The 258,827-nt window shown below is 40.2% G+C and overlaps 16 protein-coding genes and 1 long non-coding RNA gene across 35 annotated transcripts; 4 read left to right on the forward strand and 13 right to left on the reverse strand.

Annotated features, from left to right (window-relative positions):
- Positions 1-5,627: 5,627 nt before the first annotated feature.
- On the reverse strand, positions 5,628-15,512 carry odad3 (outer dynein arm docking complex subunit 3). 2 transcript variants are annotated; one of them, XM_037765642.1, is made up of 13 exons: positions 15,312-15,512; positions 14,976-15,097; positions 14,783-14,860; positions 13,652-13,843; positions 13,453-13,554; positions 10,899-11,024; positions 10,512-10,634; positions 9,272-9,421; positions 8,988-9,148; positions 8,739-8,895; positions 8,405-8,554; positions 5,944-6,031; positions 5,628-5,847 (listed from the first exon to the last, which is right to left on the reverse strand). In XM_037765642.1, exons 1-13 carry the CDS (start codon positions 15,388-15,390, stop codon positions 5,735-5,737), a joined length of 1,641 nt encoding a protein of 546 aa, XP_037621570.1. In that variant the 5' UTR covers positions 15,391-15,512; the 3' UTR covers positions 5,628-5,734. The 2 variants fall into 2 exon arrangements, with proteins under 2 accessions (XP_037621570.1, XP_037621569.1); XM_037765641.1 differs by having other exon boundaries at positions 5,628-5,850.
- Positions 15,513-17,576: 2,064 nt separating this feature from the next.
- Positions 17,577-43,180, reverse strand: slc44a2 (solute carrier family 44 member 2). 3 transcript variants are annotated; one of them, XM_037765617.1, is made up of 22 exons: positions 42,781-43,135; positions 34,948-34,996; positions 34,641-34,714; positions 34,036-34,120; positions 33,073-33,157; positions 32,848-32,967; positions 32,669-32,729; positions 32,403-32,529; positions 30,806-30,889; positions 29,729-29,841; positions 29,502-29,633; positions 29,313-29,412; positions 26,301-26,393; positions 25,108-25,192; positions 24,624-24,886; positions 24,376-24,470; positions 22,652-22,755; positions 22,493-22,566; positions 21,599-21,669; positions 21,413-21,501; positions 21,238-21,322; positions 17,577-18,510 (listed from the first exon to the last, which is right to left on the reverse strand). In XM_037765617.1, the coding sequence occupies exons 1-22, from the start codon at positions 42,815-42,817 to the stop codon at positions 18,401-18,403; spliced, it is 2,136 nt and encodes a 711-aa protein (XP_037621545.1). In that variant the 5' UTR covers positions 42,818-43,135; the 3' UTR covers positions 17,577-18,400. The 3 variants fall into 3 exon arrangements, with proteins under 3 accessions (XP_037621545.1, XP_037621543.1, XP_037621544.1); XM_037765615.1 differs by lacking the exon at positions 17,577-18,510 and adding an exon at positions 19,565-20,997 and having other exon boundaries at positions 42,781-43,180; XM_037765616.1 differs by lacking the exons at positions 17,577-18,510; positions 42,781-43,135 and adding exons at positions 19,565-20,997; positions 37,918-38,073.
- Positions 43,181-47,132: 3,952 nt separating this feature from the next.
- Positions 47,133-53,950, forward strand: LOC119485832 (glutaryl-CoA dehydrogenase, mitochondrial-like). Its single transcript, XM_037765648.1, has 12 exons — positions 47,133-47,337; positions 49,575-49,684; positions 49,903-49,935; positions 50,047-50,187; positions 50,402-50,464; positions 50,741-50,911; positions 51,008-51,137; positions 51,635-51,851; positions 52,551-52,654; positions 52,862-52,987; positions 53,093-53,253; positions 53,682-53,950. Exons 2-12 carry the CDS (start codon positions 49,582-49,584, stop codon positions 53,753-53,755), a joined length of 1,323 nt encoding a protein of 440 aa, XP_037621576.1. The 5' UTR covers positions 47,133-47,337; positions 49,575-49,581; the 3' UTR covers positions 53,756-53,950.
- A 685-nt stretch (positions 53,951-54,635) lies between these two features.
- Positions 54,636-57,190, reverse strand: syce2 (synaptonemal complex central element protein 2). 3 transcript variants are annotated; one of them, XM_037765673.1, is made up of 5 exons: positions 57,087-57,190; positions 56,477-56,581; positions 56,207-56,280; positions 55,906-56,020; positions 54,636-55,147 (listed from the first exon to the last, which is right to left on the reverse strand). In XM_037765673.1, exons 2-5 carry the CDS (start codon positions 56,549-56,551, stop codon positions 54,947-54,949), a joined length of 465 nt encoding a protein of 154 aa, XP_037621601.1. In that variant the 5' UTR covers positions 56,552-56,581; positions 57,087-57,190; the 3' UTR covers positions 54,636-54,946. The 3 variants fall into 3 exon arrangements, with proteins under 3 accessions (XP_037621601.1, XP_037621602.1, XP_037621603.1); XM_037765674.1 differs by lacking the exon at positions 57,087-57,190 and adding an exon at positions 56,858-56,996; XM_037765675.1 differs by lacking the exon at positions 57,087-57,190 and adding an exon at positions 56,660-56,738.
- Positions 57,191-69,528: 12,338 nt separating this feature from the next.
- On the reverse strand, positions 69,529-71,311 carry acp5a (acid phosphatase 5a, tartrate resistant). The gene is made up of 6 exons (XM_037765661.1): positions 71,241-71,311; positions 71,035-71,125; positions 70,763-70,962; positions 70,505-70,629; positions 70,058-70,403; positions 69,529-69,966 (listed from the first exon to the last, which is right to left on the reverse strand). The coding sequence occupies exons 2-6, from the start codon at positions 71,123-71,125 to the stop codon at positions 69,727-69,729; spliced, it is 1,002 nt and encodes a 333-aa protein (XP_037621589.1). The 5' UTR covers positions 71,241-71,311; the 3' UTR covers positions 69,529-69,726.
- Positions 71,312-73,774: 2,463 nt separating this feature from the next.
- On the reverse strand, positions 73,775-91,317 carry LOC119485813 (spermatid perinuclear RNA-binding protein-like). Of its 4 annotated transcripts, none has more exons than XM_037765606.1 (20): positions 91,153-91,317; positions 90,569-90,703; positions 88,843-88,954; positions 88,187-88,380; positions 86,918-87,086; positions 86,398-86,780; positions 83,692-83,785; positions 81,914-82,009; positions 81,671-81,782; positions 81,482-81,579; positions 80,208-80,313; positions 79,982-80,122; positions 78,145-78,335; positions 77,695-77,814; positions 77,380-77,511; positions 76,476-76,625; positions 75,812-75,938; positions 75,684-75,722; positions 75,091-75,423; positions 73,775-74,243 (listed from the first exon to the last, which is right to left on the reverse strand). In XM_037765606.1, the coding sequence occupies exons 2-20, from the start codon at positions 90,676-90,678 to the stop codon at positions 74,134-74,136; spliced, it is 2,817 nt and encodes a 938-aa protein (XP_037621534.1). In that variant the 5' UTR covers positions 90,679-90,703; positions 91,153-91,317; the 3' UTR covers positions 73,775-74,133. The 4 variants fall into 4 exon arrangements, 3 of the variants coding, with proteins under 3 accessions (XP_037621534.1, XP_037621533.1, XP_037621535.1); XM_037765605.1 differs by having other exon boundaries at positions 83,692-83,783; positions 86,381-86,780; XM_037765607.1 differs by lacking the exon at positions 75,684-75,722 and having other exon boundaries at positions 83,692-83,783; positions 86,381-86,780.
- A 2,811-nt stretch (positions 91,318-94,128) lies between these two features.
- On the reverse strand, positions 94,129-101,018 carry LOC119485836 (prostaglandin E2 receptor EP1 subtype-like). Its single transcript, XM_037765653.1, has 3 exons — positions 100,717-101,018; positions 97,390-98,300; positions 94,129-95,246 (listed from the first exon to the last, which is right to left on the reverse strand). The coding sequence occupies exons 2-3, from the start codon at positions 98,257-98,259 to the stop codon at positions 94,980-94,982; spliced, it is 1,137 nt and encodes a 378-aa protein (XP_037621581.1). The 5' UTR covers positions 98,260-98,300; positions 100,717-101,018; the 3' UTR covers positions 94,129-94,979.
- A 14,112-nt stretch (positions 101,019-115,130) lies between these two features.
- LOC119485859 lies at positions 115,131-136,638 on the reverse strand. Of its 3 annotated transcripts, XR_005206382.1 has the most exons (6): positions 136,428-136,638; positions 125,097-125,213; positions 124,906-125,015; positions 118,993-119,038; positions 115,770-115,930; positions 115,131-115,666 (listed from the first exon to the last, which is right to left on the reverse strand). It is a non-coding gene; the product is annotated as an uncharacterized LOC119485859 (long non-coding RNA). The 3 variants fall into 3 exon arrangements; XR_005206380.1 differs by lacking the exons at positions 115,131-115,666; positions 115,770-115,930; positions 118,993-119,038 and adding an exon at positions 124,189-124,407; XR_005206381.1 differs by lacking the exons at positions 115,131-115,666; positions 115,770-115,930; positions 118,993-119,038; positions 124,906-125,015 and adding an exon at positions 124,189-124,407 and having other exon boundaries at positions 136,428-136,629.
- A 4,280-nt stretch (positions 136,639-140,918) lies between these two features.
- On the reverse strand, positions 140,919-153,311 carry LOC119485814 (protein Wiz-like). Of its 6 annotated transcripts, none has more exons than XM_037765610.1 (10): positions 153,167-153,311; positions 151,821-151,922; positions 150,721-150,793; positions 148,836-149,336; positions 146,695-147,435; positions 145,215-145,577; positions 143,530-143,744; positions 143,251-143,422; positions 142,992-143,151; positions 140,919-141,892 (listed from the first exon to the last, which is right to left on the reverse strand). In XM_037765610.1, exons 3-10 carry the CDS (start codon positions 150,731-150,733, stop codon positions 141,736-141,738), a joined length of 2,322 nt encoding a protein of 773 aa, XP_037621538.1. In that variant the 5' UTR covers positions 150,734-150,793; positions 151,821-151,922; positions 153,167-153,311; the 3' UTR covers positions 140,919-141,735. The 6 variants fall into 6 exon arrangements, with proteins under 6 accessions (XP_037621538.1, XP_037621537.1, XP_037621539.1 ...); XM_037765609.1 differs by lacking the exon at positions 153,167-153,311 and adding an exon at positions 152,888-153,160; XM_037765611.1 differs by lacking the exon at positions 153,167-153,311 and adding an exon at positions 152,687-153,160.
- Positions 153,312-156,254: 2,943 nt separating this feature from the next.
- On the forward strand, positions 156,255-159,848 carry LOC119485839 (homeodomain-interacting protein kinase 1-like). The gene is made up of 7 exons (XM_037765656.1): positions 156,255-156,439; positions 157,283-157,458; positions 157,633-157,821; positions 158,658-158,839; positions 158,949-159,192; positions 159,310-159,396; positions 159,535-159,848. Exons 1-7 carry the CDS (start codon positions 156,418-156,420, stop codon positions 159,721-159,723), a joined length of 1,089 nt encoding a protein of 362 aa, XP_037621584.1. The 5' UTR covers positions 156,255-156,417; the 3' UTR covers positions 159,724-159,848.
- A 1,452-nt stretch (positions 159,849-161,300) lies between these two features.
- Positions 161,301-166,031, forward strand: prdx2 (peroxiredoxin 2). Of its 2 annotated transcripts, none has more exons than XM_037765671.1 (6): positions 161,301-161,456; positions 163,174-163,294; positions 163,852-164,005; positions 164,717-164,839; positions 164,990-165,120; positions 165,642-166,031. In XM_037765671.1, the coding sequence occupies exons 2-6, from the start codon at positions 163,192-163,194 to the stop codon at positions 165,722-165,724; spliced, it is 594 nt and encodes a 197-aa protein (XP_037621599.1). In that variant the 5' UTR covers positions 161,301-161,456; positions 163,174-163,191; the 3' UTR covers positions 165,725-166,031. The 2 variants fall into 2 exon arrangements, with proteins under 2 accessions (XP_037621599.1, XP_037621600.1); XM_037765672.1 differs by lacking the exon at positions 161,301-161,456 and adding an exon at positions 161,557-161,577.
- A 2,213-nt stretch (positions 166,032-168,244) lies between these two features.
- On the reverse strand, positions 168,245-170,412 carry LOC119485837 (transcription factor jun-B-like). Its single transcript, XM_037765654.1, has 2 exons — positions 169,886-170,412; positions 168,245-169,616 (listed from the first exon to the last, which is right to left on the reverse strand). The coding sequence occupies exons 1-2, from the start codon at positions 169,986-169,988 to the stop codon at positions 168,595-168,597; spliced, it is 1,125 nt and encodes a 374-aa protein (XP_037621582.1). The 5' UTR covers positions 169,989-170,412; the 3' UTR covers positions 168,245-168,594.
- Positions 170,413-207,058: 36,646 nt separating this feature from the next.
- Positions 207,059-209,914, forward strand: LOC119485855 (protein Hook homolog 2-like). Its single transcript, XM_037765677.1, has 3 exons — positions 207,059-207,369; positions 207,494-207,568; positions 209,013-209,914. The coding sequence occupies exons 1-3, from the start codon at positions 207,313-207,315 to the stop codon at positions 209,142-209,144; spliced, it is 264 nt and encodes an 87-aa protein (XP_037621605.1). The 5' UTR covers positions 207,059-207,312; the 3' UTR covers positions 209,145-209,914.
- Positions 209,915-210,806: 892 nt separating this feature from the next.
- best2 (bestrophin 2) lies at positions 210,807-221,387 on the reverse strand. The gene is made up of 9 exons (XM_037765638.1): positions 221,236-221,387; positions 221,051-221,145; positions 219,349-219,582; positions 216,688-216,842; positions 216,409-216,486; positions 212,653-212,805; positions 212,477-212,557; positions 212,122-212,276; positions 210,807-211,925 (listed from the first exon to the last, which is right to left on the reverse strand). The coding sequence occupies exons 1-9, from the start codon at positions 221,385-221,387 to the stop codon at positions 211,151-211,153; spliced, it is 1,878 nt and encodes a 625-aa protein (XP_037621566.1). The 3' UTR covers positions 210,807-211,150.
- A 4,732-nt stretch (positions 221,388-226,119) lies between these two features.
- On the reverse strand, positions 226,120-233,881 carry get3 (guided entry of tail-anchored proteins factor 3, ATPase). Its single transcript, XM_037765660.1, has 7 exons — positions 233,670-233,881; positions 231,953-232,100; positions 230,683-230,831; positions 229,653-229,803; positions 229,352-229,459; positions 228,407-228,604; positions 226,120-227,609 (listed from the first exon to the last, which is right to left on the reverse strand). The coding sequence occupies exons 1-7, from the start codon at positions 233,810-233,812 to the stop codon at positions 227,481-227,483; spliced, it is 1,026 nt and encodes a 341-aa protein (XP_037621588.1). The 5' UTR covers positions 233,813-233,881; the 3' UTR covers positions 226,120-227,480.
- Positions 233,882-235,968: 2,087 nt separating this feature from the next.
- Positions 235,969-237,505, reverse strand: LOC119485848 (noggin-2-like). The gene has a single exon (XM_037765666.1). It carries the CDS (start codon positions 237,023-237,025, stop codon positions 236,192-236,194), a length of 834 nt encoding a protein of 277 aa, XP_037621594.1. The 5' UTR covers positions 237,026-237,505; the 3' UTR covers positions 235,969-236,191.
- A 145-nt stretch (positions 237,506-237,650) lies between these two features.
- Positions 237,651-251,776, reverse strand: LOC119485831 (target of Myb protein 1-like). Of its 3 annotated transcripts, XR_005206378.1 has the most exons (16): positions 251,360-251,775; positions 248,066-248,150; positions 246,553-246,631; positions 246,151-246,300; positions 244,353-244,487; positions 244,120-244,269; positions 242,620-242,736; positions 242,242-242,375; positions 241,678-241,720; positions 241,436-241,574; positions 240,913-240,979; positions 239,429-239,504; positions 239,242-239,301; positions 239,110-239,149; positions 237,996-238,213; positions 237,651-237,965 (listed from the first exon to the last, which is right to left on the reverse strand). XR_005206378.1 is itself a non-coding variant. In XM_037765647.1 (15 exons), exons 1-15 carry the CDS (start codon positions 251,430-251,432, stop codon positions 238,071-238,073), a joined length of 1,488 nt encoding a protein of 495 aa, XP_037621575.1. In that variant the 5' UTR covers positions 251,433-251,776; the 3' UTR covers positions 237,969-238,070. The 3 variants fall into 3 exon arrangements, 2 of the variants coding, with proteins under 2 accessions (XP_037621575.1, XP_037621574.1); XM_037765647.1 differs by lacking the exon at positions 237,651-237,965 and having other exon boundaries at positions 237,969-238,213; positions 241,436-241,571; positions 251,360-251,776; XM_037765646.1 differs by lacking the exon at positions 237,651-237,965 and having other exon boundaries at positions 237,969-238,213.
- Positions 251,777-258,827: the final 7,051 nt, after the last annotated feature.

Genomic DNA, 258,827 nt, shown 5'->3' on the forward strand with positions numbered 1-258,827 from the left:
AAAACAATTTCATATCCTCGAACAACATCCTCAATTTGGATAAAGTGATTCAATGCATTGAATGAGTTAGTCTTTTTTTTATTAAATCAACTTTCTTTAATGAATAGAAGTCATCAGTTCATTAACATAAATAAAGTGATGACGTCTTGACGGATTTGCCTATATTCGTGTTAGAGCCGAAACAGATTTTTTATTATCGTGGTTAAATAAATGTAATTTATGGTGTTGTTAGATTGCTGTTAGACCGCCTTGTTAATACAGGTGTGTGCCTCCCTTTTTGTACGTTAAACAGGACAGCAAATAGGTTTTTGACCTCAGTGAAAATGTTGTTATTGAAAGGCTAAACGCCAACAAATATGGATTGAAACTGAATATTTCGTTAGATTTTGATACTGAGAAGCAAAAAACAAAGTATATATTTTTTATATAGTTTTATATACAGACTTTTGTATAAATTACCAGTAAGTGTGTTATTATGATTTTAGTTATACATGAGCAAATCTAATTTTGACAACCTCAGAGCAGACAAATCCTGGCACACCCCTTGTGATCTTTTGTGCCCCCCTAAGGGGGGCCGGACCCCAGGTTGGGAACCACTGCTTTTTTATGGAGGCTTGCTGTGAATTAATTCTTCATTATAAGACTTAAGGTGAGGGGCATATCTAAGAGCAGGTTCTCATTTTTCATAAAATAAATATATTGTTTTGATTGGGCCCTTTCCATAGATCCAAGAATTATGACCTTTTTTTAACCAAGTATTGGTGGCAGAGCTTAAGATTTTATCAACTCTTCAAAAGGTGTTATCTGTAAAGACACCTTGGGGAAGAGTTTTAGTGTCTGATAATGGTCTAATTAATAATTATCAACATCTTTATTGCTGTAATTTTTGCTTTTCCTGTGAAATAAAGACACGTCTTCAGGAGCAGAAAAACACTTCAAATGAAACAATCTGAGAAGGAAAATTCCCTCTGTGGTTGAAATGCTCTTGTGAGGCCACAAGTAGATTTTACTTCATCAGAACAACAATAGTTGGGACCTACTGATCTAAATACTGTCTCACAGGGAACACCTAATTCTCGTGATTCAATGGATTGGCCAAAGGGCTTTTGTTTGGTTACACTCAATCCCAGCTGCCAGCTAGACAATTAAAGACAGAGAACATCATTCAGGTTACACTGTTCTGCCAATAACTCAGGTACAAAACATGACAATCCACATAACAGCCAAGAGCTGACTCCATCCACCTCAAAGCATTTGAGCAAAGAGACACAACCCTTTCTGAGATGCCGAACATAGCAGAGATAATTCAGGTGCTCAGGCACTGCATGGACACAAGCAGGGAAGGTTTCTTGTGCAGCTCACAGGTTATACGGGAACAAAGCATGTACTGAATGTCTCTAGTGTTGATGTGATTTCACTTTAAATAAAGGCTGGATTTGTGACAGATGTTGGCTTCCAGTGACCTGCATCATATCTGTGTGATAAAACCTGTTACATTCACTGTTTCAAAGGGTTTCCACCAGCAAGACAACAACAGAGAAAACCTTCGGGCAAAAGTTCCCTGTTGCGCCCACATACAGACATTTATGGTAAAAGATTTAAACTAAGAATGTCAATCAATTAAAATAGTTAATTATTAATAACAAATTAATCACACATTTTTTTATCTGTTCAAAACGTACCTTAAAGGGAGATTTGTCAAGTATTTAATACTCTTATTAACATGGGAGTGGGCAAATATGCTTGCTTTATGTAAATGTATGTATATATGTATTATTGGAAATCAATTAACAACACAAAACAATGACAAATATGGTCCAGAAACCCTCACAGGTACTGCATTTAGCATAAAATATGCTCAAATCATAACATGGCAAAGTCAAGCCTGAGAATGACCTGCCCCAAATTGCATGTGATTATCATAAAGTGAGCATGTCTGTAAAGTGGAGATTCGTAGGTACCCATAGAACCCATTTTCATTCACATATATTGAGGTCAGAGGTCAAGGGACCCCTTTGAAAATGGCCATGCCAGATTTTCCTCACCAAAATTTAGCACAACTTTTTTAGCCTCCTTCATGTCAAGCTATATGACATGGTTGGTACCAATGGTTCCTTAGGTTTTCTAGTTTCATATGATGCCAGTATCACTCTAGTTTTAAAACTGAGCCCGCTACAACCTAAAAAAGGCAAGTAACGTATTATTATTGCGTTAACTTTTGTGGCCCTAAATTAAATATATGATAAAATGTGAAAGTAATGTTTTGATTAGGAAAGAGGCAGAGAAACAAGTGTTGGTGCAACATTGACACCTGACAGAGAACATTACTGTTGTCAAAACACAGCCACTTATACAAGTGAAGTAGGCAGCTTCAAAGGTACAAACATATCCTTTAATAACAATAATCCAAGAGCTGCTAAATTGTGCTCATCTAAAAATATAAATATATATTATATTTTTTAATTGTAGAGGTGAAAAATGAAATGGCTAAAATAGCAATGGGAAATCTGAGATAGTCTGTTAGTCTTGAGACTGTGGTGTTGGTTAAGAACTTCTTCTTCCAGACCTTCTTCTTGGACTTGGAGTCAATGATCAGCTGAGACTGATGCTTCAGTGCCTCACGCGAGATGATGTCAGCCTCGTCCTCTTCACTGTTGTCCTCTGAGACACAAACAGTGACAGTTTAAACCGTGTGCCTGTATTTGTGTGTGTGCGTGTGTGTGGCTGAACTCACCGTCATTAAAGAGGTCCAGTCTTTGGTCGTCAGGCAGCTTGACACGCGTGTAATTATGGTGTTGTTAGATTGCTGTTAGAACGCCTTGTTAATACAGGTGCGTGCCTCCCTTTTTGTACGTTAAACGGGACAGCAAATAGGTTTTTGACCTCAGTGAAAATGTTGTTATTGAAAGGCTAAACGCCAACAAATATGGATTGAAACTGAATATTTCGTTAGATTTTGATACTGAGTAGCAAAAAATGTATATCTTTTTTATATAGTTTTATATACAGACTTTTGTATAAATTACCAGTAAGTGTGTTATTATGATTTTAGTTATACATGAGCAAATCTAATTTTGACAACCTCAGAGCAGACCAATCCTGGCACACCCCTTGTGATCTTTTGTGCCCCCCTAAGGGGGGCCGGACCCCAGGTTGGGAACCACTGCTTTTTTATGGAGGCTTGCTGTGAATTAATTCTTCATTATAAGGCCTAAGGTGAGTGGCATATCTAAGAGCAGGTTCTCATTTTTTATAAAATAAATATATTGTTTCGATTGGGCCCTTTCCATAGATCCAAGAATTATGACCTTTTTTTAACCAAGTATTGGTGGCAGAGCTTAAGATTTTATCAACTCTTCAAAAGGTGTTATCTGTAAAGACACCTTGGGGAAGAGTTTTAGTGTCTGATAATGGTCTAATTAATAATTATCAACATCTCTATTTCTTTAATTTTTGCTTTTCCTGTGAATTAAAGACACGTCTTCAGGAGCAGAAAAACACTTCAAATGAAACAATCTGAGAAGGAAAAATCCCTCTGTGGTTGAAATGCTCTTGTGAGGCCACAAGTAGATTTTACTTCATCAGAACAACAATAGTTGGGACCTACTGATCTAAATACTGTCTCACAGGGAACACCTAATTCTCGTGATTCAATGGATTGGCCAAAGAGCTTTTGTTTGGTTACACTCAATCCCAGCTGCCAGCTAGACAATTAAAGACAGAGAACATCATTCAGGTTACACTGTTCTGCCAATAACTCAGGTACAAAACATGACAATCCACGTAACAGCCAAGAGCTGACTCCATCCACCTCAAAGCATTTGAGCAAAGAGACACAACCCTTTCTGAGATGCCGAACATAGCAGAGATAATTGCGGTGCTCAGGCACTGCATGGATACAAGCAGGGAAGGTTTCTTGTGCAGCTCACAGGTTATACGGGAACAAAGCATGTACTGAATGTCTCTAGTGTTGATGTGATTTCACTTTAAATAAAGGCTGGATTTGTGACAGATGTTGGCTTCCAGTGACCTGCATCATGTCTGTGTGATAAAACCTGTTACGTTCACTGTTTCGAAGGGTTTCCACCAGCAAGACAATAACAGAGAAAACCTTCGGGCAAAAGTTCCCTGTTGCGCCCACATACAGACATTTATGGTAAAAGATTTAAACTAAGAATGTCAATCAATTAAAATAGTTAAAGGGACTATTTGTAACTTTGTACGCGCATAAATGTAGCAGGTCGTCACACATGCGCGCTCGCATATGTGCGTTCGCGTGTAGCCGCTGTACCCTCCTCCTCTGCCTGCTCGCCTTCACTCAGACAGCTCAGCTCGCTCCACCTCTAGACGTGAACGCGCGCTCACTCCACACTTCAGAAGAGTTACTTTAGCTCTGAGAATATCTAGTGAATGTACAGGGGACGTTTGTGCAGAAATAAATGCTGCAGCTCCTCCAGACCAACAGAGGTTTCCCGTGTCTTGTGAAGTGACGGAGCTTTACGTTGTCTTCTCGTTACCGACCGGGTGCCGGTGTCTCCTCTGCTCTCTCCGGCTGCGGGCGGAGAGAGCAGGGAGACACGCTGGAGAGCCCCGCTGCCTCAGCCTGCACTTAGGCAGGAAAAGCCAACACTAGGATGAGATCTAAATCATGTTCATGGAGAGACCTTCGTCTGGTCAGCTAACATTACTGCCAAGCAGCTGAAATATAGAGTGATATTGTGGTTTTAGCTGACGTGTGTCGCCTCACTGTTTTGAGTGATGCTCATTCAGGTATATTGAGAGCGAGCAAGCGCGAGCCCGACGCTGACTTTCGTTGATTTCACGGCCACAGGTGTCGCTGTTAAGAAGCATTTCTGAAAGTTACAAATAGTCCCTTTAATTATTAATAACAAATGAATCACACATTTTTTTATCTGTTCAAAACGTACCTTAAAGGGAGATTTGTCAAGTATTTAATACTCTTATTAACATGGGAGTGGGCAAATATGCTTGCTTTATGTAAATGTATGTATATATTTATTATTGGAAATCAATTAACAACAGAAAACAATGACAAATATGGTCCAGAAACCCTCACAGGTACTGCATTTAGCATAAAATATGCTCAAATCATAACATGGCAAACTCAAGCCTGAGAATGACTTGCCCCCAACTGCATGTGATTATCATAAAGTGGGCATGTCTGTAAAGTGGAGATTCGTGGGTACCCATAGAACCCATTTACATTCATATATATTGAGGTCAGAGGTCAAGAGATCCCTTTGAAAATGGCCATGCCAGTTTTTCCTCACCAAAATTTAGCACAACATTTTTAGCCTCCTTCGTGGCAAGCTAGTATGACATGGTTGGTACCAATGGTTCCTCAGGTTTTCTAGTTTCATATGATGCCAGTATCACTTTAGCTTTAAAACTGATCCCGCTACAACCTAAAAATGGCAAGTAACGTATTATAATTGCGTTAACTTTGACAGCCATAAATTAAATATATGATCAAATGTGAAAGTAATGTTTTGATTAGGAAAGAGGCAAAGAAACGAGTGTTGGTGCAACATTGACACCTGACAGAGAACATTACTTTTTGGATACAAACATATCCTTTAATAAGAATAATTGTGCTCATCTAGAACTATAAATATATTTTATATTTTTTAATTGTAGAGGTGAAAAATGAAATGGCTAAAATAGCAATGGGAAATCTGGGATGGTCTGTTAATCTTGAGACTGTGGTGTTGGTTCAGAACTTCTTCTTCCAGACCTTCTTCTTGGACTTGGAGTCAATGATCAGCTGAGACTGACGCTTCAGTGCCTCACGCGAGATGATGTCAGCCTCGTCCTCTTCACTGTTGTCTTCTGGGACACAAACAGTGACAGTTTAGACTGTGTGCTTGTATTAGTGTGTGTGTGTGTGTGTGTGTGTGTGCGCGTGTGTGTGGCTGAACTCACCGTCATCAAAGAGGTCCTGTCTTTGGTCCTCAGGCAGCTTGACACGCGTGTTGTAAGCTGGCAGTTTCCCCTCGATCCTGACGTAGAACTGGTCAGAGCAACAAAAAGAAAACAGTCAATGACTGTTTACTCTCCCCCCACAGAAACACTGCTCCTGAACTGCCTGAAAGGCATCGCTTGAAGTCCTGCCTTTTCTTCCGCAACTTGGTGATGTCATCAAGTAACTTTGCCTAGCGGCTAGTTTGGCAAGCCCTCAAACAAAGCTAGTTAGAGCGGAGCTGGAGCGGAGTCCAAAGAGTTTGGTTCGCTTGACCAATCATAACAGTGGGCCAGCTGACCAATCAGAGCAGACTGGGCTTTTCGGGGGGGCAGGGCAGGAGCTCAAACAGAGCATTTCAGACAGAGGGTGAAAAGAGGTGCTGCAGCACAGCCGGTATGAGAAAAGTAAAGCGTTTTTTGAACATTAAAGCATGTAAACATGTTCTAGTAGAAAGCCAAACTACAAGTATGCACATGAAAATAAGCATTATAGGTCCTCTTTAACACTGGTATGATGAGCAGCAGGTAGATCTCTCCCAGAATGGATGTACTTCTCTATGGTAGAAGTGCAGGTTGTTTGACCAGGACAGCCAAGCTGTTTCTAACAGTGCCAGTCAAGCAAACAAGGCTGCACTGATTTTGAAATTATCAGCTCAGATTTGCGTCAGTTGCAAAGATTATGCCTTCTAAAAATGTATCGGAGAGTAAAATAGTCAATGTCATTAGCAAATGACCTACAGACTGTTACGTGTTTCCCATGGTACACTCTGATATCCTACGTTCCCAAACAGAGAAGGTGCTGCCGAGCGTAAGTAATCAAGAACAAACACTTCATGTGGCTCTAATGGCTGCCTTTCCATTCAGATAGGCTATGCAAGCACAGCAGCATGCATGCATACATGCTCAGTCTGCCATGCTGTGTTCATTCGTCGCACCGTGCAACAAGAGCCCCAACAGGTCCTTTGTCAAAACTGCATTTATCATTGAAAGTTCAAGCTGATGAACCGCCCTTACAGAGGGGGAATGTTAGTCAATTTTCAAACCAGGAGTACTTTTTAAAAATTAAATTTACACAAACTTAAACTAATAAGTGAAAGGGTTTAGGAAACTGATGTTCCCAAACCCTTTCCTGCTGGTCACACGACCTTCATAAGGCATCTCACCAGAGACAGCTATTCATGTGTATGTGAGTAATGCCGCTTACTGTAAGTGCCAACAGTCTTTTTCATGAGGACAGAACAGAATGTACTTTGCAATTGATCTAATTATCTTGTGCCTTTCACACACACCTGTAATTACCATTGTCATTACAGAGACACTGCTATTGTTTACACCTTGTGTGTATGTGTGTGTGTGTGTGTGTGTGTTTCTGTGTCATCATGGCAAAATGTCGTTCTGGAGACACTTACAGTAGTGGGGACTACCAAAGTGGTGATTTTGATTACTTTGCCGGGTGTTTATGTGTCTATGGACTAGGTCAGTCAGTAGGTCAGTAACCCATTAATTAAAGATAACTATCTGGTAAAGTGCTAGGAGAAAAAAAATGCAAAATGACGTAAAATGCAAAGAGGTGCTTTCCTTTTACTCCATTGACTTGGCTTTGGCGCAGTATTTCAAAGTGCTATCCATTCAGAGGTGGTGAAATTTTAAATGTTTTGTGTTGTAAATGTCTTGCCTTTTATTTTATTTTATGTTGGCTTTGCTGAAGTTTATTGCTGCATTTTGATCGGGTCATTTAAGGGTGCATATCGCTGCTGGTGTGATCCCATCGCAAGATGGTTTCTAGTTAAAACTATACACAAACCATCCACATACGTTTATGAGGACCACCTCTGCAAATGCAAAACAGTTTTCACTTGAAACCATCTTGCGATGGGATCACACCAGCCACAATACCAAATCGGGCCAAGGATGCAAAGTCCTACCTCCCTACTTGCGGTGCCCTTGCTTGGACCACACCCATCTTCAAATTCGGCCTTTATTTAGATCCCAACTACACACCTGTAAAGTTTCATGACTACATCTTGCATGGTTGTGACGCTATCACGGTGACCAAATCTGTCCACAGACAGACATTTCCCATGATGACAAACACACACACAGCCACACGCTGTTGCGGTTGATAAATATCCTATCCAGAGACAGAACCTGTATTTAAAACCACTATGCTGTCGCTCAAGTGCCAACAATCTCTGTTCATGCGGACGGAACAGAATGTTCTCTGAGATTGATCTAATTATCTTGTGCCTTTCACATACACACGCCTGTCATTTAAACTGTGACGGCAAACCTTCAGGGTACGTTTACGAGAACTACATTTCTGCAAATGCAAAACAATTTTCAATATCCTATCCAGAGACAGAACTTTACTTAAAACCACTGAGGAGCTGAATGAGTGTTGCTGAGGGGAGTGTGGGCTCACCTCCTCTTCCTCCATCTCCTTCATGATAGCAGCCACATCCTTTCCCTGAAGCTCCTCATGCAGCAGCTGCAACTTCAGCTCACACTGGGTCAACAGTTCCACCACAATCTCATCTGAGTCTGGATACACTGCAGCCACCGTGTCCTCACTCTGGAGAGAGATGGATTAATGGTGAACACACATACAACTTGATTTTCACCACAAATTTTGAGAGGAAAGGAATTCAAACCAAAAATGGGTGTGTTGGCAAGGGAAAAATAAATCAACGCATATTAGAAATAAGTCAGACCTTAAGTTTAACCTACAGGTACATGAGGGTTGAAGTGGTATTTACCAGTGTGAGGTGTTGAAGTTTGTCTGCGAGGTGCTCCACTCCGGCTCGGACGGTCCCGAGGGCTTTAACAAGCCACTCCAGGCGCTCTTTACCTACATCACACCTCTGCTGTTGAGCCTGCAGTAGCTGCTCACCCTCCTCCAACATCTGTTGGTCACTAATAAAACCACAGAGAAAGTGTAGAAGCTTGAGAATAATTACACATTACACAGCTGCATCCACCATCACTTTGCTCCACTACCGTCTCACCTGGAGAGTTTAGCCTCTCCAGAATATTTCATATCCTGGAACTGCTGGTTCAAGAGCTTCTTCTGCTCCTTCAGCTGCTGCAGCACCTTCTCGTTCTCTCGCTTGAGATTCTCCAGGTGTTGGTGTGTCTGCTTCTGTGAGATAAAACGCTCCGCTATCTCCTTAACACACGTGAAAAAAAAAACCTTATATGTAAACACTGATCACATAAATACATCCATGTACAGTGTGTGTGCATGAATACACAACTGGTACAGCTAATCCTTCTCTTCCCACATCCATGCCTGTATGTCTGTGACTCCCGTGGCCTCCTTGATGCGTCGGAAGGCCTCCCCAAAAGTGAAGATGGCGTTGTCCTCTTCCCCTGCCACCCTGGGGCTGCTGCGCTGGGCCTCGCTGCTCAGCTCATCCGGCTGCATAGTTGTTCTCTGAGCCTAAAGGTGGCAGAGGTTACACAAACTCAAAACATAAATTATCCATTATTCAGTTTGAATTAAACTATTTATTTATTTATTTATTTTTTTAAAAAATTAGATGGTAATGAGGGTGACTGAGTGTGTTTCTTAATGTCATGTTTAATTGTGTGCACATGGCCAGTGAGAAAGTAGGTGATCAAAAGAGGGAATAACATCAACAAATAAAACCATACACCACAATAATGCTCTTTCAGTGTACATATATACTGTATATATATACTGTATATTAGGGCTGTCAAAGTTAACGCGATAATAATGCGTTAACGCAAATTTGTTTTAACAGCACTAATTTCTTTAACGCATTAATGCAACTTGTGATTTTTAGGTTATAGCGGGCTCAGTTTTAAAGCTAGACTGAAGATACTGGTATCATATGAAACTAGAACATCATGTCATACTAGCTTGTCTCAAAGGGGTCCCTTGACCTCTGACCTCAAGATATGTGAATGAAAATGGGTTCTATGGGTACCCACGAGTCTCCCCTTTACAGATATGCCCTTTTTATGATAATCACATGCAGTTTGGGGCAAGTCATAGTCAAGTCAGCACACTGACACACTGACAACCTGTTGTTGCCTGTTGGGCTTGAATTTGCCATGTTATGATTAGATCATATTTTTTATGGTAAGTGCAGCACCTGTGAGGGTTTCTTGACAATATTTGTTATTGTTTTGTGTTGTAAATTGATTTCAAATAATAAATATATACATACATTTGCATAAAGCAAGCATATTTGCCCACTTCCACATTGATCAGTGTGAAATACTCCCTTTAAGGTACATTTTGAACAGATAAAAAATATGCGATTAATCGCGATTGAATATCTCAATCAATTGACAGCCCTGCTATTTATTTATTTGTTTTGGTTTTTTTTTACCAAAAATGAGATAGTAATGAGGGTGACTGAGTGTTTCTTGATGACATGTTTAATCATGTGCACATGGCCAGTGAGAAAGAGGGAACATCATCAAAAAATAAAAGCATACACTACCATCATGTTCTTGAAGTGTACATATACTGTATATACACACCACCATGTGTCTCTCACCCTTCTATCGAATTTTTCAGCCTGGGCCTTGCGCTCGTCAACGTTCTTCCTGTAGCTTCCTATAATCCGCTCTCTCTCCTTGCGCTCCTTGTAGAGCAATTCCTCCTGTCGCTGTAAGTCAACCTGGCAGGAAGACGAAAGGGAAGAAGAGAGAGCAACATTGTTTCGGGGACAAATTGCTGTTTGCACAATGTATAGTGATGAGGCAGGCTAATGTATCTGTACTTGCAAGTTGTATACTGTATGCATCAAAATGAAAAGGACACAGTTGAACAAACACTGAAAAAGCCGTTGTCACACATCTAACTTCTATTATCAGTGATAGTAACGTTGAGTGAATCGTCCTTGCATGTTGCAAACTCATAGCAGAGGAGGCTCGCAGGTCACCTTAGCAGCTTCTTTAGAGAGCTGGGCGTTGTTGTTCATGGCCTGCATGTTGTGAAGCTCCTCTCTGTGCTTCAGGATTTCTGCCTCCAGACTGTCCAACTGGCCCTGGAAGGTCAGACTCTCCTCCTGAAGTGGTGACAGTGGAAAGGTGAGGAATAGACAACAGAAACGACAGGAAAGAGTGGAAGTGAGTGTCTCTAGAATATCGAAATGATCATATTATAAGAGGACTGTTGCAACACTGCGACCTGGAACACTACATGAATTATTACTGGCTAATCATTAGGCTGCGATTTAGAAATGAAAGCTTGAAAGCTTGATCTATTAAAGGACCAATACAGTATGTAATATATTTACTGTAATAAATCATAAAAGGACCATAATATGTCATCAGAGATTAAGGAAACATGCTGAATTGAAATACTGGCTTCTCCAACAACAATGCTACGGCCAGTATATTCTCCAAAACGTCTGGTTTTGTTTCGGCCAGGGTGATCCCGTCCACTGCTCATTTCAACAACCCGTTGCCATAATATGAAACAAATTGACATACAAACACAGGAAGCAAGCTAACGAACTGGATCAACAGAGATAACATAACGTTAGATTCTATCCGACCTGAAAAGCCTCGGCACATCTCTCGGTGGTCCGTGCGCAGCTGGTTATCAAGGCAGCTAGTATTTGAGACACACAGCCGGTGAAGTGATTCCGACTGCTGGTAGCCAGAGGCTAACACCGTGATGCTAACAAAAGCTAACTGCTATCAGTCACACCGGAGGAGCAGACTCCACGGCTCCAATGTTTTGAATTTGGTCTGCAGTACCCATTTTGAAACGCTAGCTGTCAGTGCTACATATTGCTCCTTTAATGCACTTGAGCTGCACTGGATTACCAAATGTAAAATGTAACTGTAAAGAGATTTAAGTGCATTGTCTAGTGCTGGGAATATCTGTAAAGTAAAATGACTGACTATAACATTTCTTGAGTACAAAAAAGGAGATCAAGTTTAGTGCAAACGAAGGTAAAGTGATCCAGGAAGTACTGTTCCATTGTGGAAGTCTCACTCAACGTTTACATATCGCAAACACAGAATCAAAGGCTCAACAAAGTGTTATAGCACAGGCCATTATCCTGCAGAGCAACAGCGTGCATCCGTTTTCTCTGTACATGATACCTGGATGAAAATTATTAGCAGACTGTATACAAAACACTGATTATGTATGTACACATACTTTCACTCTCATAAGGGTGTCTCTTGATGGAGAATGCAGTTACCATATTTATACTTGCACAAGTTGCAAAGTAATGTCTACAATGGGCAGTTCAGCACACACAAATCTTTATGGGAGGTGGTGCCAACAATACCTCTGCAATATGTCCAGCAAATGAAGATGAGTACAAAACATTATTTTGGGGCTAGAAGTGTGGCCCAATCATACACTAACATATGGCTGTGTGTTATTTGCGTCATAATCATGGATGCTGCCTGTCTATACGTGCTGTCTGTCTGCATCCCTGAATGTGATTGTACTGATGTTTATTGTATGTTTCGATTATATGTGTTGTCTCTGCATGATTGTACTGATGTTTTACTGTTTTCTATTATCTTTATTGTTCTATCTTGTTTCTTCCCTGTCTTAACTCTTTCCTTTTAATCAATGTGCTGTAATGTATTGTTCTTTTTAGGGTGCCCATTGTCATCGGGCCGGGGACTACAGCCGGATATTAGCCATGTTGGCTAAAGCTGCCCTTTTTACTGTTATTGCTACAGTCAATTAATTGGGATTGTCCACGATATAATAAACTAATAATAATAATAATCCAAATGTCCCCCCTAAGGCCTTAAGCCCTGATCCCTCAGGGACTTAACTTATGTCACCTGGTAAATGGTTGAGTGTGAGAGGCTGTAAGGGCTTGAAATGGTATCAATATGAATGGGACAGCACTTTACGGTGCCATATCACACATATCATATTGACGATGCCAATTGTGAGTTTTTAATAAGTTTTTACTGCATATTTGAACGTCTTCCAGGCTCTTGCCTTACGAGACGAGAGGTAACTGTCAAAAAATCAATTCACTTGCTGTTGTCAAACTTCGTTAAGCAAAATTAAAAGAACTGGTTGATGAATAAACCAGGTGTGTAATATAGTCTAATGCTTGCATTCCTCTGTTTTCATGTGTGTTTTTTTGTACCATCTTAAATCCTTAATGTTGATGTTTCTGTGTAAATTTAAATATGCCAGGCTGGACACCCATGTGCTGTCCTCTTTGTTTACCTTTTTTTTTTTTTAACTCCTCCCGGCTTCACCTAGTAATCCAGTGTTTCACATCACAATGCTATGAATTGTGGGTAATTCCCTCAGGAATTGTCTGCAGAAATGTGGACTTACGGGAAGTGTTCATAAAAGGCTCAAAACGTCTGCGAGAGAGCCCTCAAGGACTTGACGATTTGACAGTGGGACAGCCTAACAGACTTTGCGGGGACGCGCCTCAAAGTCTGTGAGTCTGTGAGTGTGGACATTGGGATCGGGCCTGTGTATGTTGGACTAACCTGCAGGTGACTTTTGAGTTTCTGATAGTTAGTCATGATGTTCACAGCCTCCTTGCACTTAAACTGGGTCTTCTCCAGACTGTTCTCCAGCGCCCGCAGTTTCTGAAGACACACACAACATTGTTTACAGAGCGTGTAATATTCTGCCATGTATTTCAGTAAGAGTGAACATTTCTACATGAGTTTGAGAGGTAACCACCATGGCATCTTCCTCCTTTTTCCGAGTGCGAGCATCAGCAGACTGTGCTCCACTGCTGCCCTCTGGTTTCAGTCTCTGGTATTCCATCTTCAGCTCTTCAAGGCGGCGCTGGTGGGTATGGGTGGCGTGTTTGAGGGCGTTGAGACGCTTCATCTTGGAGAGCACCTTCTGATCGAGGATGGTCAGGGCAGCCTCAGAAAAAAGAAATAACAGGGAGAGTGTGTGAAAGTAAAAGAGAGACCGAGATGAAGACAGTGAGGGGGAAAAAAATGTTTTTGTTAAATTCACAAGATGAATTTACAAATAATAAGGCAATCAATACAATTACAAAGTAATTATCCTCAAAACTGAGCAGGTATCACATTGGGCATAAAACATTTACACAGACAATACAAATAATACTAATAAAAAAAACTGTACGCAGAATAAATCATTAAAAAAGCATGACATACATAAAACAAAGTTTAAAAAAGCAAAAGAAAGATCAAAATATGATTTATGTCATTTCATTTAGACACAAAAATGAGAACTTTCTCCATTTCAAATTTTGTAGTTACATAGCTATAAACAATAGCGGACCGGTTAACAGTGGGAAAACCTATGGTGAAAGTAGTCCAATATAATTTTGTAGTCGACTATATATGAACCAATAGATAGATAGATAAATAGATAGATAGATGGTAACTTTATTGATCTGGAGGGAAATTCAAGTTTCCAACATCACAGTTCCATAGTGCAAAACATGTTAGTAAAAAGTTAGTAGTGCAAAGTACAAAACAATATACCAGATATAAAAATACAAGGAGATGAAGAAAACTGTTAAAACTGAATATAGTGCAGGGTAACAGCTGTGATGCACGACTATTAAAAAAGTGCAGAAGAGACTGTTAAAAATGAGTATAGTGCAGGGTAACTCCAGTAGCTTAGTCTATGAAAGTGCACTGTGTGCATTATTATTATCTGTCCTGCAGACCGTCTTCCTTTGTCCCCCTCTCCCTCCCTAGAGAGGTGTTGTACAGTTTGATGGCTCGGGGGACAAAGGATTTCCTGAGTCTGTCTGTGGAGCAGTATATAAATGGTCTTATAATGATAATAATAATGTCATGCAGTATTTATGCTCCTTCCTCTCACCTTCCCTGTCATGTGGCGGTAGGCATCCTTCTCCATCCCTCTGTTATGAAAGGCAACTTTGATGATGTTTTCATCACCCTGGGAGAGACAAGACACCAAAGGGAACAAGATTGTAACTGCAGAGACTAGTCATGTTATGATGTTTGACCTTGAAGCGAGGACAGAAAAGAAGCAACTATTTAATGTGACCTACAGCATTAGCTTCTGCCATCTTCCTGCACAGCCTCTTGTTGTCCTGCCTGAGCTGGCGGATGGACTCAGTGTTCCTCTTGATGCTGGACTGAGAGCTCTCGTAGTATGCAGCTCTGTCGCCCTCTGGTGGACACATTTAATCATTACACTTATAATACATGCATACATACAGATATATGCGTCTCATTATTCACTAGCAAATACAACACAGCCAACTGCTGCTTCTGTTGGATGTAGTCACGAGTTTACAGGTTTATAGTGACATGCTGAACTAAAGCTAGCTAATCGTAGCAAAGCACACTGAGCTGAAGTCAACACTCAGGTTGAACAAACTTACCCAGAAGTTGTATTTTCCGCTGCATCTCCGCTATCTGCTCATGCAGCGGAGGTTTCATAGCGTCGCCACTGAACGGCATCTCTGTGCTGCGTTATTGTTGTACACAATCAGCAAAGAAAAGTGTGTCCGCAGTCGGTGTTAGCCTGTTAGCCTGACCTGAACCAAGACCTCTGGTAGTCTCTGGCGTTGCCTAGCAACCTGTACACTGACACCACAGTGAAAAGCAACGTTTAACATTTAACCCTGTTGGTCTCGAGCCGCTACCATGGTGACATAGTGATGCTGCTGCTCCATCATCAGCTTTCATGATAAATAAATAAATAAATATTAAAGACAATAAATATGTCTTTAAATGTAGCAAAAATATTAAAGATACATGTAGCCATTAATTAATTGATAAAATGTGACATAATTGATATTTGTTTTAATTTGCTTCTTTATTTATTCATCTGTGTATGAATTTCCTTATTTATTTACTCTTCTTTTTAATTTTTACTTTTATTTATTTATGTTTTTTATTTATTTATAAATTTATTTTTGCATTTATTTTTTATTTTTGACACACGTTGAATTCAGCTTTCATGAAACACGATATGTGATAAATAGAATACACTTCTATAGCTGTCATATAGGGCCATAATGCCTATTCTTAGTCTACAAAAAGATTTAATTTCAACACTAAATGCAGTTTATTTGCTTTTATAAATAGCATTAAATGTTAAAAATCTATGGAGGACAGAACCTGCCAAAATAAAAAATAAATTAATAACTAGATAAATGACTCGATAAATAAATAAATGTCATTAAATGTAGCAAAAATATGAAAAAATAAATATAGTCATTCATTAATTGATAAAATGTGACATAAATTGATATTTGTTTTAATTTGCTTCTTTATTTATTCATCTTTGTATGAATTTCCCTATTTATTTACTATTCCGTTTAATTTTTCCTTTTATTTATTTATGTTTCTTTTTTCTTTTTAAATTTCTTTTTGCATTTATTTTTTTATTTTTGACACATGTTGAGTTCAGTTTTTATGAAACACGATATGTGACAAATAGAATACACTACTATAGCTGTAATATAGGGCCATAATGCCTATTCTTAGTCTACAAAAGATTTAATTTCACCACTAAATTAAGTTTATTTCTTTTAGAAATAGCATTAAATGTTAAAAATCTATGGAGGACGGAACCTGCCAAAATAAAAAATAAATGAATAAATAGATAAATTACTCGATAAATAAATAAATATGTCATTAAATGTAGCAAAAATATTTAAAATAAATGTAGCCATTCATTAATTGATAACATTTGTTTTGACTTGGTTCTTTATTTATTCATCTTTGTATGGATTTCCTTGTTTATTTACTCTTCTGTTAAATTTTTCCTTTTATTTATTTATGTATTTATTTTTTAAATTTTTTTTTTTTATTTTTGACACACGTTGAGTGACGGCCCCCCTCATTTGCATAATGAGGCAGACATGCATAAAGCAATGTAAAAAGAAATGTGTAAAGAAAAGAATACAGAAGTTTGCGGGAATAAATAAGGGGGTAAAATGCAAAGGGAAAATCGTGTAGAAATAAATATATTAATTAATTAATGAATAAATACATTTAAACATAAATATAAAATAAAATAATTAATTAATGAATAAATACAAAATAATAAATGGTAAAATTAATAAATAAATCTAAAATTTTATAAAAAATAAATACATAAAAAAATGAAAGGGAAAAATTAAACAGAAGAGTGAACAGATAAGGGGAATTAGAACAAAGATAAATAAATAATAAAAGAAGCAAATTTAAACAGAAATATCAATTTATGTCACATTTGATCAATTAATTAATGGCTACATTTATTTTTATATTACTATTGCTACACTTATTCATTTATCAAGTAATTTATTTATTTATTCATTTGTTTTTTATTTTGGCAGGTGTCGTCCTCCATAAAAAAATACCAAGCATGCTACTCCTGTAAAACGGTAATAAATAAAGGCAGACAGCTAGCCTATAGTAAGCATAAAGCCTGAAATATGGCTACAATTTGTTAACTTTGTACTGGCTCGATTATTACCACTTTACAGATTTCATATCTGAAACTATATTTCTTATATGACTGGCTTTTTCTTAAAACATGACCTATTTTGAATTTAAACTGTTATTTGTCAGCATTATCAAACCGAGATGGACAACACTGATAAAAATAAACAATAATCCACGTTATTGTACCCAAATAAACCTAAGCAGTGGCCTTTTTTTTGTCCTTTGAGCACTGATATGGCAACACAAACTTTTATTAGTTTACAACAAAATGAAATGTAACGTAAAACTTTTCCAAACTCAATATTTGCACATTATTCTTGGATACGTTTTATATTCAGAGTATGAACAAAAAAAGACACAAGTTATTCAAAAATTAAAACTACAAGTCCAAGTTATATCACTTGGGTCATTTGTAATCTCTTAAGGCTTTGAGTATCATACTAAGCTTTTAATCGCCTGCAGATTAGCAACGTTTGGTTAGCTGATTTTAAACAGTGCAATATGCTTAGTTAAACCGATAAAGCACAGCTTTACTCGTGTATCAACAGGCTACATCTGCCATAACATGGAGATGTCATTGTAAGATACTGGACTCTTCAAAGCTTCCACATAAACTGCATGATAGAATACACACAAAGTGACAATAAAGACCAAAATGTACAAACTACAATTATCATCTGTAAGTCAAGCTCCCATACTGCTTCTGATGTAAAATGACTCTTGCTGGGCAAATACAAGGAGCCAATGGGCTTAAGGCTTTGTAACAAAATACAAAAGGATCAATAATACCGTACAGACAATATAATTCTCATTTGGCAGCAAGACACTAACATACTGTACATACATAATGTAGCACAGGAAATGGCACTGTAATTCCTCCTTTTGTTCTGATTTCCACTCAAAAACACCACACGCACACACACACGCACACACGCACACACACACACACACACACACACACACACACACACACACACACACACACACACACACACACACACACACACACACACACACACACACGGAATGTGACTTAATCAACAGATTTGGCCTGTTCATTGGACTTCTTTAGGATGCTGAGCAGGTTCTGCGACATGAAATACGGCCTCTCTGCTGATCCATCGTTGCGCTCCAGATCCTCCACTGTGACACGGACAGAAGCAGTTGAGGAACATCATTTAACCAACAGCATGCTAACACTGAAGTATTAAATGTTCTTGTATTCATGCATTGACTATCTATAATCTGTTTTGCCATTCAGCTGATTACGAATTAAAGAAGCACTCCAGCAATTTAATATTTCACTTCAATAGAGTAAGGACACCTGCGATAGACAGTTAAGAGATTAACTTAAAGGAACAGTGTGTAGGATCTGGCGGTATCTAGCGGTGAGGATGCAGATTACAACTTCTCCCGTGTGCTAAGCGTGTAGTATTGATACAGTGGCCAACGCAATGGCCCTCTCTAGAGCCAGTTGTTGTAAGAGTAGAGTGCTTAGAGTGTGTGTGTGAACGTGGGAAGTGAGTGGTGATGCAAGAGCTTTCTGCATGATGACGCTGCTACATGTACAGTATATATACATCCTTGTAGTCAGTGTATTAACGTTACATACAGTAACTTAGATGGCGGTGGGCACGCTCCCAGTTTGGAGAAGCAGACAGGAGTACCGACACGGAAGCTAAGAAATGTACTGCTGTGTGGACGCCACGTTAGTTTGGATCCGAAAGTCACACAATAACACAAACAAACTAATCCATCGATGCAGCGGTAGACCAGCAACTTCTGTGTTCCTCGAGGTAAAATTTTTGTGAATTGAGTCTGGTCTGGTAGCTTTGAAGGCTACTATATAACGGCTTCAGTCCCCCGTCAGAAAGGGCCGTCTGATAGCAAGGTAAAGCAATGAAAATATCCTAGATATAGCGTACACTTAAACTGATATTGATTTTTGTTAAAAATACGATTTTCTGCTGCTCCCGTCCACACCCACTTTACCTCATTGCCAGACAGCCCTTTCCAAGGGGTAACTGAAGTCATTATATAGCTCTCTTGAAAGCCACCAGACTCCATTCATAAAAAAAAATAATGTTACCTCACAGAACACGGGAGTATACATACAACCCCATTTCAAAAAGATCCGAACTTACCCTTTGAACCACCTTCAAACTCATGTGTTTACCCCATAACAGAACTACTACGATTAAATACAATCACCTTTAATCAAGATTTACATCCAATAAATATGGAATGTCATCAGTAATTTCATTGGGAAATCAACTTACATCTTCCACAAGGTGACGAACAAGAAAAACGAGTACAAAAGCATCCAGAGAATTAAGATGTTAGTTGTGAGCATTCAGAAGGCCATGTCAACACCATGCAGCACTTAGACAGAGAGAGAGACAAAGAGAAGATAGGGACATAGCAAGGCAGGTGGGATCAGTAAACAACTGGGAAGAGGGGAGGGGGGGTCCAGAGAGAGGTCATGACGGTTGCGTCATGGCAACACAATCACAGCACTTACGCCAGTCCAAAATACCAAGGCAAGTAGGTGGCAATACAATACATGGGATCCCATCTTGCATCTCTACAAGACTGAAGCCAAAAAAATACATAACAGACGTACACTACTGTATATATACAAGTTCCATAGGAAAAAAAAAAGATCCAATATTCATACAGTATATCAAATATGTCTAACATTTTGGCGTCAGCTGGTATTATTGTAAACAGTGAAAAGAGATTCACTATCGATTGAGATGTGAGTGTTCTGGTGGTTCTGTAGTGCATTCGTTAACAGTATTAAGACAACAAGTATTAGTGACAGCAATCAGGCACAGGTTCAGCACTCACAATGATCTACAGATCTTCACGATATAAAAACCAACACTGTTCTAAAACCAACACAAGAGAGCATTTTTTTCAAGCTACAGAGATGCACTGGGCTTTTGACCTGCTTTGACCTTCACACGTGGCCCAAGACCCTCTCCAGCTGGACAATCACATAGCAGGGCCGTCTGAAACTTAAGCTTGTTATATGCTGTAAATTTAACTGGCCCCTATTACAAAGCTGTAGATGCCGTTCTTTCATTCTTTATGCCTCATTTGTTTGCCCTTGCATTGCTGTTGACATCTACTCCTGTGGTGCAGAGGGAGGATTTTCTTCCTCTTTCTTTTCATCAGTCTCCTCTTTCTCAGCCTCCGCAGCAGGAGGCGACGCCTCCACGGTCTTTTCCTCCTGTTTCAACTCCTGCTTTTCCACCTCTTCTTTCACCTCGGCTTCTTCTTTCTTTTCAGCCTCCTCATCCTGACTGGCTTTTTGTTCTTCGTTTTTCTCCTCTTTTGGCTCTTCAGCCTCCGTCGTGGCCTTCAGAGGCTGCTCCTCCTCTTCGTTGTCCTGCTTGAGCACCGTCTGCTGTTTCAGCTGGATCTCTCCGTCTTGTTGCTGCTGAAGAGGGGTCTCCTCCTCCAGCTTCACCTCGTCCACTTGCTTGGCGGAATCCGCGGAATCCCCCTGCTCGACGCCATCGCGGTCGTCTTCCAGCTTCTCGGTTTGGGAAAGGATCTCGTGCAGCGTGGGGGACATGAAGTACGGCCTATCAGACGAGCCGTCGTTTCTCTCCAAGTCCTCACCTTTTTTTGCGTGCGTGGGGATGCGTATTTTTGTGTTTTTGATTGGGTTAATGGAAAATTAGGGGAAAATGGAAACATGAAATAAAGGGAATGTGTGAAAATAAAGTAAAGCAAAATGAACAGGGGAAACAAAGAGAAGAGGAGTCAGAAACATGGCAGGAAGAAGAAACCAGCATTTCAGCTTGAGGCAGTTAAAACAGGAAGAAGAAAGGAGATCAGACTGAATGCAAAATTACTCACAGAAGCAGAGGAACAGTGTGTCCACACACATGGCGTACACGCTGAAGAAGCCGTGGGCGATGAGGTAGGATCCCACTACCACCGTCTAGGTGAAGAAAATAACACACATCAAGACCTCTGCTGTGGCATCAAAGCCCAAGGGGGAACTCAAAGGATCAATATAGCTGCCTCTCACCAGTATCGGCACCCAGTAGTAGTTCAGAGATGGAGCAGCCTCCTCTATCGCTTTGATTCTTCCAGAGAAGAAGAAGAAAGAGAAGATGCCTGTACAGAAAAAAATGAATTCAGCTAGAAATCCAGACAGATCTCTCTCCAGTATAAAAAACAGACACTTTTGGTCTAAAAATAAAAGCTCTCTTACCAACGATTCCAACAATGAGGAGCTTCCCAAGAAACAGCAGGAAGTCAGTCACTTTATCTAAAACAGCCACCCTGTGTTGAAAAATATGAGAGTAAATCACAATTAAACTGGGCTGAGAATAGCTTCAGCATTGATTAAATGTTGTAGTCTAATTCTTATAGAATTAAACATTGTGGATATTAATTAGGGCTGTCAGAGTGAAAGCCATAATAACGTGCCGCTAATTTCTTTAGCACATTAACGCAACTTGCGATTTTTAGGTTGAAGTGGGCTCAGTTTTAAAGCTAGAGTGAAGATTCTGACATCATATGAAACTAGAAAAAAAAGCTTGTCACATAGGAGGCTAAATAATGCTCCAAACTTGCACAAAATGTTGGCGAGGAAAAACTGGCATGGCCATTTTCAAAGGGGTCCCTTGACCTCTGACCTCAAGATATGTGAATGAAAATGGGTTCTATGGGTACCCACGAGTCTCCCCTTTACAGACATGCCCACTTTATGATAATCACATGCAGTTTGGGGCAAGTCATAGTCAAGTCAGCACACTGACACACTGACAGCTGTTGTTGCCTGTTGGGCTGCAGTTTGCCATGTTATGATTTGAGCACATTTTTTATATCAAATGCAGTACCTGTGAGGGTTTCTGGACAATATTTGTCATTGTTTTGTGTTGTAAATTGATCTCCAATAATAAATATATACATATATTGGCATAAAGCAAGCATATTTGCCCACTCTCAAGTTAATAGGAGTATTAAATACTTGACAAATCTCCCTTTAAGATACATTTTGAACAGATAAAAAATGTGTGTTTCATTTGCGATTAACTATTTTAATCAATTGACAGCCCTAAGTCTAATGCTCATAGAATTAAACATCGTAATGAAATCCCACCTGACAATGTTCCTCATGAGAAGGAAAAAGGCATCTCGAGCTGAGGGACAGAAACTTTTTCCATAGATGGCAATCTGGAGAAAAACAGCAATTTACCACTTTAAAACCTGAGCAGACCCAACATCTCTCACGCAGCTGTATCCGGTTACAAGGACTCACCATGATGTAGGCATTCCTGTTCAGGAATTTGATGCATTTCTCCAGACACCAGAAGCAGCACTTCATGCAGCTCAGCATGAATTTAGCAAACTTGTTCTGAGCACCTGAAGGATGAGAGCAAGAGGGTTACAATTAATTTATGATTGCAGTATTAGATTACCGGCATTATTCTGAGCTCTGGCATCACACCTGCATCTATCCAAAACCAGGATTCAAGACTACCCAGTTTAACAACAATATCCTTTATGCATATTAAAGGGATAGTTCAGTGTTTTGAAGTGGGGTTGTATGAGGTACTTATCCATAGTCAGTGTATAATCACCTTCAACTCCACTAAATTCTGTTTATGTCATGCTACTAGTACTACTAGCTACTGGCTGACAGCCGGTTGTTTGGGAACAGAGACGTTAATACATCCACCACTGTACAGGCTTATAGCATACAGTCCATGGGTGTATTATAAGATAATAAAAGTGATGAATTACAGCCAATATATCCATTATTACAGCCGCATACAGCTAGCAGGAAGCTGGCAGAACGGGATATGTCATATAAATGTGCAGGGCGGTGCAGTCCTTTGGGTTTGATGCACGTTCTTTATGCCGAGAAAAATAACTCTGGATTCAGCTATTAGTTAATTTTACAACTTTTAGCACATAATGATTTAAATGAGGGCTTTTAAAGTGTTCGTACTGGGAAGTTGATTTACCTAAGGAAAAATATCCTCTGATTTAAAGACGTCTCTTTATACAACCATAGTCACAGACTCATTGGCATTTTCACTGCAGCGCCATCTGGCGGCTGTTGTCAAAAAAGCATCAGAGTTTCATCTCTTTGCTTCTATACTCTTTGCCCCCAGTTTGGAGAAACAGACAGGAGTTACCACACCGGAGCAAAGTAATGTACTGCTGTGGACGGGGGCAGCAGCAGAATGTATTTTAGTCACCTAAAAGAAAGGCCCAATTAAAAAAGTCAATATCAGTTTAAGTGAACGCTATATTTAGAATATTTTCTGATGGATAAGTGAAGTGAAAGTGAACGTATCTATACTGTTTTTGTCAACTGAGTCTGTCTACTTTGAAGAGAGCATAGATGAGTTTCACTTTCAGCTCAGTTCCCTGTTGGAAAGGGCTGTCTGACAGCAAGATAAAGTGGTGAAAATATTCTAAATATAGCGTACTGTAACAGCCGAAACTGTGAAAGGAATACTGTGTTGCTTAGATACGAGGGATCAACGTCATCAGACAGCGCATTGTGTTTACAGAGGATTAGGATTTGTGTGGTCTCTATTTTGTTCATGTATGATAAAATAGAATCTGTAAAACTGGGCTTGGTAAGGTTGATGTGTTAGTTAATGAAGTTAGCAATAAACAACGAGTATTGTGGAAACCCCCGCACCTGCGTGGCCGTGAAACTGTTACAGTACACTTAAATGGATTTTGATTTTTTTTCATTTTGCTGCCGGCCCTGTCCACAGCAGTACATTGTTTTGCTCCCATTTTGGTACTACTGTGTGCTTCTCCAAACTGGGGGTGTGCCGACCGTCATCTACTGTAGGTAATACACTGACTATGGATAAGTATCTCATACAAGCCCACTTCTAAACACCCGACCTATCCCTTTAACAGACTCATTGGTAAATATAGGACAATGAGAAAGATACACAGTCACAGTCAAGTAATTTAGAAAGTCAGTCGTCTTGTTATGAAGTTAAATCTTCTGACCTTTCAACTTGTGATCCAGGTACTCCAGAAGGACCCTGATGACCTGGACCAAAGACAGGATCAGAGAGCCAAAGGCCAGGGAGCCTGTGTGGTATCTGGACAGGAGGAGGGAACAGAAGCCAACCGTGAGCGTTAAAAAACTCAGCGTAAGATGAGCGCCACATGTTTTGATAGTTCTAACAAAAACAGGGGATTCACAAGCACACAGTGGACATACTGCACACACAAATACAAATTCAGACTCTAACCGGAGAGCCCGTCCCAGTGAGGAGAAGATGGGGTAGGCGGGAATATCATCAGGCTTCTTGAAGGCCCAGTAATACGAGGCAAAGGCCCCCGACAGAGTGACCTGGCCCAGGGCCGTCACGAAGTTGGCGCACCAGAAAAAGAGGAAGACGTTGTAGAACTGGAACAGGATGAGGTATTTGTGGTAGAGGGTCTCCCCACCATAGAAGGCAAACAGGCACTCTGCTTCAGGACACTGAGCTGAAATGTTGGAGGTGTTGTATGTCTAGAGTGAAAGAAATGGAAGAACGCAGTATTACAGAAGTGAGTTTTCACACAGTAGACTATGATGAGAAGTGTGATGCTGTGCAGGTAAACAGGGACACAATCAAACAGTTTCTTCCTAAAAGGTGTCAAATATAAGCCGAATATTTGTTTTTTTTTGGCTGAACCCCACACACGTCTTCAATCAGTTCAATTAATAAGGCAGTGACATTTAAAGCTTACCTCGGGGTTGCAGGTCTCTAGTGAGTACTCACACTCAGAGTTGTTGAACACTTTGTACACCTGCTCATTAGAGGTGGACAAGAAACTGGTCAGAGCGGTCAAGGATATTATGTCAACAAAGGGTGGATGTCTCTAAAAAGGTCACAATCAAGAGACATCTGCATCACTTTAAAAATGTATGGAAACATGACAAAAACTAGTAATATGGTAGGAAATATTTCCAAAAAAAGTAAATAGCGTAGAAGAGTTTATCATAAGAACTAGAGAAATGTAGGAGTTGCATACAAATGTTATAGCCTTTAGAAGTAGTAAATGGGATGGATTGAGGGTTCAACTGATGGATTAATTGGCTAATTAACAGAGATGCTCAATTAAATTGAGAGGTTGTCCATTTCATTAAATTAGGTAATTTTTCATCTTTTTTTCTCCAGTTTTTTTTAGTAATGCCTTAGCATTTTTACTGCCTTTTGTATGCAAACATTGTTTCTACATGATTTCTTCTTAATTTTCTTTTAAAGGGGAACTATTATGTTTATTTTCAGGTGCATACTTGTATTTTGGGTTTCTACTAGAACATGTTTACATGCTTTAATTTAAAAAAAAAAAAAGCTTTGTTTTTCTCATACCGGCTGTGCTACAGCACCTTTTTTCACCCTCTGTCGGAAATGCTCTGTTTGAGCTCCTGCCCCGCCCTCTTGAAAAGCCCAGTCTGCTCTGATTGGTCAGCTGGCCCACTGTTGTGATTGATCAACCGAACCAAACTCTTTGGACTCCGCTCCACTCTAACTAGTTTTGTTTGAGGGTGTGCTCATAACTAGCCGTTATGCAAAGGTGTTACTTGATGACATCGCCACGTTACGGAAGAAAAGACAGGACTTCAAGCAAGGCGTTTCGGGCAGTTCAGGAGCAGTGTTTCTGTTGGGGAGAGTAATTCCCTTTGGCTCGGACTTAGACTTTGTGACTTTTCCGACCTTTTACATGCACAAAAAACTATATAACCTAATATAGGAAAGGGAAAAAGCACAAAAGCATAATAGGTCCCCTTTAATGCAAAATATATAAAATATTTATATGAATAAAAAAACTCAGTGTAGAGTTGGAAATCTAATTTGTGCAATTAAAAGTGGAAAAAGATTGTGACACATTTATATTTTGACCATCTTTGATCATCATCTGAACAGATGAAAGGATACACAGCAGTGATGGCCCAGTAAGCGATCACCACTGCCAGGAGGGCAAAGGTCAGCAGTGGGTAGAACAGCGATGACATCACGTGCCCAACAGCTCTGAAAAAGACAACAATCAAAACGTTATATGAACAGTTTAGTTATAATACTCTGGAAACGAGGGTGATGAGAGCTGTGAGAGTGAACCATAACAGTAACAGTGAGCTGGAAGAAGCTACAGTAATATGAGCTGTGGGGAACTACAGAGTTGGGTGATAATTCCATAGATGTATATAAATTCACATACAGTAGAAACCGCATTGGCTGCTTCAGCCTGTTACTGCGTTACGTCAGCGTCGCCGCCATATTGGGGAGGTCAGAACTGGCCTGTAAACACATACAAGTGAAAGTGGGAGCTGCCGTTTCTCTGGATAAAAAGGACTATAATGTTTATATTTCTCAACTGATTTCAATGAGTCGTTTTTATATTCAAGGATTTATGATTTACGAGGAAAGTTTTGTCTCCAGTTACTTAAAATCTCAATACTCCGCTATAATCACTGCCAGACGCTCAAAAGAGTGTATCAACGTTAGCTAAGCTTAACGTTACAGGAACTGAATTACTTACGTGGTGGAACATAATTAATTTTGCTGAGAGTCAATGTTACTGTTCCAAAACCCAAGACATGACATCAGCTTCATTGTTTGCGATATTAGACGCATGTTATAAATTAAGTTTTAAACACAATATTACGTTACACATAAAGATCTATAAGCTAACATTAGCTTTGGTCTAGGGGTTAGCTAACAATAACGAACGCTAGCTAGCTCTTATCTGATGATGTACGGAAGCAAATATTTTGTAAAGACGTAACTTCAACTGTAATGTTGATAATGTGAAAAATTCTTAAAGGAAAATGTGTTATGAGAGTACGACTTTTTAATACCATATCAACAGACAGACCGGCCGGTGATCCATGAACCAGAAGCAGTAACGTAACGTTACTGAACCGTTTTTCACCAAGAGTTTTTTTTGTGAGGGGAATCTATCCACATAGATTATAAACACTTGAACATTAAAACGACTCACTAAAATCGGTTGAGAAATATAAACATTATGGTGCTTTTTATCCAGAAAAACGGCAGCTCTCCCAGTCCTGACCTCCCCACTATGGCGGCGACATTGATGTATGATCCAAAGGCCAACGCAACATCTACATACAGACGTAGGCAAAATCGTTGGTACCCTTCCGTTAAAGAAAGAAAAACCCACAATGGTCACTGAAATAACTTGAAACTGACAAAAGTAATAATAAATAAAAATTCACTGAAAATTAACTAATGAAAATCAGATATTGTTTTTGAATTATGGTTCAGCAGAATCATTTAAAAAAACAAACTAATGAAACTGGCCTAGACAAAAATGATGGTACCCTTAACTTAATATTTTGTTGCACAACCTTTTGAGGCAATCACTGCAATCAAGTGATTTCTGTAACTCTCAATGAGACTTCTGCACCTGTCGACAGGTATGTTGGCCCACTCCTCGTGAGCAAACTGCTCCAGCTGTCTCAGGTTTGAAGGGTGCCTTCTCCAGACTGCATGTTTCAGCTCCTTCCACAGATGTTCAATAGGATTTAGATCCGGGCTCATAGAAGGCCACTTCAGAATAGTCCAATGTTTTGTTCTTAGCCATTCTTGGGTGTTTTTAGCTGTGTTTTGGGTCATTATCCTGTTTGAGGACCCATGACCTGCAACTGAGACCAAGCTTTCTGACACTGGGCAGCACATTTCGCTCCAGAATGCCTTGATTGTCTTGAGATTTCATTGTACCCTGCACAGATTCAAGACACCCTGTGCCAGATGCAACAAAGCAGCCCCATAACATAACCGAGCCTCCTCCATGTTTCACATTAGGTACAGTGTTCTTTTCTTTGGATGCTTCATTTTTGCGTCTGTGAACATAGAGCTGATGTGACTTGCCAAAAAGCTCCAGTTTTGTCTCATCTGTCCAAAGGACATTCTCCCAGAAGCTTTGTGGCTTGTCAATATGCATTTTGGAAAATTCCAGTCTCGCTTTTTTATGATTTGGTGTCCTCCTCGGTTGTCTTCCATTAAGTCCACTTTGGCTCAAACAGTGACGGATGGTGCGATCTGACACTGATGTACCTTGACCTTGGAGTTCACCTCTAATCTCTTTGGAAGTTGTTCTGGGCTCTTTGGTTACCATTCGTATTATCCGTCTCTTCAATATGTCATCAATTTTCCTCTTGCGGCCACGTCCAGGGAGGTTGGCTACAGTCCCATGGACCTTAAACTTCTGAATAATATGTGCAGCTGTAGTCACAGGAACGTCAAGCTGCTTGGAGATGGTCTTATAGCCTTTACCTTTAACATGAAGGTCTATAATGTTCTTTCTGATCTCCTGAGACAACTCTCTCCTTAGCTTTCTGTGGTCCATGTTCAGTGTGGTACACACCATGATACCAAACAACACAGTGACTACTTTTCACCCTTTAAATAGGCAGACTGACTGATTACAAGTTTGAAGATACCTGTGATGCTATTTACAGGACACACCTTAGTTTAACATGTCCATATGGTCACATTATTTTACATCTTTTCTAGGGGTACCATCATTTTTTGTCCAGGTCAGTTTCATTAGTTTGTTTTTTAAAATGATTCTGTTGAACCACAATTCAAAAACAATGTCTGATTTTCATTAGTTAATTTTCAGTAATTTTTTATTTATTATTACTTTTGTCAGTTTCAAGTTATTTCAGTGACCATTGTGGGTTTTTCTCTCTTTAACGGAAGGGTACCAACAACTTTGCCTACGTCTGTACAATATATAAATCTATGGATAATTCTCTGTGGGTTTGTCACTAACAGCAACCCCTTTCACATTAATCAATTGTCATTATATTGATTAGTGCAGCTTTAAAATATGTGAGCAGGTCTGGTCACTTGTCTACCTCAGCTGAAAAAACAGAACGGAACGACGCTGCACAACGCCACACACGACCAACTCAGACTGACCTGCTGGCCTCTTTGATGAGGGCGATGGCAATCATGATTCTCTTCCTGAGGAAGATGAGAAGCAGGATGATGATGACCTCCACAATAGCCAGGATGATCACTGCAAAACAGAAACGGCATTCGATTAACAGGACTCATAAATGCTTCATGCAGAGATGTATTAATGACTGAAAGTGTGTTTGTGCATACTAAAGGCCAGCCAGGTCTGTCTGATCTGCAGGTAGACAGAGAAGTCCGTCTGCAGGCCAAGGTCACGGATGGTGACATCAGAGCCTTGCACTTCCTTCAGACTCGCAAATTCCATGTAACAGTGGAAAATCCCTAATGGCAAATAAAAAAAATAGTCCAAATATTTAGAAATGTTTTATTTTAATGAAAGTAGATAACTTCAACATCACAACAAGATTAGGACTTACCATATCCGATGACTATAATAACCAAAACAATCATGACCCAGACCATGATGCCGGCCAAGAATCGCAGCAGGACGATGAAAATCAAGCTGACGACCATGGCGATCACCAGACCACTAGAGAGGGTAGACACATCAAACGTTGTATCATACCGAGTTAACAACCGAGTCTTTTAGCATTTTGGCCTGTGAACTTGACAGTTGCGGTAATGCATATTTTCTGGTTTCAAAATGACCAATTGGCTGAGGTCGGCCTTGAACACTCAGATGCTTTCATGTACTACTGTAAGTGAAAACATTCAACAGCCATGATAACTGTGTGTGTTTCGACAGCTACAGTAGATCAGCTGACTGAATCTGAAATAACATTTTCTAACATCATAAACGCGCATCTTGTGTTAGTCAACAGTAATTATTGAAATATACCACCAGTACAGTCAAAGTAAAAGTAAAAAAAAAAAAAAAAAAAGCAAAAATATAATCAACAACAGAATATAGACACACGGTAATAACAGCTACCCTATAAAATTATTATATTAAAGTAAACATTCTAGAAGTGCAACTTAGTATGCCCTTTTAATGTACACAAGTACACTGAATCTTACAATAAAGTGCTTTTTGTAAGTATACTTACATTTTTATGAAGTGAAATTATAGCACACTTTAATAAAACATACAAATAGTGTATTACAAATGCCTTTCAAATAAGTATACTTGTCATAAGTACACTAAAATACCACAATAAGTATTTGCAATTTACTTTTTAAAATTACACTTTCATACAATTTACAATACACTTATAAGAAAGTATACTTTTTTATAAATACACTAAAATACCACTAAGTATTGCAGAATTAGTATATTTATTTTTAGTAGATTGAAGTTGAACTTAATGACATCTATTTAGATCTATATTCTAAATATACTTTAAATTAAGCACAAAAAGTACAAGTATACTTATAATAGCTTTTATATACTGTAAATTATATTTACAGTATACTACTTTTTGACCTGTGTTGGACTCCTGATGTTCTACCACACTGTTCTGTTACTGTAAGCACTAGAAAGTGGACAGACTTACAGCAATATCCAGTACCAAGACTGAGTGTAGTCCTCAAAGATTCTCATGGCCACCTGGCGAGCTTCAACAACCACATTTGATTTCCTGTAAAAACAAAAAAGGGGAAATGAACATTGTAGACATCTGCCAAGTATGGAGCCCTAGACCTGACTACATTTAGTAAAGGGTCAAAAAATCAATCAATCAATAAATAAATAATACTGTTAAGTTAAATAATTACAATGGAGAAGTGAAGCCAATACAGACGTGTCTTAAACTTGCATTCTTTCTAATAGCCAGCAGGGGGCGACTCCTCTGGTTACAAAACATGAGTTTATGGTCTCAATCGCTGGTTTCAAGTCTTCTTCAGTACAGCATGATGTTCATTTAGTAAATGATGGTCCCATTTAGAGTCAAATAGACCGTCAAGCAGGGTATGATTTAGGGCGTTGTCCAGTCTGGGAATTGTCCGTGTTTTCGTCTTACAACGTTAACCCTTTAACAGTGTGTTTTCAGTTCATGAAAGTTCATTTTGGTTGCCTGAAAACGTCTTATTCAGAGTTCGGTTGTTCTTAGCTCCACCCTCTTGTATCATGTCTGGTTGCAAAAAAACAACATGGCGACGGCCAAATACCAAGACGGCAACGGCCAAAATGCCAACAGTCCACAAACCAATGGGTGATGTCACGATGACTACGTCCACTTCTTATATCCAGTCTATGTGGCTAGCTACTAAAAACATTGGTAGCTAAACACACCAGCCTTTTCAGCTAGCTACCTAGCTGAAGCTAACATTCATCATAAAACTACAATAGCCAGTGCACATAATGATTATAATATCATCTATATGCCGCATACTGCTGCAGCATCACTGTATAACAGTAGTTAAATCAATTTACTATACTATTCAGTTTCGGGGCTTCATAGCCATTATATTACTGACTTACATGATAGATAAAGTTGTAACTTCAGGATGTAATTCATTCTGAAATAATGTTATTATTATGTTATTCATTTTATAGGCTCATCATGTCACTGCAAATTAAGATGACAAATAATGGGGCTCCAGCTGCTGTTGGCAGCAAGACTACAACATAACAGCCTGTAATACTCATCATCTTGATATATAACATGCAGGGAGCATTGCAACCGCCCCCAGTGGGAATAACGCTGATAGAAAACACTGACATAAAGACCCTACAGGGAGCATATAAATAGAGCAGAACCAAAGCAGGCGTGCAATGTAGCAAACACACATCAGCGTACAGAGTAAATACGAGCATTAAGACCTTTAAGTAGTGAGGTGTGATATGCTAGCTGTCAACTGACACAGCATAGCAACATGTGTGTCGAGAGTGTCAAACCTGAACTGGTTATCTAAACCACCTAACAGTGTTTTCTCTTGGGCTTAAAAGTAAAGGTTATTTAAATTTTTACTGATTAATCCATATATATGAGTTTTGATTATTCAATTAATCATTTGAAAATGTAAAAAAAAAATGAAGACAAATGTCCACTGTTTGTTTTGCGAGAGCTCAAGGTAATCTCTTCAACTGCAACATTAATGTTCTTATAATATCACCATATTGTGTGTTGCCATACAGTGAAAAGGACTCACTTGGATGCTTCCAGCACATCTGATGCATTGATATTGACGCCCTCTCCGGCATCAATAATGGTCTCATTGCCCACCATCACCACTCCACCTTTCATCGTTGCCAAGGCAGGAAGGCAGCGACGCGTGACTGAGGAGGGAGGAGATGATCTGGTTATGTGTAGTGTTCTATTTGTTTCTGTTTTACACAGAAACCACAGACTTACAGATGCAGCAGCTGATGTGAGAGAAAGTAAGTTCAGGAGGTGAAGAACGAGCATCTCACTTACAGGCTTTACTGGGCATCAGCATGGCAGGACACAAGCCATCCTTCAGGAGCTCGGGAGGACTCTGAACCATGAAAAACAGCTTTCAATGTACCTTTTTTTTTGTCATACTCTAATGCATGTTTCACAGCATTGCTTTTAACATGTACAAAAAAGAGTGATCAAATTATTTGAATACTTACCAATTTGGCGAAGTCTACTCCATCCTTACAGTATCGTTGGTAGTATTCACGGTCTTCTTTGTTGCCTAACTTGGCTTTCATCAACGTCATATGCCTGTCAGGACACCTTTCCACACATAACTGGACACAAATAACAACATACAATCATGACAATTAGCGTGATTCTTATAGGAAGGAGAAAAACGTTGCAATGAACATAAAAGATAAGGAGATATTGTTTCTGACCTGTGTGGTGGGACACTGGAATTCCAGCAGCGTCAGAGGGCTGGCACATTTCAGGATGTTAAAGTAGAACAGAAGAGGCCTCTTCCTGTTGCGTGACAACAGTAAAACAAAACTATTATTTGGCCTGTATCATAAGTAAATGAGGGATATCAGGTTACAGTAATGCCTATAATTTAGGGCTGTCAATCGATTAAAATATTTAATCGCAATTAATTGCATGATTGTCTATAGTTAATCACGATTAATCACAAATGAATCACACATTTTTGTTCAAAATGTACCTTAAAGGGAGATTTGCCAAGTATTTAATAATCTTATCAACATGGGGGTGGGCAAATATGCTTGCTTTATGCTAATATATGTATATATTTATTATTGGAAATCAATTAACAACACACAAATATTGTCCAGAAACCCTCACAGGTACTGCATTTAGCATAAAAAAAATAAGCTCAAATCATAACATGGCAAACTGCAGCCCAACAGGCAACAACAGCTGTCAGTGTGTCAGTGTGCTGACTTGACTATGACTTGCCCCAAACTGCATGTGATTATCATAAAGTGGCATGTCTGTAAAGGGGAGACTCGTGGGTACCCATAGAACCCATTTACATTCACATACCTTGAGGTCAGAGGTCAAGGGACCCCTTTGAAAATGGCCATGCCAGTTTTTCCTCACCAAAATTTTGCGTACGTTTGGAGCGTTATTTAACTTCCTTTGCCACAAGCTAGTATCACACTACCTTTAAATCTGACCCTGCTACAACCTAAAAATTGCAAGTTGCATTAATGCGTTAAAGAAATTAGTGGCGTTAAAACAAATTTGCATTAACACATTATTATAGCGCTACCCTTGACCGCCCTAGTATCATTATATGAAATACACAAGATAGTCAGAATGTGAAAAGTTTCCAAGGACACATATAGTGTAGACATTATGTTCATACAGGTCAGGTGACTCACTCCAGATTGGTTCCAGCTTGTCCGCAGAACTGCCCCCTGCTATCGGTGGGGTAGATCACTTTCCTGGGGTCACCCTGAGACCAGGCTGCACAGAGAAGAATTAAAATCATTCAGAACAAAAGCCTACATCAGATCAAATGACAACAAATATTAAAATTGAAAGTCGCACATTTCCAATGTATGAGTTATCTCTTTGCTGGCAATACATGACATTTAAATAAAACTCCAGTCCGTAAAGACAGACTGTTCATACTGTAGCAAAGACATGGGAAAAGGTTGCATTCAGGGAGAGCAGATAGACAGAGCATCACGTCTTAAATATGTACATTGCATGTTTTCTATTGATGGTCATTTTTATTTATCTTTCTGTATCAACTAATGCTGTACTTGGTATCTATGGTGGACTCGCTGTATCTAAGGAGTCTGGAAACAGCCTTATACACCACACTGATGAAAGTAAGGTAGCCAAAAATGTTTGGTGAAGGCTGTACCGGAGGAGAGCTGTGCGATGTGTTTACATTTTTTTGGTCTTAAATAAATAATGTACACTATAGTGCTTAAGCAATGAAACAGTATATATTGTAGTAATGTAGGATCAATCTTACCGACAATACCGACAGCAAAGTACCCCAACAAGGCCAAGATGAAGAGAATACAGCAGAGGATATCTGTGCAGCCCCTGAGGAGAAGAGAGGAGAGGAGAGGAGACGAGAGGAGAGGAGAGGAGAGGAGAGGAGAGGAGAGAGGGGAGGAGAGGAGAGGAGAGGAGAGGAGAGAGGGGAGGAGAGGAGAGGAGAGGAGAGGAGAGGAGAGGAGAGGAGAGGGGAGGAGAGGAGAGTAGAGTATTGTTATTTGTGTCTTGTTCTACAGAAAGAAAAGAATAATGATCAGTGATTGAAACAGACGTCTCACCTGTTGTGAATTGGCCCTTTGAAGTTTGGGTCAAACTTCCTGGTGTCCCCTGGGGATGAAAAGAGACAACAGGCTTTTTAATGTCTCCCACTATAACTTGTTTTTGAAACGTTTAACTTCATTATGATGGGACTATTATACATGCACTAAAGATAGTTAACCAAAAGCCTGTGGTTTCACTTCAAGGACCACAAACCACTTTTGATTGTAAGCTCTCAATGAAGACCTAAATGAAAACTCCTTAACCACCAACTGTGGGTAAAAAGTTGTTTTTGGCAATTAAACACTATTTGAATCCCTTGGTTGTTGACGATACTGACACTCAAATTAATATCACAATAATCATAGGAATATCTCTTCAATATCATAATAAATAGAGATAAAAAAAAAAAATAAAACACTTCAAACGTGTTTCTAATTAACATTTGCTTGAAATCACTACTTTGGACAACTGAATTTAGTAAACTAAATCAGCATGATTATATCATGATGATACGATTCCACTGAATAATAATATAATAATATGGAATAATTGTCCAGCACTAGTTGTGGATGCTTTTTGCTCTCCTTACATTTTGTCCTGGTTGGTCAGTATACTCTCTCTATATACTGAATAATACCATAATATAATATACTGAAATGTGAAGGAGACTCTGTACGCTGTAAATGTCACTGCTGGATTATGAGCACCTCCAACACAGTAATTGTACGTGTGTAAAAATAACTATAGTACTATAGATTTGTATGTGACTGAAGCTTTGTGGCTAAAATCGATATATAACTGTTTATAAGGTCTTATAATTAAGTTATTTCCAACATCTCTACACATCCATCAGCACTGTCATACAGTATTACAGGAATGTAGCTATTTTAGTATTCAGTGGTACCAAAAAATAAAGGGTCCTCTCACAGCAAACATCCCTTGATGATTTGCTAACATTGTTACCTAGTGGAACGTCTGGAGGCCTATGGTTAAATGACCATACTACCGCAACGTCCCTTTGTGGGCATTTCCTGTCTGTATATGTGCTGTCACTATGAAATATAAAGGGCAAAATGAGAAGAAAAAAACTAAAAATTGTTCAATACCTTTTCCTTTAGTACTTTTGAAGTGCTTATTGTGTCATGCTGGTGGCTGTATGGCTACTTATGTATCACTGACTATTTAAAGGTCCCATATTGTGCTCATTTTCAGGTACTTGTATTAGTATTTTGTGTTTCTACTAGAATATGTTTACATGCTGTAATGTTCAAAAAACCCTTTATTTTCCTCATACTATCTGCCTGAATATACCTGTATTTACCCTCTCTGTCTGAAACGCTCCGTTTTAGTGCATTTCAACGGAATTGCGTTGCTAGATAACAGTTTCGGTCCATGTTTACTTCCTGTCAGCTGATGTTATCTACATACACTGCAACAGGAAATAAACTGGGACACATTTAGAATGTTTATGTTTAAAACCGTGTAATGGTCTAAATATTGTATATTTGTGACATCACAAATGGACAGAAATCCTAACGGCTTGTTTCAAACGCACAATTTCTGAATACGGGCTGTGTGTATTTCTCCGTATATTAAGCGTTTTGATAGTTTTAAAAGTATTTATACAGCACTTAAACCTGCTTTATAATATAAAAGACATGACTCAGTTTTTACAATATGGGATCTTTAAAACTGAGCTATAAATCAGTATCACTGCATTGTTTAGACACAGATTACACACACGTACAAATGGCATTTCTTCCAAGAATTTACACTATATTTAAAAGTATTAATACTAGGGCTGTCAAAGTTAACGGGAATTCATTTTTAACGCCACTAATTCCTTTAACACATTAACGCAATCGATCTTTCGGAGGTTGTAGCAGGCTCAGTTTTAAAGCTAGTACAGATACTGGCATCTTATGAAACTAGAAAACCTAAGGAACCCATTGGTACCCACCATGTCATACTAGCTTGATAAATCTCCCTTTAAGTTACATTTTGAACAAATAAAAAAATGTGATTAATTTGCTATTAATCGTTATTAACTATGGACAGTCATGTGATTAATCGCGATTAAATATTTTAATCGATTGACAGCCCTAATTAAGAATGTATTGGTATCTACAGTAGGGTATATGAATAAGTTCAATGTATGCGTGCACACAAAGAGCTCTATGCATACGGGAGACACACATATATAAGTGTAAGGCCGTGTATTGACAAAGACAAGACATTCTCCTGAACAAAAGGATTCTTCTGCCTGAGTGCAATGCCTAGCAACCCACAAAATGGCTCCCCGGCGACGGTGAGCTCCCCGTGGACATCACCAGCCGCCATGGAAACACCTCAGACACGGCAGAGGAGAAGCATCGACCAAGCCCACTCCGCCTACAGTGAGGACGTCTTGAGCTAACACTGTGAGTCATGAATGTGCTCATCCCTCATTTCCAGAATTCTCTGAATCACACCTTGAAATATGTTTTACACAGGAAATCAGCTAGAATTCAGCAAACCGACATCCTCTTGTAAGATAACCAGACTCTGAGCTATTATGCAACCTGTCATATTACTGGAAGTGTCTGCCGCAGACTTCATGATGATTGATGAAGCAGCATTTAACTGTTCTTTGAATGCTCCGTTCCAGACACAAAGTGGGATGTAGAGGTGAGGCCAGCTACTTTCAGTCACTGCCTGGTGCTTACATACAGTGCGTCTGCTACACGCTGCTAATGCACTGACACTAGCGTACACACACTCTGCCCACACACTACAGACAAGAAACTGGCACCACCACAAATAAAGCGCCACTGGACTTTGTATTTTAGGTAATAAGTGACTTAAAGCGGTCCATCAACATCACAACTAGTGAACATGAGCCATTAGTCAAAGCAGCAGTAGACTATCTGACAAGCTTCAGTAATATCAACAAGATATTCAGCAACAAATGAACCTTCAGTTCATCATAAATCAGACTGTTATCGTACCTTGACCGTCGTATTTTGTCATCCTGCCGTTAATTCTGTCTCAGTTTCTGTCATGGACGTTTTTTATAGATCTCTCTCAGTGTGCTGTGTTGTTTCTTTAAGTCTCCTTCCTGTATGAGGTGTTTGTGCTTCGAACCTCTAACTCTTCACTTCCTTCTTTCAGTGTATTCACAGCTCTGCCTTCGCCTCCTATCTCTCTCTGGTCCCTCTCTTGACTCAGAACTCGTCGGGGGAATTGCAGCAATAACAGCATTGATGGGGGAATTGAGAGCGGAGCAGCAGAAGCAACAAAGACTTGTAGCGCCTGTGAACCTGCTGTTGCCAAAATTGACTGAAGACTAAAAGGTTTTACATGTCTGACTACAGGGACATGATCTGGAAATCAAAACAGCCTTTCACTCCGGCATCATAACAGTTATTTTAGGCTTCATCACAATCCGTCTCACAACACAGCACTTGTTTTGTTGTCGCAGTACTATAAAACACCACAACTGTACAGTTTTCTCTTTAACTCTTATGTTATGTGATTTATGGCCTTCTTCCTGTTTCTACTTTCAGCTGTATTTTCAAGCTTGTGACAGCACTGCGACCACATCCCGCCCTTCTAAGTGCTTTCATATTCAATCATAACTTCCTAAACAATGAACAAAGACGTCTTGAGATGGTTTCTTGCATTGACAATGATTTGGTTATGATGCATTGTGTGTGTCTGACACATGCGAGGCGGTGAGCTGAACTGCACATCAGAGATAAGACCGTCCTACATGTTCTCTGGTGACAAATGACTGTGGTTTGATGGTCTGCCCACTTCTTCCGCTGCCATGTGACACAGACTGACAGCATGCCATAGCATGAAATACAATACTAACTACTGATCTCATACACGTGCCTGTTACATACACAGCGCCATGTCCTTGCCCATACATACACAACCTTGTTCATCTTTAGAAATCTAGTTTCCTTCTCCTGTGTGGGAGCCGAACAGATACTGGGTTTTTAAGACTCATATCAAGAGTTAGAGACTTAAAGTAGTAGTTTGACATTGTCAGACATACGCTTATTTGCTTTCTTGCAGAGCTAGATGAGAAGATCGAATCCACTATCATGTCTAACAGAGAACGTATATTACCAAGAAGGGAAAGTTAATTGGTCGTTCCATTGCAACATCAGCGCCCAGCAGCAGAGCTATGCTTCCGCCATTTTGGACTGAAAGTGACTACCGGATGCCAGTAAAACGTCCGCCTAAAAAGTGCCTTACAAAAGTAAAACAAAAATATTTCTATTCTGTTGTCATATTATACCGATAAAATATTATAAATATAATAAGTATTTGCTGTGTCTTTGCTTCTATACTCTTTGTGTCTATACAGTACTGTGTTTATATGCTAAATATGGAGCAAGTGGCCAATTAGCTTAGCTTAGCTTAGCATAAAGACTGTAAAGAGAGGGAAACAGCTAGCCTGGATCTGTCCGAAAGTAACATAAAAGTGTTCATTTGTGAAGATTATCTTGCAAGATCCTGTAAGTATCATAAACTTGTTTGCCACAGAGCTTATTTTCCGCAATAATCCCAAACCCAGTGGAAAAATCCCATTGGTTTTTTGTTGAGGGAACCCAGGGCGATGCTAACTTCCTGGTTGGCCTACAAAAATCCGTCATCCCTGGAGCACTCTATTATTGAGATATTATTGTTAACCATACTAATTCTGGCCAAAAATGTATTGCTGCTGTGTTAGTGCCCTGGCTGTGGTTAGAAACTGAGTTATTACCAGTTTTTGCATAGTATTTATTTATATAAAAAAAGTTGAAAGGGTTGCACTCCTCTTTGCCATCACTTTGTGTGTATACATTTCCTCTTTCTCTTTACTGAAGGGGATAAACATTGTTTTTCCATCAGCCTTTCATTGGCAGGAGCATCTGCTAATGAGAGAGACACAGCTCCATTAGAGCTGGAGGAACAGGCGGCTCTTCGCCCGCTTTGTGCCATAAAACAATCTCTGATTGTGCTGAAAAGCATTCCAGCACATTTGTTGTGTAAATGTGGCCAAATGTCTTGTAAATAATAGTCTTGTTTGTTTATGTAATGGGCAAAATTGATGGCATAGTGGGTTACTAGTCTCAGTAGATGTAGATGTAGCGACCTTATAAGTAGAGATTTTTTTTAAAAGGTGTAAATGTTGCAGATGATTTTGGGTATTCTGAGTTCCTCAGGTAGTTCATGGCTAACTCAAGGGACCCTGGTGATGGAAACCCACAGGGCCTGCCAGACAATTAGTCTGCATCCAGGTCCACATGGAGTTCAAGACGTCTGCCAAACATTACTGATCTTAACAGTATTTAGTAATATCCTGAAATATTTTTAAAAATTGAATGGAGACAATGCTAAAAGTGAAATAATACGATCTCTGCTTCTGCTGACAATATGATAGTCACGATTTTAAGTGTGTACGTGTGTACATGTGTACGTGTGTATGTGTATACGTGTGCACGTGTTTGTGTGTGTGTGTGTGTGTGTGTGTGTGTGTGTGTTAAAGGAAGTGATGATGTCATGACTGATGTGATTCACTAATGGGCCCAGAGGGGTTATCAGATGAACCCTTCTCTGGCTACCTTAATGGGTTAGTGGCCACTGTGGTTGTGCCTGTCTGTGTGTGGGTGTGTGTGCCTATGTGTGTGTGTGTGTCGGGGGGGGGGGGGTTTGTCTGCAAACGGACTGTACGTGCAAGGAGACTTTATGAGTACATTTCATCTCCTTTGCTCTTATTCCTGACATTTTAATCTTTGTATTTAGAGCCTGTAGATAAAGATGGCTAATATATGGGACTCACAGAAACTACTGTGTGTGCTACTGTTTTACTGCTGCATCTAGCAGCTGTTACTGCTTCAAAAAACTCTCCTTTGACAACTACTAATGAGGTCTCTGGCCTACATACTCTTAAAGGGAAAGGAGGAAACAAACATTAAAGTCTCTCTTTGTAGAGCTAAACACTTAAAAACTGACAACCACTGGCTCAGATCACAGCTGCTCTCTACTCCTCACAGAAACAGCTTGGATCAAACAGCTACAGTTTGTCTGATTTTCCCAAAGCAACAGCCCAAATGACAAGCACTCATTGTGGGACATTTAGTGTCTCTGTGTGTGCTCATGCATGTGTGTATACACGCAGTGTGTGAGTGGTAGGGGTGGGCGATATGGAGAAAATAAAATATCACAATATTTTTTACCACCGTGAAGATATTGTAGGGTTGACTATTGGTGCTTTCACAAAATATTTATAAAATTAGATATTTGATAAATAATCATCAGTAATGTGGATATAATGACTGGGTAGTGGGTAAAAGCAAATAATAGAACAGCTACAACAATCTGGGAAGTTCAGAAAATGACATCACTTTACTGTAATACAGCCTTTAAAACCAGGAAAAGACAACACTGATGCCATATTACGATATCCAAAATCTAAGACGATATCTAGTCCCATATCACGATATAAAAATAATATCTACATATTGCCCAGCCCTAGTGTGTGGTAATGCATCTGAGTGTTTCCTAGCTTAATATTGACTGGAAGCCTCCTGACTGTGTCTGCTGCTGAGTAGGTAGAGCAGGCAAGGCTGAACACAGTCCAGGCGGTGCAGGCTGCAGCCTGCCTGCCTGCAAGCACTCCAGCTTAGATAGAGGGAAAATGTAGTAGTAGCTAACAGTAGTAGGCAACCAGAGACTGCTCACAGGTCAAACTCTGCTAGTAAAAACTGCTGTTTAAGATAACCGGTGAGCAGGAATGTGTATTGTTTGTTTGAATCGTATAAACCTTTATCTCCGGTTTAAAAGGGCTGTGCTTTTTGACCTCTTAGCCTTCATGGGGGAGGAGAGCCGAGGAAAAAGAGTTGTCGTGGTAAAAGGGAAAGCAACAAGGAAATGCTCCACAGTGGCAGCTCTATATGGATTGACTGGAGAGGATGTGCGCTTTAACATGTTGGGCGTGGGCGGGTGGGAGCATCTCACATTGTGAAAGAAGGAATAACAATCTGACAGCATTAGTGTCGTCTTCCCAATTAAATCCCAGTGTGAAGGCCTGCGGTTTGCTTTTGAGCTATGGCCATCCTCCCATGTAACAACACTGACAAGGGGGTATTAAAGCAAGAATAACACCGCTTACGAAAACTTCATGACTCAACAGTCCATATGAACAACAACCCAGCCCAGAGACAAGAAGGCCGCGCCAGGCTTCTGTGGGTTTGCTAAGTTGAGAAAATGCATGTGTGACACAAATAATAATCGCCAATGAGTCACATCTTTGGCTGGTAGCCTATATATGGGGGATGGATTTTCCATGATTATGAAATGTTCATATGTCTATATACAAAATGTTTTTTTTTAGCCCGGGGAAAACAAACCTTGCCTGTTTTTGTGTGTTCTTGCAGTACAGAATAACCTGAAAGCTAATTTAATATAAACCCATCAAGACAAGCCTTGTTTGAATGGATGGCAACCTACTTTTCTTTATCAGCTTGTTTTATCAGTAAGCCATATTCCAACAATAAAGGTTGAGGTGCATAGGCTAGTTTTGGTTTCATGGGATATGTGTAATTTGCAGTATACAGGCTGTTAAAATAGGGCAAACTGGCCAAATACAACCACCCATTTACAGCATGGTGCTTCATTCACTGTGTGTGTTGTCAAATGAAAAATTAAAGACCAGTATTGTGAGATAATAGATGAGAACTGCTCTGCTGTGGAGGATGAGGATGACTCCAGATCTGCATGAGGTCCACACCCATCCATCCCTTGCAGTCATTGTTTCCATTCCTTCCCCGTTTAGAGCACAATCAAAGACAGTCTCATAATAAAGCTGTTCTTACCATATTTAGGGTCGGGGTTTTTCTCCTCCAGCTCCATTCTCACACACTGCTCGGCTCCTCGCTGCTGATCAGACGTTAGACAGGACAGTTACCATGGAAATGTCGAGGGAAAAGACACCAATAACAGTAGCAGACCGCTTCAGATTGAGCTACAGCAACACAGAGAGAGAGAGACCATCCCAAACCAAGCTGAAGCACGGCGCATTCCAGGCTAACGGAGAGGGGGGCGCAGCCAATCAGAAAGCAGAGAATTGTGAGTGACAGCTGCCACAGCCAATCAGAGTGTGCCTGGGCGGGACTAAATAATTTGGCTTGCCCGCTACTTCAATGGAATGTGAAGAGAGCGAAATGTGTTTCTGAGAAACATAATGAATTTAGAAAGATGTTTAAAATGGGTTTCCTTTTCTTGATTAAGAAAAAAAGTCGCTTAAAGGGTCATTTCATTGCTGTCTTGTAATTGCTTCTCCCCATGTTGTCCATGTATCTGTTTTTATGTTTTTTTTAAAAAATTTTCCCACTCACAATGTTGTTTGAAGAAGTCTTTATAGATATTTAAATCAATATCTTCCTCACAAACACTAATCATACACTTCCATGCAACACACACTTGTCTTTGTTGATATATTTACTGTATTGTTATTGTTGTTATTATATATATATATCTTATCCTAATTGTTTTGTTATCACTATTATGTTGTCATATTATTTCTTTATATTAATCTTGTCTCTAGGTGGAGGCTTCAGATAAGCCCAGTGGTGTTTTTGGCTCTTCCTGCACTGTATATTATTCATTTATTTTTTTGTTATGTTGTATAGTCTTAAATTGTGCAAAACAAATAAACAAAATGAACTCAGAGCGTTATTTTTTGCATTTCTTATTTTAACCTTATGTGTGAGAGAAAATCCACCCAGTAAATAAAAGAGCACAGCAGTGGTGAAAAATAAAGTAGGCAACATTTAGTTAACTGAACAATCGAGAGCTTCTTGTAGGCCTATATTATTATGCCACTTCATGCTTTGATCTGTACTCCACTCTATATATACATATATGACAGCTTTAGTTACAGCTGGTGTGCCAGTTAAAGTGGCAGTAGGCAGAATGTTTTTTAAGCGTCATTGGGAGAAAAAAATCCATAATAACCTTACAGCATATTGTAATTCAAGTGTTCTGAGAGAAAACTAGACTTCTTCACCTCCTCATGGCTCTGTTTTCAGGCTTTAAAAAATCTAGCCCATGACGGGAGACTTTGACCAATCACAGGTCATTTCAGAGAGATAGTCACTGCGAGAGAACTCCGATCAAACAATCAAACTAGGCAGCGCTGATCAAATATGAATATTCTGCTACTGTAATGCCTATTTCTCTTCTCAAATATTTTCAGAAACATATTGTAGTGTACTGTTTAGCTGTAAAATCTGAAAGTGTGCTCCGGCTGGTGGGCGGTGCTTGTTATTTCCTCAACTTATCTCAACATGGCTGCCGGGTCACAAACTTTATCATTTTACAGCTAAACAGTACACTACAAGATGTTTCTGAAAACATTTGAGGAGAGAAATAGGCATTACAGTAACAGCATTTATACTTGATCAGCGCTGACTAGTTTGACCGTTTGATCAGAATTCTCCCGGAGTGAGAGATGATTTTTTTTCAAATAACCTGTCTCATGCACTACTGTCAGGATATAGTGACCGTTTTATAAAAAAGATAAACATTTAGGAGAGACTATCTCATGTCTTTAATGACTTACCTGGCTGGAAGGTGAACTGTGACAGCAGGTGGCTGCCCCGCCCTGCCTCTGGCCACAAAAGTGTCATGTGTAGGTGAGTCATTAATAATTTAAAGGTATGAAATGTTATCAGGTTTCTTAAAAGTCTTATTGACAACATTTAAAAAAAAAAAAAATACATCCACAGAGCCTTTAGAAAGGTGCAGAATAAAAGAATGGCTTCTTGACAAAATTATAATTATTGTGAATTTATCATTTTAAAAATGTTGGCGGGTCCGAAATGAATGTTTTCTTTATCTCTGTGGAAGATATCTGATGTTCAGTTCACACATCTAACAAGGCTTGTGAGCCAACAGTAAAACGGCGCTGGTATCAGGTGGTATCTCTGGGATGTCAGTTAGTGTGGAAAAAACGGATAAATGGCTGTGAAGTAAATGCAATGTAACGGGGGAGGGAGAATTTGACATCTAGTGGCTGACTGTTATCAAAAGCACCTTCAAGAAAATCCTGAGAGCATTTTACACATCTAAAACATCAGACAATAAGTCAAATAAACTATTAATAGCCTACATGTTACCAAACTTCCTGGTATAATTTTTTTCTTGGTAAAGTCAACCGATTTAATGTTAATTTAATAAATATTTTAATTGGAATATGTTTTATCCAGAAAAAATGCTAACAATAGCTGGTTACATTGCAAAAGGTAATGTGTCTTTTCTAAAAATCCAGGGTGATGGGCCCAACTTCAAAACATTTGGTGTCTGGTAGCTTTTAGTGGGCATTTGTCTTTTCTTTTTTTCCACCTTATAGAATATAGGCCTATATACAGTATATACAGTATATATATACATATGTGTGTGTGCGTGTGTGAGTGTTTTTCTTTCCTTCCTTTCCTGTATTAATCTAAATCAGAATCAGAAATACTTTATTCATCCCTGGGATGTTGCTCTTATATAAACATAAATAAGTGTGAGAAGATATAAATAAAGGGGTATAACATGTAAGTTATGTAGGCTACATAATGCTTCAGTATTGTACATAATGCCACAATGTAAACGCAATACATGTAAAGAAATATAAATAAGTAATACAACTAAGAAAGGAAAATATAAGAAATAAGAAATAGGTACAAATATTTGCATTATGTGCAATATATAACATATTACCAACATTTTCCTCACAATATTAGCACATCAAGGGTGAATACCCCCTAACCCCAACATTAAGATTATAGATGTTATTATTATTATGTCTATGCTGAAATGACATGCAATGTGGAATGGATATTTTTGTGCGACTGCTGTCAGCCGGTAATATAAGTTAAAATATTTGTTGTAACCCGTGATTGCTCTGCACTCCCTGCCCCCTTTTTTTTTCTTTCTCTTCTTTTCTTTTTATTTAGTTATTTATTTTTCCTTTCCTTCTTGGTATCGTCATGTTATGTGTGTGTACATGTATGTAAAATAATAAATAAATAATAAATGTATAATTAAAGGGACTGTTTGTAACTTTTTACAGGTATAAATCTACGGGGTCGGGATCCCATGCGCGCTCTCGCATATGCGCACTTGCGTGTGGCCGGAGTCTCTCCTCCTCTGCCTGCTTGCCTTCACTCACACACAGCACGCGCGTTCTCGCTGTCTCGCTCCACCTCTACTAGACGTGCATGCGCGCTCACTACACACTGCAGAAGAGTTAGTTTAGCTCTGAGAATATCTAGTGAATGTACAGTGGACGTTAGTGCAGAAATAAATGCTGCAGCTCCTCCAGACCAACAGAGGTTTTCCGTGTCTTGTGAAGTGACGGGGCTCCGCAACGAGTAACGTTATCGTCTCCAACCGGGTGCCGGTGTCTCCCGGCGGGCGCAGTAGGGGGGGCGATAACGTTTCTCTTACTGCTTCAGCCCCGGAACCGACCCGCTTTTCCAAAGCCAACACTAGGATCAGCAGTGATTCATGGAGAGACCTTCGTCTGGTCAGCTAACATTACTGCCAAGCAGCTGAAATATAGAGTGATATTGTGGTTTTAGCTGACGTGTGTCGCCTCGCTGTTTTGAGCGATGCTCGTTCATGTCTATTTACAGCGAGCAAGCGCGAGCCCGACGCTGACTTTCGTTGACTTAACGGCCACAGGTGTCGCTGTTAACAAGCATTTCTGAAAGTTACAAATAGTCCCTTTAAAAAAATTTTTTTTTAAAAAAGATTATAAATATGATTATTATTGATAAAGTTGTTGTTGTATTAGCCTGTTGTCAGCGGGCTCCACTGTCAGCAGCAGTGTCACTTACTTATTATGAAAGTTGGGGTCATCCAGGCCTCCAGACATTCTGTACATGGATCCTTATTTAACCAGCCAATGAGCTGGAAGGGCGTGGGCCGACTCCCTCCACACACATCCCGTCCACACCCACACCATGCTCCACACAGCAACCTAGATGCGCCATGTTGAGTGTGGCAATGTGTTGCAAAATCAATTCACACACCTCCTATAACTCATGCACAGTACAGGAAGCAGCGTCAAACCTTCCCTGCAGACAAACTCCCCGAGTGTGTTTCATATCATGATGTCTCCACTCTTAAAGGCAGTCCAACGTGGGTTACATAACTTCCATGCGTTGCACAGCACATATACGTCGTGCATCGCCTCCAGTGTGTTTTGCCTCACCTGTCATGGCGGAAAAGAGCTCCCATGTTTGACGTTATGTATCCCTGTGACGTAGCGACCGGCCAAATGTTATTTAAGCAACTTTTATAACCTCACTATAGAGGCTATACTTCACCTCACCGCGGGAAAGTCACCGATAATCATCAACCCGCCGGGAGGAGGAAAGGTACTGTAACAGCTGGGTGTTTAGACCTAGGTTTCCTTTTTACTAAATGTTTACATTGTTGCATGGATAAGTTCATTTAGGATTTAGGGTGTTGCTCACAAAGGGACATCTTGCTCTGAATAACATTATAATTGATGAATTATTTTTCTTCTTGATTAAGTTATATTATAAGTAATGAATTGTTATTGTGATTAAGTTATATTATAAGTAATGAATTGTTATTGTGATTAAGTTATATTATAAGTAATGAATTGTTATTGTGATTAAGTTATATTATAAGTAATGAATTGTTATTGTGATTAAGTTATATTATAAGTAATGAATTGTTATTGTGATTAAGTTATATTATAAGTAATGAATTGTTATTGTGATTAAGTTATATTATAAGTAATGAATTGTTATTGTGATTAAGTTATATTATAAGTAATGAATTGTTATTGTGATTTAAGTTATATTATAAGTAATGAATTGGTATTGTGATTAAGTTATATTATAAGTAATGAATTGTTATTGTGATTAAGTTATATTATAAGTAATGAATTGTTATTGTGATTAAGTTATATTATAAGTAATGAATTGTTATTGTGATTTAAGTTATATTATAAGTAATGAATTGTTATTGTGATTAAGTTATATTATAAGTAATGAATTGGTATTGTGATTAAGTTATATTATAAGTAATGAATTGTTATTGTGATTTAAGTTATATTATAAGTAATGAATTGGTATTGTGATTAAGTTATATTATAAGTAATGAATTGGTATTGTGATTAAGTTATATTATAAGTAATGAATTGTTATTGTGATTTAAGTTATATTATAAGTAATGAATTGTTATTGTGATTTAAGTTATATTATAAGTAATGAATTGTTATTGTGATTAAGTTATATTATAAGTAATGAATTGTTATTGTGATTAAGTTATATTATAAGTAATGAATTGGTATTGTGATTAAGTTATATTATAAGTAATGAATTGTTATTGTGATTAAGTTATATTATAAGTAATGAATTGGTATTGTGATTAAGTTATATTATAAGTAATGAATTGTTATTGTGATTAAGTTATATTATAAGTAATGAATTGTTATTGTGATTAAGTTATATTATAAGTAATGAATTGTTATTGTGATTAAGTTATATTATAAGTAATGAATTGTTATTGTGATTGAGTTATATTATAAGTAATGAATTGGTATTTTGGATTGATAACAAATTTTATATTTTGACAAGGATATTTATATCAGTAATTAATTTATATGTCTGTATGACAGATTAAAGGTAATAATTATAGTTAGAATAATTATAGTTAGACAACTTTAGGAAAATTTAATTAGAGTATATGTATGGCTCAATAAGGAAGGTTAATAATTCATAATTGACTTATGGAGAAGGGGTGGGATTAAATAAGTTTATACTTCTTCTCACTCCTTTTCGAATATTTTAATCAAGGCATTAAGTGTTGGACAATTTATTTTTCTTATGCTTTCCATTGTATGTAAATACTACTTGTTTATGACTGTCCACTTGTTGGTATGATCATTCTTTTTCTTTATTTTTTCTTTTCTTTTTTTTGTATTCTACATGTTCGAAATACATTTTGAAATGAAATGAAATGAAACATTTTAAAAAGTATTCTAGCCCCAGAGCCTAATCAAAACTCAAACTACTATCTTTAGTCCTGCATGGAGTGATAATAATGCAGTAATATTAATTAATGCTCAAATGCAAAAAAGTATGTTTATGTATCCCCTAAAAAGCACTGTACATAGATAATTAAGCGATTTATGTATTGTGTGTCTACAAACGAGCCTGATTTTCACTGGTCTGGCAACCCAACCTACAACATTGTTACATAACAATGTCTTTAACTGTGAAATGTGCTTCACCCAAGGGCATTCACACATGTATATCCTATGTATACCTGCAGCATTGCCATTTATATAATGTTGCCACTCTTCACTTAACTTTCTAGTTCACTTTTAACCATGTTTACCATCTTGTATATGTTTACTATTTTGCTCATTCTGGTGTAATTTAACTGGTATTTTGATTACTTAGTTATTTATAATTTCTTATACTTGTATTGTGCACTGCTTGGCAGTTTGACGCAACAATATTTCACTATACACACTTGTATGCATATAATGTGACAAATAAAATCTCTTGAATCTCTCACTCTGTTCATAGATATTAAAACTAATACAACTTTAATGTATGTTTTCCTCTTTATTCAGTAAACAAATGGCTCTCAGAGGTGCTGTCACCCGTCTGCTCTCCAACAGTCAAAAATGTGCTGCTGTCACTGCGTCCAGAGCCCAGGGCACAGCTGCTACAGCAGTCAAAGGTACATTTCAAATTATTTAGTAATTATTTAAATATATAGACAAAAATGGGAAGGTAAAGTTTGGAGTGGCAGTCTTTAGGGAAATATCTCCCTTGATGTTCGTTTTTGTCCAGAAAGGAACAAAAAAACCTCAGTGAAAACAGATAAAAGTTGTTTGAATTTGTGTAAGTTGATGTGTAATCCACAAGACTCAACACTATTATGTTTCTTCTTTTTAGATGTTGAAGAAACCAAAAAGCCGGCGAAGGCACGTAAGTGAAGTTTTAATGCCTGGTTCGTCCAGATTCCTTCACACGTTCTGGTGTCACATGTCGCAGTGACATAACCACTGCGTGTGTCTGTGTACATGTTTTGACCCTCAGCCAAGGTGGCGTTCAACTGGCGGGATGCCCTGAATCTGGAGGGTCAGCTGACAGAGGAGGAGATCATGATCCGGGACTCCTTCCGCGACTACTGCCAGGAAAAGCTCATGCCCCGCATCCTCATGGCCAACAGACATGAACGTAAGCGAAGCACACGTCCATGACCGTAGCATAATGAGGAATTATGTCTGTGTTAGACTATATGAACTAACTTATGTCAAGCTCAAACACTTTTTTCTTGTCTATGCATAGTCAGGTTTTGTTTTTTTTACTCACTTCTCGAGTTGCAAGCTGTTATTTTCTGATAAATATTTGATTGTCAGTTTCTATTTTCCCAACATGCACTGTGCCACAGATTTCCACCGTGAGATTGTCTCTGAGATGGGAGAGCTGGGCGTCTTAGGTCCAACTATTAAAGGTAAACAGAAACAAAACCACATTGTCATTATTTTGTCCTACAGAATATAAATGTAATTGGAGCCTTTGTTTAAAGGGACAGTGTGTAGCATTTAGGGGGATCTATTGGCAAGTTTCAGTTGGTTGCAATCTACAACCTTACCGCTAGATGGCACCAGATCCTACACACTGCTCCTCTAAAGAACAGTATCTTGGTTCTGCATTATTTCTTTATGTGCCTCTACGTGTGTTTTCTATGTTCGGATGAGTATTACACTGTGTTTTATTTACCTTGCAGGGTACGGCTGTGCGGGCACTAGTTATGTGGCGTACGGCTTGATTGCCAGAGAGGTTGAGAGAGTGGACAGCGGGTATCGGTCAGTCATGAGCGTCCAGTCTTCACTGGTCATGCACCCTATCAATGCTTACGGCACAGACGCCCAGAAGGAGAAGTACCTGCCCCGGCTTGGTGAGAGTGACATTCTCTGCCTTTTCTATGTGACATTTTAAAAATGGCAAAAGAATGGTCTCAAGATTGTCCCTCGCCCTTTCATTTGTCTCACAGCTCGTGGAGAAATCCTGGGCTGCTTTGGCTTAACGGAGCCCAACCACGGCAGCGATCCCAGCAGTATGGAGACGAAGGCCAAATACAACCCATCCAGTGGTACCTTCACCGTCAGTGGAGCCAAGACCTGGTAGGCAGACAGACACATACAAGAAGCACTGGCTTTCTGGATGAGGAGTGTTTTCCCAAAGCTCTCTATTGACTCAGAATGGGACAAACATGATACTGAGGCCAGTCCTGGACAATGATTTGTGCTTTAGATCAGTGGTTCCCAACCTATTTTCCTTAAAGCCCTCATAGAATAGAAATAATTAATTATATGGTGTCAAAAAAGGAACAATTTACTGTACTACTTCCCATTTAAAAGACACATTTTACTTTGCTGCTGCTGCAAAGAACAGGGAAAATGAATTCTGTCTAAGTGTCGCCTTTAGTTTTGGACTATAAAGTAGTTTAAATGTTCCCTTGTCTGTTTACTGCCTACTACTGGGGACTTAGATTAATGTGCCTGACACATGGAGGTCTGGTGTTTGGAGATGAAATGAAACTGAAGTGTCATGCCCTTTGTATATATACTTAAATGTGTAATCATGCTGTTCTTGTTCCTCACTCTCCTACCTCTGCTAGGATCACAAATTCCCCCGAGGCAGACATTGCAGTGGTGTGGGCCAAGTGTGAAGATGGCAAGGTGCGGGGTTTCATCTTGGAGCGTGGAATGAAGGGTTTCGCCACCCCCAAGATTGAGGGCAAGTTCTCGCTGAGGGCGTCCGCCACTGGCATGATCCTGATGGATGACGTGGAAGTTCCCCAGGAGAACCTACTGCCCAACGTCTCTGGTCTGGCTGTAAGTGGCTGTTTTCTTAAGGCCCAGACACACCAACCCGACATCAAAGAACTAGCGGCGACGAAGGCCACCAGTTGCGTCGTCTCACGTCGCCTTAAAAAGTTGCACTCTAAGACTACGACTGACAGCCAACTACCACGGTGACGGTAGTCCGTATTTGTCATTCAAAAAGAGAAACCGGAAGACCGAGGACGACGGATATACAAGCCGTTTCTATGATACGTACATGAAATATAGCAGCGTTTACCGACCATTTTCACACCAGTCTCACTCACCACTTAGCTTCGTTCCAGATGACCATGTCGCTGTGAAAATATCCGTGTATTGGAATGATCAGATGAGATGAAGATGAAGATGAAAAATGAGAAGAGCCTTCTGTGTTTTTCCTCTTGACTTTACTCGTTGGCTTGCTTTCCTCACGTCAGTTAGTCTTCTTGTGCACTGATTTGTTAAAGCTGAACAGCCAATCAGAATGATTTCTCTCCCAGACAAGTTGCGCCGCAGATTCAACAAGTTAAATCGTCCGTAAAAACTCAGACACGTGCAGACTAGAGCCGAAGGTGCGGTACACACCGCAAAAAGAGAGACATCAAGTTCAACGCCAACAAAACCAAATACATTTTACATAAATATTAACAACATTAATGTTACTATGTGCTAATATCTAACTTTTCTGTTGTTGTTGACCTTTTCTACCAGGGTCCCTTTGGCTGTCTGAACAACGCCCGGTATGGCATTGCATGGGGAGCTCTGGGAGCTGCTGAATTCTGCTTCCACGCTGCCCGACAGTACACTCTGGACAGGTACATGATGTTCTGTCTACAGTGTGTGTGTTCACTAACGTTAAGGTCAGAGGACCTTAAAGACGTAACACAATCCAGCTCCAGTGAAAAAAGTGTCAACATTAGCATTGCCATACTGTATATATCCAGATTGTCTCCTCGTGTCATGCTGGCCTCAGCTTTTTTTAGAGAAGGATTAGCTTTCATGTCTTTCTACCTTCCAATCAGAATCCAGTTCGGGGTGCCACTGGCCAGGAACCAGCTGATGCAGAAGAAAATGGCTGACATGCTGACAGAGATCACTCTTGGGCTGCAGTCATGTCTGACCCTGGGAAGACTTATTGATGACAAGAAGTAAGGCTTCTCTGTCGGTCTTTGAATTTCTTCTGTTTGTTTTGGCCTCTATTAGCTGCCGGTCCTCTCTTCTTCCTTTTAATGTGCATGTTCTTATCCTAACAGAGCAGCACCTGATATGATCTCCATGCTAAAGAGGAATAGCTGTGGCAAAGCTTTGGATATTGCCAGACAAGCCAGAGACATGCTGGGAGGAAATGGCATCTCAGATGAGTACCACATAATCCGTCACGTCATGAACCTGGAGGCCGTCAACACATACGAGGGTAGGCACACACCAGTGGATACATCTATTCTACATTCTTAACATTTTCTAAAGTACAAACAGAAGACAGTATTGTAGTCAAAAAAAGGGATTTCAAACTGTATCTGCATTATGTAAATCCTCCACCAGAGGGCAGCAGTGCATATATTATCACAGGTTGATTAAGAGATACACTTACGGTATATCCACCTTTGATCAACTTCATACAAAGCACATGGTTACAATGAATATAAATAAACTATCCTGTATTCATTTAGCCAAATAACTGTTAAACTCAATGTGTATTCTCATATTTAAAGAGGACCGAGTAAGGTTTGGAAAATACCACATAAATTCCGGAGGAATAGTGATTTTTACTGACAAACTCAACTATTTTTTTGTGTGAAGACAACTTGTTTAAAATGTTTTTTTTCTCATTGTTGTTAATAGGAACTCATGACATTCATGCCCTGATCCTGGGCAGAGCCATCACTGGACTGCAGTCTTTCACTGTTGAAAAGTAAAGGTTGAAATGGACTTGATGTGGATTAGTGCTGTACTACATGTTTCTCATTGGGCAAACTCATATGTGTAGAAACTAGGGCTGTCAAAGTTAACACAATAACGCGTTAAAGCAAATTTGTTTTAATGCCACCAATTTCTTTAATGCATCTACGCAACTTGTGAATTTTAGGTTGTAGTGGGCTCAGCTTTAAATATTTGTCCACTCCCATGTTGATAAGAGTAATACATACTTGACAAATCTCCCTTTAAGGTACATTTTGAACAGATACAAAATTTGCATTTAATTTGCGATTAATTGTGATTAACTATGGACAATCATGCGATTAATTGCGATTAAATATTTGAATCGATTGACAGCCCTAATAGAAACATGGAAGTGCACTTAATCTGCCTCCCATTATGAGCATTGCCTGGTGGGATGAATCACAAATACCTCATTACATTTATTACGTTTTCAAAGTAGTCATAGGAGATATCTTTTACTGCCTCAGTTTGGTGAATATGTAAGGTCAAACTAACTAAGCATTGGGTCCAATTGTGATGACATTTGTACACTTGAGACGCCTGAAATATACTTCAGGCACAGAGTAGGCATGGTGCATGTAAAAGTTGTGGCATTATGAGTTGGTTTATTTTGTGGTAATTGGATACTATGTAAATGAATGGCTCTGAATGAGTGGAAAGATATGACTGAATGTAGCGGAGATTCAGTATGTATAGATCCCTTAATACAGACCTGTGCCAAATTTAAACTATCTCTTGTTGTCATTTTACATTATCATATGTAAGTTACTGTAGGTCTTTAGAACTGTGATACCTGAGCTGACGCATTTAAGTTTTTGGTGTAAAATGTTAACACCTGAGAGACAAATAATGTGGTTTATTTTGTTCTTGTTGGTTTTATTTATTGAATCAACAGATACTGAAATTGTACATATATAAAACATGGATTCAGCTTTTGTTTTTGTATTCTTTGACTACAATCATAACCTGAACTACTGTCCTAACAACAAAGACAGTCTGCTGTGTATTCTTGGAAAAAGAGGAAGAAGAAAGAGGAAACCAAAAGGAGTAATCTTATTCATTCCAGCATTTGGACAAAGTCAACTAACATAATAAACAAAAGAACACATTAACTACTTCAGAACTAGCTCAAAAATAATACAGACATCAGAGCAATAACTAGTGTATCAGGGTTCTGGTGTCTGGCTAATGGCCAGGCCTCCTCTGAGACTCGCCAGTGCCCCGTTGGCCTCTATGAGCTCACTGTTGAGCTTAGTGCAGCTCTCCAGCACCTCTGACAGCTCCTGCAGCTTCACCTGCATCTCAGTACTGTTCTCTTCGTAGACCGTGTACATGTGCTCCTTCATCTGCTGACACATCTCTGTCACCTAGGGAGTAAAACGTGAGGTAAAAAAATCAGTCCATTGACCAGATTAGAACATTTGTGGACAGGGACGGTGAAAGACGCACAGTGAACAACCAACGCGTTTTCATCCCAACTTGTTATATACTGACGTTTGTCAGACCCCTCTGCGTCACTTTTCGGTCACAGTAAACACGTGCCTAATGTTGTGAAGTAAACAAAAACACTTGCTTAGGTTCAGGCAATAAAACCGCTATAGGTTTATGAAAAAACAACAGGGATGGGCTTAAAACTACTACGTTTGTACAGTGAAAATGACACTGAACGTTGTGAACACGAGATATGAACGAACAGCTGATTGTAACGTGACGCACAGGACACGAACAGCGGTCTCCTGGATGAAAGCCTTTGTTTTGTTGGACCCACCCATGTGTCTCTTTTTACTCTTAAAACTACGTCACTACAGTCCCAGCACACTTTCCCTGAGCTTTTTATATTGACACGGATCAGTTTACATGGTAGTTAATAGAAAGCCTGGTGCGTCTCATACCGACGCTAAAGGGTGCCTTAAGCATAAGTATCTAACGCAGACTGCCATGACAAAGCGTCGCTATTTGACGTCCTGGGAATGAGAACTGGCTAGAACAACAGAGTATAGGTGTTACTCCACAATTAGCATTTTATTTTCAAACATTAAAGTCATAAAAGTAGCACTTGGTAAGTATAGCGGTGGACAAAATCACTATACAGAGCAGGACCCGAAGCATGACATAAGTTTTGTACCTTCTTCACTGACTTCTCCTGGAAGCTGTCCAACACTTTCTGGTCACCAGTGCGGCTGTCATTTATCTTTTCCACCAGTTCCTGAACTCTCCTGCTGATGTCATCTATACTTGAGCTACAACAGATATTGACATACATGCAGTTTGAGTGTGGCTTTAACCCAAAAGGTTTTTATTCATTGAGGAACAATAGAGTACTGTCCATCATGGGGTAAGTGAACAGAACTGCTCAGGAAAGAAGTACCCTCGTACATGAATTATCACTTGAGTGAATGGATTGGACTGTATAGGTAATGCGGTACCTGGTATGCTGCTCTTGACCCTCGGTCATGCTCACGCTTGAGGACTTCCCTCTTGATGAGTCTGAGTCTTCTGTCTGTATTGTCAAGGAGAATGAAAAAACAACAACTCTTCTATCATCACCAAGTGGCTGACCATAAAGTTTACTGTACAAGTATGATTTCACAAATCCCCTAAACAGTCCCCATATGATAACCTACCATCTGTGTGCTATGATAACCTACCAGCTGTGTGATATGATAACCTACCAGCTGTGTGCTATGATAACCTACCAGCTGTGACTCTTCATGACCTCTCTTGGGAGTTGACTGTGAAGTGGATGGAAGGTCCTCAAAGAAAAAATCCATGTTGGTGGTTTTGACTCTGCAGGGCTCAATCTGAAATGAATAAAACAAAGACACACCTGTTAAAAATACACAAATCAAGTTAGTGAAAAAATAGATAAATACAGTTACCTGTTTCTGAGTATAATAATGTTAGTAAAAACCAAAAGGAGCCCCAGCTAATGTAAGCTAACAGACACCTTTAGCTTAGCTGAGCCCTCTTTGTTGTCAAATATAACACTAACATTTACCTCTAGCTTCACACTGACAAACCACAGAGTGAATATAGTTATGTAGCTAGTTATAGTATGATGCAGCTTATATTGTTACCTCCAGAAACACAGCCTTAGTTATTAGACAGGTTTACTAAGTGTAACATAACACTTAGCTTAGCTTAGCTTAGCTGGCTGGCTGGTCTCACTACTGTTAGCTGATGCTAATCCTGTTTCCTCTTTATGCTTGTTGTTAAACAAGCAGACATAACTGATCATAGACTGTATATAATATCTCTATATAGCTACAGTACCGTTATATGGTTAAAATGAGGAGATGTTCTCACCTGGTTAGAAGCAGTGGAAGAAGTAGCTAAAGTAACCCGGACAGAGTACAACTATAATATCAATATCATGTGCAATACTACTTTTTACAATCTCATGTGCAATATCACTGTTCATTGTGTGCAATATTAATGTCCAACATGTGCAATATTACTTATTTTTCTGTTTGTTAGCTTACTTTACCTTTTTTTATTTTACTAATTTTATCTTATTTACTCATTTTACTAAATATCTTACTTAATTGTTATTCTATTAGGCACTGCTGCTAGAAATAGTACTTTTTTTTATTTTATACACTTTTATACACTTGAACTTGTTGTAATTTTGTTGTATCTTTGAGCAATCTCTGGCACAAGAATATCCCTTGTGATTAATAAAGGTCTATCTTATCTTATCTTATCTTATCTTATCTTATCTTATTAACTGTAGGTGCAAAGTAGCAGAACATGGAAATACTCCAGTAAAGTAAAAGTACAAGCAACGTTACCTCTAAATAATCAGCTCTCAGGTTACTTTACACCAATGTTTCCAATAATTCATCCAATGTAGGACACAGTAAATTTAGAATATGGACAAAAACTACTTTATCTTTTTTGTTTTTCTTTTTGTTTTGTTTTACAGAGACCAAAGAGATTATGTGAAATTACATTGCAGTAGTGAGTAGAACAGAGACAAATCTGGAAGGGGGCATGATTTAATTTCAACCATTCCACTCAGGAAGTCTGAAGGATTTTATTTATTTATTTATTTTTAAATGTGTTTATTGGTTTTCAGTTTTACAGATAAATTCAATGCAAACGACATTTTGTGTTTTACAAAACAACAGAAGAGCACAAAAGATGAAATAACTGGCAAAAGGATGATTAAAAACAAACAAACCACACAATGAGAACCAAATATAAAGAATAAAATAATAAAATAAAATTTAAAAAAAAGAGGGGCGTTCAAGTTGCTTACGAATTCAACATGAAATTTCATTGATAAGGTGTATCCACAAATAATGACAATGACTGTAGGTCTGCAAATTACACATGAGGAGATTTAAAGTTTAGATTCAGCATAGTTCAGGAAGGGATGCCACATTTTCTCAAATTTGTTGGCACAGCCACAAGGCATATACCTGACTTTCTCTAGTTTTAAGTGCTGTATGACATCTCTCAACCATAAAATGCAACTGGGAGGTCTATTTATTTATTTATTTCTGATGACGTCAAAACTATTTAGAATTTCTTAGCAAAGATTTAGTTTTCCCCTTTACTTTGTGTGTGTGTGTGTGTGTGTGTGTGAGCGTGTGAGTATAATGTGTGTGAGCATTATGGGGGAGAAAGACCTCTCTGTGGATTAAGTAATCTGTGTGGGCTGGGATGGGGATGGTGATGGGATGAGAGGGATTGATTGATGGTTGCTGTGATTGGAAGTGTAATCCCCTCCCATCCTCTCTCTCCGCCTCTCTGCGTCACCGCCCACAGTCTGGATTATTTCACCAGAGAGGACACAGCAGAGAGGCACAGAGACTGTCTGACAAGTCCTGATGACTGGTCGAGATGAACTGATAACATGATACTAATAATAACTGCTTTGTAGAAACATGTTGGTGAAACGGCACTGCAAAGATCCAAATGTGTTTAATCTGGAAGCTGCAACAACTTGGTCTTGAAAGGTGGGTGATGTTGCTTATGTGACTTATATTAAATTTAAATTATAAAATATTTATAATATCGCAATTTCATTTTCAAGTTTGACTCTGCCTCTCACTTGTATTTTAGGGAGTGACACCTCAGCAAGTGGATGAATCAAATTGGGAAAGTTTTCACTTTGAATATAAGGAAATAACTCCTACTCATTGGAGGAAGTGGAAGCTACTACTCTGGGAACATGGACAACTTTAACTTCACAGACGAAGGCAAATTTTCATTCCAGTCCTTGGTTCAAAATGTGGATCCTCTGTACAAGGAGTACAAGCCTCCTTCCAGGGACCTCATCCAGGTACCTAAATCTATCCTCTACCTTGCGGTGGCCGCTCTGGTTGTGGTCGCTGTGGCATACGCTATTGTGGGTCACCTCATCAAAGACCTCATGCTGGATATAACAGGTACTCAGGTGGCTGTCTCATGTTAATTGAGCAATAGTTATATCACAGAGCCCCCCTTGATCTTCATATAAGTTTGTCTTCTTGTGCTGTCTATCCTCATACATCAATTCAAGTCTGATACTGCATGACAACAGTGTACAAATTTAGGCTGTCAATCCATTGAAATATATTTTTTATCTGTTCAAAATGTACCTTAAAGGAATATTTGTCAAGTATTTAATACTCTTATCAACATGGGAATTCTTATATGCTTGCTTTATGCAAATGTTTGTATATATTCATTATTGGAAATCAATTAACACAAAACAATGACACATATTGTCCAGAAACCCTCACAGATACTGCATTTAACATTAAAAAATATGCTCAAATCATAACATGGCAAACTGCAGCCCAACAGACAACAACAGCTGTCAATGTGTCAGTATGCTGACTTGACTATGACTTGCCCCAAACTGCATGTGATTATCATAAAGTGGGCATGTCTGTAAAGGGGAGACTCGTGGGTACCCATAGAACCTATTTTCATTCACATATCTTGAGGTCAGAGGTCAAGGGACCCCTTTGAAAACAGCCGTGCCAGTTTAGCACAAGCCTCCTCCGGTTTTCTAGTTTCATATGATACCAGTATCTTAACTGTAGCTTAAAACTGAGCCCGCTACAACCTAATGCATTAAAGAAATTAGTGGCGTTAACGCATTATCGCATTAACTTTGACAGCCCTAGTACAAATATGTTGAAGCAGTTTGAAAAGTTAATACTTTTTAATTGCTTCTTGAACTTTTGTATGTCTACAGCTAGAGTCTGTCATTGGGACAGGATCTGTACTCCGAATTTTAGTAGATAAATATCAGTGCTGATGAATTTAAACATTCAATACAAGACTCTCAATGCAATACACATGTTGAATCAGAGATTGATTCTCCTCTCTTTAAAGTGAATTGCATGTTCTGTTCAAAATCTTGGGGTTACAATTTAATATCTAGTGTTTCATTATGTCTTTGTTTTGTGCCATTTATGGTGTTCAAAATTAAAAACCTTTTCAGAACATTATACAGTAAAGGTAAATAAGGTTTTGTTGTCTTTAAAACAAATATTTCTGTGAAAAATGACAAATATTTTCCTAGTAATTTCTCTTGGAGATGGAATAATAAGTGCTGGAGTACTTCTTAGTGGAATTTTCTGCAACAGCTACTATGTGTGGTACCTGAACAAGACAGCGCAGCGAGATTACATTCTTCTCAATACAATAATATTTAATAACAGTTCTCACCCTCTTCTATCCGTCTACAGACTGTTTGTTGGGCCCGCCCGAAGAGGACCTGAAAAAAAGAGAGCGAGGGAGCGCATGCCTCTGCACCTGCCACCTGTCCTCAGCCACTCCCACCCAAATGCTTTCCACGTGTGGGACCAGGATGACGTCATGATCCCCATGGCCTCTCCACTGGAGAGCCCGCAGTCCAGCCCTCTGATGAACGTCATGCCATACATCCCTTCATTTTTTCCCAACTCCCTCAACGTCAACAGCCCGTCCTACAATCGGCCAATCCCGAAGGACAGTGATGCATGAGGCTGTACTGAGGATCCGAGACACTTTTCAATATCTATGTTCAACACTGTTTCTTCTTTAGCTCATTTGTTTTCACCTCTGAAACACATTTTACCCCGATCTACATTTTGGTAGGTGTTGGGAAAAACTGAACAATTTCTGTGAAGATCTCAAGAACACAAATCCAGCAACATCCTACGGCCTGCAGAGACTTGCAAAATGAAGACTTCTGATGAATGGATTTACTTCTGTCGGAGTAACTGATGTGTCTACTTGAGACAAAAGACAAAAACAGGTCATCAGAGCCTGGGACACTCAGTGGGACAGCCTTCACTTGTTCACTTTCCCTGTGGATTTGTGCCAAGTTAGCATCACCACTATTTACCTTCTCCTGCCAGACTCACCTTGTGCAACAGTCCATGCTGTTACATTTGTTTTCACGTAGGGTTTTTACTTCCTTCGACAAACTTCAGATGGAGTTGAGTTATGCAGAGCTTGTGACTATATTCAACATAAAATAACACTAATTTATAATCAGTACATGTTTGGCCGTGAACAGGGACCTTTAAAGAGGAACACCACCTAAATTAAGAAATCCAATATGCTATTTCCATGGCCTAGGAAAGTTCAATCAATATTTGTGAACATGAGCGACTCTCTTTCAAAGCCAGAAATCAGAGATGTGAGTCTCAAACTTGTGAATTCATCAAGTCTGGAGCGGCTCCATAGACAATGAATTGGAGGCTGATTTTGGGGACCCACATACTGTTTGTTTTCTTTTTTATACCCAATTGAGCTTCGTTATGTTGTAGTGTTGTCAATTGTGAAAAATAAAATGTTCCCATATACTCAGATCATTGGGTGCTCTCTCAGTGTCATCTACATCTCTCCCAATTCATTGTCTACGGAGCAGCCCCACACTTTATGCTTGATGACATCACAAGTTTGAGTTTTAGCACTCTAGTTTTTGGATTTGGGAGAGAGTTGTTCATGTTTACTATTTTTTTTTTGGACTGTCTTAGACCATAGGAATAACATGTAGGAATTTTAAAACTGGGCTTAGCTCCCCTTTAACTTCAGTGAATGACAGATTCAGCCAAAATCACGTCATAAAGCCTCACTGCTTTGCTGAGGGATTCCAAATGTGTTACACACATACTGTATATTTTCAGAATACCTGATGAAAAATGAAGAGAGCTGTGTTCATATTACAGGAGCGCCAAGTGAGTTCCTGTGTCAAATAAAGATGAATAACGCAAAGATAATGTTTGCTCCCACTTGTACGTCAATCTCATTCAGATACTAAATATATTTCTGTTCCTTAGAGGAGGATCGGATTACAAACTAATAGGGTGAAGTTAATTCAATTAGTGGAGGTGATCGCGTTAACGTGACTCTGTGATGCCTTTTAAAGATAGGCACAGCATGCTTAAGATGAATTAAATGTAATGGAAGCCTGAGAAATAGAGTGATCGTCTCCACTTATTTTGGTAAACTAAAAATAACCACAATAAAATCCTTCTTTTTTTTTAAAGTACTCAGATAAGTACTTGTAGTGAATGGTGTTAAACTGGTAAAAATCGGACACCAGTACTACATCATGGCCTTAATAGTTATGATTCACACAAGTCATATCTGTTAAAGAGGACCTATTATGCTTTTCTGCTTCTTCCCTTTCCTTTAGTGTGTTATATAGTTTTTTGTGCATGTAAAAGGTCTGCATAGTTACGAAGTCCAAAGTCCTCGCCAAAGAGAGTTACTTTCTCCCACTCCTGAAGCGCCTTGCTTGAAGTCCCACCTATTATTCCGTAACGTGGTGATGTCACCAAGTAATACATTTGCAGAACGGCTAGTTTGGCACGCCCTCAAACAAAGCTACATTGAGTGGAGCTGGAGTGGAGTCTGAAGAGTTCGTTGTGAAAAGAGGTGCTGCAACACAGCCAGTATGAGAAAAATAAAGCGTTTTTTGAACGTTAAAGCCCGTAGACGGGCGCCTGGTTAGCTCAGTTGGTAGAGCGGGCGCCCATGTAACAAGGCTTGGTCCTGACCGCGGCGGCCCGGGTTCGAATCCGGCCTGTGGCCCTTTCCGCATCCACTCTCTCTCTCCCCCCTTTCCAAGACTCTATCCACTGTCCTGTCAATAAAAATGAAAAAATGCCCCCAAAAAAATAACTTTAAAAAAAAAAAAAAAAAAGCCCGTAGACATGTTTTAGTAGAAACCCAAAACATAATAAAAGTATGCACCTAAAACCAAGCATAATAGGTCCCCTGTAAACAGTTCAGATATAACAGTGTGTGTTTACGATGTAACTGCAGAAGGCCGTGCAGCTCTTTGTCTCTGTTTTTGCTTGTTGGCATCAAAAAACACACTCACTGTTTTTCAAAAAGACAGATTTCAGGGTCAGTTTTAAACAGGATATTGGCTGAGATGCAGAAATCCTGGGATATTAAAAGCACATGAAGGCTGTGACATCACAAACACACGCACATTTGCACCACCTGTTTCGTTTATTACTCACTTTCACTCTGTTTGTGCCCATAACTAAAATGGAGATTATTACACCTTTACTGTCTCAGTAACTATTGACATTATATATTTTTTATATTTGATAATTTTGGGGAGCTCTCATTGCGTTAACATTGTTCATTCCATCTGTGAAACCCAGAGTGCCCGTATTCAGTGAGGGATGGAGATTAGGGAGAGAAGATTAGATAAGCAGCTTAGCCTTTAATACAGCATCCTTTTATTACTTTTGAGCCGTGGAATTAGATAATCGGACAGCAGCAGCCTAATCTGAGTGAACAAACTTCTGAAATTTACGTTGTTATTCTGCTTGTGTGACAGGATTCATTGGATCCAGGCCGGGGTTGTGCAAGGACAGCCAGTTTCAAGAGGGAGGAGTGTTGATCGGGCCAGCAGCACTGTGGTGCACAGACATCCAACTTATTGTTTCTAATAGGCAAGATATCAGGCAAAATCATTTTTTAAACATTCTTTCACAATTTAAATGCAACTTTTTTAAATGTTGCTTCTTCAGTTTGGACATGAGGGAAGATAGAAGGGTTGCTAATCCTATTTGCTCAGATCGTAGAGATCTTTGTGCTCTAAACTCTGCGGGAGATGCCCAGGAGCTCTCCAACCGGTGCAGAGGGGTTAGGGCTTAAGTTGGAGCCAATAAAGAAAGAAGGTCAATCTGTGAGGAAGTGATACACCAGAAGGTTCCAGACCCTCTGTGCAGCACTTTAACCAGGTAGTGATATCACACTTCACACAACTTCTATTTCATTTCTAGGGTTGCTTCTGATGCTGGGTATTTAGGTTGCAGGAGGAAACAAGTTGTGAACATAACACTGACATATCATCATTTATGTTGATATGGTGAACGTGTTAATTGCTGTTTTACACATCCAGCAGTTACGGAGCAACATTATTATTTATTTGGAGTTGTGTTTCTGACCGCTTCGTGAATGTAAGTCCAATATTCACTCTCATTTTAGCTCCATCTTTGGTCTCTACCATCTCCTGAGGGAAATATCAGGCACTTAAAGGACCAGTGTGTAGGATCTGGTGGCATTTAGCGGTGAGGTTGCAGCTTGGAACCTACTGAAACTTCTCCCAATCATGTAGTAAAACTACGGTGGCTGACGCAAGAACACAAAAACGCGAATGGCCCTATCTGGAGCCGATGTTTGGTTTCTCCGTTCTGGGCTACTGTAGAACATGGCGGCCAGCTCTGTGAAGAGGACCCGCTCTCTATGTAGATATAAACGGCTCATTCTAAGGTAACAAAAACACAACGATTCTTATTTTCAGGTGATTGTACACTAATGAAAACAGTTATGAATATTATACTCTATTTCTGCCCATAGATCCCCCTAAATGTTACACACTGTTCCTTTAAGCTGCTAAATGCTCAACTATGTTCACCAGCTATAGTCACCAAATTTGCCAGTCTGCCATTTGGCACTTTGCAGGTAGCGTACAGTGGGTTTTTACAGCTGTTTTCAGTGAAAACAGCTGCCTGCTTTGGCCGAAAACAATGCTATGAGAGCAGTGTGAACCAGAACAGTAAAGTTGTGAGCCGGACAGCTAAACAATGAGCTAAAACTGACTATAAAACTCCGGTAAGCTGAGGGGAGCTGCAGATCAAAAGTGATGATTCTCTGTAGCATCATCACTACAAGCGACGACTTTCACACTGTCATTTGATATGATGTTATTACAAAAATATCGGTTTTAACTACTTTAATCATGAATTTAAACAGTTTCTTACAACCTGCAGGTGAGGGATCAACACTTGCATATAATTACTGTAAATTCAGATAGTGTCTAATCATCAGTTCGTGAGGCTTTCCTTTTGCTCTGCAGTCCGTTTACATCAGTCAGGGTTAAGTGATCCTTACCTGTCCTTTACCCTCAGGTGACAGATTAACCTCGGCTGATTTCTTCATGGCATTGACTCAGTTCTCTGGTCCAGCTCTCAGTTTGACGTTACATGACATCAGCAGACTGTAACTCTAACTGGATCAGCAACCCACTTGAAGAGTCAGTAACCCTAAGACAAGATAACCACAAGGACCAAAAATTCATTACATTATACAATAAGACATTATGGTGTGTCCTGGCCTGTTTGGAGATTTGTGAACCTATTAGCTAACATACAAGTGGTCATTTGCTCAAACTGTTCATGCATTTCTTTTCTGGATGCAGAATAAAATGAGGTGAGATCCAAAAATTAAAAGGCAGTAAAGTTAAACAATTCAACATGTCAGCAGGAGGAGGGAGTAAAAATAGAAACGCGTCCCTTCTGCTTTGCTCCCAGGTCAATGATGTCATTGGTTGGTTGAGTTTATCCTGGTTGCGGTCACTGCCAATCTGCTATCATTCAGTCTAATCCTCTGTTTGGCAGGTCAGGTGGTTCTCTGTGACGGACAGAAGAGCAGTGACTGTGGAAGTCTTGACCTCTCCCGTCCTTCAGCAGCAGCTAACCATGTCATGTCTTTCTAACTCTGCACATGGGCTTCTAATACCTTCTAATACTTCTAATGACCAGATAAAGTGCAGTGCATGAGACAGGTAATCTCAAAAATAATCATGTGTCTCTGTGTCGTCCGGTGCTCCTAATGGCATTTGCAAGATTTCACAGACCGGATAAAAACAACCAATCAGAGCTGAGCTGGAGCCTTGCCATCACTGAGCAGCTGTCAACCACTCACAAACTCTGATCAAACGGTCAAACTAGGCAGCGCTGATCAAATATTAATTAATATTCTGTTACTGTAATGTCTATTTCTGTCTTCAAATGTTTTCAGAAATATCTTGTAGTGTACTGTTTAGCTGTAAAATAAGAAAGTTTTTGACCCGGTCGCCATGTTGAGATCAGTTGAGGAAATACCAAGCACCGCCAACCAACCGGAGCAAACTTTCTCATTTTACAGCTAAACAGTACACTACAAGATGTTTCTGAAAACATGTGACAAGTGATTGACAGCTGCCTCTTTGTTGAATGAACAGCCAATAGGAACGTTCTCTCTGAAATTACCTGTGATTGGCCGAAGTCTCCCATCACAGGCTAGATTTTTTAAAGCCCGAAAACAGAGCCATGAGGAGGTGAAGAAGGCTAGTTCCCTCTCAGAACACTTGAATTACAATATGCTGAAAGGTTATTATGGAATTGTTGCCCAATGATGCCAAAAATATTCTGCCTACTGCAGCTTTAACTAAAATAAAATGTAAATCATAATAATAACTATAATCCTCATTTTTAAATGTTTTAAGTCGTGCAATTCTGTCTACTCTCAATTAGTGATTTGTATCCTACAAAACATGTATTTTTCCAAATGGTATAAGTACAGAGTTAGCAGGCAAGCTGGATGTGCGTATCTGCAAGTTCATGGCGTAAGGTTGTTAAACAGTCACCTGATTGACCAAGAACAGAACAAAGAAGCCACTGTTTGTCCACAGTCATATTTTGCAATACTGGCTGAGCTATTCTACTGAATAGACAGCAAACACAAGTGTACATTCCTACCCAGAGAGACTCATCATGTGAGCAAACTAGGCCCAGATAAAGATCTTTGTACGTGTAGCATTTCAAGTGCTTAGATGGATCAAGTTTAGATAAGGGAGTGCAAAGTTAAACCAGCTCATAATCTTTTGAAAAAAAGTAAACAAAAAAACAAGATTGAAACTAGAAAGTTGTAGACAGGAAGCAGCTGTGTTCTCTGGTTTAAATAAAGACGTCAACTGCTTAAGACTCACACACCAGACTGATGAGAAAAGTGAATGCGTTGATCAAAATTATCTTACTATTTATTTACCTTTATTTTACAAGGAAGTCCCATTGAGATCAAAAGCTCTTTTGCAAGAGAGACCTGGCCCCCTAACTCTGTACTTATACCATTTGGAAAAATACATGTTTTGTAGGATACAAATCACTAATTGAGAGTAGACAGAATTGCACGACTTAAAACATTTAAAAATGAGGATTATAGTTATTATTATGATTTACATTTTATTTTAGTTAAAGCTGCAGTAGGCAGAATATTTTTGGCATCATTGGGCAACAATTCCATAATAACCTTTCAGCATATTGTAATTCAAGTGTTCTGAGAGAGAACTAGCCTTCTTCACCTCCTCATGGCTCTGTTTTCGGGCTTTAAAAAATCTAGCCTGTGATGGGAGACTTCGGCCAATCACAGGTCATTTCAGAGAGAACGTTCCTATTGGCTGTTCATTCAACAAAGAGGCAGCTGTCAATCACTTGTCACATGTTTTCAGAAACATCTTGTAGTGTACTGTTTAGCTGTAAAATGAGAAAGTTTGCTCCGGTTGGTTGGCGGTGCTTGGTATTTCCTCAACTGATCTCAACATGGCGACCGGGTCAAAAACTTTCTTATTTTACAGCTAAACAGTACACTACAAGATATTTCTGAAAACATTTGAAGACAGAAATAGACATTACAGTTTCAGAATATTAATTAATATTTGATCAGCGCTGCCTAGTTTGACCGTTTGATCGGAGTTTGTGAGTGATTGACAGCTGCTCAGTGATGGCAAGGCTCCAGCTCAGCTCTGATTGGTTGTTTTTATCCGGTCTGTGAAATCTTGCAAATGCCATTAGGAGCACCGGACGACACAGAGACACATGATTATTTTTGAGATTACCTGTCTCATGCACTGCACTTTATCTGGTCATTAGAAGTATTAGAAGGTATTAGAATCCCATGTGCAGAGTTAGAAAGACATGACATGGTTAGCTGCTGCTGAAGGACGGGAGAGGTCAAGACTTCCACAGTGCCTTCAGCAGCTATACAAAATCAAACAATAAAATACAACATGATATACAATAAATCACATAAAACAGAAGAACAGCAGTTTAACTCCGTGGCCTCAAGAAAAACAGCCACGTCTCAATCACCACATTCTGCATGATGCCCTTTAATTCGTCAATGGATATAAAGGTTTCTAATTTTTAGTTTTTTTGTAAATTATTCCATGCCCAAGGTGCATAGTAGGAAAATGCTGTTTGCCCTGGATTTGTCAAAACCCAGCAGTACATTAAAAAGCAACATGGAGTGTAGCTGGTAACTACAAGAGCTCAGACAGAGACGGGTACAGAGGTAAGCTGGAAGTTTATCTAGTATCGCTTTATAAATAAAAATATACCAATGCTGTTGTCTGAGAGTGGTCAATGATGTCCAACCCACCAAATTATAAAGAGTGCAATTATGAGTAAGGGACTTTGAGTTTGTAATGAATCGTAGAGATGCATGGTGCACTGAATCAAGACTCCGTAAAATGGAGGCTGCATGTATACACACACACACACACAACAACCTTCCACAAGTTTTCTTGGCATTGAAAGTAAAGCAAGAGTTCAAAAATAAAAGCCAGTCTTCACTTTGAGCCTAACTAGATGAGTACATTAAATAAAAGCTTATCATCTATCCCAGTGCTACTCAAAGTGGGGTCTGGGGACCTTTAGGGGTCCCTGTCAGTCAGGGGGTCCGCAAAATATTTTGCTATAAAATGCTAAAACTGGGCTGTATTAAAAAAAATAAAATGAAAAATAAAAAAAAAAAAAGGGCAGACCTACAGATAGGGACCATTTGCACCAATAAAACAAGCACATTGTGTCCATTACTGCCACCCATGTTAGCTTTGGGCCAATAGAAACTCTGATGATTGTGACACATCACGTCAATCTGTCACTTCACTCAGGGCGCAACGAAGCCCAAACTAGCTTAACTGAGACAATATGACAGATCTATTGAGAAGAGCGTCAGAAGGCCAAAACATAGCAGTATTAAAATTGAAGAATTGGAATACAGATAGTTTCAATGGCATATAAGAGTAAAAATGGTATATACACTGTACTTGATTGTGTTAATTATGAGAGGGTCCTTGGAAAATTTCCTCTCGTGTAAGGGTTCCCTGGCCCCAAAAAGTTTGAGAACTCCTGGTCTATCCATACACCCAGGTACTTGTACGAGGGCACCCTTTTAATATATTAACCATCAGATGTGACAATACAGGATGGGAATTCATCTCAAACTTCATGTTGAATTCTCGTTTCCGTACAGAAACTGCTTTCTCAGTCGGACTGAGCAGATCCATTCATGGTTGCGTTTGCAGAGGACACGCCAAGCACTTCTATAAACCACATTTTAAAGAGCTCAGGACACGAGGGATTGTAACCTTCTACACCAAGCAGAGAGCAGCAAATCTTTTGAGCCATTAAGTCTGTGGTGAAAACTTCAGCACCACAAGTCACAAGACTAACAAAGCTGACAAGACACATTCTTTACAAACCACATTTATTATTTTATCATACAATAAATTTATATAAAAACAAGTTGATTCTCTTTTTTTAAAACTTGCATTAGGAATTGCTTTGAAATATTAATGCCAAAGTTTAAAAATGCAGGATTATTAGCCATTACTTTTGATCTCAAACTAAACTGTGTGTAACTGACATACGTGACCGTTGCTGTGAGTCTACTCAAAGGTCCTTTGGGAAAGGACGGTGCGATAGAGAGAAGTGCCTTTAGCCTGGAAGAAGGTCAGGATCATCTTGTTCTTTGTGACCTCTGCGTGGACGAATCCTCCCAGTGTCGAAGCTTTGCCAGTGAAGAACTTCACAGAACCTTTGGGAACATGGTGCCAGTGACGGACATCGGGATCCAGGAAGTTTCCAGCACCGCTCACCACGTAGCCCACGCCGGACTCTTCGATGTACTGTATGGGAGCCAAAGACCAAAAGGGATTGAAGGTAAAAGCAGCCTGGCGGAGTTATACCAAAAGCGTTCATATTTTTGCATGAACCAACCTGCAGATTGTGGTCGTGACCGCAGAGGTAAGCGGTGGCTTTGTATTTAATGAGCAGAGGGTGAAGCCTCTGCAGGAGACACTCTGTGGGCCCGTGTTCAGACACGGACCACACGGGGTAGTGGCCGGCCACCAGCAGGAAGTCCGCCTTGGACCGAGCCAGTCTCTCCTGCAGCCACACAAGCTGACGGTTGGCGTCCACCTCACGCAGGGGGCCTCTGGGCTTCTCGTCCACAAAGTCGTCAGAGTTACCGCACAGCATTACGGTGTCCAGCATGATGATGGTCAAGGTCTTCCCGGTGTTGGGGATGCGGAAGTTCAGCTCGTAGTAGTAAGAGGGGAACCTCCTAAGAAGGTAACAAAGAGAGCATACAGTAGTTGCGTTTCTGTTATCAGGTTAAGACTTTTGGATTGTTTTAGAAAACATTTTTTAAAAGTTGGTCCTTACCATATGTCAGATCTGTGGCTGTACTCGATCTGGGCTTTGACGTTCCCGGCGTGGTCATGATTGCCAGCGAGCACGTACCAGGGGATTCTGAGAGACTTTGCCGTGTACACATCCTCAAAAGTGTCCTGATAGAAGATTCAGGAGGAGAAATCAGGGTTTTTACTTCCACAATCAGGGCTGGCTCTAGCCGAAATTCGGGTGAAGTTTTTTTTTTTTTTAAACTGTAATTTCAGAAGACATCAAGTTGACTCAACTGACCTGAAACCGAGGAGAATCCACGCTGTCCACACCTTTGTAGTAGAAGTTATCGCCAAGGGCCAGAATAAAGTCAGCTCCCATCTGCTCTGCTACTTTGCTCATTTCTCGAGCAGTAGCCTTCTGCACAGCGGTGATGTAAGGCGGGTAAGGCACGCCGCCCCAGTCTCCTAAAGCCAGGAACTTAATGGAGGTTCGGTTGGCTGTAAGGAAACACGAAACATAAATGATATGAAGTTTCTCACCAGAGATCATGAATGTGAAGTGATACTTACTGCTACTTTCCTGCAGGTCCTCGAAGGCAGTAGGATAGCAGTAGGCCACAGGAATGGCAGCAATTAAGATGGATACCAGTGTAAGCGCCATCTGTAAAGAAATAAATCAGTTCTACAGTTAGCAGCAGAACTAAACAGCTCAAATGGAGAGCGAGACATTATCACATGCACAAGCACAGAAACCAAAAGTGGAACAAGGAACAAACCGCAGCTGCAGCGCACCATGCAAGCCTACGCTTCCTCTTTCCTTCTTACGTCAACAAGCACTCAACAACATGTTGCTTTTATGCCTAAAGGTGACTTGTGATTGGCTGCAGCCTGAAGCAGACATGCCCCAGCTGGAGCTAATAGAAGTTAATCAATGCAGCCATGTCTGTGAGGCTGAGAGGGTCAAAGGTCACAATTGCATGTCTGTCAAAGCATATAGTTGCATCTCTGTTTCTTTTAGATAAGAAACTCTGATCAGATCAAATGAACCTTCATCAGCCTCAGCAGAGACGCCACAAAAATCTAAAAGAAAACAAAGCTGGCTGACAGGAAAAACAACTTTTCCAAGAGTAGGTGTGATAGAGATAATAATGTCAGAGAGCCAAAGATAAAAACACTCACAGCTGATAACTGTTGAGGTGTGCTCAGGATGACCTGACGGGACACTTTCCGTCATCGCAGCGCTCTTCCTTCCTCGCCTTTTTATCAGCATTCCTGTAGGAGAAGTTGCAGGAGGACCGGCCTCCGGAACACGCCACAGGGAGCATGATCATTGCTCACACCCTGACTCCGTCTTGGGAACGCATGGTCATCTGGGCCACATGTGACCTTCAACGGTTATTATAGCTGGTGTCCAGACTCCAATCTTTCCACTTCAGTGTTAATCACTGTTTTTCCTTCTTCATTTTTCATCCGTGTTTCCGTCTTTTTAGATAATTTGGGAATGAGAAATGTAGCTTACTGAGTTTATTTCAGTGGCCTAATGCTTAAACATAAAGCACAATAAATGTTGACAGCATGGCCAAATGGTATAGTCTCACAAAATACAGACTGTATTCATTTTGAGTTTTTGTTTTCTTATTAATATTGGGTTCTGCAAACCCCTATTTCACATTTTAACTGAAAACAGGACTCACTGCTCTTATAAACTGTGAATTGGATTTTTGCAGCCTTAAATCAATAGAAGACCCATTTTTACATGGACAGATGAAGAGCAACTAGCATGCAAGATGGAGATGACAGCAGCGTTATACAGCTCACACATGCAGGCCTGATTATACATGAAGTTCAGGATCAGGATTATCTCTGGTGTTCTGCAGTTTTCACCAGAACACCCTTGTTACAAACTGGTGGTGTGGAGTTTGAACGATGTGCATACTTATAAAGCAGGAAAGTCTAATAAAAGATGCCAGTGAGTGGCATCATGGGAAATGTGGGACCCAGTGTTTTTGGAGCTTGACTCATACTAGGGACTGAAGGCCCTGACACACCAAGCCAACGGTTGGCCGTTGGACAGTTTGGGGCCATCGGTGAGCGTGTGTCGGCCAAGTTTTTGCGGTGTGTCTTGCACCGTTGGCTCTAGTCTGCCCGTGTCTGAGGTTTTTTCGGCCGATTCAGCATGTTGAATCTGTATCGGAGCCCGTCGGTGAGAGAAATCACTCTGACTGGCTGTTCAGCTTAAATGTATCAGTTCACGAGAAGAGAAACAGAAGTGAGGAAAGCAAGCAAACAAGTAAAGCTAAGAGGGCACACACAGGAGGCTCTTCACATTTTTTTTCGTCATCTCATCTGATCAGTCCTGACGCTGTCCTCGACCTTCCGGTTTCCCTTTTTCAATGATGAATACAGACTACCGCCGCCTGCTGGTGTGGAGAGTTATGTCACCTCACGCAGGCGCAGAACATACGTGGTTGTTGGCCGTCGGCTTTAATCTTAACGTTGTGTTCAAATGCAACTTGTCAACCAAGACAAAGGCAACAAAGGCGACATGAGGCGACGCAACAGTCGGCCTTCGTTGCCGCTAGATCTTTGATGTCAGTTTGGTGTGTCTGGGCCTTAAAGTCATGATATCTACGCCTCCTTTACTTCGATTTTGACTGTTCTTTTTTTTAAATCCATTTCACAATCTTTATGGAAGAGCAATATTAAATGTGTGGAGTTCCCCTTTAAGAAAGTAATTACAAATATTCATTCAGCTTTAGGGCTGTAGTGTAGGTGCATTCACCTTTGTATATATTCCATGTCTTGATATACAAAGCAGACTGTATATTACTTACTGCTGAAAACAGTGGCAGTATGCATTTACATACATTTTTATTATAACTTATTCTACACCTACCATGCGTATCGCCTATTTTACATTCTGTTTGTGCTCCTATTTTCTCTTTGGGGAACTCAAGTACGTTTGCAAGTACAGTAACCTAATTTCCTCACAAGGGTCAACAAGGCTTCTCAGCTCATCTTTGCCAGCCACATAGCTGTACACTTAGACCATGTGTGCTATATGGTCGTACTATGTGCATGTTAGACTGGCTGATATGGGTGTTGCAAAACATTCCCAGTAACACTGATGTGTCTTTGGTATTTTTAAAGGGAAGCTGACTCAGCTTTGAAGACATGATTCATAATTAAACAAATGGTATCCCAACTCTGACCTGAACTTTAAATATCAGAACTCCATCCATCACAGTAACAGAAAAGATAAGCTCTGAAACTGTATTTGTTTATGACAAACTGAACTCATAGTAAGAAACTGTGCTCCAAAAAAAAGTAATTTATTTTACAAGAAAGATTTGAGCATTTCATAGGACACAGAAATAAATCTTCAGATCAAAACTACAAGCAGAAATAAAAACCATAACATACTGATACTACCAGTACACTAGATTAGAAAAACACAACAACCCTAGAAACAAGACATAATGATAAACCAGGTATGTTTTTTTTACAGGGATGTTGCGGAAGAAAACGGGCACCCTTTAATCATCTATCACTTACAACTGTTTTATACCAGATATCCAACAACTATAAGTGAGGTAAAAACACAACAAAAAACTAAAATGACATATTGAGGTGAGAAAGGCTGGACACAATGTGACACAATGTGTGTGGTTAGTAATTCGTATCGCTGTATCCAGAGTATGAGCCCTGGTTTTGTCCTCCGAAACCCTGGTACGTGCTGTACCCCTGCTCATTCCCAGAGGACTGCTGGGTTCCCCAGTCTGTGGAGTGAGATCAAACCAGAAGGTGTTATTTAATGTATCTGATGCGTTTTCTCTGAAAACGGGATGTTGAAACAGGGTGAAAATGCAGTGAGGGATCATTTATATATCAATTAGGGCTGTCAAATTCGCTTTAACGCCACTAATTTCTTTATTGCATTAACGTAACTTGCGATTTTTAGGTTATACCGGGCTCAGTTTTAAAGCTAGAACAGATTCTGGCATCATGTGAAACAAGAAAACCTAAGGAATCCATTGGTACAAACCATGTAATACAACGGGAAGGAGGCTAAATAACGCTCCAAACACACACTAAATTTTGGTGAGGAAAAACTGGCATGGACATTTTCAAAGGGGTCCCTTGACCTCTGACCTCAAGATATGTGAATGAAAATGGGTTCTATGGGTACCCACGAGTCTCCCCTTTACAGACATGCCCACTTTATGATAATCACATGCAGTTTTTATTGTTGCCTGTTGGGCTTGAGTTTGCCATGTTATAATTTGAGCATATTTTGTATGCTAAATGCAGTACCTGTGAGGGTTTCTGGACAATAGTTGTCATTGTTTTGTGTTGTTAATTGATTTCCAATAATAAAATATATACATACATTTGCATAAAGCAAGCATATTTGCCCACTCCCATGTTGATAAGAGTATTAAATAGTTGACAAATCTCCCTTTAAGGTACATTTTGAACAGATACAAGATCTGCGATTAATCGTGATTAAATATTTTAATTGATTGACAGCCCCAATATCAATATCAAAAAAGCACTAGCAGGAAGAGACAAGTAGTTCTATTTGATTGCAGGGGGTGGATTTCAACTTGCTACGTCTTTACTCACCATAATTATTATACACTTGGCCGCCCGTCACCGAGCTGGGGTAAGCGGTGCTGTACATAGAGTAGTCTCCTCCCTGGCCCTCATTCTGACTTTGGGTCAGCATCTTCTTCTTCTCGTCTCCATACCCGTAGCTGTAGGGGCTTTCCTGGTCAGCGGGAGGAGGCATCGACTGGTAGTTTTCACCCACCGTGGTGCTGGGGTCGGAGCTGGAGGCGGGCGGGGCGGCGTAGGTGGTGGTGCTGCTCTCCGGGTAAAAAGTGCCGTAGCCAACGCTGCTTTCTGATCCAGTGTCTTGGACTGCGGTGCTGGCTGCATTATTATCATAAAGATTATCTAAATGACAGATCAAACAAGAGCAATATTACTAATATGTAAAATGAGCTGTTTCAAACGTCTGAATTTTACTCAATGGTCAAAACAACACAAAACAAAAGAGGAGTGGTACAAACCAAAATGAACACGTCAATTATGAGAAACCAGGCAAGATATGCACGGCATAGACATGTTGACTTTTACTACTTATATTAAGGTGACTACACAAGAATCAAGCTGTAACTCTTTCAGGGATGTTTTGGTGATTAGTGAACACTTACGATAGCCTGTGCCAGTGTTGCCCTCATAACTGTAGTTGGCTTTTAAAATAAAGGAAAGAAATGACTATTTAGTTGATTTCTCGTATTTAAAGGACTGTATATGGAGTATTGAGTGCAAAATTCTTTACTCTTGTTATAGCTGGGTCCCTGAGGGAACGGTTTGCCTCGGCCCCTGCCTCGACCTCTGTGGGGACCCCAGCCACGAGTCCCGGAGTCTGAAGGGATGCCCCGGATAGTGCCGAACCCTGGGATGTGCTGTTGGGCAGGAAGAGCGAATGCTTTTAGGCAAGAGAGTTGTGGAAATGTGCTTGCAGTGGCTGATGTGTCACAAATGCATTTATACATTAAGGCTACATCCACACAAATAGGTTTTTGTTTTAAAAGGCATAACTTTTTCTACGTTTATGCCTAGCGTCCACACTACTCCGGCGTTTTCGAGCCCCTTAAACGGAGACATTAGCCACAGCCTCCTCATCTGGACGGAGATCATTTTTGTTTTAAAATGCCGTTTCAAAACGTATTAGTGTGGATGTAGCCTAAAAAGCAACAATTAAGTGAGCATGTATTCTTGAGGGGTTCAACAATTTTGATATTTAACTGAGGAACTGAATGTGTTATTCAACATTTATACATTTGCAAATCCACAATATACAAAGAGCCATATTCACCCAAAATGATCCACATCCAAATACAGACCGTGTATCCTCTAATGGAAATGTACCCTGACTCACTTCAAGATCAGCAATATCACCCAGATAAACCATAGAGGACATCATTAACTAGATGAGTTACCATGTCAGTGTAGGTGACCTTCTTCTTCACAGCACTTCTGTTGGTGTCGTCATCTGGGAACAGCTTCTCCAGAGCAGTGAGGGCAGCGTAGGCCTTTGCTTCCTTCTTATTGGAGCCTCTCCCTTTGAACTTCTGCCCATCAACCTCCACCTAGACAGGAAAAAGATGAACGTTTTTACCTTTTAAAACAGATATGCATTACTTTCTATCACTGTTTATTCTTATATGATTCTACCGCTAACAGTCGGCAAAGTCAGACGCTGTAACACGTTACAAAACGTGGAAATCTTTAGTGGACTAAAGGTTTTCATTTTTGTGTTCCCTACACACATGGAAAGCAAAGGATGAAAACTAGAATTACCACCTTGTGGTTGTATGCCTCCGCCAACCAGTCAAGTTGCAGTTTACATCCATGTCTGTCCAAAATATCATCAATACATCATTTTACTCTGTAAGACATTTGCATGAAATTGTCATAATTAGCATATGAATTCTTGAGTTATGGCCAAAAACATGTTTTGTGAGGTCACAGTGACCTTTGACCCACAAATTCTAATCAGTTCATCCTTGTGTCCAAGTGGATGTTTGTGCCACATGTAATATAATTCCCTCCAGGCGTTCCTGAGACATCGCTTTCACGAGATTGGGATGGACGTAAAGGTCACAGTGACCTTGACCTTTGACCACTAAAATCTAATCAGCTCATCCTTGAGTCCAAGTGGATATTTGTGCCAAATTTGAAAAAATTCCCTCCAGGTGTTCCTGAGATATCGCGTTCACAAGAATAGACCGGACGGACAACCCGAAAAACATAATGCCTCCGGCCACGGCTGTCATCTAAAAACCAGAGACCTTTTGATTATCTTTGTAGTCTTGTTTCTTGAATATGATACTGCTGACTCACCTCCATGACAAAGCACTTTTCATGGGAGCCCCCGGTCTCTGCAGACAGCTCGTACTTCAGGCTGCGCCGCTTTTCATTCAGCTCCATCACAGGGTTCTTGCCCTTTTTGGTCAAGATGGGACCCTGAGCGCTCTGTTGGAAAGTTGCAAATGGACAAACGCCGGCTGTTAAACACACATGACCTCAAACCCTTTACTCGAGAACATCCCACACATCACTTTTTTTTTCTCTCTGAAGAAAGCAAATTCTGAGACGGCTTTATTGTGTGGGAGTTTTAAAAAGAGACTTCTCCAGAGGGGGGACTGAGGTACATACCTCTTCTGATGCAGTAGAGGCCGTGCTGGCGTCTTTGACTGATTCCTGGGATCCTTCAACTTCACCAATGGGCTCTGCTTTAGTCTCTGAGCCTGTCGGAAGACCGAGATCCTGCAGGACCTGTGAATTACAAAAATCAAAACATTAACAGCTGTTCCTTCATTCACATGACCAGTGTGGGCTGTGATGGTTAAAAAAACACTGTCAACAATCAGAGCAGGCAGATGTTGCAGGCTGTGTTATTAAACAATGTCAATGCATTAAATCTGGAGTTTGTTTATTGTAAGTGATGTGTGTATGTGAGCCAATCACTAAACTACAACAGCTATTATGCCGATGAGTGAGCTAGGACAAAGCGATTAACAAAACGCTGAAACACTGGATGCCGTGCAGGCTACTAAGGACATTAGCTTTTGAATGATAATGTAGACAGAAATACAAGAGTCTTGCCTTGGTGGCTACATTAAGCTTGGCAGCTCGTTTGGAGGGCCCTGTCGCCTCGTAGGGCTTCCCATTCAAGTCCACAGCCATTGTGAAGACCGGCTCGTGGACCGGACCGGTCTGAGATGTAAGTCGGTACTCCAGGCCAGGTTTGTACTGGTTCAGACGCATCACGGCATTCATGCTAAAGTCATCTGTGACTACGGAAAAAAGGAACAGGTAGAAAAACGGCATATATAAGCATATAAAATATGAGCAATTTCTCATTTCATTACATGGATTCCCCAAAAGTGGTAACCTTGAATAATTGTGTATTTCGTAAAGCACATTTACAGAAGATAATTTTGTATTAATACGCCAAGTTTCTATTAGCAGGGTCAAAACTGTCCTGATTTAGTTTACTGAAAAACTAGACCTACAGTCCAGTGTCACATGGGCACAGGAGCTCCAATATTAACCCCTAATATGCCCTGTTGAAACCAAGGCTGTGTACTCATACACTATGTGAGTGATGTATTTTGCTATAGGAATACTGTTATAATGTAAAATGCAAATCTATCCTTTAATTATCAAAGACTACAACAATTTTGGGAATTTTCAACAAAAGCACAATTAACTCTGATCATTGGTCAATAGCTTATGAGCAATTTACTTGAGAAATATACATAAATTTGTAAACCTGCTACTCTGCAATCATTATTTCAGTAATTACATACATTGTTTCCAATTTATTAGGTACAGAGATATCAGATTGCATTAGGGGTGACCCCGAATAGTCGACTAGTCGATCTAAGGAGCCTGATTCGACTGTCAATCGCAGTCGAATCATCGCAGTGGCGGAAAAATGTGGTTATAAAACAAAGGATCTTTCCATTCTGGCTATATGGGGTTGCTGAATGTCTGATTTTACATAGAATTGCTTGGTTTATCCCCATAAATCATGATATGTAGCCTATTTCGGTATAAACACCAGCCTGTTGATAACATTAATACAAATTTGCATGTGCTTTCAATCAATCTCGGAGCAGCATCTTGGCGAAAAATAACAACAACATAAGGCGACTGTTTCAAAATCAAAGAATACATTTATTAATCAGAGCACTCACATAAGAACGTAGCACTGTAGAGCGCTAAATATGTTTTGAATTTATGATCGATTCTCTGTCAAAATCAGCAGAGGAGGGAGGCGCGTAGAAACAGCTGTTTGCGGCTTGCAGCTCTCTCGTTGACTGTCCCGTGTCGTTTCCCTTCAGTCAGTGGATCGCTACAATGAGGGGGGATGAATCAGGGCCGAAACTTCTATTTACAACCACGAAAAGCAAGCAGGCTGAGAAAAACCGTGTCTGTTTGTCTATCGATCCCGTTTCAGTACTACGGACAGCGCCACATCCACTACACACAACAAACAGCGTCAAACAATGAGCAAAAAAAACAACAAAAAAAACAAACAGTAAAAAAACAAACATGATTCGACGACAGGCATGACTTGACCAATCAGATTCGACTATGTGAATTCTTAGTCGGGGACACCCCTAGTTTGCATTAGATTTAGCTAAGTGTACATAATAAACTGGCACATCAGTGCATGTGGAGGCATGTATAGTGTGTATTTGTACAAACGGTCACAATCAACATTAAACTGGATTCAAATTACACTTATAGTATCTTTTTAAATAAGCCCAGTTGAACTGACAATATACATTAGTATATTATAACACCTGCACAATGTCAGGTTCAAGTTGTGTCATGGAGTTGAAAGTAATGACTTCAGTTATAGAACCGCAGCTCATTTAACAGTAAAAAAGGCTCACAGCCTATACCGGGGCCTCTGATATTCATTACTAACATGATTTCCTCTGAAAGCGCTTCTGGAACTTGAGAAACTTCCTCTGTTTGCTGTTGAGTTGAGGCCCCTCTTCTTCTTTGTCCACATCTGTGTAAGGTCTCTTTGCTGGCAGGCTGACGTGTCCAGCAGGTGGTATCTGAGCTGCATGAGACAGCAGAAACGAGCGTGAGAACAGATCCTTTCATGAAAATTTGCACAGATAAAAGGGGAAAGGATCATTAGGTACCTGTGCCATCTCTGCCGCTGGCTCCCAGTGATTTCCGTGGCTTTATAGGTTTGTCCATCCCCAACACTTTGTGGATCTGTCCAAAGGCACACAGCCTCAAGGCAAACTAAGGAAAATGTAAAAGTTAGGTATTTTATCCACAAATGCAGGTCTGCTTGGGTGCATGTATTTATTGCAAGCCGTTTTAACTTCTATTAGCTAAGCTTGACTCTCCGGAGATATCAACAACGGCATTTTAACTAGTCGTAATTACATTGTGACGAGTCAGAATTTATATTCAAGATATCTCTGCGGTCATTTCTGACTAGTCAAAACAACAGTTAGAAATATAACTAATTCAGTTTTGACCATCCTAAATAACAGTTACAGATATTGGCCCAACAAAGCATTTGAACAGTGTCGGCAGAAGCTACTGCTGTTGTTGATAATACAGCTAGAAAATGTCATGAAATAGAAAGAGCTCATCATCAAGGAATTGATTGAAAAAGGAAAACGAGAGCTTTGTTCGCTAGAGAGTTGTGGTCGAAATTTACAGTGTATTGTAGATTTATGATCTCCAGACACACTTTATAAACCAACGGCTGCAGTGCAGTGCCATAGTATGTTTGAATAGCCACTCCCGCCTCCCACTTGCCGTTGCTTCTGAAATAATTACAGATATCTACAACATAATTTTGCCCAGTCAAAACTCTAATTCAAGATATCTGTAATTACATTTTGACTAGGCCGAATAAAAGTTAAAGATATCTCATTTGGAGATAATCAAAATTCATTTCAAAATTCATTTCAAGATATCTATGATTTGATAATAGATATCTACAATTAAATTATGACTATTCCTAACTTCAGTGTGAGATATCTACAACATCATTCTGACTACTTAAAATGCAATTTTAGATATCTAAAAAGGATAATGTAGATATATTCAATTGAGGGGAATTAAAGATATCTTGAATTGGAATTCTGACTAGTCAGGATTAAATTGTAGATATCTGAAACTGGAATATCAACTAGTCATAATTCAGTTGCAGATAACCTTAATTCACATTGCGGATATCTGCAACTGAATTGTAGATATCTGTAATGAGAAACTCCATACACATGAATGGCAAAAGTAGTTTGAATCTTACTGGTCAAAATGTAATTACAGATATGTAAAATTAGAGTTTTGACTAGGCAAAATGACGTTGCAGATACAGATATCTGTAATGAATATCCAGTCTAGCTAATAGATGTTAAAACGGCTTGCCTTATGTATTAGTACGTCATCTTACCTGAGCACTCTGCGTGATGTCTTCACGCTGCTGCGTTGTCAGATATCCAGTGGCGTCCTCTGTTTCCTTCTCACATGGATCTTTAATTCCAGGGCCATCTTTGCACAGATACAGATACATTTGTGAATTAATAGAAATGCCAGTATATGAACATACACTCTGGTTTGCACAACTCAATAAAAAGTTCACCTTCCAAGAGGATTCCAGATGCAACGCACTCCAAAACCCTGCGCAATGACTCTCCTGCTCCCATTGGTCTCTCAGATGTACCAATAGCCTTCTCTACCAGCAGTTCAAGAGGCTATGTGGGGATGAGAGCACAGAGTATAGACACTACTTATCCAGATCCAAGCTCCATTTAAAAAAAAGAAAAGAGTCAAGGTTTTGATCAAATAGCTAGAAAGGCCACAAATGAAAAAACAGTTTCCTCACCCATCCTGAAAGTGGCGTCCAGGTAGGAACACGGTTACACAAGTCCCTCATGACCCGGATCACGAGGACGGCTGAACTCAGGTTGTTGACTTTGGCCTGGAGACACAAACAAAAGCCAGTTCAGTCAGGGGAGCCGCCGCCTCTGATGTCACCTCAACCCTGCGCTCTGAGGTTCCACAAAACGACCCCGAAAACAAAAGCAGAACAACTGAGCCATCTCCAAATCAACCAGACTAACACATATTATCACACATTTTTGTCCACATTCTGTTTGTTGTGGTGAACAGAAATAACCCTTTTCACAACAGTTGATATTGAGAGAGCTCAGCCTGACAGAGGACATTTTGATAAATAAAAGTATACGCTGGCAGCAATACCAATGATTTATCCAAATTTGTCATTGGCATGGATCAGCACATCACTCATGAGTTAATAAGTATAACTCTGAAACTTCCGACACACTTTCCCCTTTCATAAAGATTATGGACAACATCCAGGCCTGTCACAATAATTACTGTATCAACTTTATATGGACATGACCTCAATCATTTTTGCTGACTTCGATGTTGCCCGCTGTGTTTATGTATTTGTTTACATATGAATGTCCAACGCTTTAGCCAACATGATGCCAAAATAAACAGCAGGGTTTTCCATACCATTAGAAGACTTTACATTATAAGGCATTGCACAGATTTTTCTTAACAGAGCTCGAGAGTCCATTTAATTTATTGTTTTGGTTGTGTGGTTTCATTTATTTAGGATTAGGGTCGTCAATTCATTATAATATTTAATCCATATTAATTGCACATTTTTTATCTGTTCAAAATGTACCTTAAAAGGGAGATTTCAACTTGGGAGTGGACAGATATGCTTGCTTTATGTAAATGTATGTATATATTTATCATTGGAAGTCAATTAACAACACAAAACAATGACAAATATTGTCCAGAAATCCTCACAGACACTGCATTTAGCATAAAAAATATGTTCAAATCAGAACATGGCAAACTGCAGCCCAACAGGCAACAACAGCTGTCAGTGTGTCAGTGTGCTGACTTGACTATGACTTGCCCCAAACTGCATGTGATTATCATAAAGTGGGCATGTCTGTAAAGGGGAGACTCGTGGTTACCCATAGAACCCATTTACATATCTTGAGGTCAGAGGTCAAGGGGCCCCTTTTGAAAATTGACAGTTTTTCCTCCTCAAAACTTAGCACAAGTTTGGAGCGTTATTAAGCCTCCTTCGAGACAAGCTAGTATAACATGGTTGGTAACAGTGGATTCCTTAGGTTTTCTAGTTTCATATCTTCACTTTAGCTTTGAAACTCAGCCAGCTACAACCTAAAAATCACAAGTTGCGTTAATGCGTTGTAGAAAGTAGTTGCGTTAAAAACGAATTCACGTTAATGTGTTAAGTTTGACAGCCCTATTTAGGATATTTCAAGTTTTTTTTAAACATTCCAATTCCAATGTCTGAATATTCTTCAGAATTAAAAGTTTATTGCTCATTTAAAGAGTGTACTTGCATTATTGTGCCATTACATTATTATATCAGTGGCATAAAATGGTCTTAAAAACGACAATAAAATTATTTATCGCAATGACTTCTTGGACAATATATCGTCCAACAAAAGTAGTTATAGTGACAGGCCTAACTACATCAACAACAACTGAGAGCAGTTTTTAAAAGTGTTACTGTCTCTCAATGGATAATAAAGAGAGACTATTTAAAGAAACAGTTAAACCTTATGTACAAATAAGGACGTGAATGCAAACCTGGAACCACTTAGCGTGGCGGAGAGACGCCAAGGCAGTTAGGCATTTCTGCCTGTCCAGAACGTCCGGCGGATCGTTGACTGTTCGCGTTGCTATTGACGAGGTGGGGTAAGAAGAAAAAGGTACAGTTTGACCAAGGGGGTCGGCTCTGTCTGGCAGCTCAGGGAGTAGCAGCTTTCCCCAAACCAGCAGCAGCAGGGAAAGGGGGTCCCAAGTGCCTAATGTGTAAATCTTTGGTCCCAACTAGCATAATGGTCACCTGTCACAGATCCCAGCTAACTTCCCACAGTGTGTGAAGGTGGAAGTAAAGAATGTCATAAAGACAGTAGTATTTACAATAGGATGTTGTTAATGTATTCACTGGATAAACAACTATAAACACCCCCTTCCCTCAGCCCTTGGCTTGGGTTTGCTGCTCCCCCCCCCTCCTGAGACAGTGTGTCCAGTTGGTCAAAGGTCCAGCGTTCCTAAAAAAACTTCACAAACTAAAAGGCATTTAATTGTAAATCACAAGCATTTAGAGAATCTTCATGTCTGCCCCACACTGCAGCAAAACTGATGGGAGTCCCCTCATCTAAAAGTGGCTTAAAAAGGCCTTATTAAATATCGGAAACACAAAGAGCCATACCAGCTTTGTGCAAGCTTTAGCTCACTTTCTACACTACAAATACAATTCAACCTATCTATCCGCAGCAAGTCTTAAGCTTCTGCAAGTGGATTTCCATTCTGTGCCACAATGAACAGCTGCATGAGTGATAGGACAGATTAAAAACTGCTGAAAAACAGATGGCCAACAGTAAAGTATGCTTGCAACAGGGCTGCACGATAATAGCCAAATTACAATAATATTGAACTGAAATGAGAATTGTTCGGCACAACTCATCCTTATTGAGGAAATCGGAACTTTTCTTAAAGCTCAACATACCAATAAATAAATTGATTTGATAATACTAATAATGTCACCAAAGTAAAGTCCTTTATTATTGGGTATCCCTGATATCAAGTCTCATCCAATATTTATATATTTACTTAAATATTAATTCAATGTGTCAGATACATATTTAAGTAACAGCAGTAGCCTACTAAATCTGACACCTTATTTCTCACTGGCTACTTGATCAAAATGCATCTTTGTTCAAAGATATCGCATTTATAAGCTTAAAGGGGACCTATTATGCTTATTTTCAGGTGAATACTTTTTATTTTGGGTTCCTATTAGAACATGTTTACATGCTTTAATGTTCAAAAAATGCTTTACTTTTCTCATACCGGCTGTGCTGCAGCACCTCTTTTCAACCTCTGTCTGAAACGCTCTGTTTGAGCTCCTGCCCTGCCCTCTCTAAAACCCAGTCTGCTCTGATTGGTCAGCTGGCCCACTCTGTTGTGATAGATCAAACATGTCCATCTCCATGCTCCAGCTCCGCTCAAACTAGTTGTGTTTGACGGCGTGCCAAATTACCCTCTAGGCAAAATGTGTTACTTGGTGACATCACCACGTTAAGGAAGAAAAGGTGGGACTTCAAGCGAGGCGTTTCAGGCCGTTCAGGAGCAGTGTCTCTGTGGGGGGAGAGTAACTCCCTTCGGCGTGGACTTTGTAACTTTGCAGACATTTTACATGCACATAAAACTATATAACTCACTAAAGGAAAGGGAAATGGCACACAAGCATAATAGGTCCTCTTTAACTTATTGATATGATATGAATGAAAGATTAACTGGGAAAATGTGACTCCTGAAATTGACTTGATGTGATCAGCTGGAGAGAAGACTACAGAAAGACTTGGCGCACTCGTGATTGTACAGCAGTGTAACACGGTGGAGCACCAGCTGATAGGAGAAGCTGCTAGCTGAATGTTTTAAACACTGTTCGGTGCTAATGATATTAAGTGTCGGAGCTAAGCAAATCCATGCATTGGACAGTGTCAGTGCTGCACCTGATCCAGTCTGAATGTTTGTGGAAACAAATCATGATCACTACACCATTTTAAATGCAGTGTAGTGAATGAACTAAAACTGCACTGAGACCGGTATGATTCCTTTAGTGGGGCTTCAGCACTCCCTTTGACCTTTAAATGAACTCATTGAAACTTTAAACTTCCACGTAAATACAGCTCATTCTGATCAACACAGAACACTCCACTAACCAACACTTCTATAAACGAACAAAAAGTGATTTAGTTGTTTCTACTTTTTTCCTGTCTGGTTGAATTTATATATCAGTTTTGCTGCAGCTGGTGCCAAATGGACATGTTCAGCATCAAGTACATGCAATGCGCGCTTTAACTTGTTATTCTTGAAAAGCCTTCACTTTAAAACATGAAAACAATTCAACAAGAATAAACAAATTTGTTTTTATGACTGTGGCATTGTTATTAACAACATGTGCAGAATGTATCAGCGACTACAGAGGAAATGCAGAGCTGGCAAACGCCAGTTTGTCCCAAAACGACGGCGGGACTCTCGAGCCAGTGAAGAGCCAACATTCATTGGTCGTTCACTGGCATCGGTCTGAGACAGTCACTGTACAAGCTCCACTGAGGGTTAATGAGATGAAGATGGACAACATGTGTGTTGTTTCGGTTTTCAGTGCAAAGCTAAAGTTCAGTGGAGCAGTACAGTGTCTGCATACTGAGAACACATAGATCAGGCCTGTGGTAGCTGATGTTGGAGACTCAACCAACATACGTACCTTCTTCTTCTTCTTCGTCTTCATCTTCTTCTTCTTCGTCTGCAGTTTTACTCTCTTGCTTCATCCCGTCGTCGTCGTCGTCTTCTTCTTCTGCAGTTTTACTCTCTGGCTCCGTCCCGTCGCCGTCTTCTTCTTTTTCTTCTTCTTCTTCTGCAGTTTTACTCTCTTGCTTCGTCCCGTCGTCGTCTTCTTCTTCTTTTTCTTCTTCTGCAGCTTTGCTCTCTTGCTTCGCTCCGACTTCCTCTTTTTCTTCTGCAGTTTTACTTTCTTGCTTCATCCTGACAAGAGGTGATGTCAGGTGGATAGTGAGAGTCAGGACCGAACCCTCCTTGGTGCATGTCACAACAAGGGCTGCATCTCCTGGGCACTGGCTTACTGTATATGTCCCCGCTGAATTTTCCTATTAAAAAGAGGAGCAAAACGTCAGGAAAGCAAAGAGGGACTCTTAATATCCGAGAAACAACAATAACGTAATTCTAAATCTGAAATGTTTTTATGGAGAATGACGTAAAAAAAACTGTAGATACTCAATTCTACCTCTAGCTGTGCGGTTAATTTTTCAGCCACTTTATTAAGCAGAGTGATGGTAGGCTTGTTGGAGCAAAGCAGCACCAGCTCCAGGTCTTTGTCTCCCGTCAGCAGGAGACCCTTGGCCACCAGGCCGACTCTCATAACCCCACGCAGGACACGTTCTTGTGAATCATTGCTTGCATTGTGAAGAGGAAGAAGGAAAAAAAAGAATAATTTAATTATTTATATAAAGGAGGAAAAACTGTTGAGTTAACAGACTCGTTTTAAAAAACACCAGTTGATATACTTTTTAAAAATGGAAATGAAACGTTTGACCAAGTTAAGCTGGTTTACTGAATGGATTTCCACTCTAATGAACAATTATATTACAAACATGACAAATGTCAGCATTTAAAAGAAAAAAGAAGATCCGTTTCATCTTTCATGACAAGAGCGCTGCCATGTTGCGGTACTCTAGCCTGTGACGTCACTCGGTTGGTTAGCTCGGCTGAGTTACACAGATACAATGCTAGAGGCCGTGAAAGACGGAGACTGAAGAGACAAGGGACAGAAGAAAACAAAAGAGGGGACACAATTGTATTTTTCCTGGATGTAAAGATGAGTTCTACAATGTTAAAACTAAGGACAAAACAGCCCATTTCATAAACTGTCGCTGAAACGGAGATCGGTAACGTTACTGCAGCGCTGGCTGGCGGCACAAAGAGCTTACCGACAGTCCAGCTGCAGCTGACTGTCTCTCCATCTCTCGTCCTCTCCCCTCTCTGATCACCTGTCCCTCCTCATCTGCTGTCTCATTCAGACTGTTCAAAGACAGGGTCGCTAAGAAAATAAACGCTGAAAGCACCACTTTATTCTGAAACCCACATTTTTTGGCGTTTGTTTACGTTACTTGCCGGTAGCTTTAGCTTCTGCTAGCTAGCTAGCGGCTCAACAACACACAATACAATAGTGTCCGCACTTCTGTTTTCTTCTGTCCCGTGTCTCCTCAGTCTCCGTCTTTCACTGTCTCTACCGTTGTATCTGTGTAACTCAGCCGAGCCAACTAACCATGTGACAACACAGGCTAGAGTACTGCAACATGGCGGCGCTCTTGCCGCAAAAAATGAAACAGATCTTATTTTTTCCTTTAAACGTTGACATTTGTCATGTTTTATTGTATAATTGTTCATTAGAGTGGAAGTCCATTTAGTAAACCAGCTTAACCTGGTTGAACACTTCACTTCCACTTTAAATCACTGGGACAGCTGCCACAGACCATCTGGACACGTCGCTCACCTCCCTTCCTCTGTATTTTCTTTGTTATCTTTCGGCGTATCCATCTCGTCGGACACAGTCTTAAGGGCACACTCCACACGGGAGACGATTGTCTGCACCGCCTCCAGCTCCTCTGGTGAAGGATACACTTCAGAGTGTTTGGCCATCACGTGGCGGTCATATGGCCCGGACTGCACCCGTGGAGCTGCAGGTTCCTTAATTGGGAAATCAGAATAAGTAAGATTTATGTTGGACAAAAGAACAACATACTGTAGATGAGAGCAAATATACCTTTAGTTTATACTGTAATCATATATTTTTAAGTTATTGTTGTATTCATAATAGCAGTTCTGGCATTCCTTATTCAGTTTATTGCTTGTCAGATGTATTCTAGTGAAATAACAATCTCATACAATATGAAAAGTAAAAATAGAATTGGGAAGTATAATATTAATAGTAATTGTAAATAAATCATGCACTTGGAAAAAAGAGACATGCACCAGATAGAGCTTTCATGCAAGAGGAAGAGCAATCTTTTTAAAGAACAAAAGAAGCTGGAAAACATTAGAGGTTCAATCTTAACGCGGAGGCTTGAAGAAGCGGATTAAATGACTCAAATTAAAAAGCCTATGGATTATCAAGCCTTTGGGGAACGATTTAGCAGGTGAAACAAGAACCTGATGGTGTCGTCGGTCCTCATGATGCTCAATAGAAGCGACGTAATGATTGTATTGCCTCAGCTCCTCCTCGTAGCACAGGCAGTCATACCAGTAACGCAGGTCCTCGTATCTGGAAAGAGGAAATGACAAAATCAGGACAGCTTTGAAGACAAGCTCCAGTGTTCAAGTCAAAAGCAGGTGCTACAGCAATGTAGATTTTTTGTGTGCAATTGGAACAGCAGGACCCTATGAGGCTTGATCTACCCACTGTGCTTTCATATTAATATCCTACATTTAATTGAACAGGCTGTGACAGCACAAAAACAAGTAAAATATACGTGACTATTTACTGATCAGCTCACTGGCAAACTCAAATGTTACCTGATCTGTCATAACTAGGGAAGCACCGATACCAGATCGGTTATTGGGCCGATACTAACTCAAATAACTGGATCGGATATCGCCGACACTGGGGCCGATCTATTCAATTAAATTCTATGTTTATATACTATATATACATTATATACTGGACTTTTAATTCCTGTTAAGTTTTGAACAATTTGTTGCCCAGGTATTGGTATCGGGACTGAAAAAGTTGGATCGGTCCATCCCTAGTCACAACTGTACCCACATTCAAAAGCAAAAGAAAAATGTAATATTTTCTCAGATTTATGAATAATTTCTGTGTGTGTTTGTGGTGTTGCCTCCAACACGGAGGAGATCCTTAGGAAATGCCAGCAGCGGCAATATCTCCTGAGAAAGCTCAACTCTTTTGGGGTCAGCAAGGACATCCTCACAACCTTCTACTACTCCTTCATTGAGAGCATCATGACATTCTCCATCACCTGCTGGTTCTACTCCATCAGCCTTCAGAACAGAAACCGCCTGCAGAGCACAGTCAAAGTCTGCTCCAAAATGATTGGACTTCCTGTTAGAGCTCTCTCCACCATATGCGAGCAGCAGATGTTAAGGTCAGCTGGCAGGATCTTACAGGACCCCTCACACGTCCTGTTCCCTGCAGTTGAGTGGCTCCTCTCAGGACTATTTTACTAGTATTATTACTACATTTGTATCATTATTTTTAACTTTCAAGATGTTTAAAATTTTCCTGTATTGTGTTGTTAATTGTACTACTCTACGAGCCTCTACAATTGCCCTTCGGGGACAAATAAAGTGATTTGAATTTAATTGAATTGTTCTTCTTGACTGCTCTAGCCTCCTTTTTAATTATTTTTAATTATTGAATTGAATTTTTTCATTTACAGTCAAAGTCTGCTCCAAAATTATTGGACTTCCTGTTAGAGTTCTCTCCACCCTATGCAAGCAGTAGATGTTAAGGTCAGCCGGCTGGATCTCACAGGACGCCGGCTTCGCTGCCCAGGCTGCAGGACACAGAGGAGAAGGGCAACCTTTGTCCCCAAGGCTGTCCTGCTCCTCAACTCCCAACCATCCCCATCCATATACCTTTGAATTGAATTGAATTGTTCTTCTTGACTGCTCTAGCCCCCTCTTTTTAATTATTTTTTATTATACTCTTCTGTGCGTGTTACTTCCTGTATGCATTTCAGTACAGTGAGTTTACTTATAATCATTTGCCTATGCAAATGTAGTTGCCTTGCCTTTATCTCAGGATCATGTTATGTGTGAATTCATGTTAGACTTCTGTGTTAGCCCTGCACTAGAATCTAGTGCAGGGCTAAGAGTAGTGTGGGTTAGTGACTAGATACTGAATGTTTACTGTTACCGGTCAAAGTCGTGTGGGAGGAGGCGGTGGCCCTGTTGAATGAGACTGTCCCAGTACAGCAGCTCCTCATATGCCTGGTGCTCATCCCACTGCGCTGCAGCGGACGCCATGCTGTCACGACCGAAGATACCACCTCTGTTAGAAGAGAAACCACAACGTGTTGATCTGCTGTACAGCTGCTAGATCACAGTATCAAACACAAACAAACGTAATGAATGATGTGACTGTTGGCTGGCTAACGGCTGTCCACATGCATCATTTGCTAACAGCTGACGTTACCAAGGAAACTCGTCTGCATACTAATAAGCAACGTGTGCATTTAGTAGTTTAATGAACACACACTATCTTATACAGCTGTGATGTAGCGTCCCATCATATGTTGAACAAAGGTACGTCATCGCTACTGCGACAAAGACGGCTAGTTAGCTTAGCTTAGCTTCATGTTTACAGCAGACCGCCCACTAGATGCTAGCAGCTAGCTCCCGTTGTCCAGCATGCCGCTGCCATGGTTACCATTAGAGGAGTCTGTTTCCTATGATGCCACTGACTCTGACTGAGTGTTACTGGTGCAGTTTGGTGCTTACCTGTGACAAGGAGTGAATAAAAAGGTGTGTAGAGCTTTTCTCAGTAACGATGCTGTGGACGGGTCGGTGGTCGGTCGCCAGGCCTGAAGATGACTTCCGCTTCTTCTTCTTCTTCTTCTTTGGTTTTAAGGTTGAAGCTGCAAACCGCCCCCTGCTGGAACGGAGCGCGAACAGCACGTTCTAAATCAGCTCTCTGTGATCACACATACTGTATACACTCATATAGAGGACCCAGCAAGTCCTGAATTAGATATTCAGATGAATGAATGAATGAATTATATCAAATTGTTTATTGTTTATTTGTTTTGCACAATTTAAGACTAGATAGATAGATAGATAGATAGTAACTTTATTGATCCCGAAGGAAATTCAAGTTTCCAGCATCACAGTTCCATAGTGCAAAACATGTTAGTAAAAAGGCAATAAAAAAGTTAGTAGTGCAAAGTACAAAGTATAAAAAAATATACCAGATATAAAAAATACAAGGAGATGAAGAAAAAAACAGAATATATTGCAGGGTAACAGCTGTGATACAGGACTATTAAAAAAGTGAATATAGTGCAGAAGAGACTGTTAAAAATGAGTATAGTGCAGCTATACAACATAACAAAAAAATAAATGAATAATATACGGTGCAGGAAGAGGCAAAAAACCCACTGGGCTTATCTGAAGCCTCCACCTAGAGACAAGATTAATATAAAGAAATAATATGACTACATAATAGTGATAACAAACAATTAGGACAAGATAAATATAATAACAACAATAACAATACAGTAAATATATAAAAAAAGACAAGTGTGTGTGTGTGTGTGTGTGTGTGTGTGTGTGTTGCGTGGAAGTGTATGGCTAGTGTTTGTGAGGAGATTGATTTAAATATCTATAATTCCAGGTGGTGAACAGAATGCAGGATGTTATTGTGCAATTTACACATCAGCACAGTGTTATATGACCACTTCAAAGTGAGTCAGATATGACTGGATGTTAGTTAAAAATGGTCAGGAAGGCTTTTCGGACAGGCCCGGGGAATGAGGAGGAAAAAATGTGGCAGTGCAGGCCACGCAAATAAGGTTGGAAAGAGATGATGCAGGGGAGGAGGAAACAGATAGAACAGGAAGCTGCTAATAATAGTATTTCATTGAAGCGCTGCACCTCATCTATTATAGCCAGACTATACTGCCTACCTAGACACTGGCCTTATAGTGAGGAAATGGCTCACTGGAAATGGCAAATGAATCTTCTTGATTCATTATGTTATTATCCACATGACCTTTGCAGATAATTTTTTTTGATTAGTCATCACTGTCATCTAAAGTGAAGTCCAGAATGAATCAGCTGGAAATAAATGCTGCAGGTCACACCGTCCTCACAGTGAATTCTTTAAAATGTACTCACTCATACTCACAACCCAAGTACAGATTAATTTATCATTAATAGTCAGGAAAGCAGAGAGAATACTGAAGTTCAGCAATACACACTTTGTTTTAATTTGACTCTGAAACTGATCAAATGAATACTGCCTGTGCTTATAGGAGGTCAATTCACACTTAAAGCGCTGCTTAGCTATAATTACATAATAATATATAGGGGAGAGCGGGGTCGGTTGGGACACCAAATTACCTTCCGTTACTCACAGACTACTTGAACAGTAATGAAAATGATTTGATCCCTGAACAGATACAGGTGTCTGCTAACAATTTATCAAGATTTTTGAAGACAAACCCAAACGTGAAAGGCACAATTTTGTTAATTATACAAGGAGTGCATTTTCCCCAAATTCTGCCTCCCCGGGACAGTTGGCACACCTTGTTCTGGGATAAAAAAATATATTTGAACACATTATATTTACAATGTCACTTGTTCACAAATTTCTTTGCGAAAAAGAAAACATTTGTAAAATTAATATATTTGCGTAAATTACTGAGATATAGAATTTGGCAAAGCAGGGTTTCTGCCCGGCTGCCACGTGAGTAAACATTCACTCAGTGACTTCACAGTGGGTCTGATTCAATTAGGAAAAGCCTTTGTCTTGTTTTCGTCTGCTTTTTGTTGATTTGTAACAAGTATAACAACTATAAACCATACTGTCCCAACCGTCCTCAGGGAGAGGAGACAGACTTTGGACTCTTGTGCTAGCTACCAATTAAACTTCAGACAGCTAACACTAGCATCACCTGATAGGCCAGAAAATAAGCTTTCAACAATATGTTTTCTGTATGGGGCATAACTAAAAACAGTTTGGCTGAAGAAAAATGCCAAAAATGTATTTGACGTGGTATAAACTGTGAACAAAAAATGAGGAATAGTCAGAAGGTCTCTACTTTGAGGTTGAAAGTGAAGAGGTTGTGGATGATAGTTGCTGTCTACATTTTCTAAAAAGACACTGTCTCAACTGTCTCCCTGTCCAAACTAGGGATGCACCGATACCAGATCGGATATCGGGCCGATACTGTCTCAAATAACTGGATTGAATATCTGTGACAATGGGGTCGATCTATTCAATTCATTATATACTATATACATTATATACTGAAATTTGAATTCCTGTTTAAGTTTTACCCACTTTGTTGCTGCATTAAAAAGGTTTACACTTGAACTGTAATTCCTGTTACTTTTGAAGATTTTTTTTGCCAAGTTGTTGGTGTACAATTTATTATTTTAATAAAAAATAACAATTCACTAAATTTCTATTTATGTATTTATTTGTTATATTTTGTTTTTACAAAGTTAAGAAAGCAATGTTTAAGTCAGGCCTTTATGTCACTTCCACACAGTGAGGCATACAGCTTATTAATTAAACACTGGTATTGGATCAGTACTCAGTATTGGTCGATACCCAAAGCCCAGGTATCGGTATCAGTATGGAGACTGAAAAAGTCGGATTGGTGCATCCCTAGTCCAAATCCACCATGCCTCAACACAGGCCTAATTGTTAGGAAAATCAAGGACAAGACTATTAAAAAAGAAAAATCTGAGTAAGTTCACATTGCATTGTTTTATTTCATTTTAAAGATCTTTACACATCCTCAGTAAATTGAGGGTACAATTCAAGTATTACCTTATAAAATCTTACATTATTTCACATAAAGCACTGAATAAACATACGGAAAGCATATTTACACACACATAAACTCCACAGTATTTGAATATTAACATTCTTTCATGAAATACATTCAGCAGAATAATGAACATTATGGTTACAAAGTAAATACTTCTGGTTTTACTCTGGAGCTCCCTCTGGTGGTTACAGCAATACAGCTCCATTATTCCACATGTATCTAATGTTAGAGCAAGTCACTGAGCAATTACTTCCAATGATGGTAAAAATGAAGTTGAGAAATAAAACCAAATAATACTCCGTCCTTCTATAAGTACCACTCCTGCAAACTTTAGAGTCTCTCAGGACAGAGTGTGGTTAGTACTGCGTTTATATACTGTGGCCTACATCTCTGCCCATTGTTACTATGAGTTGCCAAATGCATACAAAATAAGGAATGTTCACTTATTATAAGTAAACAGTACAAGGTTTATGTGCAAAATCATAGCATTAGCTAGCTTCTGTTTGTAAGGTCAGACAATGAACACACCGGTGAACTTTGATAGAGTATGAAAGAGATATTTTGTCCATTAAGCATTTCTAAAGTGGACCAGCCGAGAAATGTCAAACTGCATGACTAACCACCATCACAGCCACAAAGTTAGCTCCTTCCACATGCTCCTATGTGGGTCTCTCCTTCTAAACGTCTTTATTCGCAGAGTTCCTCGTATGTTCAATGACCTGGTGGCAAAGTACATCCACAATGTACTTCATCAGTCTTTCTCTCAGCTCAGACCTTATTGACATTCTTCTCTGAGCTAGGAAAAGAGGTGGGCTCCCAGCGGCCTAACATGTTGCCCCTCAGCCTCGCCTGGCACTTAGCGATGAGGTAGATTTTGCGGAGAACAGTGCGGCGCAGCAGGATGTAGACCCAGGGGTCGAGAATCTGGTTCCACGTGGCCAGCCTCACGCCCAACACCATCAGGGTTTTGTAGCCGGACAAGTCCTCTCCAATAGATCCTGTGTAGGAGTGGATCACCGACATCAGGCCAAATATCTGCAGGTATGAAACAGATGCTTGCAATTATTTCATAATGAATGAGCAAAAACACTGCATTGATAGAAAAGCTAAAATCAATTAAAAAAAAAAGTAGTTCCTAAAGTGATCTGGTTTATTTTGTAAGACACAACAAACAGATGTTCTGGATGAGCACTCATTTTGGTATTCTTTATTCTTTTGTGGTATTCTCTGCTCTGATTGGTCAGCTGGCCCACTGTTGTGATTGGCCAACCGAACCAAACACTTCAGACTCCACTCCAGCTGCACTGTAACTAGCTTTGTTTTGAGGGCGTTTGGTGTTTTGTTTGCCAAAGTAGCCGCTAGGCAGGAATTATGTTTACTTGGTGACATCACCACGTTACGGTAGAAAAGGCGGGGCGGGGTGTTTCAGGCACTTCAGGAGCAGTGTTTCTGTGGGGGAGAGTAAATGCCTTTGGCGTGGACTTTGGGCTTTGTAACTTTGCAGACCTTTTACATGCACAAACACTAGAGCTGATACTCAGAAGAAGACTTTGTGGTTGTTTTACTACTGTTGGTAATATTGATCTGCCCTATTTGAAGGAGCATACAGCAGAACCTGCTTCAGTGTTTGTTAGCAGACACTCTCTTCCTGTCGATCGTACACTGGATGTATTATTTTGTCGAATTTATCATTATTACTCTTTTCATATTGAATTGCCATTTATTACAACTGATTTTTAAATGTATTTTTCAGGTCTATTTCCTTTTTCAGGTCTATTATACAACAAAGTTAAGTTGGGAGGGAAAATCCTTGAGAGGGAAAATAAAGACGCTGAATGTCTCTCTGGTCTTTACCAGTGTGCTATTGCAGAGGCTGCTTTACATACTACTAGATCCATCGACTACAAACCACACAGTCTTATGTTTCTTGTAATAAAACAACAATATTTTTAACCTGCTGGTAATTTTACACTTGTATTAAGTGACATAATCCTGACTGTGAGATAATCCTTTCCACAAATGTGGGCAGTACAAATATATAGGCTACGTTCCAAATCACATACTTTTTCTTTTTACTTTTAGTACATAAGTTGTAGACACTTGTTTCAGCCAGCAGCTGTAGACTGTAGTTCCGTCAGCTCATGTGAGGGAATGTCGCCACCTTCTGGTGTAGCCAGTAAATGGACCTCATACTTGTGGATCTGTTCTACAGATCTGCTACTGTACGAAATGGACAAAATTACGTAAACAAACAGGAGGGAACTCACAAATGTCACATGACCCACAAACTGTCAGGAAGCGATCCACAAATGTGCAAAAGTCATTTCGCGTGTACAAATGGATCCACAAATGCATATATATCACTTTATATGTCAACCTATAACCCATATGTGGAATTAAAATACGTGCTTACAGAGTAAATTATGCATATTTCAAAATGGCCCATTTTTGGATTTGACTTTACACAACACAAATATAAAAATACATATTTGTGGATCATGTTACACATTTATGGATTGTCTTCTGTGGATTACAAGTCCAATAAAAACATCCATAATACTGCAGCTGCCCTTACAAAGTACATACTGTTGCATGCAGTATGCATACAATTGGGACATACTACCTTCTTATAACATTGCGCCTTGACCTTTGACCTTCTTGCTCATATATTGTATATGCTGTGCAGAGGATTGTGGGTCGGAATAGCCAGAAAAGCATGCTGGCTATGTATTGGGACATACTAAATCTTTTTCTGGCATACTAAATAGTATGGTAGTAGGTATTGGAACGCACATCCACACAGGTGTTTTCAATAACCCTGGTTGATAAGAACTCTGGTTAGGATGAAGTTGGGTGGAGCTATGTTGGGAATTCAATGCTATTTACACAAAGGGTGTAAATAGTTCCGCCCTAACAGGTGCAACAAAACTGACAAGACAGTGAAGGAGCTGTCAATGAAACACAGTCCTGAGGCAAGCTCTTATAGGCAACATAAGTAAAAACACCTGTGTGAGTGAAATATTTGTGTTATATTAAGCTGTAGTCGCTTTCTTAAGATGATATTGGCCTGTACCGATAACAGGCTTATAGTATATCTGGCATACACTAATAGTATACTTTTTATAGTACTTTTAACATGACTGAGTGCTTCCCTCTCATTGTACTTGCTAATACTCACCAGTAGAGGGCTCCAGCAGACAAATGAGGTGACCATGACTCCGACCAGCTGCACCACCATCTCTATGTCATGGGACTTGGCTGAGTGATGGGAGCTGGGCTGCCTCCTGAGCCGAGCGAGCACCAGCGTCACCCCACTGATGGTGTTACACACCATCGCAGCAGCCAGCGAGGTCAGACCTAGTCCAGAGAACAGCACCACAAACGCCACATCCACTGCCTGAGTGTCATTGAGCACTTTAATGAAACACCAGGTCCCTGGGTCCTGGTAGGCGTAAGAGCCCAGCCTGAAACACGGCAGTATGGCCACGAACAGAGCTGACAGCCAGATGACCGCCAGGCATATCTTTGTGCGGGTTTTGGTGACCAAGGACGAGTGCAGCAGCGGCTTAGTGACACCCAGGCAGCGCTCTGCAGCCATGGCGCAGCCCATGAAGAGAGGGCACAGGCCAAAGAACACCATGCTGCCACCCAGGAACTGACACATCCCATCAGAGGAGTAGAAGTCCTCGGGGGGCACACCTCCGGAAAGGTAAAGTCGGAGGACCAGGGCACCAGGGATTACGTGGCCGATGAAGTCCGTGACCACCAGTGAACTGGCAAACAGAAGGAACGTGGCTTTGGTGCGCCGGCGCTGGATTGAGTAGGCATTGGCAAGGATGCAGAGCGCCACAATGTTGGAGACAATGCCCAGAGTCATGCACAATACGACGCCAACGACGCCGCTGGTGGTGGGGTGCACCAGGGTGAGGTTTCCCTGCTGCAACAGCCCTCCAACAGCCACCCTGGCCTCCACCTTCTCTCCACTGTCATTCGAAAAACGAGGGAGGAGGGGGGAGGCTGAGGAGTTGTAGTGGCTCAAAGCTAACATCACTGAACTCTGATGGTCCGGGGATCCATAGTTAAGGGAGGCTGCAAGAGAAAGAAGATCAAATTTGTATCGAGCGCATTGTAGATCAACAAAATACTGTTGATTTAACGATTTCAAGGTGCAGTGTGTAGAATCTGGCAGCATCTAGTGTGAGGTTGCAGATTGCAACCGACTGAAATGTCTCCCGTGTTCCAAGCATGCAGAAGGACTACGGTGGCCAATGCAAAAACGTGAATGGTCCTTACTGGAGCCAATGTTTGGTGTGTCTCTGTGAAGAGGACCAGCTCCCTATGTAGATTTAAATGGCTCATTCTAAGATAACGAAAGCACAACAAGATTGATATTTTCAGGTGATTATATACTATAATAAACATTTCTGCTAATAGATCCCACTAAATGCTACACACTGTTCCTTTAATGAAAAGAATAATTAAAAAACAGTAAAAGCCACACATACATAGAGGTGAAAATTAAAGGAAAAACCTGAATAAATGAGTGAAGTATCATAATGAATGCAATTGTTTCCTTCCAGGGTACATGACCTCACTGAATGGTTTCATATGCTATGGCCACAGTCACCACATCTCAACCTAGATGAACATCTATGGGAGATTTTAGAGCGTCATGTGGGGAATGAGGTAATTTATTTTGAAAGAATGGTGTTCACTCCCTCCACAAGAGACACATTTTAAGCATTTTAAGATTAAGATTTGGGGACTTCTAATAACTAAAAAGAGTTAAACACACCCTTCTACAAATTGTTCACAGATGACTGAATTTTTCTCCTAAAATCCCATTTGAACCTGACTTGACAGCTGTTCACCATATAAATGGTGTCCAGCCTCAAGTGTCAGAACAAAGTACAACATGAAGGAGACAGGACTCTTCACTTAGGTTAGGTTTAGTTTGGCTGGAGGTCAAACACATAGCCTCCCAGCAACAAAATGTAATATATTAAAATTAGGGCTGTCGAATTTAACGTGACAATAACGCGTTAACGCAAATTCATTTTAATGTATTAACGCAACTTGCAATTTTTAGGTTGTAGTGGTACCAACCATGTCATACTATCTTGTCACGAAGGAGGCTAAATAAAGTTCCAAATCTACACTAAATTTTGGTGAGGAAAAACTGGCATGGCCATTTTCAAAGGGGTCCCTTGACCTCTGACCTCCAGACATGTGAATGAAAATGGGTTCCATGGGTACCCACGAGTCTCCCCTTTACAGACATGCCCACTTTATGATAATCACATGCAGTTTGGGGCAAGTCATAGTCAAGTCAGCACACTGACAGCTGTTGTTGCCTGTTGGACTTGAGTTTGCCATGTTATGATATGAGCATATTTTTTATGCTAAAAAATCAATATTTGTCATTGATTTGTGTTGTTAATTGATATCCAATAATAAATATATACATACATTTGCATAAAGCAAGCATATTTGCCCACTCCCATGTTGATAAGAGTATTAAATACTTGATAAATCTCCCTTTAAGGTACAATTTGAACAGATAAAATAATGTGTGATTAATTTGTGATTAATCGTGATTTACTATGGACAATCATGTGATTTTTCGCCTTTAAATATTTTAATAGATTGACAGCCCTAATAAACACACTAAGGCTGAGCAATGTTGTACACCTGACCTTACAAGACAATTACTGGGATTATAGATCCGATTATTTCATCAGTTTCCCTCAGGATAAATAAAGTTCTATTTTATCTTACCATATGGAGTCCACTTTGATGTAAATCAAATAGCTAGAGATATGTGTATGTTTAGTTATTATATTTGTTATGAATCCAATTGGTTACTATCTTTTTGTTTTGTTTTGTTGTTGTTGTTTTATAATTATTTAATTATTTATTTTATGAATTCTTTTACATTTATTATCTGTTTATGTTTTACTTATGTCATGTATTTATGCAAAACTGTGATGAGATTTCACTGAGAATAAAAATACGTTTTTTGTTGTTGTTTTTTTAAAGATACCCTAATAGCTGATACAGATCCTGTTATATGTAGATATCACAACAAGGTCGTTTATATATCCTCATTAAGAAAAATAAAAACTTGTATGTAAATGTAAATTGACTCTTAAGAATTTCTCACTGAGCAGTTTGTTAGTTGTGAAAGAAATGCCATTATATGGCGGATTTGCACGTTTGCAGTGTGTAAGAGTGTGTATGAGCGAGACAATTATGATTACCGTAATAAAACAATCGTTATTATATATATATATATATATATATATATATATATATATATAATTACATATATAATTGTCAGTTGTTTTTTTTTAACAAAGATGCAATCCATCCAATCTCGAATTTAGGCAAATGTTGTCTTAGGAAAAGAAGTAAACTTTATTCTTTATTATTCTTATTCTTTATTATTCTTCTTCTTCTTATTGATTATTATTATTATTAGCTTTAAAAGAAATAAATGGCTCACCAGTAGGTTAGTTCAGATATCCTTCTCAGTCCAGCTGAGCAACCAGGAGACAGCTCTCCTTGTCGAACAGATATCCAGAGAAACAATTTCAGCAAAGTCCACAAACTGATGAAAAAAATGTCTTTTCTCTATGATCAGAAATCCTGTTTCCCTCTGATAAAGTCCAATGCATGGATGTCCTCTGCGGAGTGTTATTCCCCATGTGTGAGTCCGTCTGGTTGTTTCATGGCGGCCTGAAGGTTGTAAAGGATCCCCCACAGACGGACGCTGTTTTATAGCTGGTCTCTGCTCCTGCAGCCTGTGTGGGCGTCTCTGCTGCTGAACGCCTCCTCAGTCAAGTTCACGTCTCTGCTGCACGCTGTGTCGCTTCAATCTGTCTTAAACATTAACAATACGCGCACTTACGCACCTTGTGTGTGTGTCACCTGCATTTCTAAGGAATCATCTCCTCTTGGTCTGTTCTGTCTTTAGGTACCACATACAGCTAATGACTGTGTCACCTTTTAAACATCACCAAAAGAGTTCACACAAGGTTAGGATTGGATTTCCCTTGCGACATGTTGCAGTGCTTAAGACATATTGTTAATCTTTTTGTTTTCTGGAGACTGTATCGATGTGAATAGATTAAATTTCATAGGCTACTTACTGTTCATTTTTTTTTTGCTGTTTGATGCACAATTCTGTGCTCAAAATAGCCTTTGAGGTCTCAGTTATCCAGAGAGATCCAGTACATGATGGACTTCTTATCTGTCTGCTGGTAGAGGGGTTTTCTATTTCACTTCTCTGAATAAATGACCTCCGTGCAAAGGAGGAGCTATTATTAACAGTTAAGTAAAACTATAAAAAGTGGTTTAATTATTAGGTATTTTGTTTTTGTATTTTTGATCCAAATACCTAATCAGAATCACATTCAGCATCAGAAATACTTTATTGAACAGCTGCGCTTGTATAAACATAAAGAAATGTAAGAAAATAGAAATGAATTATGTACATAATGCTATATTATAAACACAATATATTTAAAGAAATATAAGTAAGCGCTAATATTAAAAATGAAAAGATATGAAATATGTACAAATATTTGCATTAAGACGTGCAATATATAACAAATAACCATTGTGCAAATAAGTAAATACAAAATGCTGTGAAGTAAATGCAAAATGTTGAGAAGTGGGATCTATTAAGTGTGTTAAATATAAATGCCAGAATGGTATAAACAAGAAATGAATAAGAATATTTCCTGAATGGAAATAGATGTTATGGAAACTGATAGGAAAAGTATGGAAAAGTCATATCCGCCCTCATGAAAGCTCCAGATGTTCCTCAAGGACTGGGATGTTACTCCTGAGGGTTTTTGCAGCTGCATTAAAGAAAACATGGCAAATTTTCTTCTGTTTGATTGACACTCGGAGAGGGGAAACCACAAGGATGCATAATGTATTTCTGATTTTGGTCCTCTCGCTGCATACTGGGGACAGGTGGTCATGTTTGTTTTCATTTTACATGGACCTGGCAGCCAGCTGGACACATACTTGCACAAGTTGAGGTTTGGAAACAGGGTAAAAACAACATCTCAAACTGGCTGCTGGTTCACAGGAAAGAGGGCGGAGGTCGGCACGGACATATAAATTGTTTTGTTTTTGGAAAGAGAGGCACCTGCAGGACAGGTTCTACTGGGTGTAATAAGTCTGTGAACTGACAGATATCTTTTTCAGATGTATTGTGATATTAAAGGTGCAGTGTGTAGGCTTTGGCCGCATCTAGCGGTGAGGTTGTAGATTGCACCACCTGAAACATCTCCCGTGTGCTCAGCGTGTAGGAGAACTACGGTGGCCGACGCGAAAACGTGAAAATGCGAATGACCCTATCTAGAGTCATAGACTGTATATAAGCTGTGGACGTAGTCACCATGACATCACCCATTGGTTTGTGGACTGCCGTTTTGAAGTCTTGACTTCAGCATTTTGGCATAAGACATTTTTAGGCGACCAAAAAGGTTATAATTAACTTTCATGAACTGAAGTCACACTGTGAAAGGGTTAAAGTTCTAAGACGAAAACAAAGACAACACCCAGACCGGACAACGCCGTGGTAGCAACCTGTCAATCACAAAGTAGCCATGTACTTATGGTCTATTTGACTCTAAATTGGACCATAATTTACTAAATGAACATCATACTGTATTGAAGAAGACTTGAAACTTGAGATCATAAACTCATGTTTACAATGTTTACTGAGGTAATAAATCAAGTGAGAAGTAGGGTAATTTTCTCATAGACTTCTGTACAATCAGACTTCTTTTTGCAACCAGAGGAGTCGCCCCCTGCTGGCTGTTAGAAAGAATGCAAGTTTAAGGCACCTCTGCATTGGCTTCACTTCACAGACCCAGAGGTAGCCCACTGTCTAGAGCCAGTGTTTGGTTTAACCATTCTGGGCTATGTAATAGCTGTCGAAACATTTCACTCAAAGAAGTCAACCTCATTGTGGCACTAGATCAGGGATGTCCAAAATTTTTTCACTGAGGGACACATACAGAAAAATATACGAAAGGCTGGGCCACTCACTAGAGGTGAGGTATATCGCGTCACCTCTAGTGTATTAAATTTAACAAAATTAATAAAATGAGGTAAGTTATGCTTGATATTTGAATATGCTTAAAGAAAAAAAACATCCTAAATCACAACTTTCCATTAATGGGTTTTCATTTATTTTGTTACAAAAAGGGTTGGCAGCTCATTCTCCAAACAGCAGCCTGAGATTGCTTCTTAGTCAGGATGGTGATCCCCCTTCACAGCCTTGTATACAGGGGGACAATAAGGGGACAAGGAGATGGGTATATTTAAGCTAGTTGTGCACGTACGTTATACTAACGTTTGTTATAAAATGTAATAAACTTTAATTGACTGAAATTATTAAGTAATTGGGCTTGTGAACACATGAATACTGTGTAATATATTTTAACTCACCTATAATGGGAACAGCGCTGCACTTAGTGGGAGCAGTGATGCTGCGCTTTGGACTGAATGATGGCTGGCAGGTCAGGAGTAAGTTTGGTGGTTGAGATGCAAAGGACATCACAGAGATGGCTGTCGGTCATTTTGGTTCTCAGTCTCATTTTGTTCAGAGTTAACAGAGAAAACGTTTGCTCACATATGTATGTTGAGCCGAACAGACTCATCATTCGTTTTGCGTGGCGTCGCATCAGAGGAAACTTGGCCTTTTCCAAGCTCCGGTAGAAGTCGGGTAGGGAAAGAAGCTGATGCTGATTCTTCAGAGAATCATCACACTGCATTTTGTTCTAATTGCAGACTGTCTTCCACTTCTTCTGCATCCATCAGGAAGGGAGTCGAGAACAGCTTGATTTCTTTCTCAATGACAGAAAAATCTTGGAAGCGCTGACTGAATTCTGTCATGAGAGATATGATGACATACACATATTTCCCCTTTTTTAGCAGAAAGGTTAACCTCTGAAAAAGCAACTTTGACTTCCGACAGTGTGAGGAAGTGCGCAACATTGAAGTTGCGTAGTTGTGTCTCAAAGAGACGAAGCTTCGCACGGAATGCTTTCATGTGTGTGTAAAGTTGTGGTACAAGCTGGTCTTTGCTTTGCAGGCTCTTGTTCAGTGTGTTGAGATGATCAGTAAGATCAACTAGAAATGCCAGGTCTGCCAACCATAGAGGGTCACTCAGTTCATGAAGAGGTCGGTCCTTCTCTTTCAAAAACTGGTCAATTTCTGATCTCAGGAAATAAAACCGCTCCAGCACGGAGCCGCGACTGAGCCAGCGCACATCAGAATGATAGAGTAGGTCCCCGTATTCAGCATCACCATCAGATAGGAAAGCTTGAAATTCTCTGTAGTGGAGCCCTCGTGCTCGAATTATGTTGACAGTTTTCCCAACTGCTAGTTCCATGTGTGGGTCATATTCCATTATATTTTTAGAATTTGCTGCGGGCCAACTAAAAATGGACCACGGGCCGCAGTTGGCCCGCGGCCGTAGTTTGGACACCCCTGCACTAGGGGGAAACATCATGGGATCACCAAAGTCAGTTGGATTCATCCTCAATAAAGTGACGCCAAGGGGCATGACAAAGCAGCGGTATGTGACGAGTTGGGAGTTGAACCATGAATGTCTGTAGTAGTTGTTGAGATATTTTAGCATGGCTACAAAAAAATATTAAAAGAAAACTGTTTACAAATTAACTTTGCTTGTATTTTTCTACAGACATATCACAGTAAAAAGACACAATAGTCAAAAACAGAAGCAGTTGACAGATTCAGTGCTGACCAGATCACTGTTGATTTCAAAGCCCACCGAAGGAATTAAGATAGAATAGACATATTGGGACGTCAATGCTGAACGAGATTGCTTTCTCTTATATTAACGTCATATGTCTTATCAGCACAACAGAACAGACATGTTTCAGTGTGTGCTGCTCATGGACTAAAGAGTCAATTATTTACGTCTGATTGTCTTCCTTTCCTGGTGCCCGTTTAGACTCTAAGTGCAACAATCAAGCGTTTGGCCGCCATGTGTGTTTTTCCTCCGTCTGTGAAAGGAGACCCCGTTGCTCCCATTTTCCTCATCAATTGCTCTTACAAATGGTGCCATTTGGCCTCTGCAGCCCATTGGCTCTTCCAATACTAAGTCTGGGGTTTATGGGTTTGAGGCTCCTTCTACACCCTTTCCTCTTCCACTGACCACAAAGTAAAAAAAAACCCAGACTGCATACCTGGTGATCTTTTAGGCACTCAGAGATTGTCTCTGAGCTCTTAGGATTAGAAATGTTTACAGTAAGATCTCCATCTCTTCTTGAAGTTTGAAATGTAACATTGAGGAAAAAGCTTTTCTTGTTGCATGTGCACACAAGTATTTCGTCTTGGCTTCTGGACTCAACACTCCCCCACCACAACAACCACAACAACTGTTGAACAGTTCCTCTCACCGCCCATTCTGCCAAAACTTTCTGCAGAGCACATGCCTGTATGTCAGAGAGATTTCTTATCATTTGAGTCGCTTTAAAGCTGACAGGAGTTTGGTTTGCTCTCTTATATTTGACATATTCTTTTCAAGCACATTTAGGCCCATGACAGTAATTTTCACAATTGCAAGGTGCTAGTTTTAATCAAGCAAGGACATCATGTAAATGTACGGTGGTCGTGCGGTTGTGCATTCCTCGCTGACATTTTAACGAGATGCTGGCTATTATGAGTGGAAAGCCACACGCTATCTGTCAGGGCGCCTTAGAAACTACTGTCCAGAAACGAAACAGTGGAAGGTTTGCATGAGAATAGTCAGCCAAGAGAAGAGGAGACAAACATGCTGTCAAAGACAGAAACAAGTTCAACTACTTTTCTCTGATGAAACACACACTCCTCGTAGTGCAAATTGTTTAAAAACTGTTGTCTAACTGTCTGGCTTGAACTCAAAGGTCATCTCTAATATTTGGTTACTGTTTTGACTACTGTGTGTCTCAAACTCTGCAAAGATGGGAGGAAGAGCTCACTGTGCTGAGAGAGAAATAGCAAAGTCACATGATGGTGAAATTTGCAAATACTCACAGTTGTCATCCATTCTGGGCTCGGCAAAACTCAAGGTTCATCGCAGTTTCCAGCGGGGAAAACATGAAGAAGTACTCACGTTAATCAGTGTTCTTTGGAAACAATAGTAAGATAACATTCATCCAGTGATGCAGTGCAGATTTCAACAAACAAACAAGACTGAAGACAAGGTTGGTTGTCCAGAAAGGACAATTAAGGATAATTAATGTTATCACACCTGTGTTTACCCTGCTTTGACATGTCAAAATGGCTGTTGGGAAAAGGGCCTATTGTCTTCCAACCAAGCCCCCAAGAAGAGCGCCTGGCTTTGAAGCAAATTTTCGCGTTGGCCAAAGAGTGGAATTACAATTTCCGTGTCTGTCACGTGATACCAGTGGGCCCAAAAATACTTTTTTTCCCATCCTAAAAGTTATACAATTCACTAATAGCCGAATCCAGAGTTATTTCCCTTCCTTGGTTCATGTGAATGAGACTCAGACCAGGGCTGGAAGGCGGGGTTAAAGGAAGCGCTAGTGCGCCTGCTCTATGGGTCCAATGGATGTGGAAGATCGTTGAAAGATCCAGCCAATTCATCATTCAGGAGTCAAGCTTTTTTGGCTTCATGTGCCACTGAGTAACTTTCATAGGAATGAATGGGAGCCCGCCTCCAACACTGCAACACACTGGTTGTTTATACATCCATGCATCCAACGTGGTCGGACGACACATCATACAAACTAGCATACGTCCTAACTTTGGTGGTGCCCTGACTTTTCCTCCAGTGCCACCGTGAGGTAGACATTTTTGGTTTTGCATGAAATGTCTCGACCACTATTGTACAGATTGCTATAGCATTTATTAGGCTACATCATGGATACTGAACTGGATACAGCGTCCGTTCATTCCTATGAGAGTTGCTCAGTGACGCATGAAGGCAAAATGGCTCGACTGCCGAGTAATAAAGTATCCGGATCTTCCAACGATCTTCCGCATCCATTGGGCCCATAGAGCAGGCGCAGTAGTGTTTCCTTTAACTCTGCCTCCCAGCCCTCGCTCCAGCCTCTGGGGCTCATTCACATGAACAGAGGAAGGAAAATAACTCTGGATTCAGCTATTAGTGCATTTTACAACTTTTAGGACCTAATGATTTAAATAATTGCTATTCAAGTGTTCATACTGGGAACTTGATTTACCTAAAAAATAATTATACGCCGAGTTACAGACATCTCTTTCCCAATGTTTCCATGGTTTGGCCACTACGAAAATTTGCTTCAAAGCCCGACGTTCTTGCTGGTGGCTTGGGCTACACACATTCATGTTCCCCTCAGGATGACTTCTACTGATGTTGGTTGTCCACTGACTTTTCCACTAGCGCCACCATCAGGTCAAAATTTAGTTTGTCCAATACTTTGGTTTATGACCAAATACCAGCAAAACTAATCACATTCCTGCCAGCCTCAGCTGTACTTATTTAGCTCAAAGCACCACTGTGCCTCAGTAGCCTACCCGGTGTGGCTGTAGACTTGTTTACTGTCCAATAGACTGACCACAAGCTTTTTTCTTCTTCTTTTATGCATTATGTGTCACTGTAGCAATGAACAAGAGGCTAACACTTTGTGATATCTGTTTCTATTGATCACTGCCAGTAACATAATAGCACAAGATAGAATTGTAATTCATCATTCTTAGGTTATTGTCATCTATCTGTTTGCTTCGGCGTGATCAGATATGGTTACAGTCGGTAAAAGGAGAACGGCTATAAAGTTCACATGACTCAATATTCACAAACGCTGGGCAAATTCCTCACAACAAGCCAGAGTCATTTTTCTTCCGTTATCAGTTCTCAGCTTTCAAATGAGGTCAAATGAACTTTCTTACTAAATGACGTTTGTTCTCAAGGACAACTTTCTCCCTCTGTTATAAATCTATCACCATGTTGGGTCTACTGCAGGTCCTTTTCAAACCACTGACAGTAGCTGGACAAGGAGCTGACACTATTGTGCTCAGTGAAATAATAAGTGTGTGTGGTGTATGTCTCAGCCAAAGACACAAGGCATCAGCATTATCTGCCTCCAGGGGTTTATGAGATTAAAAAAATATATATATATATGTTGTCCTCTCATGGTGAATGGATAATCCAAAACTTTTTTTCTTGATGAATCAAAGTAAATTCATATCAAAACATTCTTTTACAAACTCTCACACACTTTAATGGGCTACTCCATCAAACAGTAAGCACAACAACAAGCCAAGTAGGCCTATACCTTTCTGTAGACATATAAGGCAAGAATACTTAATTATACTTTCTAAAGTATATCTTGATCAAAAGATTATAAGCCAAGTTAGACTTTTCTGTATACTTGTCAGTATGAGCCAAGTATACTTAAGTATACTTTGTTAAGTACATCTCTGATAAGTACATAAAAAGTAAACTGAAAGTATATGCTCTCTTATTTTTAAGTTTAAAAGAAGCACTAATAGCACACTTGAATAAACTTCTTTTTGGTAAGGGGATGGAGAGAGAGGACAACAGAACAAAGCGTTGTCATGAAATGTATAAAGTAAAAAGGAGAAAAAAACACCACAGTGATCGTGACGCCAGCTTCTGTGGCTGTCCATTTACACACATGCACGCTGTTTTAGGACAATGCAAGTACAGGCACTGTCTCTACTGCTTGGCTTGCTTCAGGCATACATCTTCTCATGCAAAAAATTTTCCATTCACTTTTCCTGTCATGAACCATCTTCTAAAATGTCCTCAAACACCACGAATTACCACAACAGGCAGCTCCATTTGCAATAAATCAGAAAAAGCTTTGTGCTACTAGATTTATGGATATGTAATATTATAATATGTTTCATTTCACAATTTTGAAATAAACAAAAAAAAAAACAGGATTAGTGAGACTTTACGCACAGAACAGTCTGAGCTCTCTGGATTCTAATTTTGGTGAGTGTTCATGCAGTATATTCTCCAAGATCACAAGAAGAACACTGTGACCTTTTTGTAAAAGACGCTAATATATTTCCTTTTACAGTTAACCTTCAATATGACGTAATTCGGCAGCTTGGAAGTCTGCAGTGGCCAGGAAATACATCCAGTACAGCAATTTCTGAGAAATGGAATTCTCTAAACATCCTTCCTGTTGTCTTTGTAAATAGTCAAACCGTAACATTTCTGTGGCTTCTTTTTCCTCCTGAATCTTTTTTTCACAGTGAAAGCCAATGACAGTTTTCCATATCAGCGTTTAATGGTCTTCATCAGATCATTGCCTCGGCCAAGCTAAACCCATGTTTAGTCAATATCTGAATAAATCCATAAGGGGACTCTGGCTGTATCCAGCTGAGTTGGCTGATGTGCTTGGCTTGGGGTATGGTTTAAACTGGATGGTTATTTGTCTAGGCATAGAATTTAATTGCATGAATGGAAATGAAAAACATAAATCCTAAAATGAAGGACATTATTATTTTGTGCTACTCGATCAATGTGACTTCCACATTCCCATTTAAATCAGAGAAGAGTAAAAATAATGGTGGAATGTAACTCAAGTACTGTACTTAAGTACAATTTTGAGGTACTTGTACTTTACTCGAGTATTTCCATTTTAAGCTACTTTATACTTCTAATCCACTACATTTTGGCTGCAAATATTGTACTTTTTACTCCATTTATTTGACAGCTTTAGATATCAGTTACTTTGCAGATTCAGGTTTTTAATATAAAATATAAAATATAAATCAACTCATAATTTATTATATGCTATTATAGATTAAGACACACAGCAGTATATAAAGTAGTTATATACCAGCTGCAACATTAAAGTGATGAACATATTAATGCATTACTAATTATAATCTAGTAACACAATATATGATTCTGAAATGGGCCAGTCCGCATAATGAGTACTTGTACTTTATGTGTATTTTGATGCTAGTACTTTTGTAATTTTACTTACAGTAAGCAAGATTTTTAATGCAGGATTTTTACTTGTAACTGAGTATTGCTACACTGTAGTATTGCTACTTTTACTTAAGCAAAAGATCTGAATACTTATTCCGCCACTGAGTAAAAATGACCACATTTTCAATGCAATTTGGCAGCAAAATAATCAGAAACTGAATCAGAATACTGGAGCGAGGTGAACGATCTGATCCCTGATAGCGCCCACCATCATACGTGCGCTTTCATGCTTTGCTGATGTCTGCGGTAATAAAAGTGAAGGGCTCGCCTCTGTGTAGTGATTAATGAGAAGTCCTGTCAGTGTGAATAAAAGAGGGGCAGTGGTAATTAAAGTGGGTCTGCAGCAGAGTTAGATTTAAGAACCTCAGCCCGCTAATCAAGTCAGCAGAGATGCTATTAATAGTAGAAGGTGATGCAAGAACCCAACCACCTATCAACTCCCCATCACATACACAAACAATTACTCCATCACACATTCAGTCGGGCACATACATTAACCTCCTATCTGCAGCCGCCAGTAAGTGCTTCAAATGTCCCCAGAAACAATGCGTTAATCTGTTAATTCTGATCAAATTTTAGATTTAAATTCCATTTAATGCTATTTGCAATGACATTACTTAGTGCTGTTATGTGCAAAGAGAATGCTGTGAATATGTGAGTTTAATTAAATGGATGAAATCACTGCTCTTTTCTGGAGTTCATAATCAAGATGGTCATGTGAGTCAAATCATAACATGGCAAACTCAAGCCCAACAGACAACAACAGCTGTCAGTGTGCTGACTTGGCTATGACTTGCCCCAAACTGCATGTGATTAATATAAAGTGGGCATGTCTGTAAAGGGGAAACTCGTGGGTACCCATAGAACCCATTTTAATTCACATATCTTGAGGTCAGAGGTCAAGGGACCCCTTTAAAAATGGTCTTGATAGTTTTTCCTCTCCAAAATTTAGCATAAGATTGGAGCGTTATTTAGCCTCCTTTGCAACTAGCTAGTGTTGTAATGGATTCTTTAGGTTTTTAGGTTTTATATGATACCAGTATCTTCACTCTAGCTTTAAAACTGAGCCCGCTACAACCTAAAAAACACAAGTTGCGTTAATGCGTTAAAGAAATTAGTGGTGTTAAAACTAATTTGTATCAATCGTGTTAACTTTGACAGCCCTACCTAAAACGTTAAAGGAATAGTTGGACATTTTTGGATATACACTTATTCACTTTCTTGCTGAGTGTTAGATGAGAAGATATATAGAGATATAATACCACTCACATATTAATGCAGTAAATATGAAGCTACAGCTAGCAAACTGTTAACTTATTTTAGCCTAAAGACTGGAAACAGAGGGAAACAGCTAGCCTGGCTCAATTCAAAGGCAACTCAATTTGCCTTTTTGCCTTTAAATTTGCTCACTGGTTAACACATTATATCTTGTTTGTTTAATCCGTACAAAACAAATGTGTAAAAACTACAGGTCTTCATTTTACAATGGGTTAAGTGTCAGACAATTTCTTGGCTAGGACCAGTAACTTCTGGGAATTGGTGAGCTTTAGAGGTGGTGGTAGTTGGATATTGATACCTTCAGACAGAGCCAGGCTAGCTGTTCCCCTTTGATTTCAGTCTTTATGCTAAGCTAAGCTAACCAGCTGCTGGCGCTAGCTTCATATTTAACGAATAGACACGAGAGAACCTCTCAGCAAGAAAGTAAATAAACTTACTTCCAAAAGTGTTGAACTATTCCTTTATATACCAGATTTTTTTTAACAAGCGTGGAAAGAGTGGAAGTTGTTATTGATCACAGACAGGTTTTCATGATTTATCAATTGAAAGGCTCAAATGTAATGAAGCTTAGAGGACATAAAACAATATCTAATGAAGATAAACTGAACCAGTGAAACCATTAGCTAGCACAGAGCTGTATGGTAGAGAGCCATGTCAGGAATTTGTTTTTCTATCTCTGACTTGTATCAACCTTATAACAAAATGCTGGATTGCATTAAATGGCACACAAACAGATGTTCTTCCCTGTCTTGCTAAAAGGCAATTCATGGTCTCACACATCATATCTTTCATCTGTCAAAACCAAACCATGGAAAATATGTGACCAGACTGATACAGAAATCATTTTCCACCACCCTCATTTATTTTGGAGCAATAATGTGGCCACTTACACCAGACATTTTTCTTCTTTTTTATGAATATAAATTCAGCTGTCAAGGGAGTTACTCTCCCCACAGAAACACTGCTCCTGAACTGCCTTGGTTGAAGTCCTGCCTCTTCTTCTGTAACGTGGTGATGTCACCAAGTAACACATTTGCATAATACCTGCCTAGCGGCTAGTTTGGTAAGCCCTCAAGCAAAGCTAGTTAGAGCGGAGCTGGAGCGGAGTCCGAAGAGTTTGGCTCGGTTGACCAATCACAACAGAGTGGGCCAGCTGACCAATCAGAGCAGACTGGGCTTTTCGCTCTCACACAGAGCGTTTTATACAGAGGGTGAAAAGAGGTGCTGCAGCACAGCCGGTATGAGAAAAGAAAAGCATTTAACATTAAAGCATGTACTAGTAGAAACCCATAATTCAAACATGCTCCTGCATAATAGGCCCTCTTTAAGCATTTACTGCATCCCCTTTAATAAACCTCTTTAGCACAGGTTAGATTGATTTTAATGGCAGGTCTCTGTTTATGCATAGATGAAAGTGGCCAGTTTGTAGACAGCCAAATGGTTATTGATCAGGTAGCCATTAACCTTAGAAACTGAAGGAGTAAAAACCACAATTATATGTCGATGTCACTCCTCTAAAATCAGATGCTCTGCACACAAAGAGATTTACAGTACCAATATGAGCAGTTATAGCTGTGGGTTGGTTGGGATTTTGGAAGCCATCCATCTCTTCAGTCCATCTCCCTCGCTACCCCATTTCATTTCCATTTCATCATCAGTCTCACAGCCATGATGAAATGTCAGTGGCGGTATGCTGCGGCTTGAGGGCTGAAATCAATGGGATTCATCTGGACTCAAGTGTTGTCGTAGTGGCTCTCATCGTAAATCAACATGTCCTTTGTCACATAAAGTACTGAACTCCAACACTAATGGTCAAAATGTTCCTCATATTCAATGATAAATGGCCCAGGAAGTTGCCTGATTGGGAAAAAGTCTGCATAAATGTAAGTAGCTTGCCTCCCATTACTCCCCCTGCATTTCTCTTTGGTCTGAACGGTTCTGCTGAGATGAGTGTACACAGCAGTGTATGACAGATTTAGTGCAGGCAGCACACAGCTATGACGCTACGAGAGACAGTGTAGGCAGACATAGAGATAACTCACACTCTCGACCTTAACATTTCTGCTGCATTCACCACACCAGACTGGCTCAGCATATAGTTCTTCCCAAGGTACATACTGTACTATGGTGACACAGCGAAAGTAACATGCCAGCTCACTGATTTTGGTAACACAGCTGATAGCAATCATGTGGTGTTTACCTCCAGTCTGGCCTTCTCTACTCTTCTAACAGGCAGACATTTTTTCCCTACTAGATAGTTTGTCAGAGGGGCTCGAAACTCTAATGACTCTAATAAATGCCAAAATTGCAGAATATTAATTGAAATTGGTGAATATTATATTATATATTTATTTATCTTTGTATCAATTCCCTTATATATCTATTCTTCTGTTTAATTTTCTCTTTTATTCATTTATATATTTATTCTTAATATGTTTTAAATGTATGTATTTATTTTTGCATTTAAATTTGTATTTATTTTATATGTAACATAAATAAATAAAAGGGAAAATTAAACAGAAGAGTAAATAAATAAGGTAATTAATACAAAGATAAATAAATAAAGAATCAAATTAAAAAAGAAATATCACTTCATATTTTATCAATTAAGTAATGGCTACTTTTGTTTTTAATATTATTTCTGCTACATTTAATGACATATATATTTATTTATTGAATCATTTCTGTATTAATTTTTTTTTTATTTTGGCAGGTTCCGTCCTCCATATATAGTTAAGTTTAGAAAACTAAAAACTACGTGGCTGGGCTTAGAACTACAACGTTTGTAAAGTGAAAATGAAACTGAACACGGGACACGAACAGCGGTCTCCTGGATGAAAGTCTTGTGTTTGTTAGACCCATATACTGTATCTTCCCTCCTGCCCGCCCGTGTTTCTCTTTTCACTATTTAAACTACGTCACCACCGCACTTTATCTGGCGTTAACTGTTGCTGCGGATGGGTTTACATTGTTGTTAATGGAAAGCCCGGTGTGTCTCGTCCAGGTGCTAAAGGGTGCCTTGTGCGATGTTATGGTATCTCTATGGAGCACAACCTGACCCCAACTTTACTGTGTGGTAATTTCGTTAAACTATATGCAAGATGGAACACAAAAAAAAATTATGAAGGCCTTACAACTGGATCCCCAAACTTATTTTCAGATAATCCAATGACCACAATCCACTTAAATGGATTGTATGCACTTATCGTCGGAGATGATAACCTTTCTCGCTGCGGAGCCCCGTCACTTCACAAGACACGGAAAACCTCAGTTAGTCTGGAGGAGCTGCAGCATTTATTTCTGCACAAACGTCCCCTGTACATTCACTAGATATTCTCAGAACTACGAAGTCTTCTGCAGTGTGTAGTGTGCGCGCATGCACGTGAGGTGGAGCGAGCTGATTGAAGGCAGGCAGGCAGGTTGAGGAGCAGAAGAGCAGAGGAGCAGAGACTCCGGCCCTGGAGACCAAAGCTACGGTCTCCCCCGCGTACTCCAACCGCGGCCAACACTGTTTTGCAAGACGGGCTTCACTAGATACAACTTTGTGGTTTTGGTGCTTCCGTGTAGTTTGTGTTGGAGTCTCGTCTGAACAGCGTAGCCACACACGAGTGCGCATATGCGAGCGCGCATGGGACACCGACCTGGGTGATTTATACGTGTAAGAAGTTAACAGTCCCTTTAACATACAGTGAACTGCGGCTTTCATGGCCCCTGGTGTTCTGGGGCCGATTGCCTCTTCGGTAATCCAGCCTGAGTAAAAACCCATATAAAGACATAGGCTATCTTCCTGACTAACCTGGTGGTGGTGGTACAGTTAACCTAAAACATCTGGAGTGTGAATGCAGGACATTGCATCACAAACTAAATCAACACAAGACTCAGACTGGGAATTTGTACGGAATGTGATGGGAATTTATAACGTTTCTTTGATTAGATGCATTTATATATTTCCCCAATACTGCTGGTGTCCTGAGGATCCTGTTTGTTTTCTCTGAAACACAAACAGCTGGGACGAAGCACAGAAATCAGTCATTGAGCTACCCTTACTTCAGGAACCTGTTGAGGCTTCATAAAAAGGATCAAAGGCTCAACACTGAGCTTTGTTTCCACATAATCTCCAGAATCCAGGCTCAAACTGATGTGATGGCGTCTCAGGTTCACTGTCAAGTAACTGTAATAAAGACAAACATGGTCTGGTCATGGTCTGTGAGGAACACAGCGGAACTGCAACACATCGGTTTCCAGAATACTTTCAACAGATTGCTGTCTTATACCTTTCATCATGTTTGTATAGTATAGACTGTATATGAAGATGGACGACGTGACAGCTCCCCAAAAGCGAAGCCAAAACATCTGGATCGCCCCCTGGTGGCTGGCTGCAGTATCGGTCAGAAAGCCAGCCTCTTCCATGTTAGTGGATGGGACATGGGCCAAACTAAAAAGTCAAAGTACACGTCAAATACATTTTTCCCAAAAATGGTTTCTGTCATTTCAGGTAGTTCTTATCACGCTGATGTATGTTCAAGTGTTCATCACCGTCACTTACTGGACTGGTTAGTGCTCCATGTTCCTTGTATTTTATGACTGATAACGTTTTAAGTCATTTATTTTAACTATTGTTTGTTGTTGCTGTCATTGCTTTGATTTCTTTGGTCTCATTTACCTCTGATGATATGCCTTTAAATGACATCTCAGTACAATGTGATTGAACTCTAATGTTATTGTTGTTTATTCTCTACCCATGTTTTATTTGTACATTAAGTTTTGTTATGTTTATAGTAATGTAGAGACATGAAAACGAAATGTAGAGCCATTGTCTGTTTCAACACAGTTTGGGGAGAAAAAAAAAATGGCATTTCTGGGAATGTTTTTCCCTCTGCTTTTTTTGTGGTGTGTCTACTTTAGGTTCTAGTTTTATAGGCACATGTGCTTGCAGTAAGACGAATGATGATCTGTATGAAAATGGGGTTTTATGAGCCAACAGGAGACATTTGCACTGATGATAAACAATGTGGTAAGATGTTTCTATAAAAGGTTTTACAGCAGGAACATTATGTCATGCAGGGAATTAGGAATGATGAGACATAACACTAATATTTAACCTGTAAATAGATCTCATGGGTCATAAAAACTGTTGACTCTAAATGCCAATATACATCTCATTCATCTCATTGTTTTCACATAATCCTCTTTTATGATCCTCTGTTCTTTATGAAGCATCAAAAACACAGAAAGACACACACATCCACACACTCTTTAATTGATCCTTGGCGTGGCTCAAAGAGCATTTTGTTCCATTCCTTCATTGTCATTGTCATTGTCATTGATGGAGACAATGATGTAAATTTGCTGCAGTGTGTAATGTTCACTTTGGCCAAAGTGCGGCCAGCTCTGTGTAGGTGGCCTGAAGCAACTTCTGCCAAATTACTACAATACTAGCACAGTTGCACACCAGTTTGTGAAATAGTCACAAAATTGAATGTATTGATTTCTGTACATAGACACGACTTTCAAATTTTTTCGTGATAGTCAGCATTAAATCAATTCGTATGTATTCCATGTAATTGTGAACCTGGAAATATAAAGAAATGGGTGGGTCATAAAACACAGGACTTTCGCCCAGGAGACCGGTGTTTGTGTCCCGTGTGAAACCAGAAGTCAAAGTGGATTTATTTGTCATGTAACCTCCGTACTTAAATTACGCCACTTCTGGTGTTATTTTAACCCAAACTGCAATCTTTTCCTAAACCTAAGTAGTTTTGTTGCCTAAGCCTAACCAAGACAGTCTATTCTTAAATCTAACTGAGTAGTTTTATTTTGAAAAGACTGGAGCGGAAATTGACACCTGCGTCACGTGTTGCTGGATATTCGTTGGAAAGAGCATGAAAAATACGTTGTTGAAAGTTTCTATAAGGACAGCAATTTTCTTTAAAACAACCCAATATCGTTGTTTATCTAATATTTCTGGTTTTATGAGGCCTCTAACGAACACCATTTCCCATAAACATCACGGCTTGATAAAAGAGGCCAGTCTGAGTGAGTTGAGGGGTTAGCTCAGACATGAGGACAGAGAGAAGAGCCCTTTGCTACCGCTCCTGAAAATTGTGATGGAGCTGTAGTTTTCTCTGTGCTCACAAAGTCATTGTTGTTAAACTTTAACTCAATTTCCAGTGCTGAAGTCAATCAATACTTTTATTGCCATGTCAACCCACAGTTGATTGGAATTTGTTTCGGTGCAGTGCTCATTAAAAACAGACAAAAGCACACACACGTAAAAAAAAACAAAAAAAACAAAACATAGTGTACATAGGAGACAACCACATACATTTATACAATCATTCAAATCAATAAAATCCTAAAATGCTAAAAGACTGTGAAGAGCCTTTTGATATTGCAACTTCCCCTAAAGTGTCTAGTGCAAAGCATCCCTAAAGTGCGTGTTGGATGGAGCTCATTCCATCTGCAAAGAGCCTATGCATTAGAGTTTAGGTGCCTTATAGCATCAGGGTACGTGCTGTTCCTGAGGCGGTATGTCCTACACCTCAGACTCTAAGAAGAGACAACTAGCAGGGTGGGAGGGGTCAGCAATCACCTTCTACACCCTGCGGCTGATCTGTGTGGCATAGATGGAGGCCACAGATGGGATGTCACATCCTATGATTTTAGAGGCAGTTCGCACCACTCTCTCTAAATGTCTCCTCTCCAAGGCGGTTGTGCTGCCATACCAGACTGTGACAGAGAAGTACAGGACACTCTGCAGTTCATTCTATAAGATTAGAGCATTGCCTCTCTAGCCACACCAAACTTTCTAAGCTGGTGCAGGAAGTGAAGCCTCTGGTGGGCCTTGCTGATAATAAGGCTAGTGTTGTCCTTCCACTTCAGAGTGTGGCATACGGTGGTGCCAAGGATTAAAAAAATTAGCCATGGATGACGATTTGTCTTAGAAAATAGAAAGTGATCCCCAGCACGCTTCAATAAGAATTTGGTTAGCACAGAGGAGTGGCTGAAGAGGGATTTGTCTTTGTGCGCTTTATTTTGTAATTTCCCCATAATCCATGTGAAACACAGTTCATCGGTGAAGAAGTACATTTTCATTTTCGTACTCCACAGCTACTGGTTGTGGGCTATGTCTGTATTACCACTAAGTTACAGGATGTTGGTGTGCCCTGGCATTCTCACACACTAAACCTAAACCACATGTTTGGCACACCATGCTGCTCACCACAACCAGACTCTGACCCAACTACTGCAATGTCTATACAAGGGTAGTACAACACACTTTATGTGGTTAAAAAAAGTTGTTTCAACTAAGCTTAATTCAAAAGAAACAAAATAAGAAAAACATAAATCCTACAGTCATTCTTTTCCCATAGGTTGGGATAAATAGAGTATTAGTGGACAACAGGCAGGGCTTGAAATTCACTTTTTCCTCAGTGTCCTGCAACTGTCCCAAATTCTACTTTCAACAACTTAACTTGCATCACTTCATTGACTCACTCTGGTCCGCCATGGAAGTTCTGCTAGTTGTTCCCTGCACTTATATCTGGAAAAAAAGAGATTAAATCACAGTTTGAAAAGGACGACTCAAGGTTATTTCCCTGTATCAATCATCTTTCCAATTGTGAAGCTGTTTGTAAAGTCTGTTTATGAGCGCAATAAATGAATCACTGATCGTCCTTCTGACGTTTACTAATGATGACTGAGATATCACAGCAATGATGGTTTACATGTGCATGTGATGAATGAATGGTATGGGAGCTAGGCTATATATTCACAGCTGTGCGTAATGGTGGCACATAATGACAGCTGTTCTTCTACAGAGTCCAAAGAGTGTTTCCTGCTCCTCTCTGTCTGGTGTACATGACAGTTTTCTCAGTCAGTTACTCATCCCAAAGCTCCTTTGACTTTTATTGGCATTGCTTCACAGCGCAATGGGCTGTTTCAAGGATGTGGTCATTTCATGTAGGCTATTTCTCTGAGATCAGGCCGGTCTAACCTGTGTAACGGCAATAACAAAAAAGTTTGCTGAGCAAACTTTGAAAGTTTACTCAGACCCAGAGATGCCGCTGGCCGCCAGCCCGCCATGAACCCAAACTTTGAAAGTTTGCTCAACAAATTTGCTTATTGCACAGCGAACTCTCTGTTGCTGCCGCTAAACAAGTAAGACCCAGCGCTGCCGCTGGCCACCAGCCCCGTGACCTCCGGCAAGACAAAATGAAAATACGAGTTGTTTTTGTTGTTTCAGCCACAGACTAGAGTTCTGTGAATCTGCACTTGATTGCTCTTCCTCAACGACTGGATGTGTGTCTCAGTAAACTGAATTTGAATTGTGAGAACTAAATGTGGAAGCTTAATAGACTAATTGAGTGACACCTATATATGACAAATATTATAAAAAGTTTATTTTCAAAAAACTCTCAATATATTCTGACACATAATCTGTGAAATGTTCCTCTGCCTCCCCCTAGTGCTCCTGTATGTGCAAGATTTTACCGTGTCTGAACAAAAACAACCATCAGAGCCGAGAAAGTTTGTGATTTCTCATTTTACAGCTAAACTTTACACCAAAATATGTTTCTGAAAACATTTGAGGCGAGAACTATCTAGATTCTACTTACGCCTGCGTCTACTATCTAAGCTTTAAGAAACGGTCACACGTGTGAATGCAGGTGAGTCGCCTGCATGACGCATTTAACGTAATAATTTAATTTGTAAGGATAAGATTCCCTACTGTCCCAGTATTGTCCCATGACACTTTATCTTTGTGTCCCAGGTGCTATTTTTATTGTCCCTGGGACAACGGGACATCCTTAATATCGAGCGCTGACAGGTGTAACACACAAAGCAGAGTTGGTTGTTCAAAGCAGAGTGGTGACCCAGACTTCAAAACATCTGGAACAAATTATAGACTATGTGTTCCTACAAGATCTGGGCAACATCTGAGATTTTCACATCCCACACTTTGAGCAGGTGTTAGTGATAAATACACATTAAATTGATAAAAGTTCAAACACAGTCAGAAAGGTCTTGAATTTCAAAAGTCACCAGAGGCTGGCTTCCATTTGTCATTTCAATGTGCATCTGATCAGATGGCTCTGTGCATTGTGTAGCATTTGGTAGCATTTCAAAGGAAAATACAGCAATGTATTTGAACTCTGAGATGACCTGGCCTCCTTCTGCCTCGAGACTGGGACCTGTATTTAGCTGTAGGTTACTTTATGATGGATTTTACTGCACCACTCTCATTACACATTCCCTTCTTCCATTCATATTGTTGCCATAATTCAGGCAAATTACAATCTTTATTCTAAAACCCTGTCTGTCCTTCCACTTCCACATTATTTCAAGTTACATTCATGTGTATCCTCCACATTTTTTGGGAAAAGAATTGATGGTCAGTTATTGTGATATTCAATCGTACGTACCGGTAGATTGCAATGTCAATGTTGAAGTTTGAGATTACATTACTATATTTTTTGCCTGATGATGGAATTTGTCCTCCTAAATGTATATTGCAGATTAAATATAGCTATGAAATCTAATGATTAAATAAAGCCTTTAAAACAGAGAAGCAAACCAAACAGTTCATGAGCAAACAGATGCAAAATGTACTACTAAATATATAAATAAATTCAGGACTGTCTTCACTTTGTTTAAAGCAATACTGTAAGCTATAAGTGCAACAAGATCGAGACCAAAGGAAAAGAGCAGATCTGTAGTGCCGACTCAGACGTTGAAGTCCAAACCAGATACGGCCAATGCCAGATTATGATGAATAAATAGCCCTGTTATCTTCTATTCTATTGCATTAGCACTTGTAATGACTCTGGCCATTCTGAATTGGGTTCATGCTGAAGGCCAAATGGTTTTTGAAAGGAAATATTTGCAACAACAAACTTGTCATAGAAAAAAATAAGCAGCCCTAATCATTTGGGCTAAAATTTCCACATACAGTACAGAGACATTCAATGCATTTAACCTCAGGGGGAGAGTATCGTGACCCTTATCAAATCCCCCAGGATGCTCACGCAACACAGTCTCACGGCAGTATACATTCAATTTCGTGACTATTTCACAAACTGCGGTGCGACTGGGCTGGCTCACACCAAACCTCCAATACTGGAGAAGGAGACAGAATTTTGAATCTGTCTATTAATAAATTTGCAAACAAGATTAATATGAGCTTTCCGACCGCAACTGTGTTTCTATCTGTGGGTGGAACGTAGCTAAGCTAGCTAGTGTTGGTGACGTATATTGTGCAAGACGAGAGATGTAGTTCACGGAGCGGTTTCACACAAAACTAAATGATACTACGACAAGCTGTGACTTTCTTGACTTGAAAAATTATCTTTTAAATTGACAGACATCATATGTGTGATTCATGGCTCAATTCAAACGGGATAAAAAAAAAAAAATCTGTCTCTCACCGTTGACTACCGTACATATTTTTTCCGAAATAAGGTCCCATGAGGTCCACCGGAAGGGGCGGGACTTAGCCTCTCTATATTTCCTGTGTGCCAGCTGTCAGTCTCCAATTCTCTCTGATATTCAAGCCAGTCTGAAGTAGGTAAAGTGCTGGTTTATACTCCTTTTGACACAGGTGATGCCAGTCCAGTCTGAGTTCTTGTTAAATGAACAATGTGTTGGCATGGACAGTCGTTCACTGTGTCTGATTAAATGCTGCCCTTTTATAGTACTTTCTGTTAGAATCTAAGTTAACATCAAATGGCTTCATTATTTTTGTGATTGCTGTTAGGACGGTGTCCGAATAAATACCAAACAAACACGAAATAGAATTCTCAAGAACTGGAACTGAAGAATCTTTGCCATTTAGCAGATGTTTGAACTCAGCTGTGTAATACTGGCCTACGTCTGTACACCATTACAGCATTTTCCTGTCAGACAGAATCTTTTTCCTTTGTACTCAGGTCCATCTTGGTGCTCTGGTGTTCAGCTTTGGAAATATACAGTGTGAAAAAAAAAGAAACATGCATTGGAGTGCAAACCGATCACCCTCCTAGTGGCCAGCCAACCGGTAACCATTAGAGCAGGAAATGACCTGCACAGCTAATGTTGCCTGTTTTTGTATGTTCTTGTGCCTGGCTGGTTTTATTAAAAAATCTGGAATCTAAATGAAGCTAATATTGAGCGATGAATGAACCAACTGTTTGGACTTCACAGTTATAACAAATCAGGAAATGGAGGTAGTTTCTGGCCCACATTTACTGGATATCCACACTATTGCGACAGCCCTTGAAAACCCATTAGATATTTATATGATGAGTCTATCAGATGCAAATTCCCTGCTGATATACAGCAATTGTCACTTGTTTCCCAACTTATGTGACTGTGTCGACAACCTTTGAGGCTGAACTTGAAGTTAAAGACCATAACAGATGTGTCCTTCAGTATTTAAGCCATCTTCATTATGCATTTGACTGTTCGCAAGACTCCTTCCCCAAACAGTGACAAACAGAACTTAGAACTGTAACCAGGCATGGCAGACCTGTCAAGCTTTGCATATCTCCACATGTTGATTTGGCACCCATGGGGCTGTAGTAAGAGTAATACTCTGAATTTAAAGAGTTTGTAGGATGGAGGAAAGGAATGGTTTAAGTAAAGACCCCTCCGCTTTGCGCCAGGGTGCTGCATCGCCCTCTCTGGGTTTATTTCACAACAATGACCTGCTAGCTGTACATTATTCCGCTTATTACACGGCTACTTACTTAAGAAATCAATAATTTGACACAAAAACGGTCCTCCAGAATCCGACATTAGAACTGCGCCCAGAGCAACGGTCTGTTATATATAGCAACGGTCTGCTATAAAGAAACAACAGATGTAGAACGCAGTGATTGACCAATCAGAATTGAGTATTCAACAAAGCCGTGTAATAAACATGTTTATCTGCTCTAAGCATATACTGTAGCATGTCTAGCTAACTAGCGTGCTACCTTTAGCTACAAATTAAGAACAAGGAGCACATCATTAAATAACAACATTAGTTTGTGGGGTTACAGGTTACGTTAAAAAAAGACACGTTCACAACTAGCACAACCTGTAGTATTGCAGCCCAGCTGCACATCAGTTTGTGAAATAGTCACAAAATGTAATGTATTGATTCGTGTACATATACACAAATTTCTCTTTTTTTGTGATGGTCAGCACAAAGTCAATTCATATGTAATCCAAGTAATTGTAAACCAGGAAGTATAAATGTGTTGGTGTCCAGTGTGAAACCAAAAGTCAACATTGATTTATCTGTCACGTAACTGCCGTACATAAGTCATGGCACTTGCGGAGTTATTTTAACCAAAACCGCAATCTTTTCCGAAAGCTAACTAAGTAGTTTTGTTGCCTAAGCCTAACCAAGTCGATCTTTTCCTAAACCTAACTAAGTGTTTTATTTTGAAAAGACTGGAGCGGAAATGAACACGTGTAACGTGTTGCTGGACAGTCGTAGGAAAATGCACGAAAAGCACATTGTTGAAAGTCGTGCTGAGCATCACGAAAAAAAGGGATATTTGTGTCTATGTACAGCACTTCCAATCCCCACTGTTTGGAAGCTGGTCCTGGAAGAGTTCGGGGTAACGTTAGCAACTCTGGACTGCCCCTGGATTTGCTAAGTTTACACTCCAGCCAACATTAGCCGAGATAGCAGTATGTTATAGTGTTTGAAAATACAAACAATAAAATAACAATACCACAAGCCAGCAGGTGCACCAGGGTTGAATACAGTTTTTCTCTTTGTTCTGCCTTAATGGGAATTTACAGCCTTTTGTAATCACAGCAAGAATATTTCACACCCGAGGCAGCAGCACTGCAGTGTATTTCTCAACGACACTGACGGCTTCACCCTAGACCTCGGCTCTCCACAGGCTTCTGAAATACTTGAACCCATGAATCACAGACCTAGTGGAGAGAAGGAGAGGGGAAAATAAGCAGAGAGGTGAAAGGGGTGATGAAAATCAAGAAACTACACGGAGGGTTGATCCAATGGGTGTGAAGCTGAAAATCATTTCAGTTTCATCAGTTTCATGGGTGTTAGGATAGTAGGCCTGGCTACATTCATTTTGGCGGTTTGTCCAACATATTGGCTGCACTCTGCTCTGTTGAAACAATCCACATGAGATCTGCAGTATCGCAATTTCACATCATGTTTTATCTTTTTTTCTGTGAATTCTTGCTGGAATTAGTCTGGGTGGGTCAGTTTTTATAAATCATTACACAACCATATCTTCAGTACTTGCAGTTCGGGAGGTGCAGCATGTCCTGAAGTAGTCATTGCGTTAAATTTATGAGAACGTTAATGCGCAAATTTAGGATACACCTAAAACATTAAGCAGGTCAGAAATGGGGCAGTTATACTTTCCAGCTCAAGGACATGATATAAAAAATGTGTTGCCTGACATCCGTGTATTGTGGGTGGAGAGGACACTGGATTACTGGACTGGTGTCACCCAGTCACAAAGGGAGCGGTTGGAGTCTGCTGGCTGACTTCCATGACCGTCTATAAAAAGCTGCATGAGAGATTTGAAGGGTAGCAGCTAAAGATGCATCACTCAGAGGAGTGTGTTTGACAGAAAATACGACTAATTCACCTGTTAGCCACCTTGTTTGTTTGTGAACACAGTCAGTCCTGCCTTGAATCCGGTCAGATTGACCCATTTCTTACCAGCCGTAAATAACACTCCACCCACAGGTCTGCTGTTATCGAGCTGACGTCAGGGAGTAAACAAGATTCATCATGAAAAGGTCATTAGTGCCTGTCTGCAACCTCAGGGGGCTTGAAAAACGATTTGTCCTGCAGTTGGTGACAGTGAGCTATCTATGGTATGAATTAGCGTGTCCCTGTGTGTTGGTTTCTACTTACATGTGAATTGTCAATGGTGCACAATTTGTTTGTTTACTCATGTAATGGTCTGTATGGGAAATAATGCTGTTAATGGAAAAAAAGAAGCATCAAATGTAAAGCTTTTTCTTGCGCTTCCATCTCACATAAGGGTGTTTAAAGGTGTTTTTCCACTTTAAAGCGGCAGTAGGCAGAATATTTTTGACATCATTGGGCAAAAATTCCATAATAATATTTCAGCATATTGTAATTCAAGTGTTCTGAAAGAAAACTAGACATCTGCACCTCCTCATGGCTCTGTTTTCAGGCTTTAAAAAATCTAGCCTGTGATTGGAGACTTTGACCAATCACAGGTCATTTCAGAGAGAGAGCGTTCTTATTGGCTGTTCATTCAACGGAGGCAGCTGTCAATCACTCGTGAAGAGTTCATGAGTGATTGACAGCTGCTCAGAGACGGCAAGGCTCCAGCTCGGCTCTGATTGTTTTTTTTCCTCAGGTCTGTGAAATCTTGCAGATGCCATTAGGAGCACCGGATGATACAGAGGAACATGATTTTTTTCAGATTACCAGTTTCATGCACTACTGTCAGGATACAGTGACCTTTTTATAAAAATAACTTTTTTTTAAATCATATTTGCTCCTATCTGCCTACTGCTGCTTTAACATGCTTTGATTGTTTAAGGAGCTCCCTCCGAGGTCCACAGAGAGCAGAAAAGGGGAACGCAGTGAGACAAATCGAAGAGGAGAGCGAACAGTCCATTACCGAACAACATGAGTCAGCCACTGTCCAGGAGCCAAACGCTTGTTCCCTCAGCGAGATGGAGACGAGGCGGACAGCTACATTAGCCTGTTCTCACTGCTGAAGGAGGCATCAGTGTAAACACCACAGAAACAAAATCATACAGCCAGCTTTCTAGAGATTTTGGTCGCTCCCCAATATTTTTGGTTCCATATTTGGAGCTTGTGCAGCCCTGCTGAGCATCAAGGCACCGTGTAGGAGTCATGTGTTTATGTGACACGTTGGGGAGTCACTGAATGTCATATACGAACTCCAAATGTATACTTCCACTGCTCCGTGCAGCAATTGATGTGAGACTTACAAATATGTCACACAAGGCTGTTACTATCCAGAAAAGTACGGTTAATGCTTAGTCTTAGTCTTGCATAGGATGACTCTATTACAAATAGTGTTGCATGTATTTTTGGTGTTTGGCGTGTTTGGAAAATGGGATTACTGTAACACTGTGCTGATGTTATTTTGAGTTTGCTATATTTGACTTGTAAACAAATTAAGAGATGTATTTTGAATAGTTATATATATATGACAAGGTGTTTATTTTCCAAGATAAATGTTCAGACACCAATTAAAATTCAGGCTGGGTCTTCACCTCAAAATACCTCACACGTATTACTTATTCACTGTGTGACTCGCTATCTGGACCATCTTGACTGGCTGTACGTCCCTCTGCTGACTCTCTCTGATGAACCATACTGCAGTGTCGATGAGTGAAAGAGACAAAACTATGATGGCTTAAAGACCCAGCTGTTCTGTACTGTACGACTTTCCCGGAATTGACTTGCATTGCTTGGTTGAGTCAGCGTGTACAGTTCACTGGTTCTCAGTTTGGATCAGCTTCAGGCAGAGACTTCACAGCACATAACACAGCCCTGAGGATTTTAATCTACAAAGTATAAATAGCAGGACATCATACAACCCAGACATACTCCTGAGCTGCGTGATAAACAAATCTGCAGCATTTAAATGAATTGCTGATCTTTGTGGGACATTAGCCATCTCAAGTTTTATAGATTTCTCTGCTTTCAACAGACTAAGGAACTACTTTCTTGCATATTAGAGGCTGACACCTTACACACTTTGGTTTAAAGCTGAAATAGGAAAGTTGGAACAAATATGATTTAAAAAAAAGTTATTTTTATAAAACGGTCACTATGTCCTGACAGTAGTGTATGGGACAGGTAATCTGAAAAAAAATCATGTGTATCTGTGTCCTCCGGTGCTCCTAATGGCATCTGCAAGATTTCACAGACCGGAGGAAAAACAACCAATCAGAGCCGAGCTGGAGCCTTGCCGTCTCTAAGCAGCTGTCAATCACTCACAAACTCTAATTAAACGGTCAAACTAGGCAGCGCTGATCAAATATGAATCAATATTCTGTCACTGTAATGCCTATTTCTCACCTCAAATGTTTTCAGAAACATCTTGTAGTGTACTGTTTAGCTGTAAAATGAGAACGTTTTTTGTCCCGGCCGCCATGTTGAGATCAGTTGAGAAAATACCAAGCACCGCCCAAACTTTCTAATTTTAAGCAAAACAGGACACATATTTATAATGCTTAGTCAAAACATGAAATATTTACTTATATGATATATTAACAATGCTTTATGGTCATTTATGTATTTTACCCCCTTCATCAAATGTGCAAACTAGGGCTGTCAAAGTTAACGTATTAATAACGCGTTAACGCAAATCTGTTTCAACGCCATTATTCCTTTAACGCATCAACGCAACATGCTATTTTTAAGGTTGTAGCAGTTTTAAAGCTAGAGTGAAGATGCTGGTAACATATGAAACAAAAAAAACTTAATGAATTCATTGGTATCAACAATGTCATACTAGTTTGTCGAGAAGGAGGCTAAATATCGTTCCAAAGTTATGCTAAATTTTGTTGAGGAAAAACTGGCATGGTCATTTTTAACGGGGTCCCTTGACCTCTGACCTCAAGATATGTGAATGAAAATGGGTTCTATGGGTACCCACGAGTCTCCCCTTTACAGACATGCCCACTTTATGATAATCACATGCAGTTTGGGTCAAGTCATAGTCAAGTCAGCACACTGACAAACTGACAGCTGTTGTTGCCTGTTGGACTGCAGTTTGCCATGTTATGATTTGAGCCTATTTTTTATGCTAAATGCAGTACTTGTGAGGGTTTCTCTACAATATTTGACATTGTTTTATGTTGTTAATTGATTTCCAGTAATAAATACTGTATATACATTTGCATAAAGTCCACTCCCATGTTGATAAGAGTATTAAATACTTGACAAATCTCTCTTTAAGGTACATTTTGAACAGATCAAAATAATGTGTGATAAACTATGGACAATCCTGCGATTGAATATTTTAATCGATTTTAAGGTCACGCTAAATAGACCCAGTGGGTGAAATATATCCATTTTTCAGGGCTTACACCTTAAAGCACACGGTTTCCCACATTCCGGGAGCCACACTGGTTTGGAGCATGCTTTGTTTGGCCGAGGCGCTCCTCTGTATTGAGCGGAGCTTCAGTGTCTGCCTGTCTCCTGTCACAGTATCTTACCAAGATAAAAATGGTTCATGTAAGGTTAGACAGTGTTAGGAGGGGAGGAAAGGCTTTTCATTGAACTGTTGCTATAGTGGGTAGAAATTCAGAGGCTTTGATCTTTTGCTTTGAATTTGAAATCTCAGCTCATTCATCTGAAATGTGCTACTCTCCCTGGGCCCGTTAGCACTATATAAAGTATGTGGTTAATGTGGAGGGATGCTGTCAGAGGAGGAAAACCAGGAATCAACCAGGAGTCAGAGCTGGACAGAGGGACTGGAAAATGTCAGGGATTATATCGAAGATATTTATTGTGTCAAAGCTACTGGGACCTGTTGGAAGGGAGGCCAAGGTTTCTGGCAGCACATCTGTTTATATGGTTTGACAAGAGTGACAACTAGGGTCTATTAGTCCACAAACCAGGTGGATTGGGGTCTCTGTATTACCTTAAATATACAAAAATAAAGCTTCAATTTGGTGCTCTGCGAGTATGAATATAAATAAGTTATATTGTATCTGTCCTTCCGTGTCAGCGCTGTGATGGACCGGCAATCTGCCCAGGCTCTGTTATAATGCCACATAATGTTTTCTTGCCTTTGCACAGGAAAAATGTCAACATCAACCCCGGCCAGTTCTAACAGAGAGGAAATATTCTGTTGGCCAAATAATATCACTGCCACCTTTATGTGCTGGTACAAAAGTTCATGTTCTAAACTCAAAACAGGAAAATTACCACAGGCTATTTAGGCATGGCAGCTAATGTTAGGAAATTCAGTTCTGGTTTCCTGTAGCTAGCTAAGTATTTAGTGGGGTTGTATGAGGTACTTATTCATAGTAGGTGTATTACTTACAGTGGATTACAGTCGGCACACCGCAGCATTGAGAAACAGACAAGAGCACCGGAGCAAAGCAATACAGTGCTGCAGACGGGGGCGTCAGAAATATGTTTTTATGTTACAATTTACACATTTAGGTGTGTGCTATATTTTGAATATTTTCACCGCTTTATCTTGCCGTCAGACAGCCCTGTCCTTCTCCTTTCTGACCGGGAACTGAACTGAGAGTGAAACTTATCTATGCTCTCTCTGAAGCCAGCCGTCTCAGATGACAAAAACAGTATCGATACGTTTCCCTTTCAGTTCAGTTTGCCGTCAGAAAATATTCTAAATATAGCGTACACTTAAACGGATGTCGGAGTTTTTTTAGGTGAGCCTTTCTTTCAGGTGGCTAAAATATGTTTTGCTACTGTCCCCGTTCACAGCACTGTATTGCTTTGCTCCGGTGCCGGTGCTTCGGTGGGTCTCTCGATCCTGGGGGCACGCCGTCTGTCATCTACTACAGTGCAAATTTTGTTAACAAAAACTATGACGAAATATGTTCATCAATGACCTTTTTTTTCCTTGACTAAGACAAGGCGATGACGAGACGGCAACGATGTCATTAAACACTAATGGTGACGATATCAAACATGCAATATCACTCACGAAAAAAGACGAGACTAAAATGTAGTTTAAAAAACTAAAAACGTTACCAAAATCTCTCTTTATTTTTATCACCTTCCACCTTCTCTTCCCCTCGCTCTGTCTCAAACACACACACACACAACATGCTCAGTCCGTCTCTGTCCTTCTTGTCTCACATCTGAATCCTAGCACAATTGTGCTACTAGAACGCATAAAGTTGGCGGTTTGTGGGTCTGGTTCGGGTGGTTGAGTAACGCATATTTCTACATGTTGGGTGGGTGGATTAGCTCTCATAACGGACCTGTTGGTGTGACTGAACCGCGTATCATTTATGAGCGCAGTCAGGAGGACTCAAATTAACTGCAAAGCTGCATTCTTAATCATTCAACCGGTGTTTTTCATGAGATGATAAGAGAAAACTTTATGTGAAATAAGTTTGACTAAAATTACAGAAATGTTCAATATAATCTGATGACTAAACAGGACTAAGATTAAATAATAGCTGACAAAATTAAGAGAGTAAACCTTTTGACTCAAATCAAATGACTAAAACGGGACTTAAACGTAGTTGTCGTTGACTAAAACTATGAAGGATAAAAATGACAAAAATGTGACTAAAACTAATGAACATTTTCGTTTTAAGACTAAGACTAAATCTAAAATAGCTGCCAAAATGAACACTGATCTACTGTAAGTAAAACACCTACTATGGATAAGTACCTCACACAACCCCACTTCAAAACACCCAAACTATCCCTTTAAGCTCTCCAGTGAGTGAAACAAGGCAACCAAAGCTGTAGCTGTGCACATGCGCTCCAGAGAAATAACCTACAACTGCAATTTCTTACATGGTTTCCTTCTCAATGAAAATGGGCAGTGTGATTGACTTTGTTTATTAAATTCCTCTCTGCAGTTAACAGTTATTGGACTACAGTCAATACAAATCCAATGCAGTCAAATAATAATAAAAAAAAAAGAAGCTTGATCTTTTGAGACAATTCATCTGTGAAACCAATAACCACTCCCTGAAAGAAATATGCATTGATTTAAATGACCCAGTGATGAAAATGGCCTACTATGGCACTGCCAAATAGTTTTATAAATACCATGTGTGGTGTTATTAGGAGTATTATGTGCTGGTAACTGGTCCTCCTTCATTCCCACAGAGTCAATTCCCACAAGATTATAGTTACAGTAAAGTATTTAGGCATTATTTATAGAGCAAAGTGGACAATCGATTGCATCTATGACTACAATCAGTGACGCTTGACCCTTCATTTAGCCTAATTTATCTGTGCCTGTTTTCCTAACTACTCGCATAAACATTAGTGGGGAGTCACAGAATTTCACTTCTGACTCAATGTATTTTACCCTGCTGCAGAACACAAGTCTCTCCTCAGATGAAAACTGATTGGAAAAACATCTCAGACTTTTTTCATGTTCAGCTTCATGCGTGTGATTCATTCATTCTTACAGGAAATGAAGGGCGCATAACATTTCCAGCGTACTCCCCAGCTGAGTTTTTTTTTTTTTTTTTTTTTTTTTTTACACCGTTGCTGTTGAGGACATTTTTTTTTTATTATAGCTTGATAGGTTGAATGATGTTATGTGATTTACTGAAATGTCACAGGACTGATTTCAGTACAACTATGAGGGGAAACTCCTGATCCCATATTAATTTTATTACAGAGGAACTTCTCTTTCATTCTTATAGTGGCTTAAAGGACCAGTACTTCACATTTAGGGGGATCTATCGGCAGAAATGGAATATAATATTAATAAGTATGTGTTCTTTAGATTTGATTAAATTTACCTTATTGTCATTGTAAAAGTACAACGAAATTGAGTTTGCAACTCCCCATCACAGACACGATGCATTAAAAGACAGTCTGTAAATATAGGGTACTATACAAAGCGACAGCTAACGGGTTAGTGACCAGTGTCGTATATGCAAACTGTCATAAAGGGCAGTAAAAAGTAAGTACACAATCTAAAAAAATATAAAAGACAATGATTATAATAAAGACAATGATTATAATAAATAAATAATTAAATACATAATAAATAGATATAGTGTGTCCGCATGTGCAATATTATTAAACAAATAATGCAGTTCAAAGTGCAATTATGCAGTCAAAGGTTAAATCACCTGATAATAAGAATCGTTGTGTTTTCGTTACCTTAGAATGAGCCGTTTATATTTGGCAGCGGGTCCTCTCCACGGAGTCTGCCATGTTGCACCACCATGTTTCTACAGTAGCCCAGAACAGACAAACCAAACTTAACTTTTCCTGCTTGGGCTGGAGTCGATAACGTTACTCGCTGCCGTTGCCGCCGCTCTCTCTCTCTTGCTTCACTACTCACTTCCCACATACACACACACTCTACACACTGGCTCTGTTCCAAATGACCTTCGCGACTCTGACAACAACGGGCTCTCTCTCCAAAGCCAGCAGGCTCAGATGACAAAAACAGAATAGATAAGTTTTACTTTCAGTTCAGTTCGATGTCGGAAATAAATCTTAATATAGCGCACACTTAAATGGATATACATTTTTTAAGGTGAGCCTTTCTTTTAGGTGGCTAAAATACGTTTTTCTGCGGTCCCCGTCCACAGCACTGTACTGCTTTGCTCCGATGTCGGTACTCCTGTCTGTTTCATGATGCTGGGGGCACACCAATCGTCATCTACTGTAGGTAATACACTATGGACTATGGATAAGTACCTCGCACAACCCCACTTCAAAACACCCAAACTATCCCTTTAAGCTCTCCAGCGAGTGAAATAAGGCAACCAAAGCTGTAGCTGTACACATGTGCTCCAGAGAAATAACCTACAACAACTGCAATTGCTGGCATGTTTGTTTAGTTTGTTGACCCAGCAGTGGTTCATATGACAGGACTGATCACACAAAGTCAGACACATACAGCCACACAAATATAGGCTACTACTACACACCCAAAACCCTGTACGTACACAGGCTAGATGTGAGCTTCACTCTGTATCCACACATACAACACAGGGCTCCAAGCTGCTGATCATAATGCGGTGTGACCTCAGGCTGTTTTGAATTACTACAGCAGTCATATCTTCATGGTCAGGTCAGTCTGGGAGAAGGAGTAATTTAATTTAATCTAAAATACTGAAACAAACAATCATTACACATAGATTTCTAGAAGATGATAAGCAGGGCTGAAATAAATAAATAAAGAAGCTGTCTGGATCTAGTTTGTGACTTTAGAATGTGAATATTCTCTCTGATAAAAAACAGACGTTGAAACAAATGAAAAATATATTTTCCTTTCTTAAATTAAAGATTGATAGTTTTATCGATGAGGTATGAAAATAGTAATGTTTAACATCTCTGTTACATTTGCCCAACACAGTCTCACTGAATTTAATCTATTTGATTTGTGTACATATACACAAATTTCCCTTTTTTTGTGATGCTCAGCACGACTTTCAACAACATATTTTTTGTTCTTTTTCCTGCGAATGTCCAGCAACAAGTGACAGACCGTTTCAAATTCCCCTCCAGTCTTTTCAAAATAAAACTACTCAGTAAGGTTTAGGAATAGATCGACTTGATTAGGCTTAGACAAAAAGCTACTTGGATGGTTTAGAAAAAGGTCGCGGTTTGGGTTAAAATAAGCGCGGAAATTAAGTGACAAATAAATCAACTTTGACTTGTGGTTTCATACGGGACACGAACACCAGTATCGTGGGCGAAAGTCCTGTGTTCTTTGACCCACCCATTCACACTGACCTCATCCCTATGTGGTGTTTGCAGCTCTTTATACATCCTGGTTCACAATTACGTGGATTACATACAAATTGATTTCGTGCTGACCATCACGAAAAAAAGTGTGAAATTCGTGTCCACACATTCATGTCTATACATTCAACTCTGTGACTATTTCACGAACTGCTGTGCGACTGGGCTGGTTTACCAGATGCAGTAATTCCAAACACACACTTTATGTTTGTGTTGTTCTGCGCCATATTGAGGGTCAGATCTAGAGTTGCAGCCTGTCTGTTACACATCTGGTGCTGTTGCAAACGATTGGTGAGCTGGTGTCATGTTTTGTTCTCCAGCCTTGCACAACTTTGGCTTGTAAACTTCTTGTATAGCTGGGTTATGATTGTGGGCTGGATTATTGAAAAAAGCCTCCTGGCAGTAAGTCATGTATTTGTTCCACTGTATCCTAAATCACTGTTCGAGTGAGAGGGATTAGTCGCTTGCGGGAAAATCAGTTTCAGATTCTGTTCCAACTGATCCAGGATCTGCAGTGACCTCCACGCAGGAGTTATGCGAGGTATTACAGTACGAGCAGTCTCAAGAACAGCGGCATGATGACACCAGCAGAAGCACGGCCCTCTGGGAAAGGCTCTGTGCTCGTCTCTGGTGTCCAGTGTTACAGAGTTTGAGTGCTGCAAAAATGGCAACCTGAGCAGCCAAGTGCACTGTGATGACATAATCATAACCCCGCCGCCTGAAAATGACAGAGCAGTAAAATACTGCTATCATGCTGTGTGATCCAAGGGACTGATGTCTTTACTCCTGGTGCAAAAATACAAGGAGGAGGATGTTTGTTTCATTAATAAAGCAAATATCCTGAGGTCAGAGGTCAAGGGACCCCTTTGAAAATGGCCATGCCAGCTAGTATGACATTGTACCAATGGATACCTAGTTTCATATGATGCCTGTATCTTCACTCTAGCTTTAAAACTGAGCCTGCTAAAACCTAAAGATTGTAAGTTGCAATAAAGAAATTAGTAGCATTAAAACAAATTTGCATTAACGCGTTATCACGTTAACTTTGACAGCCCTAGTGTGAACTTTTTTAGTTTCTATCGTTGAACCATAGTACAGTGCAGTAGCAGAGTACCAGAAGAAACTATAAACATAAAAACAACTAGAAAACAGTAAGGGAGAAGCACAGATGGACCGTTGCACGGTCTTGGGGAATCTGTGCTCTCTGTGGGATGATTGTGAAGCCAAACGTTGTGTGATAAAACGCCATCTTCTTCCAAGCCCCTAAAACATATAAATCACCCTGGAAATGCTGGAAGAATTTAATTCCAGACACTGAGTCATAGACGAAAGCCTTCTTCTCTCTTGATCCGCTGCTTTGCTTCCACCCAAATAACAAATCAATACTTAAAAACTTCTACCTTTTGCTCTCTGTCAAGGAAAGAACTGAAAAAAGGATTTCATACCCTGATGTTACACTTGATGGCTGGATATTAGGAGGAAATCTATGGTTAATATGTTTGCTGGTCAAAGTGCACCATTAAACATGTTTTAAATGGTAGTGTGATGAACTTATCTCTTCTAGACAGTTGTATGCCATAATTCAGAGTTAGTATCTAATTATAAGTAGCCTACTATGATATATGATATTGGCCTATTGCTCTGCTAGCTAACCACAATAGCTAGTAACCCCATATCCCATTTGATTTGATAAATATATGTCGCCCAGGTTTAAGATGAGTCATCACATTGTTTTTTATTTTACAAGAAGAGAAAATAAAGGGATTTTGATGTAAAAACAAATACTAAAAATGTTTTTTTGGACATATATTTAGCATTTAACAAGAGATAAATGAATAATTAAAGGTCTTATTGATAACATTTTTATGTAAACAAATATTTAAAAATATATATATATATATTTATATGTATACTGTATACGTCCACAGAGCCTTTAGAAAGGTACCAAATAAAAGTATTCATTATTTTAAAAATGTTGACGGTTCCAAAATGAATGTTTTGTTTGTCTCTGTATCGAGTGGTATCTCCGTGCTGTCAGTTAGTGTGGGAAAAAAACAGATAAATGGCTGAGATTGACGGTAAGTGTCTGGCAACGACTTGTTGTGAAGTAAATGTAATGGAACAGGGATGTGACATCTAGTGGCTGAATGTTATCAATAGCACCTTTAACACAAGGATATAAGAATAGACATCATTGTCAGAGCAATAATTTGACACCTGCAGCACCCTATACTATTTTAGAGCTGCGTTATTTTTGCTTTAAAAGGTGCTCTTTTCGATATCCAGAGCATTAATACTGTATAGCATCAAACATCTATTAGCTATATAAAGATATAGAGGAGTGTGTTGTATTCCGAGCGTCTCCATGATTTATTGACACAGCTGTAGTATCGTGGTTTCAAGGTTAACCTCTAACTATGGTCACTTGGGGACAAAATGACTCCAGAACAAGCTGATGAATCCACAGCCTGACATCACACCACACATAAAGCCATTATTAAATAGAGTATTCACTCACCTTTTAGCTCTGTTTTGGTATATAATATCTGGTTCTGCTGTTTTGTGCTGGGCAGGCAGAGTCAAGTCCCTTTAGTAGTGCTCTGAGAACAGTTAGTTGCTGCTGCCATCACTTCATTATTCCCAAACCGCAGACCTTTTCAACAGTGGACATTTTTGACTTGTCGCACAGCAGGAAATGCACAGCTGGAACCAATAACATTAACGAGGGCTCTACCGCAGCAATTAAGACTGTTATTAGTCACACCTGTGCTAGATATGTCTAAATGTCTTAATGACCTTTGTGCCCTCCAAGCTCCAAGTTTCTTTATTCCTCATCCGTGTTTTCACCCCATCGCCAACACCCTATTAACGTTAAAATTTAGAGATTTAATGATTAATGATTAATTTAATTTAACCATGTGGAAATCCATATTAAAACGCCTTAGGAAATTATAATCCATTAATTTAATTAATTGGCTCTTAAAAGCCTATGAATGACACTTTAATTAAATCAAGATTAATGGGAAAGTTAATGCCATTTTCAGGTTATTCAGTTTCCTGGTGACTCTCGCAACTCCTATTATTCCAATAGTCCACATTGATGAGTGCAGTCGGCTAATGAGGATACTCAACAACAAGAGGTGAATGATTGTGCTAGAAGACTGTCCAGCTTCCAGTTTTAAAGGGGACCGATTATGCTTATTTTCAGGTGCATACTTGTATTTTGGGCTTCTACTAGAACATGATTACATGCTTTAATGTTCAAAAAAAGCTTTTCTTTTCTCAAAATTGCACCCTCTGTCTGAAACGCTCTGTTTGAGCTCCTGCCCCACCCTCTCGAATAGCCCAGTCTACTCTGATTGGTCAGCTGGCCCACTGTTGTGATTGGTCAACCAAACCAAACTCTTTGGACTCCGCTCCAGCTCCGCTTGTACTAGCTTTGTTTGAGGTCATGCCAAACTAACCGCTAAGCAAAATGTGTTACTTGGTGACATCACCACGATATGGAAGAAAAGGTAGGATTTCAATCAAGGCGTTTCAGGAGCGGTGTTTCTGTGGGGGAGAGTAACTCCCTTTGGCGTGGACTTTGGGCTTTGTAACTTTGTAGACCTTTTACATGCACAAAAAACTATATAACACACGAAAGGAAGGGGAAAAGCACAAAAGCATAATAGGTCCCCTTTAATACCCATGGGCCATAGTCAGAAAGCCAAAGATATTATACCAGATCTTCCAAATCCCACAGCCCTGGAAGACAAATGTGTTCCTACATTTGGCTCTCACTTCAATGAGTGCTTTGGAATAGCTGCTTCGAGTCCCTTGTGTCTGAAACCATCGGGTGTTGATAGTTGTGGGATCAGGTGGGATCACTCAAGATCCCTTGAGGTTTGGCGATCCAGCAGCAGAGGAGCGGACATCAGATTTATCCATCAGCAACTGAAGGCAGACTGAGAAACTACTTCCCTTTGGTAGTAAATTACAAAGAATAAGTCTCCAAAGACCATCGCTGTGACATGAATATATGAGGAGAGAGGAGACCATATACTGTCTGTGGTGGAGACAGAGCAGAAAACAGAAAAGGTGGTATGCTGCATGGAAAGCTATTATAGATAGATCATCCTTACACAACCTCTCCTGTGAGGTGTTTTAACTTCATGACAGAACAGAGGGTCCATTCAGCAACTGTTCGATATACTTAGGACCACGAGTGCACCAAGATGTCCTTCTTTAGAATAATCTATCAGAAAAACAAGGAGTGCGAGAGACACTTCAGCTGTCTGATAGAGTTCAATCTGACCTCGGTATTCGTGGACACGCATAGTAATACAGAAAATTGAATAATAATGTGTTTTGCGATGTATTTCCCAGCGTTTGAGGGTGTAAAAAACTATAAGGCGGCCACCGAGGCGACATATAAACAAAGAAACAGACAACAAGATTAAAAATCATTCAAGAGTGGACATGGACACATGTACATGTATATAAACAGACAAATATCAACAATGACAGAAAGTAACGAGCTGACAGACATAGAAGACTTGTTCATTTTATGGTGCTTTCACTTCAAGGACCCGGGCCCGGATCCGAGTATACTTGGAGGACTAAATTTACTTTGTTTTTATTCTTTTTTAAATTAGTATCCAATGAAGGAAAAGAAAAATGATAAAAATAATAATAATCATAATCTTAGTCATAAAGACAATAATATTACTTTTTTTAAAAAGCAGGGGCGTTGTTTTGAGAGAATCTGAGCAGACACAGGGGGCAGATTATTCTTTATGGTTGTTTGCAGAGTTGACCAATTTAAACCTTTCCCCTTTCCGCTAGCTCAGGGATTCACGCTCCACAGAAGAGCAATAAAGGATGGAGGACCTAGTGCAGAGGCCATACAGGCAGTAAGATTAATGACCCTGTGTCAACACAATGATGACTATGGAGCTGGAAAGTGGAGGATATCAAATCAAGAGCAACCCTTTGAACATTACAGACACAAGGGATGGCAGCGCAGAGATGTTTTGCTCTGAAATCTTTACCTATCAAACTGTTAAAAGTCACCACTGACATCAAGATGCACTTATCAACACACTACACCTGGTGTGCAAGAGCAATACAGAAAGCTCATAACTCTGATGCTGAATGTGCTGAATGATTTCCACATTTTTAAGACTACAATGCTGTGTGAAAGTGAAATCTAATCTATGACTGTGAGCATGAGATAGTTTAAACAAAGGGGAGATGCTGTTACAATGCAACATGGCAGAGAAGGAACATTAACAGTGACAAGCTTATGAAATGGAATAATGGACACCAGTGTCTTAAGTGGTCAGTTATGTAGCATCTATCTGATACAGACACAGCTTTACGACTAAACAAGTTATTTCTAAACTCTAATCATTACCTATCAAATTAACGCACACATCCAGCGGTTGGATTTGCATTAACCCATTTGCGCCCGTAACTGAAATTTAGAATTTCCTTTGGTGAAAATGTTCTCTGGGCTTGCCTAAGCACACATTTCCAAAATCGATCGAACAGTGAAAAGTGAGTTTTTCTTATCACACTACATTCAGTCTTTGGACACATGGCACTGCTGTTTTTTTTCTTTCAATAATGGTAGAAAATGCCCTAGGATAAGCAGTAAAAATGTAGGGATTTTTATTATTTTCGATACACACATTTGAGGGGCTCCTAACTACATATTCCATATAAATAAAGGTTGCACAGAACTATTATATGTAATACAGCAGTGTGTGTGTGTTCCTATATGTATTTGAGAGTAAGTGGTTATTTCAAAAAAGCAAGTTTGAGGTTGAAGTTTTCACCTGCTGTATGACATATAATAGTTCTGTGCAACTTTTATTTATATGGAATATGAAGATATGAGCCCCTCAAATGTGTGCAATGAAAAAAAAAAAAAAAAAAAAACTTAACTTACTTTTTTACTGCTTATTCTAGGGCATTTCTTTTTTTTTTTTTTTTTACCGTTTTTGAAAAAACAAGACAAAAAACAGAAGTCCCATGTGCCCAAAGACTAAATATAGTATGATAAGAAAATGGCTGTATTGCAGAAACTACAAGAAGCACAATCAAGTATTTGGTATCTACTGTATTAACTCATAACAAATTGAATATCAAAGATACAGTATGAGTGATTTTTCATTTGATCTAAAAAATTAGATACTTGCCCAAAGTATGTCCTTACCAGATGTCAAGACTGTGTGTTTCAGAACAAATGTGGCATTTTTCCTTATCATACTAAATATAGTATTTGGGCACAAATGGGTTAATGTGGGAGGGTACACATCTCCAGCACAGTGACACAATTGATGTCAGGACCTTAAAGCTGAACAATAAGAAAATTAGAAAAGGTGCTCTTGTGGCCTTGGGTTTAAGGCGTTGCCCATGAACCGCAACATCCCACGTCCGCGCCCATCCCATCTCTCTCTCTCTCCCCTCATGTCCTGTCATCTCTCCCCTGCGCACTTCCTAATAAAAATAACAAAAATAATTATTTAAAATAACAAATCAAGTGAGAACATTATTAAAAACAAAATAAAGGATAAATAAATAAAAGATGATACCAGACACAGCAAAAGGAAAATGCTATGTAAATGAGAGGATACAAAAATACATGTGGGTGAATGGAGACGGAAGAAAAATTGTGTGCTGAATTTTGCTGAAAATTGTTCAATATATTTGATTGTAGTAGAAGCTGCCAACATGTACATCTAGTGGCTTTGTGGATAAACTGTATCTGTATTATCCAGGTCTTACAGTGAATGTCTGTCAATATTGTGTTTTATATTTTGATGATGTCCTTGTTTTATGATCATTTTTATCTGTGTAAATTGTCTTTGAGTATCCAGAAAAGCGTTATATAAATAAAATGTATTATTATTATTATTATTATTAATGTGGCCGTGGGTGAAGTGCAGGTTAATTGTCTTTATAAATTGTCCACTGATTTGTAAAGAAAACAGAAAGAAAACACGTTTCATACACTACATGGTTATATACAAGACACAATTTAATCAAGTGTTAAAAAACAAATGTAAAAAGGCCAGAAAAACAATACAGTATTTGCAGTTATACCTGAAGAACATGGCAAGAATGAAAACACAGTGTCTCTATGGTCAAGACAGTTGAGGCTTTGATATTCAGGAGATTACATTACTGATAAACTTCTTTTCCAACCAAGTCACCAGTTCAAATTCTGTCTAACTTTCTTGTATCAGTGTTTTGTTATTGTCATACGAGAGAGAAAAAAAAATAAATGAACCCTTCCAGATTTATTGTAAAAGACTTAAAAATAAATTTCTTAAAACAACACTCAATTCAAAATCATATTATGGAGATAAAGTATATGGACGACCACACCAGTCGACTCAGTAGGACAAAAACACAAAGAGAAAATCATTGACAAGGATCGTTCTCTCAGTGTGGGACATGAAATGTGCTCATGACAAATATTGAATAGATCACATTAACAACACCTATACAAATGGTAGGAATTATGAGCAGGAGGAGGAAAGCTATGGCCATCGAAATGTGGGATGATCCGACTTTGGGTATTTTCCCAAAACATCCAGTGTTCAGTATTGTTCTCTATTGTGATCTAGTGGATTTTACCTGAGTGGATTGCAGTCTGCTGCTTCCCTCACATGGCTCATGCTCGCCCTCTCTAGGACAAAAAAGGAACATCTAATTTGCACTTTTCACTGACAACTTGTTACCTCAAACTAGACATAAAGACTTCTTCTCGACTCTGCCGTGACATGTGAAAATGACTGTCTTGTTTCATGTGAATTACAGAGAGGCTTCGTGGACTAGACGGCTACTGGATGGACGAGTGCTGGAGCTGCCACTGGTGCAGCAGGAGGAGATGCTTTGCCTTTGTAGCCCAGTGACAGGATGTGTTTCTGCAGGTGTGTGATCCAGCGCTCTTGAACAGACAGAGGTCCATGAAACACTTCTTCACAGAACCTGAACAGCAGCACAGAGAGGGAGGTAACTGCATTAAATGAGCTACTACAAATTATTGACAATGTAATTTAACAAAACAGTACATCTCATGTGCGACTGGGCAACATAGAAATATTTAGTATTCATCATTTATCACTAATCATATCATGTTTGGTGTATTGTGATTTACGGTTTTGTTGTTTAACTCCATACTTTTTTTTCTCTTTTGTTTCCACTTATGCGTACTTTACGACTTTCAAGTGATTTCACTGTCGTAGACATGTTTCCAATGTCGGAATAAAATCCAGAGAGTTTTGCTAGACTTGCAGCGCGCTCCCGTGAAAACTCAGTCCAAACTGTCTTAAGTCAGTCTTTTTCTCGTCTTGACGTTCCCCATAAAATCAAACAAGTTTAATATTCTTGTAGGTTCAATGACACAAGCATTGTCAACACCAAACAGGAAACAACAAACAGGGTAGAAAGTAGAAAGTAAACAAGGAGAAACTGGTAGAGTTGTGGAGTGAACAAGAGTGTCTTTTATTATTATATTATTATTATTATTATATTTATATTAAGTATCTAAAAAGGTGCTAAATTCCAAATTCAGAGCACATCTATGTTTGAGGGATTGCCTTCACACAGCTCTCAATATAGCGACGGCTGAGCCGGGGTAGTACGCGGACGGCCACAGGCTCCGTGCCACCAATTTGTTGTGAACGCGTGGACTTGCCCGTAGTTGTCAGCATAGCCACTACACTACAAGTAGTAGCGTAGCAATCTACTGCGCATGTGTGGAGCGCGTCCTCCAAGCAACATAAACATAACTACTACGCGCCCGTGGTGTCCGCAGCTGTCCGTGTCCATTTGGGAGTATAACCGAGGCTTAAGACGCTGGCGATGTAAGCACACATCCCTGGTTTCCCCGGAGTCCAGCAGGTGACTCGTCGCAAGTCATCCCCGTCCCTAATTTCCTGTCACACCTCACTTACTGACTTCTACCTGATAATGGCAAAAATGCTCTGAAATGCTGCTGAACCTATTGGTCTGTCACTCTAAACCCTATTATTCACCGAGTACAAGGGGATTGTGATTATTTATATTTTGTATTTTATAGACTGACCTGCACTTGAGGGAGTAGATTTTGCCCACCAGTTTGACCAGCGGTGTGAGCGGGGGTTTTGGCAGCATAGCGGGAATGCTGCCCGACCGTGATGCCTGCTGGGAGTTGGTGTCCTGATTTTCTTCCCCTCCCGGCACAACACGTTTTGGTGGATGGACCCCTGAAACCATACAGAAATGTAATAGAGTAATGTGTAGACATTTTTTTTTTTTTTTAATCAAAAAAAGTATATCTGTATCCAGCTATTTTCATCTCTCACCCCTTGGGGAGCGCAAACCATGTTCACTGTGGGCTGCAACACTCCGTGTGTGGCTGTGTGAGTGTCTGGATGAGCCGGCACTCACTGAACGGCCCACCGACGGCCTCAGGCTGCCGCCGGGGACAAAGTCAGCGTCTGTGGACAGAGACGGTGAAGCTGCACCTCTCTGGGCCTGAAAGAAAATGAATGCACAGTGAATTAGAATTGCTTAATACATTATTTGTGTGCATCCAAATCTGAATGGGAATTATTTTAAGCATAGTCTAGAGCTCATCCCACCTTCTTGATGTAAAGGTCTCCCATACGATAGCGTCGGGTTATCGCTGCTACCCTGGCTGGGTCCTTCCGGATCAACTCACTGAGCAGTTCGATCGGGGAATTCGCTCCGTCTACCTTCCATTCAATGATTCCCAGCTGGCGGAGGTGGGCCCGCGCGTGACTGGCCAGGGCCTTGCGGTTTTCAAATTCAAACCCACAAAGCTCACAGGATGCGTCTGACACACAGGAGATATTGAAAGAAGAATCCGTATCTACATTACCAATGACAGAGTAGACATGTATCACCAGGTCACTGAGTTCTAGGAATAGTTTTGTGATGTTATAATAAAAATAAAAATTTTACAGCATGCAGGTTGAATCAGTAACATAGTTAAAGGGACAACAAAGTAATACCAAGAGGGCTGAGGATGTGTTGAGGCAGCATTGCATTGTGGGATGTGTCTCATGAAGAGAGATTACATGGAAAAGAGGCTAATCTTTTGGCTCAAAGTCTGAGTTTTTAAAGGATTAGGCTGGTGTTGTTTTATGTTTTTCTTATTGACAATAAATCCAGTGAAAAGACCAAAACAAATGTGTCTGTCTCTCAATGCTTTCCAAATCCCATACCCTGTCTGTTGCACTCAGACCCAGTTGTTCCTACTTGAGATGTGAATCTGGCCACTGTAGTTTTTAATAAATACAACTCAAACAAGAGTAACTAATGCATTTGTTGAGGACTATTTTCAGCTGTGGTCCAACACACATTTGGTGTTCTAGTGAGTATTTATGGCACCAGGGCAGTCAGTGTATTTAGGATTGACTAAGTGTCCTTGTTCATCTTAGGCCCTGTTCAGACCTGGCATTAACATGCGTCCTGAGTGATCCTATAACAAGTGGACAGCTTTAACTCTGTCTGTTCACACCTGCCATTAGAATATGTCTCTACATGCGTCTTGAGTGACCACTTGTGATCCGATGTCATTTCTCACGTCGGCTCTATATGCAAATAAACACGTAGTAAACACATGGCTAACACTGCAGACCTTAATATTACAGGAATGTCAGTAGTAATAACCTACATATTCGTGAATTCATTCTATTAACATCAAAATAAAAGGTTATTGTCAACCGGTGGTCCCCGGGGACCTCCGTGCCGCCGACACCGCCACCTTTGCCAGGCAGCAGCGGCGTGCAGAGCTTTAGTGTCGGGTATGAGAGCGAGCGAGTGTGCAGGCGGGCGAGTGTCTAAATTAATGGCAGGTCTGAACAATGTCACAGAGAACAACCGAGTGGCTCACTATCATATAAGAACATGGTTGTCAAACTGACATAATTAACCAACTACAACTACAACTACAACAACAACAACAACAATAAATCTATTAATCGATTAGTTGTTAACTATTAAATTAATTGCAGACTTTTTTGAGTAATTTTTTAAGAAAATAAAAGTCTAAATTCTCTGATTCCAGCTTCTTAAATGTGAATATTTTCTGGTTTCTTTACTCTTCTATGACAGCAAACTGAATATCTTTGAGTTGTGGACAAAACAAGACATTTGAGGACGTCATCTTGGGCTTTGGGAAACACAGATCGACATTTTTCACCATTTTCTGACATTTTATAGACCAATAACCTAATCGTTTATTATTAAAATGATCGTTAGTTGCAGTCCTAATTTCTTTACAGTTGTGTTAATGTCTTACCGGTGTGTGAGGCCCCGCTCCTGCCAGACGAGGATTTCTCTTTCATGGAATAATCGAGAGGTGTACTGGAGGGGTTGGTGGCCGGTTCACCTGACTGGAGGCTGTCCAGGGACCTTCTGGAGCCCTGAGGGGTCCACGTGGCTTTGCCTGATGACCCAGCGAGCACGGACACTTTCTTGCCTTCTTCACCACGCATCATGACCTCTCTGAGGAGGTCAATCGGTGACGTTCTGATCGACCAGGCGAGGCCGAGCTGGCGCAGATGGGCGCGGGCGTGGCATGACAGGGCTTTGCGGGTCTCAAACAGCTGGCCACAGTAATCGCAAAGGACTGTTGGTGGGGATTGTACATCTGTGGAGGATGCTGAGGAATGGTGAAAAAAAAAGAGTATGAATCCACACTTTGGTGTAAATACACAAACACAAATTAAAGCTGAAGTCTGTAAATTTGAGCGAATGTGATAAAAAAAAAAGTTACTGTTATAAAACTGTCACTATATCCTGACCGTACTGCATGAGACTGATAATCTGTGAAAAAATCATGTGCCTCTGTGTCCTCCTGCATTCCTAATGGCATTTGCAAGATTTCACAGCACCAAAGGAAAACAACCAATCAGAGCTGAGGAGTCTCTCCAGCAGCTGTCAATCACTGCTCGCGAAACTCGTGAACTCCAATCAAACTGTCAAACTAAAATTAGAAAGTTTGCTCCGGCCGTTAGATGGTGCTTGGTTTTGGCTTGACTGTTCTCAGCATGGCTGCCGGGTCACAAACTTTCTCATCTTACAGCTAAACAGTACACAACAAGATGATTCTGAAAACATTTGTAGTGAGAAATAGACATTACAGTAACAGAATATTGATTCATATTTGATCAGCGCTGCCTAGTTTGACCGTTTGATCAAAGTTCACAAGTAGTGATTGACAGCTGCACAGACACTCCTCGGCTCTGATTGGTTGTTTTCCTTCGGGTGTGGTAGAAACTTGCAAATGCAATTAGGAGTAAAGGAGGACACAGAGGAACATTAGTTTTTTACATAAATGATCTATCTTATGCACTACTGTCAGGATATTGTGACAGCTTTATAAAAATAACTTTTTACCATATTTGCTCAAGGTTACCAACTACAACTAATTATAAGGGATATATCCCAACCCCCCTTCCCCTTCCGGTGGAACCCGTGGGACCTTATTTCGGAAAAACTATGTACGGTAGTCAACGGCGAGAGACAAATATTTTTTTGATTCCGTTTGAATTGCGCCATAAATCGCACATATGATGTTTGTCAGTTTAAAACACAATTTTGCAAGTCAAGAAAGTTGCAGTGTCTCTCACCGTTGACTACCGTATATATTTTTTCCAAAATAAGGTCCCATGGTGGTCCATCGGAAGGGGCGGGACTTCGCCTCTCTATAGGAGCATGTAATAACATGACACGGTACCAAACAACAACTAATTCAGATGAATGGCTCTCTACTTTACCTGCATTGAGAGGCTTTGAAGCAGCAGGTGACTTCTGCGTGGGAGAGTTGCTGTCAGTGCTGGATTCCTTTGGTTCAACAGACACCTCAATCTCCTCAGGTTCAGGCTTGGGCTTCCTGTGAAGGGGGTCCACTGCCAGCCGAAAGCCTTTCTTAGCCTTTGGGGCCTTGTTAACGGGAGACCGAGTGTACTTTGCAGGGCTTGGGGAGAGGGATGTGGAGGGACATGGTGCTGCAGATGAGCTGGTTGTCCTGTTCGTTTTGTGAGGGTGCATGGCTTCTAGCATGCCGCTGTCGACCAGTTCCTGCACGGTGTCAATTGCAGAGCTTTTCCCCAGCGGGTCGACCACTCCGATCTGACGCAGGTGAGCACGTGCGTGGATGGCCAGGCCTTTACGATTCTCAAACCGCTCCCCGCACAGAATACAGGTGAAGTCCGCCGACGATTTAGGCCGTTTGATGGGTGGGGACACAGGTGGAGAGGACCGACCGGAGGGTCGTTTAGAGGAGGATCCAGGTGGACTGGCTGAGGAGAGCACCTTTGTTTGCTCACTGCTGATGGGCTTGAGGTCCTCCTCCTCCATGATCTGGTAAAGCAAATCAATAGGGCTGCCCTTGATGTCTCTTTCAGGGATTCCAATCTGACGCAAATGGGCCCGAGCATGACCCGACAGGCCTTTGCGTGTCCCATACCAGCAGCCACACAGTTGGCACACATGGACCTCTTTCTTGGTGTCTGAAGCTGCAAGAATGAAGCAAATGATGAGTAAAAGGAGCCCAGTCTCTGGGAGACACAATGCTGTCATGTTAACTTTATAAAAACAAATATTCTACATTAACCTTCTGATACCAACAATAGACCCATTTTTGTTTTTTTTTAGGGGGGTACAGGGGGTCTTTAGGGGGAGCAAGTAGGTCAACAGTAGATGTCACATAGAAGTGATGTATATCACCTGAAAGCTGGGAACCTGAAGATTAATTTGAGATGCAGCTCAGCACTGTGTGTCAAGTTGTTCTAGTCATAAAGGCTCTAAAGGGCTTAGAACATTATGATGGAAGTATATGATGGTCATTCCCCATGCTCTGTTATGTCTCATAAGTTGTTGCAGCAATTTTGGGGTTGATACTATTTGCTACACAGATATGGTGCTAAATTTAACAATTTTTTACCACTCAAGAATTGATAAAAACGTCAAGACCTTGAAGAACACCATTAAAAAAACATGCTGTGATTTGGTATCAAAAACGTTTGACATTTGGAAATTTCTGCAAGAATTGCGTTTTTCTGTGATTGGATGGCGAGCACTTCTGTTCTGGAAACTGCTCAGAAACCCCCTTATTGTCAATCTACCTAGTTAAGCCATCCATCCTCTGAATTCTCTAGGTCTCTAGTTTGTGGCTGTAAAGTTTCATGAGGCTGTGATTATCCTAGAGGTCACAACAGGTCATTTTATACAGTGAGTTCAACTTTCAAAAAATGGTCTCACTATGGGGACTAACATCATCACACATGAATACAATTGGTCTCATTGGATCCACAAGAGTCTCAGCTTTACAGTCATACCCAATTTATGTAATTCCAAGACTGTTTAGGGACCTCAGTATGCAGAAATATTCAAATACACCTTTTTAAAACAGGTAAATATAGCACATTTGTACTACATGCAAAAACGGCATGGTTTTTACCCCAAAACTGCATGTGATTATCATAAAGTGGGCATGTCTGTAAAGGGGAGACTTGTGGGTACCTATAGAACCCATTTTCATTCACATAACTTGAGGTCAGAGGTCAAGGGACCCTTTTGAAAATGGCCATGCCAGTTTTTCCTCACTAAAATTTAGCCTCACTTTGGAGCGTTCTTTAACCTCCTTCCCAACAAATAGCATGACATGTTTGTTACCAATAGGTTTTCTAGTTTCATATGATATCTACTGTATAACTTCACTCTAGCTCTAATACTGAACCTGCTACAGCCTCTGAAAGCCAGTAAAGTCGGTCGGGATCGCCCCAGAGGGTTAATAACTACCTGCTATCGACGGTCATCACATAAGGTGCCTGGGTAATAAAGCTCTGTCTTGCACATACAGCTACTCCCCTCTTTCAACATTTCTTTAAAACATCTATTCAGAATTCAGCCGTACCTAAGGTGATGGGGGCGTCAGTTTCCAGCGGCGCCCACATCGGCTTAGTTGTGGTTTGGCGCTCTGAGGATGAGCTGCTGCCTTCACTTGTTCTAGAGCCAGCCAGCCTGAGACCAGAGGGGGATGAGGGGAAGAGAGAGGCTGGAGACTCTTTCGGTCGGGCTGGAGATTCCCGATGACCCGTCTTTGGCGGTGTTGTCATCACTCTACTCCCTGCTTTGAAGGAGTCACTCATGTCCTCTGGTGCTGAAGATGTCCTGGACTCCTGCTGGGATGTTTTCTTGAGAGGGGCTGGCCCAGGTATAGAGGAGTCTGCTTTGAAGTCAGGCAGGGAGTTCCCTTTCTCCTGGATGAGCTGGTAGAGGAGTTCGATGGGAGCTCCGCTGCTTTCTGACAACGTCACACCGAGCTGCCGTAGATGGAGGCGGGCATGGCTGGAGAGCCCACGTCGTGTCTCGAAGTACGTTCCACAGACCTCACAAATGACTGGCTGCGGGTTTGCTGTGGGGAAGTTCAGATGGGAGTTTGTCATCATAAATTGAACAGGAGCACCTCAGTCAGTGTCTTTAACCAAGAAAAAGAACAAGCCAGATGCTTGTTTTGTAATGATCTGATTTAAGATATTGTCACTCGACAACAGACTTGAGAACCTTTAGTTATATCAAGATTTAATAATAATATGAGTGGCAATGAACAAAAATCAATAGGGATGCACCAACACAATACAAATACAATACAATACAATACAGATACCTAAACTCAGGTTATGTGCTACCGACCCAATACCTGTTCTCTCTTTTTCCCATATTTTAAATCTGCAGCACATCTGTATCACACTGCGTGGCACTCATTGGGATCAACTTTCTGTAAGGTAACACAACGCCAGAGACTGCTGTGGCACTAAAAACTGAGGCGATGGCCCCCAATGACTGAATAAATGCACCTGATAGCAGAAACACTACATGTTATAATGACATTATTAAAGAAACTGTGTTTCGAGTGTTTCTGTCCGATACCTGATCCAATTAATAAGGTCAGTATCGTCCCTAATACAGATCCAATGCATCTCTATTAGGAATGCACCGATACCGATACCGGATCAGATATCGGGCCGATACTGACTCAAATAGGTGGATAGGGTATCGGTGACAATAGGGCCGATATATTCAATTACATTTTATGTTTATATACGATATGCACTACATACTGGAATTTTAATTCCTGTTTTAAGTTTTGACCAATTAATTGCTGCATTAAAAAGGTTTACACTTGAATTTGAAGAATGTTCATTTTGAAGATTTTTTACCAAGTTGCTGGAGTATGATTTATTATTTTAATTCAATTCAGTACATTAATATCTATGTATATCTGTTACATTTTGATTTATAAAGTTAAGAAAGTAATGTTTAAGTCAAGCCTGATGTTGCCTTTCACATAAAAGAATGATCTCAGTCTCTTCCACACAGTGAGCCATACAGCTTATTAATTAAACACTGGTATTGAATTAGTACATGGTATTGGCCGATACCCAAAGCCCAGGTATAGCTATCAGTAGTGAAAAAGACGGATCGGTGCATCCCTAGTGAGTATCGACCCTAATACCGATCCAATGAATATCTATAAATCAAGCCTTGAAAAGAGACATGCACAATTAAATGCATATGGTGAAACTTGCACTTTTAAGTGTTATATGTTTTCAGAAATAACTCCTGGGTTCCGTTTTATTAAAAGTAACTACGATAAATTGTTTAAGAATCAAATCAAAATGACACTACGACTGAGGTCTAATTATGGTGATGACCAATGAAATAACATGAACAAGCACCTTCAGGCTCTTGTAACATAATGTAATTATTGGTAGCTCATTCATAACAGCGTCTCCTACCTTTTGAATCCATGGCTGCTGCTGATGTTTTGGGTTTCTTTTGAGGGATGTCAAAATTGACTCTCTGCGGATCCTAAAAATTAAGAATAAAATCCGGTGTAAAAAAATATATACAGCCAGTTTATGTTATTGATGGCAAACTATTTACAGTGTGTGAGGTGTATTAAACCTTATTCAAACAAATGGGTGAAGGCTAAAGCCACGTGGCAAATCAGAGAGCTTGCTAATACTAATTGCTTGTCCAGTAAGAAGGAGAAGTTAGGTGAAGGCGGAGGTGTGATATGGAAAATGTGATTATGTGAATAGGCTACCAAACAGCTATGGAAATATTAATTTAACTGCATTATCTGATGAGAGCATTACCACTTCTTACTTGTGGGGAAAAAAACGAAGCCCAAATGAAACTGGACGGAGACAGTACGGTGAAGAAAATATTTTTGCATTCTACGGAGATGCTGAGTCCTAAAACCCAGAAATGAGTTAGCATTGTAGCACTTCCTGTTCCCTTGTCTGGAAGTCAATGGGCTTTTTGAATGGGTTTTTAGTTAGATGCCTGAAATAAGGTCTGTGGTTAACACAAGCTTCAGAGATTTTAAGGTTTTGTTCTACGATATAAAATCTGTCAGTAAATATCCCACTATCCCACAGCCTTTATGTGTCTTAAAAAGGTGGATTCTAACAAGTGGCTAAATGGGACTACTAAACGTCATCACGGCGACTCGTCCGCCTTTAAGGCCTCATTGTGTATACTCACTTTCATGTGACCGTGGTGTAGTTTGTTTATAGCCTAACGTTAGTTTTTTGCTTTTGGCGATTGCATTTACACTTCAAAAATCATAGAAGAGGTTTTCATTTGTGAAGATTATCTTGCAGAACAAAACATGAAAGTATCATAAATGTTTGTTTGCCACAGAGCTTATTTTCTGCAATAATCCAAAACCTAATGGAAAAATCCCATTGTCTTTTTATCCAGGGAACCAGGGCGATGCTAACTTCCTGGTTGGCCTACAAAAATACTTCATCCCTGGAGCACTCTATTAAGAGTCCCTATCCTGCCATGGTAAGAAAGCTAGGTTGATGAATTGCTGGCCACAACGTACCTCTCTCTGCTCTGCCAGATGGGCGTGTCGTTGGGCCCTTTTCTGACGACGCAAAGCTACTTCTTTGCTAGTAGACTGGGTAGGACCGCCAGTGCACCCAACCTTATAAGAGGAGAAGTCAAACACAGAGGGAGCAGCCTCGGGCTTCAGTTTATTGGTCCGGCGAACCACCAGTGCTTCTGAGTCAAAAACCCTCTCCTCCACATAGTCCTCATTTACAAAGTGCTCGCTACAAACCCTAGCACCACGCCAAACTGGAGGGTTCTCTCGCTTCAGTGCGTCTAGCCAACGACGAAGAACCACTTGCCGCTTAAGAGGCAAAGAATGAAAGTGGACGATCTTTCCTTGTTTTTTTACTCTATAAAATTCATTGCTGCATCCGGGGGCGATACAATAGTGGCCCCCTTTGCATCGCTTCGAAGCTTTAGGTTCCTTATTCTCCATTGAGACAGTGCTTTCACTAGTTAGATGAACTAATGTAACGTTAAGACAAGTCCAAGCCAACCAACCTCATGACGTCACAGGCTACACTAGGACAAGATGGTTGAACACTTAGTTGAAAAAAAACTTAACTTCAGATTGTGTTTTATTTAAGAGTGTGAATCCATCTTGTAAAATATGTTAACGACAACGTGACACTGTTGTAACCTCGACAAAACGTGTTATAGCCCGTTAAGAAATATCTTTAAAGCTGTGGACTGCAACTTATAACGTTATTCACTGTAAGAAAAACGTTGCTATTTCTAATCTTAACATCTCAATCTTTGCATCGCCTCGTAGCTTGAGGTTCCGTATTCTCCATGGAGACAGAGCTGTCACTAGTTAGATGATGTGTGAACTAATGTAACATTAAGACCTCAACCAACCTCATGACGTCACAGGTTCGCTAGGACAAGATGGCCGCTGCACCTGTAACTTCAGATTGTGTTAAACCTGTTTTATTAAAGAGTGTGAATCCATCTGGTAAACTATGTTAACTACAACGTGACACTGTTGTAACCTCGACACAACCTGCCCGTTAAGAAATGTCTTTAAAGCTGTGGACTGCTACTTGTACCGTTACTCACTGTTTTAGCTGTGTTGTTGCATTTTAACATCTCAAAGCTGAGCAGAAAGCAGTAGACAGACGTTCATTGTGAGGTAAAGCAGTAGACAGATGTTCATTGTGAGGTAAAGCCAGCTGCTGTCGAGCTCTTTGTTTTGCTCTGGCAGCTGTTAGCTAACGTTAGCTGCGAGCTACCTCAATTTAAATGTATTTTTTAGCGAAACAACGACAAGCTACACATCCTGCGCTCTGCACTGGAAACAAAACTGCAATCATCAATTATAGACAAAAGTTAATTTACCTAAAAGCTTGAACTCACTGCCCCAGTAACGTTACATCAGTTTCAGACTCTGAACCACAAGCTGAGCGGAAGTGGTAGCGGAAGCAGTGGTCCACATTCCCGGTGCTGCATGTTTTCAAAATAAAAGCCCTGATGCTATACCAATAGAGCTTCAACTGATCAAATGATCCCCCTAGTGGCAATATATACAAAATAAAAGACAGGGGGTTTAATTATTCCACTAAATATGAGATATTATTACTTCATTTTTCAAGGACTAGTAACTATTGTCCCACTGAAAAGTCACCCATTTAATGATAAGATAAGATAAGATAAGATATTCCTTTATTAGTCCCGCAGTGGGGAAATTTGTAGTGTACAGCAGCAAAGGGGATAGTGCAAAAAACAAGATGCATCAGCTAACACAGTAAAAAAAAAAAGGGCTAAATAAAGTGTAACAAAATATGAACCATTTAAATAGAAGGAAGTATAAAAATAGGAATAGTATATACAGTATTGACAATAAAACAGACTATTAACAAAATTGTACAAGTGGAAAATTATATTGCACAGTGCAACTGGTAAGTAAACAAAAATGGTTAGTAACTGGTAAGTAAACAAAAATGTACTGTTTGTTTTATATCAAAACAAGCAGATAACAATGTTCTGTTTTCTATCCCTTACAAAAAAATAAGTTTTATTCAAATAAGCTATTAGTATACTTTTATAAAACTTAAATTAAGAGAGTAGGCTTTCAGATTACTATTTATGGAGTTATCTGAGTTAAACTCAACAAAATGAAGTATACTTGGTTTATACCCACAAGTATACAGAAAAGTCTAAGTGTACTTGGCTTATACTAAAAAGTATACAGAAAAGTAAAAGCATTTTTGGATAAGTACTATAAGTTAACTTAAAGAAAACGTACAAGTATACTTACAGTAAAAACTATTAAACTAGTAGTTTACTAAGTGTATACTTTAAAGCGTACTTTTATAAACTAAAAAGTGGGCTACAAGTATATAACCATAGTAAAACAGTATACCTGTAAGTTCACTTGAAGTATAGTTCATATTATAGTTGCAGTACGAAATACAACTTGGATGTAAACTAGTTGTGTACTCAAAGTTTACTACTCTTACATTTAAAGTATACTTAAAAGTATACATTTATAAACTAGAAAGTGGGCCAATTTAGTCCCAAGAAGTATTGAAGTAGTACACTTACAAGTATACTACTAGTACATTGATATAAGTGTACTTATTGTATACTTGGGAATATACTTGAACTGTACTCAAGTTTACTTAAAACACCACACCACCGAGCTTTTGGGAGGAAGCTATTTTGATTTTTACTCATGATGAAGTGATCGACAAGGAAATCTATAGCATTCTTTTATGTAAAATACTACAGAATAATTTACACACTCTTATGAAAGTGGGAAATGAGCCCTTTGCACCACATGCATAAAAAACATCCTGACTGTAATACAAAATTGAATAACTTCCACCTTGCTCCCTGCATCTCTGGAGTAGTTCTGCATTTGAGCGTTTCGTTTTTAATGCTGTCTGCGCCACAAGCTTTCCTTGGCCGGAGAGATTTTGTCCTTGTGGTCAATTCTTCCCAAGTAATTGGAAAATCAAGGGGGTTTTGGTTGTCTTTCACAGTCTCTTCTAATGTTTGTAGTTTTTATTTTACAATACATTGATCTGAATTAATCACATTTATTGGTATGTCTTTTATACAGATTTTCAAAATGTGCTCTTCAGATGTCACCGTTGTGGATGGTGTTCTTCAAATGACCCCAGGTTGGCTTCATTCTCTTGGACCATGACCTTTCCTGCGGTGTAGTATGTGATGGTAAGCAGAGGGTCATCTTTGTCAAGTTCATCTTTACAGAGTTTTAATCTGCCTCCTGAGCTGATGCCCTCATTGGATACGTGGGCATAATTGCTGCACAGGGTATCTTTCCAGATGTAGATGGATTCAGTGAAGAATATGAGGTTGTTCTTCGTCCTTCCTTCTTTTTGTTGGGCATAGTCAGTGAAGAGGACCTCTGGGTTACCACTCAGTGTCTTCTCCTTGTGTTTCTCCCTAGCTGCTACATTTAGGAGGGTATTCAGTCTCCCTGCTCTCTGCTCTGAGAGCTGTGATGTTCTTTTCTGCTTGCTGGCCCGTTTCCATGTCGACCACTTGTTTGTTCCGAGGGAGGCTAGGCTAACTATTAGCTTTTCTAGCCTAGAGACACCTTTTCTTTTCCTTTCTTTTCTTTTCTTTTCGTTTGTCTTCATAAAATGTTCCGCTACCTTTCTCAGTGCAGCTCCTTCCCTGGGACGCCGGTAGCAGGCAACAGTAGCAGGTAGCAGCTAATTAGTAAGGAGTTCAAGGAGAGGTCAACATGCACATTCTCAAAATTATTGGGGTGCTGAGAGTAGATCCCCTCCAACGTGTAGTTTTATAAAATAACTTGCTGCCACACACCACCACAACAATGTGATTGGATGATTGGAAGTGTCTGCCATCCTCTATTGGTTGAGGAAGTGATATCATCACATATCCACTGCACCATGAAAAAAACTCAGGAGGAGGAGAAAAGAAAAGAAAAGTACATGTCAGACAAAGAACATCAAACATACATCACTATTGAAGGAAAACAATAATAGTCTTACCATAAATTATCACATGATCATAAGTATACAAAATGACACATTAACAACATTGCTTGGTCAATATATTAACAGCAACTTAAACAACAAAATCAAAATGCCAAGCCATCATCATTACAAATGAGTAAAAATGTTATATTTCACAGACATACACTTTCTGATAGAATGTTTTATTTCATTTGATCTATCAGTAAAGTTTAGACCACAGACAGCACTTGGTTTGTTTTTTGTCTTTCTATCCCTTTGTGGTTTTGTTGTCACCTGTTGTAAGGCTGCTTCTAGACATGTATCTTCATATCCTCTTTGTTTGTTCATTATGCTCACTTGGTAGCAAGTTAAGCAGCTAATTAGTAGCCAACAGCTAGTAGACAGTTGACATTCGGTAGTTGACAACTAGCAACTTGTTTTGACTCAAAAATATATACAAAACTAGCACTGAAGAATATTTGAAGATATTCCAAAATGTCCCACTTTTTTTAGGTCTAGCCTTGGTTTTATTCTCTGATGCAGCTTCTTCTCACAGAATGAAATTACATACAGAGACTTTTCTGTTGTCCTTTTTGTTCCCATTTCAACGTTGGCATTGAATTTGCTTCAAAACCATCCATGGCGTTGACTCGCATGTCAGGTAAGCTGAGAGTGGTAAAGAAAAGTTAGATATATTGAACTGTAAACTACTGAGAAACATAGAAAACTCTTCAATTATGTATGTTAATATATCTCAAATGGATATGGAGGATTTGGCCTTTCAGCAATTCATTGGAAAAGAGGAATTGTTGGGTAAACAGTTTAGTTTTTCACTGGTTGTGTATGTAATATCAGTATAAAACAAATATATAAAAGTTGGACATAATCCTTTTTTGAATCTTGGATGTTGTAATTGAGTCTAGAGATAAAATCTAAATTAATCTGCATGTATCGTTTTCTGAGAAAAATAAGGTTGGGATAATAATAACTTTTTATATGAATTGTCTATCCTGATATTTTGCTCTTTGTACAAGATTAGTACTTTATTTTGAAAAAAAAATTGTGCTGAAACATCTTTAGACATTTAGCTAATCCACTGTGCACTGAAAATCTGAAATGAAAAACTAAAATAATGTAATAAAAGTAATGTTTTTTTATTGTTGAATTCTTGAGTTTGGCTTATTTGTTTCTCTCCAGTACAGAAAGAATGTAATGTTTCTCCAAAAGCATGACCATTTTGAATGGTTTGATGTAAATTATGCTCAGATGGCGTTTCTCAAATACTTTTATATGTGCAGGGATGCATTCAGGCACAACAGCAGAAAACAAATGGAAAATGTTATCTTGCATTAGAAATCAGTGGCAGCCTGAAAACCCTGTGTGTCTTGGTCATATACAGATGTGCTGTTAGGTGTTCTGTTGACTGTGTCATGATGTTTATGTGGCAAAATGTAACTTCTTGTTTTGTCTATCTCCCCTTCTCTGCTCTGCTCGTCCTCCACAGACTGCTTCCCGATATACGAGGGAACCCTGCTGGCCTCCTGCTACGAGGTGCAAGCCTTTCTGGGGGAGGGTTGCTTTGGAAAGGTGGCCAAGTGTGTGGACATTGCAACTGACGCAAAGGTGGCCATCAAAATAACCAAAGACAAGCCCTTTTTGGCTGAGCGAGCACTGGAAGAGGTAGAGCACAAACTTTATTTATCAAAACTAGAGCTGGAATATGCATGTTTAAATTTATTTTTGAAAATCCGTCTATCACATACTGTACCTACAACCTTTCTAAATCATTACAATGTAGTGTGTCTTTAAGGTGACAGCAAACAGTAAAAATTTAACTTTTCCTTTCTCCCACAGATTAAAATTCTCCAACAGCTGCAGACTCTGGATCCGGACAGATGTAATCTGGTGAGATGGAACGGCTCATTCTTCCATGAAAGGTTCATTTGTTTGGAGTTCGAGCTCCTGGACCAGAGTCTGCGTGAATACACACAACAGAGAGGTCATGCTCTGTCTATAGGTGAGATCCGCCCAGTTATTCACCAGGTATGTGGAAGCTTTACTTTTCTCAGAAGTATCATTTTTATACTTACAATTTAGTGGAAAATCAATACTTAATAATGTACACAATGATAAGGCAGTCAAAGTTAACGCAAATTTCTTTTAACACCACTAATTTCTTTAATGCATTAACGCAACTTGCGGTTTTTAGGTTGTAATGGGCTCAGTTTTAAAGCTAAAGTATATATGAAACTAGTAAACCTAAGGAGTCCATTGGTACCAACCATGTCATACTAACTTGTCCCGAAATAGGCTAAATAACGCTCCATAATGCTACATTTTGGCGAGGAAAAACTGCCACTCTCTTGACCTCTGACCTCAAGATATGTGAATGAAAATGGGTTCTATGGGTACCCACGAGTCTCCCCTTTACAAACATGCCCACTTTATGATAATCACATGCAATTTTGGGGCAAGTCATAGTCAAGTCAGCACACTGACACACTGACAGCTGTTGTTGCCTGTTGGGCTGCAGTTTGCCATGTTATGATTTGAGCTTATTCTTTTATGCTAAATGCAGTACCTGTGAGGGTTTCTGGACAATATTTGTCATTGTTTTGTGTTGCTAATTGATTTCCAATAATAAATATACATTAATTTGCATAAAGCAAGCATATTTGCCCACTCCCATGTTGATGAGAGTATTAAATACTTGACAAATCTGCCTTTAAGGTACATTTTGAACAGATAAAAAAGTCGATGAATTTGCGATTAATTACGATTAGCTATGAACAATGGTGTGATTAATTGCGATTAAATATTTGAATCAACAAACCCTAATTGACAGCCTTAATAATAATCTAAACTTTGTGATTCTTCAGCTGACCACAGCACTGCTCCACCTCGAGGCCCTGAAAATCATACACGCTGATTTAAAGCCTGACAATATAATGGTCGTGGACCGCAGGCAGCAGCCGCTGCATGTCAAGCTCATTGACTTTGGCCTGGCTCGCTACGTGTCCGATGTTGTTCCAGGCTCACGTGTGCAGAGTCTGTGCTACAGGTAAGTACAGAAAATGTGTGGCACAGATGCCGTGGCTTTGTGCCTCCAGTCCAGTGGCCAAGAGGAGAAGTCTGTGGTTTAATATATTTTTCTTTTCCTCTTTGCTCAGGGCACCGGAGGTCATACTGGGTCAGGCCTTCATGGAGCCGATAGACATGTGGTCTCTCGGTCTGGTGGCTGCAGAACTTGCTCTGGGCTACCTGCTTTTTCCTGGCTACCACGAATATGATCAGATGAAATTCATCGTGGACACGTTGGGTCAGCCACCAGATTATCTGATGATCTGTGGACAAAAAACCACCTGCTTCTTTTACAGTCAGAGCAGATATAACCAGAGGACCTGGAGACTTAAGGTATCTGTCTGTCTGTCTGTCTGTCTGTCTGTCTGTCTGTCTGTCTGTCTGTCTGTCTGTCTGTCTGTCAGTGTGTCTATCAGGATCAATAATGTAACATAAACACTGTCTATGTAGTCTCCTGAGGAGTTTGCCAGACAGACTGGGCATCGTTTCAGAGACACAAGACATTTTCGCCTCAGCTCTCTGAATGCCTTGAGGGAGGTAGGTGGTCTCTTTCGATGTAATTATGAATTACTATAACTGATGTAAGATGTCATTACATGTTCTTTATCGACTGCATTTGCCGTGATCCAATAAGATTATTAGACCTGTTCTAACTTAGATTTCTTGTTGTTCCAGATGATGCCTTTTAGAAACGAGGCCGAGAAGAAGAAGCTGCGAAACTTTGTGAACCTCTTAAAAAAGATGCTGCTGGTGGACAAACACGGGCGAATAATTCCCCTCAGAGTGCTGGAGCATCCGTTCTTCTCTGTCGAGCAGCACACTGACAGCAGCCAAAACATGAACATTAAAAAACAGTTGGCATGAAGGAAGCTGAGCCAAGCGTCACTCAGCAGCCTTCCTCACAGAAGAAGAGCGTCCACGGTTTTGAACTTTGCAATGTTGTATTCAAGCCGCGACTCCTCAATAAAACAATTGAATGACTTCAAAAATATGTTCATGATGTGTGGAGATAACACAAAGTATAATAGAAATATAATAGAAATATAATAGAACAACAAAACATGATGTATATGTGAAGTTAAAGTTGTCAAATGGTACATATGTGTTTAGATTACAGTGAATATTTTCTGTTAATGTTAAAAAAGTACAATATTTCCCTCTGAAATGTTGTGGAGTATGAAGTAGAATAACAATTCAAGTAAAGTACGTGTTCAATGTCCAAAGTGTTGTGTTTGACATAAATTTATATATACATATTAAATTTTTACGCATTTACAGTTTCTCTCAATCACATTGGCTCATTTTTTTAAACAGTCTTAACATTCCCAAGTCAAGTCAATTTTATTTGTATCGCCCAAAATCACAAATCACAAATTTGCCTCAGGGGGCTTTACAATCTGTACAGGATACAACACCCTCTGTCCTTTACAGTGCGACCCTCTCATCGGATAAGGAGAAACTCCTCTCTAAACTTTTCTAAACTGTAAGTGCAATCGTCACAACTGTTTCATTGGACATCATAACTCTTTTGCATGTTTGCAAAAGGTAGTAACTCACCTAGAACACTTCATTCATGCTTCAAAACCAGTTATTGTGTCAGTAAGTTGGCCAACACCACCAAAATGAAAAGTTGTTTTATCGTTGTGTGAGCTGTAAATGTTTAGATGTTTTCTCCCCGTGGCACTCAACCCATGAAATGTTTCTTATATACAAATCTCTGTGTTGTTTTACTTTTTGTTGACACTGACTGCTTACTGTACTATACCACAATGTCAGCTCTGTCCAGCTGAATGCTGTTCTGTATCGCACTGAGCTGTTTAGATTCCCATTTCAATAGCAGGTAAAAGTTTACTGGACTGCTTGAATTTACTGCCCACAGTAAGTGCACAAAGTGACACAAATACACACTCTAACCCCAAATGCACACAGTGCACTTTCATAGACTAAGCTACTGGAGTTACCCTGCACTATACTCATTTTTAACAGTCTCTTCTGCACTATGTTCACTTTTTTAGTAGTCGTGTATCACAGCTGTTACCCTGCACTATATTCAGTTTTAACAGTTTTCTTCATCTCCTTGTATTTTTATATCTGGTATATTTTTTTTTACTTTGTACTACTAACTTTTTTACTGCCTTTTTACTAACATGTTTTGCACTATGGAACTGTGATGCTGGAAACTTGAATTTCCCTCGGGATCAATAAAGTTACTATCTATCTATCTATCTATCTCTCTATCTGAATGAATGAGGAATTCAAATCTGTTGTGAACAACAAACTAACTGCTCAGAGATTTGAACTTATTATTTTGAAAAAATAAATATTGTCATTCAAGAATTGAGCCAAAGCGAATTAGAAAAACAGTACTGTCTGTCTAATACAATTAATGTGGTTCACCTTCCCACAAAGTGACACAAATACACACTCTAACCCCGACTTTTACTTTGAAAGAAGTTATTTTCACTTCCGGAGGCCACCGCTGGCCCCGCCCACTTCTTGCCGTCCAGCCGTCCCTCCTCTGAGTGTCTCCCCTCTCCTCTCCTCTCCTCTCCTCCTGCCAGCAGCAGACACTTCTCCTCGGCTTTACGTAAAGACAGGTGAGTCTTTAGAAATGGTGCGTTTGTCTGACTCTTAACTGTCACACGTTCACATTGTTATGTGTGCACGGCTCGAGCAGCAGCAGTTTGTGCTGGAGCAAAGAGACGACAAAGAAACCGGGTTAGTGCAGTGAGCTAACGCTGAGCTAGCTCCGGCGGTGCGGCTCAGCAGCTCTCCTCCTCCTCCTCAAGTATCTGGGCCTGTTTCTGCCACTTTCTTTGTCTCTGTGCTGCAGCTGCAGCTGGCAGCAGAGAGACTGGTCAATGCCCTGCTTCGCTTTCTTCAACAGTAGTCGCTGCTGCCAGCTCATTATGACAAACCACATAGAATAGTACAACTTTGACCTACAGAGCTGAACTTTGACCATCAATGTCTGCTACTCACCTATCAGCATATAAATCAATAAAACGATGTGGTTGCTTTGATCTGTTGTTTTATTATGACATGGCAGTCAAACAAGGATTTTTCTTTATATGCATGCAGACCTTGTTCATTGTAACACCAGACTGTAGCTATTTAAAGGAATAAACACCTCATGGCTGCTGTGGAGGCCTGGTTGGATCAATACAGGGTGTAAATGTATTATATCCTGCCTTTCTATAGAATTGCAAAGGTTAAAACTTGATTTATAAATAATAAGTACTTGTAAAACATGTATATATGCAATAAGTATCCTCTTATTGGTTTGTGCATATCATGGTTACATAAGCCTCCTAATAGGCTATTGTGCCCTGCAGGCTGAACATGACTTGCATGTGACTTTACATGGTTTTAACTGGACCTGTTATTAGCTGCCTATGCACCAATCATCAAAGAGCTGCAATAGCTGGCTGTCTGGTGAATCATCATGCACTTGGTGTTTTTAAGTTTCAAGTTTCAGGCTAACCTTAGCTGTTTTACGATGATAAGAAATTGCTTGACATTTGACTGTGACTTGCTGTTTCTAAACTCAATGATTTTCTCACATCTGTGCTATGGTTTTGGTTTGGCTGCCTGGTCCCAGCCACCAACCAGTCTGTAGTCAAATCCATAGAGTGTCTTTACAATAGGGCCCTGGAAATCTTGGACAAAAAGCAAATAAGGTGCCATCATTGCCGCATTTTGAGTAAATACAAGATGTTAAGTTTTGCAAACTTTATTGATTTTCATTATGTAAAGCTTGTGTTTAAATGTTTGAACGGACTTGCTCCTCTGCCTTTCTGCAAATACATCATGAGACTGCAGAGCTGTAGCAGATCCACCAGAGCAGCTTCAAGTGGCAATTGTAAAGTTCAATTCTGCAGAACATCTTTTGCTCAGACAGCTTTTTCTGTGAAAGGAGCGAAGTCTTGGAACTCGCTACCTGATCACTTGAAATCTGCTGCAAACTTTACCACCTTTTAACAGAGCAACCAGATCCTGTTTAATTCAGCGACAAACCTTTACTCATGTCTAGTTATTACACAAAATCCCTTCTAGGGACAGGTGTTGCAAATTAGCATTTGCTATAAGCACTATGATACTGGCATCATATAGCTGTTTTTAAGTTGTCTATGTACATTGTATTGGTTCCTATTAAATAAATCATGAATGAACAAAATGTTTGTTCTATTGCTTTTTATATGTGGAGGGTTTCATGTTAGAGCTCCACCCAGCTGAGCTTATCTACAACGGTTTATGAGCTTCAGGAATTTTCTGCTAACTACATATTATATGCTATCTCCCTCTCTCTCTCAGTCATTTGCCACCACCACCATGTCTGCTGGAAACGCTAAGATTGGCCAGCCTGCCCCAGACTTTAAAGCCACAGCTGTAGTGGACGGACAGTTCAAGGACATCAAGCTGTCAGACTACAAAGGTAACTTAGTGTTATTTCACATAGACTAGTAGTAGAGGCATTTGCATATTTGTTACTATCTCTGATAGGGATGCACTGATGCCGATACTGGATTTACTTTATTTTTTTTACCAAGTTGCTGGTGTCTGATTTATTATTTTAATAATAACAATTCAATAAATGTATATTTATGTATTTATTTGTTACATTTTGTTTTACAAAGTTAGGGAAGCAATGTTTAAGTCGAGACGGATGTTGCCGTACACGTGAAAGAATGATCCCAGTCACTTCCACACAGTGAGGCAGACAGCTTTCTAATAAAACAATGGGATCGGTATCGCCCGATACCCAAAGCCCAGGTATCGGTATCGGGACTGAAAAAGTCGGTGCGTCCCTAATCTCTGAGGTGTTTGCTCTCCTCTCCTCAATCTAGCTTTTGTATTAGCAGTATATGTAAGCCCGATCTTCTTGACTGTGTGTTGTCAGTATCAATTACTTTTATTTTTTAATTTTATGTCATCAAATATGAGTTGATCAGAATTAATTTTTGTTTCATCTTTTCCTTCTGTGCTCTTCAGGGAAGTATCTGATCTTCTTCTTCTACCCTCTGGACTTCACATTCGTGTGTCCCACTGAGATCATAGCTTTCAGCGACAGGGCCCAGGAGTTCCGCAGTATCGGCTGCGAGGTCATCGGCTGCTCCGTAGACTCTCACTTCAGTCACTTGGCATGGTGAGGATTCCTGCTAACCGAGAGGAAATCGTGGCTTTAGTTTGAATGTAATCTGTGTGATTGTATGCATTCAATGCAGCCAACATGTGTAAATAGAGTTAGCAGAGCTGCTTTAACAAAAGTTTTGTTTGCAGGTGATCTCTTCCTGCTAAGTTTTACTGTTTTTTGAAAAAGAAAATGTTTTCAACTTGGGCATTTTATTCTTGTCAAAAAAGCTCAACAACTCGGTTTATCCACAAATATCATACTAAACACTATGAAAAAGCTATTGAACACTAAGAAAACCACGAGTACTCCATTAAATGAAAGCTGTGGTTGGTGTTAATATCTGACCAAGGCCTATTTTAAAGGTAGTGTGCACTGAGGGCTGTGTAGTAAATGTAAATGTCAGATCAGGACTCTGAAGAGATTGTCAGATTATTAAATGACTGAGATGAGGACGTTCCTAGTTGGCAATTTCTTATTACGCGGTTAATAGTAACTGTTTTTGGCAGATCTAAAGCAACACCCCAGTTTATCTCCTGTCTCTGTGCTTCTCTGCACAGTCTTGATAAGTTCTGAGGTAACAGTCTCGGCACTGGGTCTTGATGGGGAGTTTTTTTACATGCTTGAAGTACAGTACATCAGAAGTTAGAGTAACACTGTCTTGTCAGCTTATTGGCCTATAAGTGGGTTTTTGATTTGCCGTTTATATTTTATTTTCCCCAATAGGACCAACACACCGAGGAAGCAGGGAGGTCTGGGTACCATGAAGATCCCCCTTGTGGCAGACCTCACCAAGACTATCTCCAGAGACTACGGTGTGCTGAAGGAGGACGACGGCATCGCATACAGGTCAGGAAAACTGCTTGTGTCGTTGGAATACGTTTTTTAATTAAAAGCCTGTAGCCACGGTGCAGTGGGAGCTTGATAGAATGTAATACTAACTCTGCTGTATCATTACTACTGTTGTGCAATACTTAAACCTCAATCTGTGCCCGTCAGGGGTCTGTTTGTGATTGACGACAAGGGCATCTTGAGGCAGATCACCATCAATGACCTGCCTGTGGGTCGCTCTGTGGACGAGACTCTGCGCCTGGTCCAGGCCTTCCAGCACACTGACAAACACGGAGAAGGTGAGTACGACGGTTTATTGTTCCCTTTTTGATGTGTGTTTGACAGGCCATGAAGTTAGGGCTGAGAAAAGGGCATCTGCATTATTTTCTGTTGGTTGGTTGGAAGCTCATCAGCCTCACACATTTGGTTTATGACTATGGGATTCCTCTTTCACCTTCACTGTTACACAACATTGTTCATCAGCCACATAGATTTGTTGTTGTTTCGTGGTGCTTTAGTTTTCATTATTATCTGTGCTTTTTCTTGATCTCATTCACATCTAATAGAAACGCTTGACGGTATGTGTTACTTTAGATCCTTTGTACGCCACATCTCACAGCTAGCATGTAAATAGTTAGTTAAATGATGTTGCCTGTAGCTGAAAACTGACTTGGGAAAGTTTAGTTTGTGGACATAGCCTTGTATTATCAGTTTACCCTCTGTGATTTCCACTCATGTGCTTCGTCCTCAGGGTATGCAAAGTTCAACGTCCCTCACTAAACCTTGTGGTAAACTTTGTCCCTTCTCCCTCCCCACACAGTGTGCCCCGCTGGCTGGAAACCTGGCAGCGACACCATCATCCCCGACGTGGAGAAGAGCAAAGACTTCTTCTCCAAGCAGTAAATGTGAAGGTCTTCTAGCTGGCTTCCTCGCCGTAGCACTTGCCTTCAGATGAGAGGTGTCCTTGTGAAGCAGCATCTCATGGCGTCCAATCTAATGTATTAAACCCAACAAAATTGTTAGATAAATCTTTTGTTGCGAGTCTTTATCTTTGTACGGCCAGTGTACAATTGGTGGAGCGACCTCATAGTCTCGAGCACTGAAACTATAGTTGTTTTGTTCCTTTTTTCAGAAAAAAGTATTGCTATTTTTCCTTGCTGTAATTTAATAATTTGCTACCATCTTTATTAAAACAGTGAGAGAATTGTGACTAAGTGTGTTTTGTCTGACAAATGTAGCAGTACTGCTGTACATTATATTGTGAAAGTCATTCCACTTGTGCCCTCTAGGTGGTGGCAGACTACTTCCTGAATCTGTTCTCGGTGACTTTACAATTTGGAAGTATTACGCAAACAGACATTGTTGGGATTAAGTTGGTGTATCAGTGCTGGGCCCTGTGCCTGGCTGAGGATCTGAGTACGTCACAAGGCTGTGAAGTCTTGGTTAATGTTGGAGTTATTGTGGTGTGTGACTCAGCACAACAACCTGGCGTTGTAGCTCATTGGGAAAGATTGGTTTGTTGAATATGAGTTAACACTGACCTGCATGACTGTCCCAACTCCAGCTACTTCTCACTGTTTGAGGAGAATAGTCATCCATAGGTATCCTACTGTTTTAAAGTGGACCTATTATGCTTATTTTCAGGTACCATCTCGTACTTTGTGGTTTCTACTAGAAAGCAGTGGGTAGAATTGGAGCAAATGTGATTTTTAAAAAAAAGTTATTTTAATATAATGCTCACTGTATCCTGACAGTAGTGCAAGAGACAGGTAATCTGAAAAAAATCATGTGCCTCTATGTCCTCCGGTGTCCACCGGTGCTCCTAATGGCATCTGTAAGATTTCACAGACCGGAGGAAATCAACCAATCACAGCCGAGCTGGAGCTTGCCGTCTCTGAGCAGCTATCAAATCACTCGCGATCTCCAATCAAACGTTCAAACTAGGCAGCGCTGATCAAATATGAATCAATTCTGTTACTGTAATGCCTATTTCTCACCTCAAATGTTTTCAGAAATATTTTGTAGTGAAATGTTAAGCCGTAAAATTAGAAAATGTTTGATCGGAGTTTGCGAGTGATTGACAGCTGCCTCTGTTGAATGAACAGCCAATTGGAACGCTCTCTCTGAAATGACCTGTGATTGGCCAAAGTCTCCCGTCACGGGCTAGATTTTTTTAAAGCCTGAAAACAGCCATGAGGAGGTGCAGAAATGTATTTATCTCTCAGAATACTTGAACTACAATATACTGAAAGGTTATGGAATTTTTGCCCAATGATGCCAAAAACATTCTGCCTACTGTTAATGTTCAAAAAACGCTTTATTTTTCTAATACTGGCTGTGCTGCAGTGCCTTTTTTCACCCTCTGTCTGTAATGCTCTGTTTGGAATCTGCTCTAACTAGCTTTGTTTGAGGGCGTGCCAAACTAGCCTCTTGCGAAATGTGTTATTTGGTGACATCACCACTTTACGGAAGAAAAGGTGGGACTTCAAGCGAGGCCTTTCAGTCAGTTCAGGAGCAGTATTTCTGTGTGAGAGAGTAACTCCCTTCGGCATGAACTTTGGAATTGGTAACTTTGCAGACCTTTTACATGGACAAAAAACTACACAACACACTAAAGGGAAGGGGGAAAAGCATAATAGGTCCCCTTTAAAAAAATAAAAAAATAAAATCCTTTCAAGTAATGACGATGCATTTTTATATTTTCTCTCTCTCGCTCTCTCACTGAGGAAGTAACATTGGATGACACCGCAGTAACCACAGTACAATTCTTATTAACATAGTAGGATGTATAATCACTCTAAAGACAAAATAATCCTAATTTTGTGTTTTTTATATTTGGTCATTTCTGTGTTATGTGTGGATCCTACATACAATGTGTCACCTCTCTTCTCCCCAACATGTATTTGTGCCAGCTTTTGCTGACACTCAAGCTTGTAATTGTAAACCTGCTCTCACCCATCAGACAGTCTTGTCAGCTTGTTTGTGTGGAACTTTATGTTTCAACCATTTTTTCCTGAGCTAATGTTCTCACAACTTGTTTTGGGAAATTGAAAGCAGAATGGGGAAACTCCCTCAACTCGAATAAACCACTCATTGACAAACATCTCCATTTACACGCACATACACACACAGTGTGGTGTGAAGGGGAGACTCAGCCTGTCTGACGGGCAGTGTAGGAGGGAGTTCCCGGAAACCTTCTCGTTGCGTGACGTTTGCATGCAAAATTGCCCATATATGGACTGACGTATGTACGTCAATGGGGAAACAATCCCACGCTGGGACGTCTCCAACGTCAAGCCGCTGCTGTGACTGCTGACCAGAACAGATCACTAACAACACTGTGGTTATGTTAACGAGAAATACCGTAATAACCCTAAAGAGGTGACAGTGCGTATAATAAACCTTCATAAGAAACAACACACATTTTCTTAGTTTCATAGTTTCATTTACTTAAATATATATACTGTACAAGTAAAAAACAAAAGAACAGGCTCATCAGGCTCAACCTGACTAGAACAAATAACTTACATAGGAATGTATCACAATTAAAGTAAAATGTAAACAGGCAAAGCCAAGACGACACTTTTAAAAACGTATTCAAAAAAATGCCCCTAAGTGTTTTAGTCTCGCATGATTTCTGCTGCTTCTCTTTCAGAAACCATAATGGTCCAGTTCTCTCTCCTACATAGACAATGTATAAAGAAAAGACATTGTTCATTGTCAGTGCAGTTCTTTGTCCAGTGTTTTTCTCATTTAAAAAGTGCATTGTTTCTTCAATATGACTTCACTTTGGGCGCTAACATGAGCTGGCAACCACTGCTCACATGTGTCATGACTTTCTGTTTGAGTTGCGCCACCTGATCCCGCAGCACTGACGCCGTGTTGGACAGTCCCGCGTTGTCTGTCTTCAGCACTTTCACCTTGTCCTCCAGGCGAGAAATGCGCTCCAGCTTGCGCCTCCGACACTTGGACGCCGCGAGCCGGTTCCTCAGCCGCTTGCGCTCCGTTTTCATGCGGTCCTGGTTCTCCAGATCGATGGGGGACATCGGTGGAGACCCGTCGCTGCTCAGCATGTCCGGCACCGTCTGCGGCTCTTCTTTCAAGCCGCCGGCGAAACGCTGCGAGTGGATGCCCACACCGGCCAGAGAGGAGTGCTGGAAGTGGTGCGACCCGTGCGCTGCGAGGGCCTGCGGATGCTGGTGGTGGTGGTACTGGTGGTGGTGCGGCAGGTAGCTGATAGTAGTGGACGGGTAGCTGGCTCCAGAGGACAGACTCGGGTTGGTGGTGGTGCAGCTGCTCAGGGTGGTGTACTCTAAACCTTCCGGCTGCATGGAGGAGCCGAACACGGAGGCTCCTGGAGCCGAGCACACCACTCCGCCGCCCGGCAAACCGCAGCCGCCACCGAGAGACACGTTTGGTGGAGGCGCCATCTGGTTCATCTTGTGCAGGTCGTCCAGAGCTTTAACAAAACCGTCCGCGAAGCCCTCCTGCTCCTCCGTGATCCCGCGGTTGTAGAGGAACTGGGCGGCAGGTGTCGGCGTCGTAGTGATGACCCCGTTGCTGTTCTGGATGATCAGACGCTCCAGCTCCGGAGAGGCGAGCTTCAGAGAGCCCGAGACGTCCGCGGTGGTCGAGCCGGCTGAGTAGAAGTCACTGTCGGCCGCGCGGTGGTGGTGGTGCAGGTGGTGCAGGTTCAGGTTCAGGTGTTGTGACTTGAAGTTTGAGTTCCGATATGAGTCGGAGAAGTTCAAGTTCATGTTCTGCTTTAGCAGCTTGTAGTCTGGCAGGGCTGCGCCTGGATGGCCATAAGCAGAGAGAAACGAGTCGTCATAAAAAGGCTGTTCCATTATTGTGGACATTATTTTCAAATCAGACAGTCAAATAACAAGAAGTGTGCGCTGCAAAAGCTGCTTTGGACACTTTGGAGAGGCTTTTTAGTGTCCCAATTTGTTTCAATCTCCAGCACAAAAGTCCCGCTGTACTATTAGACTGACAGCTATCAAAAAACAGAGCAAAACTTCCCAAAATAGTGGAACTGTACTGTACCAAGTCGTCGATTTGTACCTTTTAGTTGAATTTCAAAGCGGAGTCCAGTGACTAATTCAGATGTTTTGATTCCACTCGTGTGTAGGAGTCTTTTTTCCTGCTCTGAGAGTGAGCTCCTCATGTGTTTCCTCTGTAATGACAGGCGGCCCGAGCGCTCCTTTCTTATATCATGAGGCTCTACGTGCGCTCCTAGCAGCCCGCTGATTGGCTGTTTCCTCTTCCAAGCAGCCCGCTGATTGGCTGGTTTCTCTCCGTGCGCTCCTAGCAGCCTCCTGATTGGCTGTTCGCTCTGCGCTCCACGCCTCCTCGATGTCACACACAGTTGATGACGTTGTTGCCAGGAACAAGGACTGTAAACAAGACGAGGCCTATTCGGCGTGGGGGAAACTCAGCCCAGGTATAAACACTCAAAGTAGATATAAAGTGCACTTCCACACTCCTTATACCATGTATTAACAAGTTAGTTTCACTGTGTCTCAAAAAGCATCCAGAACACAATGAGCCTATGTATTGGGACAACCTGGACCACTCCAACATTCACTTTGCCTTTCAGTCTCAACAACAAATCCCATCGGTAAGGATAGGCCTATATAGTCTGGCGCTGAGTCATGCGAGCCGAACTGATATCGGACGGTCCATATTTGGGTATCACCAGTTCCTCCCTGACAGGAGCGGGAAGCCAATCCCCATCCTGGCGCGCTTCCAGGTCTCCGGGATGTGGGAGGAGGAGGAGGAGGAGGAGGAGGCGAACTGCTGCCTGCCTTCAGCCTGCAGGCAGGGAGAGGATGGGGAGGTGGCGTAAACTCTTGGGCGTGATGTCTTCAAAAATGCATGAAGCATAATGGGTGTCTGGCAAAGGAAGACATATGCTCAGGGTATCAGACTGAACTGTATGTGATTAAAAAATAATTATGATAATATATATATATATATATATCACTCACACTTTTTCCAGTATACATTAGATATTGACTGACAAGCACCACGAAAAAGTGGAAGGACAATAAAAAAACAGACTGTCAGGGACCAAATGGTGACAGTAAGAACATCCTATGGGTTAGCTTTCATTTCAAATTTTTCGATTTTCTTAAGGGCATAACTGATTTCCTCCCTGTATATATATATATTTATATATATATATACATCTATACTTCTAACGAGTTCAGTTTTGCTCACCAAACACTGTACCTTTAATTAATGTAGCAATGAGGTAATTGTATCATTAAAGGTCTTATTGATAAAAAAAAATGTATGTAGACAAAAAAAAAATACAGAAAGGTGCATATTAAAGGTCCCATATTGGAAAAAGTGAGATTTTCATGTATTTTATATTATGAAGCAGGTTTAAGTGCTATTTAAATACTGTGAAAGCGTCGAAATGCTCAATATACGGAGAAATACGCACAGCCCGTATTCAGAAATTGTGCATTTGAAAAAAAGCCGTTAGGATTTCTGTCCATTTGTGATGTCACAAATATACAATATTTATACCATTACTCAGTTTTAATGGTTAACATTCTAAATGTGTCCCAGTTTATTTCCTGTTGCAGTGGATGTGAATGTCATCGGCTGACAGGATGTAAACATGGACCCAAACTGTTGCCTAGCAATGCAATTCCGTTGCAGTTCCGTTGAAATGCACTAAAACGGAGCGTTTCAGACAGAGGGTAAATACAGGCATATTCAGGCAGACAGTATGAGGAAAATAAAGTTTTTTTTTAACATGATAGCATGTAAACATGTTCTTATAGAAACACAAAATACAAGTATGAACCTGAAACTGAGCACGATATGGGACCTTTAAAAGTATGGTTTGCATGCAAAATTCCATACTAACATGCTATTTAGTACGCTAAAACAGTATGTGAGATATGTCCAAAACCTTAGTATGAAACCAAATGTATGCAAATTTCAATACTATTTACGGTGAAATATTACAGTATGCAACACTGGACACTACGGCAGCATAAATATCCCACAATACAATGTGGTAGTGACAACAATGTTCATAACGGACGTTGACGTACAGCTCTTTAACAGCAGCAAATGAACAGCTCATTTTAAGTCTAAGTACAGTTTAAGATTTCACTTTGCTAGGTGTAATTTATATTAAAATTAATTCAGACTTTGATTCTCACAAACCGTTGGTACATACATGAGGTTAGCACGAAGTGACAACGTATTCAGTGCATCCAAAAATATATACTATTGTTTATTCACACAAAAGTATGTTCAACGATAGTACACATATGTGATTTCGTGGTACCTTTGGATCGTCAGTTAGTGTGGAAAAAATGGATTAAAATGGCTGAGATTGACGCTAAGTGCCTGGCAATGACTTGTTGTGAAGTAAATGCAATGGAAAGAGAGAGGGAGAATGCGATTATCAGTGTTATCAATAGCACCTTTAAATATGAAAAAGTAGTAGTAATTGGAGCTGACTTCAGCCATTTGGTATTCTTCTTTTCTCCTCCTCTACTTCACTGTTTTGATTGTTTTATGAAGTGCACTGAACTGAATATGGTTCCTATAGAAATTAAGGGAGCGTAAACAAATGACGGAGCCTTTAAGGTATGAGAGAGTAAAGACATGTCCCCTGGACTGAACACCTGTTTGATAGAAAGACGCCTTTGTCTTCTCTACATGGTAATGACCTCTGAATCACTTCCCAGAGGGCCATGCGCCCACGCACGTTCATATCGTCTACTTTCCAACCTTCTGCTTACACCTATCCTCAGGGTCACATGAGTGTGTTTGTGTGTTTTTCTCATCATGGCAGCACCTTATCCATCTTCTTTTTTTTTTTAATCCAGCACTTTTTTTCAAATGTAGTAATTTCACTGAAGGATAACGTCATTCTTAATTGAAGAAGTCGGTTTGTAAATTAAATTAAAGGAATAGTTCAACCAAAATTGAAAGTCATTTTGTTCTTACTAACCCTAATCCATATCAGCTGTAACATTGAACAGATTGGTAAACTCTCCCAGACCATTGAAGATAATGGGAGTATCACACAATTGCACTGTCGGCGAGGACGTGTGGCGGATAATGAGGTAATTACTGGATTTGGGACTCACGGTGAGATTGTCGTGTGTGGAATTTGACTGACATTTTACAGTTTCTTCTATTTAGTTATTGTCTGTAGTTTGGGCTTTAGAGGGCTTCAGCATTTTAGTATTGCACTCCTATAAATTTAGGGGACTCACAAGAGATGGATTAAAAAAGCTGACATATACAGACTTTTAGTCCGTAGTACGAGTCAAGCTCCAGGATCCTACATTTGCCATAATACAATTTAATAGCATATTTAATAGCATCCGTGCCTCCCAAAAGCCCACTTTTAGCAAACTCCACACCCCCAGTTTGTACACAGGATTCATGATTAAAAAAAAAACTCTCAAGCCAATGCGAGACAACCCTGATGACATCACTATGACATCACCTGGGTTATTTTCTCAGACTTGACAAAACTCTATGCAGAGCCACAGAAGAGATTATACAACTGTTTTCACAGGCTGAGCAGTACTCCTCAAAACAAGTAAACTGAGAGTCTCCTTTAATGTGTATATGATGGCTACCTGACCTTGTTTAATGGTGATTTCCCTTTGGTTGCCGATTGCAAGCAAATTTCCCCACCGCTCACTCCTCCCTTTCAAGACTGCGGAAATGTGAGTACATACCTTAATAACACTACTTTAGGAGCAACGGAAGTCAGACGGCGGCTGGTGGTATAACGGTTTTGCACTCTGCGGCTCAAGTTACTACAGTTTCACAAACGTGTCAGAGAACTACTGTGGCCTTCAGGTAACGTAATGGTAATGAATGGCTCTCGCTAGAGCCAGTGGGTCATGTCTAGAAGGTAACCCAGAAGTTGCAAAACTCTCACGAGATGGTTAAGGTTAGGATAGGTCGTCGGGCAGAGAGTTTTGCATGTTTTCACAGCTTGGTTGTTACCTTCTAGACATGAACGAGTCAGTGTTCGACTGGGCTACTGTGGAAACATGGCGGAGCATCATGGCGGACTCCGTGAAGAGGACCTGCTCCCTATGTAGATATGAACGGCTCATTCTAAGCTAACGAAAACACGATTCTTAGTTTCAGGTGATTATACACTAATGAAAACATGTATATTATATTCAATTTCTGCTAATAGATCCCCCCAAATATTACACACTGGTCCTTTAAACTCTTCTTTTTAAATTTTTTTTCCCTGACGTAATAAGACCAGATTGACCTTTGAACTTTTGCACCAATACTCACCTTACCTGAAAGGATAAATCAGGAGTAGGTCTACAGTTACATTAGCCCTCACCAGACCTGCTGCATTTTTCTGTAACATCGCAGGCATTAAGCAATGTTTTTAGAAATATCAGAAGTAACATCAGCCGCATCCTGTGCACTTCCTCAGTTTGTGGAATCGAAGGTTACAGTTTGGCCAGCCGTTATGCAGTGGTCAGTTTGGTCCCACCTCCTCCCACTGAAACGGTGGTCTGATGTGCCGGTGTCAGTGAGAGGAAACGTCAGGGGAAACAGAGAAACAGAAGTAGTTTCACGGAAAGACTGCGAAGTATCACTCAGTGGTCAGTTCCAGTTTCAGAGTGACCTCATCCACTTTACTAAAGGTCACTATAGTCACGGTAATGTGACCTCTTATCACATGTGGTATGAAAAACTTCTGATTAGATCATAAATGGGAGGATGATTCTCAGAAATATTTCATTTGATTTATGTATTGTCAGCCAGCTGTTCTCTTTTTGTTTCATTATGTGACTGAGAATCTCGAGCCTTAAGCCAGATTGAGTGACGACGATATAAACAACTTTTTTTTTTCTTGTCGCTGCTAAATGTGCATGCACTAGAAACTCTACTATGGAATATTTACATGTGACTTCCCTACTTTCCCTTAATTGGCTCTGAGGCTCTGAACAATTTCTTGCTCGCATGCGCATGATTACATGCAATGCACCAGAATTCACAGACGCACAGTTCAAACACCTCATACATGCAATTCTGTCACTTTCTTTGAGCGCTGGCGTGATTCAGGTTGACAGTGGGGCAATGAAAAACAAAAGCAGCAGCGGAAATGTGAAGAAAAAGAAACATGAAAGCAACAGAGGAGCGTATAGGTGCAATCACACACGGTGTTACAGACGTTGCCTGTGGCTTAGGCAAAGACACCTTTTCTGTTCTTCATTGGCTATTTCGCACGTCACATGATGACTGAGGGCAGATGAAGTAAACTGTGATCCCCTTCTGACTACTAGATCTACTACTTTCAGATTCATGGATGGTAGTGTCCTTGCTAATCTTTGAATAGTTGCAAAATTATTTTACAGGTGGGAGGAAATCAAGTGGTTTTGACGTAATACTTTGACAGTACAAAATAAGCTTAGCAAGCTTTTACAAGGATTTACATATATAATCTAAGAGAGGAAATCATTTGTCACATTGTACTGTACAAGTGTGTCATTTATAAGAAAGTCTTTAATGTCAACAGCAGATCTGGTCTCTTTCAGTTATCATCATCAGTTAGTCACGTATCCCTAAAATATATGTTTTTACTGAGAATTCAATGACGTAGAACCAGCCAGGACTGCTGTCAGAGTGAGATGAATTGCAAAATCATGAAGTAATTCTCTATAAGTCCGGATGAGTTAACAGGAAAATTAGAGGTAGTTCAATCAAAACAATGATTTGGATGCAATATTAGGGTTGTCTGTAATCACAAAATATAATTAATTTTGGCTTACATGAAGATTAAAAAAAAAAATCTTGTTTGCCCTTCGCTCACTTCAAATACAAAACTTTTATCAGAAAAGGACAAAAGTGAAGAACGCCTGAAAGCTGCTGATGTTCATTTGGCCTTCATCACGACTTTAACTCCCTCCTTTCCTTCTCGCCTCTCACCACAACCTCCGCAGCTTATCCAGGCACTGAAAACGCTGGCCGGCTTTATTAAATGAACCAGAAGTAACGTCTCTCCTGCGTCTTTGGCAAGGTCTTCCACGCTGGAAGCTCGATGACCTGGAAGCGGCCTGTAGGTGTGGTGAGTCAGGTAGGGGTGTTCGCCAGGGCAAAAAGCTGGCTGTCCCCGCGAGCAGAGGACAGCTCACTCCCTCACACAGCGGCATATTAAGTCAGAAGACTGTTAGTCATTCCTTAAAGAGTGTGTGGGTCACTTAAATTAACGCTAACAAGCAGCCATTGTCAATCCCTGTTTCACCCCCTCCTCTCCGCCATAAACCGAACCCCATCCCTGCACCAAAAGCCTTTTTCTTCTTCTTCCCCCTCATCGTTATTTGGCTGCCCGTGGGAAATTGAACCGCCTTGTGCATGTAATCGCTTTAATGAAGGCATGTTTAATCAGCATATTCTTCGTCTGTAGCTCCCAGATAGTGCCAAGGAGCCTCGTAGCGACGAGAGACCTTTAGCACAAGACAGGATGATTGCTGGGGCCAAATGAGTGTGGCAGGAAAAGACAGTCGGACCCAGCTGTCCCCCCGGGCTGACGTAACGCATATGGAGCTGTCCTTCCCACTTCCCCTCCATCTACACGGATGCTTAAACTCCCTGTCACTCTGCCAGCCTTTAAAAAAAGGCAAACAGCAGGAAGTGGGGGGTTTAATTAGGTCTAATCTGATTTTACATGCCCATTTGGTTTATTAATTGAGCTGGCTCATTGTTGCTTTTTTTGTTTGGAAAAGACAAAAATGTGAACTTAATTATGAGTGGGGGGTGGAACTGTGAGCATAGCGGTGTCAACTATGAGGTTAGCTATTATTTTGATCAATTTCAGTCTATCGGAGATCGTGGCATAATGTTAACCACGTTCACCGTCTTAGTTTAGCGCTTTGGCATGACATTTGACATTCGCTGATGAGCATTAACACGCTGAGGCTGATGGGAATGTCACTAGTTTTGCAAGTAATTGGTCATAAACCTGGCCTGCTAGTGGCGCTAAATGAAAAGTCAGGGGATCACCATAGTCATTAGGGTTCATCCTCTGGGGTCCATGAACGTCTGTACCAAACTCTATGTCACTGCATCCAATAGTTGTTGAGATATTTCCGTCTGGACTAAAGTGGTCATTGCAGTCATTGAAGTTAAACTGCTCTCTGATAAAAAATAAAAAAAAGAGAGAAGAAACTAACTTCTTATGGCTCTTATGGGAGAAGTGCCCGAAGTAGATATGAGTTACAATAATAATAAAAAGGTCCCACACAGGTCATAGACTGGTGTCAAATGAGAGTAATAGTTAAGTGAAGAGGTGAGTAAGAAGCCAAACACTCCCTTTTCTGCAAACGCACCCAAACAAGACACATCATATGTTTGCTGTGAAACTGTGAGGGCTGATATACTGTAAGTGACTAAACGGTTGCTCACAGTGCTGTGACATACTGTAGTCTGATGTGGTTTTAACTAGGGCTGTCAATCGATTCAAATATTGAATCGCGATTAATCGCATGATTGTCCATGATTAAACGCAAATTAATCACACGTTTGTTCAAAGTGTATCTTAAAGGGAGATTTGTCAAGTATTTAATACTCTTATCAACATGGGAGTGGGCAAATATGCTTGTTTTATGCAAATGTATGTATATATTTATTATTGGAAATCAATTAACAACACAAAGCAATGACAAATATTGTCCAGAAACCCTCACAGGTACTGCATTTAGCATAACAAATATGCTCAAATCATAACATGGTAAACTCAAACAGGCAACAACAGCTGTCAGTGTGTCAGTGTGCTGAGATGACTATGACTTGCCCCAAAGTGGGCATGTCTGTAAATGGGAGACTCTTGGGTACCCATAGAACCCATTTTCATTCACATATCTTGAGGTCAGAGGTCAAGGGAAAATGGACATGCCAGTTTTTCCTCGACACAGTTTAGAGCAACTCTGAAGCGTTATTTAGCCTCCTTCACAACAAGCTAGTATGACATGGTTGGTACCAATAGTTTCCGTAGGTTTTCTCTTTTCACATGATGCCAGTTTCTTCTAAATGTTCTTCTAAAGAAATTAGTGGCGTTGAAACGAATTTGTGTTAACACGTTATTATCGCATTATCCTTGACAGCCCTAGTTTTAACTTTACAAAAGTCCATATCATTATAAATAAAAAAAACTATATATGTATCTTATTAGGCAGCATAGTGCTATCTGGGCTGTATTTGTTTTAGGCTTCAATAAGCCACACATAGAGGATAACTGGATTCAGATTTGTTCTGAGCTGGTGGATCAGGGAGTGAGAGGTGGGATGTATTGCGGATGTTTGATTCTGTGTCTGACGCTGGCGAGAGTTCCTCTTTGTGAAAATAGGAGAAGTGAATGTGAGGTGGCAGGAGGCTAGGGTGTGGAGGATTTGGGTTCACCACATTCTCATTTCCTCAATAAGTTGCGGTAGTGGCCCAGCTGCGGTGCCCGTGTGGCAACGGCAGGCTCGAAAAAGCTCTAGTCAGGAATCGTGCTAACGGACGCACAGGATCACCAGAGATCTGCACATGCTCTGTGAGCCCATCCTTCAATAGGACAAGTATTAGCAGAGCTACAGGATACAGGCTGTATTACATTTGAATGTTAGATAAGATTTTAAAATCATACCACATCTGCTACCTTGATAAGTCACATATTACTCATCTTTGTGTAAAGCTTGTCGTTTAGTATGATGTGGTAATCGTCTGCAGTGTGTTGGGTTGCTATGGACATTTCTTCATAATATTGTATATCACTATAAAACAAATTAAAGCTTCATATATGCTAACACGTCCATTACACAACTGTCACTACAATTCTGAGTCACTCTCGTCTCTCTCTCTCTCACACACACACACACACACACACACGCGCGCGCACACACACACACTCTTAAAGGAATAGTTAAAAGAGAAGATCAATGACACACTCAAACTGTCTGATGAATATGAAGCTTCAGCCAAGAGTCAGTTAGCTTAGCTTAGAGACATAAAGCATCTAGACATTAGACATAAAGAATGGAAACAGGGAAAAACAGCCAGCCTGGCTCTGTCAAAAGGTTAAAAATACACCACCAGCACTTTAATTAGCACATTATATCTTGTTTGTTTAATCTATACAAAAACCGAATTGTAAAAACGGGGTTTTACAGGGAGTAATGTTGTTAGTCGAGAGCAGTCACTCTCCAGTCTCCAGTCCTTTACGTTAAGCGAACCGTCTCCTGACGTCATATTGAACAGAAAATGTGAGAATGGTGTTGTTGGACGTTTGCACGTCTTTTCAACACATTTTTACAAAGCCTTTATAATAAAGTTTGGACTCTGCATGGAGGGAATAATGTAGCCTAATCTACTCTTTGTAGGGGAGAGCTGGTACAAAAATAACACTTTCCAGATAAACAATAAAGATTAATTTTAAAAGCTAACGTTACAGACAGAAACCAATTTTTGCTGTGATCAACAACTCACATGTGTTCTATCAATAGCAGGTGTTATTTTGTACACATGTTGAACAGCTTTGGTATAATATCTGACTTTGAATGGACATTGCGCATTGTTGCTTTTGACCCTGACAGTCGGGACGAAAGTAACACAACGGTATAAACTTGGTTTGTTTGTTATTCTTGTTTTGATTAAGCATGTCTGACAATATCCTTGTTGATATGTAATTGCAAACATATTATATCCTTTATCTTAATAAAAAAAATATTTTTCAATTTCATCGAATGTTTTACAACATCAGTATGAACAGTACTATTAAAGAATATTTAACAGTATAACAGAGATTCAGATTCAGGCAACTTTATTGATAATAACTAATTTCATTTCATTGTTAGACCTAGTTTTTTTGCAGTTCTGGTATGTGTTGCGTGCTGTACGTGCTGACGTAGTTAGGCATATCAGACTTGTATGGGTTCTGAGAAAATCGACACATTACTTTCATCCCAAGTTTGAAAATAAAGTTTGGGGTTGTGAAGTTAGAAAGAAGTTCTAAGTTCTTCCTGGGGGCTTGAGCAAAATGTCGGTGGTTGAGTTGCATTGTGGATAATCAGGTTTTGAAGGAAAAAGAATGTGTGGAATAAAAAAGATACCTCTTGTTTTACTACATCCCTTTAAAAAAGCCCCCATGATGTGATAGGTATGCAATTCTAATTTAGTGGAGTACTTTTGTTTTTCATTATCGCTGATGGCTATCTCAGTGCAGTCTGACCTCGTGTATGTCTCTACCCTCCAGCTTGGCATTTCTGCAACATTCCTCTACTAAACACACGTCTCCTGTGAAAGTAAAGACGGAGCGGAAATACGTAGTGACCTTTGAGAAAGAGAGCTCATTCACATGAGGGCAGGTTGTAACATTAATCACAGTAGCTGGTAAATGACTTGGCTTATTTACTCTCGACGTGTAAAATGAGAAGCTGTGGTTTTGGTTTGAGGTTAGAGCCTACACAATTTCCCAGCAGGTAATTTAAATGAGAGACGGTAGCTATGTTTATCTTTCAGTGCAAAGACAATGTTGACGTTAATGGTGGTTATGTTACTGATGTAGGGAAAAAAAATATATATTTTATATGGGCATGTCTGGTTTCTGTAGTAGGAGTTTGAAACCCAAACAACAGACGTAGGGAAACAGATTTCCAGGAACTATTCTGTCTCTCTCTGGCTTATCTCTAACACCCCTCTCTATCTACACGTATTCATACACATTAATATATGAGTAGCCTACTCATATATCAATGTGCAACATTAGTTTGTGTGCCTTGTGTGTTTAAATCTGTCACTTTGTTTTTCTGTCTGCACGTCTGCTCACTGCATCCCTGCCAGCAATTGAGAACACCTGCATTATGAGAAATGTTTACCAAAGTGACACTCAGTAGATACAGGGAAAGGACAGCGTGTCTAATCGCGTGGTTACTGGCGAGATCAATGGTGCGAGTTGGGCTGAAACTGTGTAGGCGCCCGAGGCGCATTCTGATGCTCTCGCTGATGATCATCGAGACTCAGCACTTCTAAACTCCATTGCTTCCTGGAAATACAGCAGAGAGATGTGAGCAGAAGTGGATGCCATGATACGGCTGCCCCAAAAAACACCTATTATAATGAACGTCTGAATCTTGCAGAGGAAGAAAACATAGAACACTTGTTGATTTACTGTATGTAGGTGGGCTGTTTCAGCGTTTCAATATTGTACTCCTGCGATTGCTCCAAACCGCAGAGGAGTTCTTCAAAATCAGTTTCCTACCCATTCATTCATTCATTCATTCATTCATTCATTCATTCATTCATTCATTGATTAGAACAGTGATAACATTTGAAAACAGTGATGACATTTTGATAACGCAGCAGAGTGATGATGCCCACGCTGTCTTGGTTTACTGGTTTCATTGTTTCCTGTGAGATTTTGTCATACTTCAAAAGCATAAAAAGTCCAAAAAAAGTCCTCAGGCTGTTGATGTACAAATGTGTGTGGCTTTAAGAGTCCCTAGCGCATCACAATTAGTGCTGTCAATCAATTGAAATATTTAATTGCGATTAATCGCACATTTTTTATCTGTTCAAAATGTATCTTAAAGGGAGATTTAATACTCTTATCAACATGGTAGTGGACAAATAAGCTTGCTTTATGCATATTTATTATTGGAAATCAATTAACAACACAAAACAATGACAAATATTGTCCAGAAACCCTCACAGGTACTGCATTTAGCATAAAAAATATGCTCAAATCATAACATGGCAAACTCAAACAGGCAACAACAGCTGTCAGTGTGTCAGTGTACTGACTTGACTATGAGTTGCCCCAAACTGCATGTGATTATCATAAAGTGGGCATGTCTGTAAAGGGGAGACTCGTGGGTACACATAGAACCCATTTACATTCATATATCTGGAGGTCAGAGGTCAAGGGACCCCTTTGAAAATGGCCATGTCAGTTTTTCCTCGCCAAAGTTTGGAGTGTTATTTAGCCTCCTTCCTGACAAGTTAGTATGACGTGGTTGGTACCAATAGATTCCTTAGGTTGTCTAGTTTCATATGATGCCAGTATCTTCTAGCATTAAAACTGAGCCCGCTACAACCTAAAAAGTAAGTAAGTAAGTAAAGTAAATTGCATTGAAGCGTTAAAGAAATTGGTGGCGTTAAAACAAATTTGCGTTAATGCGTTATTATCGCGTTAACTTTGACAGCCCTAATCACAAAATAGCAGTGCTATGATATTAAGCACGTAGCACAACACTAACATATTAATCTCATGATCAAATTGCCTCCAGTGAGAGGGATTACAGTCATAAAATATTCTAACTTAATCACCTAATTAGTCATTCAAGCCCCTCAAACTTTCACCTGAATTTCAGCACTCAGTATTTACTGTCTGTCTTTCACAGCAGTGTAAAGATGACACCAGCAAGCAAAGCCCACTTCAGTTTTATTTACCAGAAGTGCTTCACTAGCTTGGGTTTTCACACATCTCACTTATACACACGCACACACGCACACACACACACACACACACGCGGACAGGAACTTTCCTGTCAAGGATAGTTGTTCTCATAATCAGAAAGCCAAGTGAGCGAGTACAAAGGCGGTCAAAGGCGATTGCTGTTTATATCTACATACATTGAAAGCCCCCACTCAAAGCTACAACTGCGCTCCTCCTGCTCTAGATCATTTGTGCCAGCCAGTCTGTATATCAAGAGCGGCGTTTCAGTCCTTGAACAAGAAGATATTGCTGCCCGTCTGTTCCATCATTTACCGTATCTGCTGTTTTCAAATCCTTTTACTGACGTGTGTGTGTGTGTGATTGTTCTGTGTGAACCATTTTTGCGGGGTCGATGTCTTTTATCTGACGGCTCTGTGATGTAAAAAGAGTTTCCTGATAAGTTAGTCACCGTCATATTACAGCCTACAAACCTTTTGATGCAATATATGTGTAAGCAAAGGTTAACTGATAGTGGTTGTGTTGGCCTGCTACATATGTGAACAGCACGAAAGCGAAGGTATGCTAATTGCCAAATTACACACATTAGCAAGCCACAACATCAAACACTGCTTCTCATGAAAACAACAAACCACAGACACTTGTGTCACCTGTAGGTTCTCATTCCCCCTTCAGTCCCCCTAGCAACATGACACACGTGTGTGTACACTCACAACCACACTCGCATCTACACTCACATCTACACTCACAACCACACTCACATAGGACATTTTGTTCCTGCATGTTTTAAGCTTTTGTTGTTTCCACAGAGTTCAGTCTTGTGAGGGGAGGAACTGAAACATGTTAAAATATATTTTTATCTTATCTTTAATCTTTTGTAAACAGTTGACTGTTAATGAAAGTATAACTGAGCTGATGATTTAGCTCTAAAAGCACTTAAATTTTCATTTGTTGTGATATAAAGGTTTGTTTAAAGCAAGACTTTAAAAAGAAAAATTTAACTCAATCTTCCTCTCACAAATAAAAAGCAATAAATGCACCTTCTCAATGTAGCCCAGTCAGGAGGTTTGCTGTTACACCTTAGGGTGGCTAATGATAGCTAACATTCTGTAATGTGTAACTACTGCAACATTACTGAGTAAGTTTGATTTGATGATCTCCTCTACTTGTGCTACTGTAATGTTACGTTTTAACATTATCCCAGAATTGTCACTTTGTGGCCACGGTTTATTACTACTGATGTACTTTAACCTTTTACAGACTGACTTCATACATTCATATGGGAATAGTAACTATCAAAGATGAGGCTCTTCTCATACACGATTCGTATCTATACCTACGAAAAGTAATGCACTATAATTCGTACATAACCCACATAATCAATTCGTAAGTACTCCAAGACAGCTAAGACAGGTGACGTAGTATAAAGAGCGATAAAGTCTGCGTAGGGAGGAGGACAGGGTGAGATATTACGAATCCTACTATAGTGAAGCCATGACCCCGCTCTACTCTGCCTCTGATTGGCTTACCATGATAATCTTACCCTAACCCTAACCAGTCTCACTCCTCATGCCTAAACCTAACCAATCCAACCAACAAATGCAGCGAGTACTAGCCAATCAGAGGCAGGGTAAGGTGGGCCATTCGCTTTAGCAGATTTTGTAATTTAGCGGACGGGCTGGTCTAAAAAATATCAGACTTTCACCTAAGAGACCGCTGTTTGTGTCCCGTGTGAAGTCAGCATTGATTTATTTATCACGTAACTTCCGTACTTAAGTAACACCACTTCCGTAGTTATTTTAATCCAAACCACAATCTTCTCTTGAACCTAACAAAGTAGTTTTGTATACCTAAACACCGCAGGGGCTTGCGCAGATGCACTGATCGCCAGTGTTGCATGAAAACAACAAAATAACTTTTCGTAAGATATCATACGAACCGTTGTATGAGGATATGTTGCAGAGATACAGCCAAAGAGATTTTTAGCAAATCAAGTCTTTTTTTTTTCAAATTATTATCCATTTAACATAAGATTTCAGGGATAATTTAACAGTTCACTTGTGCTTTATTCACATTAGTTTTTTAAATTTAAGACCAACTTATTACTTTAGTCCAGAAAAGAGTGAGATGGCATTGAGCTTTGGTTGTAAAGAGGTTTAAATCAAGTATTGCTTTAGTCACTGCCCTCGTGTTTTTTTATCACATCATTTTTGTGAGTTCCACCCCTCATATTTACTCCCCTTACATTCCCATGAGAGCAAAGGGGAAAGACAAACACAGCAGGGGCGTGAAACGCAGACTCATTTGGGTCATAACTTCTACAAAAAACATCCCCTGTGTACAAGCACCGAAATCCAGAAGTGGTGAGCACTTCATTTTTAGCATCTCCAGTGATGAGATAAACCATATGTGCTTGTCTCATGAATTTGATCAGTTTTATCAGAACATTTGGTTTCATTTCAGGAAGGTGAAGACTATACAGATGATGGTAATCAGATGTAATGCATAAAGATGCCTTGCCGTAGTGTTTAGTTATCTGTCAGGTTGTGGTAGAGACAGGCGTGACTGGGAGAGGTCTAGTGACACTTTCAATCAATACTCATTGGCGTGAAACCACTAATATAGAGAGACTGAGAGAGAACGTTTTTAGTCAGACGACCACAACCAACTCAATTCTGTCTGGCAGTGAAACGGTTAAACTGCACTTTTGCTTTTTCTGCCTCCCAGCTGTCTGGTATTACTGGTGGAAACTGGTGCCCAGAAACGAGGTGCAGGGTGTTATCACTCAATCAGATGGGTATGATGGTAACCATCAGGCGATGTGTAAAAAGATCTCTGCTTGGCTTTGGGGTTTTTTTCTTCTGGAAAACCGCCTTTTGTTCCTTGCATCTCATCTTCTGCTTTTAGCCTGATCTGTCCATTTGTCTGTCTCTTTTCCCGTCCCTGTGTACATGCGTGCATTACGTGTGCTTTGCTGAGCATGCTGTTCACCCTCGGGTTGTTTTTTATGTCGACATTCTTGGCACAAGCAGTGTATTTAAAATTCTGCCATGGGGCAACACTTGACCCTTGTTTACACTGCAGGAGCACATAGGTGCACACACAATAATGATGAGACAGAGTCAGTCTTCTTTTCATGTAGTTGTTGATCAAACCAAACACACGTGCAAGTACGCTATTGCAGACACTGTTGTTCTGTAGACGCTCGGCTAATTGACCCCTTGCTAAACCCTGCGGTTTACATTGATTACCGTGGCAGATCTACCTCTGGGAATTCATAGTCACTGTTGAAACAATGAGTCTTTACTTTTAGACAAAAGCAGGCTTCTTCTTCTTAAGTCATCATAATGCCTATTGTAGAAAAACATACCTGAGAAAGAAACATAGAGGTTAGAAAAGTATTTTTCAGTGTAACAAGAAGCTTTGGATGAGGAGTCCTTATTGAGAACGAACCGATGAGTTTGACAAACGTTGCGCTATCTTGAGTAACCAGTTTGACTGGAGCTAATGGAGTTGTACACTTCCCCCAAAACCAAATAGAGAGGCGAACCACCATGGGACCTTAGTTCAGAAAAATCTATGCAGTAGTCAACGGCGAGAGACAAATATTTTTTTGTTCCCGTTTGCACCATGAATCACACATATGATGCTTGTTCATTTAAAACATAATTTTGCAAATCAAGAAATCTCAGTTTCTCGTAGTATCATTTATGCTCATGTGAGTACATCCCAGTACAAAACACACGGACATCCTAGCTTCAGCATGAGAGAGACCGACTGCCGCAACCTTTGGGTGTGTAGTCTTTCTAATTATGTATTTTAATAGTCTAATAGTTCTACTTCAACAGTTTTACAACAAACTGAGACTTTCTTGACTTGCAAAATTATGTTTTAAATTGACAAACATCATATGTGTAATTCATGGCGCAATTCAAACAGGATAAAAAAGATTGTCTCTAACTGTTGTCTACCGTACATATTTTTTCCTAAATAAAGTCCCCTGGTGGTCCACCGGAAGGGGCGGGACTTCGCCTCTCTCTGTAACATGTAACCTGACAAAATAGCGAAGCTATCTAATGACTCACTACTATCTAATGACTCTGATGCTTTGGAAGTAACCTTATATTTCTACTCTAGGTAGTAAGCTAGTTAGCTGGACATGCTCATGTTTGCTGCTGACGTGCATTAGAGCAGATAAACAATTAACAATGTTTAATCCATTAGGATACTAACAATTTGCCTCATGTTTTAGGGTTTGGGAAAAGCTAAAAACAAAAAAAGACACCATGTTTAGGGGTAAATTCGATCAATTCAGCCATACTGACAAATCCCATCAGAGTGTTAATTAACAAGGCCATAAAGAGCACTTTTGTAATTGACTCATTATAATCGGTCTAATGACCTGGCTGGGAGTACCGGAGTCCATCAGCACCTGTCCGTCAAACACAGACCCCACTTCCTCGGGATGGACTCCAACTTTTATCCTCTCGCTAATGCCAGCTCCAATCTGTGATGGCCATTACTAGATTGATTGATTGATTAAGGATTATTAACTTTGCATTGCATTACACTACATTCATTTGTCACTTTTTGTCCAAAGCGACTCTTACTGTATTTTTCTCGCCACATAAACACATAAGAGGAGCAATGTAGGGTTTAATTAGACCTGTAAATGAGGTCTGATTTAAAAAGCTGAATCTGATAAATATCTTTGAGAATAGCCAATCAGGTCTCTCAGCTTGCATCTTCTTTTTTATTATATAAGTTACACGTTCATGCCATCGTGGCCTTTTTATAAACCCAGATCTTTATTCATCAGATGTGTGGGAACGGAGCATCTCATATAAATATGATTACCACTGATTATAGAACTTCAAAAGTGCTGTGTGAGAGTGTGGTCCACAGTGAGCGTGGCTCTCATTCATAAGACGCCGAAACACGGCGAGTTACTAACCTCACATCCTGTGCCAATTGCAGCAGGAAATGCTTGATTTCCTGTAGTGTAGTGAAGTGTAGGTGGGGGCTATTGTGTATTTGTATGCGCATGTGTGTGTGTGTGTCTGTATCTGTCAAATTGGGGTGTGTGTGTCTGAATATGCGTGTTATCTACATTTGAAGATCTATAAACTGGAGTATACTTCTCAGAAGCATCCTCTGAGAGCAGCCCTTAATTGAATACATTAGAACATCCTGTGTTTATTTTGGGCGATAACAGCTTCCTATTGACAATTATTAGGTGGCCACGGATGTGGGAGGGTCATTAGCAAGTTGGAAATTGCAGATAGGTGTGAAGCACCCTCTTATCAGCAAATCTAAAGCAATGACGGAAGTTGCACCTAATATTTTCAAATCCTCCCAGATTCGTCGTCAGTTCGTTGCCTCTGTCCCTAAATGACGTCAATGAATTTCTAAGCAATTAAACCGAGAATAGACGTGACACATTGGCGACATTATGCGACTGTGTTGCAAAACAAATTCGAACATTTCCTGCCGTCAGAGGGCCTTAAAACATCTCCTGGGCCTCCTCTCACACCCTCGTCTCTCCTTTATTTTTTACTGTTTACTGTTTTAAGGAACTATCAAACTCTTTCAGACAGCGTGAGGAAAGTAGTCCCTCCGTCAGTGACGCCAAACTGTTGAATTCACCAGAATAAATGACCTTGTTTTGCAATTTTGGCCACATCCCTCTTGACTAACAAGCTTTTAACAGCGGTGTCGAACACACCCACACACACAGATCAAACACACACACACACACACACAACTGCCACCTCTGATCCCCGAAAATACTATACTGTTGTCAAGGAAACAGCCAAAGCCTATCAAAATGTGTGTGTGTGAGAGAGAGAGTGAGCGAGAGTGCATTTGTGCATCTTGGAATAGCTTCAGTGACGCATACATTTGCTCACAAACACCATGCCAGCTAACCGCCCTCTTTCACCTCCCCATTCTGTGTTACAACATACATCCATCTGTCCTCTCATCTTCTCCTCTCCTTCTCTCCTTTTCTTTTTCTGTTCCGTGATTTTACTCTTTCTCTTAGTTCTTCTCCTCTCTCTTCTCCCGTCTGAGCGTGTATTCAGGGAGTTGTGGTTCATTCCTCCCTCTTCTTGGAAAATATGAAGCTCCCCCGAGATCAGACATTCCCTCTAACCCGCTGATTGATTCCTGTATTTCCAATCGTCACATTTCATTAGCTTCACGAAAACTCCGGGTGGAAACATCAGTTAATCAATCCTGTCAATCCCAAGCTGATTTGATTTTAAAAAGTTGCTTTTTAAAACTCAATTTCACCCATCAGAAAAGAAGAACAGGCTGCCAAAGCTTGTTAGTTCATGATATCAGTGTTAGCAACTCTACTTATGAGCCATGTACGGTTTATTTTTACAGGCAGTAAAATCCCATGAGGGAGCGATGACTTCATATTGTCTCTGATTAATGGTTCTACATGAGGATTGGGGGGTGGGGGAGTGGATGAAAAACTCAGCCAAAATCCCTTCTCCTCCGTCCCCTCAAGGCATCTACAACCTACATTTATACAACAACCATTTCTCTGGTGGCAAACTTGAATCTTATTTTCCTATCTGGCTGTTGAGTGAAAGGCTGTCTACATGTGACACGGATCTCATTGTTGTTGACCTTCTAATTATCCACACAAATGACTAAAGATGTCAGTCGTTTGACAATCTTGTCTTAGCACTTTTGACATGTTTTAGGCAGCATCTCCTAATACAGATTCATTTTGACATGACAAGCAGCTATATTTAAATACTAATCCCTAATCCGCCATCAAAGAAAGCACTGGTACCCTCCAGGACTGATAAATATAAACTTTAGCTTCAATTCATTTATCTTTCAGCCCAGTCGCACACCATGATATTTTCCTAAAGCTAACTAAGAAGTTTTTGTCTCGTAACTTCTGTACTTAAGTTACGCCACAAAAAACACCAGACTTTTGACCAGGAGACCGGTGACCGGTGCTCAAGTTACGCCACTTCCAGTGTTATTTTAACCCAAACTGCGATCTTTTCCTAATTATAAATAAGTAGTTTTGTTGCCTAATCTTAACCAAGTTGATCTTTTCCTAAACCTAAGTAGTTTTATTTTGAAAAGACTGGAGCGGAAATTGACACGTGTGTCACATGTTGAAGGACATTCGTAGGAAAACCCACAAAAAAATATTTATTTGAATGTTGTGCTGGGCATCATGAAAAAAAGGGAAATTCGTGTCTATGTACACTCATCAAATAAATTAAATTTCATGACTGTTTCACAAACTGTTACATGTGATTGATTAATTTTTACCAACACAAGGGGAATAAAACTGTAGTTGACAAAAAGATGATGATATCTGACCACACGTGATGACAGATCACAAGGTCACATGTCATCAGATCTCCCAGCTTTCTGTATGAAGGTCAGAAAACCGTGTTGTGTCCAGCTTATTTAACCCTCACCCTAAATGTAACAACACTCACCGTGATCAGCTCACATCTACAGGGGCACAGAGGACTGCATCCAATAAAGTTTGCCGCAGTTTTGGCATTTTCGCAAGTGTTTGCGTGTATGTGAGAGTTTGTGATGTGTGTGTGTGCATGACTCGTTCTGAGTCACTGCTGTCCCCCTGGGTGCACAGCCAGGGCAGGGAAGAAGGGTTTATGTGTGAGTGCGTGTTTGAGAGAGAGTAAAGAGAGTGTGTATATATGTGCGTGCATATTAACATCCATACATTTGCGTGTGTGTATGTATGTGTGTGTGTGTGTGTGTGTGTGTGTGTGTGTGTGTGTGTGTGTGTGTGTGTGTGTGTGTGTGTGTGTGTGTGTGCGTGTGTGTGTGTGTGTGTGTGTTTGTCCCATGGAGCTGCCCAGACCTGAACACCCTCCTCTGATGACTCAAGTTCGTGACTGCATCCAAAACTGGATATTTTTTAATTCTTTTGAGTCATACATGTCCTACAAATATGTTTGTCTTTTTAAATTGTGTTTTGTAGTCGTATTACCAAGTGATTATAGTTTATCTCATTTCCAAGAACACACTCTGGTCAGTAACCACACTCTTAAATCCATCCTTTCAAAAGAAAGGTCTGGTAATGTTCTTTTTTCATATTATAAATCAGCCCGATCGCACCAGAATGACACGATAATTCGCAAGACATTTCGCGTAAATAAGAATGCCATTCTTGCTTTTGGCATGTCATTTGTACGCCATGTAGTCTGTACTGAGTGCAATGTAAATGCATCCACGTAAATATGCTACGCTCAGAGCTAGTGACGTAGAATAAAAAGTGAGAAAGACTGCTTATGGTGTCCCGGGAGGGGAGGTGGATGAGTCCACCAAACACAGGCCCTTCAACCGGGAGACCATTGTTTGAGGCTGGTGTTTTGTAAGTTACGTTAGTGATGTTTGTCACATGTTTTGTAGTGACGTTTGTCACGTGTTTTCTGTACTTATGTTACTTTGTTTGCGTATTTATTTTAAGCCCAACCATGACATTTCTCCTAAACCTAACTAAGTGGTTTTGTTGCCTAAACTTAACATTACTGTTTTGTTGTTGCGTGGCATACAAAAGCCTACAATGCGTCCTCATGACACGCAGAATGTCCTTGTAATGCTATTAATACGCCATCCCATGTGCTTGTGTTGTATAAATATATATTATATGGTAATGTTCTTTGTTTTTCTTATCATCAGCAAATCCCACGAAACGTTTGACACCAACAATTAATTGATTCTGCCAAAGATCTTCATTGTTGTCCAAAAACTTAAAAACTCATCAATGAGCCACATTGTTGCTCTGTGTGACACATTCCATCGTCAGCATGTAGTTTATTTTGAAATGATCCCACATACACAGTCCTGCTGTCAAAAATACTCACTAGAGCACCAAATGTGTATCACTCCGCTGCTGAAAATAGTCCCTAAATCATGCACTATTTCCTCATGTTGATTAACATTTGCTAAAAACTACAGTGCCCATCTGTTTAAAGATATTTCTGAGCCTTTTATCTATCCTATATCTGTAACCGCTTATCCTATTCAGGGTCGCGGGGGGGCTGGAGCCGATCCCAGCTGACATCGGGCAAAGGCATGGCTGACAGACAGAGACAGACGACCATTTATGCTCACATTCACACCTACGGGACATTTAGTGTCAACAATTAACATAAGGGGGATTAAAGGGAGATTTGTCAAGTATTTAATTCACTTATCAACATGGTAGTGGACAAATATGCTTGCTTTATGCAAACGTATGTATATATTTATTATTGGAAATCAATTAACAACACAAAACAATGAAAACTGTTTTCCAGAAACCCTCACAGGTTCGACATTCGACATAAAAAATATGCTCAAATCATAACCAGGCAAACTCAAGGCCAACAGGCAACAACAGCTGTCAGTGTGTCAGTGTGCTGACTTGACTATGACTTGCCCCAAACTGCATGTGATTATCATAAAGTGGGCATGTCTGTAAAGGGGAGACTCGTGGGTACCCATAGAACCCATTTTCATTCATATATCTTGAGGTCAGAGGTCAAGGGACCCCTTTGAAAATGGCCATGCCAGTTTTTCCGCCTAAGTTTGGAGCATTATTCAGCCTCCTTTGCGACAAGCTAATATGAGCAAGTATCTAGCTTTAAAACTGAGCCCGCTACAACCTAAAAATCACAAATTGCGTTACTGGTTAAAGAAATTAGGGGCGTTAAAACAAATTTGCGTTAACATGTTATTATCACGTTAACTTTGACGGACCTACTAAACAGATATAGACTAACACCAGTCTTATCCCTCAAGGAAATAATCGAGGGAAATCTAATGTAACATTTTCACCCGACTGTCAGGTTTAGACCCCTTAAGATAACATCAGATAAGAAAATCTAGAAGATGAAGAAACTAAAGGACAAGAAGATGACTTAACAACAGCAACAACAACAACAAGAAACGAGAAGCCTTGAACCAGCTGGTCTAAACCACGGGCCATTAATCAGGCCGCCTGTTGAGTGTGAACAGATTCGTATGATAGCTGGTCCACCTGAACTTCAGTGTGTGAGTCAGTCCCGCCAGCAGGGGACTTGATAGAGAACAGATACCATGGACTCTTCCTCAGCGGAGTCAATTAAGCTGTCAGCATGTGTGAGATTGGAGCGGGACCCGGTGGCTGTGACTCAGGATACTGCCTGTGAATCAAATGGAAAAACAGCATCATTTCAGGGTAGCAGCCTGTTTTTTGGGGGGCCTCTGTCTGGACTGACGGGGGGGAGTGGTAAGGATGAAACGAAACAGAGAAGGAGGGTATATTCCCACAATGATGTTGTTTTGCAATTTGACTTTACTGTAAAATCTTTTCCTGGCATCATTATGGGGGGAAAAAAACATGATAGAGGTCTATTACAAACACTCTGCTGTGATTAAATGTGTGGCTTTCTTGATGGCAGTGTACTTTATGTGTGATTATGTGTGTCATTTTGTGGTTGCATGTGTGTGTTAAATGTTTAAATGCTCCGACAATTAAAAAGACATTTGGCAAACTGTGTTAACAGCAATAAAAATGAGTTATCCAGAACATGCAATACCTGTATGACCCTCGGTTGAACTGAGAAAGAGTGACGATCACTTTCAGACGAGTCACCGAATGAGTTGTTTTAGTAGCGACTGAACAAATATCAGGGGGGGTGTGGAAGAAAGGAGAGCGGCACCATCAACACCGATCAAGGAGGACCCACGGAGGTTAAAAGCTCCACGTGTAGACGTTCAAAGACGTCGCGTCTGAAACTAAAAAGGGCCCGTTTCAAGCTGCTCCAGTGACTCACTGCTCCTTCTCCCGGCCTTACGGGAAGTGGAATGTGTTTTTAATTCTTCAGGTTTTTTTTCTCCAACCCCTCCTCCCCCTTTGGCATAGAGGAGAGGAGGGTCAGGCCGTGGGTTAGTGTTTGTCTGTCTGTGTGAATGTTGTGGTGTGTCTGTTTGTTCATGTGTGTGTCTCAAGTCTATACTTGAGGGCAGCTACCCAGATTATCTCATCGGTGTCTAGAGAGAGTTAGCAAAGCCACTCCAAAGTGTGGCTTCTGTGGGACTACCGAGTCCAAAGTTTAACCAACACTGATAGAAAGCTAATAACTGACAGATAATTAATCAGCTTTAGATTTTTTTTTTTTAACAATGTCTTTGTTTTTTCTGTTATACAAACATCAGCATTATTATGCAATATATTCAATACAGGATTTACTTTAACAAACATAACATACCCCACACACCCACCCGTTCTCTCTTAACTTTTCCCTTTCTCACAGGGCCAAAATCAATATACAGCTTCACAGTATTAATCATACAATTAAACAGTTAAATGGCACCTCTAACAAAATGAAGATACACAGAAACAGAAAATAAATATATAGAAAATAAATAATAAATAAAATAAAAAGATTTTCAAAAACAAGAATCCATTCCCTTCTGAGGGTCTACCACTATTGTGAATTTCTACGTATCTCATCTTAATTATTCCTCCAAGCTCACCAATATCACTACTTTTTATGAAATCATTAAATGATTTCCATATTTCCTCATAAACACCCAGTTTGTTTTTCAAGGTATATGTTATTCTCTCCATTGAAATACATTGTGCCATATTTTTAATCCAATTGCCCATTGTAGGTGCATCGGATTTCTTCCAGTTAAAAGCAATCATTCGTTTTGCCTTAGATTTTAAGTTCAAATACAAGGACAGTTTAAAGCGACAGTCAGACATTTTGCTTTCTTGCAGAGAATTGTCACTCTCTTGTCTGTTCATTAAAGGAGCAGTGTCAAGGATCTGGTGGTATCTAGCGGTGAGGTTGCAGATTGAAGCCCACTTAAGCCTCTCCCGTGTGCCACGGGTGTGGAAGGACTACGGTGGCCGACACAAAAATGCGCATAGCCCTCTTTAGAGCCAGTTGTTGTAAGAGTACCATAGGTCATTTGGTGCCAACTCGTTCTCACTCCCAACTCGTCAAATACCGCTGTTTGGTAAGTGCTCCTCAGCATCGGAAACCGACGCACAAAGGCACCCTTTAGCGACAGTATGTGAGGAACTGGGCTTTCAACTAACTCCGATGTAAACCCACCCGCAGTGGCAGTCTTTAGTCACGTGACTCGTCGGTATCGTCAGCCCTGTGAGTCACGTGAGTCGCTAGTCAGTGGAGTTAACATCAACCATGACCGTTTCCTAATCCTAATAAGTGGTTGTGTTGCCTAAACCTAACTTCCTGTGAAAACGGAAGTTTATTTTGAAAGGACACTATGCATGTAATGAGCGTATATTGACACGCCGTCCCTGGTCCATCCAAAAGTCACGCAAGAGGGGTACCCCATGCATCGGCCTCCGATGCCGAGACCGAGCGGCGGTGTTTGATGAGTTGGGAGTGAGAATGTGTTGTTGGAGCAGAAGTGGGAAGTGAGTGCTGAAGCAAGGGAGAGAGAGTGGCGGCGACAGCAGTGAGTAATGTTATCGACTCAGGGTCAAGCAGGAAAAGTTAACAGTGTTTGGTTTGTCCATTCTGGGCTACTGTAGAAACATGGTGGTGCAACATGGCGGACTCTGTGGAGAGAGGACCCGCTCCTTATGTAGATATAAACGGCTCATTTTAAGGTAACGAAAACACAACTCTTATTTTCAGGTGATTATACACTAAAGAAAACTTACTTATTAATATTATTTCTGCCAATAGATCCCCCTAATTGTTAAACACTGTTCCTTTAAATATAAAACTACAGCCAGTAGCCATTCAGCATAGCTTAGCATAAAGACTGGAAACAGGTGAAAACAGCTAGCTTGGCTCTCTCCAAAGGTAGTAAAATCCGGATTCCAACACCTGTAAAGCTCAGTAATTAACACGTTATATCTTGATCAAAAACTGAAGTGTAGAAACGACAAGTCAACGTTTTTACAAGCGGTGTTTTTGTTTCTAACCATTTCTTGGAAATTTCCGGAAGTTTTGGTTGCCAAACAACCTCACAGTGACGACAAGACTGTCACACTATTCCATTCAGCAGATTCAGTGAATAAAGGAAGCACAGGTTTAAAACCACAACACGATCTATGAAAAACTTGAGGTTTTCCTGTTAACCCTTTCAGTCCCGGGGCAAAAACATCCATTTATCTGCCTCTCAAAGTCTCAAATTAGCATGGATAGGAAAAGGTAATGGAAAATGACCATTTCCTTTTCCCAAATGATTAGGGTTTTTTTGAAATGAAGAAATATATGATGTGAATAGTATCATAAATGATTTATGATAAATTACATATATGTAAAGTTTAGTTTTGCCTTAAAAGATTATGTTACAAAATTAATTTTCAGAATTCTGAAGGTTTCACATATGATAGTTAAGTGTCTAACAACAGCCTCAAAATTAATAATAAAAAAAAAGCAGGTGCAACAACAATCATTTACTCAAATTATCTTTGACTCAAGTCAAACCATGTCACTAACTATCCTGAGTCAAAACCTAGAATGTAAGAAATACTAATAATAAGTAACTAGGGCTGTCAAAGTTAACGTGATAATAACGCAAATTTGTTTTAACGCCACTAATTTCTTTAACGCAGTAACGTAACTTGTGATTTTTAGGTTGTATCGGGCTCAGTTTTAAAGCTAGAGTGAAGATACTGGCATCTAGAAAGTACAATATTTGTCATTGTTTTGTGTTGTTAAATGACTTCCAATAATAAATATATACATACATTTGCATAAAGCAAGCATATATGCCCACTCCCATGTTGATAAGAGTATTAAATACTTGACAAATTTCCCTTTAAGGTACATTTTGAACAGATAAAAACTGTGATTAATTTGTGATTAATCACAATTAAATATGGACAATCATGCAATTAATTGTGATTCAATATTTTAATCAATTGACAGCCCTAATAACAATTTATAGTTTGGATTATCTCCAGTCAATGTTTCAAATCATCCAACATTGCCAGTAAGGGTCACATTACAGGGGATGCTCATAAAAAAGAAACATCTGTGTAATTTGTGTCAATCAAATACATCAGCCCTTCATCAAATACTCCTTTACTGAAGCTCAAATTGTTCTGTTTTTCTCACTTGTACAGGTGTTGCAGTTAATGTGTCCACCCCTGCTGTTCTTCTATTGTTGCTCAGTAGCTCCAGAATAATAAGAGCTTTTATATATCTGCCTCTAACCATCACCTTACAGAAGTAAATGCAGAGTCTTGTTCAGCTGCCCTGTGGCGTTTGTCAGTCAAAAGCATCACCTTCCAGCCCAGACTGGCTTCCTTGGAAACTCTTGGCCTATTTCTGTTTGTCTTGACGAGGGTTTTTCCAGCCTGAGGTGGCTATTTTGGTCAGATAAATACAATGTTGTTTTGGGAGCGGGGGGTTGAGGAGCGAGGCGCAGATGAGATCACCTCTCAAGGCTCCTGAGCTGCAAAACAACAGGCAGCAAGACAAGACAAGAACTGCCACGAACGGAGGCGGAAAATAAAGGCTTGGGAAATTATTGACATCCCGTCCTGGATTCAGGTCGGCCCGAGGCGAGGATTCGAGAGAGAACCTGTCCCCCTGTCTCTCGGAAACATGGGTAGAGAGATTTGGAAACATCTTTAAAAAAAAAATCAGAGTGGAAATATTTGTGATTATAAAACATCTCAGCTGAAAAGAGGGAAACGTGTTTAATAGCTGCTGAGTGTATTTTAAGGCCTTCACCACAGGGCAGACCAGCCATGTCTGTATTTTGTTATATGATTAGATTTGTTTGTATGTGGCTGGAGGCCATGGGAAAATTAAGCTCACAACTTCAGTTTTTTTCTCTTGGGAAGGAGGGAGCATATACGGGAGATTTCATGTCTGCACGGTGAGAGCGTCTGTCTCTCCTGCTGCCTCACTGTCTGTGTGTCTGTGTGTCTGTGTTTTGACAGGAATGACTTGTGTGTCGCAGTTATCTTCTGATCAGCGGCTACCAGTGAGTGTGTGAGTGTGTGTTGCTATGTTGCCATGTACACTCATGCCTGTGTGTGCATGTGTGTGCGCGTGTGTGTATGTGTGTGTGTGAGAAAGAGAATTTATTGCCATGCAGTTGTCTGCGGTTCCAGCCAGGTGTGGTGGTAGTCGGACGGGTGTTTGGCTTCGCTGCCAGGTGCAACACCTGCAGCTCTCAGGCAACAACATCTGTAAACAGTGTGTCTACATGACTGGGTGTAGTGGTGGAAAGTAACTAAGTACATTTAGCCAAGTGCTGTACTCAGGTATTTTAATGTACTTGTACTTTACTTGAATGTTAGCATTTTCTGTGTTGCTTTGTACTCTTACTTCTCTGAAATATTGTACTTTTTATACCTCTGTATTCATCTGACAGGTTTCTTTTCAGGTTACGATTTTACATGAAAACAGAATAAGCCAATAAAACACAATGTATTTCAATTGTGAAATGTGCTCTATATGATATTCAGAGCATTAACATAGCATCAACAACTTTTGTCTACGTAAAGATATAGGAGCAATATCTACCCGAGCATAGAATGAAGTCACTTTCCATCTGTGTGTGTTGTAATCAGAGTTTCTCTGTGCTTTGTTGATATAGCCGGGCCGGCCACGCATGCTTTTAGTGCATGTTAGTGCATGTGAGCGTGCACCTCTGGCTAGCTCGTCGTTGCGGAAGCGTAGAACCCACCCAACGGTGTTTTTTGCAATTGTTTTCACTGTTAGCGCTGTCAGCATCATTAGCTACGAGCCGCCAGCTCAGCCGTCACCATGTTGAGAGCCATGCGGAGGCAATAGAATGCTCTGAATTTCGTATTGAGCACCTTTAAGTAAGATTTTGAATGCAGGACTTATTATATATTAATATATATATTTCTCCATTCTTTTATTGGTATGTTTACTTTACTTTTTTACTTTTAAAAAAAATACTACTTCTTCCACCATTGACTGGGGTAGTGTGTGTGTTTGTGTGTATGTTTCTAAGGTGTGTGTGTGTGTAAACCCTCATGCATCTGGAGCTCCTTAAAGAGTGTGTGGGCGGAGGGAGTTATGCGGTAAAATGAGGTCATCGTTGCTGTTGATTTATGTGACACACGCTATTACTTACACTCCTGTGACTTCACCAACGTCTCCGCTGACAGCATGAATAATACATGTCCCCACCTCCACTTTCTCGTCTCTCATCTGCTATTTCATAAAGTTTACTTCATCATTACTGACCCATGTCACCGTGGAGCGTGTGCTTTTGTGTGTGTGTGAGTTTGGCCCAGTTTTATTTCCATGTCGGCTGCCATCTTCCATCCAGTTCAACAAGTACACCCTTCACATTGGTAGTTCATGAAATTGCACAACAGGAAGTGGGAAGGAGTGGATGCATGTGTATGTGCGTGTGTGTGTTTCACTGACAATGCCACACCCTAGTTTAAGAAAAAATGATCGACATGCGGTGATGATTTTACTTGTGAGACATTGTGTAACCGTTGTGTTACCGTAACACAGGTGTCAAACTGATTCACCCCAAACATCTTTCAACATTTCAATTCAGTCGAGTCACAAGACAAGTATTGATACATGCAGTAAAACTTGGCTTTTTCAGAGACATGCAGTGATTTGCCTGTAGCGTTGAGAAACACAACTGTCCGCCAGAGAGTAATAGTCATGGATGGGTGGCGGATCACGTCCCGGATGTGCTTTTGACAGCCAAGCTCAGACATTTTGCCCCCCAAGAAGCTCCGAGCCGAGCCGCGGGACGGCCGCTTCCAAAGCGAGGTCACCGTGGTCAGCGCTGAACGGGCAAGAGCGCGGAGGCAGAGTGAAGGAGAGAGGAGGAAGGGGTGAAGGAGAAGGGTTGTGGATGGGTGGGGGTGATGGGTTAGGGGACGGAGGACAGTCGTAACTGTCAGCATCCATCAGGGAGCCCAGGGGTGACATGGGAGCAGGCAAGACAGAAGGAATAAAGGGAGGAGGAGGAGGAGGAGGAGGAGAGGTCAGGGTGGGGAGTCGGCCCTTAACTAGTCACCCCTCAGCCCTCGAGTACACTTGTTTGCTGTCCCACACCCCACACCGCCTCCGCTCTCCATCTGTTCTCAATGCAGATGTGTAAGCCTGCAGCTGCTGGATTTGTTCTTCTTCAAAGTGCCGTGACAGTTACCACTTCTACTACAAACAAAAGTACAAGTTTTATAATCATCCACCCAGAAGAACTCATGAGAAAGGACAGTGTAGCCCTTAAATCATCATGTGATGTGAGCAATAAAACATGAAATGGACTTCGTCCTCAGTGTCACCTAAATCACATCCGTTTTTTTCTCTTCAGGGAAACATTCAACGTGTCTGTTTCTACAGCTAACGGTGCTGTACCCGAACCTAACAGTACGCACAGATATTTGACTTATTTGACAGAATTCTGCCTCACATACTGTTAGTGGTTGTTGATTTCCAGACAGCTTAGCTTATGAAATAAGTGCTCTCAAATCTCTGAAGTCCAGGCTTCTTTAGAAGGTACCACAAAGGGATATTTTATTTATATTAGGGCTGTGAATCGATTAGAATATTTAATCACTATTAATTGCATGATTGTCCATAGTTGATCGTGATTAATTGCAAATTAATCAAATTTTGTATCTGTTCAAAATGTACCTTAAAGGGAGATTTGTCAAGTATTTAATCCTCTTATTAACATGGGAGTGGGCAAATATGCTGCTTTATGCAAATGCGTGTATATATTTATTATTGGAAATCAATCAACAACACAAAACAATGACAAATATTGTCCAGAAACCCTCACAGGTACTGCATTTAGCATAAAAAATATGCTTAAATCATAACATGGCAAACTCAAGCCCAACAGGCAACAACAGCTGTCAGTGTGCTGACTTGACAAAGACTTCAATTCAATTCAATTTATTTTTATATAGAATAAATCATAACAGAAGTTATCTTAAGACGGTTTTCATATAGAGCAGGTCTAGACCGTAGAAGAGATCCCCCATGAGCATGCATTGTTATGCGACAGTGGCAAGGAAAAACTCCCCTTTAGCGGTTAGAAACCTTGGGCAGAACCAGGCTCTGGGTGGACAGCCATCTGTCTTGACAAGTTGGGTTTTGGGTTGGGACTTGCCCCAAACTGCATGTGATTATCATAAAGTGGGCATGTCTGTAAAGGGGAGACTCGTGGGTACCGATAGAATCCATTTTCATTCACATATCTTGAGGTCAAAGGTCAAGGGACCCCTTTGAAAATGGCCATGCCAGTTTTTCCTCGCCACAAGTTTGGAACATTATTTAGCCTGCTTTGTGACTAGCTAGTATGACATGGTTGGTACCGATGGATTCCTTAGGTTTTATAGTTTCATATGATGCCAGTATCTTCACTCTAGCATTAAAACTGAGCCCGCTACAACCTAAAAATCGCAAGTGATGTTAAAACAAATTTGAGTCACGCGTTATCGTGTTAACTTTGACAGCCCTAATTAATATAAAGAAGAAGAATTTCTTTAGCCTGGTTATCAGATTGAATTGCCATTTTATTCCACGTCAGTTGAATTACTAAATAAATCAGGGATGTGGGTGGTGATTGAGAGGTCTGGAGTCAGGCTAGAAGTAGACGTAGTAGAAGAATAACAGGAGGCTGTAAGGTAGACACTTTGGGGCAGGGCAGAAAAAAACACAAGAATGGTCCTTTAATGTGAGAAGTGAGAACTGATGTTAAAGTCACAAGAAAGTGATCTTTTTCAAAATCCAGCTTGCTCACAGTGTGGTAGAAATCCCTCCCATCTCTAAAGACAGCTCTTACCTTAACCCTCACAAATAATAACATCCTCAGGTTGACTTAGATAATGACCTGCAGTCTGACTATGGAGACGTTGTCCACCCAGTTTTCAGATCCCAGAGGGAAAAACATGTTTTCCTGCTGCTGGCCACTGCTGAGGGCTGCAGCCCAGACATAAACAGTGGTGTGGCCGGGCAGAGGAAGCCGAGAGGCTGGTACTGCAGCTGGCAGGGAAACAGACACTGACCAACATGTCTGCTGTGCCGTGAAACTCAGGTGTAAACACCGTGAGGAATCGCTATATAACACACGGAAAACAGAGGGATCAGAACTTAAGGAATGATTCTTCCACAATGAACACACTGTGTGTTGGAGGTTTCAAGCCTTTTCACATCAAAGACTCCTCACCTCCGCCCCCAGCCCACCTCCTGCCAAAAGAGATATCTCCCCATTAGACCATGAACCCCGTTTAATTAGATTTAAAATATGATCCTTTTGGATCCACATCTGAGAAGACTGTTGTTGTTGTTAAATATAACTTGGTTAAGAATTATATAACTGTGAGTTAATGCCAGCAGACTGAAGCAAAACCTATGAACAGAATAGTCTTTATATTGTGCTCATGATTAGGGAGTAAAAACATAGTTACTAAAAAGTAACTAAATCTGTATATATATACAGTATATACATATATATATACATATATATATATATATGTATATATATATATACGGGCACCCTTATTAACACGCTATATGTCATTTGTTTAATCCGTAAACTGAAGCGTAACAATAATTTGTGTTTTTTGCGGGACTATTTCTTGGCTTGAAGCAGTGACTTCCTGCAAGGTCTGCTGGTTGTGAACTTGTGAGCTCGTGTTTACAACATGGGAAGTCGTGTAAACGATATGCTTGGCGTTCAAGCGGTTAAGTCGTGAGAACACCGCTGCTAAGCAACGGCAATATTAACGTTACTGTCGGAATCTAGAAGCCACAGAGGCGAACAATTTAGCAAGTTAGCAAGCGGGTAACATAATACAGGAAATGCAAAGGCATAATGACAGAGGAAAAAGATGAAGGTCGTTGGGAATATCAACATTTTCCTCAGACATATTATAGAATTACGAAGAAAAACAATATACGACTAAAATTGCAATATATTAACTTATTATGCACCGAAAGATGAGCTTCCATGTCCTCCGTTTTCAGAAACTTTCCACCTACAATTTCGATAATACCACAAGAGGAGGGCATTCAAATGGCCTCTTCTCATGAACACGGTCAACATGACCCCACTGAAGGCAGCACAAGACTAGGGAGTTACTGCCAGGAAAAAGCCTGACTCTCAACACCCCAGCTTTCATTTTTTAAGGAGTAAACAAACCAGATATAATGTAAAGTGTGAAGGTGCTGGTTAGCAGATTATTTTTTCTTTAGACAGAGCCAGGCTAGCTGTTTCCCCCGTTTCCAGCCTTCATACTAAACTAAGCTAACCAGCTGTTTGTGGTAGCTTCATATAGAGAGCTACAGGAATGAGTCCTAAAACCAGGAAATGAGTTAGCATTTTAGCACTTCCGGTTCTCTCATCTGGAAATCAATGTTTTTTTTTAATGGGTTTATATTTAGGTGCCTGAAATAAGGTCTGTGGTTAACACAAGCTTTTTAACGTCAGGAAATATCCTGCTCGTGAAATTGAAGTCTTTATGTGTCTTAAAAAAGGCGGTTGCTAACAAGTGGCTAAATGAAAATACTAAACGTCATCACGCCGACTCGTCCTCCTTTACAGTCTCGTTGTGTATACTCGCGCTCATGCGACCGTGGTGTAGTTTGTTTATAGCCTAACGTTAGCTTTTTACTTCTAAAGATTGCATTCTCACTTCAAAAATCATAGAAGTGGTGTTCATTTGTGGAGATTATCTTGCTGAACAAAAAGTGAAAGCATCATGTGTTTGCCACAGAGCTTATTTTCTGCAATAATCCAAAACCCAATGGGAAAATCCCATTGGGTTTTTGTTGAGGGAACCAGGGAGATGCTAACTTCCTGGTTGGCCTACACAAATACGTCATCTCTGCAGCACTCTATTTATCATACAAACATGAAAGTGGTATCAATCCTCTCATCAAACACTAAGAGTATTTCAGAGAATGGTGAACTTCCTTTAGATAAAGATGAAAGAAGACATTGGAATTATACTGGGTGCTTGAAACACACATTTATGATCATTTTAGACACACACACACACACACACACACACGCACACACACTTAACCAGCCCTCACAAACAAGCCTTTCTTTATTGCCATCCATCTTGATAACATTACACTGTCAGACAGACCATTAACAAACAGTTGATTCATTCTGGATCAGACAATACTGATAAAGTGGTCTTGTTTAAACAAAGTCAGTACAGCTGACTGCCAAAAAGATACTGTATGTGTGTGTGTGTGTGTGTGTGTGACGGAGAGAGAGAACCAGCTTGTAACAGACAGGACAGATACACACACACACACACACACACACAAACACACACGGAGAACCAGACAGACAGGTCCTTATGCACATAGAGTCCTTCTTCATGAAGCAGGGTGTGTAAGACAGGGAGTGCCCGAAACACACATACAGACACACGCCAGACAAAAACAAATGTGAAAGTACAGGGTTAGAATTTGGTACAATAAACACTGAGTGGAGTCACATGTGTGTTTACTCACTTGAAAGAGTATGTTGGATCCCGTTATTGCCTCGTGTTTAGGTTGTAAACAGTGCGGTGTATTTCACTCAACAAACAAATCTAAATAGATGTTGTTGTGGTCATATTAATAAGACTGTGTTTATGGGTGAGTGTATGTACATGTATGTATGTAGTGGCATAACTGTGTGTGTGAGTTTATCTTTTTCACGGGTGTAGGTGTTTTCTTCAGGAGATGTTTCTTTCCCAAAAAATAACAACAGCTATGTTTTGTTATTGTATTTTACAGAGATGTACATTTTTCTATTTGTATTTTTTAGGGCTGTCAATCGATTAAAATATTGAATTTGTCAAGTATTTAATACTCTTATCAACATGGGGGTATGCTTGCTTTATGCGAATGTACGTATATATTTATTATTGGAAATCAATAAACAACACAAAACAATGACAAATATTGTCCAGAAACCCTCACAGCCATATTTTCTGACATATTTTTCAAACTGTCTTTAAATGCAGCTCTGCTCTGTATTCCTTATCATCGATCAGTATTGTCTTGACGTCAAATGTCATAAAATGTCACTTTTTAAAGGGAAATTCCGCCTTCAAACAACTTGGTTGCATGTCCATAGTTTTTGTTTCCGATATAATAACAATGTAATCACAATGTAATCACAAGTTGAGATTTCAGTGAAATCATTAAAAAGTCACCGCTGACGATCTGACGGAGAGTCAGATGATCAGACGATAATGTGGCATTTATGTTTAACGCACTTAATAGATCCCACTTCACAGCACTTTGTATTTACTTATAAGCACTTTGTATTTACTTTTTTGCACTGTGGTTATATTCTATATATTGCACGTCTTAATGCAAATATTTGCACATATTTCATATTTCTTATATTCTCATTTCTTATTTTTAAATGTATTACTTTATTTCTTTACATATAATTGTGTATATATTGTATCATTATGTACAATATTGTATCATTATGTACATAATTTACATGTTACATGCTGCTTTATTTCTATTTTCTTACATTTCTTAATGTTTATACGTAAGACAACTGTAACGCCCAAATTTCCCCCTGAACGGATTCAGTCTGTAGTAATCTACCACAGTTTAAAGTCCAACTTCCTGGTCCAACTTTGACCTACTTACAGAAGATTTATACGCACGCAGTTTTACTGTGAAATGAAAGGTTATTACTGACATTTCAGGTGTGCTCACTGTCAGTTTTACCTCAAAATACTAACTGCTGGGGCGTTAACAGCCTGTCTGATTGTCTGACTGCTTGTGTTTCTTTCATCGTTGGACTTTTTTATAGTGAGGTCGCCATGTTCCCAGATCTCAGCAGTTACTTTTGTGAGTACAATGGTATCATAACTGATAAAGAATTAAGGTAAAAAAAAAAAAAAACGAACCCTAACCATAGCGTAAACCACAACACACATCACATCAGATATCACAATGGTTTTAAGACAAAAAAATCTTAAATAATGTATTTATTATAATATAAATAAACAATTGGTCCATGATATTGTTGGCTTAAAAGTGTTTAGTCAGTTTCACTATACAATTTACACTTTTGTTAACAAATAAGTGCGGCCGGTATGAAGAAAAAGTGTCAGAAAGAGAGTTACGAGGGTGAAAAGTGTTTTTCTTTCTTTCTTTATTTATTTATTGTTCATTTGTCACCTCATTGGAGAAAATGAGGGGGGGTGGCCACCAGCATTTTTCTTCTTTTTTTTTAGAAAGCGACCAGCACCCCCCAGAAGGTGGCGTCATAGGTGACCGCCTATATGGCTCTATGCCTTAAGCCGGCCCTTTAAGGTGTGATAAATCATAATTGTCCTTTAGTTGTAGTAGGGTGTATGAGCTGCCTAGTGTAAAGCTTCAAGAAGATTGTTTCATGTGATGAGCTGATGCGAGGAAACTGATTGTGATGAAGCAGAAATCTTTAGGAAACTGCAGACAGCAGCTCAGAAACTATAGCAGTAGGAGGAAGCTTTCACAACAGACAGTTGTTCAGGCACTGCTATAGCTAACAGGAATCTGCTGCGCTTTGTGTGTCTCTTGTGGCCTTGTGATATACGTCTCTTTCATAACATCCGCAGATCTCAGATGGGGCAGATTCCAAGAAACTTGTGTGTGAAAGTTTCTTTTCTTCCCACATTTTTCTTTATGCGGTTTCAACCTTTTTTCCGTTTCAGGGGCACATTTCCTTTCCACAGAATCCCACAAACTGAGAGTAGGCTACGCAGCGGCAAATGCACACAAACGGTTTGACAAGTGAAATGTGCAGACGGTTCTCAAGGAGCTGCAGAGTATATTTCAGTCTTAAACATAAACAGTTTCAGTAAGCCCTATCTGCTCCTGGTTCCAGAGAAACACACACACAAACACACTTCTTTGGAATCCTCCCCCGCACTTGTGTTTTCACACTTAATGGCAAAACCATCAACCACATTTCCCCTGCAGCCAGCACAAAGACTGGAATGGTGTGACCTTTGTAAAAACTGACTTTGGGAGACAGGAAATAGAGATCACCGGTAGAACAGTGACCAGACATTTCCTCTGATGCTTGATTGTGCCTGATATGCTGGTACTGCTGGCCTTTGAAGCTGGTCAAGTGATAATCAGGGGAACTACAGCATTTCTGGGTCACTGAAACTAGTAATGACTCAGTTAAACAGACAGACAAACATGCACACTGACTTTGTGCATCTTTGTGGAAAACAACAAAGCTTGATATGACGCAAATTACAGGAGAATAAAAAGAATTCCTTCGTATTGTCGTATTAACACCATAAATGCATTTCTATAAACAAATCCAGCGACCGCTTTGTGTGTTCCACGAACTAGCGGCGCCACCATTACTGCGGGGGCAAGTCGTAGTGACTCTACTGTCTGCTAACCGTGTTATGCCTATGCTGATATAATACTAATATAAGAATATGTTAACTTTAGCAAGCTGACGTTACTTGTTTCACCATGTTAGGCTGACGTCAGGCAGCTAAGAACTGTTCAGGTTCTTCCCGAAATACAAGACATCGTTGTCAAACAATAACATTACATAGAAAATAAAGGTAAAAGTAGAAAATTGTACACTTCTTAGGACAGCTCTCATTCAAATGTGTGCGTATTTTAGGGAGATGCCACCGCAGTAATGGCGACTTGTTTACATCCGGTAATTCCTCGGATTTGTCTTATTGAGATAGACAACTTAACGGTCTAAATTTCAACATATGTCATATCTGTTGTCAAGCTAATTGCATTGTGTTATGGTGATCACCTAGTAATCCCTAGCCCGGTGAATGACTGTCCGACAGCAAATGTGCCCGAGTCAGCAGGATGGCATCTTTGACTGTGGCGAGGAGCCAGAGCATTTAAGCCTGCAGCACCTCTCCATATTGTTCTGTCTGCCACACAACAAAACCAGGGCCTCCGCTGCAAAATACAGCCAAGAGCAGCACTGAGCTACAGACAGACGGGGCAGGTCAGGGGGCCGTTGGTGTACAAGTCGGTCAGTCACGCAAACATTTCTTTGCTTGTATCCGGGTCTGATTTGTCGGTGCGCATCTCGAATAATGACCAGCAACGAGGAGGCCAGACCGTTTGATACCATGACAACAGCTGCCCCAGAGGTGAGTTAGCGTCTGTTCAGACTCTGTAACTTATCTGAACTACTTTTTTTGTTGTGTTGGGCTTTTTCGTTACATTGTGTTAAAGTGATTTGGTAAAATTACTTTTGAAATGTGACTGCTACAGGACACTCAGGGTGATGATACGAGGTCCAGACAGGAGCAAGAGGAGAAACTGATCCTGACAGCCTGGCAAAGCATGGTGAGTACATGAGGAAAGAAAGTCCATATAGCTGTATTCCTTAAGACTTTCAATCAATTTCAATCGTATCGTTATCAATCGTATCGTTATCAATCGTATGGTTCAATGAAATGCACACGCTAAATCACGGTGAATCAAACAGAATCAAACTCTGCAGTCCACAAATGGTTGCATAGATGAGACAATATATATTTATATGTTTTTGTTGCCATTTTGCAGGCCTTTTTCTCCTCCCCAGTTTGGTACGTTATGGCCAGTTCCCCTGTAAGTCCACTTTTGGCCATAGGGAGGATGTTGTCAGCCTTCTCTGATACACAAAGTATCTTCTTTTAACCAACAATATAAAGGTTCACTCTTTCACTCACGCTAAATTACGAATCCTTCTACAGGGAAGGCTTGACCAGCCCTACTCTGCCTCTGATTGGCTAGTCCACACCGCCTTCGTTGGCTGGATGGGTAAGGTTTAGGCATGAGGGGTGAGATTGGTTCGGGTTAGGGTATAAGAATATGATGGTAAGCCAATCAGAGGCAGAGTTCGGCCGGCCATGCCTTCGCTATAGTAGAATTCATAATATCGCATCCCTCACTGGCTTCCCACAAGCAAGCCACCTGCAAGGATTGAGCCCTGGTCTTATTTTACCCATGTACGTTTTCTTAGGTGTTTAAAACAGTTTTTTGTTTACTCATATAGTTGATATGGCTCTAAGGCAGGTGTTAGACCAGGGGTCAGCAACCTTTACTATCAAAAGAGCCATTTTAGGCAAAAACAAAAATCTGTCTGGAGCCGCAAAACATTTGATCATTGTGATGAAGGTAACACAGTTTATAGTATATAGTATATAAGTCTAATGCAGTGAGGGCCCAAGTGCAAATGTACTACGGAGTATTAGGGCCACATTGAGGGGAAAAAAATCAGAGATTTCCAGAATACAGTCATAACTTAACGAGAAACAATGTCATATTATTAAGAGAATAAAGTCATAACTTTACGAGAAAAAAGAGAATAACACGTAAAATTACTACTTTATAATGTATTATTATGAGAATAAAGTCATAACAACTTTTTATTCTTGTAAACTTCTGACTTTACTCTCAAAATCTCAGAATTATTTTTGTGACCCAAATTCTGTGTCGTACCGTCGTACCATAGACCTACAACTATGATAAATAAAAATGAAAATGTAAACAGAAAACAGTTTTTCATTTCCATTTTTAAAAATCCACAAGGAGCCTCTGGAGAGGGGCTAAAGAGCCGCAGGTTGCAGACCCCTGTGTTAGACACTATCTAAACGGTTATTTATGCTGGTATAGTAGTAGTGGTAGTACTCTTTATTTATTATTATTATTAATGATGGCAGGTGTCAGTCCGATGTGGTTAACATGCCTGAATTATAGTACCATAGTGTTTCCACTAACAGCTGACAGTTGTTTTTGCCTCTTGCAGTCCTCAGCTCTGTGGCAGCACAGTCTGTGTAAGGACTCCAGAGCTTCAGGCCCGGCTCAGTCGTTCCTGGCCAAGCAGAGGCAGTCCACGCAGGCCAGGAGGGCGCTCTCCCTCCGGCTGCAGCCCAGGTAGGAGCCTCCATCCGCAGGGAGAAATGGAGGAGTGCAGCCCACTCATGGGCATGATGGGAAGCAAGATTGTGGAAGAAGGTGTGAATTTGAGTCACTGTCTGTGATCTATTTGCTTTGCTGCTATCACCCCCTGCTGGTCAATGTTGGAACTGGATTTCATGTAAAATAAAACAACTAAATAGCAAGTGTCAACTTGCTATTTAGTTGCTAAATTCAGTTGCTAAATTCAACTACTGTTTTTATCTGTTTTATACCTAAATGTGTATCAATAATCACCAGATTGTCTGTTCCATTCTTCATTGTATAATATTTATACATTTATTTTTGCAGGTAAGATACAATTTCCTTTATAAATAATGCAAAAACAATGACTATTCATTTTGTCATTAATGTAAAATGGTTGTGTTACTGCATCTCATTCATTTCATTCAATATTTATATAATATGCAATATATGTTTAAATTAAGTTTGAAAACACAACAGATGACATTAGAAATCATTCTATTTACAGTTATATTTTAGTAGCCTAATAAAAGAAAATAAAGTGAACAAAGAAAACTGTCACCCATTTCTGTCTGTTCATTTCAGGACCATTTTGTCCATCCAAACTTTGCTAAATTACTAGTAGCTATACAGACTTCAGTCTTCAGACTTCAAGTCACAGGCAATATATTGATATTCTATATAATGTGCAGATACCTGGAAAAAACAGAAATAGTGTTTCTTTAAACACACACTCCTTGAGCTTGAGGAATAACTGGTCTCAGTTTCATCTCCTTTGTACACATGTAGCTTCTTTGACGTCTGATGTTTAGCTTAGCTTAGCACAAAGAACAAAGTCCTGTCTCATGGTGAAGTTGTTGGCTTCATAGACTTTCACAACTCTGAACTAATGTGGATGCAATGGAGGGTAGATTGTTAGCTACTAAGATGCAACATGTAAAGAAACTTTTGGAGTCGCTTACTCGTTTTTCGATGACTGACTCTAATCTTGGTGCTAAACTAGGCTAAACATGTGATGATGAAATTTGTTTAGCTTAGCACAAATATTTAATGTCTGTGTTGAATAAACAGAGATTCAGTTGATATTTTTCTTCTCGCAAACTCTGCGAGAACAGAGTGCTACAGGAATGAGTCCTAAAACCCGGAAATTAGTTATCATTTTATCACTTCCTGTTCCCTCGTCTGGTAATCAATGTTTTTTTTTTTAATGGGTTTTTAGTTAGAGGCCTGAAATAAGGTCTGCGGTTAACACAGGCTTAAAAGATTTTAACGTTTTGTTCTAAGACATAATATACATCAATATATATACCAATTTGCCACCACTGAATTTTGAAGCCTTTGTATGTCTTAAAAAAGGCGGTTGCTAAAAAGTGGCTAAATGACACTACTAAACGTCATCACGCCGACTCGTCCGCCTTTTACAGCCTTGTTGTGTATACACACACTCATGCGACCGTGGTGTAGTTTGTTTATAGCCTAACGTTAGCTTTTTACTTCTGGTGATTGCATTTACACTTCAAAAATCATAGAAGTGGTGTTCATTTGTGAAGATAAATATCAAAATTGTGTTTGCCACAGAACTTATTTTCTGCAATAATCCAAAACCCAATGGAAAAATCCCATTGGCTTTTTGTCGAGGGAACCAGGGTGATGCTAACTTCCTGGTTGGCCTACAAAATTACGTCATCCCTGGAGCACTCTATTCCTTCAAAGTTCCCAATAGTGTCTTCAAATACCAAACTTTCCTCCCAAGTCCCAGAAGTGGTAGTTTAGTAGGCCTACTGTTCACGGTTGACTTTCAGACATCATCAGTGAGGTGGGAGGATATTTTGGAAATACTGGGAGCTTCATTTCCAAAAATTCTGCTCAAAATGTGCTGCAGATTCAAAGTAAAAGTGGAAGCAGAGTTTCGTATCTATGACTAATTTCTCTCGTGAAAACGTGCACTGAATCAAGCATTATGGTTTCAAACAGCCAAAAGTTCATGCGAACATCATTGTCCACCTAAGACCCAGTGAGCTCTGATCCCATGCTCACGCTGCGAAAACGCTGCGGTTCGTCGCAAGACGGCACAGTGAGGAGGGACATTTTGTTTCCACCAACGGGTGGTTTGGGCACGGCTCTGTTCTGGTTAATAGCCGGCTGGGAGCTGCAGTGCTCCATACTGGAGTGGGCAGCCGGGCGAAACAGGAATGCAGAGGGTTGACGGGAGGCGAAGGGGATGGCGGATGTTGATTGAGTGGACGCCTTTCTTGAGGACTGGGGAGGGGGAGGAAGCAGAGACGCAGGAGCTTGGGTTTCCCCCCTTGTACTCTCTACTTTCCCTCTTTCCTCCCCCATCTGCCACTCTTCCTCACTCTTCCCCTCCACTCCACTCACTTCCTCCTCCTCATCAACAGCAGGGTACCATTCTCGCCTCTCCTGTTCCGCCCCAAACTCAACCTCCAGCAGAGGCGTTCTAGTGCTCTTCTCCTCCCTGAAACTGTCCACGGTGCTCTGGGTTTCCTGCCCCAGCCCTGACGGCAGAGACCCACCTTTACCTATTTTACCACTGTCATCGTCTGAATCATCGCTGCATTGGTCAATGCTGGGGGAGTGGCGTAGTCTCTGGAGTTGTGCTGAGGTGCGGCGAAGAGCCCCTCCCATGAAACCGGTGGGGGAAGGGGCCGCGTTGAGAAGGCGGTTGAAGAGGGCCATGTTGGGGTGACGACTGCGTGATTCCTCCAGGTTCTCGGCAATGTCCTCCATAGGCTGGAAGTGCATCTCCTCTTTCGGGATCCTGTCAAGACATGTCAAGGTCATTTACTATTTCTCACCCCCGATTACTTCACACTACTTCTTGAATGAAGGCTGAATACTTTCACTTTCATCACCCAGATTTTCCCACGCCGCGGGGGGATTCAAACTGAAAGTATCACAGTCACAAGTCGAGCCCACATAGGCCTAGAATGAGAAGGTAAAACCCAGAGACTCACGCCATGTCAAAAGTGGACCCCTGAAAGGAGGGTTTGCGGAGGACAAAGAGAGTTGCGGCGGTGTAGGGGGGTCTTGGGTTGGAGTCGTTCCAGTAACGATCTCTCTCCATCATCGGCAGATCTCCATACATCTCGTCAACTGCCATCATGGACACCTACAAACAAAACGCAGACAGACACGCACAGATAAAGGAAAGAGCATGATAGGACAAATCCCATTACAGTTATGTTGAACTTACATAAAGACATGATGGTAAGGCTAAAATGGAAAACCAATGTTGAGCAGTATTTAGTAACATAGCCTCCGAATACTTTAAAGTAAGGTGTAAGGAGACAGCAGTAATATCAAACAAACCTGGAAATTTCGGTCTATCAGCCAGTTGGTCTCAAAGTCATCATCATCTTCTCCAAAAGGGTTGATCAGCTGCTCTGCAACCTTCAGAAAAAGTAACACATTAACTACATGAATCATTGATTTTATTTTTGTACTGTGCACAGGTATCAAAACATATATGTGACCCGCTCTCTGACCTTGAGCCACCCGGCGTAAAAGAAGAACTGCAGCAGGGTGAAGATGGGCACGTAGAGGTCGAGGTCATGACCTGGATAGCCTTGACTGGGGTCCAGGAACTGGCGACCAATGAGACACACCAGGAAAAAGCTGTACACTGCCAAAGTCACCACCTGTGGGAAAGATGGAGGTAATTGGTCACATGATACTATTTTTCAATCATATTTTTATTTGTCTATTCCACAAAGTGGACAAAATTGATATATGATTTATGATATGTAATTCAAGAAGTCATTAAAGAATAACTTTGTAGTTTAACTCATTTATTTTTAAGTAAAGGATAGTTGTTTTATGGAGGTGCGTTTCTGTATCTAACTTATAACAGTTAAAGCTGCAGTCGGTAACTTTGAGCAAATGTAATAAAAAGTTATTTTTATAAAACTGTCATTATACCCTGACAGTAGTGCATGAGACAGATAATCTGTGGGAAAAAAATCATGCTCTTCTTTGTACTCCTGTGCTCCTAATGGATATTTGCAAGATTTCACTGTGCCCAAAACAAAACAACCAAACTTTCTCATTTTACAGCTAAACAGTACACTGCAAGATTTTTCTGAAAACATTTGAGGCGAGAAATAAGATTTACAGTAACAGAATATTGATCCATATTTGATCAGCACTGCCTAGTTTCTCGAGCAGTGATTGACAGCTGCTTTAGAGACTCTTTGGCTCTGATTGGTTGTTTTCCTTTGGGCACGTTGTGGCCCAATCCCAATATCCACACTCACAGACACTGTCAGTTGACAGCGGGACAGCCCTAAACACTCACTCACTTTGAGGGAACACGCCTCAAAGTCCGTGAGGGTTTAGGGCTGTCCCGCTGTCAAATCGTCAAGTCCTTGAGGGCTCTCTCGCAGACATTTTGAGCCCTTTTGAACACTAACTGTAAGTCTGTATTTCTGCAGACTTTGCCAAAGGGAATTACCCACAATTCATAGCTTTGCGACATTAAACACGGGGTTACCAGGGGAAGCCCAGAGGCGTAAAAAAACCCCACAATAAACAAGGAGGACAGCACATGGATGTTCAGCCTGGCATATTTACATTTACACAGAAACATCAACATTAAGGATTTAAGATGGTATATAAAAAACATGAAATCAGAGTAATACAAGTATTAGACTATATTACCAGGTCTTTTAATTCTGCTTAATGAAGTTTGACTAAAACAGGTCAATTGATTTTTTGACAGTTACCACTTGTCTTGTAAGACAAGAGCCTGGAAGACATTCAAATAGGCAGTAAAAAACATAAAATAAAAACCCCAAACTGGAGTCATCAAGGTAACGTGGTATATCGCCGCAAAGTGCTCTCCCATTCATATTGATACCATTTCAAGCCCTTGCAGCATCTCACCCTCAACCATTTACCAGGTTACGTCAGTTAAGTCCCTGAGGGTTCAGGGTTTAAGACATTAGGGGGGACTTTGGGATTGGGCCGTGTTTATTTTCACAGATTATCTATCTCATGAACTACTGTCAAGATATAGTGACCGTTTTATAAAAATAACTTTTTTTTATCACATTTGCTCAAAGTTACTGATGGCAACTTTAAAGACAACTTCCCATAATGGTGCTCAAACAATAAAAACATTCTCACTTTTTGTCCCGCCAAACACAGCTGTAACTAATAACCAAATTATAAAAGCTGTATTTCATTCAGGCGTGCATGCTGACTCTTTACTGGGACAATTAAATTGAATAGTTGTTCATGTCATTAGTTACACCTGTGCTTATCCTGCTAGGACGAGTCAAATTCCTGTTGTGGAAAACGTCTATAAATATAGAGAGAAAGTCTCTATAATCTTAATAGAGTTGATCTGTTAGACAGGAGTACTGAGGGACTACTGAAGTTGACAGATTTATATCAGGGAGCCAGATATAGTCCTATTTATTCTTCTTTTAGACAAGGTGAGTTGTTTGGGCATGACATTATTGATTTAAAAAAAGTATTTGTTAATAAAACGTCAAAGTATTATTATAAGTATTATTAGTAAAATTGCAGTAAGAAACATACACAGGCTTTTTTCACAGCAGACATTTTGACTTGTCATAGTAGGAAGACCCCAGGTGTTACTAATAACGTTAACGGTGGCTCTGCTCTAGTCAAGCGTCCCAGTAAGCCTTGACAGTGTGACAGTTATCTTATTATTTACACCTGCTCTTCTCTCACTGTGACACATCAAAATGTGTCTCTGAGCTTAAAATACTGAGGCCTGCACTGTTCACGTCAGAAAGGAGGTGAGATGCTTGAACCTTTGAACTGCTCTGTGCTGTACTTTTGGCTAGTATCTTCTCCAGAGCAATTGTCACGAAGGCTCATGGGAACTGTAGTATCTTGAACTTGTGTCAGCACAAGGTAGAGTAACTGCTCTGGATGAAAGGCAGGCTGATGCACGTAGGGAGAGATGGTGCCTTCAAATGAATCTCGTGAGCTTGTTTTTACAACATGGGAAGTCGTGTACATGATATGCTTGGCATTCACGTGGTTAAGTCCTGAGAACTCCACTGCTAAGCAACGGTAATATTAACGTTACTGTCGGCATCTAGAAACCACAGAGGTTAACAATTTAGCAAGCTGGCAAGCGGGTAACATAATGCAGTAAATATAAAGGCATAATGACAGAGGAAAAAGATGAGGCCGTTGGGAATATCAACATTTTCCTCAGAAATATTATAAAATTACGAAGAAAAACTATATACAACTAAACTTACAATATATTAACTTATTATGCACCGAAATATTTCTGACAACGTCAACAAACACGTCATAAGTCGTGAACTCTGAGCTTTCAGAAACTTTCCACTTACGAGGTCGTGAATACCACAAGAGGGGGTCGTTCATATGGACTCTTCTCATGAACACAGTAAACACAACCCCATTTGAAGGCACCATGACAGTAATGAGCGTGGCGTTTTACCCAAAGTTAAACATTTTTCAACTCTCTGCAAACAGAAAAATACACAAACGTGCAGCGCTCAGCGCAGACTAGATGCTCAGCGCAGACTAGATGCTCAGCGCAGACTAGATGCTCAGCGCAGACTAGACGCTCAGCGCAGACTAGACGCTCAGCGCAGACTAGACGCTCAGCGCAGACTAGACGCTCAGCGCAGACTAGACGCTCAGCGCAGACTAGACGCTCAGCGCAGACTAGACGCTCAGCGCAGATTAGTGGCTCAGCACCTCGTCGCGCTACTGGCATTTGTAGCATAGTGTAAATATGCGATGCTCCCATTGCAAAGAATTCAAAAAAGAAAAAACATGAACATAACGGTTGTGGCGGTTGCTTGCCATCCCCTGCGGTATTGCAATATTGCGGTTATTGCGACAGACCTACTTAGAACCAAAGCACATAGTCAAAGAATTCTAACCAGTAGCCGTAAACCACTATTGTTTAATGACCAGGAAGACTTGAAGTCATTAAAAGTTACCATTATATTGTTCAAACCAGCAGCACAACCCAGTTTACTATTAAATAGTTTCATATTAATGGTGGGTGGAGCCAACGTGCATATCAGCCAATACCTCCACCGCCTGCTAGTTTATTTGTCAATTCAGCTGTAAAAAATCCTGTTCAAACACAACAACAGTTCTTCAGGACCAATGTAGAAAACTGACAAGCCTCAAGAAAAAAAAACATTGTGAGTGAGTGTAATAGTGAATGAAAACCAGAGCTCAATTAAAGATGTGAGTATGAGTGCAGCACGAGCACTAACCTGAGTGTAGACTAGAGGAACGCTGATCATGTCGTAATGAAACAGCATGCTGCACTTCCCTCTGAACGCATTCAGCTCCTGTTCACACACAAACACAGAGACTTGCTGAGGTCAGCATTTATCCAAACTCTTCTGTCTTTATGTCTGTGTGAATATACATCTAAAACTGAATCAAAGCACAAGAAGTGTAGTTCCTCATCGTCAGTGGGCCAAGTGTAATTGTGTGTGTAATTGTGTGTGCGTGAAATTGTGTGTGCGTGTGTGTGTGTAATGCTGCACCTCCAGCAGTAGTTTGAGTGTGTGATCGTCTTTGATCCTGCCCTCACAGCGGGCCACAGCCGCCAGGTTGGTGAACCAAACACAGGGGATCCAGTATTTGTTATAAGGCGAGTGGAGGCCCTCGAACTTCTTTCGTTCCTCTCTTGACATGAATCCTGTACAAACAGCAGAGCAAAGCATCACACACCTCAGGTTCATTGATTTATTCAATTTGGCTCACAGATGGGGAGGAATGAGGGATCAGTATTCTGTATTTTTTAGCCTGTGGTTGGTTTCCTGAACTTTTCTTGGAGTCTGATTACTACAGTATTTATATAGTCATTTAAAGGGACTATATGTAAGAATCAGAAATTGCTTGTTAAACCTGCAGGAGGCAGAATATTTTTGGCATCATTGGGCAAAGATTCCATAATAACCTTTCAACATATTGTAATTTGAGTGTTCTGAGAGATAACTAGACTTCTGCAACTCCTCATGGCTCTGTTTTCAGGCTTTAAAAAATCTAATTTCATTGAGAGAGCGTTCCTATTGGCTGTGCTACGGTCATGTGACCAGAACCTGGCGGGCCTTCACCAGATTTCACAATGGCGGCGGCGTCACTAACTTTCTCATTTTACAGCTAAACCGTGCACTACAAGATGATTCTGAAAACATTTGAGGCAAGAAATAGGCATTACAGTAACATAATATTGATTCATATTTGATCAGCGCTGCCTAGTTTGACTGTTTGGTCGGAGTTTGCGAGTGATTGACAGCCGGCTCTCATAGACAGCAGATGGACAGCAGACCTCAGATCAGCTCTTACTGCTTGTTTTCCTCCGGTCTGTGAAATCTTGCAGATGCCGTTAGGAGCACCGGAGGACACCGGAGGACACAGAGGCACAGGATTTTTTTCAGGTTACCTGTTTCATGTACTACTTTCACGATAAAGTAACCGATTTATAAAAATAACTTTTTTTAATCATACTTGCTCCTATCCCGCCTACTTCAGCTTTAACCACTGACCTTATTTCAGGCATCTAACTAAAAACCCATTCAATAAACCCATTGACTTCCAGACGAGGGAACCGGAAGTGCGAAAATGCTAACTCATTTCATGGTTTTAGGATTCATTCCTGTAGCACTCTATAAAGGCACTTGTGAGCATGCATGACGTCACATCAGTTGTTTTTTGGCCCGCATTGTTCAAATTAAAAGCAGTCTACAGGCTGATAGAGGAAACCAAGAAAGTTGTGTAAGCTCTCATTTTTTAGGTTAGGTTACAACCTGTTCACATATTGGCACGATTACAAACGATTACAAAATGTCTATACGTGTAAAAACTTACATACAGTCCCTTTAATGTGTCAAGAAAAGACGCTGTAGCTCTATCAGTTAAAAAAAATGTTAAAATATACTATTACTGTTTATAACACTTAAAGTCACGGTGTAAAATCAAACTTTGACGACACCAAAAGTTGCAACACAGTTCATTTAGGAAACAGTGAGGAGAGGATTGCTCCACCAGCGTCTCTTGATCTTGTAACTGACGTATGATTTTATTTTACTTTTTTTTATCACCAGGGAATTTCAAGATGTGCCTGTCCTTGTGATTGCTCCTGCTCACTGGTGTAGAGAACGTACAGGAGAGGAAACAACACACACTGATGACGTGAGTATGTGACTGATCACATCACTCCATCTACAGCACTTCCTGTCACTTTCTGAGTACAGTGTGAGAAAGTCCGACTCAGTGCAATAATAATTGCTGAGAGAGAGGCGCACTGACTAAAACAGTGGTTGCATTGTGTATTTCCAATGAGTGCATGTTTCATTATTTATTTAAAGTTTTACTCATTTAAAACTTCTTAGATAATTGTATAAGATCTAGGGTTGTCAAAGTTAACGCAATAATAACACGTTAGCGCAAATTAGTTTTAACGCCACTAATTTCTTTAACGCATTAATGCAAGTTGCAATTTTTAGGTTGTAGCGGGCTCAGTTGTAAAGCTACAGTGTAGATCTGGCATCATATGAAACTAGAAAAAACCTAAGGAATCCATTGGTACCAACCATGTTATACTAGCTCCTTGGGAGGAGGCTACATAACGCTCCAAACTTGTGCTAAATTTTGGCAAGATAAAACTGTCATGGCTATTTTCAAAGGGGTCCCTTGACCTCTGACCTCAAGATATGTGAATGTAAATGGGTTCTATGGGTACCCACGAGTCTCCCCTTTATAGACATGCCCACTTTATGATAATCACATGCAGTTTGGGGCAAGTCATAGTCAAGTCAGCACACTGACACACTGATAGCTGTTGTTGCCTGTTGGGCTGCAGTTTGCCATGTTATGATTTGAGCATATTTTACATGCTAAATGCAGTACCTGTGAGGGTTTCTGGACAATATCTGTCATTGTTTTGTGTTGGTATTGATTTCCAATAATAAATATATACATACATTTGCATAAAGCAGCATATTTGCCCACTCCCATGTTGATAAGAGTATTAAATACTTGACAAATCTCCCTTTAAGGTACAATGTGCAATTAATCGAGATTAAATATTTTAATCGATTGAAAGCCTTAATAAGATCACATCTAACTCACTGCACAATCACAGTGGGTGTTGCTGGTTAAGGATGGACCCCATCACCAACCCTGTCCTTGTAGCTACTCACCAGCCTCCACCACATGGTCCACAGTGGGGAAACGCTTGAACACGGCCGTGCTGACAGAGCGGAGGATGAGCAGGGCCGACAGACTGGCGTAACGCATCATGGTCCGTCTCAGCAGGCGGCCCCTCTCGTCACTCCCCTGGAGGCCCCCAGACAGGACGCACATGAGCGTGTCAGGGAGCGGGATGCAGGTGTACTGGCTCCACCACCGGTTCACCACCAGGGTCACATAGAAACCTGCAGGCAGCAGTGGAAAGGAGACACGCGGGGGATTAGATGGTTTTTGTCAAATTTTCTAACAAGTACTGTCCTCTGGGTTCCCTGGTGGCCTCAGGGGCTTCAAGCAAAAAAATTTTAAAAAAATAGTTGTGGGGTCATTCCTGTTATGCAGCAACATTTCAGCCTCATGACTTTGAAAAAAAAGATGGATTTTTCACACTTTTTTTTAATTATATAAGAATAGTGATATGTTTAAAGGGACTATTTGTAACTTTCAGAAATGCTTCTTAACAGCGACACCTGTGGCCGTGAAATCAACGAAAGTCAGCGTCAGGCTGGCTTGCTCGCTCTAAATATACCTGAACAAGCATCGCTCAAAACAGTGAGACGACACACGTCAGCTAAAACCACAATATCACTCTATATTTCAGCTGCTTGGCAGTAATGTTAGCTGACCAGACGAAGGTCTCTCCATGAACATGATTTAGATCTGATCCTAGTGTTGGCTTTTCCTGCCTAAGTGCAGGCTGAAGCAGCGGGACTCTGCAGCGTGTCTCCCTGCTCTCTCCGCCCGCAGCCGGAGAGAGCAGAGGAGACACCGGCACCCGGTCGGTAACGAGAGGGTAACGTAATTCTCTGAAGAGCTCCGTCACTTCACAAGACACGGGAAAGCTCTGTTGGTCTGGAGGAACTGCAGCATTTATTTCTGCACAAACGTCCACTGTACATTCACTAGATATTCTCAGAGCTAAACTAACTCTTCTGCAGTGTGTAGTGAGCGCGCGTTCACGTCTAGAGGTGGAGCGAGACAGCGACAGGGACACAGAGTAAATGATAAAAATGGTAAAAAAACAAAAACAAAACTATAGTATATGTATATTATTTATGTATTATCAGAGAGAGCTTAACATGGCCTATACATTGATTAAAGAATATGTTGGGTCTTTTATAATTTTATATTATAATTATTATTTATTATTATTATTATTATTTATAGTTCCTGTAGAAGTTGATTTTGCACTGGAGACATGTACCAAAAAAAGCTCAGTAAAGTTAAAAAAAAAAAAAAAAAGGTTATTTTAATGTGCATTATTCATTGTTTATGTCATAAAGAAGCTCTTAATCTATCATTTAAGACTTTTTTTTAATAATTATTTGACACATTTTAAAGAAAATATGAGGCAGTAATTCATGGGGACAGAAGTGTTGCTGCATAACAGGGCTTTACTGACATTTCTGCTATTGGAGCCCAACTGATACATCAGAGAGCCAGTCATGGTGAATCATCCTGACTTATCACATACTGTATATGTTAGCAAGTGTTTTAGCTAGATTGAAGGACAAAACAATGAAAACATATCAGATTAATAAACAGAAATGAATGAATAATCAGAATGGTAATCTCTTTTGATGGATCCTATAGCCACAATCATACTGTCCCCTCTTCTGTTATCCCAAAGTGGACAAAAACATCCTCTGTGCTTACCCAGTACAAAGGACATGGGGATGAGACTGGCGTAGTGGTTGCAATAAATTGCCAGCTTTTCGAAATACCTCTTCTGATCATCATACAGGACAAATCTGAAAGAGTAACAGTGATACACAGTGGTTGGTTTGTAAATCAAAGCACAGCTGAATGTGTTTCCTAAAGCTGCCCTCTCTCTGTCTTACCTGTAAGTGATGCTGATGGCGGTATACATGGCAAAGAAAGCCAGGAACTCTTTATATAACACCTTGTAGATGCTGCCTTTCCAGGCCAAAAGCAGCTTGGAGAAGCCACAGAAACGGGCGTTTGCAACTCTGGCTGTGTAGGTGACAGTCATTGGTGACAGCCAGATTATAGTAGGTCCTCAATACAAAAAAGAGCTGTATGAGAGAAACAAGCACCTCTGAGATTATTACACCTGCAGTGCTCCTGTAACAAAGTTCAGGTGGGTCAGAGGCCATGAACAGATCAACTCATGTTGTATAACTGACACAACTCTCTCTCTGGTCATTCATTTGATTCACAGATAAAAGTATGAATGAATGAATGAAAGACTTTATTTCGAAAATAAAGTAAATAAAAACTGATACAAAATAATAACAAACAAAACAAGAGTAATAGTGTCCGAAAAGGAGTAGGTAGAAGTAAAGCTTATATTTCCCTATACCCCTTACTCACTTCTCCTCTAATAACTCATATATCATAGAATGATAATATAATATAATATATAAACTATCCCAGATTTATTTACATCTTAAATTAAATATATGAACAGCATCCCAAGTTTATTTATAACCCACATATCCATCCGGAGTTAAAAAGTAGATATAAACCAACCCTGTTCTTCAACCATATACCTCCCAAAAATATATTTTTTGAATAGCTTTTTAAAGTGATTTAAATTTGTGCTACGCTCCACAAATCCACCCCACAGACTGAAATACACATACTCTTCTTTGTTGTAGAACACAATGCTTTTTAAAATTCAATTTTCCTCTTAAATTATAACCCCCCTCCCTGTCACAAAACATTTTTTGAATATTGCTCGGAAGTGAATTATGTCTTGCTTTGAACATAATTATTGCAGTTTTAAATTTGACAAAATCCATGAATTTCAATGCATGTGACTTTAAAAAAGTGTGTTTGTGTGTTCCCTATATATCCCACATTATTTACTATCCTGATTGCTCTCTTTTGTAGTATGCATAATGGTTGTAAATTTCTTTTATAAGTGTTAAACCTCAAACTTCCACACAGTAATTCAGATATGGTGATACAAGTGAAGAATACAGAATGTGCAGTGATTTATGGTCCAGCATGTGTCTTGTTTTCCTAAAAGTACATCCCCATCACCTTCACTGAATCATACTAAAAGATCAGAGTTATTTCTCATGTATTTTTTGTCTTAAAATAATATCTCCTTACCTTTTTGTAGTGTTTTTTCTTGATGAATGCACCAATTGCTCAGCGCATCTCTGTGCGTAATTGGCACCACTGGAGAAGTGAATTCACATCTTCACTTAACAGTATATAGTCTTCTTCTTCTGCACTGTGCAGTTTTTCTTTTCTTTTTTTTTCCAAAGAGCTCATAACCCTGATATCCCCCGGCGTCAGATCGGTTAACTCGAGGCTCGGTCGGCTGCATGGCAGTAATCCTCTGGAGCCTCCTCCAGTGGTCAGTGCGCCCCGGGGTAAATCCCCCAAAACGAGGAGGAGGAGGCGGAGGAGGAGCTCGTTAGCGAGGCCCCCGACCGGCAGAGCGCGGCTCGCTGATGGACCACAAGCGACAGGCCGCAACAGAACACTACAGCATACAGGACTTATGAAACACGAGCAAGTGGGCCATGGCAAACTGGCCTGTTAAGTGATATGAAAACAACAACCACTTTTAATGCTTACAGGTTTATAATTATAGGCTTGTTGAATTATAATATACCAGTGGTAAAAAAAAAAAAAAAAATCATCTTCCTGAGTCCATCCTATTTATGTTTTCTCAAGAAAAAAATCCCAGTGGGGTGTAATAATCCCAATTGTTACCAAATGAAACTTCCCACCAGGACATATTTTTTCAAAAGGAAATAATTTATCAACAACAGATGACTTTTAATGACTTTGGATATTTCAAGCTGTGCCTGTGATGCTCATGAGGCCTACAATATTCTTAATAATGGATATTTTGCATTAAATTTAGCTGTCACGTGCACTGTTAAGAATTTCCCAGTAAAATAACAGTAAAGAACTGGCAGCAGGGTTGCCTTTATGTTACTGTAAAATTAACATTATCATACTGTCGCTGAAATTTACAGCTTTGTTTTTCACCATTATTTTTACATTATCTTACTGATTTGTTTTAATGCACTATTTAGGTTGTATTTTTTACATACATTTTAATAAACATTATTTTGTTGCCTAGATGAATAGACTTGGCAGGTTACAGACATAGGAATAGTCACACTAAATGTAATTAAAGGCACTTGTTAGGAAAAAGGCTATAATAGACTTGTTGACACTTTTCCCAAAATGTCTGTCTATAGCTGGCTACAAGCACAGAATGCAAACCATAACAACATGTGAGACAACAACAACAGAGCTAATTCACTGATTTTACAATCATGTACAATGTACAAGCCTCACATGTGCAGATCAGGTCCCAGAATTAAAAAAATACTGCATGAAACTGTTACTGATGATACTTTAAACAGTTGATCAGCAGTAAGGTGCTGTTTTTTAAGAATGCATTATAGTTCAGTTAAAAAACGGCCTATGAGCGTAATTTTTAACAGTAAAGCACTGTTTTTAGCAATAACAGGTTAATACTGTTGAAATCCTGCTGTAAATTAACAGCAATTGTTTACAGTGTACATATTTTCTGTAATATACCATTAATTCACATAATACTAGACAGGTTAATCATCTTCAGCTGCCTTTTTACTAAACTAAACATGGCCAGTACTCCCTCAGATATCGTGGTGTACAAATATGGAACACCAAAACACATGTTATCAAGAGCTCGTTATCCTTAGAACATTTTAAAAAGGGAATTATCATCACATTTAATTCATGATGTCTAATTATCTTTTGATATGTTTAGATATATTTTCTTTTCTTCTGTACTGTTTTTTGTATGTATTTCATTGTTTTTGTTGGATTGTTTTCCACTGTTTGGTTAGGGTTTTTCTGCACATTTTGTGTACTTGTTGTTGTTGTTTAACTTTTGTTGTATTTTTAAGATTATGTTAGCTTAGATCTTCCTTACTTATTTTTTATTGGGGTTTTTTTCTCCTGGGGTTGTTGGGGAGGTCCTTTGTATAAGTCTGTGGCTTCTTGACCTCTCCTTACACATTTCTGTTTTTTTTTCATTGACTGGATTTTGTGAAGTTTTATATATGTGCAAATAAATAAATTAATTAATATTTAAAAAAAAATATCAGTGGTAGAAAAAATCAACTTCCTGCATCAGTGCTATTTATTTTTTTCTCAAGAAAATTCCCAGTGGGGTGTAATAATCCCACTTGTTACCAAATGCAACTTCCCACCAGGACATATTTTTTTCAAACAGAAATCATTTATTAGGCTACACTCAACAACAGATGACTTTTAATGACTTTGGCTATTTCAAGCTGTGCCTGTGATGCTCATGAGGCATTAAGTTTAGGTGTCACATGTGTTATTCCCCTGTATTTTTCATTTCAAGTCAGTCCCTCCTGAACTGTGGTGTTGAAGGTAAAAGGGGACTCATTATGCTTTAGTGTTTTTTCTAGGGCTGTCAGTCCTAATTGAGATTAATGGCACATTTTTTAAGTATTTAATACTCTTATCAACATGGGAGTGGACAAATATGCTGCTTTATGAATACACATGTATATATTTATTATTGGAAATCATTTAACATCACAAAACAATGACAGATATTGTCCAGAAACCCTCAGAGGTACTGCATTTAGCATACAAAATATGCTCAAATCATAACATGGCAAACTGCAGCCCAACAGGCAACAACAGCTGTCAGTGTGTCAGTGTGCTGACTTGACTATGACTTGCCCCAAACTGCATGTGATTATCATAAAGTGGGCATGTCTGTAAAGAGGAGACTCGTGGGTACCCAGAGAACCCATTTTCATTCACATATCTTGAGTTCAGAGGTTAAGGGACTCATTTGAAAATGGCCATGCCAGTTTTGGAACGTTATTTAGCCTCCTTCGCGGTAAGCTGGGCGGTCATGGTTGGTACCAATGGATTCCTTATTTTCTAGTTTCATATGACGCCAGTATTTTCACCCTAGCTTTAAAATTGAGCCCACAACAACCTCCGAAAATCAATTGCGTTATTACGTTAAAGAAATTTGTGGCGTTAAAACAAATTTGCGTTAACGGGTTATCGCGTTAACTTTGACAACCCTAGTTTTCCCCCTTTCCTTTAGTGTGTTATATATATTTTTTGCATGTAAAAGGTCTACAAAGTTACAAAGCCCAGGGTCCAGGGAGTTACTCTCCCCCACAGAAACACTGCTCCTGATCTGCCTAAAACACCTTGCCTGAAGTCCTGCCTTTTCTTCCGTAACGTGGTGATGTCACCAAGTAATATATTTGCATAATACCTGCATAGTGGCTAGTCTGGTACGCCCTCAAACAAAGCTAGTTAGAACAGAGCTAGAGCAGAGTCCAAAGAGTTTAGTTCAGTTGACCAATCATAACAGTGGGTCAGCTGACCAATCAGAGCAGGGCCCACTGTTATGATTGGTCAACCGAACTAAACTCTTCAGGGCAGGACCTCAAATAGAGGGTTTCAGAAATTGGGGGGAAATAAGGTGTTGCAGCACAGCCAGGATGAGAAAAATAAAGTGTTTTTTGAACATTAAAGTAAACATGTTCTGGTAGAAACCCAAAATACAACCTGACAATACACATAATATGTCCTCTTTAACTGAGGCTTTTAGCTCTGCCAGAGGTAATCTGCAGTCTGGTCGGTTTACATCCGCGCACTCGTATGACAATTTGCTTCCGTCTACGTCAAATAAGAGTTAAATAAATAAACAGCTCGCAGATCAAAAGAATGACAAAAGGCTCTCGTCAGAGGCAAGTTTGTTTTAATTAACACTCGCAACATAATTTAAAGAAAAGTCTATAGAAAACAGATTATTGACTCAAAAGCATTCAGTGACAGAAAGGGGGCAATTATGTATCCACCTGTTGGAAGTATCAGGCGAGCCAATCAGAGGCCAGTATTCAATCACCAGGGCAAAGATGCTTGGATTCTATTTAACAACTCGCCATTCATTTGTTCCACTTTTGATCCACCAACATTCAATATATTTGTATTAAGGATGCACTAAATAAGGCTACTAATATGTTTCAATAGTGTTCCCATATAGTTCTCAGTAAACAGGTTGGACACAGAATGTTTGATGATGTTTATGCGCACTGTATGGGAACCAGCTTCCTGCCGCTCAAACATCATGAGTCTCATCACACATTTTTGCCTTTGAATCTCATAAAACGGGTGCCGTCTCAACCACATACCACCTGAAGCGACCACGGTGGCCTAAAATATCTAACTGAGGCTTTTAAGACTGTCCAGTTCAAACAATGACATAGCCATATATGGATATAAAGCTCCCAACTTGACTAGATTCAAAATCTCATAGACATTAGGTTACTGCATTTACACCAGGGTCACATGTTAATGTGAGGTCTAATGATGTGTCACATGGTAAAAGACACATTATAGACTGCTCTGGTTTGCTTAATTGCAATAAGATGGATGGTCTTGGCAAAGAACAAAGACCACGGGCCATATTGTTTTGGGTTTGTCTTTTTTTTTTTTTTAAAGGTAACTGTCTTTTTTTCATTGCCATGAATCTGTATAAATTTGATGTAAATTCCAGATGTGAGAGATGAATTCGCATGAAATTTTAGTCAAAAGTCAAACTGGAGAACAAACACGGCCACCAAACCACACAGAATAAACAAGGCATAAACATCAACCATCTGAAAGCCGTTTTATCCTGGAATACGGGAGCACCGTCGCTGGAAACACTTTGTTTTCACAACTGAGATGGGACACTGCAAAGGATGGAAGAGGAGGGGAAGGACTTTTTTTTGTAGAGACAAAGTTAAATGCTTCAAGTAGGAATAGTACAACTGCCACACAGAGGATATGAAGGAAAGAGGAGGTGAACAGAGAGTAAGGCTCTCTCAAACAATATAACAGGTTATGTACTGTATGTGTTTGTGATTTCATCAGCTCCCCTTCAACAAGGGCGTGTGTCCTGCTGTAGCAGTGCTCTGCTTTGGATGACGGACTGAGGGGGACTGAGTGGATCAACTTGAGGCTGTTACTGCAGGGTTTGAGGCTGGTTGAGGGAGGTGAGTTCAGACTGTAAAGGTGTGGTCTGTAGGAGTGGAGAAGGGAGGTCCTGCAGGGAGGGACATCACTTATTTGGGGGTTTGTAGGGTTCCAGTAGTTGCTTAGAGAACGTGTTGACCTTTTCGGCACCTCGAACTTCATGGGGCAGCAGCGGTAACTTGATTATGTGGAAATCTTCATAAAGATCCTCCATCTGTAGGGAGGAGACAGACCATTATTGAGGACGACGACATGCGGCATTGGGTGCAAACTATCAGGGCTGGGACGATACGCCTATCTCCTGAATCGATACAATCACAATACTTGGGTGCCGATTCAATATGTATTACGATTTTTAAGTATTGTGATTCGATATTGCGATGTTTGTTAACTTTTTTAACACTAGTCCATGGGAAAAAGTTGAATCATACACTTCTACGGCCTACTTTGTAAAATCTCTAAATTCATACCTAAAAGAAAATGCTTGATTTTGTGTCTGTATGTATTCAGAGATGTCCTGAAGTCAAATATATCAGTCATTGTCAGGTTTTTTTTTTTGGTTTTTTTTAACAACAATTAGTAGTATTTTCTTGGTAATTTATCAGGGACATGTAATGTTTTATACTTCTAGAGAATATAATCCAATTCATCTTATTTCCATATATGTATTTTGTATATACAGTTCCCTTTTTTAACACCTTATTTTGAAAACCAGACGTAGTCACACGTGTATACTTCCACTGACTGCACCAAGTCTGTCACTAGCTCTCCCCGTCAGCTCCTTTCTCTCGGTTTTGGTTATTGAAGCGGATATGACGTCACGTAATTCAGACTACAATAAAAGCGGTAACTTCCTTCTACCTCCACATAGACTCAAATGAAGCACTTATATTGAATCTGGCATTAAAAAATCTATTTCAAAATCGTAAAACAAAAACATAGATGAATCAATTTTTTCCCACCCCTACAATTTATGCAGCCGTATTACAAAAACAAACTACTGTCTCTTACCTGGTCTAAATACTTGGACTGAATTTTATGACGGGCTTCACACATTTTGCACGGCCTGTCTGATTCGGGGAAAACAAGTTGGTTGACGATGATGTTGTGCGTGTCGATGCGGCACTTGGCCAGCTCCTGGATCAGCCGCTCCGTCTCATACAAGGAGAGGAACTCAGCGATACACACACAGATGAAGGTGGTCTGTTCCTGATGGACGGGAGGAAAGAGGAGTTACAACACATTTACAGAAAGCTTTTAATATGACCAGTTCAAGTGTTGAGTTGTTCTGTGAATTAGTCGCACATTTTTTATTTGTTCAAAATGTACCTTAAAAGGGAGATTTTTTAAATATTTAATACTCTTATTAACATGGGAGTGGGCAAATATGCTTGCTTTATGCAAATTTATGTATATATTTATTATTGGAAATCAATTAACAACACAAAACAATGACAAATGTTGTCCAGAAACCCTCACAGGTACTGCATTTAGCATAAAAAATGCTCAAATCATAACATGGCAAACTGCAGCCCAACAGGCAACAACAGCTGTCAGTGTGTCAGTGTGCTGACTTGACTATGACTTGCCCCAAACTGCATGTGATTATCATAAAGTGGGCATGCCTGTAAAGGGGAGACTCGTGGGTACCCATAGAACCCATTTTCATTCACATATCTTGAAGACAGAGGTCAAGGGACCCCTTTGAAAATGGCCATGCCAGTTTTTCCTCGCCAACATTTTGCATCAGTTTGGAGTGTTATTTAGCCTCCTTCTCGACAAACTATTATGACATGGTTGTTACCAATGGACTCCTTAGGTTTTCATATGATACCAGTATCTTCACTCTAGCTTTAAAAAGAGCCCGCTACAACCTAAAAATCGCAAGTTGCGTTAATGCGTTAAAGACATTAGTGGCGTTAAAATGTATATATAAATGCAACCGGAGTGACTTACAGGATCTTTGAACTGCTCACTGACTGAGCGGATGACTGGCAGGGTTTCCTCCAGCTTAGAGGCCAGCTGGTCTGCGTTCATGTCACCCAGACCGAGCATGTTACACATCTACAAAGAGTGACAGAGAAATAGAGAAGACATATAAACTTTATTTGCCTGTTGTTGTTTTTAACCCTTCCATTTTGCATCATCCTTACTTCAAGTTCAACAGTAGCTTTGTGGAGCTTTTACAGACATCTAAACTCACATAAAAAAAATTAGTAAAATCAATGAGTGAGTGGATGTGCTCGTCTTTCCTCACCTGGGAGATGAAAGGGCTGATCTGGTTCTTTATCTGCATGAGGCGGCCCAGACCACGCTCCACGATGGTGGGAAAGTTGAGCAGCCGCAGCGTGTGACCGGTAGGGGCAGTGTCAAAGACCACCACTGAGAAGTTCATTCCTTTCACTAACCTGGGGTACAGGTAGACAGTAATGGTGAGTTAGTATCACACTGGCTACCATTTCTTTATTAGGAGAGATGTTCCAATACCATTTTTACCTTCCAAATATCGATTCGGATATCTGAACTTGCAGTATCAGCCGATACTGATTACTGATCCGATACCAGCGTTTAATATCTTCGTCACTTTTGGGCTATCTTTGTGGGATTTATCTCGTCGTTGGAATGCGGTTTCCAACATTTGCTGCTGCAGTTCGTCCTTTTTTGTCCCGTTTGCCTTGGTGAAGTGGTCGTGCTCTTTCGCATGATGCGTCTTCAAATGTTTTATAAGATTGCTGGTGTTGAAATTGGCAACACTAGTGTCACTCCTCAAAATGGTAGCCTTACATATCACTGCTTTACTTGGATTTTCCACTGTGATATATTGCTAAATAGATGCCATTTTCCTCGCTCTGACTACCGTTACACTCTCCACTAACACCGCACTGTTGTTTGTTATCGTCACGTGACAAACTACCTGCAGTCAGTTCTTCTTCCCTGCTCTAAAACAGTAGTTGCCAGTGGCAGCCATGATACATCCAGGGCGACAGCACAGTGAAGGCTACTGTTTTGGAGCAACGAAGAAGAAGAATTGATTTCTGGTTAAACAAGTTGATTTTTTTTTCTGGTTAATAAATTATGCTATCGGATCGGTGCATAGACTGGCGTATTCGCCGATACCCGATACCGAATTTTGGGTAGTATCGGTTTAATTTCCGATACTGGTATCGGTATCGGAATAACTCTATTTATTAGCTCAGTCACACTACTGCGCAAAGTAAATGCAACTCTTGGTCAGCAATACCACTAAAAAAGTGCTATGTGGCTTTCTGGTGACCATGTTGTCTTACCTCATGACCTCCGCATAGCTCATGGCCTCGTCAATGCCAGGGAAGGCGCTCATGGCCTCCTGCATCATCTTCTTACCCATGCTGAGCATGTTGTCCTCCTCGAAGAACTCATCAGGCAGCTCTGCCACACCCAGGCTCGGGTCAATCTCCTGCACTCACACAGACACAAAGAATCAGCAGCACATTACAAACGGAGGGCCTCCAGCAGCAATTCAGTTTGTTATTATGCAATGATTGTTTGTGCTTGAGACCCAGATGTGGAACGGACTATCCTCATGACACTTAAGAGATAGTTACCTCATGCACTAAATTTCATTTTCCATAAACAGCATAAATAAACCTATTTGTTAACAACTGTAGCTATGTTTATATCCACTTGTCAAACTAATTTTGGGAGACTTTTGATATATGACAATATTCTGACCAACTATCCATCCAACAGTTTGCAAGGCTAGGATAGAGATGCATGTCCAAAAGAAAAGCCCACATTTCTGAACGAAAGGAGAAACACACCTACTTTTAAACATTATGAAAGTCTTTGATATCAACAGGTTTTGACCTTTTCAAGAAGGTGGTTGACAGAATGAAATAGTGGGGCTGTGTTGGCACGGTTGAACAAGTCCACCACCGGTTGGAAAACGCTGAAAGAATCCTATTTTGACAGCTGCATGTAAATGGGAATATTAATTTCCATTAGCCATGTAAACAGCTTTTTAGGAATATTGACGTTTTCGGAATAAGGGCTAAAAATTAATATTTTGTGCAGGTAAACGTAGTCAGCGTCATAGCTTACTGGGACTCCTGAACAGAACAGAGCTCTTGTTATTAATAACACTTGTGCCATTTTTGTCACTCCAACATGATGTATTAGGGTTTACAAAAAAATATTCTTATTTAATTCTGCTGTTTCCACTTTATTATCTTTATTGTTTAAATTCCTAGCATCCTATTTGATTTTAGGGAACGAAATATGTTAAAAGTTTTCTCTCATCTGACAAGTGAATGACCATAAAGGTGCTGAGACAATTACATGGAACAGACACTAATTCATGTTATTAGTTACACCTGTACCGTTTCTGCTATGACAAGTCAAAATGTCTGCTGGAAGAAAAGCCTTTTGGAAAACAATCGCAGCTCAACTGTTAGTTGAGACTTAAGAATTAAGTTAAGAATTTGCTTCCATAAAAACAGGTTGTGAGTTTTATACTTCAATCTCTGCCTGTAGTGTCTTCCTGTGCGGATGTTTTCGTAATGCAGTGCTTAGACTTACCATTGCAAAGAGGTTCTCATAGCCCTTGACCTTGGTAGGCACCTTTGAGAACTTCTGGTCAAAAGCATCTGAGATGTTATGAGCGGGATCGGTGGAGATGATGAGGACACTCTCCCTGACAGCAGCAAGCTGGACAGCCAAACTGCAACTAGAGAAAAACACAAGAGAGGTTTTAGTGTGTTATCTTTTCCTGATCTTAACAGTTGCATAACGTAAACTACAGCTAAGGGATACATTCTCTGGACTTAAATGGTTCTAGGTGCATGTAATTAATGCCTGTAACTGTGGCTATCAGACCCACAGGGCTTTGACTGTCAGACCCACCCACAGGGCTTTGACTATCAAACCCACAGGGCTTTGACTGTCAGACCCACAGGGCTTTGACTATCAAACCCACAGGGCTTTGACTATCAAACCCACAGGGCTTTGACTATCAAACCCACAGGGCTTTGACTATCAAACCCACAGGGCTTTGACTATCAGACCCACAGGGCTTTGACTATCAAACCCACAGGGCTTTGACTATCAAACCCACAGGGCTTTGACTATCAAACCCACCCACAGGGCTTTGACTATTAAACCCACAGGGCTTTGACTATCAAACCCACAGGGCTTTGACTATCAAACCCACCCACAGGGCTTTGACTATTAAACCCACCCACAGGGCTTTGACTATTAAACCCACAGGGCTTTGACTATTAAACCCACAGGGCTTTGACTATCAAACCCACAGGGCTTTGACTGACTCTTAACCTTTGTGTGTACCGGTATTTACATGTATCTGAAAGCACTAATCGTCACAGACCAAAAGTAACGGCACACTCACGTTGGCAAAAATATCATATTTGACTTTGTGGCATTACCTAGCACTGGCTGCTTAAATGTTGCTTATTTCTGCTTTTGATATATTGTTCTTGATCTTTTATTTATTTATTTGCACATATATAAAACTGCACAAAATCCAGTCAATGAAAAAAAACAAGAGATGTGTCAGGAGAGGTCAAGAAGCCCCAGGCTTATACAAAGGACCTCCTCCACCAACCCCAGAAAAAAACAATAACAAGAAAGATCTAAACTAACATCATTTTAAAAATACAACAAAAGTTAAACAACAAGTACACAAAAAGAAAAACCCTAACCAAACAGTGGAAAACAATCCAATTAAGATGCTTAATACATTGTAAGCATCACTCAGTGGCTTTAACGACAGCGTCATGTGTCAGCTGTTGTGCAGACCTGTCAGCTAATGCTAGCTAGTATTATTCATCACCCACACAGGTAACCTGGCTGTTGATTAGCTTAGCCACAAGCTAACACACGGTTACCCTTTGAATGAGCACAAGGCCAGAAGAGAACCAGCATCCTGCCGCGTGATGTTCAAACAGCTGGAATTGGAGTCATGACTACATGTTGTCAGGGTAACAGGCTAACGTTAGCTAGTGACAGGGCTTGACAGCATTCAACGAGCTAACCGGCAAACTAGCTCACCGTTAGCCTTCTTGTCTTCACACGGGAGGTTAAGGGGACTTGTGTTTTAATGATTTTACATAGTAAGATATCGCTCATGAGATTCTTCTTATGTAAAAACATCGTATGAGTCATCTGAATGATCCACGTCAAGTAACGAGGGCAGCTAAGCTAACGTTAGCTGTGTTAGCTCGCTCTGTTAGCTCGCGTCGTAGCATGAAGGCTAACGAGCTTTTCCCCTTTAACTCACCTACATGTCGTTTTACCGACACCTCCCTTTCCACCCACAAAGATCCACTTGAGGGACTTCTGCTCGATGATGTTCTTCAGCGTCGGCTCTAACGGCTCCACATCAGGAGCATCTTCAAACTCGTCTTCCAATGAAGCCGCCATCTTGTCTGTGTACACTGAGACGGAGCTGCAGCTGCTGATGGACCACGGTGATGCCTTCACTGGACCACGGTGACGCCTTCAGGGTGATGCCTTCACTGAGCCTCGGAAACAAGAGATACTGTAGTCTAGTGCAAATGGTGGCGACTAACAAAAAGAGAGAAGCAGCCAAAAAACAAATGTAGTTTTATGGTAGGTGTGGGAGGAATATGACATATAGATGTATAGATTATATAGAATATAGACATTACCAATAGGGGGGCCAGAATGGGAACACAAGTACACATTTTAAAGGCTGGAATGTCAGTAATGAGGCCTTTTAATATTTTCAAAACATTTAAAGGGACTGTTGGTAACTTTCAGAAATGCTTGTTAACATTGACGCCTGTGGCCATTAAGTCAACGAAAGTCAGCGTTCATAGACATGAACGAGCATCGCTCAAAACAGTGAGGCGACACACGTCAGCTAAAAGCACAATATCACTCTATATTTCACCTGCTTGGCAGTAATGTTAGCTGACCAGACGAAGGTCTCTCCATGAATCAGTGCTGATCCTAGTGTTGGCTTTTCCTGCTTCAGCCCCGGAAGAGAAATGTTATCGTCTCCGACCGGGTGCCGGAGGGAGACACCGGCACCCGGTTGGAGATGATAACGTTTCTCTCTGCAGAGGCCCGTCACTTCACAAGACACGGGAAACCTCTGTTGGTCTGGAGGATTCTCAGAGCTACTAACTCTTCTGCAGTGTGGAGTGTGCGCGCATGCACGTGAGGTGGACGAGCTGAGTGAAGGCAAGCAGGCAGGCAGAGGAGCAGAGTACAGCAGAGACTCCGGCCCTGGAGATCAAAGCTACGGTCTCCCCCGTGTCCTATGACCGCGGCCAACACTGTTTTGTAAGACGGGTTCACTAGATATAACTTTGTGGTTTTGGTGCTTCCGTGTAGTTTGTGTTGGAGTCTGAGTCTGAACAGCGTAGCCACACGAGAGCGCGCTTGGGACACCGACCCGGTAGATTTATACGTGTAAGAAGTTACAAACAGTCCCTTTTAAGTACAGAAACACATTCACAGCTGAAAAACAGTTCATTCTTTAAGTGATGTTTTCATGTATTACAAACACACTCACAAATGATAGGTTAACGCAAGAAAATTGTTTTAATAGGATATCAATGGTGTAATTGAATAATGATTAAAGGGGACCTTAATAACCTTTCAGCGTAGTGTAATTCAAGTGTTCTGAGAGAAAACTAGACTTTTGCACCTCCTCATGGCTTTAATGGCTTTAAAAAAATCTAGCCTGTGACGGGAGACTTTGGCCAATCACAGGTCATTTCAGAGAGAGCGTTTCTGTTGAGCGTTACTATTGGCTGTGCTCCAGCTGGTGGGCGGTGCTCGGTTTTTCCTCAACTGATCTTAACATGGCTACCGGGTCACAAACTTTCTAATTTTACAGCTAAACAGTACACTACAAGATGTTTGTGAAAACATTTGAGGCGAGAAATAGACATTCATATTTGATCAGCTCTGCCTAGTTTGACCGTTTGATCGGAGTTCACTCACCTGGGAGATACAAGTCCGGTCTGACTTGTTCCCCCAGTGATGAGCTTTTATAGCTCCACCGTTACCTTGGATACTGTAGTATTAAATATAAAATAACCGCATAAAAATATGAAAATAACACAAATATGTAAACCTAATGACTATCAAATAAAGGTAAAATAAAAAAAAAAAATAGTAACAATTTTATTAAAGCTGAAATTGTGTATCTAATGTAACATGCAAAAGGCATATGTTACATGAGGGATTGACAGCCGGCTCATAGACGGCAGCTGGACGGCAGACTCCGACTCGACTCGACTCTGATTGGTTGTTTTCTTCCGGTCTGTGAAATCTTGCAGATGCCATTAGGAGCACCGGAGGACACAGAGACACATGATTTTTTTTTCAGATTACCTGTCTCATGCACTACTGTCAGGATATAGTAAGCGTTTTAAAAAAATATTTTATATTTTATTATTTTAAATCATATTTGCTCCAATTTTACCCACTGCTGCTTTAACTTTGCAGCTGCTTTCAACTCTCTGGTTGTCAATCCGAGTGTCTCTGGAAAAGAGCATTGCTGATGAAAAAACTTTGATAAATAATTAAATAATTCAACAATATAACAGGAGAAAAATATTTTTATTAAATTCTGTTTAAAGACAGTTAGGTACATGCAATGTCTTACTGAGTGATTAAAAGCAACTATGATTAGGTATGGAAAATCAGTTAACACAATTCTAATTTCATCAGTAACGACTCAATGACAGAATAACATCCATATGCATATAAAAACCCAGCTGAAGAAGAGGATATGAGGATTGAAAATCTTAGTGAGAAAAACATTCATTTACATGAACACGTGCATGCTGTGACCACAGGATAAGGCACTTGCCTCCACATGCACCTTTTCATGACTTCACCTGCCCCCACCTCACCATCAGACCCATCACTTCCCTCTCTGATTTCCAAGCAGTGCCAAGCCAGAATCTTTATGCGCGCCATCTGAGCTCGCACACACTCCATCCCACCAGGAAAGGAGCAACTTCGCACTCCGTCTGACCTTTCGCAATCAGTCTGTCGCAGCCAACGTGGCCAGAAAGCAGGACCCAGATCCACCCATTGGTAGCTTAATCCGCAAGTAGCAGAGCGCACTAACCAGTCTCTGACTGAACCGGCGACGTGTGAGGGCAGAGAGCCGAGGTCCAGATCTGCGGCTTCCTTTATCAGCTTCTGGCTGTGGTTTGCCGCTGCGTCTTTCAGCTCCGGAGAAGCACTCATGTTAAAGTTCTTCCACGTTGCAGGCAGTGACAGATTACCCAAAGGTCGACCATCACCGTGACCCCCAGAGGCTTCAGACGGTCGCTCTATGGACATCCAAAACAGGTCAAAAGAGGATCCCATAAGACGCAGGAGGCGAGAAGGGCGACGATTTCTGGGTTTAGGCATGTAGTGGTAGTCTTCGGCGTTTGTCAGCAGGGTGTAGGGGCGGACCGGCTGTGAGTAGGACGGTAGACTGGCTCTCAGCTGGAGGAATGGTGAATCCGAGCCCGTGTCCTCCTCGTCTTGAACATTTGGAAGCTGGATCTGGGTTGAAACGTTAGAAGTAAACAATGCAGATCCACGTAGAAGGACAGAAATCCAGCAGAGACAGACACCACAGCTGAATGGTCTCGGCATGGTGCGGATGGTAGGCGACAGAAAGACAAGAAACTGCTCCTCGTTTTCCTTTTCACCCGTTCGGTTATGGGTTCTCCTCTGGGTGCTTCAAGAACTCTATGTACCCTACACCAGACATCCTTGAGCTTGTGAACAATAACATACTGAAATCAGTGCCTTTATAACACAAACAGCAGACATATTATTGAGTAATTCCAGGCAGAGCACGCCTAAGCTCCCACTTCTCATTCAAGGCTCTGATGTTTTGGCTAACTTCAAAGCAAACACTCAGGGAAAAACTGAGAATCTATAGTTTGTTTTCAGCATAATTAATATAATTTTAACAGTGTGATACATTCAAGTCAAGGCCGTAACTGAGATGTCATCAAGGTGACATTTGCACGAGACACAAAAGCAGTTCTACATATTTCACAGCAAGCATGAAACAAGAAAAAAAAAGAAGAATCATTTGACCTCAATTTGGTGTCACAGCGACCTCGAACACAAGATCTCAAAAAAATAACACAGCTCCCTCTCACACAAAGACTGCACTTAGATCAGTTATAAAACCAGCTTCAGGGTAAATTCCCTTCACGGCAGCTTCGATAAATACACAGCAGACAGAATATAAAAAGAGGACAGATTGTTTGCAGGACAATAACCCCATTTATTCTCATCTACACAAAATCAGCTGTCTGGGTCAAAGGCACATGATGGCATGATATCAAATATATTTTCAACATTATACTTAACTGTAAACACTGTTTCTAATTTAAGTTTTTGTTATATCAACATTATAATAATACATTTCATAAATACAATCACATAAAGGTGTTTATACTTACATAGAGATAACAAACAGCAGGAATTAACTAGGAATTATTGCATTTATGTGACGAGTTGATTCGGCAGCAGGTCTGTAGTGTCAGGTTTTATTGTGTGCGTGTGTGTGTGTGTGTGTGTGTGTGTGTGTGTGTGTGTGTGTGTGTGCTTTCAGAGAAAACCTGACTTAAGTATTTTAATATGACCTTTACATCCACTCGTTTCTCTTGTTTGTCCCTCAAACTCAAAGTGAAAAAAGCTGGTCTGATCTGTCCTTTTGCCGGCTGGACTGTGGCGGCGGTCTGGATGCGGGGGGCGGCGCGCTGCGAGTTGCCTGGCTGCTGCGGTCTGATGTCTTCGCCCGATCTTCCAGGAACTGATCAAACTCTGAAAGAGACAGTTGGAGTTAGAGGTAAGTGCAAGAACACACAGGAAGTACGCTAGAATATGATAATATTATTATTATGAAACATTATTTTGGGTAGCCCGCACACTGGGGAAACTTTCGCGAGATTATTAAGGTTAGGCATTGACCTTGAATGGTTAAGGTTAGGATAGGTCGTCGGGCAGCGAGTCTTGCAAGAGTTTTTGTAGATCTCGGATCAGATTTCGCAATTTACGGGCTCCCTTCTAGACACGACTGTGGTGCTCCTCTATTGGCACATTTCCACCAGATCCGGTGAAGGATGATTTCCATTCTTTTCCTATGGAAAGCAGGGGAGAAAGTCCCACAGTGCATGGTGGGAGTGTTGCGGCGAGTTGGAGAGGGTCTGTATTTTATTCAAATGAGCTCGTCCAGCGTGACGCCTCCGGCTCACGAACCTGGACCAAGTTGTCGAACTAGGCAATGTAGTTCAAATGAAATGAGATTCAGCAGTGGCAAAGCCTATTTCTGGCTTAAAATTTTTTCAGAATTAGATTTTGGTGGATTGTTTGGACGGAATAACGAAGTTTACAACCAGGCCGCCATGTTGTTTCCTGTTTGAAACGGCAAGCAGAAGACCAGGGGACCAATCAGGTGCATTCAACGAGAGGGTACGTCACCACTGGAACGGCCAGTTGAGTGGATAAGCGTGGTCTCTAGTGTCCTCGTCGGACAAGGTGGACATGTACCGCTGGATTTAACATTATAGACATGACCACTGACTATTTGTGTGACAATTTAGACACAAATTGCACAAATTCACAGACTGACCACACACGGTCCAGCCATATGCTCAGTTTTGACCGAGTCTTGTTTACATTAAAATGGCAGCAATGAATCAGTAGAGAGAAAAACATACCTTCACTGGACACTCCTCCACTAACTGAAGACTGCTCTTCCTGCATTTCCAAACATAATAAAACACAGAGTAAAGATCATATCGTCCTATCTCATGGGTACACCGTTTAGAGAGAGGCATGCTTTCTCTTACCATATCACAAGATAACCATCTGTCAACATCGTTCTGCACAGAGTTTTTCGCTGGTGGCATCTAAGAGGGGGATAAGTTGACACTGTGTTTTAGCTATATCTACACAATTAGCACGATACTTTGTACTTTTATTTCAAAAGGAAACATTTTGTTTAAATCCATTTCTGTGTTACGGCGGTATACACACCCCTCCTGTGACCTGCAGCCTCGTATCCAGAGCTCCAGCAAGGCCCTCCACAGCTCCGGGGTCCTCATACCTGACGCTGGGGATAGGATGTATTGTAATTAGGGCTGTCGAAGTTAACGCGATAATAACATGTTAACGCAAATTCGTTTCAACGCCACTGATTTCTTTAACGCATTAACACAATCAATATTTTGGAGGTAGTAGCGGGCTAAATTTTTGTGAGGAAAAACTGTTGTGGCCATTTTCAAAGGGGTCCCTTGACCTCTGACCTCAAGATATGTGAATGTAAATGGGTTCTATGGGTACCCACGAGTCTCCCCTTTACAGACATGCCCACTTTATGATAATCACATGCAGTTTGGGGCAAGTCATAGTCAAGTCAGCACACTGACACACTGACAGCTGTTGTTGCCTGTTGGGCTTGAGTTTGCCTTGTTATGATTTGAGCATATTTTTTATGCTAAATGCAGTACCTGTGAGGGTTTCTGGACAATATTTGTCATTGTTTTGTGTTGTTAATTGATTTCCAATAATAAATATATACATACATTTGCATAAAGCAAGCATAATTGTCAACTCCCTTGTTGATAAGAGTATTAATTAAATATTTTAATCAACTGACAGCCCTAATTGTAATGTTTGTAGCAAATATTCATTTCAACACAGGTCTTATACATGGCATGCCCACATTAAACAATAGGCTATGGGACGGCCAAGACCGGTTATCTTTTACTTCTTATTATGGAAGGACCTTTTTGTTTGTGATGCAGTTAAAAAATCCAAATTGCCAACAGAAAACCAAATTTGAAAAACAAAATGGCAAAGGCTTTGTGTTCCTTATGTGGTGTCATGTACTGTAGGCCAAAACTAAACTGTAGATATTTTTCATTGGAAACTTAGTGGCAATTATATCTTGCATTAAAGGTACAATTGATAACTTTGGACAGCCTGATGGAGACACCAGTGTCAAACTCAGGCATTTATCCATCTTTTTCCATACTAACTGGCAACTTGATCACCGACGACCCAGAGCTACCGTGTGATACCAACGTTGTAATACTATTGGCTCACAAGCTTTGTTAGAAGTGCGAACCGAACGTCTGATAACTTCCACAGATACTGTATAAACAAAACATTCATTTTGGACCCAACAACATTTTTTAAATGATTAATTCACAGTCATAATTTTTTGGAGGAAAAGCCATACTTTTATTCTGAACTTTTCTAAAAGCTCTATGGACGTATTATTTGTAAAAAATTATTTGTCTTCATGAAAATGTTACCAATATAACCTTTAATATTCATGTTCAGTTACAGTTTGCAATAATGTAAACCCAGTTACAGCTACGGCTACTGTATCAGGTTAAAATCACCAGATGTGACGAGACACTTTAATCTCTCACAGTTCCGCTGCACGCATATAAAAATGAGACATGTAGTAAAAAACGTATGTATGATGAGTGTCGTTCTGTTACACCACTCACCCTTTCCTCTGCTCAGCCAGGGAGCTGCCTCTCGTCTGGGCAAACATGTCAAACTCCTCCTCCTCTTCTGCAAGACAGACGATTAACTTATTAAGTCACAACTTAGATGAAAAATAATATCCTCCATCTTGGTATCTAAATTCCTGTAGCAACACATTTTTAATAATAAAACCCCGAACATGAATTAAAATACTTATACTGTTCTATTTCTATTCCAAATGTCAGTATTTGTAATTTATGGAAAAGGAATTTTTTTTGGTACTTCTGAATATGGCATGGCAACCTGTAACTTTCAAACACATCATATGCTCCAACTGTGCATCTTTGGGGGATTTCCTCCCTTTTCCTAAGACGTCACGTTAGCCATGGTGATGTTTGTTATTGTGCCCATGTGATGCACAGCCACAACATCCTGTTGTCTACCAAAGATTGCAAAAGCATGACTTCAAGAGTGTTATACGTGCGAATTTGGTGTTGCAAAAGAGTGCACGTATGAAGCAGAAGTTCTACAAAGTTTGCTCACTGTGGTCGGCTGACTGCTGCTGACTAGCCTGGCTGCTGCTGACGGCTGGTTGGTCGGTTGTTGTGATGACGGCAGGTTGGCTGAGAGTTGAAGGCTCAGGGCTGAGGTCGATGAGGCTCGGGCTGGTGGTAGAGCTCTGCTAGAGTGAGGACGCAGCACAGTGGGCGTCACTTAGTGGGCGTCACTTAGTGGGTGAGGATATTCTCATGGCAGAAATAATGAGTAGCGAGTTATCTACTTACCTGTTGAGTATTTGGAATTTGTGCCTTGTTTAGTCTGTCAAACCTAAAACACATTTACCATGAAATTAGTATAAATTTAGCCATAAGAAAGATACATACCGCACTCTTAAACCTTAAAGAGGACCTATTATGCTTATTAACAGGTGCATAGTTGTATTTTAGGTTTCTACTAAAACACTTTGATGTTCAAAAAACACTTTACTTTACTCATACCGGCTGTGCTGCAGCACCTTTTTCAGCATCTGTCTGAAACGCCAGCTCCGCTCTAACTACCTTTGTTTGAGGGCGTGCCAAACTAATCACTAGGCAAAATATATTACTTGGTGACATCGCCACGTTACAGAAGAAAAGACAGGACTTCAAGCGAGACGTTTCAGGCAGTTCAGGAACAGTGTTTCTGTGGGGGAGAGTAACTCCCTTTGGCGTGGGCTTTGGGCTTGTTAACTTTGCAGACCTTTTATATGGACAAAAAAACTATATAACACACTAAAGAAAAGGGGAAAAGCACAAAAGCATAATAGGTCCCCTTTAAAATCCAAAACACAAAGCTAGGCTGCAGCACACCTCTCATAGCGGATGAAGGCGTTGTTGAGGTCATCGTTGACCATGAGCAGCTCTTCAATGAACCCTTCATCCAGCAGGTTGGGGATGAGCTCCACCACTCGAGACTGCATGCTCTTACACACCGAGTACAGCTGCTGCTTGGACAGAGAGATGAATCATTCATCACTAATGACACGGAGCAAAGGAAAATCATTAACCTTCGACTTCAAATCCAGGCCAAGAATTCTATAATGATTAAATGTAATGCACTTTTGTGGTGTACCAAATCCTGCTTTATCTACTCTTACACCAATCACTGGTGTACTACATTTCCTAGAATTCTCACACATGGCATACTTCTAAAATCAATCAACAAATTATACCAATACAGAAATTTACCTGTAGCAGCTCCGTATCATCTTGTTGACTCTGTCCAGGTATGAGCTCATTCAGCATCTCTGACATCACAGTGAGATTTCCTTTCACCAGCGCCAGCTCACTTCGCAGCTTCTGTTCCTGGATAAGAAACACATTTATTTTTTTTCAAATCAACAACAGTCAGAAGCCACAACACAACGGGCCTCATACGAGAACATTTTGGTATTCTTGTCTTAACTTTCTCCTACTTCTTTCGTACCGTGGGCTCGTACGTGTGCAATTAGTGCATAATTTAAGTTGTTTTGCAGTTTGAGTCATATTGATATTGTAGTGTTATACAATAGCATCAATGGCCAATTTAAATGAATGATGATATCATTAGGCTGTATGAATACATTTACAGTTATATTATAATTTAAATTGCAGAGTCAAACAGGATAATGACAACATAATTATGAAGTTTAACTTGTATGGGATTTTCAAACTCAAAATTGCTTCACAGTGATGAAATATACAATAAATACAACTTTAGTGAAAACTTAGGTTTGGATAACAGTAGACTAATTGCACATGACTTCTACGACAGGTCTGGACCGCTCGTAAATTGTGTTAGTATCTAAGAGAAAATTCTAAATACAAGAAAATTGGTGAATGTGGCAAGTTCTCCTAAATCACTCAAACAAGCCACTTAAAGGGGACCTGTTATGCTTTTGTTCTGTTTCCCTTTCCTTTAGTGTGTTATATAATTTTTTGTGCATGTAAAAGGTCTGCAAAGTTGCAATGTCCAAAGTCCACGCCAAAGGGAATTACTCTCCCCCACAGAAACACTGCTCCTGTAACACCTTGCTTAAAGTCCCGCCATTTTTGTCCGTAATGTGGTGATGTCACTGAGTAACACATTTGCATAACGAGTAGTTTGGCACGTTCTCAAACAAAGCTAGTTAGAGCGGAGCTGGAGCAGAGTCCAAAGAGTTTGGTTGACCAATCAGAGCAGACTGGGCTTCTCAGGAGGGCAGGGCAGGAGCTCAAACAGAGCGTTTCAGACAGAGGGTGAAAAGAGGTGCTGCAGCACAGCCGGCATGAGAACAATAAAGTGTTTTTTTTTAAACATTAAAGCATGCAAACATGTTCTAGTAGAAACCCCAATATACAAGTATGCACCTGAAAATAAGCATATCAGGTCCTCTTTAAGAATAAATCTGTTTGTATGAATGGTTCTTGCCCAATTACTTTAATTCTATAGTAATTTTGTTGCTAACCACTAAGATTAGAGTGACACATCGCTGTTATACTGTATGAAGGCAACATTGACTGCTGTAATATAGTGATATTTTTGTTATAGTTTGACATGACAAAGCAGGAAAAGCATAGGTGGAACTAATAGCATTAACAATGGCCCCGCTCCAGCAATTACTGCAATACAATTGAATGTTATTAGTTACACCTGTGCTTTGCCAGTCAAATTGTCAGCAATGAAAACTCAAACGCAATCTTTTTTTTTGTTTTTTTAGTCAGTGGTACCTGTTCTGCAGAGAGGGAGCCTGATCCCTCACTGGGCTGGACTGGAGGTGAAGTATTCTCAGCGGGAACACTAGAAGGTGCTTGTGGTTGTGACTGCTGCGTGGGAGCAGCGACTTGGGTCGTTTCAGGAGTCCCGTTTTCCGGGGTGCTCTGCAAGATGAAGAGAGGTAGAGTAGTTTAGAGGTAGATATCTGGAGATGCATTTGATTTGGTGTGTTTGTAGACAGTCTCACCCTGTTCGGAGTGTGGATGGGGGACAGAGCATCCAGATCCGTCATGGGGAACTCCAGACCACGTCTCCGCAGGTCATCATAAACGTACACCACCCCCACTAGGGAAGGAGAGCTACGAAACGCATCGGCCCACGACTGGGATGGGAGGGAGAACATATGACAGAATATAATGAGAATGACTTCTAAATCAGTGTACAATAACACAGTATACTGGCCAAATGTGAAAAGAACAAGAAGAAAAGAAAAGTAATGCTCCTTCAGCATTTACAAGCCCGACAATATTTAATGTTATCATTCCTGCTAGCCTGTGGTTACACACAACTGATTTGACCATGTAGCACAGGAATGTGTGAAGGTATTTAACTCACAAAAGAACACTAAAGATAACACTATTGTACATGTCTGTAGCCACAATAGAGTCCAATTTAAGCAAACTTTAAAAGCTGTGGGATGTCAGCACACAACTGAAATATCTCACAATACAGAATTTCAATAAAATTTTATTAAATTGAGTGCAGACTAGAGCTGAAATTATTTGCTGGCTATAGCCTACTAGTCGTCTATGGTAGTAAATTGAATATCTTTGGGTTTAGAAATGCTGGTCAAGCAGGGGCGATTTTAGACTCTTTAAAAATACCAGAAAAACCTAGGGAATCCATTGGTCCATCCATGTCATGCTAGCTTGTCAGGAAGGGGGCTAAATAACACTTTGAAGATAAGTACATTTTTGGCAAAAAAAAACTGGTATGGCCGTTTTCAAAGGGGTCCCTTGACCTCTGACCTCAAGATATGTGAATGAAAATGGATTCTATGGGTACCCGCGAGTCTCCCCTTTACAGATATGCCCACTTTATGATAATCACTGGCAGTTTGGGGCAAAAACCATGCAGCCCCAACCCCAAAATTGCTGCAACAACTTATGAGACATAATCGAGCATGGGGATGACCATCATATACTTCCATCATACTGATCAGACTTTTAATTTGTTCATTCATTAATTCATGTTTATTTCTGATTTATGACTAGAAGAACTTGACACACAGTGCTCATCTCAAACTAATCTTCAGGTTCCCAGCTTTCAGATGATGTACACCACTTCTATGTGATATCTACTGTTGATCTGCTATCTCCCCCTAAAGACCCCCTGTACTCCCTAAAAAGACAAAAACAGGTCTATGTGGGTCTCAGAGTGCTAATTATTAGGCCTATTATTATTATTTTCTGAAATAATTTTTAGAGACAGGGGACAAACTATTACAGGTTTAAAGGGCTTTATTTAAATGGGTTCAATATCTAGTTTTGTCTATAAATTGCATTATATTCCATTATATTTTGAATTGTTATCTGGTGCTTGAATTTTGTGTTTTTCCTTTACATTAATAAAGACATTTCCACCATAACTTAATACAGAAAAGGCAGAAATTTGTGCATAACAATTCACCAGAATGCAGGAAATTAAGTGTTTGATGCTCAAAATTTACAGAGGGAGGACCCCCACACCACCCCGCTTCATATGTGCCCCTCCATTGTTGAAATGAGACCTACGCCTTTGCTGAGCCCCCCTAAAGGTCTGATCCTAGAATCACCCCTGTGGTCAGGCAAACAAAAGCAATTTTAAGACATCACCGTTGCTTTTGGTAAAATGCGATGCGGTTTTCTGACATTTTATAGACACGATTAATCGATTATTTAAGAAAACAACCAGCAGATTACCCAATAAGGGAAACACTCATTAGTCACAGCCCTATAGTGCAGACAGCTTCTATCATATTGCCCTCTGTGGGAGCATCCACATACCTGTATGAGGCTGAGCACCCTGTCATGGAGGGCAGTGGGGGGGTTGTATTTGGGCAGAATGGAACGGACCAAAACTCCTTCAATAAACTCCTGCGACGCCACAAGAATGTGGAAGCGATGGCCACAGTTCTTCACACAGGCCTCAAGAACCTGTGTGACAGGGATACAGTCCATATAAAAAAGATGCAAATGTGAGTCAAGTTGCCCCAAAATAAAGTAATACGTACACTAAGACTTCAATGCTGATTTAGCCACTTGTGTAAGCATACGCACTGAGGCCACCAGCCAATCAGGACCAGGGTCATTCTGGCCTTCAAATTACACGCTCACACCCTTCAATCCTCAACTCATGAAAGGATGAATAAGACTTTTACACATAATCACCTACAGATGATTACTCACAGTAAGTGCCAGCATGATCTCTCTGAAGTTCTTGTTTCCTACGATTCTCTTCTTAATAGCTTTTACTGCATCTCTGGGCCTGAGAAAAATATAAACAGAAATTTATAAATGAGAAAATAAGCAAGCTAGAATTATTGTATGCCTCTATGAACCAGTCAAGTTGTAGTTTACATCCATGTCTGTCCAAAATGTCATCACTTCATCATTTTATCCTGTTAGACATGAGTGTGAAATTGAAAAATAATTAGCAAATGAATTCTTGAGTTATGGCCAAAAAATGGGTTTTGTGAGGTCACAGTGACCTTTGACTACAACATTCTAATCAGTTAATCCTTGAGTCCAAGTGGACATTTGTGCCAGATGTAATGCAGTTCCTATCAGGCGTTCCTGAGACATAACATTCACGAGAATGGGATAGACATGAGGTCACAGAGACCTTTGACCACCAAAATCAAATTAGTTAATCCTTCAGTCCAAGTGGACATTTGTGCTAAATATGAAGATATTTGCTTAAGGCGTTCCCGAGATATCACAAGAACGGGATGGATGTGAGGTCACAGTGACCTTGACCTTTGACCACCAAAAATCTAATCAGCTCATCCTTCAGTCCAGGTGGACTTTTTTTGCAAAATTTGAAGAAATTCCCTCCTCGAGGAATCGCGTTCACGAGAATGGTCCGGACGGTCGAACAGACAACCCGAATTCATAATGCCTCCGGCCACTGCTGTCTCCGGCGTGGAGGTGTTGCACTTTGTAGACGGTCCCTGACTACTCGTCTCACAGCCGGCTTCGCATAGAGACCAATGTTATGTGTTGATTAAAATGAGGTTGTAGCTGTTGTCTATCTTACTATGGTTAGAAAGAGCCATTGTTTGTGTTTTAACAACATTTCGGTTATGAGTTATTGATCCAGGAAGTTTGAATCTGTCAATATATTTCCAACTTTACCGAAGTACATCATCTAGGGGGGCTCCGTACATCAGCAATGCGTGGACTGTCAGGAATGAGTGGAAGAAGTGCACTATGAAGTAACTCGTTCCCTCAACGAGTTACTAACTTGAGGGAACGACTTAATACAAATGTTCTCCTAGGGGTCTAGGGGGGCTTCGTACTATGCTGTTGCAGAAGCATGCAGTATAATAAGGTAGTTTTGTTTGTGGCTCATCTCTATAATGTCTAAAAGTCACTTTTATGGCACAAAATCTAAAATCTTTTTTGGCTTTTTACTGTTTATATCTTACTACTACAAACACACACACAGTGACATTCCTCTTAGCATTACAAATCACACTGCAGTGCATACCTAGCTATGAGATTGGCCTTAAACACAAGTAGGTCATTCAGTCACAACCAGTTTCATAAAATAAAAAAAGAAACAACCAAACCATAAAGGAAGTGACGCAGTAAAAAGTCATACAAAAATAAAACATGGAGACCTACATACAGTACAGTGTACTCATTAGTCAGAGAGGTTAGGCAGTATGCACCAAACCCTGTTGTGTGACCACCCTACCCTTCGTCCGTCTCGTTGATGATATCACATATCTCCATGTTGAGCCCCCAGTCCTCCGACTGCACAGTGCCGCTGGTCGCTCGCTCTGTAAACAGAGAGGGTATCAGGGGATGTTACAGTTATACAGTAATACTGATATGGGAGTGGCGGAAATGTTGCAACAATCAGGAGACTTTCTTCTGATATCATGTTATCTGCAAGATGACAGGAAGCCACGCAGGCCATTTGTAGCTGGTCTTTTCAGTTGTATTTCCGAAATCATTCTGGGAGAAATGTGTCAGTTGAGATGAAAATTTGTAGCATGATTCACATTAAAAGGTCTTATTGATAATAGTTTTAGAAAGGTGCCAAATCATTTCTGGGTCTGCCTTTGAGGTGTCACACCTGAAAATTTGTTTTAAAACCACAAGTGTTTCTAATGAAAACTAAATGTTTGTGACTACATAAGCAACAATTAATGTTGAAGGAACAACCTTCCTTAGTCAATTAAACCTGATTTTTTTGGCCACTTGGAGACAGAGCAACAAGCTGTAAACTCAATATTAACATATTACCACCTTATAAAGTTGTTGGGGCGAATGTGTTGGCAAACAGTTGCCTGTTTACGCATCCAGCGGACATCACCATGTTATGTTATATCATTATTATTCATTTGGAGTTGTGTTTCTGGCCATCTGATAAATGTAAGTCCGATATTCACTCCCCTTAGAGGAATATTTGGCTGTTTAGGTGCTAAATGCTCCACTATGGTCATCAGCTAGTCACTAATTGTGTCTGCTCTGCTGTTTGGTGCTGAGCGGGTAGTGTACAGTCAGTTTTGAGAGCATTTGCAGCTGCCTGCTGTGGCTGTGAGAGTGAAGAGTGAAGCAGAATGGTAAAGCTGTGCACCAGAAAACCAAAACAATGAGCTGAAAGATGTTAAAACGCTGCGTAGAGTCGAGTGGAACTGCTGAGAAAGTTCGTGACCCGGCTGACATTTGAGAAAATACCAAGCAGCGCCCACCAGCCGGAGCAAACTTTCTCATTTCACAGCTAAACAGTACACTACAAGATGTTTCTGAAAACATTTGAAGAGAGAAATAGGCATTACAGTAACAGAATATTTATTCATATTTGATCAGCGCTGGCAAGTTTGACCATTTGATCGGAGTTTGTGAGTGATTGACAGCTGCCTCCGTTGCATGGACAGCCAATAGGAACGCTATCTCTCTCTGAAATGACCTGTGATTGGCCAAAGTTTGGCCAGAACACTTGAATTGCAATATGCTGAAAGGTTATTATGGATTTTTTGCTCAATGATGCCAAAAACATTCTGCCTACTGCAGCTTTAAAGTAGGCAGTTGTGTCATGTGCAAGGCAAAGCCTCGAGAAATCATCATGTGAGAGCAGTGGTTCCCAACCTGGAGTCTGGATCCGCCAAAGATCACAGGGGGTGCACCAGAATTTGTCTGCTCTTGGTTGTCAAAATTAGATTTGCACATGTATAACTAAAATCATAATAACACACTTACTGGATCATTTAAACAAAAGCCTGTATATAAAACTATTTTTAAAAGATATTTATTTTTGCTACTTAGGAGGCCACATTCTGTTTAAACACAGTATTTCTGCTCAGTTGCAGATAAAGATCAGACTAATATTATTAGTATTATACTATTAGTAGAATTAGAGTCTAGTGGTGACTACGTAGGATTGTTTTTCGACTCCTGTAATCCAAACATTTCCAATAACTCCAGAGTGTTTTAAAGTCCAAAAGTCAATTTATTGGAAAAAGATAAATGTTCCAAAATTCATGTTTTTATCTAATGAAATATCCATATTTGTTGCCATTTAGCTGACGAGTTATATTCATTAAAGAAAGTTGATTTAATAAAACAAAAGAGACTAACTCATTTAATACACTGAAACACCTTATTCAAATTGAGGATTTTGTTCGAGGATTTGTAAATTTTGTGTGACGACGTCAGAAAATATGGGGAGGGGGCTTTTCTTAGACACAAGCTTCAAGAAAAACAGATTGGGAACAACTGCTCCAGAGCCACATACAACATTATACAACAGTTCTCACAGGCTGAGTAATACTAGCGACTTGTAAACCATAATCTGCATGCGTAAAATTAGGTTGAGAGCCCCTTTAACAAATCACATCTGCTTCTTGAGGACTGTGTGGACGCGCTTGTGTCAAATTTGACTGACAGCATGAGCAAACAAACCCACAACTGTCATCATATAATGATCCTGACTAGCTGGTGAGAATACCTGCTATCACCTTTATCCAACAAGACTCCATCCACTTTAAACCAGCAGGAGGAGCACCGACAAACATCAGAAATCTCTCAGGTGGAGTAATAGTGTTTTTATAGGAACTCATTTGAGAAAATTGGTTTTCAGCTCAAACATGTATTTCCCTCCAAACTATTTGGCAATCAAAGCCAGCTTTCTTTGCACTCCACCCATCACGGCTCCTCATAAGTCTCTAAATCTCCTTCATTCCTTTCCACCAACACCCCCCACACACACTTTATTCAATCCCACTTTACTCCCTCCCTCCTCTCTCCTACTCCCTCCACTTCATGTGACTGTCAGCTGCTTCTGTTCTCCTTCGCCTCAGACGGAGCTGAAGCCTCCCTGACATTTTCTGCGTGAGAAAGTGAGTGGATGAGATAAGAGGAAGGAAGGTTTCAGATGGGGATGTGACATTTTCTCGCTCCTCATGACTGTCATCATTACACATCTTTTCCAGGCAGCCGCCGCCTGTATGGCCCTCAAGTCTGTCTGTGGATGTGTTGGCTTTGCACTTTTTTCCACTGGTCTCTCAAAAAAAGAAGCAACCTGATGCCATTATGAGAAAACACTGCAGCTTTAAAAACGGTGTGTAACCTCACATATGCTTGTCAGTAAACACTTGTGCATAAGGTGTGAAACTGAAAACTTGACTAAACACATCTGGGATTGAGGAAGTAAGAGGAAACACAAAGCGTCTCCTTGATTCGCCGAATTAGTTGTCACTCAACTCGCAGCAACCAATCACACCAAAGACTGAGGTAACTAAGTCCCGCCTCCCGCGCGTCATTGGCTCTAAAGACTTCTTTTATGTTTCTGTGAAATTTGGAGTTATTTTTATGAACATTTCAGAATAGGAAACGCTAAATAAAAGTGTTATTAAAACTACTTTACATCCCCCCTGAGTGTGGTTTATAAAATGCTGAAACATGTTGTTGATAAATTAAATGATGTCAAATTGAATCCAACGGTGAACAAACTCCTGTAGCTTCAGAAGCAGCTGCGACTCACCGACTCTCTGACCGACGGGCGTTGAAAAGGGGTTTCCTATCAGGAACTCCATCTTCTCCCCGAGAGCAAACATCCTCGGAGATTACAAGCGTCCACTTTACTGTGTTAAAGTAATTTAAGCGACTGCTGAGCTCCACACTGTGGTGTTGTTTCCTTTTGCTTTCAGTGTCCGCCGCTGCTTCCGAGGCGCACGGGCTCTCTGAGTGGTCACGTGAAACACACACACACACACAGACACGCAGAGCCAGGAAACAGCATCAGCACAGAGGCGGATAGCAGCTTGTTTCAACACATTTTCAACAGTGATTTTGATAATGCATATATTAAAAAATGAAGGGAACACTTATTAATCATCACAGTATAACTCCAAGTCAGTTAAACTTCAGGGTTATCAGTGTGTCTATATAGGAAGCACAGGTGATTGTGAATCACTTTCACCTGCTTTGGTGCAAATGAAAGTGACAACAGGTGCAATGGAGAGGCAACAGCAAGACAACCCCCGAAAAAAGGGAATGGTTTTGCATGTGGTGGCCACAGACAATTGCTCTCTCCTTATCCTTCCTGACTGATTCTTTTCTAGTTTTAGTGTTCTGCTAGTGTCCTTGTCACTACTTATAGCATGATGCGGTACCTGCAGCCCAATCAGGTTGCACAGGTACACTGTAAAAAAAAAAAAGTGTAAAATAACGGAAATTTTCCGGCAGCAGGGGCGCCAGAAAATGTCTGTTAAAAAACGGAAAAATACTGTCCGTTAATTAACATAAATAAACTGTAAAAAAACAAAACAGTAATTATCTTTATATAATTAACCTTTATTACTGTAATTTTACAAGAAATATTTTACTTTTAACATATATTTATTGTTAGAATAGTCATACACTGTAAATCTAAGACCATTTACATATAACCCACAAATGAAACATGTAATTTTACGTTGCAAAAGCCCAAATTTACATTAACTCTCAGAAGTTTTGCAAAAAAAATCTGTATCTTTACAAGAAATATTTTTAGAATTCCATGAAATCCTTTTTCTTCTATCATAAACTAATTGTTAAAATAGAGTCATAGACCTCTAGAAAACAGAATAATTATCTTTAAAAATGATCAAGAAAAGCTTAAATACAGATAATTACAATTGTGATTACAAAAAATACTGTAAATCTAAAGCCATTTACATATAAATCACAAATGAAACATGTCATTTTTACATTTCTTTCTGTCATTTTGAAATACAGACAAAAAATGTAAAAATGTCTTGAAAAAAAATGTAAAAAAAATGTTTTTTTTTACAGTGCAGTTCGGATTTTCTTTTGCCTGATGGTGTCCATCTTAAGGCGACTCTCAGGATCCGGTCCTGCTCCATTCTCAGCGCATGGCCTAGCCATCTCAGACGTCTGTGTGTAATTTCCTTTTTTTGTACAGTTGGTGGTTGGAGATTTTGTTTGGCCAAAAGATCTGGCATATTCATCTGAGGCATCCATTGTAAAAAACTTTCACTCTCCTCATATCGGTTTTGATCACTCGCCAACTCTCTGAGCCATATAGCAGAACAGACTTGACATTGCTGTTGTACAAAAGCATCTTTGTTTTAAGGCTGTATTGCTTGGACCTCCACAGGCAACAGCAAGACAACCCCCAATTAGGGAATGGTTTTGCATGTGGTGGCCACAGACAATTGCTCTCTCCTTATCCTTCCTGACTGATTCTCCTCTAGTTTTGTGTTCTGCTAGTGTCCTTGTCACTACTCGTAGCATGAGGCGGTACCTGCAGCCCAATCAGGTTGCACAGGTAGTCCAGCTCCTCCAGGATGGCACATCCCTATGTGCGGTCACAAGAAGGTTTGCTGTGTCCCCCAGCACAGTCTCAAGAGCACGAGGAGGGCTGGACAGGGCCGTAGAATGGCATCAACCCAGCAGCAGAACCGGTATCTGCTCCTTTGTGTGAGGAGGAACAGGAGGAGCACTGCCAGAGCCCTACAAAATGACCTCCAGCAGGCTACTGGGGTGCATGTTTCTGACCAAACTGTCAGAAACAGACTTCATGAGGGTGGCATGACGGCCCGACGTCCTCTAGTGGGACCTGCGCTCACAGCCCAGCACCGTGCAGCTCCATTGGCATTCCCCAGAGAACACCAGTACTGGAAGGTCCACCATTGGCGCCACGTTCTCTTCACAGATGAGAGCAGGTTCACACTGAGCACATGTGACAGGCGTGAAAGAGTCTGGAGACGCCGTAGTGAACGTTATGCTGCCTGTAACATCATCCAGTATGACCGGTTTGACGCTGGGTCAGTGATGGTTCTGGGGAGGCATATCCTTGGAGGGTCGCACAGACCTCCATGTCATAGCCAATGGTACCCTGACTGTTGTTAGGTACCGGGATGAAATCCTCAGAGCGATTGTCAGACCTTACGCTGGTGCAGTTGGCCCTGTGTTCCTCCTGGTGCAGGACAATGCCCGGCCTCATGTGGCCAGAGTGAGTAGGCAGTTCCTGGATGACAAAGGCATTGATGCCATCGACTGGCCCTCACGTTCCCCTGATCTAAATCCAATTGAGCACCTATGGGACATTATGTATCGGTGCGTCCGACGCTGCCAAGTACCGCCACAGACTGTCCAGGAGCCTACTGATGCCCTGATCCAGGTCTGGGAGGAGATCCCCCAGGACACCATCCGCCGACTCATCAGGGGCATGCCCAGATGTTGTCGGGAGTGCAAACAGGCACGCGGGCGCCATACACACTACTGAGTCACATTATGAGTTGCTGTGATGAAATTCACGCAAGCTGGATCAGCCTGTGATTTACATTTCGTACTTTGAAAGTCCAAAGACATGTAGGTTAGGTTAATTGTTGACTCTAAATTGCCCGTAGGTGTGAATGTGAGTGTGAATGGTTGTCTGTCTCTATGTGTCAGCCCTGTGATAGTCTGGCGACCTGTCCAGGGTGTACCAAGCCTTCGCTCAATGTCAGCTGGGATCAGTTCCAGCACCCCCGCGACCCCCGAATGGGATAAGCGGTTACAGATAATGGATGGATGGATATATATATATATATATATATATATATATATATCCGCCACTAATTTTAACGACCTCAAGATATGTGAATGAAAATGGGTTCTCTGGGTACCCACGAGTCTCCCCTTTACAGACATGCCCACTTTATGATAATCACATGCAGTTTGGGGCAAGTCATAGTCAAGTCAGCACACTGACACACTGACAGCTGTTGTTGCCTGTTGGGCTGCAGTTTGTCATGTTATGACGTGAGCATATTTTCTATGCTAAATGCAGTACCTGTGAGGGTTTCTGGACAATATGTGTCATTGTTTTGTGTTGGTATTGATTTCCATTAATAAATATATACATACATTTGCATGAAGCAGCATATTGGCCCACTCCCATGTTGATAAGAGTATTAAATACTTGACAAATCTCCCTTTAAGGTACATTTTGAACAGAAATCGCGATTGACTATGGACAATCATGCGATAAATTATGTACATATATATACAGTATATGTACTGTATATACAAAATGAAGGCATTCTGCATGACTACTGCATGAAATGTGTAATGTAGTTATGCATTATCACCACTACATTATCACCACTAGGTGGCAGCATTGAATCTATTTGGACCATCTGTGATACTCTAGTGATGTTGTTACAGACAAGCAACCATGATAGACCATGGACAGTGGTGCATTACTGAAATGGTGAAATAATTACAATCATGTTGATATACAGACTGTCTCTTTCTTTGGGAGTCCCGACTAATGTAATCCTGACTGAGGGGTTATAGTTAGAGTAACAGCACCTACTTGTCTAAGTTGCATCCCTAACTTGAGCCCCTGATGAGCAAAATACCTTGAATAGATAGCAAGAATAAACTGAGGCGTTTTAGTGTGACATAATACTTAGATCAAAACCTGTGATATGATGGCCTCTATGGCTCTCAATTGAATCACTAACCTGAGGTCAAGTGTCCTTGCCCATTCCATGTAATAGTCACTAATTGTGTAGGCTATCTGCCCAATAACCAGCATCCTGTTTCTCTGGGCACTGATAATGGTGATAGTGTCTAAAGGGTGGTGTGAGAATAAACTACCATCAATTATTGATTTCATGTTCAAGCACACACACACCTGTTCACAAAAAGCACTTTTTTTATTTTTTATTTTATATAATTTCATTCTTCCTGCTTCAACAACATATGTCCAAGAGTCAAACATAAACAGAGATGTTACTAACTAACATGTTTTGATCAATCCAGTACATCAACACAGTCTGTGTTAATAAAATCAGTGAGGATGTGAAGATGAAAGTTGGTGACCTTTGACCTTTGAGTTCCTCAATTTGTCACGGCCGTCTGCGTGGGTGTTCCATTAAGGCTTCAATAGGCAGAATGTTTTTGGCATCATTGGGCAAAAATTCCATAATAAACTTTCAGCATATTGTAATTCAAGTGTTCTGGCTCTGTATTCAGGCTTTAAAAAAAATCTAGCCTGTGACGAGAAACTTTGGCCAATCACAGGTCATTTCAGAGAGAGAGCGTTCCTATTGGCTGTTCATTCAATGGAGGCAGCTGTCAATCACTCGCAAACTCTGATCGAACGGTCAAATTAGGCAGCGCTGATCAAATATGAATCAATATTCTGTTACTGTAATGCCTATTTCTCACCTCAAATGTTTTCAGAAACATCTTGTAGTGTACTGTTTAGCTGTAAAATGAGGAAAAGTTTGCTGTGGTGGGCGGTGCTTGGTATTTCCTCAACTGATCTCAACATGGCAGCCGGGTCACAAACGTTCTCATTTTACAGCTAAACAGTACACTACAAGAAGTTTCTAAAAACATTTTACAAGAGAAATAGGCATTACAGTAACAGAATATTGATTCATATTTGATCAGCGCTGCCTAGTTTGACTGTTTGATCAGAGTTCGCGAGTGATTGACAGCTGCTCAGAGATGGCAAGGCTCCAGCTCGGTTCTGATTGGTTGTTTTCCTCCAGTCTGTGAAATCTTGCAGATGCCATTAGGAGCACCGGAGGTCACAGAGGCCCATGATTTTTTTTCAGATTACCTGTCTCATGCACTACTGTCAGGATATAGTGAGCGTTTTATAAAAATAACTTTTTTTAATCATATTTGCTCCAATTCTACCCACTGTTGCTTTAAGTATAATGTAAATTCATCCAGAAATAGTAAACTTCAATAGTAAATGCTCCGAAAAAGTGTGCCGGGAGTGTGGTGACGTAGTTTAAAGAGCGAAAGAGACACACTGAGGTGGACGCTGGGTCTAACAAACACAAGGCTTTCATCCAGGAGACCGCTGTTTGTGTCATGTGCGTCACGTTACAATGTTTAGTGTCATTATGACTGTATAAACGTAGTCGTTTTAAGCCCAACCATGTTGTTTTTTCCTTCACTTTAGTGGTTTTGTTGCCTAATCATAAAGTGAGTAAGTTAAAGGGTAACTATAGTGGTTTTGATGCCGAAAATAAAGTGACGCCAAAGGGCGTGACAAAGCGGCGGTATGTGACAAGTTGGGATGAGAACGTGTTGAATCCACAGATACCCTCAGGCCTCCCTGTAATGCATTTATGACCGTAGTATGACCCTAGAAAAATTAAAAGTGAAACTGCTAAATATTCTTTATTCTCAATTATCACATCTATGGATCTCTAAATATTTCCAAGAACAAACTTCACACATTACGTTACAACCTCCACAGAGGCACACGACTTCTCTCCTCTCTTTTTGCAGACACACACAGCTCTTCTCAAAGCATTGTGGGCTCAGTTGATCCAAAAGTCAGATTAGAGAGCCCAGAGGGATGCCGGGTCACAGTGTGTGGTGGTGAGGAGGAGAAAACCGCTGCGTTATCTCTTTTCTCCAGGCTGTACAAGCCGGCATAATGTACCAACTTAAAAACCCTCACACCATTGTTCACACAATAAGAGGTCTGTATCAGGCCTCTGTGGCAAAAGCCATTCATGTTTCCTCACAATACATTAGCCAGCAGCACATGTAAAGCAGTATAGCAGGAAATCATGGAATGGAAAAGTTTATTTATTAGTATGTTCATTCATGTTTGGATAAAAAGCAATTTTAGAAGGATTGTTTAAAGGAAACATATCTTTTTTTTAGGGCTGTCAAAGTTAATGTGATAATAACGCTTTAATGCAAATTTGTTTTAACGCTACTAATTTCTTTAATGCATTAAAGCGTATCATTGGGAAAAATTTCCGTAATTACCTTCAGCATATTAAGTGCTCTGAGAGATAACTAGACTTCTGCACCTCATCATGGCTCTGTTTTCATGCTTTAAAAAGCATTCCTATTGGCTGTGCTCCGGCTGTTGGGAGGTGCTTGGTATTTCCTCAACTGATCTCAACATGGCTGTCGGGTCACAAACTTTCTCATTTTACAGCTAAACAGTACACAACAAGATGTTTCTGAAAACATTTGAGGAGAGAAATAGGCATTACAGTAACAGAATATTGATTCATATATTTGTTCAGCGCTGCCTAGTTTGACTGTTTGACTAGATTGACAACCGGCGCTCATAGACTGCAGCTGGACGGCAGACTCCAGATCAGCTCTGATTGGTTGTTTTCCTCCGGTCTGTGAAATCTTGCAGATGCCATTAGGAGCACCGGAGGACACAGAGGCACATGATTTTTTTCAGATTACCTGTCTCATGCACTACTGTCAGGATATAGTGACGGTTTTATAAAAATAACTTTTTCGTAACCATATTTGCTCCATTTCTACCCACTGCTGATTTAACTTGCGATTTTTAGGTTGTAGCAGGCTCAGTTTTAAAGCTAGAGTGAACTAGCATAGATACTGGCATCATATGAAACTAGAAAAACGCAAGGAGTCCATTGGTACCAACCCTGTCATACTAGCTTGTGAAGGAGGCTAAATAACGCTCCAAACTTATGCTACATTTAGGCGAGGAAAAACTGCCATGGCCATTTTCAAAGGGGTCCCTTGACCTCTGACCTCCAGATATGTGAATGAAAATGGGTTCTATGGGTACCCACGAGTCTCCCCTTTACGGACATGCTCACTTTATGATAATCACATGCAGTTTGGGGTAAGGCATAGTCAAGTCAGCACACTGACACACTGACAGCTGTTGTTGCCTGTTGGGTTTGAGTTTGCCATGTTATGATTTGAGCATATTTGTTATGCTAAATGCAGTACCTGTGAGGGTTTCTGGACAATATTGTCATTGTTCTGTGTTGTTAATTGATTTCCAATAATAGACATACATTTGCGTAAAGCAAGCATATTTCTCCACTCCCATGTTAATAAGTGTATTAAATACTTGACAAATCTCCCTTTAAGTTACATTTTGAACAGATTAAAAAAATGTGTGATTAATATACGATTTAGTATTTTAATCGATTGACAGCCCTACTTTCTTTTCCTACATGTTTCCAGTAGGCTCCTGTGGT

This window comes from Sebastes umbrosus, chromosome 3 (genome assembly GCF_015220745.1).
Source record: "Sebastes umbrosus isolate fSebUmb1 chromosome 3, fSebUmb1.pri, whole genome shotgun sequence".
Taxonomy (NCBI): Eukaryota; Metazoa; Chordata; class Actinopteri; order Perciformes; family Sebastidae; genus Sebastes; species Sebastes umbrosus.

Coding starts and splice junctions, on each gene's coding strand:
- LOC119485831 (XM_037765646.1), bottom strand. CDS start 251,432: ATGTTTGCTCTCGGGGAGAAGATGGAGTTCCTGATAGGAAACCCCTTT. Junction 244,488..246,150: donor GGGTGCTCAGCCTCATACAG/GTATGTGGATGC, acceptor CTCCCATCCCAG/TCGTGGGCCGATGCGTTTCG. Junction 239,302..239,428: donor GGCTGCAGGTCACAGGAGGG/GTGTGTATACCG, acceptor TCCCCCTCTTAG/ATGCCACCAGCGAAAAACTC.
- acp5a (XM_037765661.1), bottom strand. CDS start 71,125: ATGGCGCTTACACTGGTATCCATCTTAATTGCTGCCATTCCTGTGGCC. Junction 70,404..70,504: donor AGCCACAGATCTGACATATG/GTAAGGACCAAC, acceptor TTACCTTCTTAG/GAGGTTCCCCTCTTACTACT. Junction 69,967..70,057: donor GTCACGACCACAATCTGCAG/GTTGGTTCATGC, acceptor GCTCCCATACAG/TACATCGAAGAGTCCGGCGT.
- LOC119485848 (XM_037765666.1), bottom strand. CDS start 237,025: ATGCCGAGACCATTCAGCTGTGGTGTCTGTCTCTGCTGGATTTCTGTC.
- odad3 (XM_037765641.1), bottom strand. CDS start 15,390: ATGCCGTTCAGTGGCGACGCTATGAAACCTCCGCTGCATGAGCAGATA. Junction 13,844..14,782: donor ACCGCCACATGACAGGGAAG/GTGAGAGGAAGG, acceptor CTTTTTTCTGAG/GCTGCCCTGACCATCCTCGA. Junction 11,025..13,452: donor AACTCAAAAGTCACCTGCAG/GTTAGTCCAACA, acceptor TCACCACTTCAG/GAGGAGAGTCTGACCTTCCA.
- LOC119485814 (XM_037765608.1), bottom strand. CDS start 152,264: ATGGAGAATAAGGAACCTAAAGCTTCGAAGCGATGCAAAGGGGGCCAC. Junction 150,794..151,820: donor ATCTGGCAGAGCAGAGAGAG/GTACGTTGTGGC, acceptor CTTAATTTTTAG/GATCCGCAGAGAGTCAATTT. Junction 145,578..146,694: donor TTCAAAGCCTCTCAATGCAG/GTAAAGTAGAGA, acceptor ACCATTCCTCAG/CATCCTCCACAGATGTACAA.
- LOC119485855 (XM_037765677.1), top strand. CDS start 207,313: ATGACCAGCAACGAGGAGGCCAGACCGTTTGATACCATGACAACAGCT. Junction 207,370..207,493: donor TGACAACAGCTGCCCCAGAG/GTGAGTTAGCGT, acceptor TGACTGCTACAG/GACACTCAGGGTGATGATAC. Junction 207,569..209,012: donor TGACAGCCTGGCAAAGCATG/GTGAGTACATGA, acceptor TGCCTCTTGCAG/TCCTCAGCTCTGTGGCAGCA.
- syce2 (XM_037765673.1), bottom strand. CDS start 56,551: ATGGATTTTTTCTTTGAGGACCTTCCATCCACTTCACAGTCAACTCCC. Junction 56,281..56,476: donor GTCATGAAGAGTCACAGCTG/GTAGGTTATCAT, acceptor TTGACAATACAG/ACAGAAGACTCAGACTCATC. Junction 56,021..56,206: donor GGTCAAGAGCAGCATACCAG/GTACCGCATTAC, acceptor TATCTGTTGTAG/CTCAAGTATAGATGACATCA.
- best2 (XM_037765638.1), bottom strand. CDS start 221,387: ATGACTGTCACCTACACAGCCAGAGTTGCAAACGCCCGTTTCTGTGGC. Junction 216,843..219,348: donor GGACCATGTGGTGGAGGCTG/GTGAGTAGCTAC, acceptor CTGTTTGTACAG/GATTCATGTCAAGAGAGGAA. Junction 212,277..212,476: donor TGATAGACCGAAATTTCCAG/GTTTGTTTGATA, acceptor TTTTGTTTGTAG/GTGTCCATGATGGCAGTTGA.
- get3 (XM_037765660.1), bottom strand. CDS start 233,812: ATGGCGGCTTCATTGGAAGACGAGTTTGAAGATGCTCCTGATGTGGAG. Junction 229,804..230,682: donor AGCTATGCGGAGGTCATGAG/GTAAGACAACAT, acceptor CCTGTACCCCAG/GTTAGTGAAAGGAATGAACT. Junction 228,605..229,351: donor GTGAGCAGTTCAAAGATCCT/GTAAGTCACTCC, acceptor CCCGTCCATCAG/GAACAGACCACCTTCATCTG.
- slc44a2 (XM_037765615.1), bottom strand. CDS start 42,817: ATGGAGCTGGAGGAGAAAAACCCCGACCCTAAATATG. Junction 34,715..34,947: donor AAAGGGCCAATTCACAACAG/GTGAGACGTCTG, acceptor TCTTCTCCTCAG/GGGCTGCACAGATATCCTCT. Junction 34,121..34,640: donor CTTTGCTGTCGGTATTGTCG/GTAAGATTGATC, acceptor TTCTCTGTGCAG/CCTGGTCTCAGGGTGACCCC.
- prdx2 (XM_037765671.1), top strand. CDS start 163,192: ATGTCTGCTGGAAACGCTAAGATTGGCCAGCCTGCCCCAGACTTTAAA. Junction 164,006..164,716: donor CACTTCAGTCACTTGGCATG/GTGAGGATTCCT, acceptor TTTCCCCAATAG/GACCAACACACCGAGGAAGC. Junction 165,121..165,641: donor CACTGACAAACACGGAGAAG/GTGAGTACGACG, acceptor CTCCCCACACAG/TGTGCCCCGCTGGCTGGAAA.
- LOC119485837 (XM_037765654.1), bottom strand. CDS start 169,988: ATGAGGAGCTCACTCTCAGAGCAGGAAAAAAGACTCCTACACACGAGT. Junction 169,617..169,885: donor CTTTGAAATTCAACTAAAAG/GTACAAATCGAC, acceptor ATGGCCATCCAG/GCGCAGCCCTGCCAGACTAC.
- LOC119485832 (XM_037765648.1), top strand. CDS start 49,582: ATGGCTCTCAGAGGTGCTGTCACCCGTCTGCTCTCCAACAGTCAAAAA. Junction 49,685..49,902: donor AGCTGCTACAGCAGTCAAAG/GTACATTTCAAA, acceptor TCTTCTTTTTAG/ATGTTGAAGAAACCAAAAAG. Junction 52,655..52,861: donor CGACAGTACACTCTGGACAG/GTACATGATGTT, acceptor CCTTCCAATCAG/AATCCAGTTCGGGGTGCCAC.
- LOC119485836 (XM_037765653.1), bottom strand. CDS start 98,259: ATGTTAGCTTTGAGCCACTACAACTCCTCAGCCTCCCCCCTCCTCCCT. Junction 95,247..97,389: donor TCTGCTGGAGCCCTCTACTG/GTGAGTATTAGC, acceptor TCATACCTGCAG/ATATTTGGCCTGATGTCGGT.
- LOC119485839 (XM_037765656.1), top strand. CDS start 156,418: ATGGCGTTGACTCGCATGTCAG. Junction 156,440..157,282: donor GGCGTTGACTCGCATGTCAG/GTAAGCTGAGAG, acceptor CGTCCTCCACAG/ACTGCTTCCCGATATACGAG. Junction 159,193..159,309: donor AGAGGACCTGGAGACTTAAG/GTATCTGTCTGT, acceptor CTGTCTATGTAG/TCTCCTGAGGAGTTTGCCAG.
- LOC119485813 (XM_037765605.1), bottom strand. CDS start 90,678: ATGGCGTCCGCTGCAGCGCAGTGGGATGAGCACCAGGCATATGAGGAG. Junction 88,955..90,568: donor CTCCCACACGACTTTGACCG/GTAACAGTAAAC, acceptor TCCTCTTTCCAG/ATACGAGGACCTGCGTTACT. Junction 88,381..88,842: donor AGGACCGACGACACCATCAG/GTTCTTGTTTCA, acceptor TTCCCAATTAAG/GAACCTGCAGCTCCACGGGT.